Raw genomic sequence first — 288,358 nt, 5'->3', positions numbered from 1 at the left:
CATTTATTTTATGACATAAATAAGACATCAGTGAGTGAATGCGGGTTGTTTCCATGAATGTCCACTAGATGGAAGCAATGTGTCATCTAGTAACATTTGATAAAAGCACAAGCTCCTCCTGCACTGAACTGACTGAATGTACACATTTGATTTTGACTTTGGTCTAATGCTCTGCTCGTCTTTGTCCACACAAATCTGTTGAAATGTATATATGCTGTTTTTTCTTTGGTTTTACACTCTGCCTTACATACGTACATACATACATATATAATACATACAATGCTTACATATATACATACGTACATACATACGTACAATACTTACATATATACATATACACACATGCATACAGGGGTTGGACAAAATAATGGAAACACCTTCACCTCAAGATGATAATGCCCCAATCCATACAGCTAGAATTGTTAAAGAATGGCATGAGGAACATTCTAATGAAGTTGAGCATCTCGTATGGCCGGCACAGTCCCCAGACCTCAACATTATTGAGCATTTATGGTCAGTTTTAGAGATTCAAGTAAGACGTCGATTTCCACCGCCATCGTCTCTAAAAGAGTTGGAGGGTATTCTAACTGAAGAATGGCTTAAAATTCCTTTGGAAACAATTCACAAGTTGTATGAATCAATACCTCGGAGAATTGAGGCTGTAATTGCTGCAAAGGGCGGACCTACACCATATTAAATTATATTTTGTTGATTTTTTAAGGTGTTTCCATTATTTTGTCCAACCCCTGTACATACATGCATGCATATATGTATGTATTTATGTTTATAACGTATATGTTTGTCATTTTGCTTTGGTTTAATGCCCTGCCTGTCTTGTTGCTACAGCTGGACAGTAGTTGTAAATGATACGTAACACTAACAAAACAATCTAATGACTCTGTTATGCAAACTTTTATAGTGTCAGTGAGCTAGAGTTTAGAGTAGGGTCCATAAAACACTAAGGATGAACTGTTGAATATCAGAGTATTTCTATGAGTGTCCTATAAAGGGATAAGGCAGCATGAATGTTATCATGGAACTGTCTGACAAAATGACAACATTACTCATTGAACTGTCATGATCTGCCACACACACACACACACACACACACACACACACACACACACACACACACACACACACACACACACACACACACACACACATACACAGGTCCATCTAAATCCCATCCAAATGTTTCCTCTGTAAATGTTCGTTCGTTGCTGTAGTGCTCCCATGGTGCACTGGGCTCAACTAGATCTGACATGTGACAGTTTTCTTGGTTGCGTCTTGAAAACGTTCCCAAACTTTGGACTGTTTATTTTGTGTAGTGTGGCTTCAGGTGGTCAAAGGTGATTCCAGACTCCTGCAGTAGAAACATCAGTGTACATGGTGTACTCTATGGTCAGCTGAGGACTGTGGTGAATGTAAACACCCGATGATGAACAATGTGTACTATCATTAATATCAGTGATAGTGGATCTAGATTCCCACCAGTTGATAATTGGCGGGGATTTAATCTGGTATTGAATACAGACCTGGATAGATCATCACAATGACCTGCCCATTTATTGAAATCAGCAAAAGCTAATCAAAAATGTATGAAAACGTGTAAAATAATAGACCCCCCATGGAGAACTTTAAGTCCAAACTCACACCAGTGCTCTTTTTGTTCCCCAGTTCACAAGACTTACAGCAGGATAAATTACTTTTTGATAGACACCAAACTTCTACCATTAATAATCATTGTGATTATGAAACTACTCCCAACCCAAAAGCACCTGCTGATGTACATGTTTAATAACTGTTGAACCACTAATCCTATAAATAATGGAATAACTGACATAAAATGCAGGTTCTCAGCCTTTCAACAGCTGTCAGATGTCTTTTCAGATGCATCCATAGTTCTGTAGTGAACATGGAAACTCCTTTATCTTCTGTAACATTGGTTCAACAATAAAGCTCAAGTACTTTCACAAATGACAGTGGTTGTAAATGCTTGTTTTTATGTAGAATTGATATATTTTGATCAAAATGTCATGTTTTCTTAAATTTTCAATTCTGACATAAGAGTTTATTGAGCTTTTATAAAGATCTACATGGTCAGTATATCAAATATAAGAAAATACATGATTTACATTGAAAGATGTAAAGGAAAATATTCTTATATACGGTGATAAATCACTGGCAAAATGTAGAGAAAAAATCATTTAGATGTCACTAAAATAGTTGTGGTTTTATGGCTTAAACTCATGGTTAAACGTTCAGGATACTCTTACTGATGCTTTCTTTTGTTGCAGAAAAGCACAAAAACAACAGACATATCTTTTGAGTTTTTATATGTTTATTTTTTATTTTTTTAAACCTTTTTTCTTTAAAAAATGACAAGGTCCAAGTCGTTTGGATTCCCCGCCCTCACCCCACGTCCCCCAGCTGGCCAGCTCAACTCCAAGCAACCAGCAAAGAAAAATAATCATATGGACAATTGATAATATACACCCCATATACAGCAATACATAGTGGTCTACCATAATGTTACCAATAATACACAACCTCCAATGAGGCTTCAATTCAAACTGTTGCTACTGACACGGTTCAGTTCAATAGCAACTGGCAACCAGTGATGGTTGGTGGTTTATTTATTTAGTTTTTTGCTTTTGACTAGTGTGGGTGGGGTCACGTTGCCACGGTGAGGCCACGGCAGCTGCCTTTCACACACCATCAAAGGGCTCAGCCGATCGATTAAACACGAGGCGGCTCGTGGCGAACTCCCCCATTTCAACCAATCAGATTTCAGCATAAGTGCAAAAAATTTCAGAGGCACTGAACACACGCACTCGAGCGAACGCCACCGACAGTCCCTCGTTAGGCTCGGACGACGCTCCTTCAGTGACCTACAGCTGCCTGCTGGTTCGTGACACAGAGGTGGGATCGGATCAGCTTTGGCTTTTCTGGATGAACTCCCAGAGGATAAAAAATCAAAGAAAACTTACAGTAAACGTCACCAAATTCAAGTCCGCTCTGTGAACGTCATCACCTCATCCTGCATTCGGTAACAGCCAGTGAAAGACAGGGCAAACTGTGCGTTAATATGTGTTTGCATATGCCAGAGACCCCCGCAGTGGTACAGTATCCATATCTGTATGTGCACGAAGTAAAAGACGGCGCCTGTACGCAGCGTGAGCCAGCGTGTCCGTCTGTGCGCGTCTGTGGGCGGGGCTACAAACAGGACTCCCAGTGCAGCTGCAGGTCCGTGCTGTCTAGAAAATCAGCCGAGAAGACGCTGGGAGGGGTTTGTGGCGCCAACGGGGCCAGACTCGTCCCTCCGTCTCCTTGTCCCACCCCCGATCCTCCTTCTCTACCCCCGCCGGTGCCGCCACTGCCCTCCCCGGCGCCACCCCCCACCATGGAGATGTCCAGCCAGTCCATGCTGTCCAGGGTGGGGTCGCCAAAGTCCAACCCCGTAGAATGTGGTGAGAAACCCAGGTCGGACGTGTCCATTGGCGAGGGGGGATGGTCCAGGATGCTGGGCGTGCTCAGCATTTGGCTGTGGAGGTCGTCGATGAGCGTCAGACCGCCGTCCGGCTCCACGCCGATCAGAGGGGCGCCCGTGGTGCTCTCCAGGAAGTCCTCCAGGCGACCGCTGCCTGTGCAGGGCTCTCGCATGGAGGGCTGGGGGCAGATGAGGGGGGCGGGCTCTGTGGGGGTGGGAGGGGAAAGGTGGAGTGGGGAAAGGGGAGACGAAGGGGAGGGCGGGTCCGAGTGGAGAGGGGCGAGGGAGGGGTCCGGGTTGGATTTGAAGCCGGGGATTTCTGTAGAAAAAAAAAACAAAACATTAATCCACATGAAGATGAATGGATGGGTTTTTGTCAACGTTGGTGTTAGAGCTGCAGCTATCGTTACTATTATTAGTTTTGATTAAACGATTATTTGAACGGGCAAAGGAAAAAAAAAAAAGTGAAACACACATGTCTGAAAATAACAAACATGTCCTTTATTCCAGAACCAGCTGAAACAAAAAAACCACAAAAAGTATAAAAGTAAAAGGACATAGAAAAAATATATCGATATACAAATAACAAGTAAAAGTAGGTGGAGCTTATTAATACCTCACCTGGTCACACAACACTTTACCCCTCCTGCTCACTGATACCCTCGATACCCAGGGATTAATTTAGTCTTAACTTTTAATGTTTTCAAAAAGTAAAAAAAAAAAAAAAAAAAGCAAAAATAGAGAGAACAGCACATTGGAAAAGATTCGGGAGAATAATGTCTGAGAAATGGGTTGGACAAAAATATGGACGGACATTCTGGTATATCTGTCCCCACCCCCGGGGCGGGCAGGGATCAAACAACAGTAGAAATGTATAAAAATATCTATAGACAGAAACAAAAACAAACCAGTCCAATGACATCTACAAACAATATGTCACTGCAGTCTTCAACACATTTGAATCAAACTTATACCGACTGAACACACAACTAATGCCGCGTTTCCACTACGTGGTATCGGCGAGACTCGACTCAGCCTTTTTGCGTTTCCATTACGAAAAAGGACCTGGAATCTGGTACCTGGTACTAGTTTTTTAGTATCACCTCTGCCGAGGTTCCAAGCGATACTAAACCGTGACGTATAAACACTGCAGGCCACTGATTGGTCAGACAGTTTTCTCTGTGACCTGCCGTTTTACAAAAAACAGATGCAGAAGTGGACAGTAAATACAGCGGTACATTAATCCACATGATAACAGCCCAAAACTACACCATGGTCGGTCGAGGAGAATCAGTCTTTGGTGGCCGATGTAAAAATACAGATGAGACAACATGCAACGAGTGAGTTTATCAGCAACTCTCTGAGCAGATGACACGGAAATAATGCGCCGCATCGCTATGACGTCCAGGTACTGTAAAGTCAGTAGTATCCTGGAATGGAAACGGTCTGCAGGAACACCGAGTCAAGCCGAGCTGAGCCGAGTTGAGTCGAGCTGGTTCCACGTAGTGGAAACGCGGCATAACATCCAACTGTGTGTTGATCCTGGTGTCATGTGCATCACAGTAAGTGTCCATGTGAAACACAACAGTGGAACCAATGTTCAGCAGCAACAAAATTAAGGCAATGAAACTTAGGCTACGTTCACACTGCAGGCCTAAATGCCCAATTCCCATTTATTGTTCAATGCCGATTTTTTGTTTGGCTGTTCACATGATATTTTTAAATGTGGCCTGTCAGCAGATTGCTGTGTGAACAACTCACACTCCTGAATTTGTGAGCAGGTGATACTAAACAGGAGGAGGAGGAGAAAGAAAATGAATATTTTAATCATGTCTCTATGTGGAGCAATAGCTGCAACATCCGTACAGAGGAGCATGTGGATGTGGTGTCGGAGCTGGGAGTGGTGGGACCAGGATGGGACCGGTTTCACAGAGCAGGAGTTCTTCCAGAACTTCAGAATGTCAAGGAATACCTTTCACCATATTTGTCAGCGCCTCGCCTTCAGACTTTCAGGTGTATATTGGTTAGCAACGGGGGTGGGTTACCGCACCCTGGCCAATCTGTTTGGCATCGAGAAGTCCTCTGTTTGTGTAATATGTGTCATGACCCCTAAAGACGTCAAAGTCGCATTCAATGCAACCTGGCTGTTCAGACTGCGGTCACATTTTTAAAAATCAGATTCAGTACCATATTTGAAAATGGCCCAAATCTGATTTGAAAAGATCAGATTCCATGTGACTTGTGGTGTTCACACTGTCATGAAAGAATCTGAGCTGAGTCACATGAAGGGCAAAACATTGGATTTGGGCCACATTTGCCTGCAGTCTGAACGTAGCCTTAGATTCATGAAAATTGTAAATGAATAATTTTTTTAATCGATTGAGTCGATTAATGGTTTCAGCTCTAGTTGGTGTCTTACCTCCACTCTTCAGCAGGATGTCGAACAGGTCGTCCATCTGCTGACTGTTCACGCCGTTCTCCTGCTGACAGAAACCAAACATGACATTCGTCAGCCACTGAGGACAGAACATGTAGTAAAAACACACAGACGTAAACTCACTTTCTCATAACTCATGCATTAACAGGAGATAACACCAAAGGCCTGATTTACTAAAGGTTTGCTTTTGTAAAAACATGCTCAAACTTGACTGCGCACACAAAAACATGTTGAAGCTTATCTACTAACAGGACGCACTAAGGGTTGTGTCTCTCAAATGGGCAAAATAGCTCGTACAACCCATTTAGTGTGTTTGCCTCGATGAATATGCAATATGGGCGTTTCTACCAGAACGCGCAAAATTATTGGGAGGAGCAGAAACAAATATTTATTTAGCAAAATGTGACTGACCAAACCTGACACTGGTTGCGGTGGCTGATTGTGCATCTATATTTTATATCAGGTCTGAAAGACAGGTTTGAACTGGCGCAGATTTGGACAAACTGGCTGCAGTTGTGGTGAGGAGGCGGCATAGGCCCGACCAAAGGCAGCGCACAGAACCCATCTGTTCTGCACGCATCAACATTTTTGGAATGACGGAAGAACAGAAAATTGATCACTCTCTCTCACACAAATCCCTCTCTCTCCCTCTCCCTTTATCCCTTTAACTGGTCTTGTCAGTCGTCCGTCCTCCAAAGTCAGGGTCCACTCCAGGTTTCTACCTGTTAAAAGGTGGTTTTTCCTTCCACTGTCACCAAGTGTTTATTCTAAATGGAAACTGTCATGAGATAACTTTTGTTTTACGTTGTGACGCTATATAAATAAATTGGATTGACAAATAGTTGACGGCAAATTTAGTCGTTAGTGACATAATTTTTTAAAAGGTTACAATTGTTAAGATCTAATGATTAAAAAGTAAATAATTTATTTTCTACACTACATTAAATTACCATTAATTTGGTTGGTTATGTTTTGTTTTTCTAGTTTAGTTTCACTTCTTTATGTGTTTGCTTGTTTGTTTGCATTTTTGTTTTTTTCTTTTTCCTATAATGAACGCTGATGTAGCTTAATTTGTTATGTAGGACAGGCATTAATATAAGCATTATGCTTTTGCCTGTACCTTTTCAGTCACTAACCTGTTGGTAATGTTTGTAATGTTGACAGTGGTTGTGTTACATTATGACTGAATAAAGAATTTCATCATCATCATCAACCCTAAAATAAAATGTAATGTTATGCATTATATATGTTTTACACAAAATGCACTTTTGTTTAAGGGGAAAAAGGATTTTATTACTGCTGCAATATTTGCTGAATATTGAATTGAATATTTGTTTAACAAACTTTGTTATGGATTCTAACTGTTATGTACACAATGTTCTTTTTAAAGGAAAGAAAATGTATTTTATTGCTGCATTAAATATAAACAAGTTGGCTAGTTGTTACAGCAGCTGATTCCTAGTCGACTATTGAAATAGTCATTAGTTGCAGCTCTAGTAAGAACAAGACACAATTTTAGAAAGTATAAGACAAGCAACTCAGCAACAAAACAAATGCAACCAAACACCAGTGCAACCACAAGATGTTATTTTGTTCCAGTTTTGGACTAAATGCAGTAAAAGCATCACAGAGCTGAGTGTGAGGATCTAAAGAGGGAAAGTGAAGAAGTAGAAGACGAGGGACTGACAAATGCATGGGGGGGGGGGGGGGGGTTGAGAAGACATGCTGGAAGACATACTTTGGAGCATTGAGTAGAGAGGGAGGTGTTGGGTTTGGGAGAGGGAGGGGTGAACAGGGTGTGCCGGTCGTACGGAGGACACACCTCTCTCTGACCGGATGGAGTGATGAGGAGGTGAAAGAGAGAGAAGAACGGAAAGAGAGAAAAGGGTCAGTGATGTTTGGACTGCGTGGAGAAACATCAAAACGATGACACTGACTTTGACGAGTTAGACGGGGGGTGGGGGGTGTTACCTTGAGAGATGAGATTATGCTGCTTTGGCTTTCGCTGTCAGACATGTCATCAAAGAAAGGCTGCAGGTTGGGTGGAGCTGTGACGGACAGGCTGGGCTGTGGGACGCCATTGGTGTCCAGGTGTAGCCCCGCCTTCTGTCCCTGAGAGAAGACGACATTAGATTAGATTAGATTAGATTAGATTAGGTTAGATTAGATTAGATTAGGTTAGACTGAATTTGAGGAAAGTGAAGTTCCAATAGCAGCACAACACCAAATAAACACACAAGATACATCACAAGAAAAAAGCAATACAATAACTATAAAAGACAGTCAAGAAAAATTACAATTGCACATTGGAAAGTTCTAGTAGAAACAAGTGGCAATGTAGTAGTAGTAGTAATAATAATAATAATAAGAAGAAGAAGAAGAAAAAGCAGCTTAATATATTATATTTTAATATTATAGTATGCACAGTATGTATAAATATATGCATATAGTTTAATATTCACAGAGACAGAGTTGATCTTCCTGTTTGGAGTGTTCTTATTCTGCATCAGCAGTTACGATCCTTTAACATCTGTCTGTTTTAGTCCAGTCATGGTGTTTGACTTCTACTGAACCTCAAGTCTGGCTGGTTGAATATAAATTGTGTCTGTGGTGACACCTGGTGGTGGAAGGAGGTTACACACAAACAGTCCAGCTTATTCTTAGCTCCAGGCTGTTTTTACAGTTTAATGGTGACAGACTGTAAAAGTTATTTTTGAATCACTTAAGTTAACTGTTTTAGTTTCTATGACTCTGCACTTTTTCTGGGAACATTACAAATATTACTGCAATGTTCTTTCCCATCAAACAACTTGTGAAGCTAAGATAATTGAAAACATCAGCCTCATCTGCCACTGACAACTGGATTAATTGATTCAATACGTCTGTTCCTGTAGTGGAAGTTATGTTTGTTATAAATGTTTAATTTCAACCTGTTTTACTCGGAGTCCTCTAGATTTAGCTCATGTTTCTGCTTTTTATTGCATGCATTACATAATCTTTATCACTGGTAAAATGTTCTTTACAATGTTGTTTTATCCAAGTTTCTTATTTTATTGTGTAGTTTTTGACCTTAAGCCAACATATGAATGAAGTCCATTTACTCTCAGCTGAAACACTGACTAAGAACACGACCACAAATAACCATCTAGTTTCAAATTTCAAACACGGCCAAAATCTTGAAAGAAATACAGATTTAACAGACATCGATACTGACCTACTGACCCAGCCCTAATACACTGTACATCAGTTAACAGGTTAATTCATGTACATCATTGAAAACTGCAACAATTTCCATTGAAAATTGCAACAAGACAGACAGACAGACAGACAGACAGACAGACAGACAGACAGACAGACAGACAGACAGACAGACAGATAGATAGATAGATAGATAGATAGATAGATAGATAGATAGATAGATAGATAGATAGATAGATAGATAGATAGATAGATAGAAAAATCTGGACAATCAAACCATAAGGTCTAACAATAAACTGAAATGTTCCAAGTAGAACAGAACTTTTGCATAAATAACCTTAAAGTGGATAGTGGAAATAGGTTCATGACTGGGTTTAAACATCAGTTCCTTCAGTTTCATGATCACAAACACTGACTGATGGCTGTACCTTTTTGATTGGCTGACTGGCAGGCTCCGCCTCTGGCTGCTCTTTTGACTGGCTGTCACTGCTGGGGAGTTTACTTGGAGTTGACTGCAATCTCTGTGAACGTAGACAAAGACAACTGTTTACCTGAAGAGGATAACTCTGACATGACCGAGTGTGAACGACCAGCCGCTGTACTGTACCTGCAGCGTAATACGTCCATTGGTTTTGGCCAATGAGGACACTCGGTTCTGTCCGTCTGTGGTGTGACTGGTCAGAGCGATTAGGTAGTGGTTGCCGTTGCTGTCGGTGACCAGTGTCGGGGCACCGTTGGCCTTTAAGAGGTCTAATGAAATGGCCTGAGTGTGGATCTGGGTCCCATTCTGCTGGTTTATGAAGACCGGGGTCACCTGAAGACAGACAAACACCACATGGATTCTCATTTTAAATGTTGTTGAATGTCACCGTGCACAAGCTTAACTCTGCTGATCCTGAAGCCAAACATATGCTGAAAGTGAAACCTTTACATTTGTTCACACCAGTTTTAGCTGCTGCGTTATGTTTGATGTTTTTTAAACGCTTTGTTGTCTTTATGTTGACTGTATGCGCCTTTTTATTTGAAAATATCAACACATCATACTTCACTGACTCTCAAAAACACGGCACTGGTGTTTTTTCTGCTCACTCTTTTTACATATCTAGGCCAAGGCTAATTCCCCACTCAGACAGCAGCATCATTTATTTTGCTGCTACTTCAGAACTTAATGAAACAGTGAATTACACAGTCGGTACATGACTGCAGAATGTTATTAATTTGAAACAACACATACAAAAGTGGAGATATGTGCTGAAGTCTGACAATGGAAAAAGACAAATAAAATCATATCAGGGTCAGGAGAACAGAGCTACTGACAGTGTTCTAACTGCACATTAACCTTATCAATATCAACATTAGCCACATTACCTTTTTATATATTTTCTTCTGTAAAATCTGTGGAGTTTTCAGTGCAGTAGACAGTACTTTATGTCCTTCAAAAAACTAGAGATTGTGCTGTAAATTAGATATATAATCATTAAATGAGTGACTTAATGTTTTGTCATTTCACTCACTTATGTAACTGCTAAATTAAAGCAGTATGAACTAGTATGATGTTGTAAAAACTGATTTTTTTTAGCCAAAGGCAAAGAAACTTCCATTTCTTAATAATTTACCTAAAAAACTTGTCTTACAGTGTTGAAATATCCTGAATAGCCCCTGTCAGGCCTGTATCCTATACGCAGCCCTATGCCTCATGTGAACCATTCTTTGTTTTTTTAGGTTCATAAATACAGTAGATTGCTCCTTTTGTAACCTGCATTAGTGCGTCTGTGGCTGCTTACCTGCTGTGTGGAAACAGCTGCTGTCTGTTGTTTCTGCTGCTGCCTCTGCTGAGCCTTCTGTTGTTTCTTTTGCTGAGTCTGGTTCCCCGCAGGCTTCTGACTGGCCGCTGTCTGGTTCTGGATCTGTACCTGAACCTGCTTCAGCTGAACCTGGTTCTTCTGCTGGGCTTGGACTTGTCCTTGGGTGGCTTGTTTCAGCTGGTTCTGCTGCACAGGCTTCTGCTGGCTGAGTTTCTGCTGAGCTAACTTCTGCTGGGTCTGGAGCTGTTTCTGTTGAGTTTGCTGGATGATGAGCTGCTGCAGCTGCTGCTGATGGAGCAGGATTTGGTTTTCTTTCTTTTGCTGTTGTTGTTTCTGGGGGTTGGACTTAGTCTCGCCTGCTTTTTGCACCTGAGCGGGCTGCTGTTTGGGCTGCAGCTGCTGCTTGTGCTGCTCGGCTTGCTGGACTTGCAGTCTGTGAATCTGCTGCAGCCTGAGCAGAGTCTCTTGAGAGCACTGCATGGGCTGGGCCACTTTCTTAGCCTGGGATTCTGTGACTCCCTCCATCCCTTCCTCAGGCTCCATCTCCTTCTTCACCTTCACCACCATGCCGTTGGGGAGTGTGGGGGGCTGAATGGCCGAGGCCTTTATCAGAGTTTGAATTTTCACCTGTGATGGTATCGTTTTGCTCTTCTCGCTGCCTTCCTTCTTGACTGCGACTCCACCCACCATCTTCCCCTGCTCCAGCTGGGACCTGAGCGTCTCCACCAGCCTCTGCTTCTGCCTCAGCATCCTAGTCAACTCCTCAATCTGTTTATCCTTCTCCTGGAGCATCTGGTCTTTGTCCATGGAGGATGTGTCCATGGCAACTCCAGACTGAGATTCCTGGGTCTGGCTTAAGGTGGATGAAAGCTTTGAGAAGCTGCATGAGTTCTGGGTTTCCTCTTTAACCTTGGAGAGTGGAGATAGAGCGGAGGGGTGCTGAGGAGATGGGTGGAGGGTGAGCTGAGTTAGCGGAGAGCTCACCTGAAAAACAGAAAGAGAACCATCATATATGGGTCTTGTTTAGCTGTTAAAGTAGTTAAGCTGGTTATGAAATGACCAATCCATTTAATATGTACTGTGTTTTACTTGGAGGACAACATTCACATTAACAAAAACATGAAAGCAAAAATGATGATGCTTTGAACACAGACCATAGAATACTGTCATCATTCAGAACTGAGAATTCAACAGAAATATGTAATGAATAAAGATATGACATTTGGTCACAGCCCTACTGTGATGCACGAGAATTGAACAGATTTACACATGACATCTCACCATCTCTCCAAACATGTCTCCGTTACTGCTGGTCTCATCTGGACTCATCCCGGCCAGTGAGCGTTCAGATGGCGTAGGCGACACTGGGGGGCTGGAGCTGGTGCTGCCAAAACGCATCACCCGCCCTGGCACCACTTGAGCCAATGAGGACAAAGAGACCTTAAAGCTGGGCTCTGTTGACTGGTGGTCTGGGGTGGTTGCAGTAGTAGCGGATGTGGAGGTGTTCAGGGCGGGGGCTGCGCTCTGCTGGCTCACGTGTGAGGTGCCATTTTTCAGGGCTGCCGTCATGGCCCCATTTTGCTCTTGGTAGTTTCGGAGCCGCTCAATGAGATCGTTTTTGGTGCCTGAGACGGTCAAACCACGCAATTTCAGTTCCTGTTTCAACTCGGCAACCTGGAGGATGAGAAACCAGAGTAGTACTCAAACAGCAGGACCTGACCCAGCAGTGAAAGAGATCTGAGGCAGCAAATGATAAGGATTCAGTTCAGAGGAATATGAAGTTTCAGAAGGTAGTGACGTTATTAACAGTCAGATCTGACTTCAGTGGTTTAGAACGATGTGACTAACTGATGATCTGTCACTGAAGTATCTGCTACATCTGTACATTTTTCCATAAGACACTTGATCAATTACATTAGTCAACAGAAGAGTTTGCACTTCACACAAACTTAAGTTAATTTCTAGATTATTGGAATTTGATGTCCCTGCGGATGCAAAATTATGTATTTTGCACATCTTCCCTGAGCAGTTTCAAGTAACTGGAAGAAAAAGAAATGTTACATTTTTGCTTGTTGCAAACCAAACATGTTATTTCTTTAAAATGGAAAGATGTTCAATAACCCACAGCTAATCAATGGATTAAAGAAATATCTTGTAACCTTGCACTGGAAAAACTGACTTACCTGGATACAGGAAAGATTGAAGACTTTTAAAAGATCTGGACACCTTTTTTTACAGTTTATATCGTAAAACAACAATAAAGATATTTCTAAAGATATTTCACAGAAACTCTTGTCTTTAAGCTGGCGTCACCTACAGTTGTCCAGATGAGAATATCAGCAGCCAAATATCCAGTGGAACGTATATCGCATAAATAAATACAACCATTAGAAACATATTAAATATCCTACTATTGTCAAACCTAAATAACGTGACAAAGATAACTTAAATGTGACTCTACAGACTTTTTATACTCTTTGAAATTTTGGTCTAGGCTTTCCTATTTTGTTTAGTCAACTGATTAATCAATGCAATTCACAACCACAAACGTTTCATTTCATACTTGATACATGTCGTATAACACATAAACTATAATATAAATTCTCCTCTCACATTCTCAGATTAGTCACATGACAGTGTGACAGTTGGTTGAACAGTTGTGCTACAGAATGTGTTTTTGGTGAGCTCTGGTTTTGGGATACTGTTGTCTCTTCAGTTTTTGGACTGCAGACACAACAGCACTGTGAAACGTTTCACTTTCACCACATCTACAGACTACAGGGGTGAAGTTACTCTGTGATTACCAGATGCACAGACAAAAAGTCCATCAGAGACACATTTTTACCTCCGCCAAGGAGGTTATGTTTTTGCCAGGGTTTGTTTGTTTGTTTGTCTGTTCGTTAGTGTGCAACATAACTCAAAAAGTTATGGACAGATTTTGATGAAATTTTCAGGGTTTGTTGGAAATGGGATAAGGAAGAAATGATTAAATTTTGGTGGTGATCGGGGGTGGGAGGGCCCACGGGGGGGCCCATTTCCAACAAACCCTGAAAATTTCATCAAAATGTGTCCATAACTTTTTGAGTTATGTTGCACACTAACGGACAGACAAACAGACAGACAGACAGACAAACAAACAAACAAACAAACAAACAAACAAACAAACCCTGGCAAAAACAGAACCTCCTTGGCGTAGGGGGGGCCCACAGGGGGGGCCACTGATCAGCCTTGGCGGAGGTCTGCACTCTCCGAGTGCTTCTAGTTATTTTTATTGCTGTCTATTATTATTGTATGTGTCTTGTCAGGTGACAGGAAACGTTGAACAACTGGAATAATAATGAGCGTAGTAGATGTGATGGTTTAGAAATACAGCTGTGGACTTTTAGGATCCCTTTCTAAATAAAATGCTTGTACTTTTGGTTTGGCTCTGCATATGTTTAAAACACATCTATTTTTTTGTTCTATATGCATAAAATAAAGCATACATTATTTAAACAGTATTCACTTAACATAGCAGTAGAAGAGACAAACAAGATAGAAAAGTGATTTTTTAAAATTACTTTGAACTCGTCCAGGTTGGAGGGCAGGGTGCTCGGCTTGGCTCCTGCCACTGCAGTCTGACTCTGACGGAGGGTTCCGGTCTGCCCAGTGGAGGGGGGGGTGGCGGTCGTAGGAAGGCTGCGAGAGGGGGAGGGCCCGGAGTTGGTGGTGGGGGGCTGCTCATTTGGAGGCCTGGGGGAGACCGAAAACATATGAGTAACTTTTCATCTGTGCCAGAGCAGACAGTAGCAGACACAGTCAGCACAGGTGGAGTTTCTTCTCAAAGTTACTTTTCTTCAGTTTAATTTAGTGGTTAGGCACAAAGTCTCTTACCCCCCTCTAAGACCATGAATTACAACACGCTGAAAGGTAATGATGGAATTTTTGCCCAATGATGCCAATACAATATCACGCACTGAAGCTTTGCCACAGTTCATAAATTTTCAAACCATGTTTCTTCACTGAGCTCCTGGCTTTCTCGTCTCAAAAAAGAACAAGCCATAGCAGAAACACAAAAGGTAACAGACACTCAGACAGGCAGTGAAAAAGTGGCTGCAGGCTGTTCTGCACAAATGAACTTTGCATAAATGAGGCCTGTGGTTTTACAAGAGGAGGAGGAGGGAGAGCGGGTGCTTCAGACATGGCTGGGGGTTGGCACAAAGCTCATGCAATCATTCATCCACGCTTCCACACCTCACACACTGTCATGCTTGACACTCACTTGGGAGGGGCGGGCAGGATGGTGTGGTAGTTGTAATGCTGCTGCTGCTGGCTGAGGATCTGCAGCTGCAGGAAGAGCTGCTGCTGATGGAGAAGCTTCGCGTAGGACGAGTCCATCTGCGGTGGACGCTCCTTGTCTGCCTTCTGGTCTGGCGGGATGTACTGGTGGTACTTCAGCTTCTTCACCTTCACCACAGGACAAAGGAAGATGAGGGCTTTTTGACACTTTGGCATCAAAAATCATTCTTTTTCTACCCACATTAGTTTTGGAACACATAAACTAAACGCATTCACCACAACTTGGAGTTGTTAGTTGATGTAATATCATCAATAAAAACTGTATGAAATTTATTTGTATATCCTGCATATACTGCTGAGATGTAAACCTTAGGACAGCGGTCGGCAATAATAATAATAACAACAACAACAACAACATAATAATAATAATAATAATAATAATAATAATATAATATAGAGGAGTCATTTTTGACTCAAAAAAGAGGGAAGTAATCTGTCTGAAGCAAAGAAAAAAATATTTCAACCCATCTACATTTTACCATGAGGTGGCTCTGCTGTGGACTATTTGTGATTAGTTTGTTTAACTTGGCTTTTCTATCACAATAAAAACAATGTTTGGTGCATTTATGAAATTATGCAACTAGAATAAAGAAAACATTCAAGATTTTTACTATTTTTATTATACTATCTTTAATGGGATGTACTGTTACCAAAACAAAATTACATTGTGTATTTAAGAAAAAGCTCCACTTTCTATCTTGTATCCTGTATTGAATTTGTGAAAAAAAAACAAAAACATAGCATGACATACATTTTGGTTGATGAACTGTCAAAAAGTGATTTTACTCTGTGTATAGTCTGCACATTTTTTCCAGATGGACAATGCTAGAACAGTTTTATTCCCCCAACAATGTTAAAAAGTAATGATTCATTCAGATCATTTCAAAAATGTTCCCTGTGTTTTTTGGGAAAACCAAAGGGAGCCATAGAGAGGTTAAAGGGTCACATTTGGCCCCAAGCCATAGGTTGGAGACCCCTGCCTTAGGTATTGGAGGTATTATTTTGATACCTGATTTTATCAAAGTGATTTGTTCACTGCCATAGAAGTCCCTGAAATTTGCACTCAACCATACACTTATATCATCAATAATTCTCACGCTCTGAGAAAACTGTGGCAGAACCTGATTAATTCCTCAAACCACGTCAATGTGGAACTGCTTCTGTATGCGTCCGTCTCAAATTATGTACAGAGAGGACAGCTTTTCTATTCTGATTTTAAGGGAACTGATACAAAACCACAGGACCTTTACCTAGAAATTTAAAACCAGTTACTTTCAATATTTCTCAGCATTTCTTTTCAGATGACACATAAATGTTACACTCCCTGGTTTAAATCTGATCATATTCATTTTTAAGGCCCACGCTGCTGTCACAAATCTGTTTAAAAGGACACATATCTCTTTAAACTCTATTATGGTGTAGAAATATTCTTTGCACTCTGTCTGAGCTAACCATCCTGTGTCAGTGTTTGTTGAAATAAAAAGAACTGAGCGTGCTGACCTTGGGTTTGCTGTCTTTGGCCTTCTTGAGTCTCTGCGGAGGACGTTCTGAACCCGTCTTAGCCTGAGACTGCTGACACAAAGAGTGAGAAATGGGGTCAGGCAGGAGGAAGTGTGGAAATGAAGAGATGAAATGAAGGCCACTTATAGCTGCTCCACATATAGAGGATTGAGGTCACGCTGACTTCAAATAATTGCATCTGCATGACAGTCGACTCCATAAAGGTGAATTCAGCGGTTAGAGAGCAGTTACGCACCTTGACATGTCCCACAGAGGGCCGGGAGGTTGGCGAGGTGATCGTTGTTCCGTTTGTACCTTTTGGAAGTGGGGAAGTATCAGACCCGTTGACCTGGGGAGGTGGTGGTGGGGGAGGAGGAGGAGGAGGCGGCTGTGTCAGGAACTGAAAAGATCAGGTTGTGGTTAGTGTGGAATAAGGGGAATACATGACCAGCTCTGACAAAGTGGTTTAAGTCTCACTTGATACCTGTGTGGGTGACATGTCTCCGTTCTGGGTGAGTGTGTCTGAGGGCGACAGCTGAGGGACGGCGCTCAGGGGGGAGTCGTGATTTGTGAGCTGGTCTGGAGACAGTGCATCGCTGCTGTCTTCATCCAGTGAGGAGCTCTCTCCCCCTGCTCCCTTTGGAGAATCTGGGAATGAATGTAAATATTCACCTGTTGATGAGTAAGACTATACAAGGAGTGTCAAACATGCAGCCTATGGGCCAAAACCAGCCCGCCTAAGGATCCAATCCAGCCTGTGGGATGCAAAAATTATACTGAAGATATTAACAATCAAAGATATTAAAATTATTTTAGTTCAGGGGCTACATACAGCCCAATATGATCTCAACAACAAATACTTGTCTTTTAGTGTAAAAAAATTTTTTAGAGATAGAGATAGATACTTTATTGATCCTTTGCAGGAAACTGTTTAATGAGATGAGTTTAATTGTTTAATTTGATGAGTTACATGAATATTACATGAAAATGTTGACATTTACAAACTATCCTTTCATAAAAAAGGTGAAAAACCAGCATAAACATGAAATGTCTTAAGAAAAATAAGTGCAATTTTACCAATATTCTGCCCGTTACTAAATGCTTTGTGTATTTGTAGATCTGCTGTGATCTGTACGCTGTGATGTACATGTGTAAATGATGAACTGAGGCAGAATATTGTTAAAATTGTACAAACTTTTCTTAAGAAATTTCAGGTTGTTGATAATATTTCCACTTTTTTTAAAGGATACTGTATACGTCTACATTTTCATAATGTAATTTAACTTTTTTTCACTATTTTCTGCCACTAGGGGTCTCTAAGGGTAATCTGATGGTATCATGAAAGAGGCTTTTAGACTTTTCAACCTCTGGGTTAAACATAGAGGCAGCTATCATATTTTGAATTGAGAAGTCTCTGAATCTTCCCATCTCTCCTTATAAGGCTGTGGTTAAGTTAACCTTAACCTACAGTAATGCTCTGCAGACAGACTAATCCGTTTATATGTTGCGGTTACATTTATCTATTTATCCATGCACCAATACAAGCCGCCTAAACTGACCAACCGTCAGAGTCAAACAGCCGATTGCTTAACAGAAGTGACTAACTTTAGAGAAGTTATACAACATGGTATGTCCTACCAGGTTTCATAACAGTACTATGTCCAAACATAGCTGTTGTGAAGTTTTGTTTTGTTCTCTTACATCCACCACAATGATGCAACCTGTAGCTTTTAAGAAATGTTATACACAAACATAACACTGCATGTCATATCACAAATACCAGTAGATATCCAGGTGTCGTAATGCCCAGCTAAAGATGTATTCAGGCTGAATGTATATCTGCATGGATTTACAAAGAGTCAGTGATACAACAGCAAGTCAGTGGGAAAAGCTCCATAGCTGTACTCGCCCCAAAACTGAATGACTCAATTAATTACGCAAACATAGTAAATTAAGTAAGGTTCAAGGCTGTGGTATCCATTCAGTCTTAATGCAACTTTGTTTGTCTAGTGTTTGGCTTGACCTTATGAATCATGCAGGTGTGTGTTCTGAATGTTGTCAAATTGGATGCATCAGCAGGTTTGGTTCAATGCAAACAGGAAAAGAGTGTTTACTGTCATCAGTATAATTTAATGTATTGAAATGTTGAAATGTACTGTATATTTGCATAAACATGGAAATCTGGATACATAAGAGTATGACATAGCAAATAATTGCTTGACCACTGTAAGTAGTTAAGAACTTTCTCTAATGTGATCTGTAAAGTCATTGGAATTTTCTTGTGTTGAAAGGTGAGGCAAAAATCTTTTTAATAGACACATGAAGTTCAGCAATAGTCCAATTTTCTCAATAAGCAACACAGAATAGAATATCTGATGTTGAAAATTTAATCTCTACAAAAAAAAAAAAAAACAAAACAAAATAAAATAGTAATCACAGGTGGTCTTCCAAAGTATATTTCAGTGTATGTACATGAATGTGAGGCTATGTGTGATGTAACTGTAGAGGCTACAATGTGTGTGTGCTTTATAATGTTTACTGCAACAAAATATGCACATACCTAACTATGTGACATTTAACTATTTTCAAAAACATTCAGGCAGTAAGAAGTTCGACAGCCATTAACTGAGCCTGTCCCGGCGCCAACGCTCTGAGTGTGTGTATTTACCCAGCAGTGACTGCTGCACAGGGCCACAGGCCACAGACAGGATGTTCTTGTGAACCAGTTCGATGGGACCCGGTCGATGGGAGATCTTGTCGTTGAGGTCGTCGGCCAGTCGAGCTCGCTTCAGCTGCAGCTGCTTGGCTTGTAGGGACGGTTCTGCTGACGTCTCTGTGGACGACAGAACAGGAGACAAGACATGTGAGAGGAAGTACCAAGGAGCCCATTTTAATCAAGACGCCATCAGGTAAAGCATAAAGCATGTCGAGAAGACAGGAAGCTGGTTTTCTGAAGATCATAGATAAAGATGTCTACGGCTCCTCTTTTACTAGCAAAAAGCGAAGTGAAATAATTACTACTGAAACGATTAATCCATTAATAGACTCAAATCGATTAAAAAAATGATCCAATGACAGTTTTTCTGAATCGAAGCTTTGTTTCCTTAATGTCACTGCTGCTAAACATTGGTTCCACTGTCGTGTTTCACACAGACACTTACTGTGACACACATGATTCCAGGATCAACATACAGTTGGATGTTAGTTCCATGTTCAGTTGTTATAAGTTGGATCCAAATGCGTTGAAGACTGCAGTGGCATATTGTTTGTAGAAGTCATTGGACTTGTTTGTTGTTGTTTATGTCTATAGATATTTTTATATATACTGTTGTTATTGTTATTTTTAAATAGATAATTTTTGTAGATGCTTTTACTTTTATACTTTTTGTGGTGGTTGTTCAGCTGGTTCTAGAATAAAGGACAAGTTGTTTGTCATTTTCATACATGTCTGTTTCACATTTTTACTGTTTTTCTTTTTTGCCTATTCAAATAATCTAATAGAATTGAGGAAAATAATTAATAGATTAATCAGTTACAAAAATAATTGATAGCTGCAGCTCTACTTGAGTAAACTGAGACATGAAACCAGACTGAAACTAGATATATAACAAACGCAGATGTGGTTGTCATTTCTCACACACTGTTCACAGTCATGGCATGGGAATATTAGGTTTTTAATTATTTAGTTGAACTGTTGTTACTCTGAAGGAGAATAAGTGGACATCATATAGTATATATATACTTACTACTGTACTATACACACATAATACTGTGCACCAGCCTTAGGCCACCATCAGGTCTGTTGTTTATTTCTACAGGCCATATAGTCTGGCCTCCCTACGCACAGAAACAGTATGAGATTTACTACATTAATCTCATGCAGTTTTACACTAGGTTTCATTCAACACACGTCAGAAGTTTCTAATTGTTTGGATGACACTTTGCCATAAAAACAAAGGTTGCATAATTTACTTTAGCCTGCATAAGTCATATAGTAACCGTTTTCTCTTTGCATCTGAAGAAATATGGTGAGAGATAAATGTCTGCTCATTATAACCCAGCACATATAAACACAGGTAAAGGAGGTTTAAGTGAAGAGGCTTTGAAACTCTCAGCACCACTCAATGAATTATCTAAATGGGAATATGTATATTTTTGTATGCATGTTGTGTCTCTGTATTTCATCATTTACTTTCAGCGACTGGTTTTGGAAAGTAAATGAGTTTGATCCTTCGTCCTGCACTCATTACAGGGTTTACTGAGCCTTTGCAGTGCTTGTTCGTGTGGGGATACAAAGCAGGAAATATGCAGAAACAATTCATATGGAATTGGCTTGGCTTGTTTCTTTGCTTTGTGGTTCCTTGAAGCATCTATAGACTTTTAAAGCACTGCTCTGTTTGTTGTTAGAAAAAGTGAAACAACAACAACAAAAAACTCCTCACCTTCCAGAATGTGCATCCTGACCAGCTCAGAGCGTTCAGGACGACTCCGAATCTTCCTCTTCAGATAGTCCTCGGTCTGGAGACACAAGGTGAAGGTGAGAGTGCAACAGGTGGAGGAACTGTTATAATCCACAAGTGATTCACTTTCAGTTTTGTTCCTGTTTGTTGCGCTGATTTTACACTGCTCTTTGTATGCTGTGTGATACAGAAATCAATCTAAAAGTCAGTCTGTACTGTAGAGCTGCACAATATTTCATTTGAGCATCGACATTGTACATGTGCATGTACATGTGCACAATAGTCACATCACAGGTTCTGCAATGTAGAAGGCAAATGAACTCAACAAGTTCTCATCTAATTTCGACCTGGGTACCTGACACACACTGCACACAGCGATCTACCGATCACAGTCGCTCTTAATCAGTTTGGAGTGATTCGCTGGTAACAATATTAAAAAATGAGCAATGAACAAGAGAAAACCACGGTGCCAAAAAGAAAAGCAACGTCAGATATCTGGAATTATTTCAGCTACAAGAAGGATGATATTGAAACGTGTTCTGTGGCGATAGTGTCTTGCACCTGTTGCTGCAACGAGAGGTATCACAACTAATTTGTTTGACCATTTACGTCGGCACCACACAGCTATTACATACTCCTGAGTATTTTTTTCATATCGCAATATATATCGCAGGGTTAAAAAAATCGCAATGTCAGTTTTTTCCATTATTGTGCAGCCCTATTGTACTGTATCAATGAGCCTGTTCCTATGCACACCAATACTCTGATCATAATCTGATTTCTGGAGTTATCAGATTATTCAAGTGACCATGTAAACGGGATAACCTGATATGTTTTATTAGATAATGGCAGTTAATGATTGTAAGAAATCAGATTAACACACCTGGATTTCTCCCCAATACTCTGATGTTTTCTGCATGTATACAGGTTAATCTGACTTATTTCACTCTTTTCCATCTGTGCATGAGTAAACACAATCAAAATCATACAGAATGGAAGTTGGTGCTTCTACGAAACTGGGTTCATTTTGGTACCTGGCACTTTGCCAGAGTTTTAGACCCAATAATAAAAGAGAAATTTAGACATGTATCCCCTCAGGATGTACCAAATGATGACCTCATAAATGCAAAAAAACATATACTCTTGCTCTGAGCCATCTCAAAATTTATGAATTTCTAATAAAATATTGTGGCCAAAAATAGGACCAAAACTGGGAGATGAAAAGCTTCCTAGGTGTCAGTGCATTTGATCTGGAACACATGGCTTGAAATAGTTTTATATAGAATAAATAAAGACACTGTGTTAAATGTGTCAATCCTACTGGTTTTTCTAATCCAGACATGTGGGTTTTCATGAATCTCAGTCTCACTCCAAGTTTTGCATGTAACCCACTCATGTCAGACGCTGAACCTGCCCATTTAAACACAAATAAATCATGAGTGATTGTGCAATAGCGGTCATTTTTGTGAAACACGCTGCCTTGCATAATTAGTTCGATTTCCAAAATGTGCCTGTGAGAGAATAAAAACATGAAAAAAAAATAGTAGTGCATAGTTTTCATGTCCTTTTTACAATGTTACATCCAAAGTTTTGTATAAAAAATAATATAAAAAAAATTATAAAAATGTGTTTTATCTGAAAAATACTTTCTCTTTTATCTCAGTAAAAATGTATTTTTAAAAAATAAACCCAAAGTGCTTCCAAACTTGCTTCATAACACCAGTCTACATCTGGTTTGAATTTTTAGCCCCCATGTCCTGTTTTTAGGACCAGTTTCATAGAAGCACCCCGTTACAAAGTCAAACATGAGTGGAAGACAATAACAGGAAGTTTAAGTCTACCATCACTACATACCTACAGGGTGGGGAAGCAAAAATTACAATATTTTGAGGCAGGGATTGAAAGACAGTGTATGACCATTTACTTTATTGAAAGTCATGAGAATTTATTTGCCACAAGAAAATGTACATAATAGAAAATGTTTTTATTCTATGTGTCCTCCTTCTTTCTCAATAACTGCCTTCACACGCTTCCTGAAACTTGCGCAAGTGTTCCTCAAATATTCGGGTGACAACTTCTCCCATTCTTCTTTAATAGTATCTTCCAGACTTTCTGGTAATAGTTTTGCTCATAGTCATTCTCTTCTTTCCATTATAAACAGTCTTTATGGACACTCCAACTATTTTTGAAATCTCCTTTGGTGTGACGAGTGCATTCAGCAAATCACACACTCTTTGACGTTTGCTTTCCTGATTACTCATATGGGCAAAAGTTTGTGAAAAGGTATGGATAATAGTGTTAGGTATGATTATGACATCAATGTATGTTTGGTTTCAAAACAATTGACGTAGTGCCTGCTGAGAAAAAACAACTAAATGTTCATTGTAAATTTTGCTTCCCCACCCTGTATGTACTCCGAAAGAAATCTGATATTGGACAGGAGCGTCTAAACCAGGGTTTTTTCGATTATCGCATTTTTTAAATGCATGAAAATGCGTTAGATCTGATTACTACTATTACCTGATTACTCCCAGTTATTGGACTTTTATGGTCATGTGAACAGGCTCATTGCCTTGCTTTGTGATTCCTGCCCATGTTTGGTATTTATTTTACATCCAGTGTGGCTTCATAAAAACACAACTGAGAAAACAGTGAACTGTGTGTATAAAACACACTCACCCTTGCTCGCTCCAGACTCCTCCGCTGTTCGTGAAAAGCTGCTGGGCTCTTCAGTGCTGCATGGAGAGGAAAATAAAACAATGAGAGAGACAGTGGTAAATGATAAGGAGATGCAGTAGTTGTGATGTTTGCTTCAGCAAGTCACAAAGTGAGAAATAACGGCCATAGAGGAAGATGGCCTCAAAGGAGAAGTGGCTGTAGGACGAGAAGGTCAGAAGCGGTATTCTGAACCACAGAGTCTGATGACTGATGGGCTGCTGTTGCATACTGGGAGAAAGGAGAGTTACAAAGGAAACAATACACTGCATTTACTTGGTTCGTTACACTGATGTTTAGTTTAGAGATCAATTAATCATTTTTAGAGGAAGAAACCCACACGGATAATTCATGTTTTTTGTGAAATTATTGCTACCACTACTTCAGAACTTTATGAAATGTCACAAAGTTGCATGATTGTGTTGAATACTTTAAATCTGCAATGACATTTAAGAAGTGGAGACGTGGTGACATTTGGCTGAGGGAAAAAAAAGAGAAAACAAGAAATGCTTAGACTTAACATCACATTTAACCATTAAAATGACTATAATCTGTTCAGCTAACTGACATACGTAGACAGGGTAGCTTCTTAGCCTTCTGACAATATATTGTTTGAGTAATCTGGTTGACATTTGTTAATATCAGGATGAGTAAAAGAACATCATCACAAACATTAGATCCAGGTTTTACCTTTATCCCATCTTCTGTGTAAATTCTGGTGGACTGCAAGTTATTAAAAACTGAAGATTAAAGCTTGTGGCTTTCATTACATGTGCTCATTGTCAATATTTACTCAATATTTTGCTCATTATCTTATTCAATTGTGTCCTCACTTACTAAAAGCCAAATAGAATGAGCAGTGTAATATTTTCACTTTCAATGTGAAAAAACATAATAGGAGATTTTTGTTTTTACAGTCACGACAAAAACTAGTAAATAATTTAATAATTACTGGTATTTTCAAAATAAATGTTTACTTGTAAAAAGCACTAAAACAAATGTTTAATTATCTAAAAATGTGTTTATGTTGCTTAGTTAATGTAGCAGAATTATAAATGTGGACTTTATGCATTCGCTCCAGTGAACCAACATCATGGTGCTGAAAAAACTCCTTGAGGAAATACTGTAATTTATAATCACCAATGCTGGAAGTGATATTTACTGTGAAAATTTAAATACCGGTGTTAAATTATAAAGCAACTCGGTCACAAAATGTTGAGATATGCGATTTGTTTTTTGAGTTTTGACAGGCTAGTCCTCCACCAGGCTCATTATTGTGTAACCTGTACTAGTTTTAGATGACACTTGTGTGTCATCGTTGGGCTCGTTGTGGCTTGTATTGAAGCAGCTGCAGGAAATGCTGAGTTGTAGTCAATGGGGTAGTGGTGGTTTAGCTTAGGTTAGTTTGAAGGCAGTAAATATTCTGCCAAACCTCATAATGCCACATCACCGTAACCACAGCCAGGTTGCTTCCCAGAGCATTCCTTTCCTTTAATTAGCTTCAACTAATGATAACAATGTTGCTTATTTTCTTTCCAGTCGATCAGGGTAAGAAGGTGAACAATATATACAAATATATCCCTTAAACACCCACGGATTATTTTTGTCACAACTTCCAAATAAATTTGATCTTTCCCAAGGGATTTATCACCATGTATTATACTATTATCCTCTACATCTGGCATTTTTCAGTGTAAATCATGAATTTTCCTATATTTAATTCACTGATCATGTACATGCTCATAAAAGCTCAAAATAAATTCAAAAGTCATATCAAATCAGAAAAAATAAGGAGAGAGTGACTTTTTCAACAAAATATCATTATTTGAACATAAACCCAGTGTGTCCATCCACTGTCGCTGATCCAACACCATGGGTTTTACTGGTGAATCAATGTTGTAGAAAATGACGGTGTTTCCATGGGAACTACAGAGTCTCTGAATGTCCAAATGGGTCATATCTGATGACCATGAAAAGATGACAACCTGTATTTTACACCAGTTATTTACATGTGTCGACAGGATTAATGGATCAACAGGTATTAACCATTTTATATCAGTAGATGCTTTTGGTCAGTGGTGGATGTTGGGGTCGTCATTCATTCATTTCATTCATTTATTTATTTGTTTTGAGCAGAAGAAAAAAAATAAACATTTTTTGTGTACAAGGAACTAATGGCAAATTCATTAATAAATAAACATCACCAAGACAAAATAGCGATTACCATGTACATTAGTAATAACATAATAAATTTTATATGTACTGCTCAAAAAGGAGTGGAAAGAAGAAAACTTATTAAATCCCATCACCATCTCACATTTATACAATATAACACATTACTTTGTCTTCCTTAATGATAAAGTTACATCTGTTTAGAGTCCTGATAATGTAAATAACCAATAGAAAACAGATTAGGAAAACTGATGTATATTACTTAGTAACTATATAACTGATTGTTCTTTAAGGGATATATATTTTGAGAGATTGCAACAATGATAATGATGTTAGGTGGAACAACAATTTTCATTGTAACTGACAGAAATACTTAAAAATAATAAGCGATATTTAGGGGTGAACTAAGTTAAGAGGACACAGTATATGACCTATTATACAATGGGGGAAAAAAGAAAAAGATTTGATAACAGGTTAATTATGAACTTTGTGATCATTTCTGCGATTAGATCCTCCTGAATTACACCATGCACGACTATATGTTTCAGGTTTATGGTAATTATTAATAGAAAGCCATATGCTTTCTTACAGAGGTGCGGATCTCTCCAATTGCGTAGACCAGGGGTGTCAAACTCATTTTCTTCCGGGGGCCACATTCAGCCCAATTTAATCTGAAGTGGGCCGGACCAGTAAAATAATAGCATGAGAATCCATAAATAATGACAACTTCAAATTGTTTTAGTGCAAAAAATAACATTCCATTATGCCAATATTTACATTTACAAACTATCCAAACAAAAAGGATGTGAATAACCTGAAAAACGGAATTTGTTACGAAATACAAGTACAATTTTATCAATATTATGCCGCCACTTATCATTTATACATATGCACAAAACATTTAGTAACAGGCAGAAAATTGTTAAAATTGCACTTAATTTTCTTCATTTTGTTCAAGTTATTCACATGTTACTGTTAAAGGATAGTTTGTTAATGCAAACATTTTCATAATTTAATGTTTTTTTGCACTAAATCAAAGAGAAAAAATTGGTGTTGTCATTATTTATAGGTTATTACGATATTATTTTTGAGTTTGATGCCCTAACTTACACTTTGCAAATTCCTCCCATGGGCCAGACTAGAACCTTTGGCGGGCCGGTTTTGGCCCCCGGGCCGCATGTTTGACACCTATAGCGTAGATGGTCAACAGTGTTGTAACTGGCTGACTGACAGCATAAAGCCTGATGGATGGACTGAAATGGGCAGACAGAGGGACATCAATCAATCAATGAACAGCAGTCTAACAAAGATCTTTAAAAAGCAGAGAGAAGACAGAGGTGAGTGTGTATTGATGGATGGACTGCTCTCACTGTGATGTCCCTCTGTAATGGGTTTACCATGGCCTGCATCTGTGTGTAGTTACATAATTTTAGCAGGACTTTGCAGGAACGTAGATGAAACTGAAGGGGAACTCAACAAAAACGCCTACTGACACTTCAGTTTTATCTGAAGTGTTAGTTTGATGCAAAAAATACATCTTTAGTTGCTATTTTCAGATTTTAAGTTCCATAGACTGGACCCTGACTCAAACATCACCAAAGCGATGGTTCACAGAGGCTGAATAAGGACAAAAGACACGATAAAGGATATTGGGAGGACAGTGGCAGTTACAGTGATGTAACATGGGAGTCATCTGATTGGTCAACAGCTGGTGAAATCGCTGCTGAGGGTGTGTGCGAGTGTGTGGACATTCTGGCTGCAGCGGGGCGTCGACTGTATGTGTGTCTCAGATGACTGGGTGGTGGTGGTGGTGGTGCTGGTGGGGGGTGGTGTCAGGCATTCCTCATGTGACGTTCAAAGAAGACCTATATAGCAGTTGTGATGTAACGGTCAGGACGACACTGAAGCCAGAACTTCAGACCCACCTTGTATTGTCATTTATATACGCCAATGGTTCCCAACCTTTTTTGGCTCAAGACCCCATTTTAACATCACAAATTTCTGACTTTTTTTTTGCTAAAATTAATTTGTTTTCTTTTGTCATGTAATAGTTTGCAATACTATGTTGCAAATATATGTTAATTTTAGATGACATTAATCTATATTATGTATATTATTATGGACGGAGGCAGTAAAGCCAGGTGGAGATTACTGCACAAAGTGAGAATTTGATTTTCCTTGGTCAGGATATGTACAGTCAGTCCAGCTTGTATTTACAAGGCTGACAATTAATACTGAACAAACAATAACTCAAACTATGAATTACGAAAGAGCTGCAGCATGTTAAAACGGCCACGATGAACATTTGAAAGATAAACAGTACCACAGAGTTTGCCATGTCTTTTATTTATTGGGATTGTCTCTCTCAACTCACCATATATTTTTTTTGGTAAGTTTTTATTTTCATCAATTACTAGAAATTTCAGGCGACCCCATTTGAATTCCAGGCGACCCCATGTGGGGTCCCAAATAGGGCTGAAAGATATATCGTTATCGTATCTATATCTAAATATGAACATTCAAGATATTAATATCGAAAAAGCAACGATATAAATTATATAGATTTCTGCAGTAAAAAAAAAAAAATTCTGCAGTAAAATGTTTGATTTGTAATTTATTTATTCGTACTTTATGTTAATGTTGATGACTGGCAGTGAGTTCTTATAAATAAAACTGCACTTTCCACATTCTTTTGTGTTATGATGTATTTTTCTGAAATATGCTTGGTTTTTGCCGAACCTGTAGTCATATCATATTGTATCGATATCGGGATATCTGGCATGAATATCGAGATATGAAATTTTGTCCATATCGTTCAGCCCTAGTCCCGACCCCAAGGTTGAAAAACACTGATATATGCCAATGGGTTCACTGGAAGATGTCCTAAAGAAACCATGTATCAAAAGAGCAGAGTAGAATACTGGATTATTTTTAAACACCTGCCTCATCTGCGCTGACTCGTGTAGGAAAATGTGTGCTCTTCTTACACACGGACTAATGACTGCGAGCTTGTCACTAGTGTTTCCCTCCAAGAGCTGAACAAACATTGGTCAATGAGAAAAGTCTTAAAACTGTGGGACTTCAGCCATCGTATTAGTTTATTGGCAGTCACACTGTGAAATGCCAATGAATGACCCAAAGGATCCAAGGCTGTGATATGAGTCAAAGGATAAGAATAGATCATCATCAGAGCAGTTGCTCTACCTGCATGGAAGAAAGCTATAATCAATGAAACTAAGCTAACCATGATGCTGTTACATAAGGGGTAGTCATGTATACGATAAAGGACAAAATCCAAAATATCCAAATGGGAAGAGGAGAATGTGGACGGTGTCAAATTATTATCTAAATTTTGCCCAACAATCACACTGTGAGTAGGTCAAGCTGCATGTCTGACTTCCACTTAAAGGAACACAACTTATGACTGCTGGGGATGGCTCCAGTGGTCCCCTGAACTTAGGTTTATTTGGAACCTCTAAGAAATTATCTGGTGATCCATGTTTAAGTTATTGCTCCAGTGAAAAGACCTAATACCAAATAGAAGGTGCTGAATGACGAGTTGGAATGACAACTTTCTTAATTTCACTAAACCCATTTTTCCTGACAGACAGCTCAATTATAATTATGATCAATATGTTACACTATCATGATGAAATTGCTATGCAATGTTTGATGAAGTTTACAGTTTTGTAGAGCCATTAAGTTAGCATTTAGCATCAGCTCAAACTGGAGCCCTAGTGCTCCTGCAGTTTTGTTGTTTTGTTCTGGCTCTAAAAAGCCTACTTGGAGACGACCTTTGTCCTCAGGGAAAATGAAACAAGATCCACCTGTAAACTTCTCTGTGTGATGACCATTTTTTTAGCCACAACTAAAATTAGCTCTGTTTTTACCTGGCTAAGGTGTGATTAGTCAACTATTTACGCAGGTAGGGAAAGACCCTCAAACTACACAGAATATTGCGACTGAGGCTGGACACTGAACTTCACCAAAAATTTCAAATCATGATCATAAATGACTTTTTTAAGTTATGAAACTTTGCTTTGACAGAATGCAACGAAACAAACAACTTCATTTCTCGCTATGATGCCTTGGAGCCGACAAACATAACTATAAATTGGTACTGTAATATATACTGTAATTTTCGTTTTATTACATTGGAAATGGGGATGAAACGATATGAACATTTCATATCATGGTTATTGTGACCAAAATTATCGCGGTTATCATTATTATCGCGGTATTGTTGAAATGTGCTCAAAATGTTCAAAAAGTACTTATACACACACTGAAATAATTTAACGAAGTTGTATTTTGGAAAAAATAAACTAAATAATAGCCACAACGTATTCTCTCTTGGCAGAAACATTCAAATATTAACATGTAAACATTAAATATACAAATGTGCATTAAAGATGGCACCTTATGGCCACTGTTTGAGCATTTTCCATATCAAGTTTGAGTTTTTTTCATCTCTTTTTCATAGATAGATAGTCTCTCTCTCTCTCTGTGCGCTTGGACTGGGTCTCTCTCTCTCACTCTCTCTTTCAAAGTGCGGTTATCAAACATGGTTATCATGATAATTAGAATTGAAACGGTAATACTAAGCATCGGGAATTTTACCGTGGTTTATCGTTACACTGGTAATTGTTACATCCCTAATTGGAAAATGAGTAAAGTATTTGCAATACTTGTGAAGTACTGACTTTCACTTCAAGAGACAACAGGCTTTGTCACCACTGATTCCCTATACCTTGCTACAACTATTTTGTGTGTCAGCGCAAACATCAAACAGTTATTCACATTTTACATTTTCTGCACAGGCGTACAACAGCACCTACCCAAGATCTCAGTGCAACAAAGCCAAGGATGTGGTTTGAACAGTCAGACTGACAACTCCATCACCATTTGACACTTCTGCTCAGCTTTACTGAGTATTTGCTACCAAATCATAAAAACTCAAAGCACATCTGGATTTTCTTGTTCTGAATTCGTAGAGTGGGATAAAAAAAAACCAAAAAACCAAAAAAAAACCTGTGGCACAAACACACATTTCCTGTATGAATTGGTACTTCTCCGACTTTCCTTACACTCTACACACATTTCAGACATTAATCGAGATGTTCTGGTTTATATTATTATCCTGAAGCTCTGATATAAAGCATTTAGTGAATCACTGCACATCACTGTATGACTGAACAGACCTGCAGAAACAGAAGCATTCTGATTGCCCGTTTCCCCATTCATCTTTGTATTTCATCTTACCTCACCCCATGTAATTATTCTCATACACAATGTCTTCTTTGAAACTACCTTCCTTGTATTTCACACATGACACCCGACACAGTTGACCCTCAGCAACTTAGACGTACTGCAGCAAACACCTAGACCAAGGTGTCTGAGGGTGGAAACTTACTCATTCACACCATCTACATTTACTAAATCTACATTTAAAACTATCTCCCTGTTTGTTTCATAGTACCGCTCCTCTTTGTGTTTCATCTGATCCATGTAGCCCAATAATTTAACAAAAGCACTGGCAGCCAAACAGCCTTTGCTCGAGCTTGTTGTTTTTCAAAGTAATAAACTACAAAAAACCTCAAAACAAAACAAAACAGATGAACATGAGCCTCTGAAGTGAGACTTTAGTCTTAGAGTCCTGTCTATGTTATTCTTTAGACTCTTTAGTGCATGTGTTAGAGCCACAACTACTTTAATCACTATTTATTGAAATATTATCCTTGACATTTAACATTTTTCATAGAAAATCTGGTATTTCAGGTATTTTCCAATATTTAATTCACTCATCATCTAGATGTTAATTAAAATTAATTAATTAAAATTCAGAATAAATTCAAAGCTTACAACATCAAATCTGAAAGAAAATTAGGAAAAAAGTGACTTTGTACATCATTAACTGAACATAAAACGAGTGTCCCCGACCACTGCCTTTTGTCAAACTACATGGGTAGTTTGACAACTACTTCGGCGATCGCGCAGAACTTCGTGGGACAAGGGGTAATAAACAGGAGGCAAGGCGTATTGTTTTTGGTTCAGTTTGTTTGTTTCTTTGTTAACATTTTAGCTGCAAAACAGTTGGTTCAATTCATACCAAATTGGGTTTATAGATTGCCAGTGGCCCAGGATAGATGTTATTACATTTTGGGAAAGGTAGGTCAAAGTTCTAATTTTTAATGATTTTTAAAAATCTTTATAATGGGCGAAACATGTGCGAAGGGCGGGGTTTGTTGTGCCTGGCACCAGTTCTTTTGTTATTGTTGCTTATTACTTTTGTCATTTATTTTATTCATTTTACCCCGCATTCACCCATAGGTAGCTGGGATAGGCTCCAACACCCCCCACAACCTTAGTGAGGATTAAGTGAGCTCAGAAGATGAATGAATGAATGAATGAATGAATTTTATTCATTTTGTTCATTTAATTGATTACTTTGGCTGCTTTCGGTCATTTTCCTGCTTATTTTACTCTCTTTTTTTAAAACTAATTTCAGCCAATTTTTGCTTATTTTTGTGTTATTTATTATTTTGTAAATTTTGCATTCATTTTATTTACCATTTAATATACATAATCAATAAAAAAGTGTGTCCATCCACTGTCATTGATCCAACTCTATGGGTTTTACTGGTGAATCAATGTTGTAGAAGATGACGGTGTTTCCATGTTCCCTACAGAGCCTTTGAACGTCCAAATGGGTCATATCTGATGACCGTGAAAAGATGAACAACTACATTTTACACCAATTATTTACATGTATTGACAGGATTAGTGGATCAACAGGTAATAAACAGTTTACAACCGTAGATGTTTTTGGTGAGTGGTGGATGTTTGGGTCTTTACGGGTTAATGGACTGCTACATCTAATAACTCATCTGGAGCTGGATCACTACTCCAGAATTACTGTAAAGTGAACAATGTATGGTGCAATGTCATTTCATACTGAATGTATAACACTGTCTGACTTTGGAGACTATAGCCTACAGGTTACTGCAACAGTCAAAGCACATCGAGAAACCAGAAAAGGACTAACAGTTAAACATTCCTTACAGTCACTTTATAAGGCGTCATAAAACTAGTCTGTACTGAATCATTTAATTCTAATTGATCTGCTTTTTATACAAAAATTCAAGGATTTCCTTAAAACACTGAATAGGCCTATTGCTGCACCCCATTTTCTTAAAACTATTTCACAGTAAGCAGTTACAGTTTCAGGACTGTGCAATATCAGAATTCTAGATCATGGGCATGGATTTCAATGTCATACATTCTGTTTTTCAGAGGGTTTGCACAAATTGTGGCATTAAATAAATAAACTTTCGTCCTCAGCTGACATTCACTTTAAAAGGCCCCATTACCAGTGTAATTACTGTGTTTTATGGTGTTCTATGGAGTTTTTAAAAGTCTATGTGTAGTGATTCTTTAGTATCCATCAGCAGTATGCATTTGGTTTTGGTTCGCTTTAACCTGCAGACTTGGGACAGTGTGCTGTTTGTGACTGAAGCAGTTTTGACAACTTCACACAGAAAAGAATTACACCTACAAGTACATGAGTCAACCGTCCGTTTATGAACTCTGAGGTGCTGCCAGACTGATTTACAACAGATGCTTTGCAGAACACCATTGCAAAACACAACATTACAGTGTAAACACATTTTGAGTTCACTATAAAACCGATTAAGGCCACATTTGTTAATAGTGAACACTGTAGCTGTGACAAATGAACTGCATATAGTTATGAAATGTGGTCTGTTTAAGATTTTTCTAGCGATTGTCAAAATACTACAATAATACTTGTCCAAAATGAGTCTCTAAATGGTCTATTAGTGATTTAACAACAGCAGCACTGACAAAAATCCATCAGGGCTCAGCCCAAACCTCTAGGAACCAGACAGAATTACAGGAAAACTGGTTATAGTTTGGGTTTAACACTGTCGGACTCCACATGGACATCATTCTGTTTGATTTCATAGTCAAGCTCAATGATTAAAGTCCAGCATAATTTTGCAGTGGACAAGAAATTAGCATGTTCTCACACTTTATTCATCAGTGTCCCATTGGAGCCACCTTCAGATCTTTCTGCAATTACTTCAGAAGTAAATATAAACTAATTTATATTGTCTTTTAGGATAATTAGTGGGCTTCATACCTTGTTTTATGAAAGTCTTCCTAAAAAAAACCCCCAAAAAACATGAAGGTGCCCATAGCAACAGAGGGGAAAAAAGTATCCCCGCCTCTTGCTATGTGCGGAACTTCAAATCAGGAAGTGGATACAGAAGAAGAGGAAGCTGCCCTATTTGATAACACTAAGTGGTGCAAAGACAGTGCTAAATATGACACATGCAGAGTGAACAGACACAAGATGATTATACATACAGATAAGAGCTGACATTTACTTTCATACTCTGTATAGCAGATGCATGTGGTGGTATATGTGACACACAGGTTTCTTTATATGTGGAATGATTGACTGCACACATAGATGACAGTATTTTATGCCATACTTAAACATGACTCGACGAATTACTGACTTATACATACACATATGGGTATATCCTGACGTATACCCATTCCTGTTTTTCTTGAAAAGCTGAATGAATTTTTAGCAACTGGCAAATAGTAAAGCAGATAACTTCAGATAGCTTCAGATAACTTTAGGACTCTCTAAGTAGTGTATGTAAAACCCCAAGCCAGTATAAGGTTTGATGATTTAGAAAGATTATAATAAGTACAGAACAAATGCATCAGTTTGTATCAATATCACACCTGGAATACTCAGGATTAAAAACTAAAATTCAGAAGAAAAAAGTCTTCAACTGGTTGCGCAGACAATATAAAATTTACTGCATGAATATTGTGTTGTTTTACATCAGGTGTCACTCAAGACATCAAACTTCGCTTGTTGTTTGGGCTATTTTTTGTGATAGGAACAGAGGTGAGACAAAATACTGACTTTAGCCTATATCATCCATTTAGTTCTGCCATTTTTACTTGTGTTTTTAATACTGTGTACTTGTGTAACTAAAAAATAAATATGCAGGTTGATAACTGTGCAGAAACATGAATGCTAAAGGTGAAAGACTGGATGAAACAGGCAATGAAACAAGCATTAGATGCAAGAATTTGACCAAAGTCTGGAGTTAGCATCATTACATATGGTACTTTTAATTCTGTGACATTCAAATAGAAACTTACGTGGCATGATCCCTTGGCTAACCAGTTCCTCTCGTGTGCGTCTCTGCTGGAGTTTGAGCTGGAGGACTGCATGGAGACAGAGGAGCACAAGGTCAGTGACAGCCGGTGAAGAAGAAGACGACAAACTGCAGCGATACAGCACAGTCCTCAAAGCCTCTTATTGTCCAGGTTTTTTTCAGCTGCAGCCCATTGGTCACATATACATAAGTAAACACTCAGCGGTCCACAGATGCGATTTGGACTGACATGAAGAGGACCTTGACTCTCTGACACTCACTTCATCCTCACATTTCCCCCTTCTTTCATAGTTCTTTTTTTTCTGAAACTACACAGGAGGCGGGTACAAGGAGGGCGTACTACTCACTTCCTGTTTCTGGCCTCTTTTTTTTTTTTTATATATATATATATATATATATATATATATTTCTACTAACTGTGTTTGTATGTGTGCAGATGTGTGAAGAATCCAAGACATAATGTAGAGGCAAGTGAATGCAAAAAGATGAAAGGAACCAAGTGGGGAAGAAAACAGTTTGACAAATGTTGACTCTAGAGTACATAATGGAAAAACAGAGAGTGTGCATGGGCTGATTGCAGTGTCATTTCAAAACAGGAAGTGCTTGTTACATAACAAAAAGAGGCCGGGAGAGAGAATTTTAAGGAACACAATGCAGGACAGAAGAAGCTGGACCTTCTTTGACCCTTCTTTGCACATTTCTTTGTTCTAATGCAGCGTGTAGACATTGAGTGATGTTAAATTATTAGAAAAAAAGTGGAAAAATGAAGCGTGTTTCTGAAAAATGCTTTGAAAATGTGTGCAGTTGCAACACCACTGGTCAGAAGCAGTGGTCTTTACTGCAGTATCAGCGTCATTTCACCACTGTGCAAATTCAGGGGGATGGATCCTTCAGGTAACAACGATGGACATTACAGGACCTGGACCTGGACCTGCAGCTGTGGTTCTGCTTCTCTCCTGCCTCCATCATCATTATTCATTTATCCATATAGTTGTGATAGTGTTTATTATGTAGCTACTGGGATGGTAGAGGTTTCTATTATTGGTACTAACAGCTACAGTAGTAGTATATCCACTGTTAGTACTTGGGAGTAGTAGAACTAACTCTTTAAAACCTGACGTGTCATCGCTGACACAACCTGTGCATATGCTGCTTAGATGGCTGTAACTCTTTCACTATTTGAGCAATTGGAAAAATTCCAACAGTTTCTGAAACCTGAGACGTTGCGCTTTATAGGCTATATTGGGTCATTACATTAATTTCACTCACGCCTGCACTAGAAGCTGGAGAAGAAGCCATTTTAGCAGTATTATAACATGCAGTAAATTGTAAATGACAGCTAGATTTGAAAAGATCTGGAAAAAAAAGTGCTCTGGAAAAATGGGCAAACAAACTCACTCACAGCACATTTTATAACATTTCTATAGTCAAAATAAGAAAAAAAAAGTCTAGATGGACCATTTTAGGCTTAGGGTTTAAAGAGTTAACAGTTAACTCTTAACAGATATGGGTATTTGTACTTATACTACTAACAGCAGTTCTAGTTTTTAACAGTTCCATTTCAGGTTGCTGTGCATCCATGTGTCTCCCCCTATAGTCTGTGATGGATGCCTCTAATTTGCTTCCATCCAATACTAAAGACGCAACAGGCTTACTGTTTATTCTGGACGTTAATTTACACAATTTGTTTAAAATGTTTACTGCATGACATTTCGTGACATCTAATGTTGAAACTGCTGCAATATCTGTTAAATCAACTATGAACATAGTAATATAAATAGTAAGGCACATTAAAGAGGGATTTCTGTTTTGAAAGAGAAAAAAGGAGAGGAAGGTCCTGCTCCTTTTGTAGAAAGAAACAGCTCAAGGTATAAATTCTCATTTTTGTGTGATTATTCACCAATGAAAACATGACTGTATATTATATTCCATTCCTCTTTTGGATATTCTTAAAACACAGTACATGTTAAACACATATGTTGAAGTTGCATTTAAAGTTCTAATACTTTCTGAAACTTACTGCAATAAATATACAACCTCCATTAAGTTAAATGGTTATGAGGCTATTGTTCATTTCCAGGAGTTTTAAAGTCAACTTTTAGCTCTTGGTCTCAGTTCATCTGGTAAGAGAATTCTTTTGTGGACTTAAAACTGTTTAATTCAGACAAACTTTTGGTTCGAGTAGGTTTATACACTTCTATTAAATCTCTTTTACATTCTATATTATTGTCATAGTGTATCTATTTGTGAATCATTTTGCTGTTTTTTTTTATTTTTTTATTTTTTTTTTTTTTAAATCTGGGATAGATTTATAAATAAACTTAGCCTTGCTTGTGTGTGGTGGAATGTAGCACTAAGGCTTCCCAAGCATTTCAGACTCGGGTTATATGTGCCTCTTTGAGGACAAACAGCACCTGTTCCTTCCCAATAACTAAGTGACATCATTGGCTCTTGCAGGCTAGCTAACCAGTTAGCCACTGCTGTGTTTAGGCCTCTGTTATGACAAACAGTCCAAGGCCTGGACAGGAACACAGCGGCTCCCATGAATTCATGTCAGAGCCTGCGTAACTAAATGTCATTCCTGGGCTCTAAATCACAGCAGGCAGTCTCAGCTCCCCTTCTGTTATACTTAGGAGTGCATACGTACTGCACTGGAGGATTGGTTGAGCACTAGAGAGTCTCCTCTGCCAGCAATAACATGTCACTTCACATTCAGCGACGTAAACACTGAAATCTAAACACAGCCGTGTGAGTTCATGCGTATGTCGTAGCCCTACAGCAGAGGAAAGATTCATTTTCCCTCTGTGCCAAACATATGGGCAACACTTAAGAGACTCACGTGTGCCTGAACCCAGACACAACATACAAAAACACACACTCCGACCACACCATGGCACAGAGTGGAATAAGACGCCACTTGCTGCTTCCAGGGAAAAGGTTTATTCTGGGAGGGAGAATCTTACACTCTAACTCTACCCCACTCTCACATCTCTGCTCCCATTTACACATACACACACCCACACCCACACACACACACACACACACACACACACACACAGATAATTAACTTCTTTCTGCACTTTGTGTTTTCGTTGCTGTACTTTTACTTTGACTCTGTGGTAGTAAGTGGACGTAACAGTAAACAAAGGAACCAAAACAAACACAGCCTTGAGTGCACCAGGTAAACTGTGACAAGGGCACTGACAGATGAAATGATGCATTCAAGAGGACCTTATAAGTTTAACAAAGCAAAATGGACTAAAGCCAAGGTCCAGCTCAGCGTCACCTTGCGTCATGACTCTGATATCTGAGGAATGCCTTGAAGGACATTCTTTATAATTTCGCAGAAACCAGGATTCAAGGATGAACTGATTTGAACAGATGCGGTAAACTCTGATTTGGAAAACTGCCTGAACATATTATAATGCAGGGACAGTAGAAGAATCTGAGGCTATAGTTCTTTTTTTCCTGTGTTTAAATACATACTATATCTATAAGACATCAGTTACACAAAAAAAATTTCATTATGTCAGCAACACCATATCATAACACTGTAGGCACTAGGCATGATGGGTAATCACTTCATCCCCTTCTCTTCTCACCCTGATGTCCCCATCACCCTGAAACAGGGTCAGTTTGGACTCATCTGTCCACATGACCTTTTTCCATTGAAATTAAGTCCAATCTTTATGCTCTCTATCAAACTAATGGCTGTTTGAGAAAACAGAAGCTACTCACTGCGCTAATTAAAGGGTTAAAGAAACAATCACTATATATATAAACCAACTGGAAGGACCTAAACTATTAGCTTTGTTTAATTCAGGTGGGAACGTTTTTCTAATATTGATCAAATACAGAGCCCCACTGTGATCATATTTTTTCCATACCATGCCATACAGCTTTAGTCCAAAATGTATTTTCATTATAAATTAGACAGTGTCAAGTGTCAACACTAAAAGCCTTTTCTCACTATTGCTTCAAAGAAATGCAGAAGTCTCACAATGACACCTCTGAACCGTACAAGTGATGGTGCTAAATGTGGAAAGACGTTGGTGTTGAAACTGAAGGCAGATGTACTGGAAACAGAATCATTTGTCATGAACAGCAATAAAAACCTAATCACCATTAAATGACGATGCCATTTTTAATATACAGCCTGAAAATGATTTGTAAAACTACAACCGTGAGGAACACAATGCCCTTTGGTGGCTAATTTGATTTATCAGACGAGAAACTCAAGACTTGATTCTCTGCAGAGTTGGCCGCACTATTTTTGTATCACTGCATAATACGCAGTTGACTGAATTAAAAAATAAACTAACAAGGCTGAGAGCGATCGGAAACACAAATATCTACAGGCGTCAAAAACAGCAGGGCCGTCTCAGTTTTCTTGAGTCGTTTATGTTAGAGCACACGGTGTGGCTTAAATGAGGTTTGAGGGCCATTTTGGTTAATTTAAGCAAAAAGGATAAAAAGGCAGGGCAGTTTTATTGGGATACTAGGCCAGCGCCAAAAGTGGCCTCCGCAGTCATAAAAAGTGTAAGTGAGTGAACACAGAGGGAGAGAGAAAGAGCAGAGACTGCAGAGGGAACTACAGTGAACCCACATTTTTAGACTAGTCCCTTTGTGAACCTGTGAACCTCTGGAAACAGGACGGTCCTGTTAACCACCACATCAGCAACGTGAGCAAAGTCAAGTTCAACACACACTAGCTGAACCAGGGATGAGTGATAATGCAAAAAACATCAAAAAAATTTCTTGGTAAATATCATGATAAATGTCAATGTTATTTTGTTCCAGGTTACAGGCAGATTTTTGATCCTGAGTAACAGCTGAAGAAACCAGATGATTATGTCTAGTTTATTAACAGGAGTCGCTTCTTGGTAAAAAAAAATGTAACAGGACACAAATTACGCAAAAGGGATTAGGGCTGCAATGACTACTCGGCTAGTTGACAAATAGTCGACGGCAAGATTAGTCGACAACTAATTTAGTAGTCGACAGGTCGTTAGTGATGTCATGCACTGATTGCAACTCTCAAACTGGAATTGTTATGCACAAAATGCACTGTTAATTGGAAAATAAACTATTTTATTGCTGCTGTAATATTTGATGAATATTGAATTCAATATTTGTTCAACAAACTTTATTACGCATTTCAATTATTGTGTACCAAATATTCTTGTTAAAGGAAATAAAATGCATTTTATTGCTGCAATATATATAAATAAGAGCCAATTTTTTTTTTTTTTTTTGGCAGTTCATAATCTGACTAGTCACAGTTACAGTTGACTAGTTACAGTAGTTGACAGCTAGTGGACTATTAAAATAGTCATTAGGTGCAGCCCTAAAAGACATAATGAAAATAACATGAAAGACATAACATGAAAAACTCTGTCTTCATATTTGAAAAGACAAAAATACCTAACCATTTTCTGCATGTTTTAGTTGACAAAATAAAGAAATGAAACCCTAAAGAGAGAAGACACTGTCCAGTCCTAGACTAAACTGTTTTAATTTTAGGTTTCTGGACAACACAAAGCCAAATAAGTAGGCAAAGATTTGATGTGGTTTAGAGGGGTTGGACATAGCGAAGGAAGAGGTCAGCGACTAAGAGCTAAAGTCTTGGGGCCAACTGGGCTAATCCTTCTGCGCTCATATGTCACTCAATCTGATTAAACACGTCTGTCACTGTCCCAAAAGACCCCTGAGCCTTCCGCTGTTAAAACTACATACACAACCACCTTAAAAACAAGAGTCCAGACAACTGCAAAAAACTGTACATGACCACACTGCCAAACACCCAGTGAACTGACCTACCAACACAAGTACCACCAAAACAGTGCACTCGACAATACGGTGGAAATGTGCAAAGCCTGTAAATGTTTTTCCACTAAAGCTCATCATTTGTAGTGTATCTGTTGAAACACAGAGTGGCTGACCACAGCAAATGCTTTCCACATCAATGAGAATGGAGAGTCTAGAGGGCAGAAACAAATACAAGGTTAAGGCCACTCACTGCCTTTGCCGCAGAGTGCTGGGAAACAAGATGACAACCAAAAGAAGTGGACTGAATACTAATTCTATTAAAGTTGAAGGAACAAGAAAGAGGAAGGGTATAGAACCTTTAATGGCTCGAGCAGCTTGTCTCACAAATATCTTGTCATCATGCACAGACATAGGTTGAAAACAGTATCCAGAAAGCAGACAGATGCCATTCAACACACTGTTAAAGACCCTGTAGTGGGACAGTGCAGTATGTCACAGCAGTGTTTACTCTTTGGTCAGGCATCTTTCACTCTGCCGCTTCTGAATAATGTTAAGAATAATTAAGTGTGGTGGTGATATGGTAAAAAAAAAAAAACTTAAATAAAATAAATGTCATTGTATTGTCTAATTCACCATTTTTAATCAATTTCTAGATGTGTTTACACAACTATAAAAAAGCCATCTGGCCACTGTTGCGTCATCTGAAGTACAACTTGACAGAATATTTTAACGTTTAGCAGAGAAAACAAAACAAAAGCCTCACACCAGTATAGCTCTTGTATAAGGCTATAAAATGATTCCTCAGAATACTTACAAAGAATATCGACTTCTCAAAAAGGAAGTCTGAAGAAGAGCGACTTAGGTTGAAATGTCACAGTTGAAATAAACCTTAATACAGGTGCTATATTGTTGTGTGGATTTTGTTTCTTTTGATTATTTACTATATGTATGTATGTATTAACTCTATTGTTTCTTAAAATTGTGCACAAACAATTTCTAAAGAGATGTTTGTGCATGCTGTAAGAAACCAGTTGTTTTGTACTATTTATTTATTTTTTCAAAAATGCTCTGTGTCACAAAGTGGAGCATTTAAACACCTGGCGCAGAAAACCACCAACACCTACAAATCTCTAAACCCATAAAGGGCTGCAGTTTCTGATCTATTTGAAAATTTGATTTTCTACTGTATCTTACAAACATTTGCTAAAAGCTACAGCTAGGCAGTAATCTCATTTTGAGGTAATATGTAACTTTGATATCACATGTTAAGTCATTTCTACCTGTAGTCACTTCCTTATATTATCTTAACATACCAGTCTGCCCTGTTAAAAAGGATTATCACAGACAACATGTAACCACTTGTATTTCCTTCCTTCACAGGCCAGTAAATAAAATCACATAACTTTAGCAAAGCCCCATAAACTATTTATATGAAGTCATAAACTACAGATATGAACCAGCACATAAACACAAATCATATCAGATGTCTTGTGCCCCTGCAGCTCTGAAGTGCCCACCTTCTTTCAGACTGTGATAGACATGTCTGTCAAGATCCATCTTCAGGCCCTCCTTCTCCATGTCCTCCCCTATTGGAGGAGACCCCGGAGGGGAGGGTTCAAAGGACACGCAGTGATTGGTGTCCAGCATTATCATTTGCGAAGGAGATCAATTATTTGGTAAACATTGAAGTTTTTATCGAAACGCTCCTGTCGGGTCCCAAGTGGTTGGCTGTTTTTAGGCGAGAGGGGAGGGTGAGAACAGTCCTCAATGTGTCACCAGCTGTCCCTTCAATTAGTTGTCCTCACTTTGCAAAGGAAAGACAGGAATGAAATGCTTCAGAAGACCAGTTTGAAGAAAATCTCCCTTTAAACCTGAACGGGGTAGGAAAAGCGCTGCCGCTGCCTCTCTTCGGTGTCTCAGAAATCATTGATTGGTCTGTCTCGCTCTCTGTTCTTCTACCAACGGTTCTCTCCTTCCCTTGCAGTGGCAGCCGGCGAGTCACGACAGCGCTTGGGCTGCCACTGAGACGGCGAAGAAATCCACGGGGTGAATTGCGGATGAAAAGAACGAGAGAGTGAGAGAGAGAGACAGAGGGACTGAGCTGGTGGGAAGACGACTGAAAAGAGGCCAGCGGCAGCGAAGGAAGAGAGGACAGCAGTGAGCTCAGCCGAAGAAGTGCCCAGTGAGACTGCTCTGGTTGCAGCTCCTCCTGAATCTCTCTTTCTCTCTCTCCCTCTCTCTCTCTCTCTCTCACACACACACACACACACATACACAGACACAAGCAGGCAGTGTTGGCGATAAAGTTCTCCTGTTCAGCTGTTGCCATTCATTCACTGTTAAAAGGCCGAGGGGGGCTACATGCGAACCACCTCAGCCTACAGAGCTAAACCCCAGCACCACTCACACAACAATCTGTCCCTAAACAAAACACTTGTGTACTCAGGTCCTGCTCTCAGGCACCATGACTCAGTCCACTTATGCGCAGTTTTTATTGGACTGGGGGAAATGGCAGTAACCATTCTGAGTAATGACCTCATCTAACATAATCGACCTTTGTCAAAGATGCCGCGGTGAATCTGATACTGGGATGAATCACAGGCACTGACTTTCAGAGGAATTGATTGATACCCAATCACCATCGCCACTCGGAAACATTTATTTCTTTCTTATGCGGCCCGTCCTTGAGGACAGGCAGAGGAGTGGAAGACTACCTGGACAACTTCAGCAATGAATGTCAGTGTGTTTGGTGCAGATTTAACCCCATTCGTAGGCAGCATTCTGCCTGTTCCAGTTGTGCCCTTCAAAAACCATATTACAATCGATGACGAAAGACAAGTACATTTTTTATCCTGTTTATCTCATTTCCTCAATGTAAAGATAACTTCAAAACACAAGAAAGTTGCAGTTTGGATTTAAAAAAAATGTCTCTCTGCATTGCATCTCTCTGCAAGGTTGGCCGAACTAATGACAACTGCCACAAGCGGGGATTCACCACCAGCCCTGAATGCTCCTGTGGTGCAGCAGTCCCATCAGTGGAACACATCTTGCATTGCAGCTCATTGGGCCCTCATTGCTCTGACCAAGACCTTCGGGAAGCAAATAGCACTGCCCAGGAATGTATTCAGCATTGGCGCGATAAGATATGATGATCTCTCTGCATATTTTTTTCTGAAACAAGGTCCCGTGCATGAGGCTCAGCAGAAGGGGCTGGACGTGGCCTCTCTAAACCTGGACCACCTGGCTCCTATGACCAACCATCCACCCATGTCTGACAGTGACTGCAACCTGGCTTAGGGTCACCCTCAGTCACAGGTGGTACCATACATCACCAGAATCTTTTCACTATGAGGGAGAAGAATCTAAATCTACCAATACAAATGTTATGTAAGTTGAATGGAAATTGTGGGAAAAGCAGCAAAAAAGTTTTCACAATGTGAACAGAAATGTCATATTTCCGATCAATTATTGTGTTTAATGGGGAAGGTTGGATGAAACTACTGTTACTTTGGGCCTCACAGTTTAAATTCTATAAAACTGTGGGCTTTGGTTTGTGGCTGCAAATATGGAAAATATGGCGCTCTAGTTGTAAATGGTCTAAAAAGTAATGGCAGTTTAAAAAAAAAAAAGTTTTCAATATGTCCAAGAGCTTTTTTTCCCACTCTTGTGATCATCCTCTCTAAAGCCATTTACATACCAGAGAACTTTTTTCTTGTGATTAATTTGCACATATTGTATTTTCCCCAACTCTAGTACTTTCACACAGAATGCGAAGAACACGAATGGAGCAATTAAGTACCATTTTATTTTTTTCTGCAACAAGGCAGATTTTTCTAACGCATCCAATCATTTGTGTGAATTCTTTTTCCCTGGATACTGGATGTGATATTGAGTCCATTTGTATATTTGTCAAACAGCCTATTGGGAATGTATTTAAACTTTTTATTGAACAAATATTTCAAGTGTCACAACCTCACACTACCACCAGTGTGGACAGATATGATGTGAAGCATTTGTGTCTGAGTATTTCACACTTACATGTTGCTCATTCATTTACGCCCCTGGTGTGTGAAGCTCCCAACTCATGAAAAAAACATAAAACATAACTATAACTTCTTAAATACTGTATTATATGACTTTTTGTGGTATTTTTTGTAACCATGGTCATATCAATGGCTAACAAAAGTCAAAGCAAACTGTTGCTAAACTTTCTAATACATTGTGATGTGAAATTCATACAGAACATAAAGATAAGGAAGCAGAGTAACACATGTGTTGAATATTCATCTATGTACAGCTGGTACATAATTAGATCGGTACAACCTGAAAGTCAAAGCCTTTAGCATTAGTGAGATGCATCCTAATTCTTTCAGCACCAAACACTCTCTGTAGCTCCTGCAGAATGCTGATGGTAAAAGCTCCCCCCCTCTCCTCCGTTTTAAATAGCATGACCAGCTGGCCATAAGGGGGCTATATTCAGCTTGGTATCACCTGTGCACTTGCAGGGTTAAGTTACTTGGAGGCACACACATCACAGCCTGCAAACATACTGTATACACGAAAACCTTGAGCCCATTTCCTTGGACCAAATCAATGTTTTATGAGTCATGAGACAAAGGAGATGCATTGCCGTCATACCTTTTATATAACTAAAAGGCTATTCATAAATCATCAGCCTGAGAGCAAATATCAGTGTGAGAACCCAGCACTCTCACTGTGGCGTCACGACCGACCATCACACAGGTGACACACATGGCCACAGAAAACACAGGCTACACCTTGAACAAACTCTGACTGTCGTCTACAATAACTGTCTGTTACCAGGGAGTGATTAAAGTCCACCTGCTGCTATGATTCACGGTCTGGGCAGGAAACACAAGAGATGACAACACACGCTGGGATTAGGATGTCGCTGTGTGGGTTGAGCCAATCTCAGCAGCACACTCTCTCTCCAACACACACACATTATAAACTCACATATAACATGCCAAACATGTCTGTTTATTTTTATCTTCAGGGCAGCTTCTCGAAAATCCTCAATCCTCCTTTTTTATAACAGCTGTTCGACAACATGAGGAGTCCTTGGTTTGTTGTGTTGAAGGTCTCAAATGTGATTCTTTGATTCCATGTTTCTCACACAGCAAAACATAGAAGCCTATAATTTCACAAGCGCTAACAATGCCATGTGAGGATGACAATTTACAGCTTTACAGTAATGTGTAAATTCTTTATTTAAATAAGTTATGGCTAGCTTTACTGTAGGTATGAGGCAGCGCTCAGAGGATTTTTTATGGTTTTATTACTTAACGGTTGTAGCATGTGGGAAGCGCAGGAATCAAATTGAAACATAAGGCTACAACCACAGTATTACTACCGCTAATTCTGTTTTGTAACTTTTGCTACATTTACACACAGGGTCCACACTATTTATGCATTTTTAAGTTCTATAAAAATGAGACTTTTGGTAGCATAACTGACTGTGTTATAGCTTAGAGTCTCAAAGAGCTGCGCTGTAATGTGGACAGCAAAAAACAGAGAATTTTGAAACCAATGACACAAACTAGCCCCATGTCACGTGACCACTCAAGAAAGAAAACCAGACATCAGCCTTGAATACCAGCTGTTAATTCAACATGGATTGTGAAGAACAGAACATTCCATCTTTGTCTCTGCTAGCAGATTTTCTAGTGATAGATTCTGAACCATTAACTATAATACAGGCTAGTTTCACAGCAGACAAGCTGCTATTTAAGCAATTTACAATACCTTCCCTGTAGAGCTGCGTTATCTGCTTCCTAGTCATGTGATGTGATGTTACAGGAAAATCTAAAATGATAGTGTGGCATGATGAAAATGTCTTAGTGGGGATGTACTAACTGTTCCACAGATAAGACTGAAAAACTATGCATCTTCATTTAGGTCTCACTGCAGGTTTTTGAACACACTTATACAAAATGGCCCACAATACTGTGCAAAGGTCTTACGCTACTATTAGGTTTGTTGTGATTTCCATCTGCATGCATTTCTCAGTCTCTGTATCAATATGCATTATTTACAAGAAAAATATACAGGAAATATGTCGACAGCATTAAAATACAAGTACATTACATGAGCTCTATGGGATCAGGAGATGGAGAAAACAATGAAAAAGGTCTCAAGTAGAACTCCATGAAAGCTTGACATAATGTACCACCAGATTACTTCTGATTACTATTGTTTTAAATTCCATCTTTATTTAAGACAGTCGGCCCAAGGCACTTCAGGATGTACGTATGAAAACAAAGGTAGGCGTCACTTAGTTCTGATTCATATTTGTGTTTTATCCTTGTGCATATGAAGTATTTTCTGTATTTCTTAAAATTTGTTAATGAGGAGACTGATGTACGTAATAAATACAGGTCCAAGATATCTCTAAAAAAACAACAAACCCAGAGGTGGACTTAGTTCTGCTGATTTATGTATCCTACTGTTATTGTCAGTACAGGGTTTTAATGTATTTATTTTAGTAGCGTCACATCCTTATTTTACATGTGCTTTTATGATCCGACTGGGGAACAATTACAAATGGAAAGTTATTGCTGTGAGGCAACAGTGCTAACCACTGATCCACCATACTGTCCAATTTTACATTTTTACCCCTTAAATTGTCAAGCTATTGTTACTCTTGTAACATTAAAATAAATATATCAGTGCCATGTATGAGATCACATCTTACAACTGCATCTTATTTGTTCACTTAGGTGACTTATTATACTTATTTTCAACACAAACTTAAAAGCATGAATCCTGAAGTGGAAAAAGCCTCCCTCCAAGATAAGCAATAGTTCTAAAACATACCAGTAACATGAGATGCTCTGGCAGACTGTCCATTTGTAATAACTATTAGATTATGTGGTTATGTTAACCTTTAGCAAGAGAAATTAGCTGTCAGAGGCTTTTGGAAAATTACAGCAAAACTATTTGGCCTTGAATATCCTTATCTGGGTTCTTCTTTATCCGTTGTATAAAAAAAAAAAAAAAAAAAAAAAAAAAAAAACACTTCTGGGAATAAAACACCGTGGCAAAACACTTTGTTTTTACCAAGTGGACAGGAAATAATTACTGTATGAAAGTCTTGCTGAAGAGGTGAGTCAAGAAGAATCAGACTTCCTGTGGATATGTGGAAATGAATGGGAACCTCACAGCTTTGGTCACTATAACCTGGATCACTTAGGGGCAGAACAGGAAGAACATAGGAGTTTTATTCAAGGCTTCAACAACATGACATGACCTCCAAATGATGCCTCTATATCTTCACAGCGAGTCTTCAGCCTAAATACATTGAACTTTGCGTTGTGATAGTGGGACATGGTGACCCCTGCTAGGCACAGAAACCCACCCAAAACAATGACCCCAGCGCATTCCACAAAACCTCCCCTCAACAATTATCTGCCTCCACACAGACCTCCCCCATCATCACTAACGTGCACATAAGACCGGGCAGACCGGGGAGAGGTGGAATGGAAATGTCTGACCAGGACTGGATGGAGCACAAATGAGGGTGGATTCTGTATTTACTTGCTTTAATCTTGGTGTGATCAAGATAAGAGTTCGTGGGAAATGGGAAAATAAGGGGAAATACTGTCCTGTGGCTGCACAGGACCTCAGCATGGAATAAAGAAGCACACAAACTAAACTACGTTGAGATTTGTTGCATTCTGTGAATTATCTTTGATTTGTTTTGTTTTATTCAGCAACAAAAAGCCACTATAGCACCTGAGCTATATCTTCAACGTTCTCTTATTCACTTTTATGTCACATCAATTATAGTATATTATTTCCATTTTTGCTCTATGTCTGTATCATATGCATGTAATTCCTGAGCTGGTTTCTTATATTTAAAAAAATGCTGTACAAATAAAGTTTATCAGTGCTACTATTACTAGGCTTGAGTAATATGACCAACAATATCAACAATTATGATAAAATTTATCAATCAGTTGATATCAATAATTATCAGTTTCAGTTTTTGTTGAAAGATCAAGAAACCAGATTATTATTTGTGGATTCAGACTTTTCTTCATGATCAGTACATGACAAACATTTACTACACAGTGGAAGGTTTCAGAAGTTTAGAGGTCGAGCGCTGACATGACTTTAAGACCAAATGTTTGTTGGTGGAAATATGCTGTGTAAAATTAAGTAAAACAACATAACACTGAAGCATTTGGTTAGTGTTTTAGCCGCGACAATGTTAGCAAAATACACACTGAGGACACAAAGTAAATAATTCTTACTGTTTTATTTCCCAGTAGTAATCATTATTACTGTTTATTGTTTGAATTTCAGTGAAACTCAAATCTCATTTTACCACTGATATACAACACCCATTCTAACTCTTCATTTACCCAAAATGCCATGGACCATAACCAGTAAACAAACCTGACTACCAATAAGACAAATGCACCAAACTTGTCATGCTGGTAGAGTGATCAGGCCAATATCAGTCACACCGCTATTAACATTCCAACCTGAAAAACAGAGGGTGTTTTACTTTTCCTCTTCTTCCTGGTCCCCCCCGCTCTCCCACACACTGGGTGCTTTGGAATTTACCAGCACTGTTGGTGTGACTCAACACTGACACGAGGGAAGGGATTTCTTAATATTGGTGACAGAACATAAGTAGACAAAGCCTGGGGGGACAGATATCAGGCCTGAGGCGCAAAGAGCAGAGCGATCATGTGTGTAATCATGAGGAAAGGATGTGGAATGTGGCACAACAGCATAATGTAAACAGTACTACAGCAAGCCTGCACCTAATCATTTACTGCACTCACACTGTGTTTGGACCAGAAAAGGTAAAGTCACAGCCAGAAGACTGAAACTCTGCAGTTAAACATGAAGCGATTGTACATGTTCTTCTGGGATATCGGATACATAATCCCCTGCTGACCTAATGCTGCAATTTAGTTTCAGTCCCAGGAGGAACCAGGGTAACTTTCTATATCAGTAAAGACCCAACACATACTTTTAAGGTAATAACTGTCAAACTGAAAGGAAATACAAGATTTCAAGATGCAAAAAAAACATCGGGGGTAGGATATCCGCTGGACAGTTGACTTTTTTCCTACAGAAACCGAATGAAAATACACTGATTCACACTGAGATTGTTTTGTTGTTTTCGTCCTTCAAATGTAAGAAAAGCATTCAAATTTAAATGCAGTGGCAGACATTACATGCAATAAAATATCAAACTTATCTGTCATATAGGACTAGTGACAATTCTTATATCAAGTTAATTTAATTAAATTAAAAATTCATTTCAAACAAGGATTAGTTATGGGTCTTTTAAAGATGCAGTGTATCAGATTTAGAGGGACTTAGGGGGAGCCAAAAACTGAAATGGGATGTTTCAGGTGCAACAATTTCAACCCTGAGTAGCTTGTAATTTCTTAAAAAACCATCAGTTTGATAGACACCATAAAGCCTGGACTGTGTTTCAAAAGAAAAAGGTCATGTGATCTGATGAGCCCAGACTGACCCTGTTCCAGAGTGATGGGTGCATCAGGGTGAGAAGAGGGGGGAATGAAATGATTACCCATCATGCCTAGTGCCTACAGTACAAGTCTGTGGGGGCACGGTTATGATCTGTGATTGATTCAGTTGGTCACATCTAGGGTTAGTAACATTATGGGTCTAAAAAATGGAAATAAATGTTGTGATACTGTATCTTATTGAATTGATTCCACAGTAAACGGATGGTGGAATCAAAGCTAAAAGAGGTCCAGTTAAAAATGTTGGAGTGTATGACTTTTTTATGGCCATGTCACATTATTCACTAACTTGAATTCCCATTTACATTAACAATTTTCTTAACCTGTTAAGCTCTTGGACATTTTGTTTCCCGCTGGAATCACTTCAATGTAACACAAAACAATGGATTAGCTTATAGCAAAAGCTTCATTCATATAAAAGCAAGTTATGATCAGAAAACAGAAAAACATAAGACAAAATTCATAAACATTGGATCATATTGTAACCTTTATTTTTTGCACTGCCATTTCTAATCACTCCTCTCTACTACTTCACCGAGATGTTCGTTTAAGGTGAAAAGTGTCCAGCATTCCACATCAAGTTTTTAGTGTTTTAACTTGACATCTATGCACTTAACAGTACACTGCTTTTGGCTGTAATGTACATACCACTTGGTTTGAGACACAATGTTTGAGTGTGAATCAAAATTAATATTCTATTAAAATGCAATAAACAAGGAAGATTTTTTTTTTGTGTTTTTCAGTGGCCACTGTAGGAGAGTGTTTGTTGGGGGTGTTGAGTTGGTAGTAATTTACAACTTCACCACTAGATGTCACAAAATAATAAAAACTGTACTTTTAATGTTAATTTTTATCTGCTGAATATTCTTTATTAACTGGCTCCTGGATTCCTTTTTATTTTGCAACACTGGACACTGTGTAAAGAAGTAGGATATCCCTGCTATACAATCTGTGTATTCAGCATGTGTGAACAAGCAGATATACAACACTATGGGTGCGGGTAAATTTGGTTGCAGGGAAATAACAAATGGGCACTGTGCAAAGTAGCAGGAAACTCTTTAAAAGTCCCTTCTATAAGGTTAAAGGATACTGTGGAGAAGCATAGGAATTGCTGCTGAAAGCCTCCTTGACCCTGTCAGATCTTGTCAATAAATAAGTCATCCAGCTGAGGTCTTCAAATACATACATAAATAAAGAAAAACATTATCTATAAACATACAAATAATGAATGAAAAACTGAAGCATAGGCCAGATGGCAGCTGTTAGCATCTGGTAACATGAATCTTCAAGGAGCCTTGAAGGAAGGGGTGGTGGAGACATGCAGTAATGCTTGGAAGATGAGATTTTCAGAGAAGAGGGAAAAAAAAAAGAGCAGAGTGGGGTGTTCCCTGTTTTCGGAACAGACTTTGTTACATAACCCGAACATCTGAAAATTATTTTAACGAACCCCCTAACCTTGTGCCCTACTTCTAGAGGAAATGGTGCTTTCTGTTCTTTTTACGGCCGGCTTAAATTCCTGCAGTAAAACAGACTCTGGGTAGACTGGCCACAAATGACGCTGAGGCAGAAAAAAGGAAAATAATGTGGACATTTAGAAAGATTAGAAGACCAGGATCACAGCTCATGAGTAACCAACAAAGAGGATTTGTATATTCTGGTCCTGGTTTCTCTCCTCTTCAGGTCCCTCTCTCCACTCCTCTCCTCTTTCTGTTACTGTATATAACATCTAATAAAAGCCACACTGTTCCTTTGCTTCAGAAAACAAAATGACCTCAGGGGAGACCCACATAATGTTACCAATTTATGTCAGAAAAGATATGTAATGTGTTAAAACTTCAATAAAGATATGAGTTAAAAAAAAAAAAGAAAACAAAATGACAGGGCTTTTACTAGATGTTGACCTCTAATGGGGACACTGGTTTCTATTTAATCTGAGTGTTAAAGTGAGAGGGTGATACGTGGAACTAGACCTGAGCGATATGGAAAACAATCATATCACGATAATTATTTTCCATATCGGACGATAACAATATGTGTCACAATATAAATCAAATCACTATTTTTGTCAAGCTTAAATTTTCTGTTACTCATAAGTTAGTTGTGAAGATATCAGAATGTTATTTTTGATTCAAATATGATTTATTTTCTGTCAGAGGTTGAACATGACAGATGTGCTGAAGAACATTATACAACTGTGTCAGAGAAATAAAACTGGTCCATATATTTAAAACTAAACTAAAAGTCTGACTAGCAGGCAAAAGCTTTCAAGTTTTAAAAGAGAACACAAACAAAACAGACCATCTTCACCAAAAAACACCCAGGGTATATACATGGAGGTGTGTTCCGTAACTGCCATGACTGGCATGAAACTGAAAGTGAAACTTAGGGAAAGGCGGGTGTTTGCATTCTTCACATAGGCTACATGTATGCGTTCGGTACACCTCCACATTGTACTGAAGGCCCCAAACCGAAATGGTTCGCACCCTACTTTTCAGTAACCCGGTTACCTGAGTTCTTGGTCAAATTTTCTCCCAAAGGAACACTCATTACCTCCCACTGCAGCCTAAACATCAGTGTGTGTGCTGCGGCTGCTCTTAGGTTGGCACACACAGTGCAGGCATAACTTGACATGGCTCTAGCATGATTGGTTCCATGCAGCACTAAATTATGATTGGCTGTTCTTATGTCTGTCAAAACATGGACAATTGAATTCTATTGAAATTGTATCGAGCATGTTTCATCAAGGAAAAGTTATATCGCAATATATATCGTTGTCATTTTATCGCCCAGCCCTACATGGAACAAAATTTCATTGTCAAAATAAAACGAGTATATAACACCATTTTCCAGGTGCTGCACATACACTTTTATATCTGTGTAACGGAGCTTAACTTTATATTTTCAATCAGAACAATGGCTAAGATGGAATCAAAATGTCTCATGTAAACAACTTAATCAAAAGGAAGTGGAAGGAATTCTGAATCAGGTTAAGAGAGGAGGTGGAAACCATTGGTACTTCATAAAATATTAAAATATTAGCAACTACAGTAACCCAGTTTTCTCATAGTTTGTGGACGACTCCCCAAAGAGAAGTTTACATCCAACATCCAAAAAGCTTAAAAACAAAACCTGCCAAAGAAGTCCACTGGTGACCAACTACAGCCAATGGATCTGGTCTAGTTAATTTTGCTGGTCTCTGCTTTGATATTACATTAATTTGGTGTTGGGTGGTGATTGTGAAGTTGCCTAGATCTGCTCCTCACAGCCTCGTTTTCATGGTAACTGTGTTTCCATAAAATGTCAGGTGAATTTGAAGCAAACTTGAAAAGTTGCGAAAACAAAACTGCAATTTTTGTGTATTTCCACCAAGTGGTTGAGAGCAAATAATCTACACTGTATTTTCCCTTCAGTGGGTGACATTACAAGCTTTGGGAGACATTGGTCTGAGAAACGGAAAGGTAGAGTGTTCTAATGGTGTTTTCCATCTAAAATGGGTGTGTTTTAGATGAGACAGACAGACATGTTCTCACACTTATCGTTAAATATGGGACAATGCAGCGAACAGCTAATCGAGCAAATTAGTTAAATATTGGCCATGTGGTTTTCATCAAGATGTTCTGCATTGTTGCACACGATTGATTGGTGCTTTTATTCACAGTATGAAAGGCATGGAAAAAGGAAAAAAAGGCAAAGAGATGGTGGAAAAACTGTCAGTACCATGACTGTTTCTGGTTGGAATACATTCTTTCTTCATCACCTGGTGATAACGTTAGGTGACATGACAAGTGTCCAAGGGGAATAGAAACAAGCAAACAGAACTAGCAAATCAGACACTTCACGGTAGAACTACTTTGCATATGTCAAAAAAAATGAATGCAAATGCAATGGGTCATCTTATCAGATCACTTTATTTAGGATCTGTGTAAACAGCAAATCTCAAAATACTATTGATGTAAACACAGCTATTAATCTGTTCAAGGAAGACTCATGTCATGCCATGTGACAATGAGTCTGGTTTTCTGCCAGAGGACAGGCAAGTCTTTTGCTTTTGGCTACATGTGGATGATAAACTGCTGTCACAAATAAAAGAACCACCAAAAAGCTCATAAAAACTAAGTGAATGTGGAAACAAAGAAGGATAGAGTGACCCTGAGTCCCCGCTGACCATGAGTGTTCCAATCTGAGCACAAATGGCTCAGGCTGTTCTGTATAATGAGTTCAGCGGTGATCATGCACGGCCATGAATGAGATAGAGAGGGAGAAAGTGGCAAACTGGTGTGACAGGACTGGAATCTCTGGAGTCTGGTGACACTGCTGATGTTATCTGCTGCTTCAACAAAGTTTCCTGCTTTGTGTGTGAGAACAACTTGCTCTCACCCTTGCTTGCACTTTTAAGACTCTGCAAAACTGGATCGACACTGGATCTGCATGTAACTCGGTATCCGCGTGTCCCCGTCAGCCAATGGTGACCTCGGTTAGATTCATGAGCTAATGTCAAGTGTGGCAGACTTGTTGTTAGTAGGTGAGTCACGGGCTAATGGCTGTTCTATTATTCAGACACACAGCAAGTTGACAAGGAACAAAGTAAACCAACCAGAGGATACATGTCTTTGTGTGTCTGTGTTTGAGTAAAGCAGGTCTGAACATGTGTTTGTCCACATAGCTTCAAATGTGCCACTGTCAATCTCCTTAAACCATCACTCATACAGATTAAAGAGGAGGAGTGTCAATTGGATAATGGTGGGTACATTGCTTTTACAATCATCTGGTTGCTTTAAAGAGTAATTTAAGTAATATTACTGCTTTTACACGGCTCTCCTTTGAACAAACACACTGTGATTCATGCTGCTTTATAACACAATTACAGACTGCTCGCTGTTTGCTAACAGTACACCAATATCTTTGAGGAGATTTTGGTTGCAGCACACTGAAAATGCTGCATTAATTTTGTTTCATTTGCTGCCCACAAAACTGATTATAAATGTGCATATGTGAGTGTGCAGTACTGTTGTCTGAACCACGTGTACCGTAACAAACGTGCTGTTATGAAAGAGCTCATGAGGCTACCCAATATGTTTTAGATTCATGTTCGTGAATACAAGTGTAGTGTGGGGGGCACAAGCAGGTTATTTGCAGAACTGACAAACGCACACTCATTCTTTAGTCTAACAGAAGAATAGATGCTTTAGGGTAAAGGATGAGGTCAAGGGTGTCACGGATGGACAGCCCACTACTTTTTGATTCATAACTTTTGAACCAGACAAGTTTAAGACAAATATTACACATAATTGTAAAGGTCTAAATGCCATCTTAAACATACTCAAAGGGCAAAATTTAGTTTCACATATTTTTAAATGAAAAATATGAAAAACTATTGCATCACGGATGGACAAAAAATTAACGTCTATTTTTTAAGTTCTCCAAAGTGAAGTTCCTATGAGATTTTCATCCTAAAATGTATTCAGTGTATACCTTAAACCCTCTATTTTACAACCTAATAATTGGCTAGAGGAAAAAAAGAAAAAAGAAAAAGATAATACCTAAATCGCATGAGTTTTGAAAAATGCCAGCGTCATGGATGGACAACAAAAGTAAATATCAAATTAAACATTTTTTATTTCGATAATCAATATCATATACTTTTTTAAAACAATATTTACAACATACAAATAATATTAACATTATATTCCAATGTATTTTGCATAGATATATGCATTTGTTAATCTGAAACACTGTGTGTTTAGAATATGACATAAATAATATAATAGTCAAATATCAATGTATTTGGAATAAATTTAGTTTATTTATGAAAGTTTATAAATTCACCCAGAATGACAACAGAAAACTTTGTCACTTTCCAAATATTCACACTCATAAAACTCCTCAAATTTTTTTTCACAATTTTTTTCTCACTTCAAAATACATTTTCCTGAAAATATAATTACTTATCCATAAATATAAGTTTGGTGTAGATTATTGTAATTTATTTATTTTTTGACCAGATGTTAACCTTCCCTTGACTTTGCCCTAAAATTAAAGGTACCAACTTCTTTACTGTAGTAACAGTGTACAGGCTCAGAAATGGACTGTATGTATTGAAGTAAAAAGCAAGTATTTATCAGGGCATTTCTACAAGCTGTCTCGGCACAAGCCTACCAGAGTCTGATGTCTCTAACTATTCAAATTCCCCTCCATAATAAAACATTTTCACCATGTCTGATGTATGTGAAAAGTTTTGGTACACTGCATGTGTCTTCAGCCATTCCAAAATATGATTGATCTGACATTAATAATAATGCAAATATAAGAGAGCGTTCCACTGATCCTTCGTGCTCTGGCCACAATAACAAGAATTCTAAATTTAATGATGCATCCACTGTCCTAGTATCAGCAGCTTCTCAGTTCTAACAGCCTACCAAGTCTCAAACTTAAAAGTGCTGAGAAAACTGTATGTCCAACAGCTGATTGCCTTCCAAGTCAAACCTCAGAGATGCAGACACGCAATTAAAAAAAAATATGCTAATATATGTGAACAAAAAACATGGAACATTAAGTTCACTTTGATGAGCCTTTTCTCCACATTCCTGTCTTTTTTCTTGTCCATTTACTTTATGAAATCTAGCTTGATATATCAAACGCAGTAAAATAATAACAAATAAAATAAATGAATAAAAATAAGTATTACATTGCAAAATCAGAAGCTACATGCATGTTTTGGTTTTGTTATGCTCTATATTTGCTGTTTGTCATTTGCATCTTGTCTTACTGTGTCATTTTCAGCACTTGAATTTATACACTCTAATGTCAGGTCAGAGGTTGTTTTAGCCTTGTATAGCAAGTTTGTCATGCATTACATTCACAGAAGGACACACTAAATCAGGGGTGTCAAACATATAGCCCAAGCGCCTAAACAGGCAAAAAATTACACAGATATTAACAGTCAAGGATGTCAAAATCATTTTAGATCAGATTCCACATACAGACCAATTCAATGTCAACTGGATCAGACCAGGAAAATACTTTCATAATAACCTATAAATAATGACAACTCCAAAATTTCTCTTTGTTTTAATGTAAAAAAGTAAAATTACATGAAAATATTGGCACTTAAAAACTATCCTTTCACAAAAAATGTGAATAACCTGAACAAATACGAACAACTTGAACAAGTGCAATTTAGTTACTAAATGTTTTGTGTATTTGTAGATCCACAGTGATCTGTAAGTTTTAATGTATATATGTCAAAGCTAAACTGAGGCATAATATTAAAATTGCACTTGTTTTTCTTAAGAAATTTCAGGTTGTTCATGGTTGTTCATGTTATTCATATTTTTAAAGGACAGTTTGTAGATGTAAACATTTTCATAATGTAATTTATTTTAGCTTTTAATTTAATTTTGTAACTTTTTTCACCATTATTTATAGGTTATTATTTGAGTGGTCTGGTCCATTTGAGATCATATTGGGCTGAATGTGGCCCCTGAACTAAAATGAGTTTGACAGCCCTGCACTAAGGGATTGTATTTCTACATGATATTGTCCCATTCATTAAGGAGGAAAATGATCTTTCCATAAGGAAGGTATGTAGTGATGCAAACAGGGTTTCTGCAGGTATCAGCATATCTAATTTAATGGTTTTTAATGCCCTTTTTAATGACACTTTAAAAAAATTTAATGCCCATGTCCAACTGCAGATACAGTTTTATATGTAGTTTTATGTCAGTTTACTGTCGACAGGTTTTAACCAGGTTCTGAATAGTTCCTACTCCAACCACTTCTGCTGAAACTTGCATTTGCCCATTTTTCCAACGTTTGCTAACATTCCCTCCGCTCTTTCGCCACAGCATGAGCACACTCACGTCACACTGCATTCCAAGCATCCGGTGTTACGACTTCATGTATTGGCCATAAGCAATAGCCAATTAAAGGGTTTGGCCTGTCAATCATCACACTATACTGCCGATCAAAATGATTAAATGTTTATACTATCAAAATAAATTGTGAATAACAATGCTTTTTTTCCATCAAGTGTATTTAATGTTTTAATGCCTCTGAACTTTGAATTTAATGCTTTTTAATGTCAAAATCTATTTAAAGACTTTTAATGCCTTTTAATGACCTGCAGAAACCCTGGCAAAATAAAACTGACTGATAAAGTGATTTGCATCAAAACTAGAGCCTGTTGTCAAAATATAAGGAGGAGCAGTGATGTGTATTGGTGCATAGACACTTGAAAACTCTGCCAATGGAACTGAAGTATTTGTACTAACTATGTTACTTCCCAGGTGTGGTTATTAGAGAGGTGTGTGACTGTGTTTAAAGATCACTCTGCTACATGAGTGGGCTTGTACCTGTGGGTGTGCAGACACCTGGTCGCGTAGCTACGAGAACATCCAGGACTGTGCGTATGTGTGTGTGCGTTCGGCTGATGAAGCTCTTTTCTCTAGCTTAAGGCTACAGATCTGAGTGTGTCTCTTTGCAGCATGTCCTTACTCCTCATTATCTAACAGGAATTTACAGGATCGCAAATCAAAAGCTGTGGTGTTAGTGCTTGTAGAAATACCGTGCTGTCAGGGCCCAGTGTGAAAATGGAAGACTACCAAAGCCTGTGAGCGCTTGTCCAGGTCCCAACAGTGATGGGAGATGTGAAGTGTGTAATTTTGTGTGTCCATTCGTGTCCGTGTGTGTGTGTGTGTGTGTGTTTGTGTGTGCTGCTGAGTGATGCATCGTCTGTGGGTGTGTGCGTGGTGTGTTGCTGGACACATTTAACATTTAAGCCTCTCACTAAACTTGCCTCGGTTGCATAAATATGTTTCTGGCCGTATGTTTATTACACTGAAAGCTGTTTACATTCACCAAAGATTACAACATTTGGTGACATTAGAGTTGTTTAGATTCAGCCGGTTTGGATTCGTGCTGTGGTTTGAATAATAACGCACATCCATTTATCCATCTCTTTTGAAGAAACATATAAATCCTCCCACAGGTCAAAAATGTTCTGTTCTTATTACAATTCGAGTGAGATATGAATTTAACGTGTATTTTGTACTTCAGCTTAAGGTTAGGCAGTATGGTCGAAGGTATTACGGTAATGATGAAGTCATTAATTCCTTCATTACTTTTTTTCCTGTTTCTAGATTTCAGGTTGACTGTTGGTCCTGAATGAATGTTAAAGAAGCAAGATGGTCTTGTACTAATGTAGAGGATGTAACAAGACTAGGTGGTATAAATTGTAATACGGATACAACAAAACCAATAGTGTAGAAGAAATAAGACTAAAACAACATAAGCAGATGCAACAATACTATAATGATGTAAAAGACACTGTGTAAAAGCCGCTTAAAAGATGCAGAAAAAAACACAAGACTAAAACGACACAGAGGACACAAGAAGATTAAAATTAGTAAAATATACAAAAAACAAAATAACTTAAAAAGACACAAGACAAAAATGACAGAAGGCACAAGATTAAAATGGCACAAATAAGGCAGAAAGCTAAAAACAACAAAAAAGATGTAACACTAAAACAATGTAAAACATGCAACGTAAGTAAATTAACATAGAAGACCCAACGTATCTAAACTGACACAAAAGATGGGACAAGACTAAAACATTAATTACATGGCCACATGTCAAACACACACAAATAGCTGCACAATTCAGAAATCTAGGCCCAACAAAACATTCAGACGTTTTCAAAGGGGTTTTGCTTGTAGTTTAAATAAAAGAAAACTGTAGATGATTGGTGACATAAAATGATTATAATACTGATCCTTCTTGTTGTATGGCCCAGTCCTATGTCAGCCTATATGCTTTATCTGGTGGTTGTTACCTAATGCCCTGAAGGAGGCCAGGACATGCAGCTGCTTAGTGTTTTCTGCTGTTGTGTTTGGGTTAAATTAAATGAGAAACGCCTTCCTTTCTGAAGTTCTTTAAGCGGCCTTACTTCACTCATCAGTTTTCTCTGGTGTTTTACTTTCCTTCTTCTGGTCTTTTCTGTGTACTCATTCCTCGTCTGTCTTGCCATTTATCATCTCTCCATCTCATTCTGCTCCCTGTCCTCTCCTCTCCCCTCCTACTCTCAGCCTGACAGAGGGCTGTGGGGCCTCTGCTGCTGGCAGCCTCCCAATCTGTTACATAACTGCACCGTCAGCCTCCCTCAATCACTGCTGGGCTCTGCTAGCATCGGCCACGCTACATAACTAGCCTCTACATCTTAAATACTGCACGACCACAAGGCAACCATCCGATTAAATGATACGTTTGAGTCCCGACAGCAAATTGATCATTTCTTGCTCCTGTTGACTGGAACCTGCAGTAGCTCTGATGACATAACATCAGTTCTGTCGGCTATTGTCGTTATGTGAGGGTGAGGAGAAACAGGGACATGATCTGTATTTCTCTGTTTATACATCTTGATGGTGAAACTGGCCAAAGACCAGACCTCACTGACGCTCATGAACAGCTAGGGCTGCAGGTACAGCTGTGATTTGGTGAATAGCCAGTACATGGAAAGTACTGCAATTTGCTTGGTTAAGAAGGAAAATGCACTGAATACTGAAATGTTTTTCCCCTGACACAAGCAAACAAACTCAAACTAATGTAAAAAGTGCAAATTATTAACAATTTGTAAGTTCAGAGAATAAAGAAAAATGTCAATCTGCATTTCCCAAAGCCAAAGATGATGTTTTCAAACATTTGGGTTGGTTCAAGACAGACAGATATTCAGTTTACTGTCAGAAGAATAAACAAAACAGAAAATAATCAAAATTATGAACATGACATCAAAATACTCAGATTTTTCTCTGTGAAACTTAACTGATGGATTATTCAAATAATCGTTGCTGCTCTACAACCGAACTGCTACATTTTAGCCAGAGTCTAGAACCTGGTCATACTTGCTTTTCCCCTGGCTCTGAGTTTCAGTTGAGCTGCAGCTCTTAAGTGGTTGTAGGTGCATTAATAAGGGGAATCAGTTGAATTGATCCAAAGCCTTAAGACTCCACTGCCACATGCATCCAAATCACTGCACACTGACTGCTCTGTCTGGCTGTATTATCCTGTATCCGGTCTCTGCAGCAGTAGACACAGTCTATGACATGGTCTGGAACAAACTGTTCTGACTGAAATGACTGGGTCAATTCTACTGAAATCTGGAGCGGAGTCTGTGATGCTTCTAACCTACTTTCTTCTGATTCCAGAGTCTACCATCGAGGCTGGGCTGTATTTTCCTCCCCACCGGGGCTAGCCCCCTCTTCGGTCCAGCTCAGCTCCAGTGTGGATCCTGGCGCCTGGCCTGCAGTCAGCGTTCAGAGCAGAGCAGCGTAGTCTGGGCTGGACGGCTGACAGCTGCTTTCAGTGAGGAGCGCCTGTCAATCTCTGAGAAGTGGCCCTTTCATTAAACTATAGTTTTTGTTCAGCACCCTCATCTGGCCAGTTTAACTTGGGAGAGTCCCAAACAAAAGAGATGCACTGCACACCCACATGTTGCTTTTGTTCCTTGGATCATCTGAGGTCAAATTCTGAAAACAACATTTGCATAAACCACAAAGAAACTGACAATCTGCATCTTTACCTAATGTCTTGGTTTGGGACTGACAGTTCTTCAGACCTGCCTTTAAAGTTTAATGCTAACTTTGAGCAGGTTTGACTGAACAGAATGCTGTCTACAGACATGCTGAGAGTTGTTCCATTTTTGCAGCAATGAATGGGGAGCAAACACATGCAGAGTCAAAACAGTTAACATTTAATGATAGGTGCAAGTGTTCACACCACACCTGTAAGCAACCAAACTCTGTTCAACTCTGAGGTTCAACTTCAGAGTTTTTCATACACCAACAACACCTGCAAAGCAGAAGACAGCACACTGAGCTAGACTTTACCTGACTGGATAGTCATATCCCACTGCACCATGCTGTAGGGAAGCTCCCAGAAAGATTAGCGATTCATACTCCCCGCACAAGCAGACTAAACAGTGCGAGGATAAAAAAAACACAGCAGAGGTAGAAGGCTGAAGAGAAGTCCAGTGACAGAAAAGCCACATTAAACACCTTTTTCCTGGTTCTCACCGGCGGCTGCTACTCCAAGGGTTGTAATGCACCTCACATTCCCTTCCTCTGGATTGTCTACAAGTGCATGCACGCCCCGGTAGAGAGGGCGTGTATAGGTCTCAGTCTGTCCCTTAGTGCTCCTTGGATAACAACAAGGTCCACCCAAAGGTTCCAGTCTCTTTATGGTTACACCTTTTACTCCTTTCCTGCCTGCTCCCATTAACCTTTTTTTGAGACTTTTAAAGACATAAAAACGTGTGTCTTCTCCTCTGCAAGTCCACTTAGAGGTAAAAATAAAACACGTCCAAAAACCTACAAAGCCCCAACTCCTCAAGTAACACACCCAGTCTGTTTCTGCTTTCCATTTTTCCTCGCTTTCCCTCTGTTCCCTCACTCAAGTTACGCAATACTGCCATTTCAGACATGACCTCCCCCTCCTCTCTTCTCTTCCCTTTCCTCTTTCTTCTAGAGCTGCTGTTACTGCCCACACTCAAACCAGCTTTTCCACCTTCAAGGTTTCAAAGATCTCAATCACGTTATCTGAGCATGACCACTTTTGTTTGCTGCAGAAAACACAAGTTGGCGACTCTGATGACAGGCCCTATAGCTATTAACATTTAGGTTATACTTTGTCCACAGCCCAGGGAGAAGGTGGAAAACTGCCTTTTGCTGCTTAATGGCAGTTGAGATCCCTTTACTATGATTTAAACAATTTTACTTAGTTACTATTTTTATAGTATGTGAAAGGGTTGATGATACTGTGGTTCCTTCATCACTGAGCATGTCTGTTATGTTTTTATTCTTGCTAATGTGTAGTGCAATGTGAAAGGATACATTCTGTCAACCCAGAAAGAGCTCTTTTTAGCTTACCGGCCGACAGGCCATAAGCTATTGTCGTCATGCGGCGTCCGGCGGCATCATCTGTCGTCGTCGTCCATCATCCGTTACAAAAATTTCAATTGTCTTCTTCTCCGAAACTACAGTTCCGATTGACTTCAAACTTGGTATACAGCTTCTTTATGATGATGTCAACAAAGGTTAGTGACATTATTTGGATCTGGATCTGATTCTGGATTTGGTGCGACTTTGAAAAATTTCCCCATTATAAGCAATAGGAAGTGGATGGATACAATAACTCAGTAAATATAAATGATATCAAGTGTAAATTTCTACAGTCCAGCCCTGATGGGGAGATGACCAAAACATAATGTCCACATGCTGATCAGGATCTTCTTCTGGATCCGGGAACTTACGGAAAATTTAACATGGGCTCTTATGGGGAAAACATTTCAATCATCTTTTTCTCCGAAACTCCAGTTCTGATTGACTTCAAACTTGGTATACAGCTTCTGTACAATGATGTCAACACAAGGGACTGAAATTATTTCCATCTGGATCTGATTCTGGATTTGGTGTGACTTTGAAAAATTTTCCCATTATAAGAGATAGGAAGTGGATTGATCCAATAAATCAGTAAGTATCAATGATATCAAGTTGGAATTTGAATTTTTTACAGATCTGATTGAAATATGACCAAAACATGGGCTATTTCTGTAATAGAATAAATACACAGAACTGCGTGATAATAAATGGCATCTGGATACATTTCCCAAAGCTTTTAATTTGGCCGGTAAGCTACAGGGCCATTGGTCCTATTTTTTATTTTGTATGCTTTTATCACGTTGCATCTCTCATCTGCCTCCACTTGTCATGTCTTTTATATCATTAACCCAAGTAATAATTAAAATGTGCAAAATTAATTACTAATCAATTCATTCCTAATTAATCATCAATATACTACATGGTGTTGTTACATTTGCATCACATCAACTCATTTTGTTGTGTCTCTTAAGCAATTTAACTCTTAGTAAAGAATACAAACAAACAAACAAAATTTTAAAAGTTTATGACATTTCACAGACTGATAATATGATTTCCATGACCATTCACAGCCTTTAAGCACAAGAATGTTACTGTAATTTAGTCATTATTGTTATTATTATTATTATTATTATTATTATCTAATATAATGCAAAAATGCATGGTTTTTATGCCCTATTTTGATGTCAAAATGACAGACCTCACTAAAAGACAAGGGGTGGAGTTTGCATCCCTGCCTTCTCCAAAAAGATTTTACTTAATTTAATGACTTTTACATGTTTTTTGAAACTGTGTGAACTCTGTAACGGTAAGATATTGGCAATGCACAGTTTTTAGTTCAGACACAAACAAACCATATGACTCCAGCTGTGCCTAAGCCCCCTAGAAACAGAGAAAATACCCTGCAGGTAATATATAAGAGTTGATTTTGAGGCTTCAAATCCTGTGTCAAAGCCGCCACTTTAACACAACACTCTGCTGGACCCTGGCATCTGTCTCTAATCCCCATCCTGAAAAAACATGTCAGTGTCCTGCACACACAAACACACACACACACACACACACACACACACACACACACACACACACACACACGTTTAACAATGAATCTTCCTGCACTCCTCTATTGCAGAGGAAATAACCTTGTGCAATAAATCCATTGCATAACCCAGTGGCAGATGTTAAACTTTGATAAGATGTACTATGAGGGCATGCATGCAGTTTCACTGCCAGCGATGCATCTCTCCAGTGTGTCTAAAAGCATCTACATACTAGATTAAGTGCAGGAGTGACTGCCTGCATCATCATGTCTGCTTCAAACTAGCAGAAAGAAGTGGAAGGAACAGGTTAACAACACATTTGGGAGTGGTGGCTTGAGGCTGTGTGTGTCTCTTTGTGTCTACATGAGGAAAGCATGGTGACTACTTGTCACAGGGCCAATCTGAAATGTTCTTAAATGATATAGCTACACAATGTTTAGCTTCCTTATGCAACCTCTCTGTGCATAGATGGAGTATTGTGCTTTCATTTGTTTATCCATCCAGTTTTTAATACAAAGAGTTTTTGTGCACTATAACTATTGTTTACCCTTTGAAGACAGTAAATCATTTACACTTCTAACTGTGCCAACCTTGTATTACCTTCCTCTCTTATTAAATCAACCTCAGGTCAGTTAACTAAGTCTCCAGTGAAACCGGGCGGCCAACGCCCAGCTACGAACAATGGTCACAATGACTCTTCTGATATGGCTACAGATGTGTGAGCTGACCATTGCTCTGACATGTCAGGATCTATCCTGATAGCAGAAATGTTAAAACTGTGTGTGTAACATGTAAGATTTAATGGGATTTAGGAGACTGACTGTAGAATAATTAAAATGTATAATTTTTTTTTTTAATGAATTTTTGTATTTTCATATTTCTACTGTAGCTCAGAATTAGAGATAGACCAAAATGCTTTTTTCAGGGCCGATACTGATACTATTATTAGTAGTCAAGGAGGCCGATAACTGATATTTGGAGCCAATATTCATTTGCAGTAAAAGGCGTCAAAATTTTGAATAATACAAACTCCAACACTTAACTTCATTTAAACTTTAAATTCCTTTAAGCATGTTTATTAAACAGCTTGTCAGATTTGCAACATGTTAAAGGTTTTTTTTTTTTTCTTATCTTAGACAATAAACATCTTTTTTTTTAAATTCTATTAAAAAGTGCAGGGAGCCACCAGGTTCAGGAGCATGTCTTATAAAGTTACATGAAAAATTTGACAAATAAATAGCTCCCAAAAGTTTTCTACAGTAAATAAAGTTTTCCAAAATTTCAATATAACTGAAATGGCATTTTATCTCTCACTCGACTTTGTTCTAAGTTCAAACAAAAACAAAAGTGTGGGGAGTTCCCAGGTTCAGCAGCATCTCTTATAAAGTTAACTGCAAATTTACTTAAATCAATAGCTTTGTGAAGTTTTACAAAGTAAATAAAACAAAGTTTAACAAAATTTGTACAGAAATGTGAGTTTCAAATCAATTAGTAGTCCCAATTGAGGAGCACCAGACTGTGGTGCAAAAAGCAGAGTTGTTCAGCGTGCTCTCCAGTGAGACAAGGGCTTCTCTAGCTCTCATAAATTGCATTGCATTTTCTTTATAGGAACTTGAAAGAACACATACTGAAGAGTGAACTGGCCCAAAATCTCATTATTGACCACTGCACGAAAAATCGATGTTTTGGCCTACCGTGTCTCACCTTAAACAACTATTATTGCCCTACAGTTTTCTCTCAGACAGACGGTGCTTTGCTGTCAGTTTCTGCAGCTTCTCATGTGGTCAACACACACAATTCTCTAGCCATCCCGTTAACATGCTATCCTGCACTAAAACTAACTCAGTCTTTCCACTGGTAAGGTTTTGCCACGGCACAGTGCCACAACTTTGCTTTTTGGCACAGCGCCACGGCAAAATCCTTGCTGCCACACCACACATTTCATACAAAAAAATCATCACCATCGCATTAGACTTATTATACATATGTCTAATATATAACAGGCTAGGACAAACGCCCTGCCCTCTCAAATGAAAGTCTGCCCGCCAAATCACTAATGTTTATTTTAAATGGCCTCTTTTTCAGTGTAATTACTGTATTTCATTTACAGATTAAACTATTTCAGTCATCTATCATTTAAAGCCATACTTTAGCATCCTTCTGCACTCAAGCATTTGGTGGTAATCCATATTAGATTACAGAGCTTGTGTAACATGATGATTTGCTCCTGTCAAAGAAACGAACATTCAGTTAAAGATGTCTTTGATTCATAAGAAAACCCAGAAAAAAATGGCTGCCACGGTCTCTAGACTTAATGGAAACACTGCAACTGTGTGTAAATGAAATATCTATTTATCTAGATACTGTCGATGTTGTTATAATGATGATCAAATATGGGGTAAAAATGCAGTTTCTTGACACATTATGACAACAACAAGCCATAACACAATCTAAACCTCCAATAACCTGAAAAAAACTAAAGGAAAACTTGCTATAGTTTGGTTGAAATTCTTGCCCATTTTATAAGAGGTGAGGAAAGTATGATGCAGATCGTATGTCCTTGCTCAAAGGATTGTCATATGATCTTTTGGCCACATCGACCAGGCCTGCTTCAGATTTATTTTAACCTTTGGTCACCGACAAATATAACACAACTCATATGTCCAATAAAAAAACTGATTTTGAGATTTTCTGACTTTAGTTCAGATACTTTGATTCACTTACTTGCCAACATCAAATTAAACAAACCAAATATATAATTGGAGCCCAATCACTCTCATTATTAGTAAGAGCCAGAGCCACATCCTTCTGAGTCAAGCAATTTCCACTTCAAACTAATTCTAGAAAAGACCCCCAGAGTGTCTTAAATCCACACAGAGGACATGCAGTGTGAATGTGCAGACAGCGTACAGCCAGAGGCCCTCATCCTAATCTACTGGAACAGCAGGTCAGCACCGACAAGCCAATTACTGGAGCTACAGCAGCGTCTTCACCGCCTGCTTCGTAGCAGCTTCGCTGTACTCCACCAACATAACACCACACATACACAACAGATTCACCTTATCATCTCCATCTACCCTGCCTTTAAGCACTGACTGCAGCTGGGGTAAGCCCACCACTGACACATGAACAAGATGTACAGACATTTAACTTCTGCTTATTGCACAAGTGTTTTTTTCCATTTTCAACTTAGACTCAACTTATGTAACAAGTTCTTCGTGGAGACTTTTTTTTAAGCTTAGAGGAATTCATGTTGGAGATGCGCCACCTCTGTAATAAACAAGGATTTCTACGCCAAAATATTCACTTCAGCTGGAAACACAAGCAAATAATCCTCACAACCAAAGAGTGTTTTCTGTGAAGGTTCAAAACTACACTGGTGGTAGGAGTGTGAAACGAAGTGTGGTCTGTGTCTTGCAAGCTTCTTTCCTCCAACTTGTGATGAGACAGAAGAGTCAGATGGACAACAGAAAACTGCAGAATGCAAGACCACACGCCTGCATCTGTAGAACATAAAAACACACCCCTCTGACCACAATATACAGCTGTGACAGGAGAGCGCTGCAGGTGAGAGGTTGGCTCTGTGACCAGGCACATGATCACACGGTGAACACACATGATTAGGGTTTTCCTACCATTAGAAGAGTTAGGCATAGCACCTGAGCTTTGCAGCACCTGAGTTGAACAAATAGAAAAGCTCTGCTAATATTTCTCTAAAACCTGGACAGTAGAGGTTACATCTTAGGCCAAACTATTCAGGGTTGTTTTTTTTTCATGGAACGATACTTGTTGGTACATGCTACTTTCTAAATAGTGTGAAGTGAAGGGTTGTCTGGTGGATGGGTATGAAAGAAAGTGGTCAGTAGTGTAGAAATATGTCATTTTGAAGGAAGAAAGGTAGGTGGGTAGGTGTAATTTATTGATATTGAATACATTAGATATATAAAGACAGACCTAGATGAAAAACCTGGATAATTAAACTGTAAGGTGCAAAATAAACTGTAATGTTCAGTATGATGAAGATGCAAAATGACATATAAATGTAAAGTGACGCTGGGATGCATTGCAGTGGATGTTTGTGATGTAATCTGTAATGCACTGTGATGTTGAACTGTAGTAATAATTGAATAAAACCCGTCTGTTGACAATGTTTACTGTGTTTTGTGTCAGTTACAGATACACTGCTTCTGTCCAGTTGTTCACCTGCACCTCATAACTATCAAATCTGCAAGGCTTTGTTGGTAAAGCCTGTGGGTGTCGACATGGACGTGGTATGCTCAAATGCACACAGTCAATGTATTTAAAAAAAGGATATTGTATATTTGTTTCTTATTCCCTCCATTGTCCTTTATCAAAATGTTCATTTCAGGCACCAGTGCACATGTTTTCAGTGCAACTTCCTTGCATGATGGTGAGAAACACAACATTATGACCACTGTTTTCACTTAAATAAAGCCAACCTCGAAAATAATCAAGAATCTGTGCATTTTCCTTGATTAGGAAGTATATTATTGCACTACTGTCCACATGAGCATGCAGCTCTAATATGCAGTGGTATACAATACTGAGGATGACGGAAAATGGAACAGGTGACTTGTGAGGCTGGTGAATTCACACCGCTAGTCAACATGTGATGTGTCTTGGCATAAAACATTATGATAACATAAATAAATGTCTGTGATCAAAACATCAATAACACCAAGTCAAAACTGAGGCACTGAAGTGTGAATTCGATAGCTTTTGCGTGTTGTGCCGTCTTACCGTTCTTACGCTCCTGTAGAGGCAGCAGGTTGGAGGCGGGCTGAAGCGACAACTCCTGTAGCTCATTGGTCACCGCCTCGCTCTGCGGGCTCGGGGCCGAACCTGGCGCCCCAGTGACTTCCATACTGCTGGGACCCAGCTCCTCCCCTTTCTGTGGATGTAGCATTGCCAGGGTGACAGACAGATCTACAGCCAAAATAAGAAAGTGAAGGTTTACAATCTTGACACAAGAATATCAGCAATAACCTAAACCACAAAGTAGATTACACATGTACTTAGGTTTTTCGTCTGTCTTTTATGTCACTGCCTTTCTGTCTCCCATTGACACCAACTTAGCACTTTTTTTTAGAAGATTTATCAACTTTTCAGACTACTCTAGCAACTTCTTTTTCCCCAAAAGGGACCCAACAACAAATTTAGCTACTTTTAAAATTTGTTTAGAAAATTTTAGCAACTTTTCAAAAGTGACTCAAACACTAAAACACACACATTTTTCCTCTAAATGACATCAGATGATGTTCTGTGTCCCAGTCATATACACCCACGGTCTGTCTGTAGCTGGAAAGGTCAGTGTTTCACACTTAGACACTTTGTTGGTATATTTAGTGATTTTTCAGACCCCTCTAGAGACTCTATCAAAAAAGACCCTAGTGACAAATCAATCTGCTTTTTCTGGTGTTATTGGAGACTTTTGGAGACTGACGTTAAAACACGTATCATTGTTTGTCTAAAAGAAATCACTGAATATAAATCAGTCCCATTGGCATTGACAGTTTTCTCTATTGTCTCATTTTGGTCCATTAAGATTGTTAATGTAGACTAATAATTACAAATGTTTTGGTTTAAAATGTTCATGTTTTACTGTGACTGTTGTAGTGTTCTAAGTGGCCCGTAGGTTAAAAACCAAACCAAACTGTGAGGAAAAAAATTAAGCTAAAACCTAAACAAATAAATACAGAACTTAAGTAAGTGGTCCAGAGTGTCTCTTTTGGGTCACTTTAGCCGATCCCCAAACCCCGAAAAAGGATGACGGTTGGAATTAGGACATTAAAAAGCAAACAAACAGGAACTGACAAAGTATACTTCATTTGTAGTTCTAAACATATTTAGGTTGTTTTTATTCTCACTTTTTATCTCTAACACAGTGTTATTCCTCTGTCCTACATCATTCATTACAATTACATGAACATTTACAATTATGCAAATTAAGTGATGACATCATTCAGCAACTTCTAGCGAGTTTCAGGACAGACAATAGATACCTTCCTCCCCGAGGAGTTGGAAACACTGCTGTCTCCCAGTCACACAAACACTGAGAAAAAGGGAGAATTCAGAGCTCTAGTCTGGGGGATTAAATCAGCCATTAGAGAAGAATTTGCATGTTTGAACTTTTACAACTGTTGCTGTGGTCACTACTTTAGACAGGCATAACAGAGATTTTCTGTCATTTGCTATTAAGAGGCCTCTGTACTTTTCCATTACAGCTGACAACTTCAAACCAAGCTGGGGGTATTTCACAGATAAAGCTTGTTTGTACATGCCTTCCTCTGTGTTGTTCTTTATATGGCTGACAGCCACATTTACGATGGAGGAAGAATGAGGTGAAGTTGAAAGTTGAAATGAGGACTACAGACCGCTACAGCGATGAATTTAGCAACAGCAATTTGCATGTTCACAATTAAAAAAAAAAAAAACAAGACCAGTGTGAATTATCATCTCGCAGTGAAGAGGTGTCAAAACCAAAGACTTTTCATGCACATAAAGGAGGACAAAACCAAAGCACTGGCAAACAAACAAATTAACTTAATCTAAATTTAACTCTCTTTGGGCAAAACAGGTGGTTTGAAGAGAGATTAAGTACGTATTTTTCCAAGCAGATTTTCATATTTTTCCTTTTCTTGGTATTCATTTGGTCCGATATTGATAAAGTGAGCAATTTTACAACATAATAATGAGTAAAATTTTGCTTCAAAGCAGATGTGTCTGTCTGGTGACTTAGTGAGTATGTTTACATGCACAAAATACTAATAATACCAGGGGCCTTCAAAACGTTCCTGAAAAAAGAACATAGCTTTGACATGGTTTAAATGGCATGGCCCTCAGTTTTACACAAATGCACTTCGAGGCTGGTACCTACATTTGCAAAAGTGTATTGACCTAGATGGAACATATGTTGAAAAATAATCATCATAACAAACCATTTTTCCCCAACTCTCCTTTTTCCATGAAGTTTTTTAAGCCCCCTCATATATTTTTTTACCTTAATTCCCAAAAACACCAAAATTCTGGCACTCATAACTAAAAACCTGTTGCTATCCTTGGTCATAATGTTTAACAGTTGGTGCATTTTTCTCCATCTGACCAGCAACACAGACCTTTTCTTCGAATCATCCATCTCTACCAGAGAGGATCTTTGTCTCTACTCCATCTGACCATAAACCTACAAATGAGATGCATGTTGTGAATGTTGTCTATACATGTTAAGAATCCTTATAAAACCAGAGAAATATTGGCATATCCTATGTGTCTTAGTTGGAATATGCTCCATTTGTCATATTCTGAGTAATAGTGGGACATTAAAGCATTACAGCATGTCTTTACACACATCACCAGTAATGGAAAATGATTTTTAAAAAATTATACTTATTGAAGAACAGTCTCAGAGCTGCAACTGCACCCTGAGAATGAAACATTTTGACAGAGACAGACGCTGTTGTGCTGATTTCTGCTCTCTGCCAAAAACAGCATCCCCAGCTGCGGGCGATGTAGTTTTCGGCAGTATTTGTTTTTATTGTTATATATTTTGTGCGCTGTGTATTTAAAATTTAACTTTTAAAAGTTTTATATACCTTACAGTTTGCACATTCTTTAATATTAAACAGATAAAAAAACAAAACTGCAAATATCTTACAATATTATTAATTAGGCTACTTAGACCTAATTGCAATACAGCTACGATGGTGTTAGGTTGAATAATTCACAATTAATTTCATACATTACAGTCAGAAAGGAGCAAAATTAATGAGCCAGGTTGAACAGGGAGCACTGCTCAGCAAATTGTGACGGCATGAATTTGGTGCACATTGTCCTCTTCATGGCTGTCTTGGGAAGGGGGAACAGTTTTTGGCAAGGAGTAGAATTTGGCACAACAGACGCCTTCATGTACCATTTTCTTTAATAGTGATTTGGTCATTTTGACACCGTACCACGTACATCCTCATGTGAACATCTTCCACCAAAACAACTTCTCTCCTGAAACTGACTTACAAATGCACTATCAGAGCATCCGGCACTCAGCGTCACCCAAAACCTACTGCAAAACAATCCAGATCCTTTTAACCCCTATTCCACAACGGTGGAGGATGCCGGACCTTTCTACTGCACTGGCTCAGACCTAATGAACTGTGAGGTCTATTTGTACTGTAAATACATATTGGTTGCAAAGGCACATCGATCACTAAAAAACTACTGGTCCCTCCCTAATGGACATAAAAATGAGTTTAAATGAGTTAGCTACATTTATATTGTGCTTCACCCAAGAAAAAAAGACTTTTTCAGAAAAAACATCAAATCCTACATAAAAACAAGCTGTCATTTATCAAATTACATGGGTTTTATCATTGAACCAATGTTTCAGAAGACGACAGTGTTTCCTTTTCCACTACAAGGCCTATGGAGATGTCCAAAAAAAGACATCTGATGCTGCTGAAAATATGACAACCTGCATTTTACTTGAATTATTACAGATTTGGATCAGTGGTTCAACAGTTACTAAACATTTTAGATCAGTAGATGTTTTTAGGCTTTTAAGGGTTAAACCAGAAGTAAAACACAATTAATTAACCTATCTAACCCCAGACTAGTCAGAGAAGGCTGTTTCCATTGCAACCAGGGTTAGATTTATTTAAAGTGTGTAAAACATTGCTGTGATTTGCTACAGAGAGCCTGCGATGACTGGTTATATGAAACATCCCTCTGCTCTTTGTAGGCCCAGCAACTTGGCAGCAAATCCCTGACGGTTGTTTCTAAAGGCACAACCGCTGCTGCGTTGTGTGTTGATCTCTCTTTTGCACTCTCTGCAAATATGTGTTCTCTAACCGTGGGGTTCTGATGGGGATTCTGTCATTACTGCGCAGCGGGCCTGACAACAATGAGACAGTGTTGTCTGAGATGTCATTTTTCTCTCTCACATCAAATGCCGGCAAACAAACATATGTCTGGGTAAACAGCACGCTAACCACATGACAAACTAAAGTTTTGCTTCATCTCTGGCCTCGGGATACATGCAAGTTTGATCATGGAAAATGGAACTTTTAGGGCCATTTGCTTCAAATGTAACACCACCTACACCCACTGGATGTCATCTGAATTAGACCAAATCAAATCACATCACATCCAAAGTGTAACACAAATCATTATCCTAGCAATTATGTCATGAAATCCTGTTATTACTGCTCAGTCTGTCTACTGGCATGTTTAATCTATAAATAGGAGCAGGAATAATCATACAGGCACGAGCTTACATGTGCATTATGATCTCACGATGTTGCAGAGGTAAACAACCAAAACAAGCTGAGTGAAAAGAGTCAAAAATCCCTTCAGAGAGCAAAAAACATAAAACAGAGGTTGACCAATACCAGATATTTAAAGGTCAATACAATATTGATAGACTGTAATAGAAAGAAGAACAATAGTCGATTTTTTGACTTTAAAGAAAGTGGATTGCTATTGAGCTGAACTACATCAGAATAACCATAAAATTCAAAGTATTCTAGCTCACAAGCCACAGAGCAGTGAAGTTGGATCTTAAATAATCTTTGTGTCAATTCATAACTAAACCTGACAATTACATATTTAGCCTGCTAACCTCTCAGAAAACAACTGCAGCCAAAGTCTTATGTCACTGTGAAGATTTAATATAGCCTGTAAAAAGAGTCCAGCAGAGGAGTATTAGTCTTGTTGTTGATCAGACCAGTTGATATACAATGTGCTGTAAAGGTATTTATGGCAGGTAAAGGTATTTTATGCCCAGTGACACCAAAAATATAAAAGATCACTCACTGATTCTTTAAATTCAGTTGGGATGACTGATGTTGACGTTCAGCAGTTGTGACAGGCAAATTCAACTGCTACAAATGCACCAAACCTCCTCCCAGGTTGATCTCTAACTGCTACGCAAGCATCAAAGACAGTGTGTGCCTAATAAAGGTGTAAAATACTTAGATTTAACTATAAAACTGTGTGTAGTGGCATGTTCACCCTACTTCTTTGACAAAAAGACATGACACACATCCATGCCTTGTGCACAATAATGTAGACTGGTGATACAAAATCTCCAGACTCCATAGAGATGCTTGCGGCAATGTCTTCAGTTTCTACATCCTTACTTTCTTTCCCAACTGGAGGCTGTTGTTCAAACCTGCAGAGTGTATTGTTCTGCTGTGAAGTATTGCACTACTCCAGCATTCCTCTCTACACGCCCACACTAGCCTCTTATGAGATTCGGATCACGATCACACAGGTGAACACTAAAGCACACACACTCACACCTCCTGACGACCATGCCCCCCTCCAGCACCAGACACAGCAGAAACACTTCCACTAATAACACAGCTTTTCATTTCTAAGCAGCTATATAAATGATGTGGTTCTCCGTGGATGTGGACTAGAAACAACACGACTGAATTAGTTCTTCAAGCTAGCTCCTTACCTGTGTTGCTAAAGCTTGGAGAGGCGTTTTCCCATTTCAGCAGGACAAGGCTTCGAATGGTTCTGCAAAAGAAAATCACAAGGAAGCTCAGGCTCGACACAGAATAAATCTAAGTAACGCTAGCATGTTTACCGGCACTCCTATCATTACAATCATTACTCTACGGATTATTTCAAGGAAGGGCAATACAGGGAATCTGTGCGAATAAAACTATGTTATCTAGTAAACAATGGTGGAAAATAATCGCCAGAACTCTTTGTAGAGCCTTCACAAATCCATGCTGCAGGAGGCCTTTCCACAGATGTCATGGGGCACCAACCTACAGCTGTCACTGTCCAAAACAGACAGACATGCTAAGCTATTGTTAGCTTGTCTGGGTGGGAACTAACTAAAACAGTCTAAACGCAAACACAGTGAAGCCCTTCTACTTAAACATATAAAAACGTCAATAGTCAACCCAAAATTTAGTATATACGTAATAATATAGATGATACAAGTACCAGCTACAAAAACCATGTTTGGCATCCCTGGTGGCTGCAGACAGTTAGACAGCCTAAGTTAGCTAGCTACCGTTAGCATGTTTGGCTAATGCATTACCGCTAACCGCTAGCTGACTGTTCATGTTAGTTCCTGTCTGTCACACACACTGGAGGATCCTCCTGATCAGTATGCTAACTGGTGTCGTGGTCCTATCTATTTGATGTTTGCATGTAATCTTACGTATCATGGTCGCCACTTGTGTGCTGTGTCTGTAAGGGTAAACGGCTTTGGCATCACACCGACACTTCCGAATCACAAAGGAAACTTTAACCGGAAAACCCTCCTCTGCGTGGGACGCAAAGCTGCCAGTTCCTCCGCAACACCTTTCCACCCAATTTATTATGACTCTACTGTGGGACAGCAGAGTCATATCAACACGTGACAGACAGAAGACAGTTCTCAATAGAATCTAACGTGCTGGGCATTTAACATGAAGAAAAGTTGACCATAAAAAACGTGGACCTCTGCAGTGGACTTTAAAGACACACCACATCCTTATAGTCTGTGTCTCCATCTGGTGGTTAAACGTCAGTACATGTCATTTCATTTATTTATTTATTTTGAACATGCAAAGAAAAATAAAACAAAACAAAGCAAATTAAGACATAAACAAAATAACATTTAAATGGACAGAATCTACCTTCAAGCACATACAAGTCTGAATATCGCGTGGTCGAAAAGGAGTAGGAAGAAGTATAAACTTATTTAATACAGGTAGTTTGTGATCTGAAATCTGCAGCTGTTGAACATCCTTATGTAGTACAATGAGGCCTTATGTAGACAATGAGGCCTGTTTGTTTAGGAATGATGTTGTACTGATAAATCTGCTGTAATTATTGAAGAAAATGGTTGATTTGTTGAGTCTGTTTGTATGACTGTACTGACATGAACAGACTGTTCATGGATTTTGTTGTTTTACAGCAAAGTTACAGTAATGGTATGAATTGCAGGGTATGTGACGGTGCTGTGTTGAATGATATGAAACTAAAACAACAAAACCCATGAATATACAAGAGAACAGCTGTAGAATAACTGTCCACTGGAGTGACCAGTGTGCATGAAAGGGTTAAGTGTAAATCAATTCGACTGTAATAAACAGTTTTGTTGTTTGTTTTTTTTTTGGCATATTATCTGAGTAATAGCTAATATTATAGTATGTTAAAAATATGAGAAAACATCAGATTAGCAGCATTAAAAAAAAAAAAAAAAAAAAAAAAAAAATCAGTTTTCACACAGTATGACAGTAAATACATGTTTCTTTGCTTCAAAAATTAAATGAATAGTGTTTAGCTGAGTGGACATTTTTGTAACTCCATGAAAAATAGGTTCATAAAAACATTTCAGTCTCTTTTTTTTCATACCTAAAGAGGAATAAAACACTCAGGAAAAAAAAAAATCTTGATTAAGGCTCTCATAATTCATGCATGAAAGGGTTAATGCTGCTAATCTGATGTTTTCTCACATTTTAACACTCTAATACCAGTCATTACTCAATTCATGGAGATACAATGCAAAAAAACAACTTTTGTTTAAAAAAAAACTGTTAATTACAGACTAATAACAATAAAAGCACTTGATTTATACTTAAACATGCTACTCTAGATCAGTTTTTATCAAGAACAGCAAAGTGACAGTAATGGTCTGAATGTCAGTGTATTATGGGATGGTGCACGAGCGTCCACTGTGGCTGATATGGAACTAAAACAACAAAATCCATGAATATACAAGAGAACAGCTGGAGAAGAACAGTCCACTGGAGTGACCACTATGCATGAAAGGGTTAATCCTACCCCTCAGTGCTTTTACACCTTTATCATTAACTTAATACAACAATCAAACAATACTATTTCCCTAATTTTAGTATCAAACCACAATAATCCATAATGCAGTAACTGAATTATCCACAACAGTCTGTTCATGTCAGTACAGTCATACAAACAGACTCAACAAATCAACCATTTTCTTCAATAATTACACCATATTTATCAGTACATCATTCCTAAACAAACAGGCCTCATTGTCTACATAAGGCCTCATTGTACTACATAAGGATGTTCAACAGCTGCAGATTTCAGATCACAAACTACCTGTATTAACCCTTTCCTGCACGAATTATGAGAACCTTAATCAAATTTTTTTTTCTTGAGTGTTTTTATTCCTCTTAAGGCATGAAAAAAACAATGCGATTGAAAATTTTCTCCTGAAAAATAAATAAATAAATAAATGAATTAAAAAAAAAAAAAAAAAAAAAAAAAACATGAAAAAAATAATAATGGAAAAAAAAAAAATTTCTTATGAACCTATTTTTCATGAAGTTGCAAAAATGTCCACTCAGCTGGACACCACACGTTTAATTTTTGATGCACAGAAACATGTATTTACTGATAAACTGTGTGAAAAATATGGAGAGGGCTTGTGATTCTGGGGGTTTATGCTCAGGAGAGATCTACATAATGTTACCAATTCATGTCAGAAAAGATATGTTATGTCTCAAAACTTTAGTAAAGATATGTGTTAAAAAAAACAACAACAAAAAAACAAAAAAAAACAAAAAAACCGAAGAGAACAACAAAATCCATGAATATACAAGAGAACAGCTGTAGAATAGCTGTCCACTGGAGTGACCAGTGTGCATGAAAGGGTTAAAATCAAAAGAATAAAAAGTATAAAAAGGAAAACTCTTCATGGCTGAGTTTTTGGGGAAATAAATGTTGATGTTGAAGGAAGTTTAAAACCCTAATACTTCTGTGAAAATATTCTATAATAGACAAAACTTCCGCATTCAAAGCACGAATTAATAAAAACCATTCAAGTATTAACAGTAATATAGTATAACAGTGGTGGGGTCCATTTCGACTAGTTTGATTAAAACTAGTCGAAATGGACCCCACCACTGTTATACTATTACATTTATTTGGGATTCATATTACTGCTGTATTTATGTATGATATTTTATACTTAACTTTGTGATTCTTTTTACTCTTTCATGTGTTACTAAGTAGTTTGATTACAGAAATGCATCACATTTTGTATGATTGCACATTTTTAGCATCACTGGCCAGTGAGAAGCATATATAACTAAAATAACATTTTACAAGCTTAAAAAATGTGGCTTTAGCTTAAACAGTGGGTGATTTTTCTTATTTGTAGAGGAACATCTCACAATAACATATCTGGGGCTACCTTATTTTGTTCAATGAGGTGAAGTGAGAGAAATATAAAATTGCATAAAACCCTCAGGTAAAGAATTTCCAATTTGTGTGCAGAAATGTAATATTTGTAAGGATTTAGTCATATCCCAATATCCTGTTGTTGTAAACAGTCATAATCATAGGTTGATATTATGACTGTGTCGTAAAGTAAAAAATGTTAAAGTGTAGCCTACTTCACATACAGTTATAACAGGAGTTTGAGAGCTCACTCCCAACAGTGATCCAAGCATTTTTACTGTAGTGTAGAAGGGAATAAACAACACTTGACACAGGTTGAAAGACAACACTGAATGATCTAATGACACCACAATCTGCTGTCTGGTAAATAATTTTATTATTTAGATTTAGATTCACAATACTTTATGTTACAGTTGCTCCATGCAAGTATAAAAATAGAAAATAAATCCATGAAGACTCAGCACTACTTTTGTGGCACTTCCCAAATAATAATAATAATAATAATAATAATAATAGCTTTATTTATATAGCACCTTTTAAAACAAAGTTTACAAAGTGCTTTGACAGACAAGTAAAGGGCACAACAGCAGGATACAAGATGGAAGTAAAAACACTAAAACAGAAGCAACATAATAGGAGAGATGTGTACAACAGTGCAGGAACATGACACTTCAAATGAATTAGATGAATTGAAATAAAGAGGGCAGAGGTAACGTAACATGATGCTGTTAAATCAATGCAAAAATAGAGGCGTGAGATAAAACAACATCATGTATGAGAATATAAACCAACAATCAAACAGGATAAGATTCAAATTTAAATAAATAAATAAATAAATAAATAAAAAATAAAATTAAAAGAGACAGACATCACATAAAAGCAAGTCTATAAAAGTGTGTTTTAAGAAGTGACTTAAAAGATGCCACTGATACCGCAAGCCTTATCTCCTCGGGCAGGCCGTTCCAAAGTCGAGGGGCCCTGATGGAAAAGGCCCGGTCACCCTTTTACCAATATATACAGAGAAAACCCAAATAGTTTTTTCTCTCTATATAACATTTCTTAAGTGGTCATTCACCATTTATTATAATATTGTCCTCTGTGTTTTGCATTCTTTGCAGTGAAAGTCTGTTTGTTTTTTATTTGTTTTTTTCTGTATTTGATTTACTGATCATGTAGATGTTTGTAAAAGCTCAGATTAAAGTTGAAGGTTATTTTATCAGAACAAGAGAAAACTGGGGAAAAAAAAAAAAAGTGACTTTTTCGACAAAGATATCATTAACTCAATGGAAAAACAATTGTCTCCAACCAATGTCATTTGTCAAACAACATGGGTTTTACCAGTGAATCAGTGTTGTAAAAAATTAAGGTGTTTCCACGTTCACTACAGAGCTTCTGAACATCCAAGTGGGTCATATCTGATGACCATGAAAAGATAACAAACTGCGTTTTACCTGAATATTTCAATGTACTGATAAATTTAATGGATCAGAAGTTATTAAATATTTTAGACCTGTTGATGATTTTGGATGCCAGTAACTGAGATTACTGTAAATTAAAAAAAAAAAAAAAAGGAGAAAAACTGTCAATATTGCAAATATAAATATTAAAAGCTCTATATCACAAAATATGTACATAACTAAATATACATATGAAAACACTCAATTAACACACAATTAGTACAAGCAATGTGTACAATATGTACTACACAACTAAATTACGTTGGTTTATTTTTTGAGAGTAAGAATAAAAATAACCTTATTTATACTTTCTTAACAATGTTACAAAGTTTACAACGAAAAAGAAGACAAAATGAGATAGAACCAAGCTGAAAACACAAAAATGAATATGATTTAAAAAAAAAAAAAATTAAAGAAAACAAAAATCAATAAATAACAGACATATACAACTTTTCCAAAGGCTTTAATAAAAGCATCATTTCCAAACCGTGCAGCCCTCAGTAGGTTTGGTTTAAGCAGACACACATGCTGCCTGTGAAGTGACAACAACCTTTATCTACACAGTGCACAACCAATACGCTACGGCAAGTGACGAGGGTCAATCTGCTTATCGCTGTCTCGTTCCCACTGTTCAGGCTTGGACGGAGCGCTGCTGCGAAGCAACGACAATGTCTGAGCAGGAGTCCCTGAGGTGCTCCAGTGCTAGAAATCGAGGAGGCGTACAACGTGTCGAAGGAAAACTTCGTGCCAGTGTAGAAAAAGGAGATTATTATGAAGCACATCAGATGTACAGGACTCTTTTCTTTAGGTAAGTCTTCCTTCCGTGGGTGCACTTGGTTTGTTAGTTGGCTTTGAGGCCTACCTGTTCCAGATCATTCTTGCTGTCAACCTTGCGTTTAATCTAGCACATTTACAATTGGTGGAATGGCTCCAGAGTCTCGCCCATTCAGGTTATTCCAGGTTGTTGATTGGTTAGCCTCGGTGTCAATCTTGTACAGTCACAAAATGGGACTGCTAACTACGGCTAACTAGCTAGTTTCGTCTTTAGCAATACAACTAAGCGATTTAGCATGTCTGTTGACCGGTTGTCTACCATAAAACAGTTTCGCAGCCCTTGTTTTTGTTTTAATTCTTATACCTTTTTTATATGCATATCACTTGCAACTAATTGTTACGTGACCAATATAAACATGTTTGTTGATGCTGTCCAGCTGTGTTAGCATTTAGCCATGTAGCTAGCCCTGTGTTGTAACGCCGCAGTCAGGAATAAGACAGTTCAGACTCGACATTTCACTACGTTATGCATTTTTAAAGCAATATGTGTCTTCGTGTAAAGGTTATTATGCCTTTGTGATTGTTGGTATAATCTTAATCTGGGAGAGGTTAAGTCAGGTTTCAAATAGAGCTGTCTCAATATTACAGCAATCCCATATATGTGTAGAGTCAATTTCAATACTTGCTTAATTGTTAAACATATATGTGATGTTTCAGTGTCTGAGACTGTAAGATGGTCCTAAGTTCTACTACTGCCAGGCTGGATGTTGAGTACAATTTTTAAGAAGGTGATTTGTCCAGTGACACCATGTCAGTGGTTGAGTGGCTTTGGTATTGTCAGTCATGATTTATTTACACATCCAATGGCTGCACTGTCAATAGTGCTACCCCACATACTTTCAGACATCTAAGGAAGGCAGTTTAAAAACGCTGCAAGAAATTCCTCATGTTGTAATGCTGCTACCCCTGTCTTTAAACAGGTACATGTCACAGGCAAAACATGCAGAGGCCAGGGAGCTGATGTATAATGGTGCTCTACTCTTCTTCAGCTACAATCAGGTATATGTTGTGTCTAATATATGAACTTATCCATAGAAGTCACCCCTGAGATAAAATTTTGTAACATGGATCAAATACAGATTGCCACTTTTTCTTGTGCAGCAAAACAGTGCAGCAGATTTGTCAATGCTGGTACTGGAGGTGTTGGAGAAATCTGAAGCAAAAGTTGAAGATGAAATACTAGGTGAGTGGGCTAGAAGCCTTTAAATGTCTACTGGTACATCTTGTAAAGAGTTTAAAGTTTCTGAATATATAATGTTTTTACGTGCAGTATTTTGTGAAGATGTTAAATGAATATTTAAATTGACTGGGTTTAGTTAAATTTAGGAGCCACTTTGCTGTGCTAGTATGAGTAATCACATTCAAATAATATTGAGAGAAACCTGCATCCACTTAGTGCTTTACCACATCCCAGAAACAGTGGGACACTCAGATGGGAGCTGGTTTCCCCTGCTGTTGCTGGTGTGCAAATGTTGTTTTGCGGTTGTGTGTTTGCTGAACAGAAAACCTGGCCAAGCTGTTCAGCCTGATGGATCAGAACTCTCCAGAGAGAGTAGCATTTGTGTCCAGAGCACTGAAGTGGTCTACAGGGGGGTCCAGCAAGTTGGGTCACCCCAAACTACACCAGCTGCTGGCTGTCACCTTGTGGAAAGGTAATCAATTGCCAATGAGTCTACAGTTTTAACAGAGTGGACCAATAAACCTAGTACAAGTCGTTCTCTTTTGTTTTACTGTCCAGTCTAAGATGATGGGCAGTATTGCACAAAAGTCTAAGGACATATTTAGCTTTGTGTGGGGGGGTGTTTAGTGTCAGCAGTTGCAGTCAGGGTCATAGGGTATGATGTGATCTAACTAAAAACTGTGAAATTTCTCATTATAATTGCTTACAATCATTAACCTACAACAGTGTATTAGGCAAAAATGGAGGAACACGGCATGTTAAAAAAAAACAAACAAAACAAAAAACAGGATGTATAATATTCCGGTGGGTGTAAAAGTGAAGCGCATCGTGGAAGTTATTGTCAGATCCTGTTCATTAACCAAACATTTTAACAACTTAGAACCTTTATTCAACCATGTACAAATGTATGTATGTACAAGCACTTCCTGCTTGCAAGAAATTTACTTAGAAATTTGTTTTTACCATCTCTACCTGCACCGAACGCGCACCAAATGGAATGACACTATCACCAAAAAATTCAGTTTTTATTGTGTCTCATAACTTTGGTTTGACATGTGCTTTAACACCATTGACTTCACAGTATTAGTTTGACATCTGCACTTTCCACACAAATTGAAACATAGTTTCAGCGAGGCTCTGTCTGCTGCCATGTCATCTTAAATCATGCATGTCATCAGGATGTGCAAAAAATAGGTGGATTTAACCAAAATTATTCAGTGACAAGGTAATTGAACAATATAGTGATAATTAGCATGGCTTCGAGCAAGACGGGCACTGTCTTTTTTGGCTGTGCTTTTTGAAAATTAACCGTGCATGGCGGGTGCATGGCTTGCTGCCTAATACATTGACCTACAATATTTATACAAAAAAACATCAGAGTTGGCATTTTCACATTGCACTTAAAAAAAAACAAAAAAAACTATGATGAGGTAAGCACAGTGTCATGTATGTCATTTTTGTGTGCCATATGACAATCACAAAGTGGTATAGGTTAAAGAACACTGAACAGAGCTCAAGTTGAACTTAGTGCATCCATAAAGTGTTATGTTTGCATTAAATGCACTCACACAATGGCAGACCTCAATAGTTTCAACAGTCAGATGTCAGCATTTATTGTCACAGATGATCACGACAGGAAGTAGGTTAGTTTAGTTAATGTAGTTTAGTTTGTTAGTTTATTTCATTCATAAGACAAAAAAAAAATCTGCTACTACATGTCAGCAAATTAACCACATCATGAATGAAAAGGAGCAGAAAGAAGAGCAGTCTTATATTTTCTGCCTCTTTAACAAACTACTTGTGCATTTACAGTAGTGATTTCAAACAGAATTGTGAAATCAACCTCTTAACACAATATCTACCATCACTGACTGCTGCAGTTCATCAAAAAATGATCCGTTCTTTAATTTTTCATTTAATTTAACATTAAACAAACAGCCATGCACTTAAAGAAGAAAACCTGAATAAAAACAATAAAATATGCATAAAACATCTAAAGTATAAACAAAAACAACATTTTAGATTATTTTAAGCATGCAAACATATGCATGAACTTTAGGACATGAACTAGGTCAAACGGTAAGAAATGTTTGATGTGTAATGAATGAAACTTCCTGTAAGTTTAGTACAGTTCTCAGATTGTCTGCCTGAGGGAACTGATTGTATGTTTAAGTGTGCATGTCACATTAAATACTTTCCACTGTGGTTGATGGAAATAGTTTTTTTATGTAGTTTACATATTTGATCTACACCCTGATATTTTGTTGCAGAGACTGAGAAATGCATATATGTGGTCATTATAACCCTTTGTTAAAACAACAGGCAAAATAGTCGCCGAATACTGTCTGCTTTAGTAAGACATGATCCATTCCTGTTGAGTTATTTTGGCACTTGAAAATACAAGAATCCATCTGTAAAATGTAGAGATAGATGACAGACACTTCATCACAAGTTAATGATATGTTTTCAGAGCAAAACTACAGTGAGTCTCGTTACCACTTCTTGCATTCGTCTGATGGCGAGGGGTGTGCCCAGATGCTGGTGGAGTATTCAGCGTCACGAGGCTTCCGCAGCGAGGTCGACATGTTTGTGGCGCAGGCCGTCCTACAGTAAGTCACTCGAGGGCATGTTTTTGAACTAGTTATTGCACAAGACAAAACATAAGCATTATTATGAAGCTAAACTGAAACCATCAAACATGCCTGCAGGAAATGTCCTAAAAATGTGGCCTGTAAAGGGTCGGATTCAAAGTGGTTGATATTCAAAACCTGTGTGCGCAGTGAAGAGCTATCGATGCATCTTTACAGCCTGTTGCCCTGCAGGCCTATCTATTTTCTGTCTGTCAGCAGTTTCCCTCCAGTGTCGTTGATATCTATGTGTTTGCGCTCAGCCATCCCCCTCTACCTACTGTCCATTTTATAGTTTCTGTTAAATTTTCTGTCTGATTTCTTTTTCGGTTCTAACCTCATTTGAACCTACTGCTCTCACAGGTTCCTCTGCTTAAAGAACAAAAACAGCGCTTCCGTGGTGTTCAGCACATACACAGAGAAACACCCGTCCATAGAGAAAGGCCCTCCCTTCGTCCAGCCTCTACTAAACTTTATCTGGTTTCTGCTGCTGGCAGTGGATGGGTGAGCAAAATGTTTTATTCATCACCCTAAAGCTTTGCTGTAGATTAATATATATTTCTTGTATTTTGAAACTTCTACTGCACTGAGTATGGTCACTCCATTCTGAGCCTGTAATAAGATAAGTAGTATTAGTATTTGCTATTACAAATATCCCATTTGTAAGTCAAATAAAACCATTATCTTTCTAACATTGTTTTATTTATGAAAGTTGACTTTGCTTTGCGTTTTTGTTTTTTCAGGGGCAAATTAACAGTTTTTACAGTGTTATGTGAGCAATATCAACCTTCCCTGAAGAGAGACCCCATGTATAATGAAGTAAGTGTTAGAATACACTCTAATCACTCATTACCTCCCCCAAGGAGGTTATGTTTTCATCAGGGTTTGTCTGTTTGTTTGTCTGTTAGCAAGATAACTCAAAGAGTTATGGACTGATGGCTTTCTGCCTTGGTGGAGGTCCGCACTCTTCAAGTGCTTTTCTAGTTTGTTTGTACAGTCTTTGCCTTGAATCACATATCAGATGATCTTTAAGAGTAGGTTGCCTACATGATGTGTCTTATGTTCTTACACTGTCTGTGCTTTGGGTTATGTTTGAATTTCTGATCTATGTAGCTCACGCTCTCATTCGTATTCATATATGTTTCCTCTTTCTTCTGTGTCTTCCTGTCTCCTTAGTATCTTGACAGAATAGGACAGCTCTTCTTTGGTGTTCCACCTAAACAGTCCCCATCGTACGGTGGACTGCTAGGTAAGTGGACTCACGGTCATAGATAGTGACATGCATTCATACATGTCACTTGCGATTGTGACAGATAAATGTTTGCTTAAAATACTAAATTAAATTATGGATAAAATCTGTAGCTTGACTTATAATTAGCTCTTGGTAATTTATTGTGTTGAGTTTTTGCTATTTGTCTACATTTGCTGGTTAGAGGCACATTTTTTGTTTAAAATGTCAGCTCATCTGAATTTTATGCCAGAATACCACTTGCGAATTACATTTTTTTTCTTTAAAATGTATTAGACAGTTAGGGTTAGAAAAATTTGTATTGGTGTTAACAAAACTACTAAATGAAATGAACATGGAGCAATGAATCAAACGCTGATCAAGAAATGCTTCATTTGGGGGCTTTGAGTTTCAAGGTAAGAGTCACATAAATGTAATGATGTGCATTTCAAGTAAAAATACTGTCAGTAATTACTGCGTAGTAGTTGTAGGTTATTGTTATGTATGTTTAATAATAGCTTTGACTTTAGAAGTGGCTGTTAATTATTAATCAGTCCTCATGTCAGAAGAAGATAGTCATTGGGTCGTTGAGCTATCTGACAGCAAACACAAATAGCATTCTAATGAATTCATCTGGATTCAAACTGTGACTTTAACCTGAGTGATGCAGGAGGAGGCAAACAGGCTCGTACTTTACACTCACAGACTGAGCCCAACCTGTGACAGTGGAAGGGCTAAACAAGACACTTGAGTTTTGATATAAAAAAAAAGAGTTGAAATACGCTGCACATTCTCATGCGCACTTCGAATGGCCAACACAAAAAGGAGGAGGGGTTTTGTCCCTGTGTGTCTGATGGACCCTGCCAATCAGACACTGTTAAAAACAAAGGGAAGTAGTTTTCACAGTGAGACAGGATGATCGGTTCATAAACTAATCAGTTTTCTAATGTAATGACTATTGAAATAGTTGAAAATTGTGACCATTCCTCATTGTGAGTCAGGAGAAATATGAAGTTATTAAAAAGCAACAAGCAAATGTCTGTGATGACCTGATGCTGTTCTGTATTTAGATTAGGAGCATCACCAGAGCCACACTTGGCTTGTATTTTTTTTTAAAAATCTGGTTTGAACATAAAGAAGACCTGATTGCTTTCATAATGGTCTCTAGAAGGTCTTACACTTAACTCGATGAGGCCCTTTAAATTGCACCTGGTTTTCTGTCTGAAGACATGATGGTCACTGTGTTGCCCACCTCTGTAGGAAACCTGCTGAACAGCCTGATGGGGTCTGGGGAGGATGACGACGTGGGGGAGGAAGCCCAGGAGGACAGCAGCCCCATAGAGCTGGACTGAACCCACACCTGAGGACGAGGAAAAACATACAAAAAAGAGGAACACCATGCCGCCTCCCTGCTTCACCTCCATAACTTGGTGGCACGAGGCCCCGGCTCGTGTTTTCAGAGGCGTGCTGTTTTCACAAAACTCCCTCATCATCCCACCCACCCGGTCCGAAATCAGAACAAGTATCAGGCCAAAATATCCTACTCAGCACTGCCTGGACTATCTGCGCCAAACTGCGAATCCCATGTCGAATTATCCTAAGATTCTGTCATTTCATTGTACTCATTGTTTTGTTGGCTGGGGACTCTGTTTAGGAGGTATGGATTTTAACCAAGTGATAACAAACTGTCCTCTTTCAGGAGTCGCCCAGTGGAGATAAAAGCACCATAAGTGAAACCCCTCTTTGTGATGTTGTTCATTACATCAGTGTGAGAGGGTTTCTGTTAACTCACTACAATAAACCTTCTATTGTTTGGCAGAGAGCCACATGGGCTTGATTGAAACCACAGCGAACCTGGTGTTTTTTTTTTTCTCCCTTGTTGAAAGTCTGTTCTTTCTTTAGTAAATTAAATCTGTAGGAGAGGCCACTTGTTTTCTCATCTTCAGAGCTCTTCGTAAGTTATTATCAAACGTCGTCTTGCACTTTGTATATCTACTAAACAAAACCCTTTCTATTCAGTTTCTCCAAGGATCAGAGTGGCAGTGACAATTCAGTGAATAAGCGTATACATATAAATATCAGTGTCCGCTGAAAAGGTCCCACTTCTCACCTCACAACCAAGCTGCTGCTGCTGAGCTTGTTTGCATTTTCCAGAGGAAGCTTTTTTTCCCCTCATACAGTTAGGAGAAATGATCTAAAAATCCAGCAGCGGGGTCTTGAAAGCACTTACTTTGTGTGTTGCTGCTACATGATGCCTGGCTACTTGTCGCTGTGAAAAAGAAAAAAAAACGTCACCTTTGTGGTTCAGAGTGATGCGGGGAATGTTTTTGGACGCTGAAAACACGTCTGTTGGAGTGAAATCGACTTTGCATGTGATGGAAAGGCATTTCATCTTCTGTCCTTTGTTTTCCATTTTAATTTCTGTTGGACAGATTCTCTTGGAGGTGAATCAAACATCAGCACATAAATAAGAAGTGTGATTTTACTGCAGTGGCTGCTTTTTTTCCAGTGTTAAATTCCTTGATCCCCCAGACAACACACATGCTCTGATGTTCTGTGAACCTTCTGCTTTCAGCGTGTCCTTGTAGTGACATTCAGTCAGTCTGCTGTTTAAGGATTTTACAAAATATAAGCCCTAACTGTGCTTCAGATAATCTCAAGGGGTTAAACTTTCCACTCCATTCTAGAACACTAGGAAAGTCCAAAAGTCTTCCAATGTAGAGTAATTGTTATGAACTTTTTATGTGATGATCCTTGTGGGACTGTGGCACCATGAATGGCTAATATTGAATAAAGAACTCTGAACTGAACAATCATGAATCAATACAGACAAAATGAGAACATGTACGATAATTTACTGGTTCAGTGTCAATTCAGAAGCTAATTACAGTTTGCAGAGAATATTCATAATATGTTTTTATTGGGTTAAATTGTTTTCATTCACCGTTGATCTGCCATATTATGCTGCCATGTTTCTAGAGTAGCTCAAACTTGTATCATTATCTGAACTAGAAACTCTGTCACTGTCCAATAATTTACTTTGCCTTATTAGATAACAGCAGCTAACATTAGCAAGTGAGCTAAGTTTAGGTCATGTCAGCTAGTGAGCTAACAGTAGCTAGCTGTGTCAGCTAAATGTGACAATAGAAATACTGGTGTCAGAAGTAAGATTTTGGCATATGTGGAACAAGACAAGTTTCTGTTAAGGATCAGGTAGTGAAACTAAATCTTTTTTTTTTTTTCCATTCTGTATCTTGAAAATAACTTAGTGACTGAGCTAACCCACTGTAGCCATAAATTACAACATCGCTACATTACAACAGGCTAGCTCAAAGCAGACTCTTGTTTATTCCATTTTATACCAGATAGTATGAAACATTTAAGTGAACTATGAATGTGGACTAGAATCTTAACGAAAAAGCTTATTAAACAAGCAATGACTAGCAAGGGGTTTAGCATGTCCGGAGAGGGTGTGGCTTGGGTTAGGTGCTGTTTTCATTTTTACCAATAGATACCACTAAATCTCACACACACCAAACCTTAATGAATATTTTTTAAAATATACGCAAGGTATAGAGAAAGTGTTGTGTTCCATTTGACACACCAGTCAACTGCTACATGTAGAAATATTATTTCCATCTGTTGTGTGATAGATTGTTACAAGTCTCATTTGTTTAATATTTGCCATTTTTGTGTTCCATAATGGACTTGGTTTCAAACTTGTAGTGCCACTGGATGGATAGATTAGTGTTGAGTGTAAATCTCTATGCTCTGCTGTGATCGTCTCTGTCTAAACGTTGGTGTCGAGGATACAAAGTAACAGACCAAGTGGTGTAGCATCATCAGATATATATATGTATGCTGATGACGCTGTACTTTTTAACAGAACCCAAACTACAGAATCCAAATTCAACCAACATTTTAAAGAATGTGTGTCTTAATTTTTAGCAGTATTGTCATATGTCCCCCGATGCTCTCTGATGAATTCACAGGTCTCTCTGTTACACCATTCAAGGCTACACTTTAAAGAGAAGTTCAGGCAAAATTGATTTTAAGGTCCTTTACCGAATGTTTTCCAAAGATGTTGCAGTTATGTCACACATTGCACAAACATACATGCTCTGTTACTCATTTAGTTACATTTTATTTACATGGTGAGAAATAAATGAAAAGCCTTGTTTTGCTAACCTGAAAGTCAGTTTTGCTAGAATTCACCTTTAATTAAAAGTAAAATAAGTGTGTGTGACCAAAGGCCTGTATGTCAGCGAATATCACTGCAGCTGCTTTCCTTTCTGATCTTTTTTTCCCTCTGAGAATTAAAGGGGACTGTTTGCCTTTGCAATGATTCACTAAATAAGTAAATAAAGAACTGAGAAGAGTTTGAGAATGTCTTGAAATGATGCTGTCTTGTCTACTTTTTACTGAGTTGAGCAGTTTGTATCAAATTGTGGTGCACGGGGGAATTTGGAAGAAAAGCTTGGTTAAAAAGTAAAATAGAAAAATCCACATTTATTATACAAAGGGAAACACATTGGGCCACATTGAAGATGGGGACAAAAAAGTCGTATTACAAGAATGAAGTCAGAGAAGAAGGCCACATTATTGCAAGGATAAAGTTTTGTATGAAATTTTTGTAAAAGAAATTTACAATGTAGGATTTTCTCATCTAATTACATTTTTTTTCCTGGAAATATCTTGTAATATTGTGTCACTGATCGGCATTATATACTGGGATGGGGGGTCTAATGAGTCTTAACAGCCTGAACTGCTGCCCTGCAGAGACTTAAAAGACCAGTCAGTGGTGGAAAAAATATCCTTCACTTTAGAGAGTCCTTATCACACCCCACTACAAGTACAAGTTCTGTATTCAAGTAAAAGCATCTAAGTATTCATTTTCTGAACTCGCTTTATCCTCACTAGGGTCGAGGGGTGTGCTGGAGCCTATCCCTGCTACCTGTAGGCAAAGGCGAGGTACACACTGGACGAGTCTCCAGTTCATGACAGGGTCGACATAACCTCCTCAAACCCAGCAATGCAACTTTGTCCTCTGTAGAGGACAAGAGTTTTACAGCTTTATTGAAAAAACAAAACAAAAACGCTGTCCACTGCAAAGGACATTCCAGAAAAATTTTACAAATCAGACCAATGGCCCTGTAGCTTACCGGCCAAATTAAAAGCTTTGGGAAATGTATCCAGATGCCATTTATTATCACCCGGTTCTGTGTATTTATTCTATTACAGAAATAGCCCATGTTTGGGTCATATTCCAATCAGATCTGTAAAAAATTCAAATTCCAACTTGATATCATTGATACTGATTTATTGGATCAATCCACTTCCTATCTGTTATAATGGGAACATTTTTCAAAGTCACACCAAATCCAGAATCAGATCCAGATCGAAATAATTTCAATCCCTTGTGTTGACATCATCATACAGAAGCTGTATACCAAGTTTGAAGTCAATCAGAACTGGAGTTTGGGAGAAAAAGACGATTGAAATGTTTTCCCCATAAGAGCCCATGTTAAATTTTCCATAAGTTCCCGGATCCAGAAGAAGATCCTGATCAGCATGTGGACATTATGTTTTGGTCATCTCCCCATCAGGGCTGGACTGGAGACATTTACACTGGATATCATGTATATTTACTGAGTTATTGCATCCGTCCACTTCCTATCTCTTACAATGGGGAAATTTTTCAAAGTTGCACCAAATCCAGAATCAGATCCAGATCTAAATAATGTCACTAACTTTTGTTGACATCATCATAAAGAAGCTGTATACCAAGTTTGAAGTCAGTTGGAATTGTAGTTTCAGAGAAGAAGACAATTGAAATTTTTGTAACGGACGACAACGGACACGGCATGACGACAGTAGCTTACAGCCTGTCGGCCGGTAAACTAAAAATGCATCTGAAAAAACTGTTGCATTGTGCTGTTTCCAATAAAGGCAATTATTTAATGTAAAAAGCCTAAACTTGTGCTTTCCTGGATCTCAGAAGGATATAAAGACGGACAATTAATCACTCTCACATTCACACCTATGGGTCAGTTTAGGTTGACCAATTAAAATATCAGTGTCTTTGGATGGTGGGAGGAAGCCGGAGCACATGGAGAGCATTAAGTATTATCAGCTAAATCTCCTGAAGTTTTCTATGTGTAGTAAAATAACCCCTGTCAGTGTTTTACTATGGTCCCACAGTTATAAAAGAACCAGGATGCACTGAGTATGTATTGAGTCACATGGTCAAGCACTTAAATGTTGAAGTATTTGTTCCACACAGGTATGGTGACCCACTGACCCCATATGAGGATGTCATTTTGTCAGGGTTTCTGCAGGTTATCAGCAAATCTAATTTAATGCCCTTTTTAATGTCACTTTAAACACATTTAATGCCCATGTCCAACTGCAGATACAGTTTTATATGTAGTCTTATGACAGTTTACCGTCCACAGGCTTTAACCAGGTTCTGAATAGTTCCTCCTCCAATCACTTCTGCTGAAACTTTTGAAATGGTCCCATTTTTCCAACATTTGCTAATATTCTATTCCCTCCGCACTTTCGCCACGTCATGAGCACGCTCACAGCACGTTGCAGTCTAAGCATCCGGTGTTGTGACTTCGCGTATCAGCCGTAAACAATAGCCAATTTAAAGGGTTCCACCTGTCAATCATCACACTATACTTCAAAAGGATTAAATGTTTATATAATCAAAATAAATCATAAAAAACAATGCTTTTTTTCCATCAAGTGTATTTCATTTTTAATGCCTCTGGACATTCAATTTAATGCTTTTTAATGCCATTTAAGGCCTTAACTTTCACAAAATCGATTTCATGACTTAAAGCTTTTTAATGACCTGCAGAAACCCTGTTTTTGCAAAACTACAACACGGCTAAGACAATAATGCTTGGGTTTTGGACTAAATCAGGTCTCAGTATGTCTCAATTCCTTGAAGAAAACAAAAACGCAAAAAAAAAAGCTCAGGTCTTATGAGGTTAAGGTGATTTTTAATTTGTTGTGTTATTTTTTCATTTACATAAACTTGAAGTGCTGTGTATGCTATCATTTTGTACAAAGGTTGCAGTGGGTTGGCGTTCACGTGCGGGTCTGCAGAGCCAGTCTCTGAACAGTATCTGTCAGATGAGCCATGTCGGGCTGCTGAGCCTGATGTTTGATGTGCTCCAGAGTCCGAACCTGAGGACGAGAGAGGCAGATGGACAGACGGTAACGACAATGGAGTCCAGGCAACAAGCCAGGGATGTACGCCATGGTGTGCAGATCAACAGGTGTGAACTCACAGAGATCCGAGTGTCACAGTATCCGTGTTTGTGGCTGAGGTTCCACAGATTCACGGTCAACTGGCTCAGCTTGTTGTTCCTCAAATCCCCGTGAGACACCAGGACACCGAACAGCGAGAAGGCCAGAGCACCTTGGCGCCGTGTGTTCTGCTGGAAGACGAACCACAGAGAATATTTTATTTAGGTGTGGGCTCTGGTTGCAACCAACGATCCAGAGACGACCAGAGTTTTTGAGCTCAACACCCAAAACTGTTGAATGTCTAATGCTCTACTGTGCAGGTTCCGTTGATCAGTGTTGTTTATCCCACTGAGCAGTGTTTGTTTGGTTTTGTTTCTGTAAACTTTTATATTTTGCACACTTATTAATATGTATTTCTTTTACTTATCATATTGATATTTGTCTAGTACATATTTTACAAATTGCTTGTTCTAAAATCTGAATTCAACCAACATTTTAAAGAATGTGTCTGAGTTTTAGCTGTTTTGTTATGAAGTGTCCCCTGATGCTCTCTGATGAATTCACAGGTTTCACTTTTACACCAGTCAAGTCTACAGTTTAAAGGGAAGTTCAAAAAGAGAATTCAGTCTCCTATGCACCCTATGTTACAAAAATACATGAGGAACTACCACAGATACATCAGATACAACTGTATTTATTCTTGCCATGTTGAAACCAGTGGCGGCTGCTCGTCTTTCAGACAGGGGAAGCTCACTGTCGGCTTACATCAAAAAAAAAAGGTCAAGTTATTTAAACATAAATTCGTCCCTCCGTTCCTTTTTAAGAAAATGCTCAGTGACCTTATCGTACCAAGTAAACAAGAAAACCTTGAAATTATGTTAAATTGAAACAAGGAAGTACAATGAGTGTGTTTTATTTACAGTGCAAGAAATGAACAAGTAATTTCGTAGTGGTTTCTCTCACGGCAGAATGTGCGACAGTATTAAACTGAACTGTGTGAGTGAAGGAGTAGATCTGAAAATAGCTGTCAATCAAACGGGATTCAGCCTTTCGACTGATCCTCCAATCAGCACGTGGAATCCTGGCGTCCAGCCCACAGCTCCATTCACCCCCAGAGATGCCAGGCATCCGGGGGCGGGACAACATGGTGGCATTTATCCAATTACCGTCCAGTTTAGAGTCAATGAAAAAACCAGTTCCACTCAGTCCCATTGAAGTGCATGGACGCTGAGCGTCTACGGACAAATGCACTGAGCAGAGATGGAGGAGAAAACAGAGACACAGGAATGGAGGAGAAGTGAACAACATCGAGTCTGTTGATTTGTGATAAATCTGATTTTGAACGAACTCGTCTGTGAGATGAACGTGTTCTAACACATTTGTTGTCAATGAAACGTCAACACAACCGAACATATTTAACCATTTAATTTTTGTAATTTTAGGGGAAGCCGGGCTTCCCTTGTTGTCTATGAGAAATCGCCTCTGGTTGAAACAGTCTTTTTATGTGTTTTAAATTATTTTCATCTGTTCTCATTTTTTGTACACATATTTACATATATATTTAGCCAATGTCATGAGAGGAAACTCCCTAAACTATGAGAAATATGGAGAACCACAACCTCCTAAATCCCAGAGGATGCGGTGCCCTAAAGGCCTATTCATGCTCTACGTTAAAGACGCAGATGGACATGGACGGAGCCTTCTGTCTGTCCTCTGCATCCACTATGTCTGTATTTCTGTCCGTTCCCTGGAAGCTTGCGGGTGCAAAACCAATGGAGAATAGGGAGCAGTACTACTGGGAACTGTGGAGGCAGTGTTGAGATTTGGAGAGAATAATTTCCAGAAATGGCGGAACTTTTCAAAGAGGTACTGTGAGTTAATGAAAAACCACCGACGTATTTACAAAAACTACCTTTATCAATATCAGCATTGGTAAAACCTCCTCAGTCGTCACCATGTTTGTTATTATTGACTTTCTTCTTCTCAAAAAACTTTGATCTTCTTCGTGGTATTCAGCCAGTATGTTAATTCAGAGCAACGCCCTCTGGTGGATTGATTGACAAATGGTTATTCCAACATAATGGACGCATCTGAGTATAAAGGCAGTGACGTTAGACACCGTTTGAAACAGACGAACCTGTTCATGTCTGTAAAGTGAGCATGAATGGGCCTCAATGCAGATGATGATTTCCAAAGTTCAGCAAAAGAAAATAAGGTTTCTGCAGGTTTCAACAACGTACATTTAAGACTTCACGACTACTACCTGTTAAATGTACACACTGGCAAAAATATTTACATAGTCTTTTCATGTGACTCTTGTGCCCAGACTTGGTAAGACTCCTAAAGGCGACACAGGCTTCAAAGTCATTATTTTCAAGAGGCTTCCACCAAGCAATAAATCTATTTTCTGTCCTGTCAAAACCATATTTACCTCCGCCAAGGAGGTTATGCTTTTGCCAGCGTTGGTTTGTTTGTCTGTCTGTCTGTCCATGTGCAAGATAACTCAAAAAGTTATGGACGGATTTGGATGAAAATTTCAGGAAATGTTGATACTGGCACAAGGAACAAATGATAAAATTTTGGTGGTGATCGGGGGTGGGTGGGTGGGGGCCACGGGGGGGCCCACTGATCAGCCTTGGCGGAGGTCTGTGCTCTCCGAGTGCTTCTAGTTAAAGGAGTGATATTTTGCTTTGTTTTTTTTTTTTTTTTTTTTTTTAAATGGAATTATGCGTTTTCAAACATTTCACTGTGGTCTCCATAAACTGTAAATGCTCTGCTTGGGTCTGAATTCTTCATTCATTCAACTCCACAGGTCCATCTTCAACGCTATTTCTGAGTAATGACACCAGAAAGGTGGTTTGGAGCGCTGGCCCTTTAAATGCACATGAGCCACTTCAGGCCCCGCCCCCTCCAGGTTGTCAGCTGTGCTGCTCTGTCCCATTCAACCAACAACTGAACATTTTAGGAAATCAGCTCGAGGTTTGGAAATATTTTCAGTATGGACTACAACCGCTGCTGCTGATAAATAATTATTATACTCGGAAAAATATTCATCGGAAGTGTTGACCTTATATGTGCAAATGTCGTGACGTAACTAGTTTTGGACGTAACAAATTAAGCAGGAATTAAAACAAGTTGTAGAAATCCACTCGATTTTTGCCAAAATGAATATAAACATATCTTTACAGCCCCTGGAGGGTTCAAATTCAAACTGTATGAACTATTAGGGTCCAAATACACAAATAAATGAACCAACGACAATCAAAGTGGGTTTAGATAAATATGAGCCCTTTAAGACACTTTGAGACCTAAGATACAGATAGAACAGAAAGGACCTGCAAAAACCTTCAACAGAACTGAGTGAATGATGGAAGCAAATCATCCCGTACAGTCATTAGTTCTGTGTTTGTGCATAGTCTAACCTCATCCCGTCCAAGCACCTTCAGGTGGTCCAGGATCTGCCCGATCAGGGTCTCACACAGCTTATTGATCTCTGAAAGAAACTTGGGGTCTCCTCCATAAAGAGTCTCATTGGAGTCCACTGGGACCGCAAAGTTAGAAGAGAGAGGAGACACAACAACAATGAACCATCAGAAGAAACCCATTTTACAAGCTCAGTTCACATTAACATAAAATTACACAACATAACTAAAAACAAATAGATGCATTTATGTCACACTACATACAACCTCTATTAACCCTTAAAGACCCACTACTATTTTTGCCACAACTTCCAAATGATTTTGATTGTCCTTCTCAACTGATTCATCACCATCATTATAAAATTATCATCTGTATTTTGCATTTTTCAGTGAAAATCATGTATTTTCCAATATTTTATTAAATGATCATGTAGATGTTCATAAATATTCAAAGGTTATTATATCAAAACAGAAAAAAATGAAGAAAAAGAGAGTTTTTCAACAAAATAGATCAGTAACTGAACATTATGTGTTCCAAAGGTCAGAACAGAACTGGGGAAAAAGTCTTATAAATGTTCTGCTCCCACTGCCGGGAACAACCTACAGAAGGAGATAAAAATGAAGGAGCTGGTCTCTGTACATATATTCAAAGTAATTTTAACCCTTAAAGACCCACAACTGTTTTTGTCACAACTTACAAATGATTTTTTGGCTGATGTTAGCCCCTGTATTTTGCATTTTTCTGTGAAAATTTTGTAGTTTTCCTGTATTTAATTCACTGATCATGCACATGTTCATAAAGTAAATTCAAAGGTTATTAAATCAAATCAGGAAAAAGTCAGGAAAACGTGACATTTTCAACAAAATATAAAATTAATTGAACATAAAAACAAGTGTGTCCATCCACTGTCACTGATCCAACTCCAAGGTAAAAGTCAAGGTAAACTTTATTATCCCTGAGGGGCAATTTGTTCTACAGCCAGCAGTATCACATGGACATCAAACCAACAATAAATACAATAAATAATCCATTAAAAACAATAGCACCAACATTACAAAGAATTATTCAGCAGAACAATGGCTGCCGGAACCAAAGAATTCCTCATCCTACTGGTCCTACATTTAGGAACACTGTATCAGCGACCTGATGGAAGCAAACTGAACTCATCATAAAGGGGATGACTGGGATCATCCAGGACTGACTGAGCCTTCTGCAGAGTCCACTTCTGGTTCAACACAGTCAGATCAGTGAGTGTGGTGCCAGCAATTCTGCTGCACACTTTAGTGATGCCCTGCAACCTGTTCCTGTTTTTAAGGGTCAGCAGCCCATACCAGCTGCTAAAGGAAAAGGTCAACACAGACTCAATAAAACAAGAATAAAACATTTTCATAAAAGTGTTATCCACTTTGAAACTGCAAAGCTTACGGTAAAAATACATCCTCTGATGAGCTTTTTTATATACAGCATCCACCTGAGACTCAAAAGTTAGCCTGTGGTCCAGCACCATTCTGAGATATTTCTCCTGCTGAACCACCTCAACAGCCTGGCCATTAATGATGACAGGAGAGAAGACTGGAGGATTCTTCCTAAAATCTACAATCATCTCTTTGGTTTTAGACACATTCACATTTAAAAAGGACGCGCTACACCAGTCTGTGAATTCAGACCCTACAGGGCCATGATCAGGGTCATCATCCCTAAGAAGAGACACAATCACTGAGTCATCTGCAAACTTGAGGACATGCCGCCCCGGGTACTGAGTTTGGCACTCACTGGTGTACAACACAAATAAAAGAGGGAAGAGGACAAGAGAGGACTCCATGGGTTTTACTGGTGAATCAATGTTGTAGAAGATGACAGTGTTTCCATGGTAACTATGGAGCCTCTGAACATCCAAATGGGTCATATCTGATGACCATGAAAAGATGACAAACTGTATTTTACACCAATTATTTACATGTATTGATAGGATTAGTGGATCAACAGATATTAAACAGTTTAGATCAGTAGATGGTTTTGGCTGATGGTAGATGTTTGGGTCTTTATGGGTTAATAAAACTAAACTAGTTTTATGAGTATCCAGTAAATAGCCTGTACCTTTGGGGATGGAGTAGATGTAGGTTTCCTGACTCATGGCAGCCAGTAGAGGCAGAGCGCTGATGTAGACTCGTACTTTGGCGTCGCTGTTGTCCTCCCATGTGTAATCCTGGACCATGTTGAGCAGACCACGGACAAGGTAGAGCACGCCATGCTCTGGATGGTCCTGTAAACAAACCCACACCAATATTTATTTAACCAAGCTTTATCTAAATAACCCTACCCAGGAAGGAATACTAGTGAGTGTATTTTTGAATGTTTGGCGTGCAGTAGTACCGGGACAACCAGCAGTGTGGCCAGGAAGTTGTTGATAAAATCCAGCAGGAAGCTCTCTGATGAGCGAAGTTTCCCCTCCACGCTGATGGAGCGAGGAACCTCTGGAAGGATACTGACCGCTGCCTTGAAGAAGGCATCAGCTGGAGAAAAAGGAAGGAATGAAAATGAGGAAGGAAGGGAACAGAAAGAAGGGAAAAGGACAGAATCATGGGCAGGGGGTCCAGTGGAAGGAGGGAGGGAACCAGGGCAGGAATATGAAGGTCAGAGGTTAACAGCAATAGAGGAAGAAACAGGAAAAAGAAGATTTTTTTTAAAATTAGTGATAGTTAACAAGACAATGTGGACAGAAAAACAACAACACATAATTTTGCTTAGAATGGATCACAGCTAATCACGCATGCGTGGCGTCTGTCAAACCGCCGGCGGATCTACTCCTAGAAATCCAGCCTTTTAACTACTTATTTCTTGCCTTTCAACGCTTACTCACTTGAACCTAACCTCTTAACCGTGTCTTTTTAACTTGACGCCATCAATCCAAACCTTCATCAGGACAGGTCAGTATTGTCAGTGGATCCTTACCTCTGGTTGTCACCCATCGCTTCCCGCGCTCTGCCCGGTATCTCGCTGTTTCCACCATGGCGTCATCCTCATCAGCCGGAGATAGTCCTCTTGTCGAAGCCAACAAAACCCTGGTAAAGGCTTACCAAACTATCGCGGACCTCAAAGAGGAAATACTGCGCCTCTCCGCAGAACTCGAGGAGAAAAATGCCCAGCTCTGTGGTTTCTCCAGCCGCCTTCCCACACTGTCCAGTCTGTTTCTGAAAAGCGCAGAGAAGCCCAAAGCCTCCTGTGATGATACGGTGTTATGGGATCCTTCCTCTGCCTGTTCTCGCCCCCCGTGTTCTACACCCTGGTCTGAAGTGGTGATTCGTGGCCGCAAAAACAACACGAGCAAAGACTCACCACCGCCGACCATCAGCACATCAAACCGCTTCGCCGTCCTGTCCGTGGAGAACGCTCTGGCTCCTCCCCCCGCGGCTGATGTGCCCCCCATCCCACCTGGCTCTGTCCCGGAACCGGCTCCTGCTGACTCCGTGGCTGCCACCGAACTGATTACCGGCGACGGTCCTAAAGCCGGTCCTCTTGTAAAGCCGTCGAACAAGGGTCCCCGCTCCTCGGTCCGCTCCTCTGCCCGGCGCCGCCTCCTCCGAGAGGCCGTCCGCCGTCACTCCGACGGTCCACCCGTGGAATGTCCACCTAGAGAGACCAGGAACCCTTCACCTTCAACACCGTCTCCTCGACCACTTTTCCCTCCGACCACCGCTATCCTCGGGGACTCCATCATCCGTCACGTCCGTTTCTTTAACGCCATAACCAGGTGTTTTCCTGGTTCCACCGTCACCTCCATCCTCCATGAACTCCCTCAGCTGCTGCTCTCACTGCCGTCCACCGTTACCCGGATCATAGTTCACGTGGGCTTCAATGACACTTCTCTTCAACAGTCCGAAGTGACGAAGGTTCATTTTAAAAACCTCTTTGATAAACTGAAAAGATCCGGGAAGGCTGTTTTCATTTCCGGGCCCCTCCCCTCCTTTGCCCGTGGTGTGGGCCGTTTCAGCCGACTCCTCAGCCTGAACACCTGGCTCCAGTCCGCCTCTGCTCTGAACGGCTTCAGTTTTATTGATAACTTTAATCTGTTCTGGAACCGCTCCTCCTTCTACAAGTCCGATGGCGTCCACCCCTCTACACTAGGCAGCAGCGTCCTGGCTCAAAACATCCAACACGCTGTCCAGACTAAAACCACTCCCACACCTATGTGACTACGCTCCCCGTCTTCTGCTGCAGTCACCTGCTCCCCCTGCTGGTCACATCAAACATCACCACGTTCAGAGTCTCCTGTACAGTCTGTAGTCAGACTGAATACCACCCCAGCTGATCTCTCCTCCTCTCCCAGCCCCTCACTAATGACAGCTACACCCCTCACTCACACCAGCTCACCTTTGAGGAACAATCTCTCTACTGGTCACCATCCTATTCCTGTTATTTTCGGTTCACGTATGGGGTTTCACACTGCTAAAAGGCATCGTAATATCACCAATCTCCGCCCATTAATATACACCGCAGTCATTGGTGCGTCCTTCTCTATAGGGTTATGGAATTGCCAATCTGCAGTGAACAAAGCAGATTTTATTGCTGCCTATGCCAACCATCACACACTGGACATCCTGGCTCTCACTGAAACCTGGATTACGCCTGAAAACAATGCAACCCCAGCCGCACTTTCTATCAGCCACACATTCTCTCATACCTCTCGTCCATCTGGACGAGGAGGTGGTGTGGGTGTGTTAATTTCCAACAAATGGAAACACAATCAACTCCTACCTTCAGTCAAATACAACTCCTTTGAATACCATGCCATCCTAGTGACAGCACCAGTCAAACTTTACATAATTGTCATTTATCGTCCACCAGGGCAACTGGGTGATTTTCCTGATGAGCTTGACACTCTGCTTTCCTCCATCCCAGAGCATGACTGCCCCATGCTAGTCCTCGGTGACATGAACATCCACTTAGACAATCCCAGCTTCTCAGATTTCATGTCACTAATACTCTCTTTTGAGCTACAGCGGGTTTGCAGTCCTCCAACCCACAAAGCTGGTAAAGAGCTCGATCTCATTTTCACCCGAAACTGCATCACAGATGCCCTCACAGTCACACCTTTACACCTGTCTGACCACTATTTCATTCAGTTCAGTGTGTCTCTCCCTGAAAAACACTCTGCTCCCTCCCCCATGGTCTCTTTCCGCCGCAACCTCCGCAATTTGTCCCCCACCCACTTCTCCACTGTCGTAGCCTCCGCTCTCCCTCCCCCCAGCACTTTTTCCTCCTTAGAGGTTAATGATGCCACTGAGTCTCTGTGCTCTACACTTAGCTCCTGTCTGGATAATCTGTGCCCTCTATCTACTAGACCCGCTCGATCCTCCCAGTCCCACCCATGGCTCAATGATAACCTCCGGTCGCTGCGTACCAACCTCAGAGCCGCAGAGAGAAAATGGCACAAAACAAAAAGCTCTTCTGACCTGATCACATTCCAGTCACTATTGGTATCCTTCTCATCCAGTGTCACTGCTGCGAAGAAGGCTTACTATAATAACAAAATTCATTCTGCCACCGACACCAAGAAACTATTCTCAACCTTTAAAACACTACTCAACCCTCCACCTCCACCGCCCACTACTAATCTGACAGCAGACAATTTTGCTTCATTTTTCACAAATAAAGTGTCTACTATCAGCAGTCAGTTCACTGATCCACCCATAGACTGCACGCCTCCTTCTTCAACATCATCATCATCACACACTGCTTCCTCTCCCCTGACTATGGCTACTACTAACTCAACTGATAAAAGCCCAACTGCGTCATTCCCCTCATTTACTCCCCTCACAGAGAACGAGGTGTCTAAACTCCTTTCCTCTAGCCATCCTACAACATGCCTGTTGGACCCTATTCCATCCAACCTCTTACAGTCTGTTGCCCCTACTATCACAGCACCAATCACACATGTGATTAATGCTTCACTGACTTCAGGAACATTTCCTACAGTATTTAAACAAGCGCAGGTAACACCACTACTCAAAAAACCTTCCCTCACCCCCACTCAAGTGGAGAATTATCGACCAGTCTCACTCCTCCCATACCTTTCTAAGATCATCGAAAGGGCTGTTTTCAAACAGGTCACAGAATTCCTCTCCCAAAATAACCTCCTTGACATCAACCAATCTGGCTTCAAAATCGGCCACTCCACTGAAACGGCTCTGTTGTCTGTGACAGAAGCCTTGAAAGAGGCTAGAGCAGCAGCCAAGTCTTCAGTACTCATTCTACTGGACTTATCAGCAGCATTTGACACTGTCAATCATGATATCCTGTTATCCATACTCTGGAACATGGGCATCACAGGCCACGCACACTCCTGGTTTCAATCTTACCTTACTGGTCGGTCCTTCAGTGTGTCCTGGCTAGGGCACACATCAGCAGTTCACCGCCTCACCACGGGGGTCCCCCAAGGCTCTGTGTTGGGCCCCCTCCTTTTTGCCATATACACCACCTCACTCGGTCAGATCATCCACTCACACGGCTTCTCATATCATTGCTATGCTGATGATACCCAGCTCTATCTGTCATTCCCACCTGATGACTCCACAGTCTCAGTGCGGATCTCAGATTGTCTCTCTGACATATCTGCATGGATGAAAGCCCATCACCTTCAGCTGAACCTGTCCAAAACTGAACTGCTGGTCTTCCCAGCTAAGCCAACCATACAGCAGGACATCTCCATCACTATTGACTCCATACCTCTGGCTCCTACCAGTGTAGTACGTAACTTGGGAGTCATGATTGATAATCAGTTGACCTTCACGGATCACGTTGCCTCTGTCACCCGATCATGCCGTTTCACTCTGTTCAACCTAAGAAAGATCAGGCCATACCTAACCCAACAGGCCACCCAGCTCCTGGTGCAGACTATGGTTATCTCCCGTCTTGACTACTGCAATGCTCTTCTAACGGGCCTCCCAGCTTGTGTTGTCAAACCACTACAGATGGTCCAGAATGCAGCAGCGCGTCTGGTCTTCAATCAGCCTAAAAGGGCACATGTCACCCCCTTACTCATTGAGTTACACTGGCTACCCATAGCTGCCCGCATCAAATTCAAATCTTTAATCCTAGCCTACAAAATTCTCCGTGGGTCTGCTCCTGTCTACTTAGGTGCACTAATAAAAGCTTATGTCGCCCCACGACCACTCCGCTCGTCTGGGGAACGTAGTCTGGTGGTCCCCAGACCTTGTACAAGACAATCCAGGCTCTTTTCATGGGTCGTTCCACGTTGGTGGAACGCTCTACCAAGTGCTACAAGAACAGAGTCATCCCTGCCTATCTTCAAGAAGCTCCTGAAGACCCAGCTCTTCCGAGAGCACCTCCTGTCCTAGCACTTTCAAACATTCCATTTTAAATATTCTAATAAGGTTTTTCCCAGGACAACCACAGATTCTTTCACGATCATCTCTGGACCTGCTGCGGTGGTCCGGCCTCTTCCCTGCCCTCATCATCACCACTCACTTATCCTCAACCGCCTCCATGTGTCTCCCCCTACTCCCCCCTTCTCCCCCTCTCCCCCAGTCCCTATCTCTATCGCTCTCTCTTTTTCCCCTTCTCTACTCTCTCTCTTTAACCCCAACTGGTCAAGGCAGACGGCCATCCTCCAGGAGTCTGGGTCTGCTCGAGGTTTCTGCCTGTTAAAGGGAAGTTTTTCCTCGCCACTGTCACCAGTCACAAGTGTTTGCTCCAGGAGGATTCTGTTGGGTTTCTGTAGAATTGACTTAGAGTCTGGTTTTGACCAACTCTATATATAAAATGTCAAGAGATAACTTTTTTGTGATCTGGCGCTATATAAATAAAATTTGATTGATTGAGTGATTTAATTGGTTTTCCCCTGTAAGTCGCTTTGGAAAAAAGCGTCTGCCAAATGCGAAAGAATAAGAATAATAAGAATAATGGGGAAATCAAACAAATAAACAAACAAACAAAAAACAACAACAACAGAGTATTGACAAACAACAACAACAACAACATCATATTACAATGAAAAGGATCATAAATGTAACAAACAACTAAACAATATAGCTTAGTTAGGGGGCAATAGGGAAAAGGGGAAGGGGGGGTGCAAGTGAAAGTGAGAAAGAGAGAGGGGGGAGTGAGGGGGGAAAAATAATTGTTGTAATAATACAAAAATACATAATAATACCAGTAGCCTCATTTGCTAGTATTATTGTGTCAGCAGTAGCAGCAGAGGTAGTCACAATACAGCAATGAGTGAAATAATTTAATATTTGTAATAATGTATTTGTATCAGTTACTATCTGTTTTGAGTTTATATGAATTAATTTAAATTAATATGGCTATGGCGGGGGGGGGGGGGGGGGGGGGGGGGGGGGCAGCACACAGAGTCTGAGGAGGGAATGACACCATCAACCCCCCCCACAACCTCCAGCACCCACAGCAACACAGCCACAGCCCAAGGACGAGACCAGCCATGGCCAGTCAAAGGGTATTCCTCCTACCCCCCCCCCCCCCTTTTTTTTTCAGGAAAAAGAAGATTTGACCCATTAAAAACAGATAATTTAGAATGAATAGAGAAAAGACAACAAAAACAGGACACATGTAAGATTATCAGGAACTATCAAGAGGTTTTAATTTCAGTTTAAAGAGCAACTGGCAGTGAGCGAAGAACCCCCAACAAAGAAGGAATGGATTGGAATTGTTAAAGAAATATACAAGAAGGAAAAACTAACTTTCTCCTTGAACCTTAATTTGGACGAATTTATGAATTATTGGCTAAAATGGACATCTATCATAGAAGATGATAGATAGGACAATATCTTATTATTCCCCTGAAAAATACACATATATCTCAACATCTGTGTGTTTCATTATCAACATGTGTAAGTATGCACTCTAGGAAAATGTGCACAAATGTCTATGAAAATGGTGGAAGTATAATCATGTCAGCAGGTGTATGTGTATCTATGTGAACTATTTCACACACCTGGACATGATCTGATGCAACATGAGAATATATGTGAAAGATCTGACATGGACTGAAACAGGACAATACCTAAGCCAGCTCAACCCTCTTATCATGATGGGATACTATTGTGACTGATTGACCCACTTTGTTACCGTTGTACTTTAAGTTTAGATACTGTCCTGTCTGTGCTTGTTGATGCTCTTCTTATCTCTTTGCATTTTCATTTTATTGTCTGTTTGTTAAAAAATGTCAAATCTGTCCAAAATAAAGTATAAAAAGAAAAAAAGAGCAACTGGCAGGTCAAATGTTTCCTGGATTGATGCATGACGTTAAATGGAAACATACGGCTGTGTCTATAAGAACTTAGATGGGGACACAAATTTTGTCATTTTGCCTCTGTACACTACCACAAATGAAACTAGAAGCACTGTGCCAGTATCAGCATTTCCTGAAATTTTCATCCAAATCCATCCATAACTTTTGAGTTATCCTGCACACAGACAGACAAGCAGACAGACAGACAGACAGACAGACAGACAGACAGACAGACAGACAGACAGACAGACAGACAAACCAACGCCAACAAAAACATAACCTCCTTGGCGGAAGTAGCAATGAAGATGTGATATAGATAGTTATAGCCTCTCTGCTCAACCTCAAATGCTAATGCCAAATGCTGCACAATTAATAGGCCAGCAGCTTACACTGCAGGTGGATAATGACCCAAAAAATCATGCAAAAACCCATAGTCAGCAACTGAGGGCGGCTGTAGTAAAGGCCTGGTGAAGCATCTCCAGCGTTGATGTCCATGAGTTACAGAATTTATAAAAGTATAAAAACAATCCTTATATTTATAAAAAATGTTAGTTTGTCCAATTACTTTTGAACCTCTGAAAATGGAGGGATGTTATTTTAAATGATTGTAATTCCTAAATGGTTGATGCAATATTTTATTTAATCCCTTGAAATGAAGCTGAAATCTACACTTCAGTTTCATACTGACACACCGCCATGGGCTAAAGGACTAAATTTGTGCCATTGTCCAAATCCTTAACGGACCTAAATGTAAACATCGGAAAATGTTCTCTTTAGCTGATAAGCATTGATACCATAACAGTTTTTTTTTCTGAATATTGCTGCTTAGGATATATTCTCTATTGTAAATTTGACCTCCTCTTTAACACATATTTTGTTTAAAGTCATTCCTCCTCCATCACAGTGTAGTATGTACTGCTGAAATCGACTGCTGCTGAATCACACTGGAACTATTAATAGCATACAAGCCACAATTTACATCTGCAGCACTCCACAGCTAAAACTTCTGGTCATACTGCTCTTATAAATTCACATTTCTATCCTGGAGCAGTCTGTCAGCTTATCTTTTTATTGTCATGAGTATTTTTGACAGTAATAGACAGTAATAACTCCTGATTTTGGTACTTTGGACTAAGTGATCACTATGAGTCATGATGAAAATAGTATCAGCTGAAGCTCTTCCTCACCTGCTCATCTCTGCTCTATTTCTCACATTCTAACTCATGATCCTCCTCATTACAGTTATTTCTTTGTTCTGGGTCCCTTTGCAAGACTCGTGACTCATGCACTGTTTATATTTTTACCCTGCATATATCGGTTCTGTATCACATATATTTGTTCTATCTGTGGTACAAAGATGGCTTTGTGTATATTTTCAGTATTTTTGAGTAGTTTTGTATATTGTCAATAAGAAATAGTGACGTTGCACTTTACTTAGTTTAGTTATTTATTCTATTTCTTTGCTCTATGTATTATTATTGTGACTTCTAATTTTTAAATTTTATGTTCTCATCCTGGTTTTTTATCCCAGAGACTGTTTTTACCTTCTTGAGGTTTTTTTATTGTGTTTTATTGCATCTTGTTTTTATTTATTTGATATTATTTATCCATTTATTTATTTATTTATTTTAATCTTTTACTTATCCATGCTGCTATACGGTTGAATGGTGGAACACTGAGCACTTTTTGTCTTGACACTTGATCAAGTACCTGCCGAACAGGTTCAATTTGTGTTTTGTTGTAATGCCAAATGCAATCACTATGTCTGCAAAACAATTCTACCCACGGGTATAAATAAAGTAACCTTGAACCTTGTCATCATTTTTCAATATATATTTTCAGTATAATTTCTGTGTGAGTTTTATATCGTCTTTCTTTTTGCATTTTAAGAATCTGCTGCTAAACACAAACAGAGCTGCTAAACTCATTTTCATTGTACCTGTAACCGACAATAAAGGTTAATTCTATTCTATTCTATTCTATTCTGTTCTATTCGTCATAAATGTATATTTGCACTGAACACATTATAGTGACAATACCTCGAATAAGGATACATATATAACATATATATCCTCAGTATTCAACCAGGGTCAAAGTGCAATATATTTATCTTTACTGTTTGTTGGTTGGTTGACATGCTTGTTTTTATTCTGAATATATATTTACACTTTTCCTTTAAAATGTCTTGCATTACGCACCACAAGAGAGTTGTCTCTTTTAATTTCATCTGTATAATGACAATAATGGCATTCTATTCTATTCTATTCTATTCTATTCTATTCTATTCTATTCTATTCTATTCTATTCTATATTTTCAGCCTCACTTTTGTCAAAAACATGCATTCCTATCCATACATTTCTTAACATTACACATGTGCAACTTTGTTCCCATCTGTTGTGTCAAGAAATTTACACTGATTTTGAAATGGAAAACTTGGACAAAAATGCCTCTAAATATCTCTAAAGTGTTTATGTACAAACATGTATGTTTTAAGATAAGAGAAGACTTCATTTATCCCACCACAGGGAAATTTCACATATAACAGCAGCAACATACAACAAGCAAGTGCAGAGAGACAGACAGGTAGAAAAGCCACATGAGTGAAAATTAAAAAATATAAAGAGAAAAACAAGAAATTTGGTATTTCTATAATTAAGATCCAGTTATTAGACCATTTTCCTACACACTGATCGTCTGTGGTTGTTAACTTAAAAGTTACACTGAACATAAAAGCATGGAGCTGCTCACCTTGGGATAAACACTGGTTGGCCAACGCCACCTGAGCAGACAGCAGGCAGAGGCTGAGGCGACTGAAGATGCTGCTCAGAGATGGGATGGTGATGAAACTGTAGGCAGCGCACGCCTGGAGGAGAAACACACACATAAATCTGTAAACTGGCAGTAATTGAGCCTGTTTACATAAATGTCCGATAACTGGGAGAAATTGCATAATTGTAACAAGAAAAGCACTCGGAGAGTGCAGACCTCCGCCAAGACAGATCTGCCCCCTCCCCGATCACCACCAAAATTGAATCATTTGTTCCTTGTGCCAGTATCAACATTTCCTGAAAATTTCATGAAAATCCGTCCTTAACTTTTTGAGTTATCTTGCTAACAAACAAACAAACAAACACACACGTACACAAAGCAAAGTGATCACAATACCTCCTGGCAGAGGTAATAATCAGATCTAATGCATTTCCATGCACTTAAGAAATGCGATTATTGGAAAACCCTGGTTTAGACACTCCAGTCCAGATTTCTTTGGGTGTACATACATATGTAGTGATGGTAGACTCAAACTTCCTGTTGTCTTCCGCACAGGTTTGACTATGTAACTTCCATTCTCTGCTATTTGAATTGTGTTTACACATGCATAGACATAAAAGAACTAAATAAATCAGATCAACCTGTATATATGCAGAAAGACATCGGAGTATTGGGGAGAAGACCAGGTGTGTTAATCCAATTTCTCATAGTCAGATTACTGCCGTCATTTGATAAAACAGATCAGATTATCCTGTTTACATGATCATTTAATGGAGTGATATTTAGCTTTTTTTAAATGGAATTCTGCATTTTCCCACATTTCCCTGTGGTCTCCATAAACTGTAAATGCTCTGCTTGGGTCTGAATTCTTCATTCATTCAACTCCACAGGTCCATCTTCAACCCTATTTCTGAGTAATGACACCAGAAAGGTGGTTTGGAGCGCTGGCCCTTTAAATGCACATGACCCCGCCCCCTCCAGTTTGTTGACTGTGCTGCTCTGTCCCATTCAGCCACTTGTGTTCGTTAATACAACCAACAACTGAACATTTTAGGTAATCGGCTCCAAGTTTGGACATATTTTCAGTTTTTACTACGATTGCTGCTGCTGTCAAACAATTCTGTCGTACTCGGAGAAATGTTTAGCGGAAATCTTGACCTTATATGTGCAAATGTTGTGATGTGACGAGTTATAAAATGCAACAAACTAAGCAGGAATTAAAATAGGTTGTAGAAATCCACTTGATTTTTGCCAAAAAGAATATAAAGATAGCTTTGCAGCACCTGGAGGGTTCAAATTCAAACTGTATGAACTATTAGGGTCCAAATACACAAATAAATGAACCAAAGACTAAGAAAAGTGGTTTTAGACAAATATGACCCCTTAAAATAATCTGACAACTCCAGGTATGGGATACTGATCAGAGTATTGGTGTGCGTGTAAACAGGCTCACTGATTGAAAAGTCTGACAACTATTAGCTTCTATTTCAAAGGCTAGAGAAATCTGTTCCTGCAGGAGGTACGGTGGCCCACAGGGATCAGATTGAGGTCCTCGTGTTTGTGTAGACTCACCCTGACGAAAGCTGCCGTTTTTCGGGAGTGGTTCCCCCTCATCACCCTCCTGGTTTCCATTGACAGCTGGTTCACCGTCTGAAAAAGACAAACCAGGACCATTGTGAGAACATAATGTGTGTATGTGTTATTTAATGAGTACAGAAAAAGACAGACTGATACTGACGTGAATGAGCTGCACCAGCACCGGCTCCAGGTTACAGAAGGTGGCTCTGGCCTCAACGCAAAAACTCAGCTGTTGCTCAAAGTCACGACCAAACGATACCTGAACAAAAGGACAGACGGACACATTTAGAACTGGAGTCTGGTCTTTGATTTAAGACAAGTTACATAACCTTTATTTGACACCACAGTACACTGAGGCAGTGGCATAAGGTCATAAAAACTACAAGACAGTTTAATAAAAGGTAAAACATTATTGAGAAGATTTGGAATAACTGAAGCAAATAAATTATGAGGCAAATTATGAGACAAGACAAGAGCAACTACATTTACATCATGAAGAATTTACATATTTTAGGGATGGAAAAATGTTCTGCAATCTGTTCCAGCTTGTAGCTTCACAATGAATAATGATGAAGTGTTAATAACCCTCAGAGATCTAAGGGCATTTTCTCAGTTTTCACATTCCTGAATTCACCCATTTAAGGTACTTACGGATAATACAATATTCAAGTGTTTTGTTTGTTTTTTTTTTTTTTAACTTTATTTTTCTTATTTTTACTACAAACATGGTTAAACATGGGTACCACAAACAACAAGATCAGGGAATCACAACTTACAAAGGGAAAAAAAATGATGCTCTCTCACATAGTCTATATACAGGGTTATTCAAAAAGAATGAACCAATTTAACTATGCAATATTTAAATAAGAAAAAGCAATAGAAAACTCCAGCCAAATCACAAGTATTCTACTCACAATCAACTTTTATTTACTGTCTTACAAATGTTCAATGTGTCCACCACCTGCAGCACGGACAACATCAATGCGATAAGAGAATTCCTCCCAGACACGTATCAGCATATCACGATCCACTGAGTTGATCACTGTTGTTTTTCGATGTTTAAGGTCATCGCAGTCATTCAAAATTTAGAAAACTCCTCTTTCAAATGGTCACTGACTCATTCCATGACAATGCTTGAGAACTGAAGCAATGCATCATGATATCAGTTCATTCTTTTTGAATAACCCTGTATGTTACACCTGCTTAAGCAGGTTTAAGCAGGTAGCATTTTTTAGTTACTGAGTTAGTTACTAAGTTACTGAGCTAAGAAAAGAGTTCACTTTTTCCAAAGTCCTTCTCCTACATCCTTTTGTAGCCTAAGATGATAAGTGTTCTGCTCCATATGATGTAACTGATGCATAATATTTACAAAACTGTCCACAGAAGGGCCGTGTTTTTGAAGCCAGCATCTCGTGATTGCTTTCTTACTGGCTGCCATAAAGATCTTTAGTAAATATGAATAATTCTTGTTTAAATCCCCTGGAGGAAGTCCAAGGTATAGTGTGGGAAAAGACATATTAACCTTAAAGCCTAGTGCTATGGAGATTGTTTTGGAAACTTCCTCTCAAAACAGCCTGATAAAGGGAAAAGACCAGAATATATGAGCGTGGTCCACTATTATTCTACCGCACTGCCAACATGGCAGTGGGGTCCCCATTTATCTAGATTTTTGTTTAGGGGTTATGAAATAATGAGTAATGTTTTTCCAGCAAAAGTCTCTCCAAGTTAGTGAGTTTGTGGAGGAGGTTTGCATTTCCCAAACTGTGTTCCACATTTCCTGTGTTATTTCTATTTTCACCTCTTTCTCCCACTTTTGTTTTATGTATATTGTTTAATGTTTGTTCAGAGCTGAGATACCTGAGTATATTTTGCTTATAATGCCCTTGTGATTCATATTCAAGTGTTTTATATAACTATATACAGGGTGGGGAAGCAAAATGTACAATGAACATTTAGTTGTTTTTTCTCAGCAGGCACTACGTCAATTGTTTTGAAACCAAACATATATTGATGTCATAATCATACCTAACACTATTATCCATACCTTTTCAGAAACTTTTGCCCATATGAGTAATCAGGAAAGCAAACGTCAAAGAGTGTGTGATTTGCTGAATGCACTCGTCACATCAAAGGAGATTTCAAAAACAGTTGGAGTGTCCATAAAGACTGTTTATAATGGAAAGAAGAGAATGACTATGAGCAAAACTATTACCAGAAAGTCTGGAAGATACTATTAAAGAAGAATGGGAGAAGTTGTCACACGAATATTTGAGGAACATTTGCGCAAGTTTCAGGAAGCGTGTGAAGGCAGTTATTGAGAAAGGAGGACACATAGAATAAAAACATTTTCTATTATGGACATTTTCTTGTGGCAAATAAATTCTCATGACTTTCAAAAAACTAATTGGTCATACACTGTCTTTCAATCCCTGCCTTAAAATATTGTAAATTTTGCTTCCCCACCCTGTATATATTATGTTATATTACTGATTTTGTTTTTCTTTTGTTTTGTGTGTTCTGGCAGTAAAACAGTTCTTGTCCAACCGCAGTCAGAGAGTGACATCACATTTTTGACAGGTTTACAGTATTTTTCTCCTGTCTCTGTGATCAGAGACCAGATTAAAAGTTTTGAAACTTGTAGCTTCACCTCTTCACCGTGACCCAAAACTCATGATGCTTCAATGAGCATCCATGATGATAATAATACTGATGACAATGTTGCACACCTATTAAAAAACTACTTTCTGTCTCAATTTACTACACCATTTTAATTACACATCTATACTTCCATTAATGAAAAATTCTGAAGTACTTATTATACATAACTGTGTCAATATTTGTACCACTAATTATATTATAGTATAGATATGTTTAGACTAGGAAGCTTCTTATTGTTATTAATCATTTAAGGAGAAGAGGTGGGAATTTATAAGTTATGCTTCTTCTCACTCCTTTTTGAATATGTATCATATGTCGTATGTTTAAATGTTTTGTTTATTTCTTTTATTTCTGTTGTGACCTTCATATTCAAAATAAATACATCAATCAATCAAACTTTTAGTAACGATGACAGGATTTCCACAATCAGTATTTCTGGCTCTGAAGAACAATAGGGATGTAGTTTATCTGCACTGAGTAGGTTATAATTACAACATGTAACCTGTGAATAAGAAAAGCAGTGCTGATGGGATCTAACAGCTGAATTTTATACAATAGACAATATTCAACAACATTTCATACCTGATGTTTCATAAAGCATAAAACAGAACAGGGGTCTCACCATGCGGATGAAGCCTATTATGAGCAGAGCCAAAGATCGTTTTTCATCCTCAAGAGTGAGAGCGCTGCAGGACAGAAGACAGCGAAAATGCTTAAAGTTAAGTTCAGTTAAATGTAAGAACAAGAATAGACCCCGAGCCCCGAAATGACAGATTCACACTTTTCTATCAGACTTCAGAGGTGAAGAGGAAACTTAGTATGAAAAACACACACACACACACACACACACACACACACACACACACACAGTCAAATGCTGTCGTACTTGACAGAGTCGTGCATGGTTTTGCAGATGTGCAGCATGGCGTTAAGGATGACTGGGTCTCTGGTGGGCTCCACCTGGTGCCTGCAAGAGTCACAAAAAGAAACAAAATTATTCTTCTATGACTGCCTTATATAATAAAGTATTTACCTTAACCCTTTCATGCATTAATTGTGAGAATCTTAGTCAAGATTTTTTTCTTCAGTATTTTTATTCCTCCTAAGGCATGAAAAGAAATAATATGATCAAGTTTTTTTTTCTATGGAGTTACAAAAATATCCATGCATTTAATTTTTGAAGAAAAGAAACATGTTTGAAACCCAATATCAGAAAATGATATGAAAACAATGAAATAAAAACATTTTTAATGCTGGTAATCTGATGTCTTCTCACATTTTAACATATTCTAATACTAATAATTACTCACTTCATGGAGATAATATGCAAAAAAAAAACCATTCTTGTCTAACAAATAACAATTTACACTAAAACATGTTAGTGCAGATCAGGTTTATCAAGAACAGAAAAGTTACAGTAATAGTATGAATGTCAGGGTATGGGATGGTGCATAAGTGTCCACTGCGTTGGCTGATATGGAACTAAAACAACAAAACTCATTAATATACAAGAGAACAGCTGGAGAAGAACTGTCCACTGGAGTGACCTATGCATGAAAGGGTTAAACCACAGATATGATCATTTTTACTTTCAAAAAGCTTCTTATGCATACTAATAACTAACTTAAAAACATTTCTGACATGTATTTGCAGATAAAACCCCATTTGTGTGGAATTCTGACATTTTTCTCAGTGTATCAGCTCTAAAAAGATCCACAAAGCTGCAGTTTTTGATATCATCTGAGGGCATGAATCCTTTTTTATAGGCACTATATAGTTGGTCTTTTGATGTAAACTTTGTCGAGGGACCTGCAGAAGGTAAGGCTGCATTTTCAGATTCTTGCATATTTTCTTCCTGTTTTTGACTCCTGGAGTTTTAAGTGTGCTGCTAACAAACTAACATTACTGGTCAATGTTAAGGAGTGATTGCTGGTGATGTCTTGCCGTCTATAATAATAATTTATCCCACCTCATTTGTTTTGTGAAAGAGAGGGAGGCTATGATTTAAGGGGAAAGTTAAATTTAAAGATTCATAAAGTACGCACTATGTTAAAAAGTTTCTGTATCACCATCATCTGAAGTTGTGGAACAAAACTGCACGTGGAGATTAAACAAATACCAAACATAAATTAGTTTAAAAAAGATATAAAGAATTGATTCTTGTGAGGTACAGTATTTAATAATGACAATGGGGGCTGTTTGTTTATGGATAAAGATGCTGTAATTATTGAAGAAAATTGTTGAATTGTTGAGTTTGTTTGTATGACTGTACTACTATGATCATATTGTTGTGTATAATTCAATCACTGCATTATGTATTAGTTGTGACTGAATGCTAAAATTAGGAAAAATGTATTGTATTTGATTCTTGTATTAAGTTAGCGATAAAGGTGTAAAAGCACTTGAGGGGTAGGATTAAATGAGTTTATATTTCTTCCTACTCCTTTTCAACCATGTAAAATTCAGACTTGCACGTACTTGAAGATAGATTCTGTTCATTTAAATGTTTTGTTTTTGTCTTATTTTCCTTTGTTTTGTTTGTTTAATTTCTTTGCATGTTCTAAATAAATAAATAAATAAATAAAATGGTAAAGTGCATTTATATCCAACATTGTTTTCACAGTGGAAACCACAGCAGCAAATGTAGATATACAGGCCACTCATCATGTACTTGTATAAGTTTGGGTCCAAAGGAGACAACAGAATTCTGCCTCTTGACTCTTACTTGATGAAGACCTCCATGATGGATCTGCAGACCTCCACCCTCACACTGTCCTTCTGGAACATGTCTAAGAATGGAAGGAAACGCTCCTGGAAAACGCAAAAAAGAGAATGATATAAGTAATGTGGACTGATGGAATGATGTGGAATGATCAAAGTGTCTTCCACAATACCATGGAGAAGAGGACAGAGAAGTCATGGAAGTAAGTGAGGATCTTCCTGATCACAGACTGGAGCTGTATGAAGAGAAACCCAAAACAGAGTCACAACACAGCAGAGAGCAGCAAAGTCAGTCCTCCTGTGATCCAATGAGATGCTCACCTGAGTGTAGGCGTCCTCAAACGCCCGGTCAGGGGTCATGTGTTTGATGATGTCAGCCAGAACAGTGTTGACCTCACGTTTCTGAGAGCGGAGGCAGGAGGTGTGAGAAAGAGTCTAGACTTTTCTTTATTTGATTCCGAATCATTAAAAACTGTTTTGACAGTGCTTTACTCACTGTGAAGTGTCGACATGTAAACTCCACCCAGATCTCTGCACAGCTGATGTAATCCTGAAGCACCACAAACAAACACAAACATATTCTGAATCATATTCTTGAATGTCTAATGCTTTACCGGCGTGTTTGTTAAGCAATGTTGTTTATCGTTTATTCCACTGGAATGCTTATTTACTGTTGTTAATTTTGCTTTCTTATTATTACTTAGATACTTGTATTACATATAACCTATATATCACTGTATCAGTTTTAATATAGCTTATATTTCTACACATTTTAACAAGTTTTTATCATATCCTGTATTTTATCTATATCTTTGTACAGCAATTTACATTGTTCTAGATGTGCTATATAAATAAACTTGACCATTATTACGACTATTATTACTATTATCACTTTACTATTATTGTTTTTATTATTTCTGTTACTGAAAAATTACACACACACACACACACACACACACACAAATATTGTAACATTATTACTTATCATTATTTATTATTAGTAGTTTTTTTATAATTTATGACTACTACTGCCTGTTTTCACTACTATTTTGATAGTTGTTGTTAGTATTTTCTTTTCCTTTATATGTGTGCATTCGATGTTGCCCTGCTACCAGGACCTTAAATTTCCTGAGGGCTCTGCCCAAAGGATCAATGAAGTTCTATCTAATCTAATCTAATCTAATCTAATCTAATCTAATCTAATCTAATCTAATCTAATCGTGTTTTCCCTATCATTAGCATCGGTGTGAATGTTGCTCTAATGGTACGGTACCCTGGGGCTGCGGACTTTAGTGATGACCTTCCAGGCTTCGTTAAGGATCGTCAGCCTCTCAGATTCTGGGGGGTCGGCACATGCCAGGCTTCGTCCCAGAGATCCAAATAACAAATGCTTGAGACAAGACAACACAAAACTTATCATTATTGAACGAACATACAGCACAGCACCAAGCACATTTAGTGAAGTTTATGAAGGAAAAAAAAAAACATCTGCTCATATCCTCTGACCTTTGGAAAGCCAGCCTCATCACAGTCTTTGATCATACAGATGAAGTCAGTGGCTCTGGCTGCGACAAACTCCGGCCTGAAGGCCCTCATGACTGAATTGAGCAGTAGGGCACTAAGGGCAAAACAGGAAGTAAGAGGACATGCCTGTTTTTGTTTTTGTTTTTTTAAATCACTGCAATCTGATATAAATGCTTTATAAATACACAGAATGTAATTTCTACCCCGAAGTGGAAAATAAAATATAAAACAAAATGACTAATTTGGTATTTACATAAATATTTATATAAATTGAGAATTAGAATTAAACATTTTTTAAAATTTAAATATACTCAAAGGCAATGAAAACGCAACACTCTAAATGTTGGTTTATTTTTGCTCAGGACCTGAGTTGTCCAATTTGAGTTCTTAAGTGACCATTGGGGTCACAGTACGGACCTCATTATACATAAATGATCATGTAACTGAACAGTGTGAGTTGGACTCTCATCAGTCCATATTGAATACAACATATGGGATTAGGAGTTGTGCAAGTACAGTGTTTGAAGTGAAGGGGTGGTTGTCTTCCCTATATAAAGGCATGATAAGAGCCACACAAAAAACATTTTTAAGAGTCATAATGCCACGACTGTCGACTCAACAACGGAACAGGGCCCTGGGTATGCCAGAGGTGGGAGTAAGTGCCCGGCAAGTGGCTCATCGTTTTGGGTGTAGTACGTCCAGTGTCACCAGACTGTTACAGCGGCCCCATGAAACAGGTTCTGTAAATGACCGACCACGTCCAGGACGGGAAAGAGTGACAACTCCTCATCAGGATCACCATACTGTCCTAAGACAACCTAAGATGCTTAGCCAGGTCCATGAGGAGACATCGTACTGCCTGTGTGGCTGTTCGTGAGGGTCACACCCAATACCGACTGTTCTTTTCAGTTCATTTTTTTAAAATGTGTGTTCTGTTCATTCTTGTTGTGATTTTTCATTTTCAACTTGTGCTCGTTATGTTTAATGCATCTGTTTATTATTGTCCAAATCGGCCCATTAACATATTTCATTCATCAAAGTCAACCTACCCAACATATTTGAATTGTTAAAATAAGAAAATGAATTTGAGTCAAAAAAATATTTGAATCCAAACTGGTGTTGCATTTTCATTGCCACTGAGTGTAGTATTTACATATTTACATTGTGGTTGCACATGTGGTTGCATTGTGAGATGTACTCACTTATTGCCCAGCGTCTTACATCTTTCCATCATCTCTGTGAGCAGAGGCTGGAATGGTGACAAAAGCACATTAGAAACTTTACAGTCAAGATATTTCAGTTTAACTATTGAGAGTGAAATCACCTCTGGAGCTCGATAGGCGATGCACTGCAGGATCCAGTTGATGGCAGGAGAGTAGAGCGTCAAGTACTCTGGCACCTCCACCCTCTGCATAACCAACTGGTTCTGGACGCTTTCCCCACTGATCTGCCGAAAGGTACCAAGCAAGTCGAAGAAGTTGCGGTTCAGGCTGTCTTTGAGGTGGGGGGCGACCTCCATGCCCACCTGAAAACAGAATGACACACGGAAATGACTTTAATGAGGAAAATAAGAAATAAAGGTTTCTTAGATTCTCTCACAGAAAGAAGAGTAATAAAAAGAATAATTACACATTATGTATTCAAACACTATGTCATTCATAATGTGTTTCATGCAATTGTAACCTGACCCACTTGAAGAGCCAATTCTGAGAAGATGTCAAGCTAAAGGTATTCTATTGTCTATTTTATTTAGCTGTACTGTACAACTCCAACCACTACTGAACAATAACCCACACTGGTGGAGCTCATTATGTGCAAATACAATAACATCACAACATTCAGCTATGTAATCTACTACGACAATATAAGAACAATTACCAGAATATAACATGCAATAATCTGTTTACATTTCAGTCATTTCTCCACCTCTTCTCAGTTGATTTATTTATTATTATTATTATTATTTGCACTTAGCTCTGTTGTTTTCTATTTCTACTTCAAATGTGTTTTTAAATGTTCATTTCACTATCGGTCCTGTGGATGGTAATTTTGTTCATCATACCAATGTTGAATTACAATAAAGAATCTTCAATCTATTGCAAACACAGCCATAACGTTTGGCACAATTTGCCCTTGTTTTAAGCACAGATTGGTACATAATAAAAATACTTTCATGTATTTTGCCTCTTTTGCTTCTCAGGTATTTTGCATCTAAAACAATATCAATTGAAATGTCCTTTAAAAGACACTACACCTGTTAATATGCCTCTGGTCTGAAATGTGTTCCATTAATGTGTGAATCTAAAGCTTTTTTTTCATGTGCCACTAAATGTTTCCTGGATTTTGCAGAAACATTCATACAGACTGTATCTAATGCTCACATCTGACAGCAGCATCACATTACAACTAATAAAATATTAATATTAATATTTAGTTTGGAAAGACAGGAGTATTAATTTCATCAACCTCATCTCAGTCAGGGTCTAACAGTCAATAGCATTAGTAATAAAGTGGTGTGGTTGCCATCATTACTGCCAGGACATTTATTTTTTACGAACTGCAACTCAAAGACAATCTCCAGACCCAACTAAATCTCCAACGTCTGACTGAAGATTTCACCTTTTTTGGTGCTTGTTGAATTACACACTGCATTTGCACAGGTTTAGCAGCAGGACAAAAAAGTGGCAGAACATTTGTGGATCTGGCCATCATGATCAGGGGGTGTAATGCCAATACCACAATATGCAACAATATACTACAACATATGGGAAAGTCTATTACATATTGCACTAAAGCTGTTAAAAGATAAAATAAATAATTAATGTATAAAAAGTTCATTACAAAATGTGGGTGTTATTATATAAAGAAAATATCAAATGTCAAATTATTTTTTGTTGGGTTAACACAAAATTAAATGTTAAATAACTGAGCACATCACCCTGCAGAGGTAAGCTCTGGCATATGCAGCCACCAAAGGGTCTCCGATCCCTCTGATCATGGATGTCAAGCGAGGGAGGGTGTCTTGGATGCCACTGTGAAAACAAAAATGAACAGAGACAGAGAGGAAAAACCCACTGCATTAATTAAAATCCATCACTTTCCAAAGAAACCACAGATTTCATTTGGAGCTGAAGACAAATGTACATGAAATGATCAACATCTAAAGGCCTACAGAGAAATGAACAGTGACAACTTACGATTTGTTGAGGAAACGGTTGCATTTGAGGATGGCAGCTTCAACATATCTGTGCATGGAGGTTAAAGATTGTTACGGTTTTGAGCATTTAAATCTATACTGTACGATCTGGCATTTTTACACTTTTCTTTTGTGATCTTAAAATGCTCCTAATAAGCGTGTGGCAAACTAAAATGTAAAAGAAGTTCACCAAGTTTCGAAACTCTAAAATGTTTAATTCTCATATATTTCTGATTAAAGTCTGATCAATCATTTATTCGGTTCAAATAAAATAATTGGCTGAGCTTCCTGTCTGTCATCCGTTCATCAGTTCCCGGTGCCTCTGAATTTGACTCCATTGACATATTTCACTCGTGCTGCTCCTCCTGTCTAGCGGTGTGAATGGACAGGACTCAAATGCACTTTGCTGAAGGGAAAAAACAGATTAACAGAAACAACAACCGAGGGGAACAAACAGAAAAACCTGATTTTAGCTGTCAGAGTGCAGTGAGTGAAGAATGGTGATAAAGTCTGGGTTATTGAAGGGCTGATGAGGTGCAGTGAAGATAATAATCCAACGTTGCACAGTCACAGACAAGACCCTTAAATACAGCTCCTAATGAAAAAGGTGCTACGGCTGTGCAGTAGGTGGATGATGGTGTGTCTGAAAGCTGAAGGAGGGGTCCGCGGTCACACCAGAGTGGACCGTGACACCTCTACCTCTGCCTCTGCTTCCCACCGTGTGTGTCAGGGGAGGAGGGGAGCGTCAGAGGTCAGGCAGGGGGAAGCGGCTGGGACTTTGGAGGGAAGCGAGTTGTTCATGTTCAAATTTTTACTAAGTGCTGTGCGACATGCCACATCGGTAGCTATACCTTTAACAGGGTTCCTACACATTTGAAATTTCAAAATTCCATACTTTATCCAGACCCTAATTTCCAAATGTCTCGGTAAAAAATTCCAACCAGCCTACCAGTCTTTGTACTTGGGATTTATGAGCCAGTCGTCAGAGAATTTACGTCTACCCATTATGAGTTCTGCCAATTATCATCCAAGGCGTGTTGAAAAGCTCGCTCACTAACAGTGTGTGGACATCACCTGTCTGTTGAAGCTGCAGTGAAACTTGACGACACCTGGGCGGGCCTTAAAATGGGTTGGAGGAGGATAAGAGCAGAAGGCGGGGCATTCAACTTGTCAATCTGCCCAAATGTTTTCTGGGACGCATACCCTAATGTATGTGCTCTCACACAAACATTTTAGCTGCACTAGCAAGTGTCTTAAAAAAACAGATGGATCCATTTTTTTGAGATATTCATAATTTTCTGTTTTAGAAAAAGAACAGTGGGAACAGTCTGGGAAACATGAATATTTTTCCATACATTTGTTTCCATTTTCCAAACTTTTCCAGACCTGGAAATTTATAAAATCAAATTCCATACTTTTCCATATTTATGTAGGAACCTTGCTTTAAACAAGTGACAAAAACATAAATGCTGAAGGATACAGTCTGGGCAGGAGCTCTCGGATGGAGGCGATCTTATAAAACCAGTTCAGACAAGTCTCCTTGGCTGTGTCGTTCACATCTTCAACTGTAAACGAATCTGAGGAAGGAGGAAATCATGCAGACAAGTCAGAAATGAGCTAGAGAACACCAACCACAAGTCCATACGTAGCTGGTGTACAGACGCACCTGGTAAGGGCCTTGGATCTGAACACATGGTCCAGATTCTGTCATACACTAGTCGGCCTGTAAAAAGAAAACATACTCTGGTCAATAACCCTGGACACTGTGAGGGGAATCAGGTAAAGACCTTCTGCACTCACCAAAAGTGTCAAGGATATCAGTGATAAGAACAAACTTGCTGGGGTAGAACTGGATCACTGAGGTGTCAGACAGGAGCTTGGAGCACTAGAACATGACACAAATACTCTAAGTTATTATTGTTACTATTATTTTTAATAACCTGTATTTAACCAGGAAAGAATGACTTGTTGAAATTAAAAATCTCTTTTGCAGAGTGTCCTGGCCAAGGCAGCAGCAGCAGAAGTTACAGAAAGTAGAACTTTCATCCACATCTACACTCAAACTATACATAAAACACCATGCTAATAACATACATGTACAGGGTGTTTGTTCTTTATCCAAATTAAAATTCCAGACTTTTTCCAAAACTGAAATTTCTTCCCCCAAGACCTTTATTTCATGCACTTTTATACTTACGTTCCTACTTTTTTGGTTGAGATTGTACCTGTTATGTGTAGTAGAAAAGTTCACTTTAATAAGAGTATGAAGGAATGAATGAATGCATAATTCACAGTAAATTATGTTTTACTGACAGAAACGTTTTTTTAAAAATATGAAAATCCCAAAAGTGCATTGATATCACACTAACAAGTTTCACTAGAATCATTCCAGTACTGACCGGTTAGTGAAATCATATTGAGGTTTTTTTTTAAAATATGCTTTCTTCATGTATTTCTTATCTTACAAGATTATGTGACTTTGAACATACTCTAAAATTCAACTATGACAGGAACTTTTTTCCATACTTTATTAAGACTTTCACACAAAATTCCAGACTTTTCAAGGTCTGGATAAAATTCCATACTTTTTAAGACTTTGAAGACCTGCACAAGCGCCTTGATATAAAACATTACCAACAATTTAAAAGGTACTAAAAATATAACAATATTCAATAAAAGCATCTCAAAGCAGAACCTGATTAAATCAGTTTGAAAAACATCTACAGCCACATTTATCCTTTTCCCATTCATCTAACCCATAAAGACCCAAACATCCACCATCGACTGAAATGATTTACTGATCTAAACTGTTAAATAGCTGTTGATCCACTAATCCTATCAATTCATGTACATAATTGGTGTAAAATGTAGTTATTCATCTTTTCATGGTCATCAGATATGACCCATTTGGATGTTCAGAGGCTCCATAGTTACCATGGAAACACCATCATCTTCTACAACATTGATTCACTTGTAAAACCCACGAAGTTTGATAAATGACAGTGGATGGAGACACTTGTTTTGGCGTTGAATTAATGATATATTTTGTTGAACATGTCATTTTTTCTTGATTTGATTTCATAAACTTGAATTTACTCTGAGGTTTTATGAACATCTGATTGATAAATTAAATATAGAATAATGCCAAAATTTCACTGAAAAATGAAAAATACAGGTAATATAAATAAATGGTGATGAATCACTTTGGGAAGACAAAAAAAAAATTTGCAAGTTGTGACAAAAACAGTTGTGGGTCTTAAAGAGTTAAAATGACTTTGAATGTATTTACAGATTTATATTTATCTATATTATATTATTTATATTATTTATTTATCTCCTTCTGTAGGTTGTTTCAGGCAGTGGAAGCAGAACATTTAAAAGGCTTTTTTTCCCAGTTCTGTCTTGACCTTTGGAACACATAGAGAGAACAGATCATGGAAACGGTGACTATTAATTATTTAAGTCATTCCAACTGATGTAGACCAATAAATATGAAGGAAGCAGACCTAAAATACATTTATAAATACAAGAATACTGGTGTTTCAGTCTGTGCATAAAAAGATCTGTCCATCCAGTTTACTCGTCTCCTTTGGCCATTTTGACATGTTTCCCACAGCTTCATCCCATCCACTCAGTCATGCTACATTACCTGAATGACGATCTTCAGTGCTTTAACCTTCTGGTCAGAGGCCCAAGCCTCCTTCAGGGACTGGTTCAGCTCCTCGATGCGGTTTGCATAATCCTGCTGGGAAAGATTCAGCAGCTCCCTCTGGGAACCCTTCACACACAAACATATATCCAAAAACATCCTTAGTCAGTACAGCTTTATAGAGTTCCACCTATTCATAGACCATTTAAGGTGGTAGAAGCTCCTTTATGCACATATTGTTTTATATAAATTAAATGGCAACCTCTGGAGATGAAAAACGACGCCAATGTGTAAGTGCTAAAAACTTAAATGTCGATATATAATGGAAACTTAAGCTACTACAAAGCTACAGTCTACAAACCAATGGACCAATGCAGGGTTTGTACCATTTTTTAAAAAAAAATTATCTCCTTCAGAAATTAAACGTGCTAAATGTTACTTATTTTAATAAGATTAATTGGAAAACAAATGACAAAAGTGCTGGTTTTCTGATGTTTTCAAGGTATATGATAAAGTGTTATTACGCATATATATTGGTATATGTACATTTATATAATAGATTTATAAATCTTCAAATAGATAGAACCTCTAAAGTGAATGTACTGTCATGTGCAGACAGTGTTTTGAAGTAGATCTGGTAGCTCTGACACTAATATTCCTTTGGAGTTAAACCCATTCTCTCATTAATTCTTGAATTTCACATTTTAGCAAGACTGTATCTTGGAAACTTCAGCCAACCAGCATTTAAGACGGAATTTTTCTTGATCAGTGATTCACATGTTGTAAAATGTCACTACTTTTATTTTGAAAGCATTTCACTTGTAGACCACTGTCATTAATAAACAGTTTAACGTGGAAACCCAAAAGTGACCAGACTGGGTTGATTCAGTAAGAATAAAAACACACCTCCTCCAGATCATCTAGCTCCTCCAGGCGAGTGCGAACTTTCTCTGAAACAGCTGAAGATCCAGGAGCTTGAGCTTTTCCTGCAGGAAGCATAAAGTCCCATTTTTCAGATACAACAGTCAGGTGAAATGGGCTTCATCATCTGCTGTTGTTGCTCCTCTGGTTCATCCCTCCTTAATGAGTTTTCAATGTACAGTAAATACTGTGGGACAAAACAGTCTAGCAGGTTAACTTAGTCACATCTAGTGGTTGTTTTCCAAGGTTACTTAGACTTAATTGCCATATTGCTCCTTTCAGTCTGTCCACTGTAGCTCAGCACGCAAACATTAAAACCAGTTTATTTTGTTCTAGAAATACTGTAACTTTGGAAGACATCAGTGTCATTTAGCTACTGGCTTATGCCTAAAAACTGAGGTAATGAACCTGTTCAGATCCTCAGCCAACTAACCAATGATTTCCAGGTGGTTTTTATCCTAAGTCTGTTTTTTAGGCTGAGCTGAATATTATATATTTTTTCTGTATTCTCGCTGCATTTACTTCAAAACAGTGCATTTGAGAATCATTCTGACACTTCTACATCAACCTTACACATGTCATTTTTCTTATGAATCCAAATTTATTAAGAAAAAAACATTGTAGTTTAAACAATTTACTCCATTTATTTCAGGAACGGAATTTTCAGCTCATTCGCAGATAAATGGGCTTAGAGCACAAACCTCTAAAAGTATTTTTCTACAGAAAAACATGATGAGTAAAAGGATGAATTTATCCTTTTCTTTTAAACCAAACTGGAGTAACAACAATAGCCTGGATATTTTATGTCTTATGATGGACTTGTGAAATGATTTATGTTGACAGTAGCATACGAGGAATGAAGAGGGTGAAGGATCAGATTTTGTGTTTTTCTGAAACCAAACACAGGTCTTACCTCGATCAGAGCCCATGCAAAGATTCTAGAACAACAAAGAAATAATATTAGGTTTGGGGTTTTTGTAAAGAGACTAATTCTATTGTATTGACTGCTCTGATTTTGTTTATAGTAACAGAAGGGACTCACAATTGATAGCTTTTCTGTCGTGGTGAACCTGGCCAGGATCTCCCCCCGTTTTGCCGACCAGGACTCAAAATCTGGTCCAACTGCATCATCCTCCTTCTCCTTCCTCTTCCTCCCCAGGTCCTGGACAGAGGTGACAAAAGTCCATTCATTCTTTACTCCAGTAGAAGTACGTAAAACAAAGGACTATGATAAAAGTACCAATACCGATTCATTTTGTTTTTACTGCAGTAAAAGTCAAAAGACACTTGTACAGACTGTTTGTGTAAAAGCAAACTGAACCTGGTCTGACAACACAGATGCACTTTACAGGAAAGGCTAAAGTAGGATGTTCTAACTGAAGCGACTGAGGTCATTTTTCATTTGATGTTTTTGCAGCTGTCATGTCACCTTACTTGCACATTGGTCACTTAATTTATTATTACTATTATTAATATTTATGTCATTTATAGTCACTTTAACAAATTTTTATACTGTTATCTTCTCTTCATCTCTTTCTTGTATTTAGCACCTCTTGTCTTGTGCTGCTGTTCCCCTTGGGGATCAATAAAGTATATCTTATCTTATTTTTCTTAATATATACAAAAGCATGACTTTTGTGTTTCTACATCAATCTGACCATATCACTGCTGAAATAATTAAATTACCGCTATTATTCTTGTACCATATCTGTATGACTTTCAGTCTGACCCATGTGTGTAAACTTACTAGAGTAACTTTTTCACTCATAAACTTATATGACTTCACTTATGTATGTCACTAGAACAGTGTTTTTCAACCTTGGGGTTGGGACCCCACGTGGGGTCGCCTCAAATTCAAATGGGGTCGCCTGAAATTTCTAGTAATTGATAAAATTAAAAACTTACTAATGAAAAATACATGGTGAGTTGACAATCCCAATCCATAAAAGACATGACAAACTGTGACAGACTGCTGTCTGTCCAGACTTCAGTTCAGTGATGTGTGTTTTTCTGGGTAAAAAGAGGCAGGAGGACACAGCTTCATCTCACACTGTTGTTCTTTTACTCTACTGATTTACACACTCTTGTGTTTGACAGAGTAACCTTAGTGCAGTGTTTTTCAGACTTGGGGTCGTGACCCCATGTAGGATCGCCTGGAATTTCTAGAAATTGATAAAAAAATTTGTAAAAAATTCATTATATTTTTTTAATGATTCAACATATATTTCATCGTAACTAAAACACCACACACTTTTCCTACTTAAAATCAAGTTCAAATAAAAAACTGCAGGATACAATATCTGAGATGGTACATCTTGATTGACCTGATCATGTGACCTCATGTGTTACTACGCTTCAACCTGCCTGGACACAGTCACAGTCACAAAACTGGACCAAACAGAGAATGGAAAGATGTCTTCACCTGCTTGGTCCCACTAAAACATCTCCAAAAGAAAAATATCTCAGTTTTGAATGTCTGGGGTCGCCAGAAATTTGTAATGTTAAAATGGGGTCACGAGCCAAAAAAAGTTGGGAACCACTGCCTTAATGTGATCATATTAACACCATGAGAAGACTACTGAATCATTCTAACTTTACATCCATTTCATGTCTGTCTTGTCTGGTTATGTTGCTTTTGTTTTGTGGCATCTTTAAAGTCATTTTTGTCACATCACTTTTGTCTTTTTTTGCTGCTGTTTTTGTCCTGTTATGTCTTTTACATCGGTTTTATCTTGTTGAATCTTTTACATATATTCAGTCTGGCTGAGTGTTTGAAATTGTTTTCTATTTGTAACATGTTCTTGTGTCTCACTATTTCTGACATCACTTCTGTCTTGTTGAAAAGCGACTCAGATTGCACTGATTTTATTTATTTTGATTGCAAGTTGTGAAATCAGAGACTACATGTGTTTTCATCTGGTGGCATGCTTTTTTTCATGCTATATTTGTGTTATGCGCTCATGAATATAATAAGGGATCATCATTCCTCTAAGTTATTGTTCAATCCCTTCATGTTAAAAATGGTTTTGATGTTGAGAAAAGATGCAATGATGCAAAATAAAAATGACTGATAATTCTACTCAAACATTAAAAAAACCAAAAGTAACAAGTCTTGGTGTGAACTGACCCCTGTGGAGCTGCTGTGCGACATGGCTGGAGTCTCACTGGCTGAAGCTGCTGCAAACATGGACAGCGGGTCGGTTCCGTCCAGCATGGAGCTGAGGGGGTCCGGGGCAGCAGAGGAGGATGAGGAGGAAGAGGAAGAGGTGCTGCCTTTACGAGCCCCACGACGGGTTTTTGTATCCGTCACCTGGATGGAGAGAAGAGGGAAGGTTACAGGTGTCAGAGTAAAAGTAGCTCCACATTCCTTAGCTTCCAGAGCCTTCCATATATTAAATTTATATCTTTTTAAAACCCAGCTGGAATGAAATTACGACTAACTTTAGCCAAAATAATAAAATAATAATTGGAGAAAAAAAAACAAACACATGATACGCATTTCAGCTGTATGGCCCAACAGTGCACTGACGCATCATGCAGCAAATGATAGAACAGTCCTGCTATCCCAATATGTGTGACATTAGTGGTTAATTAAGGGTTGGGATGATTAATTTGAGAACAGACCTGCAGCTGTTGGTTATTTTGTAACCAATTAATCTAAGGAATAGGTGAAAAAAAATAGTAAAAATGTGATAAAGACATGTCTGAGAATGACAAACAATTTGTCCTTTATTCCAGAACCAGCTGAAACAACAACCACAAAAAGTAAGAAAGTAAAAAAAAACAACAACAACCATAACAACAGAATAGAAGTATATGTAAAATATCTATAGATATAAACGACAACAAACAAGTCCGATGACATCTGCAAACAATATGTGCACTGCAGTCTACAACACATTTGATCAAACTTATACCAACTGAACATGGAACTAACATACAACTGAAAAAAATAAAGACTAACATTTGTTCTGTTTGTGTGAAAGCTCCAAAGTTTAAAGGAGTAAGTGATGGTTCCAAAGTAGAAAAGTCAACATATAGACATTTTCTGCCTTTTTGTCCTCATCTCTTCTGAGCTACACTTCATGTTGTTGTGTTGATCCTGGCATGATGAGCGTCACAATAAGCGTCCGCATGAAACACAACAGAGGAACCAATGTTTAACGGCAGCGGAATTAAGGAAAAGAAGCTTCGATTCAGGAGAACTGTACTCAAGAATTGTACTTTTTTTCAATCGATTCAATTAATCTTTCAGCTCTATTAGAGCCTTTAACTTTTTGTTATGTCCTTATTTTTAGATTAATGAGTTCAACACCTTTTAAGATCTTTTTTTAATGATCTGTGAGTACCTTGTAATTTTTATTAGAGATAAACCATGCTGGAGAAAAAAGGAGGTCAGAGTACCCTTCAAGTGTGTACAAATAAGGGTGTTGAAATGAGCACCAGAGGATTAGTATTATTGTTATTATTATTACCATAATGGGTTTGAGTGGATGGTAATCTCCAAACTCCACTGGTAGGCTCTCGGCGTGACATCTCTGCAGCTCCACATCATATTTGCGCCAGCGGGAACGCCTGGTTACACAGAAAACAGAGAAGACAACCCTGCTGTTTCTATTGACATCTTTGAATGACACCTTACTTATCTTGTGTTATATTCAGTAACAATGACTGTTTATTTGATCAGTAGTGATATTTTTTGTTGGAGCCAAAATGCATTTTTGTTTGTTTATTCCTCTTTTTTATTTTGACCTTAATTTAATTATTGTTTAGTGGGTGTGCCTGTGATGATAGCCACAGGTGCATCTCATCATAGGTGTTGGTATGAGTGTGGCAAACTTACATATACCTGCTGTGTGAGGTGGGCAGTGTGTGTGAGGACAGCCCCAAACGATTTTCAGACCGTGAAACTCTGAGAGAAATGGTCGGCGTTTTCAGTGTTTTGTTTGTGTTAAAGAGCCTATTTTGTTTATTTGTAGAAAGAATATGGAAAGACAATTGTGACTTATAATGAACTCTTGGACTTAATATTGCTGAATAAATGGATTGGCATATCCAAAGAAGACAAAGAAACCCAGCCGGACATTCATTTACGCACGCGTCAAAAATACAACAGGTTGAACCCTTCCACACCGTAGTAGTGGCTAAAGGTAAAGCCGCTACATTTTTTATAACTGTGCCAACAATCACTTCTCTAAGTGTTTTTAACATACAGGTCTGAGATTTCAGTGTGTAATATTTAGTGATGTCTTGTACAGAAGTGGTCAATTTCAACCAACTGAATAGCACCCCCACCCAGTGTTTGATAATGAACCTTCACAGTGGATGCCACCAGCTATGAAAAAGAAAAAAGAAGAGAAAGTCTGTTCAGAGAAACTCTAGAAACATCGTGGTGCGATGTAGCAGACTGTGAATATCTGCCTGCTTTTTCTGTGGGTATGAATGTAAAGTAAACTAATCATGTTTTGAAACACTAATAAAAACATATAATATATTTTCAATTTCTGCAATTCGATACTCCTTATTGCCCTAAATTTCACACAGACCTCTAAAGGTCCAGTTCAGTCTTGTTGCAGAAATAGTTTTCTTTACTTTTGTCTTACAAACAGCTCCAAACTGCAAACACACTTGTCTGTTTTTGTTTTTTCTCTTTCCTCTTCCTTTAACCCTCTGATGAGGCCTTACTTTTTTCTGGTGATCCTGTTTGTAAATCAGGATGTAAAGTAGTTCAGAGTAACTCCAACTGTAGCAGAAACAACAGTAACATGCTGACACAACACTAATGCTTCACTACTCATACTCTAATCATATCCACTCCACTCATTTATCAGTCAGTGACCAGATTAGTACTTTGACTTCAATACTTCAACTTCTTTTTGCCACTAATATTTCTGCACATTTTCTTAAGCAGTATTCACCTTTACTTTAACAGCTTTTGGCATCACTGCTTGGTGTGTAAGATAAATGTTACAACATCTGCTTTGTTATATGTGCATTGTTAGAATAAGGTGGACTAATGTAAGGCCTTAGGCATCACATGCATTACATTTGGCTGCTATTTCTATGTTCGAAGCTCTGCAAATAAAACCTACAGTTTATTGGGCGCTGTGGTTTAATGGAACATGTAGTATACGCAGTAATATTATGTTCGCCCTATGTGAAAAACAAACATAACAGTGTACGAGTAAATATTTAAAACAAATAGGTTGTTTTTAACACAAAAAACAGAATCTTACCACTGCACCGCGGCCATTTTTTTTTAATAATCATGTGACACTTTTGCAATTCCGGGATATGTCACACTTCGGAAATACTCTCTTTTTCTTGTTCTGCAAAAACGGGTTTGTTGATATTGACTTATGCCACCATAAGGGCAACAATTGTGAGTATGTACAGGGGTGCTATTTTACAATTTGTAATAAGAGTAGCGAGAAATTTAAGGCATTTTAGTGAACTTTTTAAAACTGTAAAACTTCACTTCCCAAGATACATTGCGTGCCCTGAAATGACTCACTATCAAAGACTAAAAGTAAGTTAGAGGTGCCACTATGGACTTGTTTTTGTACACCCAAACTTTGGAAAATTTAGTCGCTGTATTAGGATTAGAACGTGGAACAATTTCATAAAATTTACTTCAATAAATATTCTCTAATAGTCACATAATATTCATATATACGATAATTGTGCTCGGTCGTCAGTCGCTGTGGCCCATTAATCTAATCGGAGGAGGGTTTTTAACAATAAACGATCTTCGTGAGCGGCGTTGGGATCTGCAGCAGCTGCAGTAGTGAAGGAGCAGCTCAGCTAACACACTAGCACTAACAGCTCAACTCGACCATGACCTAATCTGACCGTCCAGCCGCTGTCTTATCCACCCTTTTCACCTGTCCAGGTAAACTGATTCAATGTCACGTCTGGCATGTTATTTTTAGTCAACACAGACAATACTGGCCCTCTGACAGTGGTTGAAGGCAGCCTGCAGTTAGCTAAACCATGACACATACTGGAGCTAATTTGAAGAATGTTGGTAAGGTATTAATAAGATACAGTGCACTTTACATAATACACGTTAGCTCCTATAAGTGGATATTTACATGCTCTTATATGTAATATGTTGGTCGTACATAGATGTTTTAGCTCTGAACTGTGTGGATTGCTCTATGCTGTTTTATAGCTAGGTGACAGGAGAAAGGATGTAGACACAAAAGCCAGTTACATGTCATAATGTTTTGCATTAGCATTTAGCTATTATAATACTCTCAGTATTAGCATAGTATATGTAACATTTCTGTTATAATACAAAAATATTTGTTAATTTGTTAATTTATTTGCACAAAATAAAACAGCAATAGAAAAAACAACAACATTCAAACAAGTAACAGAATTGTGCAGGAGAGGTTAGAAGCCAAAAGAAGGCTTATATGAACACCTCCCCCGAAATGAACAATACACAAAAAAAAAGAACTAAAAAATACAATATAACTGAAATAATAAACTAAAGTAAAAACAATAAAAATGTAATCCACATTACAAATCATCAAATACAAATTGAGTGATATACAGCCTTACATTTTTTCATGAATTACAGTCTTTTTCAGATGCTTTTTAAATAATGATAAAGTAGATGTTGATTGAAGTTCAGGTCGTAGATTATTCCACAGATTTGGTCCACCATATTTCAGAGAATACTGACAGACTGAAGTTCGGCAGCACGCAAGATCAAATATGCTTGAAAATCGTCTCGGAAAGTTGTGAATAACAGAAGACAACATAAAGAAATTGTGAAAAACTTTAGGAAGAATATGAGTTAAGTGAACATATTTGTACATGAAGACACACGTCTGGCAAATGTTCACATCAAAAACTGAGAGAAGATTGAATTTTTTGAAAAGAGGAGCAGATGAGTGGAGTCTCTTAGAAAAACTGATCATTCTTAAAATTTTCTTTTGAATTAAGATTAAGATTATTTGCTGTGTTTTTCATCACTTGAGAGTATTTACATAATTCAGTTGTTGTTTGAAGTCCTCTCAGTCCAGATTTTACCCTGCTTTTAATGGGATTTCCTGAAGAGTTGGTGTGCTTTGCAATAAAATTACATTTTCCAAAATTATATTTCCCTCTGGATGATTTTAGCCACTATACTCCAGGGAATCTGTTGTTTGATGTTGGTAAAACTGCAGTAATAGTCATTGAAGGTTATAAAGCATTCATAAATAAAATGTATTGAAAGTTTATTCACTTGGCAGATCCAGGTAAAGTCATTGGTCAGAATCTGGGGCTTTTGTGTCACACCTTACCTCTTTTGCAATAAAAGCTGAAACCATTTTAAAGATTGTAGTTTAACAAGAATTCAAGGGTCAAAGTGTAATGTGAAGACTTTATGAAAAATCTCTCCTAGACCTGAACAAATATTTTTGTTTAACACTCATGACGCCAGTCTACAAGTGTGGTGGGACTCGTGAGGAAAATTCCAAGATACAATTAGAATAGTTGCCACTGTAGACTGATTGGGCTATTCTGGTTCCCCACGGATGCTAATAAATCAGTAGAGACTGAGTAACTCTGGACTAACTTGTGAAAAACTTACCAGGGCTTACCAAATGTTCCAAATTAATTTGATGAGAAAATATTAACTGAGGTAAAAGTAAAAATGTATCAAAACACTTTCATCCCTGTCCAACTCCGAGTGGGGTAGAGGCAGACACACAGACTGATTCACCATCTTTTCCTCTCAGACCAGATTTAGGCCTGCAGGTTGCCATAGAGACCAGGGGGTCCTGCTGTGTGCCCATCTCTCATGCTTTTGCTGTCAGTGCCAGGTACACAGTATGGAAATCAGTTACACATCTTATTAAAAATTGGTGGAATGTGTCTGCAGTGGGCATTGCATATTTATTTCTTCCTTCACATCTGTACACAGCATGTATATTTCAGCCTTGAACTCTTGCACTAGCCTTGTGCAGTTTTTTGTGGAATCACTGCTCTTTCATATTGTTTTCCATGAGACCAGATTTGATCAAATTTCCTCTTTTTCCAATATCTTTCTTTCTGGATTACATACATAACAGACAGTGGAAGTAACAAGCCCATTAATGCCCATTAATAAGTAACAAGGTGGGAAAAGTAGGAATGATAAACATTTATTGTGTCAATTAATCTTTTACAGTGCAGCCTGAAAGTATTCACGGCATTACACTTTTTTTTTTTTTTTTTTTTACACTTTCTTGTTATAGCCTTGTTCTAAGATGGATAAATTCACTTTTACCTCAAAATTCCACACACAATACCTCGTTATAACAAACTGAAAAAAGATTGTGTGTTGCAAATTTATAAAAAAAAAAAAAAAAAAAAAAAAAAATATATATATATATATATATATATATATATATATATATATATACACACTGAACAAAAATATAAATTCACGACTTTTGTTTTTGCTCCCATTTTTCATGAGCTGAACTGAAAGATCTAAAACTTTTTCTATGTTCACAAAAGGCCTATTTCTCTCAAATATTGTTCATAAATTTGTCTAAATCTGTGTTAGTGAGCACTTCTCCTTTGTCCTTTGCTGAGATAATCCATCCACCTCACAGGTGTGGCATATCAAGATGCTGATTAGACAGCAGGATTATTGCACAGGTGTGACTTAGGCTGGCCACAATAAAAGGCCACTCTAAAATGTGCACTTTTACTGTATTGGGCGGTCCAGGGGGGTCAGAAAACCAGTCAGTATTTGGTGTGACCACCATTTTCCTCGCACAGTCTTCTTCATGAATTCTCTGAAACACCTTTGGAGATGGCTTATGGTAGAGAAATGAACATTCAATTCACAGGCAAAAGCTCTGGTGAAGATTCCTGAAGTCAGCATGACCAGTGCATATTCCCTCAAAACTTGTGACATCTGTGGTATTGTGCTGTGTGATAAAACTGCACATTTTAGAGTGGCTTTTTATTGTGGCCAGCCTAAGGCACACCTGGCAAATCCTGCTGTCTAATTAGCATCTTGATATGCCACACCTGTGAGGTGGATGGATTATCTCAGCAAAGAAGAAGTGTTCACTAACACAAATTTAGACAGATTTGTGAACAATATTTGAGAGAAATAAACCTTGTGTGTACACAGAAAAAGTTTTAGATCTTTCAGTTCAGCTCATGAAAAATGGGAGCAAAAACAAAAGTCGTGCATTTATATTTTTGTTCAGTATATATATGTATATATATATATACACACACACAGTGTGGGGAAGCAAAATTTACAGTGAACATTTAGTTGTTTTTTCTCAGCAGGCACTACGTCAATTGTTTTGAAACCAAACATATATTGATGTCATAATCATACCTAACACTATTATCCATACCTTTTCAGAAACTTTTGCCCATATGAGTAATCAGGAAAGCAAACGTCAAAGAGTGTGTGATTTGCTGAATGCACTCGTCACACCAAAGGAGATTTCAAACATAGTTGGAGTGTCCATAAAGACTGTTTATAATGGAAAGAAGAGAATGACTATGAGCAAAACTATTACCAGAAAGTCTGGAAGATACTATTAAAGAAGAATGGGAGAAGTTGTCACCCAAATATTTGAGGAACACTTGTGAAAGTTTCAGGAAGCGTGTGAAGGCAGTTATTGAGAAAGAAGGAGGACACATACAATAAAAACATTTTCTATTATGTACATTTTCCTTTGGCAAATAAATTCTCATGACTTTCAATAAACTAATTGGTCATACACTGTCTTTCAATCCCTGCCTCAAAATATTGTAAATTTTGCTTCCCCACCCTGTATCTATCTATCTATCTATCTATCTATCTATCTATCTATCTATCTATCTATCTATCTATCTATCTATCTATCTATCTATCTATCTATCTATCTATCTATCTATCTATCTATCTATCTATCTATCTATCTAGATAGATAGATAGATAGATAGATAGATAGATAGATAGATAGATAGATAGATAGATAGATAGATAAAACACATGTACATAAGTATTCACAGTGTTCGTTCAAGACTTTGTTGATGCACCTTTGGCAGCAATTACAGCCTCCAAACAAAGACAAGAAAATGTAAAAAAAAAAAAAATAAATAAAAAATGTGAGTGTCAGAAAAAGAAACAAGGAGGAAAACAATCCACAACCTCATGATGATGTGTTTACTGTTATAGAACAAATGTAATTACCAATTGAAAGCCAAATCAGTTACTGTATGATAAATTTATTGTATTTCCTTCTTGAGAGATAAGGTCCACCATACACCTGAATCATCAATTACTGCACAAATATGAAGTATACAGTCATTTAATGATGTTGTGTAATTCAAAAAAGATGCAGGAGCCAAAATCAGATGTTAAATGGCAGAATTTTGAAATCAACACCTTTAAGTCCACAGGCTGAGTGTAAGTACAGATGGAAAAGTGAAGCCGGTTTTCCAACTCAAGACATAGAGCAGGGCAGTAGAATCACATCCAAGTCACATCTGATTGATCAGTGATTGGTAATTACAGCTGTCAGTCACCTGTTTAACCCTCCTACCTGTCTGAGAACACCTGTGATTAGCCAGAAACCTGCATCATGGGGTAGATTTACAACAGCCTGAATATTCAGGCAAGGAATGGATGCAGAAGCAGGACATTCTCTCAGACCATTTGAGTCACAATATGCTGAAAGGGAATTATGGAACTTTTGCCAACTAACTTTGAAAAACTATCAAGTACTGCAGCATTATATAGGGCCGTTACTGAAGTCCAAATGTGTCATAATATCTATTTAACTAAAGATGTGATAGACAAACCTATATTGAAAGTGATGCAAAATGTTATTGTCAGCAGGAAAACACAAGGTGAAACCACACTACTGTGCCAGCCCGCAAAGATGATGGGAACCAAAAAAATGTGCACAGCAAAAACAAATTACTGTGTTTCTCTTGAGGTATTTATCAGATTTAGAAATATTGCATTCACAGGCTTTTTTACACGAGCAAAACAACAATAGAGACTAAAGGAAATGAGTGAAGATGTTCAGATAGGCCTATATCATGGCAAATATTAGGCCTCTTAACTGGAAATATTAAGTTTTAGGGAAAATAATACCTATATACAATTTGTTCTCACCTAGAGGACTCACCTGTTCACTGCTGCCTTTGACTAAAAGGCTTTTTACTTTTTAAATTTTATATTCTCTTTCGAAACTCTGCACTGCAACTCTTACTTTAATATGTGTATGTTTTAATATTTTTGGATTTTATGTGTTGTTTTCTTACTTGCTGTTTTTAATCACCTTTTACATGTTTCTTTTATAATGTTTTAAATGTGTTTCTTTTTCCCTGTCTTTGTATTTCAATGTCCTGTGTGAAGCACCTTGAATTGCCTTGTTGCTGAAATGTGCTATACAAATAAACTTGCCTTGCCTAGATGTTTTACAGTTGATTGATTTTCATTTCCACATTTATTTTGACATAAGTGCTCAGTTCAGCAGTTAACTGGTTTCTAATAAAGTGAAAAAGGGTGAATGTCAGGATTGCACAAGACAATTTCAGTATCAGAATTTATTTGGGTGGTGGGTGGAGCTGCAACTAATGAAGTTTCTAATGTATTTTTTATATATCTCTATCTATCTCTCTCTCTCTCTCTCTCTCTCTCTCTCTCTCTCTCTCTCTCTCTCTCTCTCTCTCTCTCTCTCTCTCTCTCTCTCTCTCTATATATATATATATATATATATATATATATATATATATATATATACATATATATATATATATATATATATATCATGAAAAGAACTAACTGATATATGGGTTGGACTCCAGCCTTAAGTACCATCAATAGTCAAGTAGCAGCTGGCAGCAATGAAAGTGCAGGGTGCTTCTAGTCTGTACTGTCTGATAAAGAGATAAGGAGCAGCGATTAGCATCTCTCATTATTCATACCATCCCATTTTGGAGAACCTGATCAACCCTTATCTATGTAACCAATACTCACTTTCATGAAATGTTGCCCTGGGATCAGGTACTCACTTTATTTGCTTCTTAAGACAGTCATCACTTTGCATTTCCCTCTTACAGGGTTACCACTTCTGAGAGGGTTTTTGGCCCTGGGGCCCCGCATTAATGGTGAATTATTAACGTGAGTTTGCTCGTTGGGGCTGATGGATGCTGCTCATTACCTGATAGTCCCTGGCCTTGTTTACTTTGACTGACATGTGCCACATGGAGGATGCCAACTCAGAAGTGTTTTCCAAGAAGGGTGTCTTCTGCCTCCTCTTCCACCACAGCTCAGTCTTCCAGTTAGTTGTGGAAGTGTAGAAGAAGCTCCTTGAGTTTTGTTTCTGAGGCAGAGATGACGAAGGACACGCCAGCTGTGGTCAGGCTTCGATATGAAGAGCTGCTGTTCTGTGCTGCCTGTATTTGTAATTGCTGGGGTTTGTGTTTGTGTGTTTGTGTGTGTTTGGAAGGTAGAGTGTGTCGGAGAGGAGGAGGCGGAGGCAGTGGCGGTGGCATGCGTTTGGGCAGCAGCTGGAGGTGGCAGCTCTCCCGGGCCATGCGTCTAGCGCTGCGCTGGTGCCGGCTGTGCCGTCCTCATGGAGGGGCTCGAGGTGTGGGCGCCAAAACTCTGATATACAACAAGTTGTTGGAGCTGTGGAGCTACTCGAAGCTGCTGCTCAAGTCTCTGTACTTCAACAGCCTCAGCAACTCAGACACTCTCCTGGACTGTGTCTTTGAACCTGTCTACTGCATCGTGGACAATGTTACCCGCTGGTTTGGAGTGGTGAGTCCTTTGTCTTTATTCAATTTATTCAAATTATTCATTATTATATACGTATATACACACACATACTCAAACCCGAAATTCTGTATTATGTGATGTCCACAATGATATACTGTATGTTCAGAGGTGTCCAAGGCCAAGTTTCTCTGCAGACTGCCTGATGTTGTTGTTGAGAATCTTTTCTCATGGTGCTGTTTATTGTGATTAGGTTCCCTGTGCCATTGACTGAAAAACATCCCTAAATCAGTAGGTTCCCACCACCATGTTTGACAGTAGGATGGTGTTCTTAGGACTGAAGGTGTCTCCAATTTTACACCAAATTAAAGCTGCATCACCTTTCTGTGTGGAGTTTGCACGTTCTCCCCATGTTTGCGTGGGTTCTCTCTGGGTACACCGGCTTCCTCCCACCATCCAAACACATGCACTGAATGCAGAACATTGCCCGTAGGTGTGAATGTGAGAGGGATGGGTTGTTTGTCTCTATATGTCAGCCCTGCGATGAACTGGTAACTCCTCCAGGGTGTACCCCGCCTCCCCCATAAGTAGCTGGGATAGGCTCCAGCATCCCCCCTGACCCTAGTGAGGATAAAGTGGGTTCAGAAGATGAATGAATGAATGAATGAATGAATGAAAGCTACATCATTGTGGCCAAACAATTTAATATTTCTTTCATCTGACCCTAAACCAGAAGTCTTCTTTGTCCAAAAGAGCATTTGCAAAGGCCAGGCTTGCTTTTGTCTGCTTTATCTGGAGAAGTGGCGTCCCCCTGCTGGAACCCAGCAGAGTCCAGTGTCTGTTGGTCTGTCTGCCACCAGCAGGGCCCAGATTCTCCAGGATGGCCTTGGTGCCTCTTCTTTTTCTCCTCTCTCACTATCCTCCAGGCCAACACAGGTGTCACTTTTGGCTTCCAAACACGTCCTCTGAGATTTTCCATTGTGTGGAACGTCCTGGACTTTTTAATATCACTTTGCACTGTAGCCACTGGAGCTTGAAAACATTTAGGTATGGCCTTATAGCCCGTTCCTGACTTGTGAGTAGCCACAGGTCCTCAGTGTGGTCCTTTGTCTTTGGCTTAACCATGACTGTCCACAAACCAACTGCAGAAAGCTGCGGTTTTTCACCTGCTGAGTTGATTAAAACAGCTTTTCCCAAAGAATCAGAGTAAATAGGATGCTTTAGAACAGCCTGGACTATTTGGAATGGTATGGAGCCTTGGATTTTCCCATTTACTTTGACAGTTTGCAATGGGTATGAATAATTTTCAACATGACACTTTTTGTTTAAATGTAAATAGAAGCTGAGAAATATTGTTTTCCACAATGATGCCTCTTGTACATTGTCTTATTATCTAAAAGCCTGTGTCATCTCTGGTCAAAAGAATTTGCTGGTTGAGGGGTAATAAATAATTTGAGGTTTGACTGTATATGTGTGTGTGTGTGTGTATATATATATATATATATATATATATATATATATGTACACACACACACACACACACATATATATATATATATATATATATATATATATATATATATATATATATATATATATATATACATATATGTGTGTGTGTGTATATAGAGCTTTATATATGTATTTTTTTAGTACTGATGATTTCTTTCCTGCTACTTTCTATTATTATTTACACAGAGCAACTCCAACACACAACAGTCTCCCCTGGGATTAGCCTAATAAAGTATTCAGATTCTTCCTTTTTACTCTCCTCACCCTTGTTCCTCACCTTCCTCTCTTCTTTCAGGTGTTCGTCTGCCTCGTTGTCTTGCTTACGACGTCAGTTTTGGTCATCGTCTACTTGTTCGTCCTACCCACAATCCTTAGCACCTACCCTTTGCACTGGATTAGTTGGCATCTCTGCATTGGACACTGGCTTCTCATCATGGTGGTGTTCCATTACTACAAGGCCACCACCACCTCCGCAGGTCACCCACCCAAGGTAAAGAAAACACTGTTGGTACCTACAAATACATACTGTCCTCAGTACTGTACTTAAACAACATTTGAGCATTAAAGGACCAGATTTACTAAGCAGCGCAATTTATCATGAGGTTACAATCCAGAAAAGCACAGTTGGACTGTCCAGATCTGAGGGTGATCGAGTAATAATGAACACACACCAGTAAATCCATTTCAATACTGACCAAGGTACCATGAACAGTGTAAATTATCACAGTGTAAACTGTACCCAGATGTACAAGTGGAGGATGCTGGGATTGTACTCACAATACAGATGCAGCTTTTATTTGTAAGTGTCGCACATATTTCTCTATCAGTAAGCAGCAACTTGAGAGGCAACAAAAGGAGATTTCAAAAGAATTGGAGGTGTTTGTAACCATTTTCTTAGGTTAAAATTCTTGCAACCTGTTCATAGAGAAAGATAAATACAGGAGAGAGAAAGGCATGTTCTACAGAGGACACTAAAAAAGATGAAATGACGCAATAGCAATAGCTAACATTTATTCTATAAGTTTGGTAGAGTTTTATCAGTTGTAGGAAGGAAACCTCATGCGGCTACAAAACCATGAGCAACGATATGAAATATGAATGCCACTGAGCTGCAGATTTCATGTATTTCATGTATTTTTATGTGAAGAATGTCATGAAACCTTACAAAACATAAGCTGAGTTTATTAATTCTTTGCTTGAGTTCTTGGAGCTGTTTAGAACTGTTCCATGTCTATGAGCACAGCCCTTTTAATGAGGATCAGGTTCAAATGTAGACTGTTTTTGTAACCAATCTGCTCTCATAACACCTCTGATATCAAAGTCAATGCGCACAAGTGGAGAAAAACCTCTGTCTTCGAACCTCTGCTCTGTGTTTTCAGCAGTGACTCCTCCCTGTGCAGCTACCACAGCTTTGTCAGGCACAAAATGGGTTCACACCTGCCTTTTCCTGCATTAAATAAGGATGCAGTCATCAGTAAATTAACTACTGCAATCATTTAAACACTCTCCTCCTACAAATACAAATGCAATAAGACCAGATGAAGAGATAATTGTGTCCACATGTTTCTAGTGCTAACTTTGTGCCACAGCTTTTTAGTAAATCTTGACAGTAGTTTTTTTTTTTTTTTTTTTTTTTCAACAAAAGAGAGGGTGTGTGTGCTATGAAATGTTAGTAAATATCTAAAAATGACAAGATATGCACTTTAAGCAGAAAAAAATAATGTAAAATCATTCATTGCAAAGATCTTATGGAGATTTAATTCTAATAAAATGACATAATAATAAAACTCTTTTTGGATTTTGGGTTGCTGTTTAACTCCTAAATTTAAAATGTTGACCTATGGGAAAATATAACAAACATCTGTTCTCTATTTTTAACATTTTGTAGTCATGAAAATGTCCCTTAGTTGCAGACCTAAATACTGGCTCCCAGCATTATTTAGGTCTGAAAGCTTTACTATTTATTTATTTGAACTTGAAAACAAAAATGAAGAGCTTACATATGTTTGGTAAAATCATTTTACCATTTCTCAGAAATGTTATTTTTATGAGGTGAACAGTGGTTTAGATGTAGTTTTATCTTCACTGTTACAGACTGGAATCAATTCTGATATTTGGTGTTTTTTTTCTCCCTTATTTCAGGATAAAATCCATATTCCCTCAGTGTCCATTTGTAAGAAATGTATCACACCAAAACCACCCAGGACGCACCACTGTAGCATCTGCAACGTGTAAGAACATCACACATTACTCATGCTCCACACATTGTTTTACAGTGAAAGCTGTTTTCTAACTTCTTTCTAACTAATTTCATTTGACAGATGTGTTTTGAAGATGGACCACCACTGTCGTATCCTTCTAACAATATAAAAAAAATGAAAAATGGATTGTGTTTCCTGTGTCCCGTGTTGACCTGAACATGTTTCCAGCCTGGCTGAATAACTGCGTGGGCCATTTCAACCACCGCTACTTCTTCTCTTTCTGCCTCTACATGACGCTGGGCTGCGTCTACTGCAGCATCAGCAGTAGGAACTTGTTTCTGGACGCCTACAGCGCTGTAGAGGTGAGGCCCTGCTGGGGGTAATGTTCTTCTAATGTTTACAGGTAGACTTGTGATTCAGTAGAGTGGATTTCTTAACCGTGATGAGAGAGATTAGCGATGCATCTGGTGAGTTTGGTTGTTTTTTAACTTTAGTTTATGACAATGTAAAGAAAAAAAGTTGTAAACGTTCAGGTCCGTCTCTGTGACTATAGAGCTGCTGACACCTCAACCTGTTACTTACTTCTCAAAACAATCCATTATTTAACACTTAGGTCCTCCTCTGGCATTTTTGTCCATTTTTTCTCAGGGTATTGTCATCAGTTTGTCATCCGTCTGTCCGTCTGTCTTTCCATGTGTATGTGCAAAAACTTTGACATGGACTGAAGGCCGAGGGTTTTCAAGTGCGGGCACATTATGTTTTAATTTGGTGGTTATTTTGGATGTGTTGAACCTTTTGGCATGAAATCTGGCAAGAACTTCTCTTTTTAGTTGTTATATTTTTGAATCCCAATGTCTTTTACATGTGTTTTATACTCCCATGATGCATTTTACCTTCATGGCAAAAATGTACATGCACAAAAAACTGCTATAAAATCACTCCACATCCATTTTTTTGTGCTTTTTTTTTCATAAATCTCTTAAACAACATCAGCTCTGCTTAAAACTACCAAATATTCAAAAAATTTCAGGATTTAAATCCTTTAAATATCAGTTTAATCATTTGAATTATGAATGATTTATTAGGGAAAAAAACACAAAAAATTAAATATTTTCCAAATGATAAATAGTAGGGGGGTGGAATATTGGTGATGATTAGATCCTTGGATAAGATTAGCAACAAAATTGATTTGATTGCATCAGCATTTTTTTTAGTGTCAGATACTCGCTCTGGTTTCCCTCATGGACAAAAATGCCCCCTTGACTTCCATTATAACAACCTTTTTCATCTCACTGCCATTGCAGTATATGACCATGTACTCTCTTTTTTTATACATATATATATATATATATATATATATATATATATATATATATAGATAGATAGATAGATAGATAGATAGATAGATTCAGGCGGGACAGTGCACATTAATGAACATATTTATACATTTCATTTCATAATAAACATGTAAATATGCTGGAGTTAGCGTCAGTGCTAATTTTAATCCACAGTCCCCACTTAATAAACTAGAAAAGCACTCAGAGAGTGCAGACCTCTGCCAGGGCAGATCAGTGCCCCCCCCCATCACCACTAAAATTTAATTATTTCTCATTTGTTCCTTGTGCCAGTATCAACATTTCCTGAAATTTTCATCCAAATCCATCCATAACTTTTTGAGTTATCTTGCACATGGACAGACAGACAAACCAACGCCGGCAAAAACATAACCTCCTTGGTGGAGGTAATAAACAACAGTGATCTGTGCGATACAATGGAATAAGTGCAGTACAGAGCAAGACAGTGTAATACATTACAAAACAGTGCAGTTCAATACACTACAATATGACAAAGTGACATTTGTGCCTACATGTCAAGGACTAAAATAAACATTACTACTTAAAAGACAATGCAGTACAATACATTACGTTACATTGCAATACAGTACAAAATGAGATTTGTGCCTACATGTCAAGGATTAAAATAAACATTCAGCGGTCTCTTTAAAGTGCTAGTGTTCACATGTTTGGTTGTTTCTTAGTCATACTTTAATCTGGCTTTTGAAAGCAGTATACGTGGGGCTCTCCCTGATATCCACTCTAATGTCAGCGTTTCATTTTGTGGTCATATTTGACATTTTTACTGATTACTGATAGAGGGTTAATGTTAGATTTCATCAGGCGGTGTCATTTGTAATTTGTTAGGATATGGATAAGATGTTAAAGATCATCACAGAGGTTCTGATTTTTATGGCCTTGGGGTCTTCCCTTCAAAGCCCATAACCTGTTTACATGTAAAGGCTGGAGTCTGCTGTCTTCAGACAGATATGAATTCAACAGAAAAACCCTGATGCCTCCATCACTCTGGAACAGGGTCAGGCTGGACTCATCAGACCTTTATCCATTGAAACAGTCCAGTCTTTATACTTATATCAAACTGCCGGTTTAAAATGAGAAGGTGATCACTGCATCAGTTAAAGGGTTAAAGAACTGAACTGTTTTTGCCAGGCAGTGTATAATTTAAGACATTTATTATAGATATGACACTTATTTTAGATTAAATATGAATCAGGAAATCACAGGTACAGAAGAGTCACTATATAAGGCAGAGAAATAGAAAGAAAACCCTCCACTATTACCCATCATCCTTGGATAAATACAGCTGGAACTTGAACTGGTGGTGGATCAGAGGTGGTGGTTGCCGACTTGCCTTGAAATAGTTAATGCCAACTTGGTACTTTTATTGCTAGATTTAACAACTTTTCAGACTACTGTAGCAACTTTGTTTTTTCAAAAAGCACCCAGCAACAAATTTAGCCTACTTTTAAAATTGGTTTGGAAACTTTTAGCAACTTGTGTAAAGTGACTCACGCATGAAAACACACATTTTTCCTCTAAATGACACCAAATGATTTCCTGTGTCCCAGTCATATAAACCCACAGTCTGTCTGTAGATGGAAAAGTCAGTGTTTCACACTTATACACTTTATTGGTATATTTAGTGATTTTTTTTCAAACCCCTCTAGAGACTCATTATCAAAAAAGCCACTAGTGACAAATCTGTCCCTTTTTTCTGGTGTTATTGGAGGCTCTGATGTTAAAGCATGCATTGTTGTTTGTCTAAAACAAATCAGTCCCATTGACATTGACAGTTTTCTCTATTGTCTCTTTTTGGTCCATTTAGATTGTTAACGTAGACTGAAAATTAAAAATGTTCCTGTTTTACTGTGACTTGTTGTCATCTCCTAAGTGGACCATAAGGTTAAAAACCAAACCAAACTGGAGAAAATGAAGGAAAAAAATAAACCAATAAATCAATAACTAACCTCAGTAACTGGTCCAGAGTGTCTCTTTTGGGTCACTTTAGCCGATCCCCAAGCCCAGATAAAGGAGGACGGTTGGAACTGGAACATGAAATAAAACTAGAATTGTCAGAGTGTAGTTCATTTGTAGTTCTAAACATATTTAGGCTGTTTTTATTCTCACTTTTTTTTCTCAAACACAATGTTATTCCTCTGTCCTACGTCATTTATTATAATGATATGACCATTTTATATTATGCAAATTAGGTGATGATGTCCTTTAGTAACTTCTAGTGACTTTTAGGACAGACTGGGGTGCCGTTAAGGGAGGTAAACATGATAAATTCATGGTGCCCAGCATTCACGAGGGGCCCATACAGCAGTGGAGTGGGCCCGGAGAGTTAGAGGAATAGTAAAGCGTTTTCAGTTTCACTTTCACTACCCCCCCCCCCTCACTCTGACAATAACAGACCGCTATCTCTTTTTGCATATTTCAGCTGCAGTAGCTTTTCTGTTCATACTGACTTTATAACAGAGTGTATCCACCCAACACTTTCCAGTCATTTGCCACGTATGTACTCTGTAAATACTCAGTAAGAGGAAATGTTACCAGTTGTTGTGGTTTGCTGATGTTTAGCCGGATGAATAATTTGGAAATGTTCTGTGTAACCTCGTCACTGTGTGGGAGGAGCTGTGGTGAAATGTTTAAACGCACCTGCCAGACGGTAGTAAGTGACTGTAATTCCAGCTCAGATGGCAAATGAAGAGCGAAACAGGAGACATGAAAGGGATCTTTTTTTCCCTCTCTGATCTTACAATTACCACTGAACCATGAAGGTCTTGCATGTCAGAGGTGTGTGTGAGCCAGATGGTAAACAAAGATCACAGTATTTCCCAAGAAACAGGATCCAGCACAAAGGGCTTGTTTTTTTGGATTACTTCAGTGAAGACGTCTATGTGGACCAACTGGGTTCTGTCATTATTTATCACTTTCACTCAATATTCATTCAGTAACCATGTTAACCACATTTTTTAATGCTTTTTTTTTATACCATTGAAGCTACAATAAAAAATAAACAAACAAAAAAACCAGAAGTCGACCCAAAGTGGATTCTTAAAAGCTGATACATTCATAGATTAAAGAGGAAAAAAACTGAGCCAAATAACCATCCCAGATCACAGTCCTCCACATGCATTTCAACACCGTTGGAAGTGTGCTATTGTGGACTTTATCAGTCTGGAGATAATGGATGAACTGAACCTCCAAGTCAGAGTAATAAATGGGTAAATGAATGAATCAATCAGGATATAAAACTGGAAGGGAAAATAAAATTAACCTTAAAAAAAAAAACATTATTACTTTCCTTCAAAATCAGTCATTTAGAAGGCGTTAGGGCTTCAGCATTTTTTTTTATTTATTTTTTTTTTGGAAACATTTTGTCAGCATGTTTTACTTTATTTAATCAGAGTTATTCTTTGTCCATTTCTGGCATATGTCTAAAAAAAATTGTAGTATGTGTATTTCTTGTGTGCTGTTGAAATCTGGATCAATTTTCTGGACATTTTACAAAATATCCTGTTTAGATATGTTTATTGAATTTCAAAATACAGAATACACACAGGTACTCACACACACATACACACAAACAAAACCCACTTAACCCTCCCAAACCCCTTGCTGTCACCAGATCTGTGTGCATATACAATATGGCACTGTAGATATAAATAATTACAGATCAGAGTGTTACATAGATACATTCATCTTCACTTGTTAAGGGCCATATACATGAATTGTAGGATTGTTAAAAAAAGGTTAAGAAAGACTTGCACACTTTATGAAACTTATGCTCAGATTCACGTAATGTATATCAGACTTTTTTGAGTTTAAGATTGGAGATCACTTCTCTGACCCAATGTCCAACAGAAGGTGGGGCAGGTTCCTTCCACCTTGAAAGAATAAGGCGGTGTGCCAAAAGAGTACTAAAGGCAATCATCTTGTGTCCACCTGCAGGTATCTGCGGCCTTCCAGGAACGATGCCAAACAATTTTGTAAAAGGGTCAAGGGTCAAGGGTGATCCTAACTCCTCGTACAGTAGTGAGTGCTTCAAAAATACTCCTCCAGTAATGTTCAAGACTGGACCAGAACATGTGTAACAGTGTCACCTTACTGGTTTTACATTTATCACAGGTAGAATCAGTTTGGGGAAACATTTTAGCCAGTTTGGACTTTGATATGTGTGCCTGATGTACAGTCTTAAACTGAATTAGAGAATGACGTGCACACATAGGGGAACAATGGATCTGCTTCAAAACCTCAGTCCATACATCTTGGCTAATTGTCACCTTACAAAATATCAGTGTCAGGTAGGGATGTAACGATATGAAAATTTCATATCATGGTTATTGTGACCAAAATTATCACGGTGATCATTATTATTGTGGTATTGTTGAAATTGTGCTCAAAATGTTCAAAAAGTACTAATACACACACTGAAATAATTTAACCAAGTTGTAGTTAAATAAATAAATAAATAAAATAAAATAATAGGCACAATGCACTCTCTGTTGGCAGAAACATTCAAATATTAACATGTAAACATACAAACATACAACAACATACAAATGTCCATTAAAGATGACACCTTATGGACACTGTTTGACCATTTTCCAGATCAAGTTTGAGTTGTTCTAGTTTCTTTTTCATAGATAGATAGATAGATAGATAGAATACAAACAAGTTGTATTTAAAACTAAAAACAAAATAACTGGCACAATGTACCTTCTGTTGCAGAAACATTCAAATATTAACCCTTAGTGGTCTGAGCCTATTTTGTCCGTTTTTCAGTCCTTTTGATTTTGCCTTTATATACTATATAAACAAATGTTTACGATACCCATGTTTGGGATCTGTTTTTTCAGCACAACTTCATCTATATCATCTGTCTATTATTTTTTTCACTTTAACTTACTATAAAAACATAAAAGGACAAAAAAACACAAAAATATATAAAATCAGATTTGATTTGAAAAATGTATATAATTTATTGCATAAATAACACACAGATGTTTAATGAACTTTTTCAAAGACTTTAAAAGTGAATATTGGTTCCAAATATTAGGAATATAAAATCAAAATTGTAATAAATTAAAACTATACTCAAACATTTGACATAAAAGCAGATCTTTACATAGGGTTTTTCCCCTAAAAGTGCAGTAATCAAACACAATTATCATGAAAATTAGAATCTAAACAGTAATACTAACCGTCTGCAATTTTACCGTGGTTTATCATTATACCGGTAATCGTTACGTCCCTAGTGTCAGGTAACGCTGCTGTGACTGAATGAGAATATAGATGGAAAATGGACAGTTGAAAAACTAGAAAAGCACTCGGAGAGCGCAGACTTCCTCCAAGGCAGATGGCCCACCCACCCCCAACACCAGAATTGAATCATTTCTTCCTTGTGCCAGTATCAACGTTTCCTGAAAATTTCATGAAAATCCATCCATAACTTTTTGAGTAATCTTGCTAACAGACAAACAGACAGACAGACAAACAGACAGACAGACAGACAGACAGATAGACAGACAGACAGACAGACAAACCCCCGATGAAAACATAACCTAATAATAATAATAATAATAATAGTTCAAAGGTTGAAAATCCCTTCCACCCATAAGTATTTCTCTGTTTAGTTCCACATATACTGATGAATTACTTTTCCCAAACCTTGGGTTGGGACCCAGTTTTTAATCTTCTGACCGATAATATGATAAGAGGGTTCATTTTCCTACAGAAAACAGATGAAAGAGGTTAGAAATGTTCACTTTAACTACTGAAAGGTGTAATGTGGTTAAAATGATGTAAAAATGTATCCGGATGAATATGATGTGACAATATGATGTTTAAGATGTATTCATTCATTCATTTTGCCAGAGTTGTGGGGGTGCTGGAGCCCATTCCAGCTAATAATAGACTTTCAAACATTGTATTTTGATGGTAGAAGACTTGGTAAAAATGTAGATCCATAATAATTCATGGCATTTTGTAAGTTTAGATTCCAGTCAGACACCAGTTTTCTCTTTTGGATCTCGAGCTGAAGAAGTTTGGGAATCACTGACTCAGATGTTCCGTTCAGCTGTATCCTGTTTCTAGTCTTTAATCTTTTTCTGTTCTCTCCTGAATTTATTGGCATTACTGATACAAAAGGAAAACCACTGGGCAAACTGTTGAGACATATATGAAGTGATTTGAGTGTGTTCAGAGTGTGACAAAAGTATGTGGACATACTGAATTCAGGTGTTTCTTTTCTAACAGGGGTCTGGGATACAAAACAAAAAATAATTAATGGCATAATATGGTTTCATATTGGGATAAATATCATATTGATTATTTACATTGATGTTTCTATGTCCAATCATCATGAACAGGACATCTTACAGCTGTAGACATGATGTGTCTCAATATTTATGTCCTTGTAGTTTAGAAATATCAATATTTACTTAAAGTTTAATGGGAGATTTTTCTTCCTCAGTGAGATGTGAAGAAAGTAGATGGTTAGTTGTGGTAGAAAATTATTATTTACAGTCAGAGAATGAAAATATTTTAGAAATTTAGAGGAAGGACATTTAAAATCATAGTCATGGATAAAAAAAGCAAAATCAATGTTGAGAGAAGTTAAGTACAAATCATCTCAGAGGCATTTGGAAACAAAGCTAACTATTTAAACCAAACTAACCAATGCAATGATATTTATCCCAATATAAAACTATATTATGACATTTATCATTTATTATTTTGTATCCCAGACCCCTGTTAGAAAAGAAACACCTGAATTCAATGTGTCCACATACTTTTGTCCATATATGGATGAGTTAGATGGTTATACTATGAGGCTAACGATATATGCAACAGTCTGTTGAAATGCAGACTGAAAAGTGGCTTCTGTTGAACCTGATTCTTCTTAACAATTAGGGAAAAACTGTGACAGAGTTAACTAGGGCTGTAAGAAAATATCGGTCCTGCAATATATCGCGATATTTCATTTCACAATACTGTATCGATATTAAAAAGTACTGTATTGATATTTTTAGGTATTTATTCAAATGCAGATATTGTGGAGGTTCATTTTTGTTTTTTGTTTTTCTTTGTCATCTGTATTTTATTTATCATTATTTAACACTCTTTTATTAAATAATGTTAGTTCCTTTGTTGGGATTGCACAAAAATAATGTTATGATGTTAGTTCTGAACTAATAAAATATGAACATTTGAACAAGATCTTAAACTGTAATGTCTGTAAAACATTATTTAAGTTTGACCAGAGGAAAATTTTGGGATATAGCATTAGATCCTGTTCTGATCAAATAAAAATGTCTTTAGTATTTGTGCAGATTTCTGGTGTAATTCAATTATTCAAGGAAATAATCATTTTAAAAAAAGAAAGACACAAAAAAATGGCCTTTTTAACAGTATCATGATATATCGTGATATATCGTATTGTGATTCCCAGTATTGTGATTTGTATCGTATCGCCAGATTCTTACTAATACACACCTCTAGAGTTAACATGTCCCCAGAAAAACAGATCAAACCTGAAGCTGAGTCTGAAGGAAACCCTCTTCACCTGTGTGTTTGTGTCATCAGAGTTACTATCAGACATCTCCTCCAGAATACACCTTCAGAGAGACCACAGCTCACAAGAGCATCATCTTCCTGTGGGTGCTGACCAGGTGAGCAGCTCTTTGCTTTTCGTGCTCAGGTTTCAGGGGTTCGTAGTCACTCGGAGCAGACGCCTCACACTGTCATTCCTCTCTGATCTCCGCAGCTCGGTGGCGGTGGCGCTGGGAGGCCTCACCCTGTGGCATGGCGTCCTCATCAGCAGAGGAGAGACCAGCGTCGAGCGCCACATCAATCGAAAAGAGACCAAAAGACTGAAAGAGAAGGGCAAGGTATGGAAGGTGGAGCAGGACAGGTGTATGTACTAGAGTGTGTCTGGTGTGTAGAATTTTGAGCTAAAAAAATTAATTTGATCTTTTTTGGAACAAGGCTGTAACACAAGAAAATATATTAAAAAAAAAAAAAAGTGCTGTGAATAGAGCTGCAGCTATTGATTATTACTCCACCTTCTGAAGGGGAGGCAAGGGGTATTGTTTTTGGTTCGGTTTGTTTGTTTGTTTGTTAACTCTAGCAGCAAAACTATTGGTTGAATTCATACCAAATCTGGTTTATAAATTGCCAGTGACCCAGAACAAATGTGATTACATTTTGGGAAAAGTAGGTCAAAGTTCCAATTTTTTATGAATTTGTAAAATCTTTTTTTCTCCCATTTACTTGTAATGGGTGACATTTCAAATGTCTATAAAACATCAATTTTGTTTAAATTTGCTTCAAACTTGTCACATATATAGAGGCAATTGATATGCTGTCATCAGCACACACACAGACATGACGACATCAGCTGGATCGATGACAAAATAAGCTACAATACATGCGAGGGGTGGGGTTTGGTGTGCCTGGCACCATTTGTTTTTGTAATCGATTAATATATCGATTGTTTTCTTTGATTTGATTAGATTAAATGATTATTTGAATAGGCAAAAATAGTAAAAATGCGAAACAGACATGTCTGAAAATGACAAACAACTTGTCCTTTATTCCAGAACCAGCTGAAACTACTACTACAAAAAGTATAAAAGTGAAAGGATACAGAAAAAATATATCTATATAGAAATAACAACAACTAGAAAAGCCCTCAGAGAGCGCAGACCTCCGCACAGGTAGATCAGTTCCCCCTCGATCACCACCAAAATTTAATTATTTTTTTCCCTTGTGCCAGTCTCAACATTTCCTGAAAATTTCATCAAAATCCATCCATAACTTTTTGATTTATCTTACTAACAAACAAAAAACCAAACAAACAGACAAACCCCGATCTAAACATAACCTCCTTGGCAGAGGTAATAACAGTATAAAAGTATATATAAGAATATCTAAATATCTGTAAAGCACTTTGGGCACCATTAAGGTGTAGAAAATGCACTATATAAGTTCAGTCCAAAAATATCTACAGTTAGAAACAACAACAAACCAGTCCAATAACATCTACAAACAATGTCAGTGCAGCCTTCGACACATTTGGATCCAACTTATACCAACTGAACTAACATCCAGCTGAAACAAACCGACTCCTTTTTGTAAAGTTCGTGTGAAAGCTTCAAAGTTTATTGCATCTGATAAGCATCTGTGTGAAACACAACAGTGGAATCAATGTTTAACAGCAGCAAAATTTAAGAAAAGCTTTGATTCGGGAAAATGTAATCACATCATTTAAAACATTTTAAAAATAATTTTGATTCAAGTTGTTTAATCACATAATCATTTCAGCTCTACTGTATATGTCACATCTTCAGTCAGTCGTTTTCCTCAGGTTGATTGTTGGTTTTGCTCTCATCTAGGTGTTCAGGAATCCATATCACCACGGTAAAATGAACAACTGGAAGTTACTGTTTGGTGTGGAGAAAAGGAGGTGAGTTCAGCCACACCCACTCCCACCCTCAGGCATCTCATTCGCTCATCACAAACTTTGGAGCTGTCATTATTTGTAGGTTATTATGTTATTATTTTACTGGTCTGACCCACTTGAGATCATAGTGGAATGAATGTGGAACCTGAACTGAAATGAGTTTGGCAGCCTTGGTCTAGAACAGGGCTGTCCAAGTCGTATTAGTTCATCCTCCCAGTATGATCTGAAGTGGGTCAGAACAGTAAAATAATAACATAATAATATATAAATAATGACAACTCCAAACTTTCCAATGTGTTTTATCACAAAAAAGTAACATAACATTATGGAAATGTTTACATCTATAAACTGTCCTTTAAAAAATGTGAATAACATGAACAACCATGAAAAAACTGTAATTTATGACAGGGTTTCTGCAGGTCATTAAAAAGCATTAAAAGGCATTAAATAGATTTCATGCAAATTAAGGCCTTGAATGGTATTAAAAAAGCATTAAATTAGATGTCAAAGGCATTAAAACATTAAATACACTTGATGGGAGAAAAAGTTTTGTTATTCATGATTTATTTTGATTATATAAACGTTTAATAATTTGATCGGCAGTATAGTGTGATGATTGACAGGTGGAACCCTTGAACTGTCTATTGTTTATGACCGATACACGAAGTCACAACACCAGAAGCTTGGAATACAATGTGCCATGAGCGTTCTCATGCTGTGGTGAAAGAGTGGAGGGAATATTAGCAAATGTTGGAAAAATGAAAGTTTCAGTAGAAGTGATTGGAGGAGGAGCTATTCAGAACCTGGTTAAAGCCTGTTGACGGAAAACCATTATAAAACTATAAACAAAACTGTATCTGCAGTTGGACATGGGCATTAAATGTGTTTAAAGTGGCATTAAAAAGCCTTAAATTAATGTGTTGTTAGTATAATATTATATTAACTCTTAATCAACCCTGAGTGTTGTAAAGAGGAGTTAATAACATTATTTATCTTGCTGTTTTGTTTTGGTTTTTTTTTTGGGGGGGGGGTTGTTTTTTTTGGTTTGTTTTAGTTTTTTTCATCTTTTTGGGGGGGGGTTAATTGGTTTTGTAGGTTTGTTGTATAATTTGTTTGTATATATTGTGTCTGTGTGGTTCCTTGTGTGTAAGCGCATGTTTTTGTAAATGTATAATTTGAAATAATAAAAAAAAAAGCAAAAAAAAGCGTTAAATTAGATTTGCTGATACCTGCAGAAACCCTGTATTAAGAAAAATAAGTGCAATTTGAACAATATTCTGCCTCAGTTTATCATTTCCACATGTGCATTAAAACATACAGATCACAGTGGATCTACAGGGTGGGGAAGCAAAATTTACAATGAACATTTAGTTGTTTTTTCTCAGCAGGCACTACGTCAATTGTTTTGAAACCAAACATATACTGATGTCATAATCATACCTAACACTATTATCCATACCTTTTCAGAAACTTTTGCCCATATGAGTAATCAGGAAAGCAAACGTCAAAGAGTGTGTGATTTGCTGAATGCACTCGTCACACCAAAGGAGATTTCAAAAATAGTTGGAGTGTCCATAAAGACTGTTTATAATGGAAAGAAGAGAATGACTATGAGCAAAACTATTACCAGAAAGTCTGGAAGTGGAGGAAGCAACAAAAAACGTACCAAAGCTTTTATTAAAGCTCTCAAATCCAAAATCCCAAAGGATCCAACCAAATCCATGAGAAAAATGGCAAATGAACTTGAGGTAGACAACAAGAGCGTTAGAAATGCAGTAAACTATGATTTGAAGATTTAAATTCTCATGACTTTCAATAAACTAATTGGTCATACACCGTCTTTCAATCCCTGCCTCAACATATTGTAAATTTTGCTTCCCCACCCTGTACAATTACACAAAACATTTAGTAACAGACAGAATATTGGTAAAATTACACTTAGTTCTCTTAGGACATTCCAGGTTGTTCATATTTTTGGTGAAAATTACATTTTCATGTAATTTCACTGTTTTTTACACTAAAACAAAGAGGAAAAATTTGGACTTGTCGTTATTTGTAGGTTATTATGATAGTATTTTACTGATCTGACCCACTTGAGCCCAAAGTAGAGCTTTATTTTGCTCCTAATGTGAAATGATTGACTGAGTGTAATTTTTGCATTTTACACATTCATCCCACGGGCTGGACTGGACCGTTTGGTGGGCCGTATGTTTGACAGCCCTGGTCTAGAATAACACTGGGTTACAAAAAACTGTTTTTTGCAGGTTGTCTAGGTTTTTTCAACTGAATTAGGACTGTTTTGCACCGCTAAATCCAAAAATGACATCTGTTTTTCTCAATCAGGTCAGGTTTTTTTGCTCATTTGATTTTGAAAAATTTGATCTTCTCACAAAATATAATAATTAATACCAAAATAAGATTGGTAAGCACACTTTATGAAACTTGTGACTTGATTCCTGTTAGGTACAATGGTGTATTCACCGCAGATGTAGCAGAATACGTCAGGCTTATTTTTGCAAGATCTTCTAGTCGAAGCCATTTCATTCACCTGTAATATTAAAAAAAACATTAATCATAAATTGGCAAAAGTAAAATCTTCAGAACTCGTTTATTGCAAGAAATATGAAAGAATTTTGTAGCATAGTTCAGAAAGTTGACCTGATTGAGCAAAATGAATGTGATTTTTGGATTCAGCACACCAAAATGATCCTAAATCAGCTCAAAAAACTTAAACAATAAATTTGTTGTTGACCAGTGTTATTTTCTTCGATTTATTTCGATTAAATGATCATTTGAACAGACCAGGGGTGGGCAGCCTGTGGCTTCGGGGCCACATATGGCTCATTAGTCTCTCTCTATTTTTCTCCTCTGGTCAAAAAACATAAGGAACATTTTGAAATGAACTGAATGAGTCATTACTTTTTAACATTTTTATAGGCCTAAATCTATTCTAAATTTGTCCATCTGCAAAAATGCGCAGGCTTTAAGCAGAAGAAAATTATTTTGACAGCATAAAAACCAAAATGGATCATTTTCTTGCCAAATTCAATACAAGATGCTCAATTCGCATTTGTTCGTAGTTTGTAAGCTACTGTATATACACGAAAGATGAGCTTTTTCTCCATTACATAATGTAAGTATGTTTTGGAAATAGTGTCCATCATTAAAAAAATGGAACAAATCTTGAATGTTTTATTTCTTGTCGCTGTATAATTTCATAAATGCACCAGACATTGCAATATTGTAATGAAAATACAACATTAGATAGCAAACTAATCACAAATAGGCTACAGCAGAGCAGCCACTTCATGGTAAAATGTAGATGGGCTTAAATATTTTTTTCACGGCTCCAGTCAGATCAGTGTGTGTCAGTCCAGGGGTGTCAAACTCAGATCCTCAATTGCCAGTATCCTGCATGTTTTAGATGTTTTCCTCTTCCAACACACCTGATTCAAATGATAAGCCTATCATCCAACTCTGCAGAAGCCCGATAACGACCGTCAGGTGTGCTGGAAGAGGGAAACATCTAAAACATGCAGGATACTGGCCCCCGAGGACCGGAGTTTGACACCTGTGTTGTAGTCGAAGCCATTTCATTCACCTGTAATATTAAAAAAAACATTAATCATAAATTGGCAAAAGTAAAATCTTCACAACTCATTTATTGCAAGAAATATGAAAGAATTTTGTATCATATGATGTGAAAATGCCCATAAATGTAAGCAAAAATGTTCAAAAGCCAATATGTAGCATAGTTCAGAAAGTTGACCTGATTGAGCAAAATGAATGTGATTTTTGGATTCAGCACCAAAATTATCCTAAATCAGCTCCAAAAACTTCAACAATAAATTTGTTGTTGACCAGTGTAATAAAACAGTGAAGGGATGATAAAAGGAGTGTCTGTGCTCCGTGTTGCTGACATCACTGCTGTTCATCCATAAACATGACTCAGGTCGACTAAGCCTTTCCAGCTGTGACATCCTCTGTTGTCATTGTCGTCCTCAGTCACTGGTTCACGCGGGTCCTGTTGCCGTCCACCCACCTGCCCAACGGAGACGGCATCATGTGGGAGTGCACCTTCACCAGGAGAGACCCCATGGCCATCTGAGCCCGCCCCCCTGTCAGCCTCAGCCAATCAAAAGCAGACTCTGAAGCATTTCCACTCATGTGTCTGTGTTGTGGGTACTGAAACCCCCTCCATCTGTCTGCATCACCAACAACAAAAGAAAAAAACGACATAATGTTTTTGCACAAGTGTGAAACTTGATGGAAATAATCAGTAGTGATTGTTTACAAAGCCTCCTTCATCCACTTCAGTGCAACCTCGTCAACACAAAGGACTGAGACGGTGACCGGGTTCTATTTATAAACGGTGCTGCTGGGTGGCATCACATCACACCAGATATGACGCATCATCTGGATGGTTTTTAGTCTTATTTACATGTCGTGTATTGTTTCATAATCAGATACTCACATTTCTTACATATGTGACTTGAGAAATTCATCTCCCGTGTTAAGGCGAAGAAGAAAATCAAGTGTTTTTCGCCCTCAAATTTGTGTCTTAAAACACTGACACGTACACTGCTGTGCCTTGATACACACTACTGATGAGCCTTTGACTAGACGAGCGATACAAGGCACTGTGACGTACCATCCACCTTTTTCACCCCCAAGTGTTTATATGAGTGATGAGTTCAATCTGTAGTTGCCATAGAAACATGATGTAAAGCTGTGATATCATCTGTGACCAAGAGGAGCTGTGCTCCAGTTTGAAATGTATGGCTTTTTAATAAAACCTGTGTTTGATATCTCCTTTTACAGCTCCGGTTTGTTCAAGTTAGGAGGAGGTCGTTGCAGAAATCGAATGTAATTTTCAGAATTCTGTTTTTAGTTTATAATCACACAAAAATGAGGCTCGTCTTTGTTCATCTTTATGTGACAAGGTCGGTTTTCTGGATGAATTGGTCATAAAATGTGATCTGATCTGGATCACAGTCATAAATACAAACACAATGTTCTTAACCTGAATAAAACCTCTAGTTCGAGGGTGTCAAACTCATCTTCTTCCGGGGTCCACATTCAGCCCAATTTAATCTGAAGTGGGCCGGACCAGTCAAATAATGGCACGATAGCCAATAAATAATGACAACTTCAAATGGTTTTAGTGCAAAAAATGACTTTAAATTATGCCAAGATTTACATTTACAAACTATCCAAACAAAAAGGATGTGAATAACCTGAAAAAAATGAAATTTGTAAAGAAATATAAGTACAATTTTATCAATATTCTACTTCGACTTATCATTTATATTCATATACATGTGCATTACAGGTCAGATCTACGAAGGCTCAAAACATTTAGTAACAGGCAATTGTGAAAATTGCACTTAATTTACTTCAGACATTTCAGGTTCACATTTTATTGTTACAGGATAGTTTGTTAACGTAAACATTTTCATAATTTAATGTTTGTTTCAAAATTGGTGTTGTCATTATTTATAGGTTATGATATTATTTTGCAGTTTGATGCCCTAACTTGCACTTTGCAAATTCATCCTGCGGGTCAGATTGGAACCTTTGGTGGGCCGGTTTTGGCCCCGGGCCGCATGTTTGACACCTGTGCTCTAGTTTATTAACCCTTGAAGACCCAAACAGCTGTTGACCACTAAAGTAATCTACAATCTACAACAAACTTATGAAAACATTCAACTTATCAATATGTTAAAATAACAGAGGTAAAATAAAATTGTATTTTTTCGCTGCTGATGACCGACTCCGCTGACGTCCTGAACCCAGTGTGTCACGCAGATGTACGCATCATGTGCCGCCGGGGGTTCTTCAGTGAGAATTCAGCCAAACTGGTGCAGGGCTTCAACACAACTCCCCAAGGTGACAGACTATTACACTCAGCAAGAACAATAAATCTGAAACACAGCACTTTTAGATAACTCCTCTTATGTTTTCCAGTGTTGTATGACATCACTCAGAAAAGTGAGTCTGTCCAAACTATGAACTTCAAAATATTAATTCTTAAAGACCTAAACCATCTACTGATCTAAACTATTTAACACCTGTTGATCAATTAATCCTATCAATACATGGAAATAATTGGTGTAAAATACAGTTTGTCATCTTTTCATGGTCATCAGATTTGACCCATTTGGACGTTCAGAGGCGCTGTAGTTACCGTGGAAACACTGCCATTTTCTCAACAATGCCTAATTTTCAATGGAAAAAGCTCAAAATACACAATATGATATAAAAAATGCCGATAAATCACTTAAAGACTTAAGGTTCAATAGAGAAAAAATAATTTGGTCTTCTCCAGCTGTTCTCTTGTATATTCATGGGTTTAGTTGTTTTAGTTCCATATCAGCCAACACAGTGGACACTTATGCATCATCCCATACACTCACATTCATAACATTACTGTCACTTTTCTGTTCTTGATCAGCCTGATCTGCAGTAAGATAGGTGAGTGTAAATCAATTGCTAATTGTTATTAGACTGTAATTATGTTTATGTTTATGCATTTGGCAGACGCTTTTTTCCAAAGCGACTTACAGGGAAAACCAATCAAATCACTCAATCAATCAAATTTTATTTATATAACACCAGATCACAACAAAAAAAGTTATCTCATGACACTTTATATATAGAGTTGGTCAAAACCAGGCTCTAAGCCAATTTACAGAAACCCACCAGAATCCTCCAGGAGCAAACACTAATGATGGTGACAGTGGAAGGAAAAACTTCCCTTTAACAGCAGAAACCTGGAGCAGACCCAGACTGAGGAGGATGGACGTCTGCCTGGACCAGTTGGGGTTAAAGAGAGAGAGTAAAGGAGGAGAAAAAGAAAGAGTGATAGAGACTGGGGGAGAGGGAGAGAAGGGGGGAGTAGGGGGAGACACATGGAGGCAGTTGAGGATAAGTGAGTTATGATGATGAGGGCAGGAGAGAGGCAGGACCACCGCAGCAGGTCCAGAGATAATCCTGGGAAAATCTGTGATAATCCTGGGAAAAACCTTATTAAAATATTTAAAATGGAATGTCCGAAAAGTGCTAGGACAGGAGGTGCTCTCGGAAGAGCTGGGTCTTCAGGAACTTCTTGAAGATAGGCAGGGAATTAACAGTGATTTTTTTTTTTTTTAACTTTTTTTTTTTGCATATCTGAGTGAGTAATAACTAGCGTTATCCTCCTGAGACCAAGGAAAGGAAAAGTTTTGGATTTTTTACATTTAATAATTGTCTTGATTGGGAACAGCATGACGCAACACTTTTTTCAGAGAGGTTTTTTTTTTTTTTAATTTATGGAATGTCCTTTGCAGTGGACAGCATTATGTTTTTGTTTAATAATAAAGCTGTAAAACTCTTGTCCCCTACAGCGGACAAACATGCATTGCTGGGTCTCAGGAGGTTCTAGTATGTTAAAATGTGGGAACAGATGAGCAGCATTTAAAAAATGTATTTCATAGTTTTCACACAGTATGTCAGTAAATGCGTGATGTCCAGCTGACTGGACATTTTTGTAACACTGTGAAAAACAGGTTCATAAAAAAAAAAAAAAAAAAATTAAATCACATTACTTTTTTCGTGCCTAAAGAGGAATAAAAACACTCAGGAAAAAAATTTTGATTTAGGTTCTCATAATTTATGCATGAAAGGGTTAAACATTAAAATACAGGAGCAGTGGTCTTTAGGGGGCGCTACAGGGCTATTTTTTTAGTTTTATGTGGAAAACCTGGAAAATTTTCAACTTTTCACCAGTTACGATGTGTGTGATTTTTCAGAGTTTTCGAACATGTTTAACCCCTTGAATAGATCCTTCTCATCTCGTATTAAATTTTACTAGTGGGATTGTACCCGTGGTGCCATCGTGTGTGAAAAGTGTCTATACATGATTGTAAATGGACACAGCAAGAGCAGCAGCAATTTTGTAAAAAATTGTCGTGATGTTATTTGTTCAGATTATTTGGGAGTGGATATTTAAGGAATATTTTCTTCTTTTTTTTTCACCTTTATTGAAGCGACACCAAGTGACATTATGTACAGTATTATACAATATTTACATTATATCATCATAATGTGTGTGTGTATGTGTGTGTGTGTGTGGGGGGGGTTAAGATATATGGCATGTAATAAACAAAAGAAACATGTCAGTCAGTAGTAAAGATCAATGTCCTGTCCTGGTTGTGTAAATGTTCTGTGTGTTGCGTAGTGTGTAAGATGTGTATGTGGTGTGACTGTTGTGATGTGGACTTCTCAAGAAAAAAAAAAAAAAAAAAGTAATAATGATAATAATAAATAAAAATCAAATTAAGTCAAATCAAATAAAGAAAAGGAAAGAAATAAAAGAAAATTAAAGTCAGGGACATTACCAAATACAATCATTAGGTAACTGAAGGTCAGTGAGATGAGGAGAAAGGAAAAGGAGAGAGAGAGAGAGAGAGAGAGAGAGAGAGAGAGAGAGAGAGAGGAAAAAGAAGGGAAAAAAGGAAAACAGGGGTTAATAAAATAAGTAAATAAATGAAAATGACCAAATGTGATTCAAAATACAATTTATCATTTGATGCTATTGCCCCCGCTGCTGCACCTCGCCATCACAGCACTGCTGCAGTTTTATTTATTTGGCCTATTTATTTATTTTTAAATTCTATTTATATATTTTGCTTTTTCAAAGGAATATTTTCAAGACACAATTATGCATTTAGGCAGTTTGCTTATTTCAGTACCATCCATTTATAGTATTTCATGAACGGCAGCATAACAACTTCTGAAAATGGAGTATGGCGGCAGGGATGAAGAATTCAGAGTGGAGAGAGGTTAAAATCTCCCAGCATACCTCACAACATTTGAATACCGACATAAAATTGTGCCTCGTAGATAGTCAGGTAATGTTTCTATTCATCTGGTGAGTTTGGCGGCGATCAGGCCTGTGAAGGCTGAGGAAAACCCGTACAAACGCCCTCCTGTGCTGCAACATCGATCGATCAGACAGAGAACGTGCATTATATAGCAGGATTTCTGCATTTCTAGATCCTCATAAATCCTACAAACTCGACCTTTAACATGAATACAAACGTCAGTGGATTTGTTAAATCGACTTTTAATGACATCTTAAGTTAGACATTTAAACATGGTCTTATTTCCTTGGCATAAGTTGGTGTGAGGTTGGAACTGAACGACAGCATCGACTTCTTCCAAACAGTGTGAATACAAGGCATATGTTCATGTGCTGTTCATCACAATCATAATGCTCTCGACATACATTAACTTTGACACTTATTACATTAAATGAGTCATAAAAAAAAAATGCGCTCATGTCAGTGGAGGTGCTTGGCTACCGGAGGTCAGCTGCAGCCCAGGTCTTCATTACAAACGCTTCAAGACATGAGAAGACCGGACGCCGTCGGTGCCTGATGGCTTTCAGAGCTGCTCCATAAAGTCCACATCATCTACAATCAAGACGAAATGTTTCCGGAACCTCAAAGTCTTACAAAGTCCCAAAAAAACCCCAAAAAACTGCAGAATTTTAAGGTTTTTGTCAGCCATCTACATTTAACGGCAAAAGTCATTTCATTCGATCTTAGTCCGATATGATGGGATCTTAAAAACCCACCAAAAATACAACATTTTATCCCTTAACTGTTAACTCATTGAAAAGACTATGTATTATTTGTCTTATTTTATTAATCTGTTGACATAAAAAGTAACCAAATGACTTGTCCTTTTTAACCTCAGGGTCAGTCCATATGCTCTTATTTGTGCGTTTATTAAAACCCTGGCAGTCAAAACAAAACATCTGAGAAATAAAAAAGGAAAAGGGAGACGGATGGAGGGGTCTGGTGATTGGAAGTGTGCAGGAAGCTCCAGAGAACAGGGTGACGGTGGGTGGTGCAGACTTTCAGTAAGAATAGGCCGCTGTCGCATCGACTCCACGGCTTTGGCCCTGGTTCCACGTTCCTGGAACCGACGTTTCCCATTTCTGCTTTGCTCCACATTGGCTGAAAGTGGTCTGGAAAATCACCTCCCCCCAGGACTCCCCAAGAGGAACCTACGAGGGAAATCAGAGAAGCACATGTTATAATGACAGGATGACTGTGGTGTGTCCTGGACGGTGTTGGGAGCACGGGACGGCAACCTTTATGATCTGAAGAGCCATTTTAGAACAGAAATAGAAAAACAAAACTGTCTTGAGCCAAAACATATCCAGACATGTTTTACCTCCAACTGGTGACTGCTTAAGAAGCTTTTTAGGATTAGTTTGCATGGAATATGTTGAGAATAAATCAAAGTTTTGGTGCATTTCCAGAACTACAAAGAAATTACAGAACTACACTAAAGAAAACGCCATTATTGTGTGCGGCAAAAATTTACTGATATGTGAATCAAGCTGATAATAGTTTTGGATTTTTCATTATTGTTTAGTTTTATTTAGTTTTGACTTTTCTTCTCTGTAATTCAGTTTGTTTTAAGAGCAGGTTTGCTGGTTTTTATTAGTTTTTGTTATTTTCTAAATCCTTACTTTTATTTTTTTTTTTTTTTCATATCTTTTCTCTTCTTCATCGTATTCACATAAATCCCAGACAGGACTCTGCTGCTTTCTCCCAACTTTAGTCTCCATGTTTCCAGGTAGAGTGGGGACCAGAAGACGACTGGAAACCACAAGTGACGGACCGTTAAATATCATACGGTGCCAGCAGCTAAAATTTCTTGAGGGAAATAAATTGATTTCATATCAATCCGACACTGAAAAAGATGAAAACTAGGGGAATTTTATCCATACATTTTATACGTTTTAGTTAGTTTTGTAAACACCAATACAGTTTCAGTTAGTTATCGTTTTTTTTTTCTTTTAATTATAGTTTTTATTTATTTCACTTAACAAAAATGTTTTTATGATTGTAGTTTTCGTCATTTCGTTAGTGTTCATTAACGATAATAACCTTGATGTGAATGCTTTCTTTGCAATGGGGAATACAGTGTCATAAAGTAAAAAGTACTCTAGTATTACTACTTCTACTGTTTCTATTTTTAGATTCATTTGGAGTAAGGTCTACATTTTTTACAGCTGCATAACATCAGACTGACTTTATGGTTCTGACAATAACAGCAAAATGTGTAAAAAAAAAAAAAATTCTTAGTGTTATTAATTTTCATATGTTTTTTGACAAAGCCACATGGAGCCTCTAGAAAAGGGCCCAAGAGCCACAGGTTGCCCACCCCTGGTTGGGAGTAACGCATTACAAAAGTAATGCAGTATAGTTACTGATTACTTTTTGCTGTAACGCCGTAGTGCAGGGGTGTCAAACTCATTTTGGTTCAGGGGCCATATTTAGCCCAATTTGATCTCAAGCGGGCCAGACCAGTAAAATAATGACTTAATAACTTATAAATAATGACAAATCCAAGTTTTTCTTTTTGTTTTAGTACAAAAAAAACCCAATTAAATTATGAAAATATTTGCATTTACAAAAAAGATGTGAATAACCTGAAAAAACGGAAATTTCATTTGAAAAATTAGTGAAATTTTAACAAAATTATACCTCGACGTATTATTTATACATGTACATTACACACAATGTTACATAAACATTTGGTAACAGGCAGAATATTATTAAAAGTTTGGAGTTCGGAACTAAAATTTGAACAATTTCTACAGTATTACATCTCTTATTATTAACACAACTCCAGATCACAGTGGATCCATAAATGCACAAAACATTTAGTAACAGACAGAATATTGTTCAAATTGCACATTTCGGGTTGTTCATCTTTGTTTTTATGTATGTATTTATTTGCATTTTACTGTGAAAGAATAGTTTTGTAAATGTTAATATTTTCACAGTGTAATGTTATTTTTTTCACTTAAATTTTTTCCACAATTTTTCACAAAGAAAATTTATAGTTGTCACTATTCATGGGTTATTGTGTCGTTATTTTTACTTGAGAGCACATTGGTCTGTATGTGGAACCTGAACCAAAATGATTTTGACAATCTTGACTGTTCAGGTTAAGTTTTGCGTTTTTCATCCTGCGGGCCAGAACAGAACCTTTTGTGGGCCAGATTTGGCCCCCGGGCCACATGTTTGACACCTGTGCCGTAGTGTAAAGTATTACTAATCAATTTTCAGTAATATTTTACTTGGTACATGTTCAATAGCACTTGTGTTACAACACACTTTTAGCCCATAATTTAACTGCTCAAATACTAAAACAAACACAAAAAAAACCAGCAGGACCGTGAGACCTGCAGGGGTGGGGAACTCTGGTCCCTGAGGGCCGGTATCCTGCATGTTTTAGATATTTCCCTCGTCAAACACACCTGGAAGCCATTACATCGTTATCAGGCTTCTGCACAGCTTGGTGATGAGCTGATCATTAATTGAACCAGATGTGCTAAAACATGCAGGATACCGGCCCTCGAGGACCAGAGTTGCCCACCCCTGAGTGGAATCAAAAATGTGTGAGTAAAGGTCTATTTCCTGTTGGTGTTCAGCCAATGGGTGAAGACGGCAGAAGACGGTCCATTGTCCACGTGGACGTGTGCTCATTAATAACACTGGTCTACAAGGAAAATGCTTCCAGAATAAAAGTAATGACATTTTACCACATGAGAGTCACTGATAAAGAAAAATCAAGTCAAAAATGCTGGTTGGCTGAACTTTCCAAGATACAGCCTTGGGTCAAAATGTGAAATTCAAGAATTAACGAGAGAATGGGTTTGACTCAAAAGGAATATTTGTCTCAGAGCTACAAGATCTACTTCAAAACACTGTCTGCACATTAGAATACATTCACTTTACAGGTTCTATTTAGTGGAAGATTTATAAAACTATTATATAAATGTACATAAACCAATAAATATGTGTAATAACACTAAATCATATACCTTGAAAACATCAGCAAACCGGCACTTTTGTCATTTATTTTCCAATTAATCTTATTAAAATACGGAACATTTAAACTTTTTGCACTACGCACCACCAGAGAGTTGTCTCTTACAATTTCGTTGTACGTATGTATAATGACAATAAAGGCATTCTATTCTATTCTATTCTAACATTTAGCGCATTTAATCTCTAAAGCAAATCATTTCTAAAAAATTGTAGACCAGTGTAACCCTCACCCTGCTTTACTGAAGCGAGTTAGCATGACCCCTGTGATCAGCAATGACAAGGTAAGCTAACATTTCTATGACTTGTGAGAATTCTTAATAACTGTGGATACAGCTACCTGCGTTCTCGGCCCCACCCCCTGTCTGAACATGTAAAACGTTGAAAAAAATGCAAGCATTCCTGCTGGGATTCAAACATCATGGACTGTAGTGTTATTTACTGAACTATCCATCCACATGTACTTCGGGGCACAAATTTATATGTCCCAAGGCTCTCCTGTCTGTTGTAATGGGGAGGGTATTTTTTGTCTTTGGGAGGGTTGGGTTGTACTGCACAGGCACCATTTATGATGATAGTCTGTATGGAACTCCAAAGTAATACAGGAGTCATGTAACAAATTACAGTTCAGAGACAGTAATATTGTAAGGTAAGGAATGACTTTGAAATACAAGTTACAAGTAATCTGTAATGGATTACAGTTTGGGAGTAACTTGCACAACACTGGTCTTGGATGCAAATACAGCACTAAAACACAGAACCCCAGGGGTGTTGTTATATTTATGGGACTGGGTTCTTTTCGTCCGATGGCGTCGTACCATTCTCCTCGTGCCTGCACCGCCTCGTTCCTCACCAGCCTCTTCTTGTCGTCCAGGGGTCGGGCCAGAGCTCGCAACACTTGGGCTCGGAACGGCAAAACCTGAGACCGGCATAAACAAATTTAGTGAAAAAGTAAGCAGAGTTTACTAATAAAACAGTATTTTATTGCTGCTGCAATATTAGTTGAACAATGAATTGAATATTTTTATTTAACCTTTATTTAAGCAGGAAAAAGCTCATTAAGAATAAAAATGTCTTTTTCATTTGTGTCCTGGCCAAGACAGCAGCAGCAGAAGTTACAGAAAATGGAACTCACAGCCATACATTAAACCGTACACACTGAAGATATATGTAAAACACAAAAGTCAGTTCTAAAGCCATACAAAAAACACTAAAGTATGAACATACGCATAAAACACCATCAATAATTTAAAAAGTACTAAAAGTATAACAACAATGTTCCTAAAAACCATCTGAAAGCAGATCCTGATTCAATCAATTAGAAAAACATCTACATCCTGATTCATCCTTTACCCATTCATTTACAATGACTTTGAATGATTTTAAAGGGACCAGTTCCTTCAGTTTCATCTCCTTCTGTAAGTTGTTCCAGGCACTTGTTGAACAGACTTTGTTTTGCTATTATGTTGTGCATCACATGTTCTTGTTAAAGGACATAAAATGTACTTTATTAAGAGCCATTGTTTTTTGTTATTTTTTGCAGTTTATAATCTGACTAGTCCTTACAGTAGTCGATGACTAGTCGACTATCGAAATAACACTGGTCAACAACAAATTTATTGTTTAAGTTTTTTGAGCTGATTTAGGATAATTTTGGTGCTGAATCCAAAAATCACATTAATTTTGCTCAATCAGGTCAACTTTCTGAACTATGCTACATATTGGCTTTCTAACATTTTTGCTTACATTTATGGGCATTTTCACATCATATGATACAAAATTCTTTCATATTTCTTACAATAAACGAGTTCTGAAGATTTTACTTTTGCCAATTTATGATTAATGGTTTTTTTAATATTACGTGAATGAAATGGCTTCGACTAGAAAATAAGCCTGACATATTCTGCTACATCTGCGGCGAATACACCATTGTACCTAACAGGAATCAAGTCACAAGTTTCATAAAGTGTGCTTACCAATCTTATTTTGGTATTAAACTTAGTGACCAAGATAAAGTTTGGGCGCAGATTGTGAGAAGATCAAATTTTTCAAAATCAAATGAGCAAAAAAACCTGACCTGATTGAGAAAAACAGATGTCATTTTTGGATTTAGCGGTGCAAAATGGTCCTAATTCAGTTGAAAAAACCTAGACAACTTGCAAAAAACATGTTTTTGTAACCCAGTGTAATCATTAGTTGCAGCTCTAATTTCATTAGAAAATATCTCAGAACATATTTTACCTCGTGTACAGGGAAGCGTGACAGTGCATGGATGCACCGCAAGGAGGCGATCCTCACATCCTGTAAGAGACGGAGATCCTGTTGATTCACTGTTCACATGACATGTATGAACAAACATCTTCAGTCGACCTCCTCACACATGAACCATATGTGAGGATGACAGAAACAGAAAATGTCACTGACCATGGCTGGGCTGGAGGTGAGGGCGAGCAGCCTGCTGACCAGCGCCTCCAGCTGTTGGATGAGCGCCGCCGGAGGGTCGGCGAGGACGGGCTCCAGACACGACAGAGTGGACAGCTGGACGCCGCCGTCGGGACATGACAAGGCCTCCAGCAGCAGCGACAGGAGCTGAACGGAGGCAGAAACCAAGTCTGATTACTGCTGACGTCATTTAAGATGAGAAAAAGGCTCTGAGCTTTAACATTTCAGCCTTTTCAACATTCAGTGTGGTTGTGTTCACTTTTCTCCACCTGGGGGTGAAGAAGCCGTGTCTGCAGAAGATGATGAGTGAATCTGAAGCAGACTTTGAAAAGTTAAAATTAAGAAAAGAAAAAAAACTTGTTGGGCTGTGTGGGATGGTCAGAAGGTGGTGTTAACAGCTGTTCTACACATGACTGGAGCAGAATTAAAGGAGCAGAATTCAACTAAAACACTGTTTCACCTTGTTTGTTTGTTTTTTTTCCTATCTTTTACCTTTATTTAACCAGGAAGTCCCACTGAGATTAGGAATCTCTTTTGCAAGGGAGACGTGGCCAAGGTATCAGCCATACAAAGTCCAAACAACAGAAAACATATACATGATACACAATGAACAATACAACACAATAACAACAAGAAAAGCACTTGGAGAGCGCAGACCTCCACCAAGACAGATGTGCCCCCCTGCCCCATCACCACCAAATTTAATCAGTTGTTCCTTGTGCCAGTATCAACATTTCCTGAAAATTTCAAGAAAATCCGTCCATAACTTTTTGAGTTATCTTGCTAACAAACAAACAAACAAACAAACAAACAAACAAACAAATAAACAAACAAACGCGCAAACACACAAAGCAAAGTGATCACAATACCTCTAGGCGGAGGTAACTATTCAGCCATAATGGCATCAAGAAAAACAGTGACATTCCTCCTTCTCTGCATTCTCCATGATACTTTTAACACCATTAACAGAAATGAATGTATGTAGTTTTACAGTGTTTTGTAGATTATTCCTCGACCGTGGTGCATGGTGGGAAAATGCTGTTTTTCCAAAGTCTGTCAGAACTCGGGGAGCAGTCAAAGCAACCACTTGGAGGAACGTAAATGAAAACTACCAGAGCTAACAGAAAGAAGAGTACTGAGGCATTTTGGGAGTTTACTCAGCAGAGCTTTATAGATGAACATAAACCAGTGTTTTTGTCTATGGAGGGTTAATGATGTCCAGCCCACTACGTCAGAGAATGCAGTGGTGAGTGACAGATTTTGCAATAAAACGTAAAGAAGCATGATGTACTGAATTAAGGCTCCTTAAAATGAAGGTAGCTGCATATCTGTACAATAGATCACCATAATCAATGACAGGCAGAAAGGTAGCTTCTACAAGTTTTTTTTTTTTTTTTTTTTGTGGAAAATGTGAAACAGGATCTATTTCTAAAATAAAAGCCAATCTTCAATTTGAGTTTCTTAGCTAGATTAGAGATATGAACTTTGAAAGAGAGCTGTTTATCAGTTCATATTCCCAAGTACTTATAGGAAGACACCGTTTCAGTCAATGAACCATCAGATGTAAAAATTCTTAGATTGTCAAAATTTTGCAAGCAAGCTTTTGATAAAATCATAAACTTTGTTTTCTGGGCATTTAAAACCAATTTTCTGACTGTACAAATGTACAGTTCAGCAACAACCCTTGAAAAACTAACAATACTGAAGTAATGGAACACACTTGACGTGTGCTACTACGTGCCATGAATACACACATCTGATTTGTCCGTGACGGGGTGCTCTCCAAGTCACAACTCCAGTCCCATTGTTCCCAGTAACTGGAATGGGTTTTTTCAAAGTCTATCACTGTCAAACTATTGGTCATGTATTCATACCTTATGTCAGGGATATAAAAAAAGTGGCTCATGGGCCAAAAGCGGCCCGCCAAATGGTCCAATCTGCCCATGGGATGATATGCCAACAATTACACTGAAGATATTAACAATCAAAAGTTTCAAAATTATTTTATTTCAGGTTCCACATTCAGATCAATTTGATCTTAAGTGGGTCAGACCAGTAAAATACTACCATAATAACCTTTAATAATGACAACTCCAGATGTTACTATTGGTTTTAGTTAAAAAAAAATTAAAATTACATGAAAATATTTACATTTACAAATTATCCTTTCATAAAAAATGTGAAATAATGCGAACAAATATGAAAAATACAAAATCTCTTAAGAGGAGTCAGTGTAACTGGACCAACCAGTCTGTTATTAAATGTTTTGTGTATTTGCAGATCCACTGTGGTCTGTAAGTTATAATGCACTTGTGTAAATGATAAACTAAGGCAGAATATTGTACACATTGCACATATTTTTCTTGAGAAATTTCAAGTTGTTCATGTTTGTTCATATTATTCACATTTTTACTGTAGATATAAACATTTTCCTAAAGTAATTTTACTTTTTTCACTTAAAGTTGGGGTATGAGATCTTAGAAAAACAGTTCGAGCAGCTACATTTTGAAAATACTCAGTTCAAAAGTCCAAACCCCTTTCTTCAGACGTCCCTCTGCAGCCACACCTCCAGAGTACTGGCACGTGCAATGCTTGTTCCTGAGGGTTCATGAGCGCTGCACAGCAACAGTTCGCCGGCTGAGGCTCTGCTCCGTCTCTGACATCGGCTGAGGCTCCGACTACAGCCCCAGCTCCGGCCCCGTACGGCCCCGCCTCGGGCTCCGACTCCAACTATGGCATCCATGCAAACCTCATTCAGTTTCCTCTAACACCCCTGCTCTTCCAGAACAGCCCCAGTTCAGACCTACCTGACTAATGTTACATTTCCTACTGGTTTATGTTAGTGACTAAACAGTTTGCCGGTGAACTTTCCATCCTAGTATGACTAAATAGCCAGGTTCTGGCTTCGCTTCCTGTACAAGCACTTCCAGCCTGTGAGAACACGCGATTCATGCTCGAAGAGAGGTACACACGTGTGGGGGGGGCAATGGCAGTTAAATTTGATAGACATATCACCGTTCAATCATTTCGAGTGGCCGCTCAAAATGATTGGATGGTGTTTTTTCAGTCCTGTCCGTTCCACAGGTGACTAATTTTTTAAATTTTTGTGTTAGAGCATTTAATTAATTAGTTGTAATCGGGGTGTGAAGGGGATTTTAAGGAATATAGTAAAAAATGCTCCAGGAAAACATCTCAGACCCCACCTTTAATATTTCACTGATCAGATTCACTGGAGATCACACTGGTCTTTATGTGGCCCCTGGACTAAAACCATGTTGACATCCTTGATTGTTAATATATTCAGTGTGATCTTTTTGTGTACATAGCGCTCACATTTGTTCTTTATCTCCATCATTTTAAATGCACGCATTTTGGGAATATGCAATTGGATGTGTGTTTTGTTGTTTTTATTGCAGCATTTACTGTTTCTTATGCTGCAGATACTAAGACAATAAAGACTGCAGTCCTCTAAGGCTGCATTCAGACAGCAGGTCTTCATGCACCGTTTGGATTTTTTGGTGAAATATGATTTTTTTGTGTGCTCGTTCATATTACACATTAAATGCGACTTCTAGCAGTTTTGAGTATAAAGAGAATGCGACCCTCAAGTGACCCGAATGCACAAAAGAGGTCCTGATGCAATACGTGACCACACAGGCACACACTGTGTTTATGGAAGTAACACTCCTGGGACGCAGAATTGTGACATTTGTCGCATTTCAATGACATAAAGGTTGGATAAATGTGACCTGGCTGTTCAGACTGAAGTCACATTGGAAAATATCAGATACATATTAGATTTAGGACCACATACGAAACTGGCCTGGGTTGGATTTGAAAAAAAAACAAAAAAACAAAACAGATTTGTGCTGTTCAAACTGTCTTTAACAGATACAGGTCACACATGGATACAGGTCACATATGTGCAAAAACAAAAAAAAAAACATTGGCCTACATTTGCCTGCAGTCTGAACGTAGCCTAAGTGTATTTTCCTCTTTACTTACCGCTGGGAGTTCGGTCACTTGAACTTGCTTGGGCAGCTTATTGACGATGTTGGACAGAGCCTTCAGGTAGTTTGGTTTTTTCTCTGAAGGAGAAAAAGGAAAAGTGAACCCAACTGCATAGTCCAGTATTCAGTCAATTAACAAATAACCTGCAATGAGTGAAAGAATCTGGACCTCTGGAGGATACAAAGTCCAAATATTTACTCTAGTTATTTACAGAGTTCTACCAGCTCTGGTGTTTGGGTAGAACTCTGTAGAAAGATTTTGGGCCTTGAAGTGAAATGTGTACAGACATGTGAGAAGGTGTGTGTGTGTGTGTATGGGGGGGGGTCTATGTTGGAGGAAATGTCAACGATTAATCCATGTATTTCTCAGCAGTTTAGTCATTCTGTCATTAAAAGGAGGTGAAATGAGCTTCAAATAGCACGGATGTGACTTTCTACATTCAACTTTTAACAGGGTTCCTACAGGTTTCCACAGGGTAAATTTAAGACTTTTAAGACCTTTTTAAGACTACGGTACTTACAAAAGAATTTAATACCCATTTCACAGCCTATTTCACGGCCATGCTGCCAAAAATTTGTGACTCCTAGAATGGATGTATTGTAATGTGTTTATTCACTCCAACGCCTTGATTCCCATGGTTCTGAGTTGAACTAACGGCTGCACGTGTCTTGGACTAAATGTTCTGTGATCATTTCTCACCAGGGGCTGCAAAGTTAGCAATAATTGATTCCTCATTTCAGTATAAATTGTCGGGTTGGAACAGGTGGAACTGAGTCGACTAACGTTACATTCTTTCCATCTTGGACATTTAACAGATACATTTAAGCATAATGCAGCGAACAAGTTTATGGCAACATAATGTAAGACCTACCACATCAAATTTAATACTTTTTAAGGACTTTTTAAGGTATTAAATACAGATTTGTAAATTCAAGACTTTTAAGACCCTGGGAACTCTGTATTAAGTATCACACACACACACACACACACACACACACACACACACATATATATATATATACACTTAAGCCCAAAATTATTCATACCCCACGCAAAAATTGATTATTTCATAGTTTTAGGTATGAAATGAAGGACAGAGAAAATACTTGTTTAATTCAATTTAATTTATGGTAGATTACGAAACAATACAGCAAATTTGCTTTCTTTGTTGTTGACCTAAAGGTTACATAATCAACATTTTGGGTTTGTATGCATGTCCATAATTATTCATACCCCATGATTAATAATCAGTGGCATAGCCTTTATTTGCTATAACAGCTTGCAAACGGTTCCGATAGTTGCTGATCAGGTTTCTGCAGACTTCAGCAGGGATTTTTGCCCACTCTTCTTTTGCAAAGGTTTCCAAATCCTTGAGGTTAGAAGGTCTTCTTGCCGAAACTTGTGTCTTGACCTCCCTCCACAGATTTTTGATCGGGTTCAGGTCTGGGCTTTGGCTTGGCCACTCCAAGACATTCACATCATTATCCTTGAACCATTTCTTGACAGCTTTCGCTGTGTGTTTAGGATCGTTATCCTGTTGAAACATCTACTGCTGACCCAGATCAAGTTTTTCTGCCGACTGCTTAATATTTTCTTCCAATATCTCAATGTATTGTTCCTTTCTCATGATGCCATTCACTTTGACGAGATTCCCAGGCCCACTTGCAGAGAAGAATCCCCAAAGCATGATGCTTCCACCGCCGTGCTTGACTGCTGGAACCGTGTTCTTGGGTTGGAATGCTTCACCTTTCCTTCTCCAAACAAAGGCCACATCCCTGTGGCCAAAAAGCTCCATTTTTGTCTCATCAGACCACAACATTGATAACCAAAAGCTTGGGTCCTTGTCTAGATGTGCTTTTGCAAAGGCTAGTCTGGCTTTTACATGCCTGGGCTGGAGCAGTGGAGTCTTCCTTGGCCGGCATCCACGGAAGCCCTCTTTGTGCAATGTCCGCTGCAGTGTCTGCCTCGATATGTTGGTTCCAGTTTCACTCAAATTTTTCAGGATAGCCTTGGTGGTGATCCGGGGGTTTTTGCTGACCTCTCTCACAACTTTTCGTGATAGTCTTGATGTCATCTTTGGCTTCCGGCCACGCCCCTTGTGATTCTGTACAGTGTGGAACCTTTAGAACTTGGTGATGATGCTCTGTACAGTGGCGACTGGCACATGAAATTGCTTTGCTATAGCTTTATAGCCTTTGCCATCCTTGTGTGCATTTACAATGCGCGATCGAAGGTCTTCACTCAGTTCTTTTGTCTTTGCCATGCCGTTGGTTTGACTGTTGACCATAAAGTGAGAATGAATGCACTCACTCACTGAATTTATTTCAGTTTATTACATGACAGGTTGCATAAGGGATTGCACATGGTTAGTGAGTTCCAGGGATGGCATTCATAATGATTAGCCCTAGTTTTGGCACCCAAAAAAGCCTAAATTCCATGACCATTCAGGGGGTATGAATAATTATGGACATGCATACAAACCCAAAATGTTGATTATGTAACCTATAGGTCAACAACAAAGGAACCAAATTTGCTGTATTGCTTCGTAATCTACCATAAATAAAATGAAATTATACAAACCTTTTCTCTGTCCTTCATTTCATATAAAAACTATGAAATAATCAATTTTTGCGTGGGGTATGAATAATTTTGGGCTTAAGTGTATATATATATATATACACAGGGTGGGGAAGCAAAATTTACAATGAACATTTAGTTGTTTTTTCTCAGCAGGCACTACGTCAATTGTTTTGAAACCAAACATATACTGATGTCATAATCATACCTAACACTATTATCCATACCTTTTCAGAAACTTTTGCCCATATGAGTAATCAGGAAAGCAAACGTCAAAGAGTGTGTGATTTGCTGAATGCACTCGTCACACCAAAGGAGATTTCAAAAATAGTTGGAGTGTCCATAAAGACTGTTTATAATGGAAAGAAGAGAATGACTATGAGCAAAACTATTACCAGAAAGTCTGGAAGATACTATTAAAGAAGAATGGGAGAAGTTGTCACCCCAATATTTGAGGAACACTTGCACAAGTTTCAGGAAGCGTGTGAAGGCAGTTATTGAGAAAGAAGGAGGACACATAGAATAAAAACATTTTCTATTATGTACATTTTCCTTTGGCAAATAAATTCTCATGACTTTCAATAAACTAATTGGTCATACACTGTCTTTCAATCCCTGCCTCAAAATATTGTAAATTTTGCTTCCCCACCCTGTATGTATATGTGTATGTATGTATATATATATATATATATACACACACACACACACACACACACACACATATATATATATATATATATATATATATATATATATATATATATATATATATATATATATATATATATATATATATATATATATATATATCCCCTACTTATCTTGAGAAAGTACAGATCTTACAAAAGACAGTTGTTGGATTAATCTCATGGACTAAGTTAAACGCTCCCTCTGATCCTCTTTTCAAACTTCTGAAGCTCACTGAGTCCAACACTTTCCACAATGCATGTGTAATGTATAAGGTAATATCTAGACTAAATGACAGACTCTGTCATCTCATTCAAATTTATGTACCTACTCAAGTACATGACACAAGAGGGAAACATCATGTAAGGGGAAAGAAATGGAAACTGAAATGCTCAAATCTTCATGTGACAGTTAAAGGTCCGCAGACTTGGAATGAGACTGAGAGCACCATAAAAGAGTCTGCATCCCTATCCATATTTAAAAAGCAATTAAAACAAAAACTGCTTTTGAAATATGTTTAATTTAAGCCTGTGTCATTGTATCCTCACGTGTTGATACTGTCTAAATTCTATACTGTCTGTATTTATGGGATTACCTTAGGTTGTTTTAGAGCAAGGGTTAGGTTTTATCTCAGGTAGAAATGTAGATTGTCTTCATAATCAATTGCACTGTTTGCTTAATGTCTTGGGCCCCTGTTTATAAGCTATGGATAGCTTCTGGGGTTACCCTTTTTACAAAATCACATCTTGCTGTAAATTATGAATACAAGTGACATATGTATTTTAAATGATTTGTAAATAATATGTGAACTGAACTGATATCATTAGAAAGAAAGTTGTGACATGAAAATGGTGACAGTCACAACTACTTTTGTGTCTAACTCTGTCTAACGTAGGTGATTTATCACCATTTACTATATTATCCTCTGTAGTTTGCATTTTTCTGTGAAAATCAGGTCATTTTCATTTACCTACATTTAATTTACTGATCATGTAGATGTCAATTAAAAGTCAGTAAATTCAAAGTTTAATATATCAAAATAGAGAAAATTGAGGAAAAAGTGACTTGTTCTGAAAAATATATTATTAACTGAACATAAATGCAGTGTGTCCATCCACTGTCACTGATCCAACTTCATGGATTTTACTGGTGAATCAATGTTTCAAGTTTTTATAAATTGTTCTATTTTTTCCCCCTAAAATTTAGTTCAGTTTGCAACTTATTTTATAGATTTATTAATTTTGTTCCTTTTATTCATTACTTTGGCTGTTATTTTTTCATTTTATTGTTTTTCTATTCTCTTTTAGCTTTATTCTAGTGAATTTTTTACTTATTTTTTTCCCACATTATTTATCATTTTGTAGGTTTTTATTCATTTTTGTTCATTTTATCCACTGTCATTGATCCAACTCCATGGGTTTTACTGGTGAATCAATGCTGTAGAAGATGCCGGTGTTTCCACGGTAACTACGGAGCCTCTGAACGTCCAAATGGGTCATATCTGATGACCATGCAAAGATCAATAACTGTATTTTACACCCATTATTTACATGTATTGATAGGCTTAGTGGATCAACAGGTATTAAACAGTTTAGATCAGTAGATGGTTTTTGGTCACTGACGGTTGTTTCAGTCTTTATGAGTTAATATAGTGAGTGAAGTTCATAGTTTGGACAGACTCCCTTTTCTCTAAATCTACAGGCTGATGATGTCATACAATACTGGAACACATAAGACGAGACATCTAAAAGTGCTGTGTTTTAGATTTATTGTTAATGCTAAGTGAAACTGTCTGTCACCTTGGGGAGCTGCGTTGAAGCCCTGCACCAGTTTGGCTGAATTCTCACTGAAGAAACGTTGGCGGTACATGATGCGTACGTCTGCGTGACACGCCCGGTTCAGGACGTCAGCGGAGTCGCTCATCAGCAGCGAAAAGCCGTCCGCCGCCATCGAACCAAGATCGGTGTTGTCGAGCAGAGAGAAGAGCTTCAGAGAGACGCCATTTGGGTTCAGGTGAGTTCAAAAGGTAACAGGGAAATGATGCACACGCACATGGTTGACTGTTTACCTTGTCCGTCAGTGTTGTAGACAGAGGGTGGTATCTGACCAGCAGAGCCTTGGCAACCTGGGGATTAAAGAAAACAATACTATACCTGCTGGCTTTTCTTGTTACATCCATGCTACATTGTGCATCACGAAGGAAAAAAAAAGACAAGTCATGCAACAGTAAGAAAAATGTGTTCAGTTTAGCTCAACTTAATCAATGAGCAGATTTGTTTCAGGTTTCTTTTAACTGTTATCGAAATATTGATTCAAAATGAAGCAACACTAATTTATGTTATTTAATTTTATGTATTTATTTTGGATGTGTGAGTGTGTGAGACTGTTAGAGTGGGGTTAGACAACTATGTTGTAATACATTATGTACATTTAATTCTACGGTTATGATTGTTACAATATAAAAATTCAATAAAAAGAACTTTGGAGAAAAAAAAATTAAGTGATACAAGGCTGTACAGTGCGACAATTTCCATTGCATTTGCTACTAAAAATCATTCTGTGTGAAGAGAAATAAGCATCCACGAGCACAATTGTGTAGGAGTTGCACTGGTATCATATCTAAAATAGTGGGGAAAACTAGGCTATATTACTGTCTCTTGTCCTATTCATCAGCTGTTGGAACAATGCTTCATGGGAGTTGTAGTTCTAGGTGTGTACTGTCCTTTACAATCTGAATACAAAAGAACTACATTTCCAGGTAAACGTTTCCGCCCTCGCTGATATGTGCAAGGAAACTGCGACATTTGTATCATTTTTTTACATTACAACCAAGAACAAGAAGAAGCCTCAAGCAAAATGAAGAGGTGTTTTTCTGTAGTTTCTACCTCAGTATGTCACGACAACGATGTCAATGTATGTGGGGGTGCAGTCCAAACATAATGCCACTTCGGCTAGCATGAAAACAAAACTGAAACTTAACACACTTTCAACGTCTGACTCCCGACTTCTATGCCTCTATTATACAGCGGATCTTACATTACATTTTCACAACTTCTAACTTGTATCCACTGGACCCCCCACAAATGATGGGCCCCATGAATTTGTCATATTTACCCCCCCTTAACCTGCACCCCCAGGTGGCATCTCTTTGATTGAATTTGTGATGTGTGTCTCTCTCTCTCTCTAAAACCTTCAAACAGTATAAGCCCCAAAATTTTCGAATTTTCAACACTGTTAGAATTTCTGATCAGTATCAAATTAATTCAGCCAATCAACATGTTAACAAACTATCCAACTGTGTGTGCAACTAAATTTTTCTTTGTGCTACTAAAATGTTTAACTTCCTAGCACCAGTGCTACCACCTAAAAAAGTAAATGTATCTTTTATTGTATTATTTATGGATGTCTTTTGTTGAATACTGTCACCCTCAACTGGCCTTGTTGTACTGTTTGTTGTATTTTATGTCTATGAACATGTGAAAAAGAAATTACAAAAATTATTAAAAAAAAAAAAAAAGCGTACAGCCCTGCAATGCATAGATTTTAGTTCAACAAAAACAACCAAAAGCAATTCAACCTCAACCTCAGCTCTTCAGAAATCTCATGATAAACAGGATGAGGAACAAAGTGATCACTGTCATCTGTTTTTTTGTTGTTTTTTTTTCCCCAAGAAGACCACAGAGAAAGAAATGCATGGTAAAGCAGGTATGCATCTCAGGTGTTTCTGATAAAAATTGGATCTTTCAGTCTCTTCTATAAAGTATACAAGGAGGCACAATATGAACTGTCCTCCTCTCTGCAGCTGTGGACAGCTAGTAATACCCCAGTTCCCTTTTCTTTTCAGTATGTTTTGTGATTATGGTGTTTGTCATTTCCTGATCAAAAGGAACGGGCATAAAACAGAAGATCACGCAACAGGCCACATTCCTGTTTTACTGCGCAGCTCAAACCTGATTCAGTCTAAATTAAAACCTGTTTTTTGTTTCCTTTTCTAATGCTGAATAATGTCTCTGAGCTTAACTTATAACTGGCTCATTTTAGGTCCAGTCCAATAAAGTAATACGTGGCTCCGTGAAACTGGAAATGGAAAGTGATGTGGCTCTAAATCGTGTGCAGTAGATAGATGGAGAGGGGTCCACATTTTAATCCTTCCTCTCTCCACTGAAGTGACTGAATGATCTGAATTTTGATAGAAGACACCTACGATACATACCGTCTAAATCATGCATGTAATTTAATTTCCTGTGTTGAGGTTTTCTTGATATTTGAAGTAACTGGATACCCTGTAATTTAATGACAACAAACCTGCATTTTACTGTGATTCAGACCATGGATTCTGCTTCAAAATGTCTTTATGAATCCTTTGGTCATGATTACCTTTTACCATAAAAGTAATCAGTCAATTCTTTCAACCTGTCCTGAAACACACTGGGAGACGGTGTAAAACAAATGTAATCACGTCTCTAAAGTCTGGAGCCGATCAACAGGTTCTGAGTAAAAAGGCTGTTGCAGTAATCCAAGTGTGCTGACATACCAGTGTACAATGGTCTCTGTGCCTTTAAAACTTAACACAGAGCATATTTCTGAAATATTTCTAAGATGATAAAAACGGTGATTGCACAAGCCACGTGTGCTGCTCACAACAGATGCCAAGATTCCGGTCAGCCTTGATATGACTCACTGGGGAAGCGGCAGATGGGAGGATTGGTTGAATTAACTAAGCAGCAGATGGTGAAACAGGTGAAGTCCAATTCAACTCTTACCCAGATCATGAGGGTGAAGGCCTGAGTGCGCAGCGCTGAGCCTGGAGAATCCATCTCACCGCAGACCCTCCTCACTGTCCTCTGAATGAGGCTGTCCAGAGCGTCACCTGAGGAACAAACCGCAGTCTCACAAGAGCTGCAGCAGAGGAGGCTGCAGCTTTAAGGCCCTGTTTTGACCTTGCATTAACATCTGTCTTAAGATAGCAAAACACAAATATCCCGCTGTAAACACATCTGTTGGGATGAAAATATCGCCAGATGTGTCTGGAGTGATCACTTCTGATTGAATCTAACTCTAACCCTGCTCAATATGCAAATAAAGTCAACCCTTACACAGTGAATCACTTAGGATTCATCAAATATTAGTGTCTTTGTTAGTCTGTTCAAAACAATATATTACAATGTAATATTACTTATGTTCATTACATTATCATGTTGCTTAGAGATATTAGTGATGTAAAACTGGTAGGATTTAAAGGAGTGATATTTAGCTTTTTTTTCCAATGGAATTCTGCATTTTCAACCATTTCCCTGTGGTCTCCATAAACTGTAAATGCTCTGCTTGGGTCTGAATTCTTCCTTCATTCAACTCCACAGGTCCATCTTCAACCCTATTTTTGACTAATGACACCAGAAAGGTGGTTTGGAGCGCTGGCCCTTTAAATGCACATGAGCCACTTCAGGCCCCGCCCCCTCCAGGTTGTTGACTGTGCTGCTCTGTCCCGTTCAACCAACAACTAAACATTTTAGGTAATCGTCTCGAAGTTTGGACATATTTTCAGTATGGACCACAACCGCTGGTGCTGATAAATAATTATGGCGTATTTGGAGAAATGTTTGTCAGGAGTCTTGACCTTATATGAGCAAATGTAACTAGGTATAGACGAAACAAATTAAGCAGGAATTAAAACAGGTTGTAGAAATTCCACTCGATTTTTGCCAGAATGAATATAAAGATAGCTCTGCAGCACCTGGAGGGTTCAAATTCAAACTTTATGAACTATTAGGGTCCTAATACACAAATAAATGAACCAAAGACAAATAAAAGTGGGTTTAGCTAAATATGTCCCCTGTAACACTGATCATCCAGTTGACACAACATCTTAATTCCAAATATTGGTTCAGCCAGTTGGAATAAATTAAAACATGTCAAGCTCCTACATCGGCTGGTCGGACTAAACCTGAACCTGAGCCAACTCCACTGCCTGTCCTTCAGTGTGTCCCAGAGCACATACCTGTTCAAACTATTAGACAATGTGGATAAACGGGTCTCTAATCACTCCTTAAATTTGTCCTCAATGTATTCAGGCTTTGCATTTGAACCATCCACATGTGATCGGATTTGCCTGGATGTACTTTATTTAAATGCAAAGTGAGAACAGGGCCTAAGATTGAAAACCTGTAAAACCAACGCACCCTGTAGACTCTTGTTGATCAGGCCTGCAAAGCACTTTGCAGCAGAGGTGTATGACAGCGTGTGTGTGCAGGTACAGCTCATCTCCTCCAGCTCTGACAACAGCTCATCTAACTGAGGTATCCGCACCTGGAGGACAGACAGAACATGACCTCAGATACTTCTACAGTGACTTCAGAGGGTCTTTAGACTCTGTAAAGCACTTACACTGGGAGGTAATGAACACACACAGCCCATGAGCAGACAGACCATCTGGGACTGCCTCCAAGTGCTGCCCTGCTGCTTCTGTGAGAAAAAAAAAAAAATGACAGATCATTTTTCAGATCAACACTGACAGAAATGCATGTGAGTGAGGTCAAGGGCGTCACGGATGGACAGCCCACTACTTTTTGACTTATAACTTTTGAACCAGACAAGTTTAAGACTAATATTACACAAAACTGGAAAGGTCTAAATGCCATCTTAAACAGACTCAAAGGGCAAAATTTAGTTTCAAATACTTTTAAATGAAAAATATCAAAAGATGGGCAAAAAATTAACAAAAGTGAAGTTCCTCTGACATTTTCATCTTAAAATGTATTCAGTGTATACCTTAAACCCTCTATTTTACAACCTAATAATTGGTTAGAGCAAAAAAATATTGTATCATACCTAAATAGCAAGAGTTTTCAACAATGGTAGCGTCACGGATGGACAACAAAAGTAAATATTTAAATAAACATTTTTTATTTCAATGATCAATATCATATACATTTTTTCCAATATTTACACCATACAAATAATATTAATTTGCATAGATCTATGCATTTATTAATTTTAAACACTGTGTGTTTAAAATATGACAAATAATATAATAGTCAAATATCAGTGTATTTGAAATAAATGTAATTTATTTATGAGAGTTTATAAAATGAACCCAGAATGACGGCACAAAACTGTCACTTTCCAAACATTCACACTCATAAAACTCCTCAAATTTTTTTTCAGAATTTTTTTCTAATTTCAAAATACATTTTCCTGAAAATACAAATAATTACCTAGACAAAAATATAAGTTTGGTGTAGATTATTGTAATTTAATTTTTTTGACCAGATGTTAACCTTCCCCTGACTTTGCCCATGTGTTATATAGTCACTGAAGTAAATACAGACCTTGAGCAGCTGGATGTGTGAAGGGAAGGAGTTGTCGGGCAAAAATGAGACGTCTCCGTTTAGGAAGAGGGATGTAGCCCTCGATGCCGTCTGTTCTGCCAACCTGGAAAAGTAACATGGGAGGACATCACATCGACCTCAAAGCAACAAAGGAAGAGGTGAGAAAACGGATGTGCAGATATAAGTACTGATTTTATTTAAAACAGATCAAAAAGAAAATCAAATAGTCCATTTTCGATTGTACGTTGGAGGGAAATAAATGCTGAGGAAAGGTCAGGAAAATGACTTAAGGCGTTTCTCAATACACGTTCTTGTCTGTTTTTCTGTTCTAATAAAACATCATCAGATGCAGCCAAAGTCCTGCTCCATTTAAAAGTTTGCACAAACCAAGAACACATGGAATACCCAGATGTTGTTCTTGTCTGCTAACTTAAACCAAGGATGCACTGGTTAGTGACTCGTGGCTGCAAATATCCCAGAATGCATTTTGTGCTAATGTCAATTTACTCTCAAAGGCAACAGCGGCTTCTGTGACAACTTCATTCAGAAATGTTTTATTGAGTCAATAACCATCACCAGATAATGTGATACAATGTTGGAACTAGAGATATAACGATATGAAAATTTCATATCACGGTTATTGTGACCAAAATTATCACGGTTATCATTATCGAGGTATTGTTGAAATGTGCTCAAAATGTTCAAAAAGTACTAATACACACACTGAAATAAATTAACCAAGTTGTATTTTGAAATAAACAAATAAAATAACACGCACAATGCACTTTCGATTGGCAGAAATATTAAAATATGAACATGTAAACATCAAACATACAAATGTGCATTAAAGATGGCACCTTATGGACATAACAGATATCTACACTGGGGGTGGGAATTGATAATGGATTTTTTATCAATATCAATACCATTATCGATTCTGCTTACCAATCGAGTTCTTTATCAATTCTCTTATCGATTCCTGAGTGGTTTTTTGAGTGGGAAAAAAAGTAGTTGGACTGGTCATAGTGGAGCGTTTGACCCTTTTATCAGATCAAATCATTCACAATGTCACAATGAGAGAGCCATAGTTGTATGGGACGGAGGTGCGCTTGTACCGGATCTATGGGTCCGTGTGCTCGGACCAGGTCTGTGTGCTCAGACCGGACGGACCAGGTCCGTGGGTCCACGCACTCGTACCCAGTCTGTGCGGGAGCCACTATCCCCGGATCTCCGGAGCGCTGTCTGTGCGGCTGCCTTCAGCCATGTTTTCAGAGGCCAAACACTGCAAATTGGGAATGCACATCTGGAATGCTGCTGCTTCTCTAGGAAATGGGCAGTGTTACCCTGAGTTTTCCAAGTGCAATAATCGAACACGGTTTTCAGGATAATTTGAGAGAATAAGAATTTAAACGGTAATAGTTACAGTCAGGAATTTTACCGCGGTTCATCGTAATACCGGTAATCGTTACATCACTAGTTGGAACGTGCACAAGAGCCAGAATAGTGAGAAGATGCATCTTTATTATCATGATATGGGATTAAACGAAATTTGTTTATCCAGTTTTGAAGAATATACAAAACCACCACTTTGACCCATGGGGATCCACACGTTCTACATGTGGTAGTTTTTAAGCTGTTGTGTATTTGTGCATGCTGTACCGCATTTGTCCAGCAGTCACCGCCAAAGTGTTCTGGGCATAGAAGCGTGATTGTAAGGCTATTGTATTCCAAAATTACTAATATCTGTCAAAATATTGGCCCTATCAACTTGGCATCTTTGCAACTCTGTTCCTTGACCAAAAATACATAGGTATGACAAACTGAAGCAGTCAGCTCTTTCTGGATTTTGTGTGAATCCCGAGACACACATACACGGACACACAAACAGGGACCATGTAAGTAGTTGTACAAATGTACTGAAATCAAGTCAGCGACATATTGTGGTGGATTGTGGGAATACATTAGGAAGCCAATGGCACAAATCCAACAGAGCCACAGAGGAAAGTTCACAAGCACCAACTGTTCCAATTGCAGAGACTAACGTTCTACGGAAGTTCACCTCTGGGACGGTTCTGACCAAAACCGTACTCAGCAAACTTGAGACTGAGAAACGCCTTTTGTCTTTTTCCTCTGTTTTGTTACAGATGTGCAGATATTTTTATATGATTATCTTTAGGATAAAAGGTCTGTTGAATCCTAATGAAAATGACAGTGTTTGTAAATTATTTCAGATTTCACTGACTGGGGCTGGAGCCTGGAACAGGAAGTGCTGATGACGGGGACCATAGCAGACAGGACAGCCTCCTCCACCAGAGGACTACGATGACCAGACGACCCTTCATCTACAAAACAGAACCACAGGTTGGAAAGAAATGACAAAAGATAAAACAATAAACCGGCATTTGACTATTTAACTCTAAAAGTTGAAACTTAATCAACATATTCTTGTGGAAGTTGCACACCCTGCAGAGCTGCCTGAAGTGTCAGTCCCAACAGGCGAGGGATGATGACCTCATGGAAGCATCGCCCGGTCTCCTCTGTGTCCTGAACCTGCTCTGCGATCCTCTGCAGGCTGCGGCACGCCAGTACCACCTCCTCCACCAAGAAATTCACACTACCTGAAAACAACAAATGAAAAACTCTCACTTCCATACCAGTGGGACTTGATGGTGTAATAAAGGCCAAATAAAACAATATAGGAACAAAGCATTTTACTGGAAACTGACAGATGCAGTAGCTACAAGGGCTTTACGAGACAACAGCATCTCATTCAGGCATAGACAGCCAGTATGCAACGTACAGTCAGTCAGTATTAACCCTCTGGAGTCCCTAGATGAGCCCTCACATCCAAATCACAAACTGATTTAAGACAATGTATCAGCAGGCAGAGTCTCGCTGAGTTTTCATTTCAACTCATGTCAAAGTGCAGATGTGTGCAAAAGTGCAACGAAAAACTGAGACATCACTGTCGTTGAAAGGCCTGGTAAAACCAGTCTCATGATACACAATAAAAACAGAATTTTCATCATTACTGTCACCATATTTGGTGCAGGAAGAGATGGTAATAATGGGCTTTAGAGCTGCACAATATATCATTTGAGCATTGTCACCACAGTGTATGTGTGCGCAACAGTTACATCGCAGATCCTGCAATGTAGGAGGCAAATGAACTCAATGTGTTCTCAACTCATTTCAAGGGTACCTGACACACACTGCGCGCAGTGATCCACCAATCACAGTCGTTCTTAATCAGTTTGTCACGCCCCTACACACGGAGTGAGTCGCTGGTAACATCATTGAAAAATGAGCAACGAACAAGAGAAAATCACCGGAAATGAAGACTTGGTGCCAAAAAGAAAAGACACGTCAGTAATTTGGAATTATCTCAGCTATAAGAAGGATATTACTGAAACACATGTACTGTGTCTATAGTGCCTTGTAATTGTTGCCACAACGACAGGTAACACAACTAATTTGTTTGACCATTTACATTGGCACCACACAGCTATTTTATATTGCAATATATATCGCAGGGTTAAAAAAAAAAAAAAAAAAAAAAATCACAATGTCAGTTTTTTCCAGTATTGTGAGGCCCTGACAGGCTTCACAAAGAAGTGCTTGCATGAAAAAAAAAACATGTCATTGGGTTTGGTGGAAGAGTGAACTACATCAACCAAGCATTTTGTGACACCTGATTGTTGTTATAAGTAGTTGTATATACTTTTCTGAGTTGTAAAAATGGTTCATTAAACATGTTTATCCATCATATTATGACACCAGATTGTTTTGTAAATAGTTGTATATAGTTTTCCTAAAAAATATCTGAGGCATTGCAACATTTTCATGTAAATAATTGTATATAACTTTATTCGAGATATACACACACACACACACACACACACACACACACACACACACACACACACACACACACACACATATATATATATATATATATATATATATATATATATATATATATACACACACATACAGGGTGGGGAAGCAAAATTTACAATATTTTGAGGCAGGGATTGAATGACAGTGTATGACCAATTAGTTTATTGAAAGTCATGAGAATTTATTTGCCACAAGAAAATTTACATAATAGAAAATGTTTTTATTCTATGTGTCCTCCTTCTTTCTCAATAACTGCCTTCACACGCTTCCTGAAACTTGCGCAAGTGTTCCTCAAATATTCGGGTGACAACTTCTCCCATTCTTCTTTAATAGTATCTTTAAGAAAGTCAACATTGCTGTGTGATGTTCTATTGGTAGCATGTTCTAAAACGCCCCAAATAGCAGAATCCAGAGGGTTTAGATCTAGGCTAGAAGGCGGCCATAAACATGATTCCCAAAAATTGTTAAAGTTGGATTTGCAGAAATCTTGTATTTTTCTAGCTGTGTGGGCTGGAGCACCATCCTGTGTCCATACATAATTTCCATCTGGGTAGTTTGCTTTAAGCCATGGCAATACCTGGTATCTCAGAGTCTTGTAGTAAGTATTAACATTGGTTTTTTCATCAGCTTTGTAGAATTTTATAGGCATTTTCTTTCCATTGGAAGCCACAACACCAAAAGCCATAACTTGAGCGGGATGTTTTGTTCTGAATGTCCCCTTAACCTCAGCTTTGGATTTTGCGATAAATCTGTCATTTCTGCGGTTCAGAACAGCATTGACAGTGAAGATCTTTTCATCTGAAAAGATCGTCACAATGGAGGACTTTTTCTTGAACCATGTAAGAATTTTCTTGCACCTTTCCAGTCTCTTTTCCTTCATAGCTGTTGTCAACAAGTGTTTTGGTGTTCTTGTGTAAGATTTTAACTTCAAATCATATTTTACTGCATTTCTAACGGTCTTGTTGTCTACCTCAAGTTCAATTGCCATTTTTCTCATGGATTTGGTTGGATCCTTTAGGATTTTGGATTTGAGAGCTTTAATAAAAGCTTTGGTACGTTTTTTGTTGCTTCCTCCACTTCCAGACTTTCTGGTAATAGTTTTGCTCATAGTCATTCTCTTCTTTCCATTATAAACAGTCTTTATGGACACTCCAACTATTTTTGAAATCTCCTTTGGTGTGACGAGTGCATTCAGCAAATCACACACTCTTTAACGTGTGCTTTCCTGATTACTCATATGGGCAAAAGTTTCTGAAAAGGTATGGATAATAGTGTTAGGTATGATTATGACATCAATATATGTTTGGTTTCAAAACAATTGACGTAGTGCCTGCTGAGAAAAAACAACTAAATGTTCATTGTAAATTTTGCTTCCCCACCCTGTATATATATGTATTTTTTTGTTTGTTTGTTTGTTTTTTTATTTATTTATTTTTTTAATTTTCAATTTATAAAATGTAAGTTCTAAAAATGGTTCCTTCAACAAGATTTTGGCAAAACAAAAAACAAAAACAAAAAACACTTGAATTTCATGTTTTTTTGTGTGGTTTTAGGTTCAGTGTGTTAATACAGTATGTCAAGACAAGGCAAAGTAAACAGTTTGTTAAGAAGAAATATAAAGGCAAAAACAAAAGTATTCAAAAATGGTCAAAATACACTTAGACTTCTAATTAACCCTTAATAGTTACCTGTTTGTATCCAAATCATTTCATTTTCGGTTATTACTGCTACACAAAGCTTGGGCATTTTTAACACTAATGTTGCAAAGGACTGTTGTCTATTACAGCAGAATACAGTAGGAGATACAGTGGACATTTGGGATGCCAGTTCAGTGTTTGCTACATCACAATTTATTTGAAATGTGTTTTCACTTCCTCTAAGGGTATTTACTTTGGTAAATAAATGCCAAGATTCCCTCAAGCAAGTTAAAGTTTAGTGAAATTCAGGATTTCTCCCACAAATTTTGTAACTTCCAAAACAATTAAAATAAAAATGCACTTTAAATGTATTTATGGTAACACACCTAATGTTTGAGCTTAAGCAAAATCAGAACCATGGGAAAAAAAATAGTTGTAATATTTCCTTTGCTGACAATGGGCTCATGACTCTTACTCATGACTCAAGAATTTACTCTTGATTGTATCTTTTAATCTTTTATACTTGTCATCTCAGAGACCTCTGCATAATAATTCCTGTACCTGAATGTGTACAAATGGTAAATAAACTACCTTAAAAAAATAAATCTATTCTCACATTCACACTCAGGATCTAAGGGGCAGAAGTGTTGAAACAGACATGCCACACATATAGGAATGAGGTAAAGCATCCACTTTTTGAGCTGTCTCTACGTACAGTGTTGATTTCCTCCTTTTCCCACCAAACCTAAACCATCCACTGACTGGAACTGAAGCTGAACAGTTGGTCCTGACAGTTTTACCTGTGTGTGCTGAACTGAGGACTTCCAGGAGGACCGGTGTGCTCTCCTGGACAACACTGGGGTGGACGGACACAGCAGCAAGAGCAGACAAACACCGCTGACGCACTGCATGATGGGAAAGCTTTTCGGAGGCCTCTGTGTTGTCTTGATCCATGAGTGCTGAGGGGAGACAGGCGGTTTGGGAAAAACATGAACTAAGGCTACGTTCAGACTGCAGGCAAATATGGCCCAAATCTGATTTTTTGCCCATATGTGACCTGTATCCGATCTGTTAAAGACAGTTTGAACAGCACAAATCTGACCCAGGCCACTTTCATATGTGGTCCTAAATCCAATACGTATCTGATATTTTGCAATGCGACTTCAGTCTGAACGGCCAGGTCGCATTTATCTGACCTTTATGTCATTGAAATGCGACAAACGTCATAATTCTATGTCCCAGGAGGAGAGCGGTGGGAAAAACATATTTACTTCTGTGAACACAGTGTGTATCTGTGTGGTCACGTATTCCGTCAGGACCTCTTTTGCAAATGTGGGTCACTTCAGGGTCGCATTCAGTTCATACTCAAAACTGAAAGAAGTCGCATTGAATGTGTAATGTGAACGAGCAAACAAAAAAATCGGATTTCACCAAAAAATCTGAATTGTGCATTAAGACCTGCTGTCTGAACGTAGTCTAACTGTTCTAAAAATCTGTATGTTTTTTTGACACCATACTAACAATACCCAGCTGTTAAATGAGATAATTACTAGAGTAGAGGCACATAAATACAAATAGAACCATTAATTGTACTCAGTCGTTTATTTTCTTACCAGAAAATATCTCCGTCTTTAGCCCTGGGATCATTTTAGTGATGAAGACCACCGGATGTAATTCTGCTAAAGCGCCAGCACACTCCACCACTGCAAGGCTACAGGGAAAAGCAGACAGACGGGACTTTAATTGGCATTTTGTTCAGATAACTAATCAGTGTGTGTGTCTTTTTATGTGTATGTTTAGGAGATCAACAGAAAAAGGTTTTTGCAGAATTAAATTGGTGAAGGAGAAGGGGAAAGCCAGACATTTAACGTGAACAGACCAGACTCTGTCGTCGTCCTCCGTCAGCAACAGCCTGGTCAGGTGATCCACCGCCAGTTCAATGTCAGAGTTCAACAACAGACCTGGAACAGAAGGTAGGAGGTTAATATACCACTACATCACACTTTAAAGTATTCTGAACCTCATAATAGTTTCACTGTTTCTTTAGTGTTTAGTTTGTTCTGACTTTATTTCCATTTTCAGTTTAGTTCTAAGGCAGGTTTACTAGAATTTTTTGGTTTAGTTTATATGTTGTTTTTAGAACCTTTTCACACCTTTTTTCACACCATTTAATGCAGGCTTTCAGACTCGCTGGTTTATCTGCAGGTTTGAAACCTCACCTTGAACCACAAACCAAACAGCTGGTCTTAGTCTTATCATCAAACTGAACTGAACTTTTTTGAATAGGATTTTTAGACTAATTGTAGGAAGTCACACAACTATGGCTGTGAAAACAAAGGAAGTACAGCAGGAAATACACATGGGGAGGTTAATTTCCAAAGTGGCAGAGGTGCCAAAGTAATATAGTAAGTAGAAAGTTGGACACAAATTTGTTGAAAACTGCAGTGCACATATTGTTTATAGATGTCATTTGACTTGTTTGTTGCTTTTTATATATGGGCCTAGTCATGCGGCCTGTTTTCAACTTTTTCAGCGATTTGGTCTCATAACTTTTAGTTTAGTTTATTTATTTCGAATATGCAAAAAAAACAAAGAAATCCTACTTAGTCTTTACAAATGAAACAGATTATAAGAAAACAAAACAAACAAAAACAAAAACCTGTACACATACATGAAAACAAAGTATGACTTCATTTGCATATTGGAAAAGGAGTGGGAGGAAGTATAACTTTTGGACAAATTGCACTAACCTTTTGCAAATTACATCATTGGAAAGGTAAGAAATAGACATTTAAAACATTTAATATGGCCAAATATGTCAGATTAATTTTTGTCAGTCAAAATAGGGAAAATCCTAAAAGCAACAGACTCACAAAAAAGCACTGGCAATTTGACACAAAAAAGTAAATGCTTATTTTGTATACAGACAGACCGACAGACAGAGCCTACTGTTGTTATTATTTGTTCTTATGTTATTATATATACAGGGTGGGGAAGCAAAATTTACAATATTTTGAGGCAGGGATTGAAAGACAGTGTATGACCTTTATTGAAAGTCATGAGAATTTATTTGCCACAAGAAAATTTACATAATAGAAAATGTTTTTATTCTATGTGTCCTCCTTCTTTCTCAATAACTGCCTTCACACGCTTCCTGAAACTTGCGCAAGTGTTCCTCAAATATTGGGGTGACAACTTCTCCCATTCTTCTTTAATAGTATCTTCCAGACTTTCTCGTAATAGTTTTGCTCATAGTCTTTCTCTTCTTTCCATTATAAACAGTCTTTATGGACACTCCAACTATTTTTGAAATCTCCTTTGGTGTGACGAGTGCATTCAGCAAATCACACACTCTTTGACGTTTGCTTTCCTGATTACTCATATGGGCAAAAGTTTCTGAAAAGGTATGGATAATAATGTTAGGTATGATTATGACATCAATATATGTTTGGTTTCAAAACAATTGATGTAGTGCCTGCTGAGAAAAAACAACTAAATGTTCATTGTAAATTTTGCTTCCCCACCCTGTACATTTTTTATATCCTTTTGGATTTATATTTTTGTGGTTGTTGTTTCAGCTGGTTCTGGAATAAAGGACAAATTGTGTCTTCTTCACATTTTTATTATGTTTCTCACCTATTCAAATGATAATTTTATCGAATCAAATCGAAGAAAATAATTAATAGATTTATCGATTACAAAAAATAATCCATAGCTGCAGCTCTAATTCAGACCAAAACTAACAATTACTTAAAAAAAAAAAAAAGGAAAATGCTAAATAATGAGTAACTAATCTACCGACTGGCTGTATGTCACCTGTTTGTTGTCCCAGTGACGTGAGGACTGAAGTGGCTGTGATCTGCAGGCTGCTGTTACTCTCAGACAGAGCTGAAAACACCATCGAGCACAGGGACTCACGGTACGCTAAGAACACACTGTCTTCTAAAGGTGGAGGAAACACACACAAAGGAAAGCAGAGGAGGTTATAATGGCTCCAGACTGGATCAACAGTTTACACGACAGAGAAGTGTCTGTGATGGTACCATTCTCTGAAGACTGGCCTGTTTTTACAGACTGGATGAATCGCTGCACCACCTCCAGTAACGTCCGTCTGTGGGAACACTGCTCAAAGACACAGATTTTTCATCAGAATTTTTTTTTACAGTTATTCACAACAGCCCAAATTTTAAGATGATGACTTTAAAACAGCATCATAATTTACAAAAGACCTTTGTACAATACAAGTCATACCAATAAAAGCAATAACCTTACATGAGCGATCATCCTTTACCTGTGTTCTGCTGTTGTACTGCTCCACAATGTTGGGCATGACAGAAGCTGTTATGACATGGCTCGCCCTGATGGAGGCGCTGCATGACGCCTGCAGCAGCTTGGCACTGGGCCACACAAGCTTCAGGTCGGGTTCACTCAGGTGATGTTTACAGTCTGAAAGAGGAGCAAATGGACAGTAAAACTGCATCACCAGACATGTTTTACAGCAACAGAATAAATGTCTGATTCTGATAAAAGCTGTGATACTGTAAACTGTTCAGCGTTCATTCTTGAAGCTGCAGTAAAGAACCTAATATGCTTGATTTTAACGTTTTTTTCTTATTGGGGTGACAAATAGCAGAGCAAAATGAATAAAACACTATGATATGATGAATTTCTTTTCTTTACACCAGTGCATCATTTATGTGCAAATTTGGCATTGTTGAACTTACAAAGTACAAATACTATAAAAATAGTTGATACATGTTATGATGATCTAAAGTTGACTTGACATTGATGAACTACGACACCAACATAAGTAAATAACAATAAATAATATACTGTTATACAGTGAGATTACACATGCAGAACAAATAGGTTTATTTATAATAGGTTCATTTTTCTGAAAATACTTTTTTGCCTTCACTGAATTAAGAGGAGGGGGCGCTCCTTAGTGTCAGAACCCGCAATCTGTTGCTCACACCAAGTGTGCTTTTTAAGATAAGATAAGATAAGATAAGATAAGATAAGATAAGATAAGATAAGATCAGATAAGATAAGATACTAGGTATTTACAATTACGACAATATCTTTCTTCAAACACACTGAAAGTGTCATTCAGAGACCAATGAGATAATTCAACTAGTTTCACAAGCTTACTCTAAGCAATGTAAGTCTATTATTTCTAAGATCTATCAAGGCCTGTTGAAAGGCAAAGGAAACAACAGATTATATAAAAAAAAAAACAGATGGGAGAAAGAATTGAATACTGTTATACCATGTGAACAATGGGACAATATGTGTGAATCTGCTCCTTGTATCTCCTCTTCAGCCTACTGGCGAGAATTTTGTTGGAAAAATTTGGTACAGTTCTTTATAACGCCAAAACAACAGTTCAGTAGAAACTTGAATGCTTCTACTTGCTGGAGGGGTTGTGGGGACACAGAGGCAAACCACACCCACATTTTTTGGTCCTGTATGAAAATTACAACTTTTTGGAAAGATGTTGGAATAAAAATAGAACAGATTTTGGGTTTTAAATTACAACAACCCACTCTTCCACTTTTGTTAGGAGATCTTCCTGATGATTTGACAATAAATGACAAATACCTCCTAAAAATTTTTGGTGCTGCAACACAAAAACAATCACTCGAAAATGGCTTCAACTTGAGCCACTGGTGCTAGAGGATTGGATGAAAATAGTAGATGAAATTCACAAAATGGAGAGATTAACATTTATGCTGAGGCTGCCAGCTGAGCTTTACATGAGAAGGTGGAACAAATGGATTAGTTTCTTTAAAGATAATTCATGTGTGGTTTGTCTCATAGCCCTGGGAGTGTTGTTTGAATTGCTGCTCTAAAAATTTGATTTTGTAACTTGATTGCTGTTTCATAACTGTAGCCATTATTATCCTTAGAATTGAATTACAACTATTGTCTATTGCCGACTGTTGTTTGTTTTGTTTTGTATAATAAAAAGATAAATAATAAAAACTAAGTGTCAAAAAAAAGATAAGATACGATAAGACTTTATTGATCCCAAAATGGGGAAATTTAACAGTTTAACATCTTTATGTCTGTTTTTTTATGTCTCATGATGTGTACTTTTGTGAGTGAGTGCTAGAACTGTCAATATTCAGGATGTGGACAAAAAACTTTGAGATGCTACTGTTGCACTTTGTCACTGCTGCACTTCATGGCTGGACCCTTCAGCTGTCCTGTTCATTGACAGATCTGAGTGTATTGTATTGTGGAATGTGTGTCTAATGTCCTGTCCTGTTGCGACCTATGTCTGCAAACTGAATTGCCCCAAGGGGATAAATAAGGTTATCTGAATCTGAATTTTGACTTTATGTCATTTCCTCGTACTGGAGTACTTTTCCAATGTGTTACTTCTACTTTGACTTCTACAAGGACATGCATATTTCTTCCATCTGAGCCAAATTCCAACAGAAGAGGTCTTTTTTTCTTCACTAGTCTGTTCCTCTCAGATGTTAAACACAAGGAGCCTCTGAAAATATAGATGTTTCATTTAAGTTCATGTACTTTCACAGGAGATACTAATTTTTTTCTTTAGGATCTTGAGCTGAAAAAGTATGAGAACAGCAGCACAAGGAACTATGAGTGTAAATTACTTCAGAAACTCACATTGGCAGACTGTTGCAGATTGGTCTTGATTGTGTTTCTATTGTTTTTGCACTTCTTTGCTCTTGTGTGCTTGTACTTTGCTGCTGTAAACCTGAAATTTCCCCTTGTGGGACTAATAAAGGTATATCTTATCTTATCTTAAAACTAACCATCATCTGAAGGCAATATTACATCTATGAAGTTGTGAAAGCTGCTGCTTAAAAATGCAGAGCTGAACAGTTCTAGAAAAAATGACTTCCTGCATACCTACTTAAGCAGGAAACCATGCGGTTACCACAGAGCTCATTACAAACATATTTATAGTTCAACATATACACACACTCAGCTGCCTAAGTGCCAAACTGTCCTTTCCTTAAGGTCATTTCTTATTTTCATCTTGATTAATTTGTTTTTGGATTTGCATTCTTTCACCATGCAATCACGTACATTAGAATACAATAAATTATATACAGTGTGCGTAATAACAGTAGATGTCATAGTATATCACCTTTGAGAACGAGATCTAGAAAGGTGCTGAGACAGTCTTCAGATTCAGAACTCAGGACCGAGCGAGACAGACAGGAAGTGAGCGCGGTGAGAGCAGCGAGGCATGCAGACTCAATCCTCTCGCTGGATGTCTGAAACACCTGCAATGAGTCAACGTTTGGGCATTGTCAACACTTTCTCATTGGTATGAATCGTCAAAACATTACTGGAAATGTTTATTTTAAAACATATTTCCTCCTGACATTCTGCACTGCATATAATACATCTACCGAACACACACAGCTACTGAATATGGACATTAGTCTAGATATCAATTTGTTTAACATTACTGTCAAAGAAAAAGCACTTGTCCCTTCTTTTCTTCTTTTGTGTCTTGGTGACTTTCCTGTTCATTTTAATTACGTTCACAGCCTTTTTAGGCTTAAATTTGCATCATCATGGATATAACAATTTGATGCCTTCTGAGTTCAAAGCAGATTGTTTTCCAGCAAAAAAACAGCCAAATAAACACTGCAGTGGTTAAAATTATCCAAAACATACAGAGTTAATGTGAACCTTGGCTTAAAACAGTGGTTCCAAACCTTTTTTGGCTCATGACCCCATTTTAAGATCACAAATTTCTGGTGAGCCCAGACATTCAAAACAGGGACTTTTTTTTTTTTTTTGCTAAAATTAGTTTGTTTTTGATCATGTAATAGTATGCTATATTATGTTACAAATAAATGTTAATTTTTACACGACATTTAGGCTATATAATGTATATTATTATGGATGGAGGCAGTAAATCCAGGTGTAGATTACTGCACAAAGTGAGAATTTGATTTTCCTTGGTCAGGATATGTACAGTCAGTCCAGCTTGGATTTACAAGGCTGACAATTAATACTGAACAAACAAGAACTCAAACTACGAATTATGAAAGAGCTGCAGCATCTGAAACTGACCACAATGAACATTTGACAGATAAACAGAACCACAGTGCTGCAGTTTCAGCTGCACAGTTTGTCATGTCTTTTATGGATTGTGACTGTCTCTGTCAACTCCCCATATATTTACCTCTGCCAGGAGGTATTGTGATCACTTGCTTTGTGTGTTTGTTTGTTTGTTAGCAACTTTACGGGAAAACTATTACAACCATATTTACCAAATTGTACCCACAGATAGGCCTTGGCCCTGGGACCAACCCATTAAATTTTGGGCCAAGTAGGCCAAAGTTCAAGGTCACAGCAAGGTCACAAAATCTACAATCTTCCTATCGCTCATCAGTGAGCAATTTTTGAAAATTCATAAAAAATTCAAAACGACTCCGATTAGCCTCCAATTTGATCCACCCCTAGCTTAGAACAATATCTTGTGTCTGGCACAAAATTGTCCACATCCATAGTGGAATGTGGACTCTGTGGACATTTCAATTTAAACACTGAAAATCCCATTTATGACATGTTTTTCATTAGAACTCAATAAATATTGATTAGAATTGAATATAATTTGACATACACATGACTGGTACCAAGCTTCAACTTTTTCTGCTGTACGGAACAACCTTGAAACTGTTTAATTTAAAAAGAAATAGTCGATCCACACATGCACACCATTCGGGGTGCTTGGCAGAGGTTTGCGTTCTCTGAACACTTGTTTTAATTAGTAAGTTTTTATTTTTATTTTTTATAAATTACTAGAAATTTCAGGCAACCCCACTAGAATTCCAGGTGACCCCACGTGGGGTCCCGACCCCAAGGTTGAAAAACACTGGCTTAACGTGTACCTGTGCTGGTCATTCTTATGACATTAATTGTGCTTTGTGCATTACTTATAAGCAAGAGAGGTGCAAAGTCTGTAAAAAAATAAAATAAAATAAAATGTTTTAAAAATCACCATAAATGCACCACACTGGACCTTTTTATTAGGTGAATTACTCATGGGGGCAGAACCTATGGGGAGCAGCCATTGCCAGCCGAAACTGACATATTCGCATAGTTTCCGGGCGATGAGTACGAGTAAATAAGCAGCATTCAGTGAGACAGATTGAGTGGAAAGCACGTGTTGGTGCTTGTTGTTTGTGCAGCTGTGAGCTTTGCGCTCCACCATTGTCCTAGTGACACGACCCAGCACTGGCCGATAATGTGTCATCTTAGACTGGTGTCTGCTGCTCGGGGTCAGTGACCAGTCCATCACAGCCCAAGTAATGGGACAATACAATGAGTCACTACTGGTGCAGGAACAGCCCGTGAAGGAGGAAACATGTATCTGACTATGAATGACTGACGGAGCAGTGACTTAGTACTCACACATACTTAACAACAGACTATAATGTAAGTTACCTGATGGGACCGATAGTATAATACGTGATCTTTTGAAATGGCTAGCAATGAAAATTCACTACATGTACCCTTTAAGGATTCCTCTTCATATTGCTGCAGTCTAAATTACAGTAAGGCTTAACACTTAAAGAAAACAGTTAAAGCTGTTTTAAACATGTCAAAACAAAGATTAGAATGTATCAGTCAAACTAGTAACACCCTTTCAAACAAACCTCTCGGCGAATTGAAACCCACAGTCCCTCGAGGAACTCAGCCAGGTCCTTATGTTCATACTGAGACACACACACAGTCTGGAAAACAGAGGATGCAATGACACTAAAGTCTAAAATCTCAGGCTACTTTAAATGTATTTGGTGCAGGAGATTTCTCACCAGAGTCTGCAGCGAGTCCAGCTTAGCGCTCTGAACATCCGAGTCGAGCTTCTCAATAATGAGCGGTAACAGAAACTATAACAGAGCATGGTAAAAATGAAGAATGCAAAGAAAAGCATGTTTACAGGTTCTCCATCACACTGGACATCAGAACATAAACTTCAGTGACAGCTTTACCTCGGCAAACTTTGGTGTCCCAGTGAGGACAGCCCGCAACATCTGGATCAGGTCTTCTTTGGTGATGCCATGTGGGTCATTGGGAGGCTAGGATGTGTAAGTGGGAGGTGGGTATGGGTAGGAAAAAGTATGCGTGTTCATCAGGCCATAAAACTGATCCGATTTCAATTTCAAGATCAAAAACTTTCACCAGCTTTTATTACAACTTGATTTTCAGTTAAAACCAAACAACCATACGCTACGTGCGTAAGCAGACAGAGATACAGGGTTTGTCTGAGGTCACAGGAAGTCAATGATGACATTTCTGTCTGCTAAGCTCTCTGCCCAAAGCAGCTGAGTAAACAGCGACTTACAGGGGTGAAGTCGATGGGGAAATAACAGGACGTCACTTCGAACAGCTCTTCAGTGAATTTACCTGAAACAGACAAGTCCAAGATTCAAGTCCATCTGGATTGAACTGTATAACACATAGTAAGATAGAACGATTTGGATGATGAGTTTGTGTGTGTGTGTTTTCACCTAGATCATAACCCCGACTGATGATGGTCTTTGCAATCTGAAAGGCCAAAAGCAGGTTGCGAGGATCCCGCTCCCCATCCATCGATTGGACAAATCCAAAGACAAAGTCTGCTCCTAAACCCTTCAGTTCTGTGGATTAGTCAAGAAGAAAGACTGATTCAGCTCAGAAAAGTAGATGGCAAGCACAGCAATATGCTGAAAAATGGCAATTTTCACATCAGTTAATATTGATAATTGTCAGTATCAATCTCATATCATTATTTCTTTCTTGTTTTAAGGCTGATTTTAAGTCCTGAGTGAAAGTTGAAGAAGGTAAATGAGTATTATGCTTTATATTATCTGTAAAAGACATAAGGAGATGAAAACAACACACCAAGATGGAAAAGTAAGAGGTAACACGACAAAAAAAAAACATAAAATACTAAACAAGACAAAAAATATGTTGATGACAGAACAAAACAAAAATGTCATAAATGATGTTAAAATAATATAAAAAACAAACTGAAAAAGCAAATGATGTAACAAGATAAAAATGTGATACAAGGTCAAGAAAATGAAAACATCATAAATTTGCAGCAAAATCAAAATGATATAAAAGATGAGGTAAAAGAGACAAATGAGACAAAACCATTATGAAAGAAACAAAACGACAAAAACAATCAAACCAAAATGAAATCAAAAAGATGCAACATGACAAAAATAAGACAACATAATAAATGGACCAAGACAAAAAGGCATCAAGGACACGAGACAAAAATCTCATTTAAGATGAAACAAAAAGAAAAAGATGTAACAGGACAAAAATGTAAAAGACCAGCTGTAGCGAGAAAAATGAGGAAGAAGATCAACAAAAAAAGCCAAAACAAAATGCATGTAGCAAGATGAAAACAGCACAAAAGATTAAACAACAAAAATAATGTAAAAGAAGTAGTAACGACAAAAGATGCAACAACTCCAAAAAAATATGAAAAGGTAAAAGACACGAGATGAAAACATCTGATATGAAAGAAGTGACAAGACAAGAATAAAGTATAAGATGCCACAAACTAAAAACAACATAAAACAAGTGGTTCCAGGTACAACAAACCCCGCCCCTTGCACGTATTGTAGCTTATTTTGGCATCAATCCAGCTGATGTCATCATGTCTATGCGTGTGCTGATGTCAGCATATCAATTGCATCTATATATGTGCCAAGTTTGAAATAAATTGAAACAAAATTGATGTTTTTATAGGCATTTGAAATTTCATCCATTATAAGTAAATGGGAGAAAAAAAGATTTAAAAAACTGCCAACATGACTACAGAGGCACAGAAGCCGGGTCAGACATTTGAAGCGTGTTACGTTTCACTTTTGGTTCTCGGTAGTAACGGAGCACAACCAACACCCATCCCCTTCACTGGTCTCCTTCAATGTCCCGAAACCGTTTCGAAAATATATCAAACTGAAGACCCCTGTACTGAAAATGTACCAAACCAAAATTCTTCTGTACTGTTTAACCCCTACTTCTTTATAATCTTGATTCATCAATACGGTTTTATCAGACTTTTGCTGTTGGGATGACAAGACACCGATGTTGGAGGAGTTACACCACCACCGACATTTTTAGCTCTTCCTCAAAATCTAAAGGAAACGGTTAGTATGTAGGCCATAACTGTATTAAGAACAAGAGGTGTTATGTAACATGTACAAGTGTGATGACTGAGTTTGTGGCTTCTTTACTATTTTACTGTTCATTAAAAGTAGGAAAATAAATTTGATGTGCACCAAAACCCCCATTTACAACAGGGGTGTCAAGCTTATTCTAGTTCAGGTTCCACATTCAGCCCAATCTGATCTCCACTGGCCAAACTGGTACAATAACAATATAATAACCTAGAAATAATGTCAACTCCAGAGTGTTCTCTTTGTTCTAGTGTGAAAAAAAACATTACAGTTACATTATCAAAATGTTTACATCTACAAACTATGCTTTAAAAAAATAAAAACACAAACATCCATAAATTAAAAAATAAGTGCAGTTCTAACAATATTATTTCTTAGTTTATCATTTACACAAGTATATTACAATTGACACATCCCGGTGGTTCTACAAATACAAAAAACATTTAAAAACAGGCAGAATATTGTTAAAATTGCGCTTATTTTTTCTAATAAATTTCATGTTGTAGATGGTTGTTCAGGTCATTCATATTTTTTATGAAAGGAGTTTGTAAATGTCAACATTTTCATGTAGTTTTACTTTTTCAAATGAAAACAAAGAAACATTTGGAGCTGTCATCATTTATAGGTTAATCTATTATTTTACTGGTCCGACCTGCTTGAGATCATATTGGTCTACATGTGGAACCTGAACGAAAATGGGTCTGACATCCTCAACTTAATATCTTTAGTGGAATTTTTGTATTTCACAGATTCATCCCGTGGGTGAGATCGGACCTTTTGACAGGCTGGTTTTGGCCCGCAGGCCTGCTGTTCAGATAATCTAAGCAGAACAAGAAAATCCATTAAGTAAACACACAAAGACTGTTGTTTGTGTCTTACCAGCCTCCCTGGTCTCCATGAGATTGATGAGCATGTTGTAAACGCATGCTCTCTCTGCCAGCATCAGAGACTAGAAATAAACAGATCATATGATTTCTTCTCCTACAATTCAAAGGGTTTCATTTATTTTACATTGTGCAGTGAGTCACATTAAGGTGATTATGTCCTGTCTCACCTGAACATGAACGTCCTGGAACAAGGACCTCAGCATGGACACAGCTGAGCCAGGTGGCAACACTGTACATTTGGTCTGGGAAAAAGCATAAAAGACAAATAATGTGTATTTAACTCACTGTTACTGGGGCTGTAACTTCTCAAAAGCACAAACTAGGCTACAAACACATCAGTTATTTAATCTGATACAAAAAGTTTCAGATCCTGTCACTGCTGGAAATTCATTAGACAGACTCTTACCAATGCTTTGAGGCCCCGCAACACAGGCGGCGTGATGACATAATGGTCCTTCAAGCGGTTTTCATAGAAGGCAATAAGCACTTCCACTGCAGAGAGGAAAAGCAGAAGACATGCCATTAAAATATCACATTTTAAAAACTAAAATAAAGACACAACAAAAAGATAAAGAAATGATGCGTGCCTTCTCTCTCTGTTAGATCTCCATAACACTCTTGTAAAACTTCAGAGAGCAGCTGGACTCCTCTGGCTCGAGTGTGAGGCTGAGAGCTGGTTAGACTTAGTCTGAAATGCAAAATAATATGAAGAGTGCCTCAAGGTTATATTCATGAAAGCATGTTAAAGAGAGGTATAAATCAATTAATCAGTCCAACTTCATTACATGAAAATGATCAATATAAGAGATTAACCCTCAGAGACCCAAAAGCATCTACGGATCTGAAATGTTCAATAACTGCTTATCCTACCAGTACTTGGAAATAATTCAGGAAAAATGCATTTTGTCATCTTTTCAGCAGCATCAGATGTCTTTTTTGGATGCATCCGTAGTCTCTATAGTGAGCATGGAAACATGTCACCTTCTGCAACACCGATTCACCAGTAAAACCGATGTAGTTTGACAAATGACGGTAGATGTTGGTTGACAGTCTTGTGCTAATGTAGAATTCGTGACATATTTGGTTGAAAAAGTAATTTTTTCTTCAGTTTTGATATAACTTTTGAATTTACACCTACATGATCAGCAAATTAAATATAGGAAAATACCTGATTTTTCACTGAAAAGATGCAAAATGCAGAGTACAATATTAAAATAGATGGGGATAAATCACTTAGTAAAGGTTAAATGTACACAAAAATTCATTTAAACGTGACCACAAAAATAGTTCTGGGTCTTTATGAGTTGAAAGTAGATACATAAAGACAGAAACACAAGACAATACATATCATACAAAGACTTCTGCGCAACATTTATTTTGAAGCATCAGTATGTGCTACCCTCCGTCTTGATATCTTTATTATAGTTTAAACGCTGCAGGTTTGGATTGGATTTCATCTCCAGAAAAGCCGTTTTACAGAGATGCAGCGGTATTCAATATGCTCTGAACAGACATCTTCACTCCATCTCTACAATATTTGTGCAAGAGAATGTTTTCTTGTGAACACAACATGCAGCAGTGCCTATAAATATCTTTATAATTTGTCATTTGGTCTGTAAATGATCACTAAAACTGACATTGTTTGTTGACAGCTTATGACATTAATACCATTTTATATCATAGTGCACAGGTGTCAAACGTACGGCTCGGGGGCCAAATCTAGCCCACCAAAGGTTCCATTCCAGCCCGCAGGATGAAAGTGCGAAAATGAACCTGAACAGTCGAGGTTGTCCAAACCATTTTGGTTCAGGTTCCACATACAGACCAATGTGGTCTACAGTAAAAATAACAACACAATAAACCATAAATAATGACAACTACAAATTTTCTTTGTGAACAATTATGTGGAAAAAAATTTAAGTGAAAAAAATAACATTACACCGTGGAAATATTTACATTTACAAAACTATTCTTTCACAATAAAATGCAAATAAATACATAAATAAAAACAAAGACGAACAACCCGAAATGTGCAATTTGAACAATATTCTGCCTGTTACTAAATGTTGTGTGCATTTATGGATCTACTGTGATCTGTAGTTGTGTTAATAATAATAAGAGATGGAATATTTTAACAATATTATGCCTGTTACCAAATGTTTATGTAGCATTGTGTGTAATGTACATGTATAAATAATAAGTCGAGGCATAATATTGTTAAAATTGCACTAATTTTTCAAATGAAATTTCTGTTTTTTCAGGTTATTCAAATCTTTTTTGTAAAATGTAAATATTTTCATAATTTAAGTGGGGCTTTTTTTGTACTAAAACAAAAAGAAAAACTTGGATTTGTCAATATTTATAGGTTATTAAGTCATTATTTTACTGGTCTGGCCCGCTTGAGATCAAATTGGGCTGAATATGGAACTGAACCAAAATGAGTGTGACACCCCTGTCATAGTGCATGCTGGTAACTGTGGCAAAGTGATAAAGACAAATGTACTCTCGAGCATCCAGACATATTTATGTGAGAGCAGCCTCTGTGACGCATGTTTCAGCAGTATATGTATTAACAGCTAGATGCTGTGATGTTAAAGACTGATGTCAATGACTTACCCCAGCGCCTCCACCAGCTGCAGTACTGTAAACTGTCCATCTTTGACACCTGCACAGAAAACAAGTTTAATCTGATGTAGACACGTACAATCACACAGAACACAGGTGACAAGACATGAGCTCACTTAAAGAAGTTATTTCCAGTGGTTAACAGTAGATTAGCAGCATCGCGGGGGGTTCAAAGGTACAGAGTTCATTGACAGTTGTCTCCAAACGGACGGACACCAACACAGCAGCTAGCAAGAAGCATGCGGTTCAACTACACATCACTAGCATCAAAATTCATATTGTTGTCGATTGACAGTACAGTTAAACACTCGGCTTATATTCTATGTGTTCTCATGCTGTTGTAGAATCAGAAAATTAATGTAAAAACGTCTGTGTTTTTGTATCATGTGGCTGTACACCACACAGGATGTTGTGGTGCTAAGTTAGCTTGTTAGTTAACCATCAGGCATGTTGCGCATCCTCTGAGCTACAACTCCGCAGCCTTCTCAACGTTATTTTTTACCCTAAGCTAACCTGTGAAAGTTGGCAAGGAAAATAGGATAAAGCCCCATTTACCTTTTGAGGTATCTTTGGCCTTGCTGTCCTGCAGTCCTGACACAAATTCCTCCACCAGAGACAGCAGTAAGGTTCTGTCCGCAGCCATGGTGCCTCTCTAACTTCACCGAGAACACGCATGCGCGAAAAGTTTGAAGCGAAATGTTTTATTTTATTGAAACTTGTGTAAAACCAGATGGTTTGCATTAGATAGAATGAACATTTCAGCGATGTGTTTATATTTTCGTTTTGTCTGATAATTACATATTTTTGTACTGCTCAAACGAAAAATCAGTACCTTGGGAAAAGCGATGCGTTCACGGCTGTCGGAATTCCAAAGACTATCTATTAAACTAAGCACAAATTATAAAAAGTGAGCGTGATGTAACTCATACACACATCTACTGAAATATTTTGTGCTGTTAGCGATACCTGAAGCAAATCATGAAGCTGAAGCAATAGTATTGGTTTTTATTCATGATATTATAATTCTTTATAGCCATACAGCGAATTGGTGAACTTGTTTTCAGTACGGTATAGTAAAAATGAACCTGTACAGGACTGTACATGCAAGGAAAAAAGCATAGACATTATATGGAAACATATTCTTTTTTTTTTTTTTTTTGAACAATCAACATTGAACAGTAAATATACATAATAGTATACAACAACAAGGGTAGAAAGTTCCATAAGTCACAAAATCTTTTACATTATATAGAAAAATACATGTAAGTAAAAACATTATGAAAGATAAAAATAAATAAATAAATAAATAAAAATAAAATAAAAATAAATAAATATATGTAATAAAAATAAAAATTGCTCGAGGATTAAATAGAAATTATACAAATTGAATAAGATTATACATTTGACATATTTTTTTGTTTTATTTGCTTTAGAATTTATACTGTTTCTCAAATTGTCCACGTAACTGGAAAAAAGGGCTTTGAAAACAGTGATGTTTGGACGTTGATATGCAAATTTGGAACAATGAATGTGAAATTTGGCAAAAATAATCAAAAGGTCGATAATCTTATTTCTGGAGTTATTTTATCAATGTGTGATAGGCCAAATAAAATGTGTTGAAAGTTCAATTTACATGAAGAGTCAATTTTTGTGTTTATAAAATTATTTAAATCAATCCAAAATATATGTGTGTAGGTGCAATCCCAAAATAAATGACATATTGTTTCCACGGAAACATATTCTCAGTTATTCTGCGATTGTACGATACGCATAGTGCGATGGACTAATTTGTATTTCCGTCCATTCATGATTGTTTTTGTTTGTTTGTTTGTTTGTTTGTTTTTTGGTTTGGAACTTTTTTTTTTTTTTTTTTTTACAACTTTTTAAATCAAACTCTGGTTAAACATTTCCACCATTTTCACACAAAAATTCTTATTTTCTCCAGACTGAGCAACATTTTCAAACTTAAGAGAACAATACTAATAAAGAACATCATAAAATAAAATAAAATTGAATAAAATAAATAAAATAATTATCAAAATAAACTCAGAGGTCTAATCAGAAATCAACAAATTTAAATTTTCATATACAGTCAAAGCTTGTTTGGTTTTTACATGTCTTAATGTCTTTTTAAAATTTGTCATTTCATTTTTGTAAATTAAGAACAGTGTGGGGGGGGGGGCGGTCTTTACAAATCTACATTTATGTATAAATTGTTTGGCCATAATAATCAAAGTGTTATACATAGTTTCTCTTTTTATGTTTTCCATTATAATTCCAAATTTAATGTCTTTGTATTCCAATTTGGGCGATTGAGTGTCCTTTTCAGATGTCCAGTCTTGAAATGTTGTCCACAATGTCCTGGTATATGGGCAGTTAAAAAAATAAATGTTCTAACGATTCGATTTCAAAGTTTCCATTCATGATTGTTTTTCGTTCATACCGTACGTAAGGGATCTCTACACCTGCTTGCGTGCTTACGCGCAGGCGTAAAAAAAAAAAAAAAGTTCGGTGGCGTTAGCTCCTTCGCTAGTCACCTTTTACCAGCACACAGGGAAGTAACATTAAGAGGGGGGGTTAAAGAGGAAAAAATCCAGAGGCAGCGTTGAGGAATTGGAGTCACTTCCCGAGGACTGCGGGGAACTACCACTTACTTACTCTCCTGCGGAATGTGGAAACTCACACTGTGTAGAAATGATCACGAGTGCGCGGAAGTTTGTGTTTACTGACGTTGTAGTAGCTAGCTGACTGGCCCTGTTAGCCTGTTAGCGTGGAAGGTGCGCGCTGTTCGGACTGCAGGACATCCACATTTCCACCCAGGGAGTCCGACCGGACGGCGAGTCACACAACGGACATGTTCCTGATTTTATCCTCTCATGTGGAAAGTTAGAGAAAGGTGTCGCGGCCGTGGATAGTTTGCTAGTTCTGCTATCAAACTCTTGGAACGTTACTGCGGGCCACGAGCTTTGATTCCTGTGGGGTCGTGTCAAACAGCAGTGGTACGGACAGACAGAAAACACACAGAATCCAACATCTATCAAGTCTAGTGAAGTCTGGGAGGCTCTAATCAAACACCGAAACGATCCCGTCTCTGAAGTCACGGATGACATTTAAGGCTTGCAGGTCTGGACTTGCAACCCGACCTTCTCATCGAACCTAGTTCCTGTGTCTTCATCCGTCATGAGCCCCCTGCTCAGCTAGTACAACGCGTGGAAACAACCAGCAGCCCCGCTAACCATGGGAGGATGTGTGGGGAGATACTGGGAAGGCTGGGACGACACACAGAGCCGAGGCTCGTCCAGGAACGGAGGACGGGGAGGTAAGTCCACGGTGAAGGGATGGCGTGTGAAATTCACTGTAATTACATACAAGATGTATTAAAGCCCATGAAGGATGCAGGTGGTCTCACTGATCACCACCTCTTACTCTGACTCGTCTCAAGTGGGTTTTCCCCACTTCCTCATGTTTGGTTTTTCTTTGTGGAAGCTTTGACTTGTCTATGAAAATACAAATGTTTTGCATAAAGCCCAAGCACAGATATGGGACATATATTAACAGATTTCACTGGGAAACCTTTGTAGGAGTTGACCTTACTTTGTGTTTACTATGGAGCCAGTGAGGTGAGGCATCCATTTACATAAACTTAAGTGTAAGAACAAAACGTTACAATAACAAAATGTAATAATATTAGGTGATGTCTGTTATTATCAGTCTGAGTGTAAAATGGTTATTTCTCCCAAGTTGAAGTTATAAAACAGATGTTATTGGTGGTTTTAAATTGACCTTTAGGCTCACAACATGACAAAGATAAGCCAGCATACAAAACATAACAAGTCCATAATGATTAAATCTCCTTTAACATCAAAATATGCACGGGTAAAATGAAACACTGAAACATTTTTCAAGTGTTTAAAATGGCATTGTAAACAAAGTAAATCCCAAAGACGGAAAACAATTCAGGTTATCTTTTTATCACCCAGCCCTGCTTAGAAACTATGAGAGAAATGCTTTGTTACTCTGTCAGTACACAGAATTCGCTGTCTCTCTCTCCTGTGCTATTTAGGGTAAGCACCTATTCGAAGTCGGCTATCCTAGACCAACTGTGGCCACTAATTGCAGCCTACATTTACCTGACATTGCATCTGTGACAACAATACGCAAACATTTTAAACCATGCTGTACGAAAGCTTGCAGGACCAAGGACTGTCATAAATGTAGTAAATGTATTGGTCTGTGAACGCCACCTTTCACTGCAGTTTTGATGAGGGTTAAAAACCATTGTAGTGACTGTAACTGGTAATGCTCTAGTGAAGGTTACATTGATTCTTTTTGCTGTGCTGATACATGTTCTTAGCACGTTCATCAGTTGGGGTGTAAGAAAATATTGGTTCCACGATACAGTATATCACGATATTTCATTTCACAATACTGTATCGATATTCCTAGGTATTTATTCAAATGCAGATATTGTGGAGGTTCAGTTTTGTTTTTTGTTTTTCTTTTTGTTTACATTGTTTGGGAATTCTGCAAGCTCTTTAATTTATATGTTCAGATGGGTCTTTTGCTCTGTTGTTTGTATACTAAAACAGTAGTATTGTGATATGGCAGATCATGCATGTAGTTTTTTTAAATTGATAACACTGTTTTGTTTTTAGTTATTTCAAGCATTCTAAAATCACTTTTTACTGTCTGAAAGAGGCAGATGTTAGTTCCTTTGTTGGGATCACACAAAAAAAATGTTATGATGTTGGACGATTCAGGGACTGTACACTATGCATTCATTTCACAACTAATAGAATATGAACATTTGAGAAGGGTTTTAAACTGCAGTGTCTGTAAAACATCATTTTATTTATTTATTTTTATGTATTTTTTGTACTGGTAGAGGAGGATGTCAAAACTTTATCCAAAATCTGCACTTTAATTTTTTACAGAGGACAAGTTTGTGCTATAGCATTAGATACTGTTCTGATAAAAAAAAAAATTATTTAGTATTTGTGCATATTTCCGGTGTAGTTAGATTTTTCCAGGAAATAATCTTTTAAAAAAAGAAACAAAACAAACGAAAAATATCGCATTGTTAACAGTATCGTGATATATCGTATCGCGATCGTAGTATCATGGTTTGTATGGTATCGCCAGATTCTTACCAATACACACCCCTCTTCATCAGTTACTTACCCTCCTGGAGATAACATTCTTCTAAGGATAAACATGGCAAACTGCCATGTTTTGTTCCTTTACACTTGTCTTTTGATAAGGATAGATGGAATCTGGATTGCTGCTTCAGCACTCACACAGAGCAAATGTTATATTTACAGCGAGACTCAACTGAATGAAACACTCTGTGCACAGTTGAATTGGCAGACGTTCTAAATTTCTGCATAGTCTCAGAAACGGTGACACTGAAATTTACAGGAACAGATTATGATATATTGTGTATCACATAAATATACTTACCTCGCATTGGAAAATTAAAGATTTCACAGCGTGATGGTTTATGAATAGTGTTTTGAACTCACTTATGTTAGGAAATGACCATCAGCACACTGACGAGCAGTAAAAATGAAGGGCTTAATGGAGTTTCCTTTGTAATGACTGCTTAGGAATCTGTCTATTTTATTTGGTTGCTGCTTCTGTCCTTTTTTGATGCTTCAGAATTTAGTGATGGAAAGGTTCCCAGAAGTTTTCCTCTAGTTTATATCAGAAAGACTTGAATCCAGCTTTGCACATAAGCATAAATGGAGATAAAAGACATTTTAAACTCCTGGCAACGTAGCAAAAAAGAGCTGTACTTTACACAAGTGTCCTTTTTGTTTTACAGTATTTAAAGTTCACACAGACAAGATTCCCCAGCTTTTGGCAGCTGTTTATGGTGTTCTCCCACTCTGATTGGCATCAACAGACACTCCCTACCAAGTCTGATCAAAAAAGAGCATGAACGAGTCCCATCATGTCCTGCTCCATCATTTGCTGCCGTCTCTAATGGGACTGTATCTACTGTACTTTACACACCCTCATCCACACAGACATAAGAGAGGGAGGGGGAAAGCTCAGGAGGTGACACTCCATTTTCATTATATGGGTTAATTGATTTTGTCTGTAACGATACAGCAAGACCACGAAGAACATATTTGGAGGAGAAGTGTCTGATTTGTTTAGTTTTGTATAGAGGTAGAACTGGGCACTGAGGCCAAAAATGGTTTCATGACAAAAAGTTTCAGTTTTTGTAACTCAGTTTAAACATGAAGTCATTCTTTCTTTCATGTTTAGAGGCTGATTTTATTTTCTTTGGTCCTGAATGAAAATTTGAGAAACCAGTCATTGTTTATGGCTTTAAATTAAATTATTCATGATAGACACCGCAACACAACAGCAGTGTAAGGCATGACGAGATGAAAATGTTTCAAAATATACAAGAATAATGCGTTGTTAAAGGTGCAACAGGATGAACATGATGTAAAAGACACAAAGAAAAAACACAAAAGATGCAACAGGATGAAAATGTTGCTAAAAATGCAACAAGACGAAAATTGCTGAAGAAGATTCAAGATTAAATGTTGTAAAAGATGCAACAAGATAAAAATGATGTAAAAGATGTAAGTAGAAAATGCTGTAATAGACATAACAAAACTGAAAACCTAAAAGACATAACAAGCTCATTTCTGTCTCGATGCATCTTTTACATCATAGAAAGAGTGTGATCATAGTTCATCACAGATAAAGATCAACGTTTATTTAGAAATTCACTTCAGTAAATCCCCAAGACAAAAGAAAATTGAGTAATGATAATGATTTTCAGCCAAATATGACTGTAGAAAAATGGAGTAGTATAGTTTCATATGATCTTCTCTCTTTATGACAGTAGTTATTTGAGTTTACTTTTTACTTTTGCTTTATCCTTTTCAATCATCATGGATGCACACAGGACATTTGCACGAATTCAACACAAACAAACGAGGTATTATTCTGAACAGGCGTCGTTTGCATGAAGCTGCAAATAAAGGAAAGGAGAATATAATCATATGTGATCAATGACACTAGTATGGTTGTGGTTAATATGGTGACACAGTGATGGAAGGTTTTGGCTGCAACTCTCATACCTCACTTCATTTGCATCCTCAAGGCTTAAATGAACAAACAACAGAGGGAAAGTATTACATTTACAGAAACCACATTTCTTCGTGTGTTGACTGTTGGCTGGATATGGAATAATGGAGTCATATTGAAGACTGAAAGGCTTTTTAAAAACATTCAACTTGATCCTGGTGTATAACAGAAGTCACTAACATGAAATGTGGAGCCAAGGCTTTTGATATGCAAAAAATGTCCTGTGGCCTGATTAATATCAGCGGTGTTATACTCACCTCTTCTCAGAAAACTGTACTGCTAAGCCAAGACGACAGTAACATAGAGTAGTGTGTTTTGCAAAGTTATAGTGTGGTGTAACATTTATTCTTCAGTGTCTCAGTTCTTCAGTTCAAAGCACATTAACCCTTAGAAGAACTGCTGAGATGGAAAACTGTCCAGAGTAGGGAAGAGGACTTTAACAGACCGTAGAGTTTCCGAAACTGAGGAGAAAATGGAGGAAAGACCAAGAGGCTGAGTTATTACAGTTAAAGAAAACTGAGACTTGAACTGAATCTAGCCGTAAAAATGAAGTTTAACTGACAGACGGAAAATAGAGACTACACTGGACAATCTTACTTAAACTAAAACAACAGAATTGTGGGAAGAAGCTTTGTTTTCTTTTCCTTCGGTGTTAATGGTTCAGGAATAAATTGCACACTAAGGGACTTCCAATAAACAATGGTTTTATAAATCACCAGTGTCATGCAGCCTTTCATCCAGCTGTTCAGCTTCTATAAATCAAGGCTTTCCTCACAATACCTGGAAAAACTAACAGTGAAACGACATAATACCCAACTAAAATAAAACTGAACTGAAATAATGACCCAAAATGAAACTAATGAACATTTCAGAAGTTCAACAACTCTGGCAAGTAAGCGGGTCACAGCCTCCACACTAAAGGTCAAAGTTTTTGTTGCCTCCTCACTCAGACGTGCACTGAGAGTTTTAAATCGCTCCTAAGCCGAAAAGTGTTAAAACTAAGTCATTTTTAGGCTCTGTTTTGAAGGTCTGTGAAGGGATTCTCAGTGTTTGTGAATACTTTTGAACTCTGTGGTGTCGATGGGAAAAGCTCAGTGTTTAGTGTGACCCCTGTCTAAACTTTAGTACATGTAATATAATGAATATGCTACATGTAATCTTGTGGTCTATTGCATAATCCTTCAGGACATGTTTTACTAAGTCTAAGGTTTTTACATAGTACGCTACCTGAAATGTAAAATCTGAGTGATCTCGCCCAAATTTCATATGACAGTCTTTTCAGGTAGAATCACAATCCATAATCTGAGTCACAATTTTCTCACCCGTTATAAAATGTAGGGGAGTTACAACCAATTTAGAAGAGGTTTTGTCAAGCTTCTCTGGTTTCTGGAGGCTTAGCTTTTTGTATGTTGGTTGGTTTTTGTTGTAGTATCTAACTAGAAAATCTCCAATTTTTGCACCATTTTGGACCAACATCATTATAGTAGTGAGAATATTTCAAGTAAGTAAACGCAATACCACCATTTCCTGTGCATTATCTGTGACCACTGCAGTGTTTCCATTTATTTCCAAGACTGTGGAGTTTTATCGTGAATCAGTTATGTTTTTACTTTAACATCCAACACAACATACACACAGCAAGATCGGTTTATATTCAATTCCCATTTGAAATTGTTCTGCAGTATTCTTTATTCCCTTTGCGGCCTATGCCATACACCCTCCTGGTCCTCTGCTTTCCTTGACCACCGTACTGATGAAGATCAGAGGAACTCACTGATCCTAATGTGCAAAGTGCCTACACTCAAACCAGTGCTAGATACTGGTGTGTATGTATTGGGATGGGTGGAATGCAGAGATTTCACTGCAGGGATAACAGAGTGAGTGAACCTTAACCTTTAACCTCTAAAGCATCTGTATAAATCAGACTTACTCTGCTTCGGAGTTCAGAAGCCAGACTTGCAGCGCATGGATTTAATTGCTCATGGTAGGGATGTAATGATTAGATTTTGGTGCTCCAGTTATCCTCAGGGAAATAATCACGGTTTCACAATTACTACAATTATTTTGCGGGGGTTTACACGAGGGGGTGTGGTCCGTGCTATGAAAGTGAAACTTTGTAACAGTTCACTTATTTTTTCCAAAGCAACGCTACAGCACACTTAAGGTCACAGGCAGATTAACCATTAGCAGGGGAAATAAGCAAAGGACAAAATAAGTCTGCGTTTGGCTTTTAATGTCCACAGGTGAAGCCAGCACACACACCCCATGCTTGAGCACATCCCTGCCAAAAAAAAAAAAATAATAACACAAATAAATCATGAAGCAACCACATAGCAGAGCCAACAAAAACATTAACTCATTTAACACTACTCATGAAACATTAAGCAGCTCAAACCCCCCAAATACTTTTCCCCTTTTTAGTCCCCAAAGTTTTTACGCACGCTAATAGCCCATGCCATATATCAGTAGCAGTGTAGTCGCAGGCTTTACTCATGGCGCTGTGCAAACACCACCACAGGATGGGCCCGCATTGGTCCAGTAGGTCTACGGAGGATAATAATCCACTGGACAATGGGAGAGGTTTAATCCACACTGGTATTAATCCACAAAATTAGCTCCGCAGCATCTCAAACTCTGGCTGGCTTCCAACTTGGTGTGTCCCTCTCCTCCATGCGTCCGTGTGCACGCATCATATTCTCCAGCGCTCATACATTTTATAAATTTTTTTTAAAGAATATAACAAACAATAAATCAACATTGTGACCAACTGTGACCAAAGAATTGGAAAATAAGTTATTTCATCCCTGCTGGAGGTCTTAAAGTGATGCATATTCAAAAGACATCATTAATACACTATGAGGTCTTTACAACTTTACACGTTACTAATTCTACTGCATCTCCCGCTATTGTTGAAACTCATTTACCTTTTTACTAACTCCTGAAACTTCATTAACTTTCATTTGAGGAGGCAGGATGTTTGTTTAAGCCAGATTGTTGTGAATGGGTTGCACAACGGTAGCCTGAAGCTGTGTTGATGACGGTAGCGAACGCAAATTCTATGGAAATGAAAGTTAATGAACTTTATCAGACAGTTATTGGCAGCCTTGACAACTAATCAACCGTGACGTTTAAAATTGCGATTAATCCTAACACCATGACATCATTACAGCTCCAGCTCATGGACAGCATTTCTTTGTTGTTATTTCCTCAGCAGCAGAAAAAGAGCACATTAAACTAACTTCGGCAAATTATCCAGATTATATTTAAACACCTTGTTGCAGACAGATGCTAAGGTATTTCTGTGAACAGATTGAAATAAACTCTGACTGAAAGTGACTGTTAATGACATTAACACTACAAATCTATTGGTTAGTAGGCATTTAAAACAAACAGTAGCTTAGTAAAAAAAAGTTTTGGCAGCTTTGTTATTCATATTTCCAAAGGATAGTACAGACCATGTTATTAAAAATTAAACCAACTTACACCTCATATGGACATTAGCCTGAAAAATCAAGTTTTGTTAAGGAAATACGCCTTAAAGTAGTTCATGCACTTCTATTCTCTTGTTGTCAGTCCACTGTAGGTTCACTTTTTCCTAGTACATAATGTAATGTTCGACCTTGTAATAATCACCGATAAGCTTGTCTTCATAGAAACATTCTACATGTTGTGTCTGTGACTTCTTTATCTTTACTTGCAGAAAGCAGTACACTGTAATGTTGATAAGATGTGACGGTGTTTCTTTATATTTGTCTGCACATTGGAGTTTATGGAGACGCACGCTCGTATATGTGTGTTAAGGTAATACAGCGATACAATGCATAACTGGCTGCACTTCCCTGTCTTTATCAAGTGTTGATCTTGTCCAGGTTATGTTCACTGGTTTACAAAAAGGATCTCACAAAGAAAAAAAGTGAGCATGAAGAGAAAAACAGTCTGTGTTTCTTGCCTCATGTCATGGGAATGAGTAGAGCCATTAAAGGTCTTTACAGGTCCAAAGCAACATTATACACTAACATTTATATTCCCAGGATTATGTAATCCTTTAAAAGCCTCTAAGCTCCAGATGTCTTTTGGGGCATTTTTTTTGGGTTTTGTTTTGTTTTTCTCGTGTTAACACTTTTAAATACAACAGTCTCATCATCACATGGCAGCAGCTTTTATGGGCCCCAGCGTGATGAAAACACCCTGATATTGCTTCATGTGTTTGTAATGCATTGCTTCATGTCTGGTCTGAATCACTTCCCTTTGTAACTGCTCACTTTTTTATGCACAGACAGAATCCACTAAGCCAGACTTATTTAAATAAAATTGCGGCTGCAACTAATGATTGTTTTTATGATCCACTAATCGTCTAGTCTGCTTAATGTGAGAAAATGAACAAAAAAAAGGCCGGTGCTTTTTTACACTGACCCAAAGATATTTTACAAGATATTTTACTGACAACATTTCCAAATAGATTTTTCCACTCAGACCACTTTGATGGAAAAGATGATAACGCGTTGGAATACAGTGACAATTGTAACATAACACAAGAGCCAGACAGGAATACCTCGTCTGCTTTGTGTTTGGACTGTCTCCGTTTCTTCCTCATCCTGCTCCTCCTCCTCCTGATGGATGATGGACCTTCTCTGGCACCTGTTTCACTTCCATTCCTGTTTACAGTGAAACAATGTTGGAAAGTCCCTTCAAATACAAAATTGGTTCTTTACATTCATTCAGCTGTATAGATGTTCTTCTGGTACATGTTCTATATCAGATTCTCCAGCTGACAAAACAGAACACAAGTTACTGACACAACACAGCAGTTTCCCAGAATTCTGCAGGGCTCAGGTGCTGAAGTCAAAGTTGGAGGGTTATTTATTATGTTATTTAACCAAAAATGATGCATCCATTTTTACATATTGTAGCCCTTTACACTCTATTGCTATTAGTTTATGGAGGACGTAGACTTTACCAAGTATAAAGATATAATTTCACATGATGTTAGACCAGTGTTTTTCAACCTTGGAGTTGGGACCCCACATGGGGTCTCTAGTAATTGATTGAAGAAAAAAATTTACCAATAGAAAATATATGGTGAGTTTAGAGAGACAATCGCAATACATAAAAGACATAACAAACTGAAGCTGAAACTGCAGCACTGTGGTTCTGTTTATCTGTCAAATGTTCACTGTGGTCAGTTTCAGATGCTGCAGCTCTTTCATAATTCATAGTTTGAGTTCTTGTTTGTTCTTTATTAATTGTCAGCCTTGTAAATCCAAGCTGGACTGACTGTACATATCCTGACCAAGGAAAATAAAATTCTCACTTTGTGCAGTAATCTGAATCTGACTTTTCTGCCTCCGTCCATAATAATATACATTATATAGACTAAATGTCATCTAAAATTAACATTTATTTGCAACATAGTATAGCAAACTATTACATGATCAAAACCAAATTAATTTGAGCAAAAAAATGTCTCCGTGTTAAGTGCACCATGAGCAGATGATGAATAGCAAACAAAAAAGGTTAAAAGTAAATGTACTCTGGGGTCCAATTGCCTCATTTAGGTAGTTTTTGTTACTTTCAGAATGATTTAACATCAATTTCACTTAGGTGTTAACCCTTTAAAGTTGTAATGTTGCGACGAGCAATATTAACTGAATGAAACGGACAGCTTTTTGAAATCTTGATATCAAAATTGAATATTAAAAAAAAAAAAACCCTCTGGCACCTAAAGAGTTAACATAATTCTGACATGTTGTTGCACAGACACATCAATATACCTACAGTAGCACATGTAAAAGCCTAATATATTTCCTCAGACACCTTTAATGCACTTCAATATGACACCAAAAACACTTACACTAAGTTAATCTTACACAATTACACAGGACGCCAGCTGAGTCTTTTAATCCTTCCCTGGATGCATTCATTTTCACACATCTGAAAAACTGTGGTCATATGTGTCTCAGACCAATTCATTGTGTCCTGAGTGTTTTCACACCTGGTATTAAAGGTGACCACTTGCCGTCAGATCACTGCGGACACCTGTAAAGACCAGGTCTGAACAGGGCCTTTGTAATGGGTCATTACGGGGTTGTTACCGGTTGTTGCTCCATGGACGGAACTGACCAGTCAATGCAGATTTGGCTTTTCCAGAATAAAGGGAGTGTTGCACATAAATACAGGAAAATAAATCGCACTAGTAAATCAACTATCTGTTTTATGGAGGATATACTGTAAAACACTGACCTTACTGTCACCAAGGGATCACTAGTCAATTTGTATCATAGCTGTCAATAAAGCATTATGGATGGACTCATCTACATCTGGATTTCTGGAGCGTTTTTCAAGGCACCCAAAGCATTATTGATCCATTATTCATTCACTCACACATTCACTCGTTAGTGTGTGGTAAACCCCATCTGTAGCCACAGCTGCCCTGGGACAGGCTGACGGAAATGTGGCTTCAAACCGCCCCTCCGACCACCACCGAACATTAACGAACATTCATACAACAGTGTGAGTAGCGCCGGAGGCAAGGTGGGTGGAGTGTCTTGCCCGAGGACACAACAGCACATGACTTGGACAGAGCGGGACTCGAACCGTCGCCTCTGGATGACCCACTCTACGTCCTGAGTCAGAGCCACCTGTGACTGGTCCCCAAACTTTTCATCACAAGACCTAAAGGAGAAAGTCTCTCCCAAGGACCCAAATGTATAGAAATGCATTATGAACTGCTGCAACATTTTGACTTTTGACTGACTATTCAGCTGACACCCATCTTATGTTATTATGGAAGAACATACAGTACCGTGCAAATGTCTTAGGCCGCCTATCAGTTTGTTGTTTTTGCATTGTTGAAATGATGACCACTTTGGTTTATAGAGGCTGTTTTTCCCCTGAAACTTTTATTTTTCCTGCTGTACATTCTTTATTCAGATTGGCTCTTAATACAGAGACTGAGAAATGCGTATGTGTGGTCATTAGAACTTTGCCAACAAACCAAACGTTGGCCTAAGATTTTTACACACCATTTTCAGTTTCAAATGAATATAATCTAGCAAAAATTTTCCCCCTTGAAATTCAATGGAGAAAAGTATAAAGTAGCATAAAATACAAATATTTAGATTTTCCATGATCTGCTTTTGAGGCTCCATGTTGAGAAAGACTGCATTAGCTTCTACATGTTCCAGCCTGCATTGCTACATCGTTGTAATGACGAAGCCCCTTGCTTTACTTGGGATTCAATCTGCTCCAAGTGCTAACCCTACACCACCTCTCCTCCTAAGCCTCCTGCACTATAAATAATTTGTTTGAAAGAAAGGCTAACCTCTTCACAGCACACTGTCTCCTTTATACTCTTTATTTTCCATCGGTCCATCAGTCCACTCTTCACTGATCTGCATCTCAAACCAATTGTAAATGTAAAATTGTTGGCGCAGTACAACATGGCTGCTTTTGTAGATGCAAAATTGAGGTGTTCTCAAGCTTATTGGTGACCAGAAATGTTCACTTTACTATCTTTGTGTTTGAGACCCTCAGGCACCAAAGAAGAGTAGTCTCCTTGTGGTGTAGGTGTGCTTTGTGTTAATATTGTATGGTGGGAAAAGCAGGTAAAGTTACATAGACAGATATAGGCCACACATGGTTCATGCATATTGCAAACTCTGAATGAGCTCCTAATTTTAGATTCAGATGACATAGCAGAGCGGGGCGGGATGTTTTCTGTCTCTAGTGACAGCTAGCATTTCTGTTCGCTGGCTGATCTGTTTATGAGCAGAACGAGATGATAGGTAAATGTATACATTATGTGGAGACATCATGTTATTCATTTGTCTATCATTCTTCACTAGAGGTTGTCTGAAGTCCACATGTTAGTGTTGGAGGATTTGGCAGTTTCCATTTTTATTTTTCAGTTTCATGTTTGCTAATCAGCAGGTTCACAGGAAGCCTGTGGTGACCTTTTTTCACTTTAGGTAGAGCTGATAAACTTGACATGAAAACCACTCATTTTGTTGCTTGGATGTTTTTTTCAGGAGCTTAAACTTAATGACAGGAAAATGGCATGTCTGTTGAAACATGTTTTGTTAGTCTTGTTTCAGACCTTGATTCATTCCCCATTTCGCTTCAGCTGCATTTAGGGGTCATCCTGCCCACATGTCATGTAGTTGGCTCACATTGAGACTGGCTCAAGGTGAACCACTTACATGTTGTGTGGGAAAATCGGAGTGTGGCTGTGTGATGAAACAATGTCAAAATAGGATGGCACAAAAAAAAAAAAAATGAATACACCAAAGATACACTTGGACACTGGACATTTTTACTCACTATAAATGGATCTAATAGAGCAGAACTAAATGCAACACCTGCAAAATGCCATGTATAGGTAAATTGTGCATTGTCTGGCAAGTGAATATCGGAAGGCTGTTGGCAGGTATATACTTGTATCAAAGTAGGAATGTAGCCAAGTGTCTCTAAAGAAGTGTGCTGTTTCCGTTTTTGTCTAAGGGGTAAGGACCATGACTCCAAAGTGAAGCCAGCACAGAACTGTTATGTAATTACCATTGATGGCCACTAGATTCTGGTTTTCAAAAATCCCATAGACATTCATTGAACTTCTCTCTAAAAATACTTTGTCAATGTATTTTTTCCTATTTGGACCATTTAGTAAGTGATGGTGTGGTCAATCTTTACACAATTCCTCCATTAATAAGATTTTAGGGCTCATAGATAGCTTTGATTTCTGGTATATCACGGTTTGATTGACATATGCTTGACAACCTGAGTGGAACCACTCTGTGCTGTAGTTATGGCTAACTATACTGAGCAAAAATATAAACGCACCGTGTCCAGTATTTGTACAGGGTGGGGAAGCAAAATTTACAATGAACATTTAGTCGTTTTTTCTCAGCAGGCACTGCGTCAGTTGTTTTGAAACCAAACATATATTGATGTCATAATCATACCTAACACTATTATCCATACCTTTTCAGAAACTTTTGCCCATATGAGTAATCAGGAAAGCAAACGTCAAAGAGTGTGTGATTTGCTGAATGCACTCGTCACACCAAAGGACATTTCAAAAATAGTTGGAGTGTCCATAAAGGCTGTTTATAATGGAAAGAAGAGAATGACTATGAGCAAAACTATTACCAGAAAGTCTGGAAGTGGAGGAAGCAACAAAAAACGTACCAAAGCTTTTATTAAAGCTCTCAAATCCAAAATCCCAAAGGATCCAACCAAATCCATGAGAAAAATGGCAATTGAACTTGAGGTAGACAACAAGACCGTTAGAAATGCAGTGAAATATGATGTGAAGTTAAAATCTTACACAAGAACACCAAAACACTTGTTGACAACAGCAACAAATCCAACTTTAGCAATTTTTGGGAATCATGTTTATGGCCGCCTTCTAGCCCAGATCTAAACCCTCTGGATTCTGCTATTTGGGGCGTTTTAGAACATGCTACCAATAGAACATCACACAGCAATGTCGACTTTCTGAAAGATACTATTAAAGAAGAATGGGAGAAGTTGTCATCCAAATATTTGAGGAACACTTGCGCAAGTTTCAGGAAGCGTGTGAAGGCAGTTATTGAGAAAGAAGGAGGACACATAGAATAAAAACATTTTCTATTATGTACATTTTCTTGTGGCAAATAAATTCTCATGACTTTCAATAAACTAATTGGTCATACACTGTCTTTCAATCCCTGCCTCAAAATATTGTAAATTTTGCTTCCCCACCCTGTATAACTCGAGACGCACCCCAAAATGAACTCATGAAGTCTTACAATTGTAAAACATGGTTAATTCTCTTAACTTATAAACAAACTTTGTGTCCATCTCTGTGAGTGAGTACTTGCTCAGTGGTCTAGTGATTCCACCCTGAACACAGGTGTGTCAGGTCCAGACGCTGCTCAAACAGCGTTAACAGTATTCAGGCCCTCCTTATACTGGGGACAATAAAAGGACACCTCAAAATGTCACATTTCCTCAGATGTCACCATGCCACAGAGATGTCGCAAATCATGTGGGAATGGTTCCAGATAATATCCCATAGCTCTGTGTGGCTCTCAAAGAGGAGTGGAATAACATTCCATGGGCCACAATTGACAATACTGTCAACTTGATGAGAAGATGATGTGTTGCTCTATGGGAAACCAATGGTGGTCACATGAGATATGGAAGTGTGATTTCTTTCAACTGGCTCCCACCGTGTCCACATGAATGTCCCTGAATGCCAGACGCCACTATCATGTTCTAACGGACAGTAATCTGTACCACACTGATCAACAAGATAAACTGTGCACGATTTAATATATTGTGCAACACTTATTGCTATTAAAAAGTTAGTGTCACATGGTGCATTTATATTTTTGCTCAGTGTTGTTGCACCAACAGAACTATAGACTGTTTTCTTGTGTTGGTAAGCTAGCATTCAGGACCTTCAAGTGGGCAGCTGTGATCAGGAGGTAGAGCAGATTGTCCAATAAGCAGAGGGTTGGTGGTTCAAATCCTGGTCTGTCCCAGTCATTGTCATTGTGTCCTTGGGCAAAACACTTCACCCACCTTGCCTCCAGTGTCACTCACACTGGTGTATGAATGTGAATAAATTTGGTAATGGTTAGAAAGGCCGTCGGTAGCCATGTTCCCATCGGTCTGGCATTTAGCAGCATTAGCATTAGCAGTCTACAGATGTAGCTTACCACTACCAGTGTGTGACTGTGGACTGAATGGATAATGGATTCAGTGTAAAGTCCTTTGAGTACCTAGAAAAGTGCTATATAAATCCAATCCATTATTATTAGCATTAGCTCACGCATCGTCCCTCACACTCCTGCAGCTTAGCCCTTGTATCCAAATATAGCAGTTCAAAAACCAAGGGGCTGTATAGTATGTTTTTGCTGCTGTCTGTGTCAGAGTTTACCACAAATATACACGTATAGAGAATTGATGGTACATTCATGTGTCTTCTAGACTTCTGAAATTACCACAAACGAAACATTGCATTACAAGTACCCGTTAAAAAATGTGGAAACCAATACTCATATGGAGCATTCATGTTAATTTATCTTACTTTCTTGTGTTTAAATATGTAGCAGTACATCTGTCATTACACTGAAAAGATCAAAACCCTACCCCATGTTAACCCTCAAAGACCCAAACAGCCACTGACAACCGAAATCATCTACTGATCTAAAATGTTTCATTACTGTTGAACCACTAAACCAATCAGTACGTTGAGGTAATTGGTGTAAAATGCAGTTTGTCACCTTTTCACGGCCATCAGATATGACCCATTTGGATGTTCATAGGCTCCGTAGTGAATGTGGCAACACCATCATCTTCCACAGTATTGATTTACCAGTAAAACCCATAGAATGGAATCAATGACAGTGGATGGAGACAGTTGTTTTTATGTTCAATTATTGATATCTTTGTTAATAGTCACTTTTTCTTCAGTCTTGTCTGTTTCTGTTATAATAAACAAATAATAAATAAACTTTAACCTGAGCTTTTATGAACAGTAGATTAAATGCAGGAAAATATCTGATTTTTACAAAAAAAAAGCACAAAATACAGAGGACATTATAATAACTGGTGATAAATTACTTAAAAAAGGTTACGGAGAGAAAAAAATAATTTGGGAACTGTGACAAAAGTAGCACAGGGTCTTTATGGGTTAATATTCTAGAGTTTAATGAACTAATTTTCCTCAGGCTTCGTCAAAGTGCCACATGGGTCAACTTTCCGAGGCTCAGAAACAACCCATTATATTCATTGCTTTCTGTTCTTTCTTTTCCAAAGGGCGTAATGAGCCTCTGAAGAAAGACCGTCCCAAGTGGAAAAGCGACTACCCGATGACGGAGGGACAGCTACGGAGCAAGCGCGACGAGTTCTGGGACACGGCGCCGGCCTTCGAGGGCCGTAAGGAGATCTGGGATGCCCTGAAAGCTGCAGCCGTGGCCCTGGAGTGTAACGACCACGAGTTGGCCCAGGCCATAGTGGACGGAGCCAGTATCACACTGCCACATGGTGAGGACGACAAATGACACTGCACTAATTAGAAGAAGAATGAGAATACCGTATGTCCCAAAAAAATTTACAATCGGACTTTCTGCATTGGTAACTTTCAAAATAATTAAACAATCTACTTCAATGTCCAGCGCCTCATTCAACATTAAAAGATCCTTCCAAATCCCGACCCTCCACTCCCTCTCTGATACTGATGATTCTGATATTCTGGCGTCGGGAAAATCCCTCCAATGCAACCACTTTTTCCCACAGCTGCTGGTTCTGTTTCACTAAGTTTTTCAGGATTGGGTTAGCCTTAGCTCCTTCGTCTTCTAAAGGGGAGATCCTCTCTTCAGCTTCCGTGATCCTGCCGCTGAGATTGTTAACAGTTGTATTCAAAGAGTCGACTCTGTTTTTCACCACGTTCATGTCTTTAGCCAGGATCTCCAGGATAGATCGAATGCTGGTCAGCTCAGCCACCACACACTCTTTGGGAGGACTCACAGATGTAACAGGCGTCTCCGCCATTTTTGACTATTTTTAGCTGGGGGTCCTGCGCTAGTTTTCCACCGGCATTTAGAGGCTGATTAGAAGTAGAGTAGTGGTTTTTCTGACTCATGCCACCTCCCAGAAGTGTCCGAATACCAGGTACAGTCCGTACAATGACTTAAATTAAAATTTTTAGGGGGATTTGGGGAAAGGCAAGCTCCGTTTCTCCCTAAGCGGCCATCTTGGGCGGGTGTACCATGTGACTCTCCATAATTAAACAATCTAAATGCTATTTCAGGGTATGAAACTGTAACTTGTTACCTACATCTTGCAGAAAACCCCATTTAATTTGGTTCAGGGGTCACCGAGAACTGTGGATCTTTGTAAAGCATGTCGTGGGTTCATTTGTTCTAAGTTTGTCACTTGGATGCTCTTGGCTTCCATATGAATGAAAATATTTAGCTCACAACTGACAGGGCAACAAACAAATGAATTGAAATTCTGTGCATAAGCCTAACATTATATCAATGGTGTGTACTCGTGTGGGGTTTGTTGTTGAAAGATGTTTGATGACTTAATATCTTTCTTCAATCATTCATTTTCGCACCTTACCAACATTTGCAGAACTCAGAAATCTGTTTCCTTTTTGATGTAATTCATTATTGATTTCATTAGTCGAAAATGAAAAGAAATAGGCAGTCACTTTTTCAAAATAGATATTTTTGTGCAAGAACACACTGAACAACTTCGTATTTGTAAGGCGTGAATACAATGGACAACGTGTCTCCTTACAAAACTTGGAGGGAAGGGATGTCTGACATGCTTTACAAAGATCCCCATTTCTCCGTAACCGCTGAAGCAAATTGAAGGGGGTTTTCTGCAAGATGTAGGTCAGGCATGTCCAAAGTCCGGCCCGGGGGCCAATCACGGCCCGCGGTCAGATTTTATACGGCCCACAGCTTGGGTTTTATAATGTATTATTTATGGCCCGCTTGGACTGTTGAACCGAGTACATGAATCATAAAAGGTTCAAAATGCAGTTCCTCCTTTCACCTCATGGTGGCAGCACCACTCTAACTCTATCTGGATCTGTGACTTTGCCGTGAACCTTTTTCGCTAATTTCTAACCATGGCGCCTGTAAATAAAAAAAACGGAAGTTGACAGTGAGGGCCGCCGCTTCCAGGAGAGATGGGAATTACAATTTTTTTTCACTGAAAATCGAGGTGATTGTGTTTCCCTAATTTGTCAAGAGACTGTTGTCTTGTTTAAGGAATTCAACGTAAAGAGACACGAGCAGACAAAACATGCTAACGCATACAACAAGCTAGCAGGGAGTGAGCGCTCCGAAAAAGTGAAGCAAATTCAAGCTGCTTTAAACTCACAACAGTGACTCTTCATGTGAACCAGTGAGTTAAATGAATTCACCACCAGGGCATGCTACCAAGTTGCCAGGTTAGTTGCCTATAATTGCTGGTGTTATGTACTTGTAGATGTGACACAAAATATTACTCTCTGAATGATTTTGTGAAAGACAAGAGTAAGAGTCATATGTTTTCATCTTAAATGTTAACAGACTTTGCATTACTGAGTAATATATGAGTAATGATTACTCATATAAGTCATGTTTAAAATGAATGTGGGGTTAAGATTTTTATCAACTTCTTGGACGTTTAAGATACTCCACACGGTTTGTTCTATGTTATCTGACTCCATATGTGAAAGGAAGGCAGAATTTTATTTATTTTTTTTTAATTTGTTCACACCTGAGTGGCTTAGATTTGGTTACATTGCCATTTAAAAAAAATGATATTTTGACAATGAAAATAAAGTTGTTTTTAAAATTATCGCTTTTATATGTAATTTTTACTGTTTAAAAAATGTCCGAAGGGACCACTGGCCCCTGGCAATGTCCACATTATCAGATCTGGCCCTCTTTAAAAAAAGTTTGGACACCCCTGATGTAGGTAATAAGTTAGTTTCATGCCCTGAAATTGCATTTTTTAAAGTCATCATTGCAGAAAGTCCGATTGAATATTTTTTTGGGACATATAGTACAGAGGATTCCCGTGGGGTCTTAAAAAGTCTTTAAAGTCTTGAATTTACAAATCTGCATTTAATACTTTAAAAAAACTCTTTAAAAGGTATTAAATTTGATATGGTAGGTCTTTTGTTGTGTTGCCATAAAGTTGTTCACTCTATTGTGTTTAAATGTGTCTGTTAAATGTCCAAGCAGCAAAGGAAGTAACTGTAGTCTGTTCAGTTCCACCCGTTCCAACCCGACAATTTATATTGAAAATAGGAAGCAATTATCACTAACTTTGCAGCCCCTGATGAGAAATGATCACAGAAGCAAAACGTAAGCATGGGGAAGTGTAAATTTAATAATGCCTGGTTGCAAAACAGATCATTCCGGACCTGGTTGACACGAGTGGAGGGGAACGTGTTAGAAGTTCACTGGGCCTTGTGCAAGAATCAGTTCAACTCGGAAGAATTAGAATCAAGGTGTTGGAGTAAATAAACACATTTTACTAAATCATTGAACTTGTTAAAACCTGTAGGACTCATACCTCACTGTGATAAGGTCTTGGGTTCGATTCCAACACCAGTCGATGGGTAGGACCTCTCTGTGTGGAGTTTGCATGTTCTCCCTGAGTCTGCATGGGTTCTCTGCGGATACTCTGGCTCCTCCCACCATCCAAAGACTTGCGCTGATAGGTTAATTGATTCATCTAATTTACCCATAGGTGTGAATGTGAGAGTGATTGGTTATTTGTTTCTGTGTCAGCCCTGCAATGAACTGGTGACTCGTCCTGGGTGTAACCCGCCTTAAGTACCTGGGATAGGTTCCAGCGACCCTAGTTAGGATAAAGCAGGTTCAGATGATGAATGAATGAATGAAACCTGTAGGAACCCTGTAAAAATAAAACCCTCAAATCATTATCCTTCCACCCTTTTTTTTTTAAAAGGTACTCTAACTGAATGCTATGATGAACTGGGGAACCGCTACCAGCTGCCCGTCTACTGCCTGGCTCCACCCGTCAATCTCATCTCAGAGCGGAGTGACGAAGACCCCAGTGACAGTCCCGAGCCCCCTGTAGCACCCAAAAAGGAATTCCAGCTCAAGGTACTATAGTCTACCAGTGTTGTTTCTTATTTCACCAGCAGCTCAGTCCTTGTAAATAATTCACCTATACCAGCCAGCGTGAAAGACAACACACAAACATTTCTACGGGACACTTGTTACTTGTTACATGTTGTTTGTTCTTCCCTGTTGTTTTATTCTCCAAAATCAGCGCTGTACAACCATCTCATCCCAACATTCAGTAGATGATGACATTTCCTGTGTCACCATATGATCATGATCAGGATAAAGTTCACGGGGAATAACAGGCAGAACAGTAAACACAGGCAGGGCTGAGTTAACCTTATGAAATTGAAATGATCACAAATAAGATGGAGATTCTACCCAGAGGGACGGGTTTGAGACCTCCACCCCCACCCACCCCACCCACCACTACACAACTCAGACTGAACAGATTTGCATAGGCTCAGTGCATTGTCTTCCAAAGTGACTGGAATTCTGGACATAGTAGGAGTCAAGCTGGTGGAGGTGCGACCCCCACCCACACACCCCCCACCCCCAGTTCTTCCCACTATAAATAACACAAGATTTACACACAAGGGCTTGTAAATTAATGCTAAATAGTTACTTCCCACACAGAGACAGACAGGCAAAACGAAAGATACTCCTTCTACTATAACACTGATCTACAAGTAAAATGCTTCCAGAATAAAAGTGGTAAAATTTTACCATGTGTGAGTCAATGATAAAGAAAAACCAAGTCAAAAATGCTGGTTGGCTGAAGTTTCCAAGATACAGTCTTGGGTCAAAATGTGAAATTCGGGAATTAACAACAGAATGGCTTTAACTCCAAAGGAATATTAGTGTCAGAGCTACCAGATCTACTTCAAAACACTGTCTGCACTTGACAATACGTTCACTTTACAGGTTCAATCTGTTTGAAGATTTATAAATATATTGGATAAATGGACATAAACCAATATATATATGTGTAATAACACTTTATCATATACCTTCAAGAGATCAGCAAACCAGCACTTTGCTCATTTGTTTTCCAGTTAATCTTATTAAATATGTAACTTTTAGCACATTTCATCTCCGAAGAAGAAAATTTCTTAAAAATAAATAAATAAATAAAAATTTGTAGATCAATGTAGTTATGATTACATGGATGAAGAAAAGTAAACTTTTTTATGGTTGGTGCAATCAAATTAAACATGAAATAAAATATGAGATACTGAAGTTTAAAATACAAAAGAGGTTCATAGAAAACACTACAATTAGAGTATTATCAAACCAAACAATATAACTGTGTGGTTTGCTGCAGAAAATAAAAATGAGTAAGAGCCTGAAATACATTTATGTTCATATAAAAATAAGCTATAGCAGCAAAATAAGGCTGATAGGATAAATCTATAAAATATGACATGTAAACAAAACACCCCATCCTACATATAAAATAATATGTATATATAAAAGAATCCCAAGTGTTGAAAAAATGATCACAAATGTTACTGCAAAGAGTCTGATTTGTAACACAACAAAGTGAATGATGGGGCGTAATATGAATATAATATTAGACACTATATCAGACATACAATACTGTGCAAAAGTCCTAGGCCAACATTAGGTTTGTTGGTTTTATAAAGTTGTAATGTCCACACACATGCATTTGTTAGTCTGTATTTAGGTCTAATCTAGATATATGTAAACATGTCAATAGTGACTGTAACCAATCAACCAATGCGGAGTGTGCTAAAAACACACAATTGCGGTCTTTTTTGCCAAATCAATCGTGTAGTTCAGAAAAATATCAATATGACAGTTTTAATTCCCCATTGGGAAAATTACATTTCAGAATTTTACCACTAATACTCAGCACCTAGCATTAGCAATTAGCATGAACACATTATGAGCAGTGAGCTGTCACTGAAGGTGCTTTGGACGAACTCTAGAACTTTATCAGTATCATAGTCAGGGGCACTGACAGGAGAATTAACCTACTTACACCTGTTTTTAATGATGGGGGGGAGCATTTTAGATGTGAGGCCAAACTGACCTGTCAGCATCAGAGTGGGCTTTTTAAACACTGCTTGGTGCATTGAGCTGTTTCCATATTTAACACACAGATTGTAATATTTTCTGTCTTTATGCCCATTATCACTATTATCGCATTAAGGTCATCTCTAATTTTCAAGTCACAGATCACTTCCAATTCACAAGAGCGTCAGTCAGTTTTGTTTTTAACTGGGGGGAATTCTGCCTGGAAAGATAAAGAATGTTTGAAATTGTGGATGGGACCCTCTACGCTGGTGTATTATTAAAAAAATATGTTATGTTTTGATCCCCAAAACTGTGTCGTCTTCAGTGCAGAGGTAAGTAACTAATTACTCATCAATAGGAAACAGCAGATGTAAAATGATTTCTGCATTTGCCTAATTGATTATGAAGATCGGTTTGAATCACAAAATCTTTTTTTTTTTTAAACTTGGCCTTAATCACCAGTGTTGACGTCATATTTAACATGTTGTGGTGTGTAGACTGTCACTTCATGTCCTTTGTCCTTGCTTGGAGGCTGTGAAGCTGCTGTCACGGTTTGTCGTTGTTGGTGCAGTTTCTGTTGCTCCAGGCATCAGTCGTTCATTCGCTCCTGCCGTCTGTGTTCCCCCGCAGGTGCGACTGTCGACGGGTAAGGACCTACGCCTCAGCGCCAGCATGGCCGACACCATCGGGCAGCTGAAGAAGCAGCTACAGGCTCAGGAGGACATCGACATCGCCCATCAGCGCTGGTTCTTCTCTGGCAAGCTGCTCACTGACAAGACACGGCTACAAGACACTAAAATCCAGAAAGACTTTGTCATCCAGGTCATCGTCAACCCGCAGGCCCTCAGAGCACCCAAACCGTCATCCACCACCACCACCACCTCGGAATAACCCAGGACACACACAGTCCCAGAGGATCCTCCGAATGCTGGATAACTTTCACGAAAACACCTACGGTTATTAAAATAGGTTAATGTGTGCCGGTACAGAAACATGAGGGAGAAGCTTTGAAGCGCTGCTTTCAATCTTAAACCCATGTGTCACATTGTTTTTGTCCGGCCTGCTGCTCGGTTCTTGAAGGGATCCAAGGATCCACACTAACTCTGGAGATCCTCTCGTCTTTGAACAGTCACATCTAAGTGGAAGTAACTTTTGCTGATGTGCAGCAAATTCAACCACATGTGAAAGGTGCACACCACGCTGCACATGCATAGACTCTGCCTCTGGCCTTTTGTCTGCACTCATGTCAAATAAGTGCCAATTCAGACTAAACAGAGGTGTTTTATTTTTGACAGTAATGCCTGTGGACTCGAGAGTGAGGCAGCGAATCTCTAAAATGAAAGACACTTTTCTTCTTTCTTTTATTGAGGAAACAATGTAAACTGAGCTTTTTTGCACATTTGAAGATTACGACTATACTTTTGTGGTAGTTTGTGTGCCTTCTTTGAGACGAAACAAAAAAGGGTTAACGTCCTGAAAGATGTTAGTTTTATCGCTAGGCTAATCCTTCTGTATTTTTTTAGATCGAGGGACTTTTTTGATCAGTCGGAGCTAAATCTGCATTTTTTAATGATTTAATCTGTCTGGCAGAGAAAGCATTACATGTGAGAGCTGAGCAGTGTGTGTGTTTGTATGTTTGTCTGTGATTGGGTAAAAGGAATTTAACTCACTTGATGCATTTCAGTAGCTCACAGAGACAAGACTGTTTTCCTAGCGACAAGTCAGTCGACAATAATCATATTGTTTAGTGAAAGCAAAAGCCCCTTGTGCACAATACGATTTAACATGTGATGAATGTAAACCCCCCATAGATGTTTGATTTCCTGCACCAGCATACAGATTTATATTAACATACTTGCTGCCTGTCAGGAGTATATTGTCTACAGATTACATAAAGGGCCTTCAATATGTAACATTACGGGATAATGATCTGAAACTATAAGCAGACAGTTACAACTATGGCTGGGCAATAGAGACAAAAAAAAAAGTCACGGGTCAATATTGATTTTTGGACTGAAGTGAAAGTTTAAAAATCCATATGTTAAAAGAAAATATAAAAAATGAAATAAAATTACAAAGAAAACACAACAAGGCGAAGGTGATGTAACAGACATGACGAAAGTAACAGAAAAGATGCAAGAACAGAAAATGACAGCACAACAAAAAAATGATGCAACAAGATGAAAGCAATGCAAAAGACGAAGCACAAAGTGAAAGTTGTGAATAAAACAATGAGATTAAAGAAGACACAGCAAGACTAAAGCACTGAGTTTGATGAAGCACAAACAAAAATGACCACAAGGCGCCGGCGTAAAAGACAAAAGGGACTGAAAAGACCCAGCAAGACAAAAGACAAATAAATATTCTGATAATGATTGTTTTGTTGCCCAGCTGTAGCTGCAACAAAGCTTTTGCAGATTTTTGTGCTGATTCTCAGTGGTAGTGAAAGTATCATGGTTAGTGTGACCCATGTTTTGATCACATGGAGAAGGAGTGACTACAGAACATAATCAAACCTTCCACTAGTAAAACAAAGAAAAGCAGGTATGTACATGTATGTTTTAAACCAACGCAGATGACAGAAGACTTTGTCCACTCTGATAACAGTAAACCAGGATGTGGTACATTTCTTTATTTTCTCTACTTCCTTTGTACTATTTTCTGTCCAGTCGATAACTGTTGTGGGTGAACATGAGCCCCTGGTTCAGTCGCCTTCCACAGCGTTTTGATAATCCCCTGGGTTTTTACGACAAGGAGGGAGAAGCACAGATATGAGAACAGTCAGAGAAATCACATATGGGAAGTTCACAGTGGAACGGTGATCTGTTTTAGGAATTAAGCCTTTTTTTTTTTTTTCAGATGAATTCTTACATTTCTCTTCCCCTGTTAAACATACCAGTCTAGTGCCTGATTTGAATTGTTTTTTTCTCAGCTGCTGTCAAATAGTTGTGAGTTTGAAACCGAACTGAGCCACACCTTAACCACATCAACCACGTGTTATTTCCAGGACTTTTTTTTTTTTTTTTTTGCTTTCCCTTTATTAAAGAGGCTCTTTTGGGGATATTTCTTAATCGTATGCAAACTTGAATAAGCGTTTTTCTCTGTATGTGCAATACAATAGACATAAACCTCATATGGTTGTGTTTTGTTCCTGACCTTTGTCATAAACCACCGTCTTTGAATATTGTCAGTTTCTTCAGACTCCAGGTACAAGTGTCAGATAATCACCCTCCTGTCAACACATGTTCATGTTTGTCACTTTGCAGTGTATTCTAAGCTTCTGCCTTAACCGTTCAGATCGGTTCTCGTCTTTCACAGAGGAAATATCAACACATTAAAAAAAATGCCTACACAACTCCTCTCTGTCAGTGTCCATTTAGCGTTCTGTCCTGTGGTGTCTCAGCTGTGGACATCACCGAGCCCCTCGCGGTGGAAAAAACTCTGCTGTCAACTGGATCGATGGCGGGTCTGGTTACAGCGTCTTGGCTGATGTGAGTCACCGGCGGGTGTTTGTCCTGAGTTTCACCTCATTCTGAATCCATTCTGAACTACATGTTAAGCCGTAGCTGAGAGGCCATATCAGCAATTTTTTTTTTTTTCATTTCATTTATTTATTTCGAACATGCAAAGAAACAAAAGAAAGCAAACTAAGGCATAAACAAAATATAATTTAAATGAACAGAATCTATCTTCAAGCACATACAAGTCTGAATATTGCACGGCCGAAAAGGAGTAGGAAGAAGTATGAACTTATTTAATCCAACCCCTCAGTGCTTTTACACCTTTGTCATTAACTTAATACAACAATCAAATAATACTATTTTCCTAATTTTAGCATCGAACCACAACAATCCATAATGCAGTAACTGAATTATTCACGACAAAATGTTCATGGCAGTACAGTCATACAAACAGACTCAACAATTCAACCTTTTTCTTCGATAATTCCAGCAGATTTATCAGTGCAACATCAATCATAAACAAACAGCTCTCATTGTCATTATTAAATACTGTAACTCTCAAGAATCAATTCTTTATATCTTTTTTTAAACTGAATTGTGTTTGATATTTGTTTTATCTCCACACACAATTTGTTCCATAATTTTCCTCCACAGATGGTGATACAGAAACTTTTTGATTTAGTGCATACTTTATGAATCTTTAAAGTAAATTTTCCCCGTAAATCATAGACTCCCTCTCTTTCACAAAACATTTCTTGAATATTGCCCGGCAGTCAGTAATTCTTTTCTTTATACATTATTTGAATAGTTTTGAAGTCCACAAGGTCAATGAGTTTTAAAGTTTTAGATTGTAAAAATAGTGGATTTGTGTGTTCCCAAAAAACATTGGGAACAATTCTTATTGCAATTTTTTGCAGTATAAAAAATATAAAAATATATTTTACCATAAGATAATGGGAACTTTTAATTAACAAGGTTCCTGTGGGGTCTTAAAAATCTTGAATTTACAACTCTTCAGTTAATACCTTAAAAGTCTAAATGTTTTGAAATTTGATATGATAGGTCTTAAGTTATGTTGCCATAAACTTCATGTGTTTAAATGTGTCTGTTAAATGTCTAAGTTACAAAGAAAGTAACATTAGTCGACTCAGTTCCACCCATTCCAACCTGCACTGCAAAAATCTAAATCTTACCAAGTGTATTTTCCTCATTTCTAGTCCAAATATGTCATCACACTTAAAATCAGACAGAATCACCTATAGAGTAACTTTTCAGTGAGATATAAGAACTGATTTTTAGACAATAGATCTGGAAAATCTTTCTTCAAGAAATCTTACCAAGATAATTTTCACTTGTTCCATTGGCAGATTTTTTTGCTTGAATGTAGCAAAAAAAAATTTGAATTAATTATCTATTGTCTAAAAATGAGTTCTTATATCTCACTGAAAAGTTACTCTATAGGTGATTATGTCGTATTTTAAGTGTGATGAGATATTTTGATGAGAAATGAGAAAAATGCACTTGGAAAGATTTAGATTTTTGCAGTGTGACAATTTATTTTGAAATTAGGAACCAATTATCGCTGCTTTATAGCCCCCAGTGAGAAATGACTCAGAACGATGGGAATCAAGGCGCTGGAGTAAATAAATACATTTTCCTAAATTCTAGGAGTCAACAATTTTTGCCAGTATGGCTGTGAAATAGGCATTAAATTCTGTTCCAAGTCTTTAAAAGGTCTTAAATTTAACTGGTTGAAACCTGTAGGAACCCTGTTTAAGAAAATGGCAAAAAAAAAAACAAAAACAAAAAAACCCCCCAAAACTATAACATTCAGATTTGTACAGCCAGAATTGAAGTCACTTTTTATTATACACATTTTGATGTTGCTCCATTTCAAGGGAAAGGCATTAAAAGTAGGAAACAGCAGCAGTAGTTGCCTGGTTTGCTCATATGGCTGAAAAGCACAGCCAAAAATGTCATTCTAATAATGTTCATATCAGTTGATAATGTGTAAGTATAATGTTCTGGGTGAAAGTTGAAGAAGCCCAGCAGTTATATAGTTTTTTAATTATTTGTAAATGACACAAGGCGAAAATGGCTGCAATGATCTAAAAAGACACAGTAAGAAAAAAAAAAAAAAACAGCCTCAATTGAAGTCTTGGAAAGTATTTTTAAAATAATTGAGGGCATTATGACTTTCACAATTCCAAAGCACCTCAAGTTTTTTTTTGTTTTTTTACTGGAGCTGCTAGCTGAAGATGTCTTAGAGAAAGAAGACAAATACCTCTTTGAAATTCTTATAATTACTTACAAAAAGGCCTTTAACTGATGCACCCCATGGGGATCAGTGGCTATAATAGAGGAAATCTACTCTGTAGAAAGATTGACTTATTACCTAAGGCACAAGGAACATATCTTCATAAAGCACTGGAGAAAATGGCTGGACTATAAATAAAACAATGCATAATTATTACTGTGTCATTTAAATATTTTGTGTTCAACCAGTGACCCCTAGTTTCTGTGTTGTGTTGTCTGTTGATAAAAGAAATAAAAAATTAAGTATAAAAAACCCCCCAAAAAGATTGAGACAAAAATCACATTTAAGACAATACAGCATGAGATGCAACAAGATAGAAAACTACATAAAAAGATGCAACAAGATGACGATGTTAAAAAAAAAAAAAAAATGCAACGAGACGAAAAATATGTTAAAAATAAATTATTAGTAGTACTTTATTTTACCAGGTAAAATCAACAGAGAACAGCTTCTTATTTACAACGACGACCTGACAAGAGGCCCCGACAGACAAAAATAGTGACGAAACAGAAAAAGAAAAATGGATAAAAGGAAACAGTACAGATGAATCCAACACTTGCAACCACTGGTGAAGACACTATGAAGTTAAAACCAACATAAATAACTACTAGACAAAATAAAATACAAGTAGCTGACAACAATCTAAGATGCAACAAGATAAAATCAACAAAGAGGTGAAGCAACACCAAAGACGAAATGCAACCAAAACACCTGGTTTTATGACTGACTGCTTTTTTTGCTCATTTAACAGTATTTAACGGAAATGAAACCAAGAAAATATCACCCTAATGATAAATACACTGGGTTACAAAAAAATGTTTTTTGCAAGTTGTCTAGGATTTTTCAACTGAATTAGGACCATTTTGCACCGCTAAATCCAAAAATGACATCTGTTTTTCTCAATCAGGTCAGGTTTTTTTGCTAATTTGATTTTGAAAAATTTGATCTTCTCACCAAATATAATAATTAATACCAAAATAAGATTGGTAAGCACACTTTATGAAACTTGTGACTTGATTCCTGTTCGGTACAATGGTGTATTCAGCGCAGATGTAGCAGAATACATCAGGCTTATTTTTGCAAGATCTTCTAGTCGAAGCCATTTCATTCACCTGTAATATTAAAAAAAAACATTAATCATAAATTGGCAAAAGTAAAATCTTCACAACTCGTTTATTACAAGAAATATGAAAGAATTTTGTATCATATGATGTGAAAATGCCCATAAATGTAAGCAAAAATGTTAAAAAGCCAATATGTAGCATAGTTCAGAAAGTTGACCTGATTGAGCAAAATGAATGTGATTTTTGGATTCAGCACCAAAATGATCCTAAATCAGCTCAAAAAACTTAAACAATAAATTTGTTGTTGACCAGTGATATATATTGAGATTGTGTCATTTTTTTATTGCCCAGCTCTACCTCCTCAACATTTGACTGTTGTTATGTGCAGGTTTCCTTTAAATCTAATAAACCTCCATCATTCCCCACATGGTTGTGTTCTGTAGGTGTAGTGGAACATGATGAGGATGATGTTTATTCAATGGTCATGTACGTTTTCTCGCTCTAACTGAATCTGTGGAGAAACGACTGAAGTTTGTTTACTGAGGACTGATCAGGAACTCATTTCACCTCAAGGTCATTCCTGTTATATTTATTTTCTATTTTCTGTTATTTATTGTGTCCAGTTCCAACTAAAATGAGCCACATATTTTAAACAAATGGGTTAAATTAAATATTACATCCTCTTCACTTAACCCCTAAAAACCCAAAGAACCAAAACCATCGACTGATCTAAACTGTTTAATACCTGTTAACCTACTAATCTTATCAATCCATGTAAATAATTGGTGTAAAATACAGTTATTCATCTTTTCATGGTCATCAGATATTCGTTCAGAGGCTCCGTAGTTACCATGGAAACACCGTCATCTTCTACAACATTGATTCACCAGTAAAACCCATGGAGTTGGATCAATGACAGTGGATGGACACACTGGGTTTATGTTCAGTTAATGAGAGATTTTATTGGAAAATGTCATTTTTTCTTTATTTTTTCTGTCTTGTTACAATAACCTTTGAATTTACTAAGAATTTTAATGAACAGATTCATGAAAATACCTGATTTTTACTGAAAAATGTAGAAGATAATATTATAATAAATGGTGATAATGCATTTGGGAAAGACAAAAAAATAATAAATTGGAAGTAGTGACAAAAATTGTTGTGGGTCCTGAATGGTTATTCATTCATTCAAGTTTTATTAAGGACACAAAAACTAGGTCCATAGGACAAGATAAAAAAAACCATACACAGTAAAACAGGGATGGGGCCATTTTGTGTCCCTGAAGTTTAACTTCCACCTATTTAATGTGTACTTTATTTCCTTCCAAATACTATTCTGCTACAAGCTACAATTAACAACTTTTTCATAAAGTGACACAAATGTTTTTGTTTTGTTTTTTTTCCTCCTAATCGATCTTCAGTCCCACCTTAAAGTTCCACCCTGTTAGGAGACTGTACCCACAATGTTTGACTGAAAAAACTAAATGTAAAACATGTTTGACACAGTGATAAAAAATTACATTTATCTGCAGAATGTTCATAAACTAAGGCTGACTTAGTTGTAAATGTTCCACCCTGTTAGAAAACTTAACAATAGAATTTATATTTAAAAAAAAAAATAACTGTGGAATATTTCTTTCTTTTGTTAATTAATGTTAATTGTTCAAATTTAAAAAAAAAAAAAAAAAAAAAAAGAGAAAAGTTTGGAGATGACATTGTTTATATATTATAATGTTATTATTTTACTGGTTCGGCCCATTTCAGATCAAATTTAGCTGATTGTGGCCCCTGAACTAAAATGAGTTTGACAGCCCTGATCTACATGATCAGCTAATTAAATATAGGACAAAATACATGATTTACACCAAAAAAAAGCAAAATACTGAGAATAATATTACCATAAAACACAGGTGTCAAACATGCATCTACTACTACTACTACTACTACTACAACTAAAATGAGTTTGACAGCCCTGCAATAAATGGTAATAAATTACTTAAGAAAGGTTAACTAGACAGAAAAATGCATTTGGGAACTGCCAGAAAAGTAACACTGAGCCTTTGTGGGTAAAAAAGAAAAAAAAAATTGAGTCATTCTTTCCTGTCCTTCTCATTGGAGATGAATGGTTTCATGTTCGGAGGTAGACTAAAAGCAGCCTCTAAAATAACACTGGGTTACAAAAAAATGTTTTTTGCAAGTTGTCTAGGTTTTTTCAACTGAATTAGGACCATTTTGCACCGCTAAATCCAAAAATGACATCTGTTTTTCTCAATCAGGTCAGGTTTTTTTGCTAATTTGATTTTGAAAAATTTGATCTTCTCACAAAATTGATTACATTTTTGTGCCTTTATCAGTTGATTTTTTATATAGTTCTCACCCAAAATAGGTTTTAAGAGAAAAAAAAATCATTTTCTAACAGGATTCCTGTTAGGTACAATGGTGTATTCACCGCAGATGTAGCAGAATACGTCAGGCTTATTTTTGCAAGATCTTCTAGTCGAAGCCATTTCATTCACCTGTAATATTAAAAAAAACATTAATCATAAATTGGCAAAAGTAAAATCTTCAGAACTCGTTTATTGCAAGAAATATGAAAGAATTTTGTATCATATGATGTGAAAAAGCCCATAAATATAAGCAAAAATGTTAAAAAGCAAAAATAGTGATGAAACAGAAAAAGAAAAATGGATAAAAGGAAACAGTACAGATGAATCCAACACTTGCAACCACTGGTGAAGAGACTATGACGTTAAAAACAACATAAATAACTACTAGACAAAATAAAATACAAGTAGCTGACAACAATCTAAGATGCAACAAGATAAAATCAACAAAGAGGTGAAGCAAGACCAAAGAAGAAATGCAACCAAAACACCTGGTTTTATGACTGACTGCTTATTTTGCTCATTTAACAGTATTTAACGGAAATGAAACCAAGAAAATATCACCCTAATGATAAATACACTGGGTTACAAAAAAATGTTTTTTGCAAGTTGTCTAGGATTTTTCAACTGAATTAGGACCCTTTTGCACCGCTAAATCCAAAAATGACATCTGTTTTTCTCAGTCAGGTCAGGTTTTTTTGCTAATTTGATTTTGAAAAATTTGATCTTCTCACCAAATATAATAATTAATACCAAAATAAGATTGGTAAGCACACTTTATGAAACTTGTGACTTGATTCCTGTTAGGTACAATGGTGTATTCAGCACAGATGTAGCAGAATACATCAGGCTTATTTTTGCAAGATCTTCTAGTCGAAGCCATTTCATTCACCTGTAATATTAAAAAAAAACATTAATCATAAATTGGCAAAAGTAAAATCTTCACAACTCGTTTATTGCAAGAAATATGAAAGAATTTTGTATCATATGATGTGAAAATGCCCATAAATGTAAGCAAAAATGTTAAAAAGCCAATATGTAGCATAGTTCAGAAAGTTGACCTGATTGAGCAAAATGAATGTGATTTTTGGATTTAGCACACCAAAATTATCCTAAATCAGCTCCAAAAACTGAAACAATAAATTTGTTGTAGACCAGTGTAATTTAGGGAACTCAGCTCTAACTTGTTGACCTCCTGCTGTATTAATGCGACCACTAGATGGTGGTGTGTTCCTGACAAAGTTCTCAGTGAACCTCGGAGGCCTGGCTGAGGAGATAAAACACAGCTTTGTTTGTTTCTGCCTCTGACAAATGTGGGCAAAGAATGAGATGATTTACAGATTGTGTGTTTGAACAACGCTTTTTACAGAAAATCAGCAAAGAAATGGAATTCTTCAAGCTGCTCAAAGACGTAACTGTGTGCATTTTATCTGCACCAGAGGGGGGTCAAAAGAGGCATTTACTTTCCAGAGGCTCAGACAAGTGTGTGGAACTGCTGTTTTGTAACAAACTATCCCTTTCCTTCTCGCTTGTCAATCAAACAATGTATGGTTTTTTTTTTTTTTTTGGTTTTGTTTTTTGCAAGATCAAGTTTGTTTCAAAAACAGCAGAAAGAGTTGCTTCCCGGTGTCTAACAATGCAACATTTGTGCCGTTCTATGTGTTACAGAAAAACACTTCCCATTATTGTTTTACTGCTTCATATTTTATAGGAACTAACATCATTTTTGGGACACTGGGGGGGATTTTCAAGCAGTGGTTCTCTATGTGTCTCTTTCTCTCCTGTCTCTGAAAATTCAGTCAACACAAGGTCTCCGGAGGGTTTGCGGTGCACCGGGCCTGGAAAAAGCCCCTATTGACGGTGGAATTTCACAGGGAGAGCTGTGTTTGTGGTCGGTCGCCCAGTCGGCCTGTTCTAAACTCTGACAGACCCAAGGTGACCCTGCAGCCACGGCGTTTGGACAGAACATGAGCGCCCACGGGGTCATAACATCATCCTGGGACTGGATTTTAATGTAACTGTACTTTATAGCCAGAATGTTTCATAAAACAGCATCAGAACGTGTACTTTTTGGCCTCATTTTCCCATCACTGCTTTACTGTAGGCAGAAAAAAACCCACAGTAGACAATTTAAAAACGAATCCTTCCCACTGAACTGAAAAAGTATGTGACGTTATCCAGCAAATCAACCCTGAAGTTCACCAACTGGCACAGGAAATCCAAGACTGATCAAAGTTTAACCCTTTCATGCATAGTGCTCCCTACAGTGGACAGTTGTTCACAGCTGTTCTCTAATATATTTATGGATTTTGTTGTTTTAGTTCCATATCAGCCAACACAGTGGACGCTTATGCATCATCCCATACACTGTAGTTCATGCCATTACTGTAAATTTGCTGTTCCAGATAAACCTGATCTACAGTAACATGTTTGACTGTAAAGAAAAATTGCTAATTGTTATTAAACTGTAATTAACAGTTTTGTTTTTGTTTTTTTTTAACAAATTTTTTTGTTTTTTTGTTTGTTTGTTTGTTTTTTGCATATCTCTGTTGTTAAAATGTGAGAAAACATCAGATTAGCAGCATTAAAAATGTTTTTATCTCATAGTTTTCACACAGTATATCAGTAAATACATGTTTCTTTGCTTCTAAAATTAAATGCATGATTTTGTAACTCCATGAAAATAGGCTCATAGACAAAACTCTATCACATTGGTTTTTTTTTTTCCATGCCTACAGAGGAATAAAAACACAGGAAAAAAAATCTTGATTAAGGTTCTCATAATTCATGCATGAAAGGGTTCATTAAAAAAAACAAAAGACATATATTTCTGGTTTGTTTCAGCACTGATTGGCTCATTTTTAACCCATAAAGACCCAAATATCCACCAGGACCTAAACCAGTGTTTTTCAACCTTGGGGTTGGGACCCCACGTGGGGTCGCCTGAAATTTCTAGCAATTGATAAAAAATAAAACTTACTAATAAAAATTTACATTATATAGCAGTGGTTCCCAACCTTTTTTGGCTCATGACCCTATTTTAACATCACAAATTTCAGGCGACCCCAGACATTCAAAACAGAGGCATTTTTTAGGCTAAAATTAATTTGTTTTTGATTGTGTGATAGTTTGCTATAATATGTTGCAAATAAACATTAATTTTAGACAACGTTTAGACCATATAATGAAAATTTTTAATAGTAAGTTTTAATTTTTTAATTGATTTTTTAATTTTTTTATTTTATGAATTATTAGAAATTTCAGGTGACTCCAGACATTCAAAACAGAGACTTTTTTTTGGCTAAAATTATTTTGTTTTTGATTGTGTGATAGTTTGCTATAATACGTTGCAAATAAACGTTACTTTTAGGCAACATTTAGGCTATATAATGTAAATTTTTAATTGTAAGTTTTAATTTTTAATTAATTAATTTACTTATTTTTATAAATTATTAGAAATTTCAGGTGACCCCAGACATTCAAAACAGAGACTTTTTTTTTTGGCTAAAATTATTTTGTTTTTGATTGTGTAATAGTTTGCTATAATATGTTGCAAATAAACATTAATTTTAGACAACATTTAGACTATATAATGTAAATTTTTAATAGTAAGTTTAAATTTAAAAAAAAAAAAAAAAAATTATTAGAAATTTCAGGTGACCCCAGACATTCAAAACAGAGACATTTTTTTTTGCAAAAATTAATTAGTTTTTGATTGTGTAATACTTTGCTATAATATGTTGCAAATAAACAATAATTTTAGGCAACATTTAGACTATATAATGTAAATTTTTATTAATAAGTCTACATTTTTTTATCAATTACTAGAAATTTCAGGCGACCCCACGTGGGGTCCAGACCCCAAGGTTGAAAATCACTGTTCTATAGTCTAAATGTTGTCTAAAATTAATGTTTATTAGCAACATAGTATAACAAAGTATTACATGATCAAAAACAAATTAATTTTAGCCCATAAAAAGGTCTCTATTTTGAATGTCTGGGGTCGCCTGAAATTTGTGATGTTAAAATTGGGTCACGAGCCAAAAACCGTTGGGAACCACAGACCTAAACCATCTACTGATCTAAAATGTTTAATAACTTTAAAAACACTAATCCTGTCAACATGTTGAAATAACTGGTGTAAAATGCAGTTTGTCATGTTTTCATGGTCATCAGATATGACCCGTCTGGACGTTCAGAGGCTCTGTAGTTACCGTGGAAACACTATCATCTTCTACAGTACTGATTCACCAGTAAAACCCATGGAGTTGGATCAGTGACAGTGGATGGACACAGCTGTTTTTATGTTCAGTTAGTGATATCTTTGCTAATAGTCACTTTTTCTTCAGTTTTGTCTGTTTCTGTTATAATAACCCTCAACTTTAATCTGAGCTTTTATGAACATCTGCATGATCAGTAAATCAAATGCATGAAAATATCTGATTTTAACTGAAAAAAAGCACAAAATACAGAGGATATTATAATAACTGGTGATAAAGTACTTAAAAAAGGTTATGGAGAGAAAAAAAAAAAAAAAATTGGGAACTGCCACAAAAGAAGCACTGGGTCTTTATGGGTTAATATTCTAGAGTTTAATGAACCAGTTTTCCTCAGGCTTCTTCAAAGTGTCACATGGGTCAACTTTCCGAGGCTCAGAAACAACCCATTATACTCACCAGTAAAAGCCATGGAGTTTGAGAAATACCAGCGGATGGAGATGCTCAGTTTATGTTCAGTTAAAAATAGATTAGCCTGAAAAAGTCTCTTTTTTCTAAACTTTTCTCTGTTTTTGATACAATAACCCTCAAATGTAATCTCATCATGATGAAAAAAGTACATAATCAGTAAATTAAATATAGGAAAAGACTGGATTTTCACTGAAAAAAATGCAAAATATGGAGGATAATATTATGATATGGTGATAAATCACTTAAGAAAGGTTAAATATCAGGGCCTGCCCGAGGAGATAAGGCTTGCGGAATCAGCGACATCTTTTAAGTCACTTCTTAAAACACACTTTTATGGACTTGCTGTTATGTGATGTTTGTCCCTTTTAATTTTAATTTTAAATTTTAAATTTTTTTTTTTTTTTTTTTTAATTTGAATCTTGTCCTGTCTGATTGTTGGTTTATATTCTCATGCATGATGTTGTTTTATCTCACTCCTTTATTTTTGTGTTGATTTGAAAGCATCATGTTATGTTCTCCCTGGCCTCTTTATTCCAGTTCATTTAATTTATTGGAAGTGTCATGTTTCTGCATTTGTTGTACACATCTCTCCTATTGTGTTGCTTCTGTTTTAGTGTTTTTGCGTCCATCTTGTATCCTGCTGTTGCGCCCTTTACTTGTCTGTCAAAGCACTTTGTAAACTTTGTTTTTAAGAGGTGCTATAGAAATAAAGCTATTATTAAAGCTATTACTATTATAAAAAAATCATTTGGGAACTACCATAAAAGTAGCACTGGGTCTTTTTGGGTTAAGGTTAGTTATTAATAAAATAGTCATAAGGTGGTTTTTGGACTAACTTTAAAAATGAGCCAGACTTCCTTCCATAGAATTTAACATAAGAAAGGAGAACTTAATTGTCATCCTGAGTCACAAACTAAGACGTCCCTTTACTAATGGCTGAGTGTGTTTTTGTCAATAAGATACAAATATGGAAACTCTGCCCCACAGAGGCAGTGAGTCAAAACCTGTGAAGTGGACTATGTTAGGAACCCGGGGTTCGCCCACTGGGCATAAACGTCATGTTCTTTTAGCTGTAGTTGGAATTTCCCAACATTTATACCACAGTTACAAAGAACTGAAATTCAACTGAAATTGTTCCATTGCAACAGAAGTCCCCAACAACAACAACAACAACAACAACAACAACAACAACAACAACAACAACAACAACAACAACAACAACAACAACAACAACAACAACACTATTTTTCTATCAGTATGGACTAAAATGTATCACAATTTTACCATATTCCTCTAATACACAGGTGTCAAACATGTGGCCTGGGGGCCAAATTCGGCCCGCCAAAGGGTCCAATCCGGCCCGTAGAATGAATGTGTGAAATACAAAAATTACACTGAAGATATTAACAGCCAATCGTTTTACTTACAGGGCCATAAAAAGCCCTACTTTAGTCTGAAGTGGGTCAGATCAGTAAAATACTACCATATCAAATGACAACAAAGAAATCTGATGAATTCAATCTCAAGTGGGTCAGACCAGTAAAATACTATCATAATAACCGATAAATAATGACATCTTCAAATTTCTGTTTAAGTGCAGAAAAAAGTACAATTACATGAAAATGTTCACATTTACAAACTATCTTTCCACAAAAAATTGTGAATAACCTGAAGAAATATGAACAACCTGAAATGTCTTCAGAGACGCAAGTGCCATTTTAACAAGAAAAGCACTCGGAGAGCGCAGACCTCCACCAAGACAGATCTGCTTAGCCTACAGACTAGTCCACATAATGTACTGTGATGTTTTTGGTCAAATTCCAGCATTTGTTTAATGTCACCTCTCATGTCATGGATTTATTCCACACATTTGAACTAACTATTCTTTTTTACGGTAAGATAATATTTACTGCCGCACCAGTTACACACCTTTAAAATGTAATGTCAATCATCACATGTAGCCTATTTAGTCATTAAAACATTGGTGTTTCAAATTAATGCAAAAAACATAAAAGAGCCAGCCTGTTTTCAGTGAATGGCTGCTGATTGAACGGCTCCCTTCAAAGAGCCAAAAGTCCCATCACTACTTTTAGGGGCAGTTCTCAAATGAATTTTTCTATTTATTTAACCTTTCTTAAATAATTTAGCATCATTTATTATAATATTATCCTCTGAATTCTATTTATTTATTTTTTTCAGTGTAAATCATGCATTTTCCTTTATTTATTTTACTGATCGTGTAGGTATTCATAAAAACTCAGATTAAAGTTGAGGGGTATTATATCAGAAACAAGAAAACTCAAGAAAAATTAACTTTTTCAGTCATATATATATATATATATATATATATAACTAAGCCTAATCCGGTAACACTTTACTTATTATAAAGTGTTACCCATAATCCAAGTGTGTCCATCCACTGTCATTGATCCAACTCCATGGGTTTTACTGGTGAATCAATGTTGTAGAAGATGACAGTGTTTCCATGGTAACTACGGTGTCATGTCGGCTCCCGGACTGTGTCTGGATTTGTCTGTCTTTTCTGTTTTGTCTGTCATTTCCTGTTTTATTTTGTTAAGTTTCCCTCATGTGTCATGTCTGGTGTCTTTACTTCCTTTCCCTGATTGTTCCACCTGTGCTGATTACCTGACTCCTCCCTGATTGTCTCCACCTGTGTCCAATTGTCTTCCCTCCCTCTTGTGTATTTAAACCCTGTGTCTTCCCCAGTTTGTGTTCTACAACTTGTTGTGCTCACTTACCAGTGTTTTTGGATCCTGTTAGTCTGTCTGCCCGTTTTTGACCCGTTTTGTCCCTCGACCACCGATTCTGCCTGTGCCTATCCTGCCTGCTCGTCAACGACCTGGTTTGTGTACCCGACTCTGTTTCTGCCTACTCCTCTTGATACCTCAGCCTCCACCGATTACCTGTGCTTCGACCATACGCCTGGATTACTGTGAGTTTTTGGTTGTCCCCCATGTACTGTTGCTTAATTATCTGCTTCTCTGTGTATGACCTGGTCTGTTTTTTGACCTCCCTTTGTTTGTCCCTAGTTGGGGTTCCATTGGGTTTTTCCTGGCTCGGCCACGCTGGTCGCCAGCTGATTCCACTCACGGCCCAGACGTCAAACCCCGGACTCGGTGGCATCACAGACTTAATAATAATTCTGTGTTGTGTTTTTCCCTTTGTTGAAGTGTTTAATAAACACATTCAACTTCACGTCTGTCTAGTGGTCTTGCTTTTGGGTTCAGCCTCTGTACTAGTCCCATTACAAATGGAGCCTCTGAACATCCAAATGGGTCATATCTGATGACCATGAAAAGACAAACTATATTGTAAAACACTTATTTCAACACATCCATAGGTTTAGTGGTTCAGAAGTTATTGAAGATTTTATATCAGTAGATGGTTTGCGTCGCTGGTGGATGTTTGGGTCTTTATGGGTATAAATGGTAAACATTGGTTGTACTGTTCAGATAGAAATAAATGCTGCTTGTAAAAATGAAGGGATGTTAAAATGTAGTCTTCCCAGTTTATAATCTACAGTTCCAGTTAGGATTACTTTAAACTAGAAAAGCACTCTGAGAGCGCAGACCTCCGCCAAGGCAGATCAGTAATACCCCCCCCGATCACCACCAAAATTTAATCATTTGTTCCTTGTGCCAGTATCAATATTTCCTGAAATTTTCATCCAAATCTGTCCATAACTTTTTGAAAGATCCGGATCAGTCTTTGCCATTTGATAGAACACCCCATTGTAAATCCCTGAGTCAAATTGCATGAGATTTGCACAATTCCCCCATATTGTGATTTCCACCATAAATATTAGTCCCATATTTATTTTACCTATATTTTAAGATTCCTTGACCATGAAAACATACCATTAGCAACTGGATTCATAATTATATCCTTATTAGTTCAGTAGTTATTCACGAAAATCACATTTCTCGTAATGTAGTTTTCTTCTGGATCTAGCTCCTTAAGTATTAAAGCTACATGAAATCCGGTGGCATACTCCCAATGCAGAACTGACTGAGCTACACGATGGCGCTTGTCAGAAATTTCTACCTTTAATATTAAAGGCACAGTAGGCCAAAAAGTAAGGGCGCCCCCATTTTTTATATAAATTGAGATAAAATCCGCCTTCTGGATCAGATCCGGATCAGCCTTTGAAATGTGATAGAGGACCCCATTGTCAATTCCTGAGTTAAATTTCATGAGTTTTGGTCAATAATTAAGCGAGATATTGGGAAACGAAAATTTTGGCCCCATTTACCACAATGTTAACAAAAATTTCAAAGTGATTCAGAATCCAGGATTTCTTCCTGATCACCCCCAAAAGTTAATCATTTCTTCCTTATCCCATTTCCAACAAACCCTGAAAATTTCATCAAAATCTGTCCATAACTTTTTGAGTTATGTTGCACACTAACGGACAAACAGACAGACAAACAAACCCTGGCAAAAACATAACCTCCTTGGCGGAGGTAATCTTTCCAAACTACAGCTACAACATAGCAGTGGAGTGTCCCCTTTGTTCAGATGCTTTTGTGTTTTATGAACCGTTTATGAACTGTTACATGACTTAATGCAGCTTGGAAAAAAGACATTACAACCTGCACGTCTGCCCAATTTATTAATTGCAGTTGTAACAGATCTTTTTCGTTGTCATTGCTACTGAAATGTACTTTTGCCATGCTAAACTTAGTAGATCTAGCAGCTAGCATGAGTGTAGCAATGGATCAGACTGTTTAAAAACAACAGCAGTAATAGATGTAGCTTGGGAAAGTTTTGAAATGTTCCAAAGTAGAGGTTTTCCCAATTTATAAACTCTAATTATAATTTATATGTGTTTCACTATTACTCGCATTTAGCTTTTGCATGCTAAAGCTATCACCACAGATGTTTTCTAATTAGCTCTGATAAATGTGTGTTTTGGTGAATTGTGAAATGGTTGCAGTGGTTTGTAAAACAGCAGAAACAGATAAGTGCTGCTTGGAAAAACCCTGAGACGCTCCAACTTGGAAGCCTTAGACATTTTTCCCAGTTATAGTAGCGGAATTTCTTACAACACATACCTCACATCATGTACCAAAAGGACAATAAAATGTGTATTTCCAGTGATAAAACACTTTTCAATTGCAGTTTTCAATCGCTCATGGTCTCCCCTTTATTATGTTAGAAGATATATAAGATATGTATTTTTTTACATGTATACTTTGAAGGGAAGAGGCCTAAATATTTTCACATAGACGCTGTGAATTGTAAAACAGAATTTTAGTTTTTCTTTCTGTCTTGTCTTGATTATATTATGAGTCATTGGAGAATCAAACTTCAAGTAGATATGGATGATTATGTGTGGCCGATTAAATTTGGTGTATGGAACTTCCATTTGCAGACATGCTTGGTTTTACTGTAAAAATAAACAGTGCCAAAATGAAAAATGTTCCTTTCTCCTCAGTTTGCAATCTCATGGTAACGCAAGTTTGTTTTAGCATTTATCACTGCCTCTACAGTTCTCAGTCAACAGTGTCATGCCGACTTCATTTTTCAGCATTATTTCTGAGGTTGTTTCCTTTCAGTGTTTCGCAGACTGGATGTTAGTGAAGCAACACTAATCTGCTGCACTGACTTACAGGAATTGGAGGTCATTCATGAGTCATGGGGATGTTTATGAGAGAAGTCTGTGCTCTGTGGGATAAATACAGAGGATTGTTATGCAAAGCAGACTTTTGTCCAGAATAACAGAGGACTCCAACCAGAATAGATGAAAAATCCTCTCAGGATAGAGCTCTGTCGCTGGGGTGTGTTTGTGTGTGTGTTCGCATGCAGACGTGTGCTCGTACGGTTAGAGTGGCTTTAAAGCTAATCCTTAGATTCCCGCTCTCACTGAACCCTTATCCACTTACCTAACACTCACCTGGTGCACGCCTAAACCTTTCCACGCCTAAACCTTTCCTAATAACATGGAATGTGTGTGAGTCACCTAATATCGTCTACTGTAAACTACAACTGTGAACCTGGTCACCTCATGGCCTGACGGACGACGTCACAGTGTCCAGTGGGACCGCAGCCAATGGAAGGTGTTAGAAGACGAGGCAGGTTTCCAAGGCTTAGTGTGGCATGAAGGTGTGTGGGTTTAGGTCAACGGGTTAATATGGGGCAACCTGAGTTGATCAGTAGGCGTTGGAGAATTTTACGTCAGTAAACACAAATGGAAAATTAAAAAAAAAACAAAAACGCAGTAGAATTTTTACTCCTCAGCACTGGTGAGTCATTGGGGTTAAGGCTGAATAAACTCAAGTAAGAAATAGTACAGCATGGAAAAATGTTAATCAGAATCAGAATCTTTTTTATTGTCATTGTACAAGTACAACGAAACTGAAGCAGAGCTCTCCAATTTAGTGCAAGAAATTACATGGCACAACAAATGACAGTAAGAAGGCACACTTATTTACATTAGAAAAAATAAAAGAAGTACAACTAGGAATGTTTGAGGAAAAAAAAAAAAAAAAAAAAAAAAAAAAAAAAAAAAAATATATATATATATATATATATATATATATATATATATATGTATGTGTGTGTGTGTGTATATATATATATATATACAGGGTGGGGAAGCAAAATTTACAATGAACATTTAGTTGTTTTTTCTCAGCAGGCACTACGTCAGTTGTTTTGAAAACAAACACATATTGATGTCATAATCATACCTAACACTATTATCCATACCTTTTCAGAAACTTTTGCCCATATGAGTAATCAGGAAAGCAAACGTCAAAGAGTGTGTGATTTGCTGAATGCACTCGTCACACCAAAGGAGATTTCAAAAATAGTTGGAGTGTCCATAAAGACTGTTTATAATGGAAAGAAGAGAATGACTATGAGCAAAACTATTACCAGAAAGTCTGGAAGTGGAGGAAGCAACAAAAAACGTACCAAAGCTTTTATTAAAGCTCTCAAATCCAAAATCCTAAAGGATCCAAACAAATCCATGAGAAAAATGGCAATTGAACTTGAGGTAGACAAAAAGACCGTTAGAAATGCAGTAAAATATGATTTGAAGTTAAAATCTTACACAAGAACACCAAAACACTTGTTGACAACAGCAACAAATCCAACTTTAGCAATTTTTGGGAATCATGTTTATGTCCGCCTTCTAGCCCAGATCTAAACCCTCTGGATTCTGCTATTTGGGGCGTTTTAGAACATGCTACCAATAGAACATCACACAGCAATGTCGACTTTCTTAAAGATACTATTAAAGAAGAATGGGAGAATTTGTCACCTGAATATTTGAGGAACACTTGCGCAAGTTTCAGGAAGCGTGTGAAGGCAGTTATTGAGAAAGAAGGAGGACACATAGAATAAAAACATTTTCCATTATGTACATTTTCTTGTGGCAAATAAATTCTCATGACTTTCAATAAACTAACTGGTCATACACTGTCTTTCAATCCCTGCCTCAAAATATTGTAAATTTTGCTTCCCCACCCTGTATATATGTATATATATATATATATATATATATATATATATATATATATATGTATGAAATTTAGTAGTGCAAATAGTATGACAGTCGTGCAGATGGTATTGGAAATAGTGCAAATCACGTGAGAAATAAATCTTGTGGGATAAATAGAGTGAAAGGATAAAATAATACAGAAGGCTGTAAATGTTAGACAGATATTGCACGTTATAGGGTATGGCGAGGTTATTGCAGTAATTATTAACCCCTTACTACCTAAATTTGTTTACATTTATATATTTAAAAAAAAAAAAAATTGTGTTGTTGTCAAGCAGATGCTGAATTAAGCGGAAATTGTTATTTGAATACACAATAGGGACATCCAATAACTATATATGCAAATTAGTGACATTAGGCAGAATTATCATAATTGTCCAAATAATAATTAAACTAATTTTCCGGTCTCAGGTATGTGGACTATTGATCAGTTCCTCAAGTCAACAGTCAAAACCAAAGTAATCCAAAAATCAGTAGAATATCATGAAATTAATAAAACCGTTACAGAAACAGGGCATTGAAACTGATCCATGGACATCAGGGGTCATAGGTCACCACGTAACATATGTGCATTCACAAAGAACACTGAGCAGCACCTCATTATAAAAACAGTGTAATAATGAGGTGGATTTGTGACAATAGTCTTCTGGGGGTTAAATGAAAGGAATATATTTTTTATGACTTGTATTTTTTTAATTAACTTTTTCCAAACATATCACATCATAACACATCAAATATTAACATTAGAGCATTGGTAAATTACCCCCCCTTAACCAGAAGGAGTCTTCATATTGATATTGCGGCTTTTATCCTACACACATCAACTTTGAGTATCCATGTATATAATACATACATACACCATAAATATCTACACAGAGGTGTCTAATCCTAATATACACACATGCATACATAAAGTGTGTGATCACTGTCTTTTCAGTGTGAATCCTCTCAACCTTTAGTCTTTGAGAGCTACAGATTCCAGGTATTTACTCCATTTCAAATGATATGTTTCTGTCTTGTCCTGCATCCTATACGACATTCTTTCATATGCGGTTACTTTTCCAACTTCCGTCATCCATTCCTGGAACAGAGGCTAAAAGAAAGGAATATTAAGATATGGAATGACTGCTGTTTCACTGTAGAGTATGAACACCAGATATTTAATGTTTTGCACGTTCAGTTACATTTTTACTTGTATATATCCATTCATTTTTCACATTCAGGCTCCGACAAGTGATCCAGGAAACATCTAGTCCTTTAGGAGGTGAAGATGGACTGAAGACCGGTGGTTTGAAATAAATGTAAGCGAATTAGTGACATGTTAAAAGAATGTGCCTCAAAGACAGATGGAAGGGATTTGGATTTTTCCCCATCTGCAGTGCAGGAATCTGAGTATTTCAGTGTGTAAATGAAAAGCATTCAAGACTCAGATACACACTGGAGAACAAGGAAGAACATGCAAACACCACACAGAAGCCCCCCCCCCCAATTTGGAATTAAACCCAGGACCTTCTTGCTGTGAGGCAACAGTACTAACCACTGCACCACTGTTTATTTTGTTGATATATCATTTCTTATTTAATGTCCCAAAAATAGACATGATAGAGTTCAACATCCAAAAGGTGAAGTAACAATAGAATAGAATAGAACAGAATAGAATAGAATACTAAAGAATAGAATAGAACAGAAAAGAATAGAATACTAAAGAATAGAATACTAAAGAACAGAAAAGAATAGAATAGAAAAGAATAGAATAGAATAGAAAAGAATAGAATACTAAAGAATAGAATAGAATAGATAAGAATAGAAAAGAATACTAAAGAATAGAATAGAATAGAAGATAATAGAATACTAAAGAATAGAATAGAGTAGAATAGAAAAGAATAGAAAAGAATAGAATACTAAAGAATAGAATAGAATAGAATACTAAAGAATAGAATAGAATAGAATAGAATAGAATAGAAAAGAATAGAAAAGAATTGAATAGACTAGAATAGAAAATAATAGAATAGAATAGAACAGAATAGAACAGAATACTAAAGAATAGAATAGAACAGAACAGAATAGAATACTAAAGAATAGAAAAGAATAGAATAGAATAGAAAAGAATAGAATACTAAAGAATAGAATAGAATAGAAAAGAATAGAAAAGAATAGAATACTAAAGAATAGAATAGAATAGAATAGAAAAGAATAGAAAAGAATACTAAAGAATAGAATAGAAAAGAAAAGAATAGAATAGAATAGAAGATAATAGAATAGAATACTAAAGAATAGAATAGAGTAGAATAGAAAAGAATAGAAAAGAATAGAATACTAAAGAATAGAATAGAATAGAATACTAAAGAATAGAATAGAATAGAATAGAAAAGAATAGAAAAGAATTGAATAGACTAGAATAGAAAATAATAGAATAGAATAGAATAGAATAGAGTAGAATAGAACAGAATAGAATAGAATAGAATACTAAAGAATAGAATAGAACAGAATAGAATACTAAATAATAGAATACTAAAGAATAGAAAAGAATAGAATAGAATAGAATAGAAAAGAAAAGAATAGAATAGAATAGAAAAGAATAGAATACTAAAGAATAGAATAGAATAGAAAAGAATAGAAAAGAATACTAAAGAATAGAATAGAATAGAATAGAATAGAAAAGAAAAGAATAGAATAGAATACTAAAGAATAGAATAGAGTAGAATAGAAAAGAATAGAAAAGAATAGAATACTAAAGAATAGAATAGAATAGAATACTAAAGAATAGAATAGAATAGAAAAGAATAGAAAAGAATTGAATAGACTAGAATAGAATAGAATAGAATAGAATAGAATAGAATAGAATAGAATTAATGTACAATGGCTATACAATGAAACTGGGTACAGCTTACCAAGGTTATTATCGTTAAGGAAAACTAACAAAATGACTAAAAGTAGAATTGTAAAAACATTTTCATTAACTGAAATAAATAAAAGCTACAATTAAAAGAAAAGAACAATAACTATCTGAAACTATATTGTGTGCTTACAAAACTAACTTAAACAGATAAAAATTATGGATAAAATTCCCTTCGTTTTCGTCTTCGTCAATGTCGAATTGATATGAAATCAATTTATTTCCCTCAAGCAATTTTCTGTGCTGGCACCATATGATATTTAAGGGTCCGTCACTTGTGTTCACTTGTGGTTTCCAGTCGTCTTCTGGTCCCCACTCTACCTGGAAACATGGAGACTAAAGTTGGGAGAAAGCAGCAGAGTCCTGTCTGGGATTTATTTGAATATGACGACAGAGAAGAAGAGAAAAGATATAAAAAAAAAACTAGAGCTAAACTAAAACTAAGCATTTAGAAAATAACGAAAACTAATAAAAACTAGCAAACCTGCTCTAAAAACGAATTAAAATGAACTGAATTAGAGAAAAAAAAGTCAAAACTAAATAAAAGTAAACTATAAGGAAAAATCCAAAACTATTAGAACCTTGCAGCTTACCCTCTTTAGCACCAAAAAATAAAAGGATGAATAGCAACAAATATGACGTCCAATTAAAACAAAACATCCAGTATAAACAAACATCCAGTAAAATCGGCGAGTCACTAAAACATTCATTAAAATCCACATTTCAGACCCTTTGCACACACATACTTCTATTGCACAGAGTTTGGGACAGTATAGACTGACCATGGGCCCTCCTTAGGCATTAACAGTCTGACTGCACAAAAAATACATGTAGACGAATTAATGTAGATAACTGATTCCCCAGAGGATGGACCATAGTGACTTCCCTGACTTCTACTTTAATGGCATCATTACATTCCCTCACTGTTTTTTTTTTTATTTTTTTTTATTTATTTTTTTTTAATATAGTTTATAAAGAGCCTTTGTTTCAGCTGATCAAGTGTGGATCCATCCAAAAACATATGCATCATCTTAATGTGGGCTTTCAGTTGTGACATCATTCCCATCATTCCAAGTCATTTCTCACTGCAGCAATATTTGGTTCCTAATTTCAAAATAAATTGTCACACTGCAAAAATCTAAATCTTTCCAAGTGCATTTTTCTCATTTCTCATCAAAATATCTCATCACACTTAAAATAAGACATAATCACCTATAGAGTAACTTTTCAGTGCGATATAAGAACTCATTTTTAGACAATAGATAATTAATTCAAGATTTTTTTTTGCTACATTCAAGCAAAAAAATCTGCCAATGGAACAAGTGAAAATTATCTTGGTAAGATTTCTTGAAATAAGATTTTCAAGATCTATTGTCTAAAAATCAGTTCTTATATCTCACTGAAAAGTTACTCTATAGGTGATTCTGTCTGATTTTAAGTGTGATGACATATTTGGACTAGAAATGAGGAAAATGCACTTGGAAAGATTTAGATTTTTGCAGTGCAGGTTGGAATGGGTGGAACTGAGTCAACTAATGTTACTTTCTTTGCAACTTAGACATTTAACAGACACATTTAAACACATGAAGTTTATGGCAACATAACTTAAGACCTATCATATCAAATTTCAAAACATTTAGACTTTTAAGGTATTAACTGAAGAGTTGTAAATTCAAGATTTTTAAGACCCCACAGGAACCTTGTTAATTAAAAGTTCCCATTATCTTATGGTAAAATATATTTTTATATTTTTTATACTGCAAAAAATTGCAATAAGAGTTGTTCCCAATGTTTTTTGGGAACACACAAATCCACTATTTTTACAATCTAAAACTTTAAAACTCATTGACCTTGTGGAGTTCAAAACTATTCAAATAATGTATAAAGAAAAGAATTACTTACCACTGGGCAATATTCAAGAAATGTTTTGCGAAAGAGAGGGAGTCTATGATTTACGGGGAAAATTTAATTTAAAGATTCATGAAGTACACACTACATTAAAAAGTTTCTGTATCACCATCTGTGGAGGAAAATTATGGAACAAATTGTGTGTGGAGATAAAACAAATATCAAACACAATTCAGTTTAAAAAAAGATATAAAGAATTGATTCTTGAGAGTTACAGTATTTAATAATGACAATGAGAGCTGTTTGTTTATGATTGATGTTGCACTGATAAATCTGCTGGAATTATCGAAGAAAAAGGTTGAATTGTTGAGTCTGTTTGTATGACTGTACTGCCATGAACATTTTGTTGTGAATAATTCAGTTACTGCATTATGGATTGTTGTGGTTTGATGCTAAAATTAGGAAAATAGTATTGTTTGGTTGTTGTATTAAGTTAATGACAAAGGTGTAAAAGCACTGAGGGGTTGGATTAAATAAGTTCATACTTCTTCCTACTCCTTTTCGATCATGCAAAATTCAGACTTGTATGTGCTTGAAGATAGATTCTGTCCATTTAACCCTTTCATGCACAAATTATGAGAATCTTAATCAAATTTTTTTCCTGAGTGTTTTTATTCCTTTTTAGGCATGAAAAAAAACAATGCCATTGAAAATTTTCTTCTGAAAAATAAACAAAAAAATAAAATAAATAAAATAAAAATAGTTAAAAAAGAAACCCGTAAAAAAATAACGAAAAAAAATTCTTACGAGCATATTTTTCATGAAGTTGCAAAAATGTCCACTCAGCTGGACACCACATGTTTAATTTTTGACGCACAGAAACATGTATTTACTGATAAATTGTGTGAAAACTATGGGGAGGGCTTATGATTCTGGGGGTTTATGCTCAGGAGAGATCTACATAATGTTACCAATTCATGTCAGAAAAGATACGTAGTGTCTTAAAACTTTAATAAAGATATGTGTAAAAAAAAAATAAAAAAACAAAACAAAAACAAAAAAAAAGAAAGAAAAGAACAACAAAATCCATGAATATACAAGAGAACAGCTGTAGAATAGCTGTCCACTGGAGTGACCACTATGCATGAAAGGGTTAAATGTTAGTTAGTTTTTGTCTTAATTTGCTTTGTTTCGCTTTATTTTGTTTCTTTGCATGTACGAAATAAATAAATAAATAAAAATAAATGAAAATGAAACAGCAGATGGAGCTAGTGCTTGGTATTCATCTTAGAGATAAACATAAACACATTACCACAGGGACACACACATGGACAGGTGCACATGGATGGTACCACTGACACAGCCCATCGTTATCTGTGTCAGCGCACCGGCCTGACATCCATCCTGCACCTGGACAGGACACCAGCTCCATGTCTTAGACTGACTTTGGCTCAGAACCCACACCCTCGCCAAGCTGGCCAAGTGTGTCAGCCAAAAGCAACCCCCCCCCCCCCCCCACACACACACACACACACACACACACAGGCTAACGGAGGTATATGACACAGTGGTTCAATCCCCTACATCCACAGTAACCATCTCCTCATTTCCAATCCCTACTCTACGGCCAATCAGGGAGCTCCATGGCAGCTCCATTCTAATCAGCAGACTGTCTCAGAGCTTTTACTGTACCAGACTGTAGCTTACGGGAATCTGCTGGTGGCCTACAGGGTATTAGACGCTGATATGAGGCAGATTTTCCCACAGCGGAGGGGAAAAAGTATGGGGGCGGTCACCTGTAGGGCAGAGAAACAGGCGTGTACGTACAGCAGCTGCATGGTGGCAGATTTAAGGCTTGGACAGAGGATCAGAAATGCTCCAGTTTGACAACCTGTAACGGACTAGCTGCATTAAATGTTCAATAATCCAATAATCCTATCAACACACATAAATAATTGGTGTAAAATGCAGTTTGTCATCTTGTCATGGTCATCAGATATGACCCTATTTGGACGTTCAGAAGCTCTGTAGTTGCCGTGGAAACACTGTCATCTTCTCCAACATTGATTCACCAGTAAAACCCATGGAGTTGGATCAATGCCAGTGGATGGACACACTGGGTTTATGTTCAGTTAGTGATAGATTTGACAGAAAATGTCACTTTTTATTCAGTTTTTTCTGTTTCTGAAATAACAACCTTCAACTTTAATCTGAGCTTTTATGAACATCTGCCATACCATACCGTACCATACCGTACCATACCGTACCATACCATACCATACCATACCGTACCGTACCATACCATACCATACCATACCGTACCGTACCATACCATACCAACTTTATTTATAAAGCACTTTAAGAACTTTACAGCTGGCCAAAGTGCCATACATGAATCATAAAACAAGTGAATAAATAAGTAAATAAGTAAAAACAGTGATAATATAAGGTGCAAAGCAGGCTAAGAACAAATACAACCATCATAAAAACAAAGGCAAATTAAAATCTGGTAAAAAACAACATAACAAATCTAAAAAAAATCTCACTCATTGATTAAAAGCCAACAAGAAAAAGTGCGTTTTTAGATGTGATCTATATGATCAGTAAATTAAATATAGGGAAATACATGATTGTCACTGAAAAAACGCAAACCAAAGAAGATAATATTACAAAAAATGGTGATAAATCACTTAAAAAAGGTTAAATATAGAGCAAAAAATAATTTGGGAACTGCCACAAAAGTAGCACTGGGTCTTTATGGATTAATTATTTTACTAGAACTTATATAAAGATACGTACCTCAAACCTTAAATATGACGCAGACTGAACATAATAACCCTTTTGTGTTAAGAGTTGAAGGAACATGAGTATTCTTATTGAGGCTGTCTGCAGACAGGTTATAGACTTAATTTTCTTAATTATTTTATTGTACCACAGAGAGCATCACTGAAATGATTGTGACAAACCTACAACTTCTGTCTGTGGTTGAACAGGAGGGTTTGAAGAGCTTAATGCAGTGTTTTCCAACCTTGGGGTCGGGACCCCACGTAGGGTCGCCTGGAATTCAAATGGGGTCGCCTCAAATTTCCATCCATCCATCCATCCATCCATGCATCCATCCATGCATCCATCCATCATCTTCCACTTTATCTGGGGCCAGGTCGCGGAGGCATCAGTCTAAGCAGGGATGCCCAGACTTCCCTCTCCTCAGACTCCTCCTCCAGCTCTTCTGGGGGGACCCCGAGGCGTTTCCAGTCCAGCCCACAGACATAGTCTCTCCAACGTGTCCTGGGTCTTCCCCAAGGTCTCCTCCCAGCGGGACATGCCTGGAACACCTCCCCAGGGAGGCGTCCAGGAGGGATCTGAAACAGATGTCTGATCCACCTCAGCTGGCTCCTCTGGATGTGGAGGAGCAGCAGTTCTACTCCGAGCTCCTCCCTGGTGACTGAGCTCCTCCCCCTATCCCTAAGGGTGTGCCCAGCCACCCTGTGGAGGAAACTCATTTCGACCGCTTGTATCCAGGATCTTGTCCTTTCGGTCATGACCCAAAGCTCATGACCATAGGTGAGGGTCGGAACGTAGACTGACCGGTAAATCGAGAGCTTCGCCTTTTGGCTCAGCTCCTTCTTCACCACGACAGACCGATACAGCAACTGCATCACTGCAGACGCTGCACCGATCCGTCTGTCAATCTGACGCTCCATCCTTCCCTCACTCGTGAACAAGACCCTGAGATACTTAAACTCCTCCACTTGGGGCAAAGACTCCCCACCGACCCGGAGAGGGCAGACCACCTTTTTCCGGTCGAGAACCATGGCCTCGGATTTGGAGGTGCTGATCCTCATCCCACTCGCTTCACACTCAGCTGCAAACCGCCCCAGTGTACGCTGAAGGTCCAGGTTCGATGAGGCCAACAGGACAACATCATCCACAAAAAGCAGAGATTTCATCTCTGAAATTTCTAGTAACTGATAAAAATAAAAACTTACTAATAAAAAATATGTGGTGAGTTGACAGAGACAATCACAGACATAAAAGACATGAGAAACTGTGAAGCTGAAACTGAAACCCTGTGGTTCTGTTTATCTGTCAAATGTCCATTGTGGTCAGTTTCAGATGCTGCAGCTCTTTCATAATTCATAGTTTCAGTTCTTGTTTTATTAATTTATAAAGTATTAATTGTCCTCCTTGTAAATCACAGCTGGACTGACTGGACAGATCCTGACCAAGGAAAATCAAATTCTCCCTTTGTGCAGTAATCTACACCTGGCTTTTCTGCCTCCATCATAATAATATACATCATATAGACTAAATGTCAACTAAAATTAATGTTTATTTGCAACATAGTATAGCAAACTATTACATGATCAAAAACAAATTAATTTTAGCAAAAAAAAAGTCTCTGTTTTGAATGTCTGAAGTTGCCAGAAATTTCTGATGTTAAAATGGGGTCATGAGCCAGAAAAAGTTGGGAACACTGGGTTATAGACTTAATTTTCTTAATTATTTTGTTATATTACAAGGAGCATTGCTGAAATGATTGTGAAAGACCTACAACTTCTGTCTGTGGTTGAACAGGAGGGTTTGAAGAGTTAATGACACTTGATCATCACTACATTTCTCATTTCTCCAGTCTTGCAGTTTTCATGTTTGCAACTTAAGTTTTTTTTTAATTAACATGCTTTTTTATTTGCCTAAAGTCTTTGTCCTGTGTTTTGATCCTAATTAGTTGATCATAATCATGGTCAGCTAATTAAAGGCAAAATCCCCAAAACATTCAATGATCATGATATTTCAACTAGAAAGTATTGGTATCAGTAATACTATCTTTAGTGTATTTACTTGGTGTTGGATCAGTCGTTGCAGTATCGTCCACCCCTGGCGCTGCTGTCTGCTGGATGTTTCATGAGTTAGCGTGACTTTGACATGGCTTCTTCTTATTGGCTAAAGTACCGTATACCAGTAGCATTTAGATGTTCCAGGAAGCCACTCATTTCATTGTGGTGAAAAAGACATATCGAGAACCAAAACATGCAAAAGAGCTATAATCTATCACTGTAAACATCATGTCTGGTTTTCTTTTATTTTTTTTAAATGTCGTTTTGTGATTGAACGGTAATGCAGATGCAAGCATGGAAAGAATTCTCATGCGGTGCTTTTGTGTTCTGGCAGGAAGCCTCATCTCAGATTGAGACTAAAGTTTGCTGTCAGATGTCAACAAATTAACAGGTCTAGTGGTTTTTAAAATAGAATGAACGATAGAAATGACAAATTCAAGTGATCATTATCATAACCTCCATAATCAGAAGCTTGTTTGTCTTGTTACATTGCTCTGTCTATTTTTATTTTGCACAAAGTAAACAAAAATCCAACCCAAATGGATGTTCATGTCAATCACTGTACTCATATAATCAGCAAAACTCTGATTTATCTGTTTACTTTTCCTTATGTTCCATCCTGTTTCATTTCTTTTGTGCTTTGCTGTATGTCTTGCCTTTTATTTGTACTGTGTGATTCTAATTTTTGTAAAACGTATTATTGTAAATCCTAAATGGCTGGTTGTCAGAGCTTCAAACAATGATGACCTCTAATTATTATTGTCTTCACATATATAGTGTCTTCACATATATAAGTCTTTCTTGACTAAAACACATCCACATCCATAGTACGATTCTTTGCTGCTGACCTACATATGGCTTTGTCCAAACCACAAAACTTGGCAGGATAGTGGAAAATGACAATTTCTGTCACTAAGTTTTGCCCTATCAGATTGCACTGATGTTTTTCTAAATTCTGTGGTTTGTCAGGCTGTTTCTGCAGTTCCATGGACGCGTTCATGTTCCGGGAAGGGGATTCTGATTTAGTTTTTTACTGTATGTAGGTGGTAGTAGTTTTTAGCATGTTAGAGGTTAGTGCACTAGAAAAAAGGACATTTTCCAAACTGTTAAATTGCCGTTATAATTTGTGTCATGACAATGAATACACCTTATCTGAAGAGCTAAGAGAGTGTTTTATGAAATGCAGATGTAATTTTAATAACAGATATTTATATGGTTGCCGACAAGGGCCAAACATTCCAATGGCCCACTGCGTCTTAGTCTTAGAAAACAGCTGCAAGTACAGAAACGATGCAAATTCCTAAACTCAAACACAGTCTAAACCAGGTACAAAAAGAGGAACGTGGTGCAAATGAAAAAATGCACTGCAAGACACAAAAACGCATGCATAATCATCAAATGTTCTGCAAATAAAGAAACGTTTCAAACCAAGAAAACATCTGCACATGAAAAACGCTGCAGATCCAGTCAGTCCAACAGAAGTGTTCCAAACCCGTAGTATTCAGCTTTTCATGGTCATCAGATATGACCCATTTGGACGTTCAGAGGCTCCGTAGTTACCATGGAAACACCATCCTCTTCTACAACATTGATTCACCAGTAAAACACATGGAGTTGGATCAATGACAGTGGATGGAAACGGTTGTTTTTATCTTCAGTTAATGATATATTTTGTTGAAAAAGTCACTTTTTTTTGGTCATTTTTTCTGATTTCATTTAATGACTTTTGAAACAATTCTGAGCTTTTATGAAGATCTACATGATCAGTAAATTAAACGTAGGAAAATACCTGATTTTCACTGGAAAAATGCAAGTTGCAGAGGATATTTTTAGTTTTATTCATTTTTCACAGTGTAAAGTTGCTACTTTACAGTGTTACATGTACTCCATGTGTCTCCCCCTACTTCCCCCCTCTCTCCCTCTCCCCCAGTCTCTCTATATCTCTATCACTCTCTCTTTTCTCCTCCTTTACCCTCGCTCTTTAACCCCAGCTGGTCAAGGCAGATGGCCATCCTTCAGGTGTTAAAGGGAAGTTTTTCCTCACCGTTGTCACCAGTCACAAGTGTTTGCTCCTGGAGGATTCTGTTGAGTTTCTGTAAATTTGATTTGATTTTGATTGGATAAAGCACTTTGTGACTCTGTCTGTGAAAAGTGCTCTATAAATAAAATGTACTTACTTACTTATAATATTACAATAAATAGTGATAAATCACTTGGGAAAGACAAAAAAAAAAAAAAAATCCTTTGGAAAGTCTGACAACAATTGTTTTGGGTTAATATAGAAAGAGGTTCTTTGTGGTTATTTTAAGTGATGCCACCTGAACTTGGTAAATGACAAGTTGGGTAATTTATTGATAAATAGCGATGCATTTTACACTTTACGATAAGGGAGCCTTTAATCAGCTTTAGAATGAGTTACTGTAAGTGGTTTGACATGCTGACTGATAAAGACAGAACATAAATTAAACCAAACTCTTCTTTTCGCAGGTTGTATGTGACATAAGTCAGCTAGAAAGATTTCCTCCTCCCAGATTGTTTATAATATTTTTACAGCACAGAGAAGAACACTTTTCAGTTCCACAAAAACAAAAGCCAACAACAGAAAAAGTTCAGATAAACATCATTTTCCACAGTTCTTTTCCTTGGGTATCTTGTCAGCTGGTAGTGATCCCACAGTCTGAACTCGTGGCCACACTGAGGGGCCTCAGCATTCTTCACTGTAAATTACTGTGTTGAAGCTTAGACTATATATGGTGAAATGTTATTTTTATGACTGAAGCGTGATCATTTCAGTCTTTCAGTCCGTCTCTGCTTTTATGGATCTTTTCAACACGACTGAACATTTTCCCTGTTAGCTTGTTGAATGATGCTGAAATGTGCCGTGACATTAATCTGCACACTTCTCTACTATACAGTGAAAATTGAGATGCTTAGGAAAAGTCTCAAAAAGTTGTATAACCCCAGAAATCACCACTACACTCACATTAGATTGCAGCAGTTAAATGCCAGATGAAATTTCATGGGGCGGATAGTTCTCCTCTTTGCCTCGTGAAATAACAACAATAGAAAGAGGGATTTCAGTAAACCAGAGTCCAGTAATGCCTCTGCACATGGGCATATTTCTTCTGATATGAACCATTACTAGTTAATAAACTGACTGTGGGTGCCGGACTGCTTTCAGTTTAGCAACAAGAATTTCATCCTTGGTTTTGGTTACTTCATGCCTTCCTCTTTCTGGTCAGTTGTGGAAAATAAAGTGTAAAGTAGCATAAAATGGAAACACTCAGCTAAAGTGGAGGCTCTTCATATTTGCACTGTAAATAGATGTATTACTGTATTTAGAGCTGCAGCTATCAATTATTTTGTAACCGATTAATCTATAGTTTTCTTCGATTCAATTGGATTAAACGATAATTCGAATAGTCGAAAGAAAAAAAAGTAGAAATCTGAAAATGACAACTTGTCCTTTATTCCGGAACCAGCTGAAACAACAACCACAAAAAGTACAAAAGTAAAAGGATATATGAAAAACATCTATATCAAAATAATGATAACACTGGTCAACAGCAAATTTATTGTTGTTATTATTGTAAGTTTTCTGAGCTGATTTAGGATAATTTTGGTGTGCTGAATCCAAAAATCACATTCATTTTGCTCAATCAGGTCAACTTTCTGAACTATGCTACATATTAGCTTTTTAACATTTTTGCTTATATTTATGGGCATTTTCACATCATATGATACAAAATTCTTTCATATTTCTTGCAATAAACGAGTTGTGAAGATTTTACTTTTGCCAATTTATGATTAATGTTTTTTTTAATATTACAGGTGAATGAAATGGCTTCGACTAGAAGATCTTGCAAAAATAAGCCTGACATATTCTGCTACATCTGCGGTGAATACACCATTGTACCTAACAGGAATCAAGTGATCAAATGACTTTTTTCCTCTTAAAACCTATTTTGGGTGAGAACTATATAAAAAAACCAACTGATAAAGTAACGTAAATGTAATCAATTTTGTGAGAAGATCAAATTTTTCAAAATCAAATTAGCAAAAAAACCTGACCTGATTGAGAAAAACAGATGTCATTTTTGGATTTAGCGGTGCAAAATGGTCCGAATTCAATTGAAAAAACCTAGACAACTTGCAAAAAACATTTTTTTGTAACCCAGTGAAATAACAACAAGAACAACAGTATAAAAGTTATATATATATATATATATATATATATATATATATATATATATATATATATATATATATATATATATATATATATATATATATATATATATGTACTGCTGTCATGTGCCTCATAATAAGTGTCCATGTGAAACACAACAGCAGAACCAATGGCACTACAGAAGTAGGTGCATGTTAATGATTATGGTTCTGAATGTGCTACCTTGTGCCTGTTCTTTGGTGTCACATGGCTAATGCTATCAAACACAACTTTAGCTCTGAGGTAGCTGAAGGCTAATGTCAGCAGTTGTCTGACAGTTAATGAATTTATGGAAATATATTGTTTTATCTTGAAATATTTTATTTATATTTTATTCTATTTATTTGCACATCATAAACAGCAAGAGAAAATTTTTAAAATCAGTTTTCATGCCAGTAACCCCATTGTGCAGGAGAGGATAGAAGCCAAAAAAGGTTTATGTAAATACCTCCCCTGAAATAAACAATACACAGGAAAAAAAAAGAATTAAAAATACAATATAACTGAAATAATAATCTTAATTAAAAACAATAGAAATACAAATCAAATGATATACAGCCTTATATTTTTTTGTAAATAAGAGTCCTTTTCAGATGCCTTTTAAATAATGATAAAGACGATGTTGATTGAAGTTCAGGACGTAGATTATTCCATAAATCTGGTCCATGGTATTTAAGTGTGGCAGTAAGGAAGATCAAATTTACTAGAGTATCGTGTAGGATAATTGTGAATAACAGAAAACAACATAAAAAAGTTCTAGAAAACTTTAGGAAGGACATGAGTTAAGTGAACATATTTGTACATGAAGACACAGGTCTGGTAAACATTCACATCGAAAACTGAGAAAAGAGGAGCAGATGAGTCGAGTCTCTGAGAAAAGCTGATCATTCCCACAAATTTCTTTCACATTAGGAAAATCTTACTGAGTAAATATGGTCACGTCTCTGGATTTGAACTGTCAGTTGCTAATGACACTGGTCTACAAGTCAAATACTTCCAGAATAAAAGTAGTGAAATTTTAGCATGTGTGAGTCACTGACAAAGAAAAATCCAGTCCTAAATGCTGGTTGCATGAAGTTTCACAGATACAGTCTGGGGCCAAAGTGTGAAATTTGAGAATTAATGACAGAATTTGTTTAACTCTAAAGGAATATTAGTGTCACAGCTATCAGATCTACTTCACATGACAATACATTCACTTTACAGGTTCTATCAGTGGAACATTTATAAATCTATTATATAAATGTACATAAACCAGTATATATGTGTAAAACACTTTATCATATACCTGGAAAACATCAGCAAACCAGCACTTCGGTCATTTGTTTTCCAATGAATCTGATTAAAATACATAATATTTAGCACATTTAATTTCTGAATCAGATAATTCCTAAAAAAGTAGACCAGTGTGCATTGTTAACCAATGATATAATGAGTATAATATCTCACTGTAGTATATATAATATGCTGCTGTAATAGTATAGTATAAGTGTAATGAGTATTTCTTTTGTTTGTACAACTTGAATACAGGGGTATGGTGTTTCCTTTTGCTTGTTTGTGTATTTTTTTTTTAATCTTGAATATCAACATTTAAAAAAACCAAAAACAACAAAGAAAAAAACAAACAAAAAAAAAAAAACAAAGGAGTGGGATGAAGTGTAACTTATACATTCCCACCCCCTTACCACATCTTCCTCTACTGACCACAGTTCCACACCAACTTTAAAAAAATCTTACACATATCAGAAGAAATTCTGACCAAACCTGCACAAAATGCAAAGATGTTATACTACATATAAAAAATAAACTCTGAAGTATCTGTAGTAAGAATATGTCCTGTTTAACTGTCTTTACCCATTTTTTTTAATCTTCAAAAATGAATTCATAGTTCAGCATTTAATATGTTGAACTAATGCATGAAGTACACACACTGTGTAAACACAATGCAAGAAACAGACAAAAAAAAAAAAAAAAAAAAAAGAAAAATACACATGTCTTTCCTCTGGTGAGAACTTCCTGTTGTAAACATGTAGATCAGAGCTGTCAAACTCATTTTAGTTCAGTTCCATATTCAGCTAAATTTGATCTGCAGTGGGCTGGACCAGAAAAATAATAACAGAATAACCTCTAAATAATGACAACTCCAAATTTTTGTCTTTGTTTTAGTGTAAAAAAACAAACAAACATTAAATTCTGAAAATACTTACTTTTATAAACTATCCATAAAAAAAAAAAAACCCTGAAAAAACTGAAATTTAAATTAAAAAACGTTAGAAAATTTAGTGCAATTTTAACAATATTATTCCTCAACTTCTCATTTGTCCATGTGCATTCTGGATCAGATCTACAAAGACACTAAACACTGAGGAACAGGAAGAAAAAGTGTTAAAATTGTGCTGAATTTTCTTTAGTCATTTCAGGTTGTTCATATTTGTTCAGGTTATTCACATTTAATTGTTGCAGGATAGTTTGGAAATGTAAATATTTTCATAATTTAATGTTATTTTTTGCACTAAAACAAAGAAATTAAATGAAGTTGTTAATTCTAGATTTTTTTTTTTGGCTTAATTCAAGATTTTTTTTAACTTAACTGAAGATTTTTTTTTTTTTTTGGCTTGATTCAAGATTTTTTTTAAAACTTGATTGAAGATTTTTTTGGCTTAATTGAAGATTTTTTTTTTGGCTTAATTGAAGATTTTTTTTGGACTTAATTCAAGACTTTTTTAACTCAATTGAAGATTTTTTTTTTTTTTTTGCTTAATTGAAGATTTTTTTAAACTTAGTTGAAGATTTTTTCACCAGGGAGGAGCTCGGAGTAGAGCCGCTGCTCCTCTGCGTCGAGAGGGGCCAGCTGAGGTGGCTCGGGCATCTGTTTCGGATGCCTCCTGGACGCCTCCCTGGGGAGGTGTTCCGGGCATGTCCCACCGGGAGGAGACCTCGGGGAAGACCCAGGACACGTTGGAGAGACTATGTCTCTCGGCCGGCCTGGGAACGCCTCGGGGTCCCCCCGGAAGAGCTGGAGGAGGAGTCTGGGGAGAGGGAAGTCTGGGCATCCCTGCTTAGACTGTTACCCCCGCGACCCGGCCCCGGATAAGCGGAAGAAAATGGATGGATGGATGAAGATTTTTTTTGGCTGAATTCAAGATTTTTTTTTACTTAATTGAAGATTTTTTTGGCTTAATTAAAGATTTTTTTAAAACTTAATTGAAGATTTTTTTTGGCTGAATTCAAGATTTTTTTTTATTTAATTGAAGATTTTTTTTGGCTTAATTGAAGATTTGTTTTTTTTTTTTACTTAATTGAAGATTTTTTTTTTTGGCTTAATTCAAGATTTTTTTTACCTAATTGAAGATTTTTTTTTGGCTTAATTTGAGATTTTTTTTGGCTTAATTGAATTTTTTTTTCACTTAATTGAAGCCTTTTTTTCTGGCTTAATTCAAGATTTTTTTCTTAATTCAAGCTAAATTTTTTGCTTAATTCAATTCAAGACTGTGGAATTTTTGCACTTGGCAAAAACATCCCAGGGGCTGAACTGGACCCTTTGGCGGGCTGCATTTTGCCCCCGGCCCGCATGTTTGACACCCCTGCTGTAGATGGATGGAACGCCAAACGACAAGAAAAACAGTGAAGCCTCCCCAGTGCCAGCTCTGCTTTACTCGGAGGTGAAAGGAATTACAGTTCTGTGATGTAAACGTGGCACCAGGAGCCCCCCCCACCCCTCGCCACAACCCCCTCCCCACTCCTCCACACACACATGCACACACACACTCGGCCCCTCTCCTCCCCCTCCCTCTCCTCCCCCTCCTCCTCCTTCTCCTCCTCCTCCTCCTCCTCCTTCTTCCTGCCAAAGCCAACAGGACCACTCAGGCCCCAGGGGCAACTTGTGTGGCACACAAACCCCTCCCTGACCCCCCCACCCCCATCCTGCTCTTCGTGTTGCCTTCACATGTAGTCAGTAGAGCCTTTTTTTAAATAAACATTCGGCTCCTTATTCGCTGTACATGACATACAGTATTTACTCTCCTCACTGTAAGCCTGGGTGTCAAATATACTTAAAGAAATTCATTAGAATGCACTTTAAACTATAAGTCTGATGACATTATTAGAAGGGATGCACTGATGCCACTTTTTTCCAAATCGAGTACAAGTACAAGTACTTACATGTGAGTACTTGCCAATACCAAGTACCAATACGAGTACCTAATAATCCCATTCCAGTTGTTAGTTCCTTTTGTAAATGTGCTTTATTGTCGTTGTCATTAGTCTGACTGGAACAAAGTGCTGCTACTGACATTTAATGTGTTGGAATGAGCGTTTGTCAATTAATCCACCAGGGGGCGCCGCTCTGAATTAACCATACTGGACAAATACGAAGAAGAGTTAATTTTTTTGAGAAGAAGAAAGTCAGTAATAACAAACATGGAGACGACAGAGGTAACACTACTGTGATACTAATGCTGATATTGCTGAGGGTAGTTGTCCTAAATGTGTCAGTAGTTTTTCTCAAACTCATACAGTGGCTCTTTGAACAGATCCTCTACCTCCACGGTTCCGCTGGTATTCTCCGTCTGGGTACACATCCACGAGCACCTGGAAAACGGATGGAATGTACGCAGAGGACGGACAGAACGCTGCGTCTGTATCCGTCTGTGTCTGTAACGTTACTTTTGTCACCGTCATTTATGTCGTTAAATCTCCACACTGCTGACATTACTCCTCCGTGCGTACCTGCTGCACTTAACTGCAAATGTCACGCTACCATAAGTGGTATCGATGCGGTTGTATTGGAGTACTTTTACAAGTACGAGTACAAGTACACACACTGAGCATTGGACCTGATACCTGACAGTGGTATCGGTATCGGTGAATCCCTAATTCCACTGGTCTACAAGGAAAATGCTCCCAGAATAAAAGTAATGAAATTTTACCACATGAGACTCACTGATAAAGAAAAATCAAGTCAAAAATGCTGGTTGGCTGAACTTTCCAAGATACAGCCTCGGGTCAAAATGTGAAATTCAAGAATTAAGGAGAGAATGAGTTTGACTCAAAAGGAATATTTGTCTCAGAGCTACAAGATCTACTTCAAAACACTGTCTGCACATTAGAATACATTCACTTTACAGGTTCTATTTAGTGGAAGATTTATAAAACTATTATATAAATGTACATAAACCAATATATATGTGGAATAACACTTAATCATATACCTTGAAAACATCAGCAAACCAACACTTTTGTCATTTATTTTCCAATTAATCTTATTAAAAATACATAACATTTAGCACATTTAATGTCCAAAGCAAATCATTTCTAAAAACTTGTAGACCAGTGTTACTAGAAAATATTAAGTATAGTCAACTCATTTGTAGATAGAGTTGATTGTGTGAATAAATTTAAGTTAAATGGATTTCAATTAATGCATTTTTGTTTTGACCACACCCTTTTTTCTTTAGACTGTAAATTGTCGCGTGCCCATGCATGTCTGCACATGTCAGTCTCAGTGCTGTCGGTCAAAGAGTAGCTGCTGTTTGAGTTTGGGTGCTTATCATACAAGATAGAAATCAAAAAGTTCTAAGCGGCTGTAAGTGTTCTGTTTTATTATCCACCAGTTCCACTGACCTGTTCCATGGATATTTTCTCACAGCTAGGTGTCCGTTTGCTGACTTGCTACTTTCGTCAGCAGTCATTTCATGAGTGTTCAACAGCATCAGACTAGGTAAACAAATGCTTCCTGTTACTTGTGTTTTTCTGTTTTAGTTAGAGTTGACAGATGATTAGTAATAACCATGAAAAAAGGATTTCCAAGTAGTATTTAATCCAGCCCAGACTGTTTGCATCTCCACTTAGGGATGACTAGTCTGTACCTTAAAACTTTTATTACCATCCAACAACCCCCTGACCAGGAAGTGGGAAGAACAAGAAAGATAAACACAGATCACAGCGTGTTCTGAGACACACACACACACACACACACTCGCACACACACAGACGCACACTTCTACACACACATATGGAGCTGGTTCACACGGAACAGAACAAATAAGCGTGACAGTTTAGGGAGAGGTAAGGGGATTTTTAGGAGCATGTGATGACGTTAAGGTACATGAAACTCTATACACAAGACAAAATATCAGGTTAAAACATACATTAACGTGTAAGATGAACGACACCGGTAAGATTTTGGATTAAACGAACCCAGAAGTGGAAAAAGTCCACATGTTCTTTACTCCAGCAGACGTACAGATGCTGGTGTATAAAAGGTGTAAGTACTGACTGAAGCAGAGCTACAGCTATAGAGGATTTTTTAGAATCCTTTAACCTACTGATTCTTTGATTACCTCCGCCAAGGAGGTTATGTTTTTGCCAGGGTTTGTTTGTTTGTTTGTTTGTCTGTCCGTTAGTGTGCAACATAACTCAAAAAGTTATGGACAGATTTGGATGAAATTTTCAGGGTTTGTTGGAAATGGGATAAGGAAGAAATGATTAAATTTTGGTGGTGATCGGGGGTGGGGGGCCCACGGGGGGCGCCACTGATCAGCCTTGGCGGAGGTCTGCGCTCTCCGAGTGCTTCTAGTTTGATTTGATTTGATTAACACATCACAACACCACCTCGCCGATAAGTGGGGGGTTAAACATGACAAATTAGTGGGGCCCAGCATTTGTGGGGGGCCCATAGAGCAGTGGAGGGGGTCCAGTAGATACAGGCTAGAAGTTGCGAAAATTTCGTGTAAGCTCTGCTGTGTAACAGAAGCATAGAAGGCAGGAGTCTGACACTGAAAGTATGTTAAGTTTCAGTTTGGTTTTCATGCCAGCATAAGGGAGGTAATGTATGGACTGCACCCCTACATACATCCCCCTCCCCCACTAACCCTAACCCTAACCCTAACCCTAACCCTAACCCAAGATATGAATTTTATAAAAGGGTCCAGGTTTACCTTTCATGGGGCCCACAGTTGGTAGTGGTGCCCCTGCCCCCTCCAACACACACTCACTGCACTACAGAGCTCCATTATGCCGCGTTTCCACCTCGTGGAACCGGCTCGGCTCGGCTCGGCTCGGTATTCCTGGAGACCGTTTCCATTACAGGACACTACCCACTTTACAGTACCTGGACGTCATAGTGATGCGGCGCGTTATTTCCATGTCGTCTGCTCAGAGAGTTGCTGAAAACTCGCTCGTTGCGTGTCGTCTTGTCTGAATTTTTACGTCGGCCACCAAAGACTGAATCTCCTCGACCGATCATGGTGTAGTTTTGGGCTGTTATCATGTGGATTAATGTACCGCTATTATACTGTAAACTTCCGCATCTGTTTTTTGTAAAATGTCGGGTCACAGAGAAAACTGTCTGACCAATCAGTGGTCTGCAGTGTTTATACGTCACAGTTTAGTATCGCTTGGAACCTCGGCGGAGGTGATACCAAAAAACTAGTACTGGGTACCAGATTCCAGGTCCTTTTTTGTAATGGAAATCCATAAAGGCCGAGCCGAGCCGAGTCGAGTGGAGTCGAGTCAAGCTGGTACCATGCAGTGGAAATGCGGCATTAGTGACAGGATGAAGCACCTGAAGTGTGAGAAGCATCACAGCTCTGTCCTTCCTGCAGCTGTCAGGATACACAACAGGAACTGCTCCAAATAATTCTGTGCAATAAACTGTGCAGTAAACCATATCTCTGTCCAACCTGTGGCATGATCAGATGGCATGATTTGTCCTTATTTTTGATTTTGCACTTCTTTTGCTCTTGTTTGCTTTCTTACTTTTGCTGCTGTAAACCAGGAATTTCCCCTTGTGGGACTAATAAGGACATATCTCATCTCATCTCATCTCATCTCATCTCATCTCATCTCATCTCATCTCATCTTATATCTGAAACAACAACCACAAAAAGTATAAAAGTAAAAGGATAAATGAAAAATATCCATATAGAAATAATGACAACAATATAAAAGTATATCTAAGAATATCCATAGATAAAAACAACACCAAACTGGTCCAGTGACATCTCCAAACATTTGTGCACTGCAGTCACATTCACACCTACATGTGATCCACATAGACCAGTTCACCTGTTAAAGTGTCTGGATGGTGGGATCCACTCCTGGACCGTCCTCCTCATCGTCCTTTTGTTTTTTCTTTCCCTCTTTTATCTTTTCCATCATTTTCTTGCTATTTTCTTTGTGTGTAACATTCACAGGTGAATACACGACACCATCTTTTCTACCTGATACTATTTCTATTTATTCTAGTTATCAGTCTTGATGCCATGAAGGTGTGCAATGATGGACAATAAAAATAATCAATAATTCTCCTGTAATGCATTAAAACTAAAACCATGAGCCTATTTTGAAAATGAAATGAGAAGAAAACTAATATTTGTGTTAAAATCAGAATCAGGATCAAAATCAGGATGGTGTTTATTGTAAGTAAACAGGGCTCACATCAGAAGGAATTTGCTTCAGTGCTTTGGTGCATACATGGAACATGGAGTAAGGAAGAAGCATGCAGTAAAAAATAAAATAAAATAAAATAAAATAAACAAGTAAGGTAGAGAATAAACAAGTAAGATAAATTTTCAAAATATACAATGTATGATATACAGTGTGGACAAAAGCAATGGGTTGTGTGAGACTATATGCAAGTATAGTATGAATAATGCAAGTTAAAGTAAAGAACTGTCAGAGAAGTAGATACATGATGTAGCGTAATGTCATGTAGATACATGACATTACGCTTAAATACAGTGAATAAAGAGCGTCAACTGTGAGGCATTTCTATGGAAGCCAAGAACAGCCGTGGCTTAACATATTATTTTATGGTTGTTATCTCACGATAATGAATTAATTTATTTCTTAATTTCTTAATAGAAGATGACAGAAACTGGTCTGTGGTGATCTATAAAATTAAAACAAACAAACAAACAAAAAAACCCAAAACAGGTTAATGTAGTCATACTTGTTAGCAGCTGCAAAAAAAAGCTGTTCCTTTTTAACTGTAAATACAAAAGGGTTGTCATAGTTCCAGTTTCTTTAATAGCCACATCTGCTTTTGAGTGGATGACTGTAATGCACTGTACTGCACCACTAAGCATGACGTACATACGACACATACGACACAAAGCACTACTGGGGGAATAAATAAATACTTGATTAAACGTTACACAACACATCCTGTTAAATTAACGTTAGCCTACATAAGCCAGTGTAGAAAAACCTGACTGGTGTCTGTCAGTTCGATAACGTTTGCGATTCTGACAGTAAAGTGTCCAGGAGCATTCTTTGAGTAATAGCAAGTAGCTAACACTACGTTAGCTGAAGCAACCAGATAGATGTTAGTTGGTAACTTGGTCAAACTCTCATCTGTTCAGACTAACTAACCTAACCGGGAAAAACTAACCTGTCTTACGACGGTCTAAACCCAGCTCATGTTCCCTATTAGTGGGTGAACAATCCAATGCTTGGTGAATTCTGCTTCACAATGATAGGAAGAGCCGACATCGAAGGATCAAAAAGCGACGTCATTATGAACGCTTGGCCCGAGCCCTTGAACCTTAAACACCCTGTAAACAAACTAACAGAAGTCGTAGTTTCTGTAACTTACAGGTAAGTTGTTACTGAATGTCTGTTCTGTACAGCAGTCAGCCACTTCAGTGTGGAGGGTGTAGTACCTGCTCACATCTGCTATTATGAAATAACAAAATAAATTAATTCTTTATCACAAGAAAACAAATGTTGTTCTCTCAAGATAACAACTTATTAATTTGTTATCATGAGATAACAGCCATAAAATTATATGTTAAACCACGGCCGTTCTTGGCTTCCATACATGTGTCAACATTGCTGCGTGGTAATAACACTGTGGTGCAAGATTTATAAGATAAAAAAATAACAGGAGACCTTACAGAAACATTGAACATCATGTCTGTAATTATTATGTCTCTGTTATTACTGACAGGGAAGCTTCTCTTGTTATAGTTTGGGGTTTTTGGGAAATTACTCATTTCTGCCATAATTCTGTTGCAAACAAATAGAGGGTGATGCATCGTGAAACTGGAATTAAAACCAAAATGATAAATGGTATTGAAACACATTCAAGCAGTTAAATATATTCATACATTGCAATAAAAGGAAATATTTATGAAAATGAGGAACATACTAAAGGGAAAATCAAAATGAAGCAAAAATTAAACACACACACACACACACACACACACACACACACACACACACACACACACACACACACTGCAGAGTGAGTCAGCAGTACTCTTCCATAGAGGTTTTGGCCTCTGCAGCACCAGGGGTTTTCCAAAGTCCACAACATCACCGGTGTTGGATAATGACTGAAGAGCAGCAAACATTTTGGGGCTGAGACGTGTTGCAGCTTGAACAACTCTAGACTCACAGAGCAGTAACAAGGTAATAATGTGAAATGAAATCTTTACCCAGAGACTGGAGTGTTTTAATATGATGAATGAACTGTGAGGTCATAAAACCACCTAAACCTCCAAAAGTCTTCCTCTGCTTGGTTGGTATGGATTTCTGTTATATTCCTATAAAGAAAATATGTTGCCAAGTAAAATAACACCAAAGCCATTCAGGTAGAAAGGGACAAACATGGGTTTAGGACCTTTGTTCAACTGGAACATGGAAACACCACCATCTTCTGCAGCACTGATTCACCAGTTAAACCCATGGAGTTGGATCAATGACAGAGGATGAACACACTCAGTTTTATGTGGAATTAATGATATATTGTCCTGAAAAAGTCATGCTACTTTATTTTGAATTTACTTTGAGCTTTAATGAACATCTACATAATCAGTGAAATAAACATAGGAAAATAACTGATTTACACTGAAAAAAGACCAAGAATAATACTGTGATAAATGGAAATTCATTTGGACATCACCAAAAAAATAGTTCTGGGTCTCTATGGGTTAAACTTGTTATTGGATTGTTGCCATAAATGTCCTTTTGTCCCCTGTCACATAAGGACTATTGTTGCTTCACTGGATCTGAAAATCCTATTTTAAATGACACAACTACTGCAGCTGCCTGTAAACTGATGGATGGCCCACAATAACAGTTAGTATTATTCAACTTTGACTTAAAACTGTGTTTGACTTTCGTCACCAAGTTTTCATCACATCTGTTAAACCTGAGTCATAGCCCAAGTGTCATGAATCTGTAAGTCTTTCTGTGATTACTCACCTGAATCTCTTCCCTTGTGGTGAACAGTTTTGAAGTGTACTCCGCCATAAACACTCCATTTGTTTACAAACAGAGCCCGTAGGTCACTTTCGGCATTTTCGGAAATTTGTCACGATGTGCATTGTGGGAGCTCCATGCAGCTGCATTATGGCTGCAGCGGCAACAGACGCGGAAACGGCTTTATTGCCTCTTGCTACTGCAGGTGTGTGGAGCCCTGCTTCCCACAATGCAGTTGATGTTTGTAGATGTTATATTTATTATCATTTAAGAGGATGGACTCAACATACATCGGAGAAATCATCACGACATGGTTTCACTTGCAAGTTCTGAGTAAATGTGTGATTACATGTTTTGTGACTGACTGCTAAAACAGACAGATTAATTGACATTCGTTTGACCTTTCAAGGTCACTCAAGGTCAAAAGTCATGGCACCAAATGAAAGGTCATATGTAACTTCCTATCTTGTACCAATAATAATTATATCAATATTTTCAACTGGTTTCAAGTTATAGCACTTTGAAATGTGTCCCATTATAAACCAATGGGGATTTTTTAAATAAAAAAAAAAATCATAAAAAAATGCAAAAATCAATATTTCCCAATTCTTTGAACAAATCTGGGAGACCTTACCCCAAAGATGTTCCACAACAAATATCAAGTCATTCTCACTGATGTTTTTGGAGAAGAAGATTCTTGAAAAAATTGTTTACAGATGATGCATGGAGAGACAACAGACGGACGGACGCCAACTGATACCAATAGTCCATCCAGACCAATGGACTAAAAAAAAAAACAAACTGGATAATTAAATGTTATGGTGCAAAAATAAACTGCAATGTTCAGTCTGATGAAGGTGCAAAATAACATTTAAGATTTTAAATTTATTCACTCCATCCAGCGCTGACCTCATCAAGTTTGATGGATTTGAGTGTGCACACACCCACCATGTACATTATAACTTTTATATTCCTCAGGCACCAAGTGAAAAAGTACGGCACCACCTTTAGTGGACAAAAACTTCAGATCCAGTCAAAAAAAAAAAAAGCAGCATTACGCATTTTCCCCATGTAGCAGTATATAAGTTAGAGGATGAGAAACAGGAGAGTGTGGTCATATAAACCCAACTTTAACAGTTGAAAAAAACCACCACTGTGCCTATACGGGACAGCTTTCCATATTTCCAGGCTGCTGTTTGCATTCGCACCAGTTTCCATGGATACGAGGGGCATCAAAATACAGGCACAATGACAAATAATAGCATGTGTGTATGTGTGTGTTGGGTCAGTGAGGTTCAGTCTGGGCGGTAATGTGAGCCTGAGATGAAACAGTCAGCCATCAGCACATTCCTATGAGCCTCAGAGAGAAGAAGAAGAAGAAGAAGGAGGAGGAGGAGAAAAGAAAAAAAGAAGAGCATTGAGTATTACCGAGAAACGAGGCAGCGGTAAACGTGTGCCATAGATGATGCAGCTGTGTTCATTATCAGTAACAGTCTAATCATACATCAGTGTGTGTACCCTCTGCGGTGTCGCAGGATCCACATGTATGTCTATATTCCAGAGGCTTCGCTCAAATCCTCTCCCGGCCTCTCCTGCTTCATGACGGTGGTTGACGGAGGAATTTACTTCCCACAAATATTGTCTGAGTATCTGTGAACCAGACTAGAAACACAGAGCTAAAAATGCTTGTTGTGATGTGGCTGCGCAACATTTTAATGACCACTTATAATCCTGTGTAGCCAGACTTATGTTTGTTATAATGAATTAGCAAACAAGCAGCTTAAACAAATCCACAGCCTGCCACTCCAGGCCGTTAAGTTTGTTCCCAGGGCACTGGGGGGGTCAGTGCAGCACCAGACGCCTCAAGTTTTCTGCATGGAAGTCCTAAATTTATCCTCGGAATTTCTGACGTTTTATAGCCAGAACCCAAATGGTGTTGGGTTTGGTAGCACATGGGCTAGCTCACTACGGCTAAAAGTGACATTAACCCTTTCATGCATGAATTATGAGAACCGTAGTTGAGATTTTTTTCCTGAGTGTTTGGATTCCTCTTTAGGAAAAAAACAATGCAATTGATTTTTTTTTAATAAACCTGTTTTTGTAATGAAGGGTGATTTGTTTCATTACACTGGGTTACAAAAAATATTTTTTGCAAGTTGTCTAGGTTTTTTCAACTGAATTAGGACCATTTTGCACCGCTAAATCCAAAAATGACATCTGTTTTTCTCAGTCAGGTCAGGTTTTTTTGCTAATTTGATTTTGAAAAATTTGATCTTCTCACAAAATATAATAATTAATACCAAAATAAGATTGGTAAGCACACTTTATGAAACTTGTGACTTGATTCCTGTTAGGTACAATGGTGTATTCACCGCAGATGTAGCAGAATACGTCAGGCTTATTTTTGCAAGATCTTCTGGTCGAAGCCATTTCATTCACCTGTAATATTAAAAAAACATTAATCATAAATTGGCAAAAGTAAAATCTTCAGAACTCGTTTATTGCAAGAAATATGAAAGAATTTTGAATCATATGATGTGAAAATGCCCATAAATGTAAGCAAAAATGTTAAATAGCCAATATGTAGCATAGTTCAGAAAGTTGAGCTGATTGAGCAAAATGAATGTGATTTTTGGATTCAGCACACCAAAATTATCCTAAATCAGGTCAAAAAACTTAAACAATAAATTTGTTGTTGACCAGTGTTATTGCTTTAACAACAACAAAAAAAAAATTCAATAAAAAAAAGTGTTTGAATGAGAAAAAAACCCAATTACGATCCAAAAAATTGCATTTGAATGCTTTTTTTTTTTCCCCTTGACCGAAGTGATTTTTTTTTTGATTGATTTTTTTTTTTTTTAATGAAAATATTTTTGTTGGTTGAAGCAATAAAGAAACAAATTTACGTTCATAATTTTTTGTGGAGTTCCAAAAATGTCCACTCCACTGGACACCATGTGTTTAATTTTTGAATATCAGAAAGTGATATACAAAATCAAAACATTTTTAATGCAGCTAATCTGATGTTTTTTCGCATTTTATCATAGTCCCAATTTTTATTAGCAAATGATTTACACTCAAACATGTTACTGCTCATCAGGTTTATCAAGAACAGCCAAGTTACAGTAGTGGTGTGAATGTCAGTGTATTATTATGGGATGGTGCATAAGCGTCCACTGTGTTGGCTGATATGAAACTAAAACAACAAAACCCATGAAAATACAAGAGAACAGATGTAGAATAACTGTCCACTGTAGTGACCACTATGCATGAAAGGGTTAAAGAAAGTCATGTGATGTAGGATAATGATGACCCAATAGGCAGGGGCGTCAAAACTCAATTTAGTTCAGGGGCCACATTCAGCTAAATTTGATCTGAAGTGGGCCGAACCAGTAAAATTACAATATAATAATATATAAATAATATCAACTCCAAACTTTTCTCTAAGTTTTAGAGTAAAAAAAAGTAAAATTACATTATGAAAATGTCTGCATCTACAAACTATCCTTTCAAGCAATGTGAATAATATGAAAAAACTGAAAAAAATGTGTAATTTTAACAATATTATGCTTCAGTTTATCATTTACACATGTACATTATTATAACTTACAGATCACAGTGGATCTACAAATACACAAAACATATAGTAACAGGTGGAATATTATTAAAATTGCACTTACTTCTCTTAGGACATTTCAGGGTATTCATATTTGTTCAGGTTATTCAGATATTTTTGCAATATTATACTTAGTTTTAGTGTAAATACATAAAAAACATTTACATTTACAAAGAGAAAAATTTGGAGTTGTGGGTATTTATAGATTATTATGATAGTATTTTACTGGTCTGACCCACTGGAGATTAAACTGGTCTGAATGTGGAACCTGAACTAAAAGGATTGTTAACATCTTAAAACCCCTTCAGCCCTATCAGCCCGCCGGCGGGCTGAAAAAATTATATTAATATTCATCTGCTATAAAAATATAAATAATAAATCCGGACAATGAATGTTTTTTTCAACTTTTGCTCAAAGTTTAGACCCTAATGTTAATAAAAGTACATCAAAAGTGTATTTTAGTGCAAACTTTAATGTTCAAACATGATTTTTAATCTTTGTGGGTGAAATATATGCTATTAAAAATCTCCGACACGAACAATTAATTTATGCATATCCAACTGAATCCAGCTGAAAAAACAAACAGGCGAGGATAAAAAATTCTAATGTCTCTTTTAGTTTGTTACAGTTTACTCAAGCAGAGTAATAGATACAATATTTTAGACAATGGGACTAGATTCTGTGAGGTCTGTAAATGTCCATAGACACCAAGAACATCCATATGAACCTTATTATTATGAGTATTATAAGTAATTCTTCATTTACTTTGGATATGTCTTTTTAGGCGTTTTCCCTGAAAATATGGTCAGGGTTAAACAGGTTTAATGTAATTTTTGCATTTCACAAATTCATCCCAAGGGCCAGATTGGACCCTTTGATGGGCCGGATTTGGCCCCCGGGCCAAATCTAAATGTATATGGACTGAGAGGAAGGCAGAGTGTGATGCACATATACTGAGCAATGTGTAGAAGAAAAAACACTGATAATCGATAACACATATGCAGTCAGTGTTCCCAACTCCTCAGTAAAGAAAGTAGTTGTTTTCTGTCTTTATGGGTTCAACACAGAAAATGAGAAATAAAGGCCTAACTTTAATATAAGCCTCCTCCTGAGCATCTGGAGCTGAGAGAAATAAAGGCCCCAAAGTACCATGAGAAACTTTGACAGTTGTTAAGGGTCGGACCAATACACCTGCAGCTCTGCTCAGTATATATTTGTATAAAAACAGTAAATGAAATAACACAGTAATACAGTGAAAATGTGGACCACAGAATATAACTCCACAAGAACACAACTATTGAATGAATATTCACAAAAACATCATGTACAACAAAATGTGCAAAACCAGCTCCACATTAACTCTACATGAAAAATAATAAATGCATTCAGCTTTGTTTGTTTGCATATCTCAGTTCTTTTTTTTTTCCTTTACCTTTGACTTCAGTGAAGACACATAGAAGTCCATGTCTTGTTAAAAGCTCTGCTTTCTGATTAAGTCTTTCTTTTTTTGGCGTTAGCTGACATCTTCATGGGCTGAAACGGAACGACAGACTGATCAGTGCATGAGCCTTATGCTGAGTACGGAAAGTACGTGCAAAAAAACGTTAATTTGGCAGATCCTTCAAAATAAAAGCAGCGCTGTTGAATTGGTTACATCTACAATGATATATATTTGCAGGGTGCGATTTGTTGGGGGGAATGGGGGGATCAAACCCGCCCCCCCCTCTGGTTTTTACATCCCTACTTCTGCAAATTGAATTTCAGCCTGGGGGGGGACAACCAGCCAATGTAAATACCATCAGGTTGTGACAGTTTCCTTCCACCTATGTCCTACATTACTGACACTAACGTTCACCTGAACCCAACTGTCGGCAGTCTCAGAATTTGTGAACGTCCCCATGCACTGAGGTGCCGTAAAAGTGGGGGGTAAATGTGACACATTCATAGGGCCCAGCATTTGTGTGTTAGAAGTTGTGAAATTTTCGTGTAAGGTCCGCTGAATAAGAGAGGAATAGAACATGGGTGTTGGACGTTGAAAATACAGTATGTAAAGTTTCACTTTCATTTCATGCTAGCGTTAGTTTTGTTAGTTATGGACTGCATCCCCACGTATATAACTGCCACCCCCCCACCCAACAGAAAAAAACAAAAAACCAACCCCCCCCCCATTGTTTTGACAAGTTGAACCCTGTATACTTGCCTTTCCTTTTAATTAGGCAGTGACCTATGTGGGCCAGTCAGGGTCATCTATAGGACCACATGTGGCCCATGGGCCGTACAATGCCCAGGCCTGTTCTAGACCTTGCGGCATGCAGACAAAAGCTTAGCTACTGCAGGGAAGAAGGAAATCATTAACCCACCGGCTGAATGCCTTAGCACATGATCACTAGTAACAGTAGGGACCCTGACTACAGTGGAGCCGTACAATCTGTATGTATTCTAACATTCAAAGTAAAAGTGACTTTGACTGAAGAGTGATGAGGGCCGAGGGTTTATGGAAGTGATCGACTGTGAGAGACTTTGGAGGCGCAGCTGTTGTTATTCTTGCTTCTGCCCTGTTATGTCTCTTTGAAGGCCGGCCTGCCTGCCTCATTTTCTCCATTCTTTTCTCCATTTGTCTGATTCAGCCCACCCTTTACAACATCCCACATCCTTCTCTCCTTTGCAAGCCGAGGGGAAAAACGCAGACTTCACAGTAATTATCCAGCTGGAACTGCTCATAGTGGCTGTTTGTGATGTATTAAATTCATTACTGACCAGAGAACCTGATTTGAAATCCTCCCAGAGTGCAGAGCTGTGGTTTTATACACCTTCATGGTCAGATACAGAGCAGCATCCTGCAGCTGGAGAGGCTTCACTGTCATGCTCTGCTACGCCTGAATTAGGATCTGGGAATTACACAGCTTCCTACCTGGGCACTGTGTCTGGGCGATATGGGAGGTGGAGGTCAAAAGGTTAGTGTTAAGCTTGTGACCGGAAAGGTACGGGCTGAACCCGGCCGACTGCGGAGAGAAGTATTTGTGGAAAGCACTTATTCCTCCATCAGCAAAGAAGAAGCCTCAAAAGCACACAGGGATGAGGAAAAAAGGCCTTTCTGGTCCACTCTTCCAAAACAGAGTCTTTGGGAGTTATTGAATGGAACACATTACAAGTGGAGTGTCTTTTTGGACGGATTATAAGGCCTTTGAGGTGAATTTATGATTTGTGATATTAAGGTGCATGAATAAACTTGACTTTAGGGACTTTACATCCTTAACTTTGACACTTTATCACTTCCAACATCATTGGAGCATCAGTGGCATCAATGGCCACTGTGATGTCCCACTGGTTTTTAAAACCAGAAGTAGAGCCCGACCGATTAAATGGCTGGCCGATTAATCAGGCCGATTATAGCGTATCACCGATTATGTTTATGTTTATGTTTATGTTTACGCATTTGGCAGACGCTTTTTTCCAAAGCGACTTACAGGGGAAAACCAATTAAATCACTCAATCAATCAAATTTTATTTATATAGCGCCAGATCACAAAAAAGTTATCTCTTGACATTTTATATATAGAGTTGGTCAAAACCAGACTCTAAGTCAATTCTACAGAAACCCAACAGAATCCTCCTGGAGCAAACACTTGTGACTGGTGACAGTGGCGAGGAAAAACTTCCCTTTAACAGCAGAAACCTGGAGCAGACCCAGACTCCTGGAGGATGGCCGTCTGCCTGGACCAGTTGGGGTTAAAGAGAGAGAGTAGAGAAGGGGAAAAAGAGAGAGCGATAGAGATAGGGACTGGGGGAGAGGGGGAGAAGGGGAGAAGGGGGGAGTAGGGGGAGACACATGGAGGCGGTTGAGGATAAGTGAGTGGTGATGATGAGGGCAGGGAAGAGGCCGGACCACCGCAGCAGGTCCAGAGATAATCGTGAAAGAATCTGTGGTTGTCCTGGGAAAAACCTTATTAGAATATTTAAAATGGAATGTTTGAAAGTGCTAGGACAGGAGGTGCTCTCGGAAGAGCTGGGTCTTCAGGAGCTTCTTGAAGATAGGCAGGGATGACTCTGTTCTTGTAGCACTTGGTAGAGCGTTCCACCAACGTGGAACGACCCATGAAAAGAGCCTGGATTGTCTTGTACAAGGTCTGGGGACCACCAGACTACGTTCCCCAGACGAGCGGAGTGGTCGTGGGGCGACATAAGCTTTTATTAGTGCACCTAAGTAGACAGGAGCAGACCCACGGAGAATTTTGTAGGCTAGGATTAAAGATTTGAATTTGATGCGGGCAGCTATGGGTAGCCAGTGTAACTCATGAGTAAGGGGGTGACATGTGCCCTTTTAGGCTGATTGAAGACCAGACGCGCTGCTGCATTCTGGACCATCTGTAGTGGTCTGACAACACAAGCTGGGAGGCCCGTTAGAAGAGCATTGCAGTAGTCAAGACGGGAGATAACCATAGTCTGCACCAGGAGCTGGGTGGCCTGTTCGGTTAGGTATGGCCTGATCTTTCTTAGGTTGAACAGAGTGAAACGGCATGATCGGGTGACAGAGGCAACGTGATCCGTGAAGGTCAACTGATTATCAATCATGACTCCCAAGTTACGTACTACACTGGTAGGAGCCAGAGGTATGGAGTCAATAGTGATGGAGATGTCCTGCTGTATGGTTGGCTTAGCTGGGAAGACCAGCAGTTCAGTTTTGGACAGGTTCAGCTGAAGGTGATGGGCTTTCATCCATGCAGATATGTCAGAGAGACAATCTGAGATCCGCACTGAGACTGTGGAGTCATCAGGTGGGAATGACAGATAGAGCTGGGTATCATCAGCATAGCAATGATATGAGAAGCCGTGTGAGTGGATGATCTGACCGAGTGAGGTGGTGTATATGGCAAAAAGGAGGGGGCCCAACACAGAGCCTTGGGGGACCCCCGTGGTGAGGCGGTGAACTGCTGATGTGTGCCCTAGCCAGGACACACTGAAGGACCGACCAGTAAGGTAAGATTGAAACCAGGAGTGTGTGTGGCCTGTGATGCCCATGTTCCAGAGTATGGATAACAGGATATCATGATTAACAGTGTCAAATGCTGCTGATAAGTCCAGTAGAATGAGTACTGAAGACTTGGCTGCTGCTCTAGCCTCTTTCAAGGCTTCTGTCACAGACAACAGAGCCGTTTCAGTGGAGTGGCCGATTTTGAAGCCAGATTGGTTGATGTCCAGGAGGTTATTTTGGGAGAGGAATTCTGTGACCTGTTTGAAGACCGCCCTTTCGATGATCTTAGAAAGGTATGGGAGGAGTGAGACTGGTCGATAATTCTCCACTTGAGTGGGGGTGAGGGAAGGTTTTTTGAGTAGTGGTGTTACCTGCGCTTGTTTAAATACTGTAGGAAATGTTCCTGAAGTCAGTGAAGCATTAATCACATGTGTGATTGGTGCTGTGATAGTAGGGGCTACAGACTGTAAGAGGTTGGATGGAATAGGGTCCAACAGGCATGTTGTAGGACGGCTAGAGGAAAGGAGTTTAGACACCTCGTTCTCTGTGAGGGGAGTAAATGAGGGGAATGACGCAGTTGGGCTTTTATCAGTTGAGTTAGAAGTACCCATAGTCAGGGGAGAGGAAGCAGTGTGTGATGATGATGATGTTGAAGAAGGAGGTGTGCAGTCTATGGGTGGATCAGTGAACTGACTGCTGATAGTAGACACTTTATTTGTGAAAAATGAAGCAAAATTGTCTGCTGTCAGATTAGTAGTGGGCGGTGGAGGTGGAGGGTTGAGTAGTGTTTTAAAGGTTGAGAATAGTTTCTTGGTGTCGGTGGCAGAATGAATTTTGTTATTATAGTAGCCTTCTTCGCAGCAGTGACACTGGATGAGAAGGATACCAATAGTGACTGGAATGTGATCAGGTCAGAAGAGCTTTTTGTTTTGTGCCATTTTCTCTCTGCGGCTCTGAGGTTGGTACGCAGCGACCGGAGGTTATCATTGAGCCATGGGTGGGACTGGGAGGATGGAGCGGGTCTAGTAGATAGAGGGCACAGATTATCCAGACAGGAGCTAAGTGTAGAGCACAGAGACTCAGTGGCATCGTTAACCTCTAAGGAGGAAAAAGTGCTGGGGGGAGGGAGAGCGGAGGCTACGACAGTGGAGAAGTGGGTGGGGACAAATTGCGGAGGTTGCGGCGGAAAGAGACCATGGGGGAGGGAGCAGAGTGTTTTTCAGGGAGAGACACACTGAACTGAATGAAATAGTGGTCAGACAGGTGTAAAGGTGTGACTGTGAGGGCATCTGTGATGCAGTTTCGGGTGAAAATGAGATGGAGCTCTTTACCAGCTTTGTGGGTTGGAGGACTGCAAACCCGCTGTAGCTCAAAAGAGAGTATTAGTGACATGAAATCTGAGAAGCTGGGATTGTCTAAGTGGATGTTCATGTCACCGAGGACTAGCATGGGGCAGTCATGCTCTGGGATGGAGGAAAGCAGAGTGTCAAGCTCATCAGGAAAATCACCCAGTTGCCCTGGTGGACGATAAATGACAATTATGTAAAGTTTGACTGGTGCTGTCACTAGGATGGCATGGTATTCAAAGGAGTTGTATTTGACTGAAGGTAGGAGTTGATTGTTTTTCCATTTGTTGGAAATTAACAGACCCACACCACCTCCTTGTCCAGATGGACGAGAGGTATGAGAGAATGTGTGGCTGATAGAAAGTGCGGCTGGGGTTGCATTGTTTTCAGGCGTAATCCAGGTTTCAGTGAGAGCCAGGATGTCCAGTGTGTGATGGTTGGCATAGGCAGCAATAAATCTGCTTTGTTCACTGCAGATTGGCAATTCCATAACCCTATAGAGAAGGACGCACCAATGACTGCGGTGTATATTAATGGGCGGAGATTGGTGATAGTACGATGCCTTTTAGCAGTGTGAAACCCCATACGTGAACCGAAAATAACAGGAATAGGATGGTGACCAGTAGAGAGATTGTTCCTCAAAGGTGAGCTGGTGTGAGTGAGGGGTGTAACTGTCATTAGTGAGGGGCTGGGAGAGGAGGAGAGATCAGCTGGGGTGGTATTCAGTCTGACTACAGACTGTACAGGAGACTCTGAACGTGGTGATGTTTGATGTGACCAGCAGGGGGAGCAGGTGACTGCAGCAGAAGACGGGGAGCGTAGTCACATAGGTGTGGGAGTGGTTTTAGTCTGGACAGCATGTTGAATGTTTTGAGCCAGGACGCTGCTGCCTAGTGTAGAGGGGTGGACGCCATCGGACTTGTAGAAGGAGGAGCGGTTCCAGAACAGATTAAAGTTATCAATAAAACTGAAGCCGTTCAGAGCAGAGGCGGACTGGAGCCAGATGTTCAGGCTGAGGAGTCGGCTGAAACGGCCCACACCACGGGCAAAGGAGGGGAGGGGCCCGGAAATGAAAACAGCCTTCCCGGATCTTTTCAGTTTATCAAAGAGGTTTTTAAAATGAACCTTCGTCACTTCGGACTGTTGAAGAGAAGTGTCATTGAAGCCCACGTGAACTATGATCCGGGTAACGGTGGACGGCAGTGAGAGCAGCAGCTGAGGGAGTTCATGGAGGATGGAGGTGACGGTGGAACCAGGAAAACACCTGGTTATGGCGTTAAAGAAACGGATGATGGAGTCCCCGAGGATAGCGGTGGTCGGAGGGAAAAGTGGTCGAGGAGACAGTGTTGAAGGTGAAGGGTTCCTGGTCTCTCTAGGTGGACATTCCACGGGTGGACCGTCGGAGTGACGGCGGACGGCCTCTCGGAGGAGGCGGCGCCGGGCAGAGGAGCGGACCGAGGAGCGGGGACCCTTGTTCGACGGCTTCACAGGAGGACCGGCTTTAGGACCGTTGCCGGTAATCAGTTCGGTGGCAGCCACGGAGTCAGCAGGAGCCGGTTCCGGGACAGAGCCAGGTGGGATGGGGGGCACACCAGCCGCGGGGGGAGGAGCCGGAGCGTCCTCCACGGACAGGACGGCGAAGCGGTTTGATGTGCTGATGGTCGGCGGTGGTGAGTCTTGGCTCGTGTTCTTTTTGCGGCCACGAATCACCACTTCAGACCAGGGTGTAGAACACGGGGGGCGAGAACAGGCAGAGGAAGGATCCCATAACACCGTATCATCACAGGAGGCTTTGGGCTTCTCTGCGCTTTTCAGAAACAGACTGGACAGTGTGGGAAGGCGGCTGGAGAAACCACAGAGCTGGGCATTTTTCTCCTCGAGTTCTGCGGAGAGGCGCAGTATTTCCTCTTTGATTAATCAACATCGGCCAATATGTAGCCGATGTATTAACTTTTTTGCTGCGCAGAGATTCTGTCGCTCGCTGCTCCTGTGTGTGTGCTGCCCCTAGAGTTAGAGAAACAGTAAAGCGAGTTAGTTTCACTTTCACTCCTGCTCGGACCCCCGTCTTATGAAGTATTCACCCCTGCACACACACCCATGTCCGTGCACTTCCTGTCTACCTCACAGTTTCATTCTGCAGGCACGCCTGGGTATTACTAGTGTAGGGGAGACCGGGGACAGTTGTAACACTGGTCAGTTGTAACTCTTG

At 37.9% G+C, this 288,358-nt stretch overlaps 6 protein-coding genes and 1 long non-coding RNA gene across 23 annotated transcripts; 3 read left to right on the top strand and 4 right to left on the bottom strand.

The window, feature by feature from the left end:
- Positions 1 to 2,647: 2,647 nt before the first annotated feature.
- Positions 2,648 to 76,461, bottom strand: mrtfab (myocardin related transcription factor Ab). 11 transcript variants are annotated; one of them, XM_030122588.1, is made up of 21 exons: positions 76,306 to 76,461; positions 75,586 to 75,647; positions 69,876 to 70,061; positions 46,878 to 46,937; positions 35,326 to 35,391; positions 23,911 to 23,966; positions 21,214 to 21,289; positions 19,440 to 19,604; positions 17,256 to 17,419; positions 17,028 to 17,171; positions 16,772 to 16,843; positions 15,195 to 15,379; positions 14,494 to 14,665; positions 12,215 to 12,607; positions 10,913 to 11,917; positions 9,736 to 9,942; positions 9,557 to 9,649; positions 7,902 to 8,042; positions 7,669 to 7,758; positions 5,913 to 5,976; positions 2,648 to 3,812 (listed from the first exon to the last, which is right to left on the bottom strand). In XM_030122588.1, exons 3-21 carry the CDS (start codon positions 70,039 to 70,041, stop codon positions 3,220 to 3,222), a joined length of 3,912 nt encoding a protein of 1,303 aa, XP_029978448.1. In that variant the 5' UTR covers positions 70,042 to 70,061; positions 75,586 to 75,647; positions 76,306 to 76,461; the 3' UTR covers positions 2,648 to 3,219. The 11 variants fall into 11 exon arrangements, with proteins under 11 accessions (XP_029978448.1, XP_029978454.1, XP_029978455.1 ...); XM_030122594.1 differs by lacking the exon at positions 46,878 to 46,937; XM_030122595.1 differs by lacking the exon at positions 46,878 to 46,937 and having other exon boundaries at positions 16,772 to 16,840.
- Positions 76,462 to 81,349: 4,888 nt separating this feature from the next.
- On the top strand, positions 81,350 to 91,018 carry get4 (guided entry of tail-anchored proteins factor 4). 2 transcript variants are annotated; one of them, XM_030122598.1, is made up of 9 exons: positions 81,353 to 81,560; positions 82,507 to 82,585; positions 82,688 to 82,769; positions 83,089 to 83,238; positions 85,237 to 85,375; positions 85,757 to 85,897; positions 86,137 to 86,212; positions 86,570 to 86,642; positions 87,882 to 91,018. In XM_030122598.1, exons 1-9 carry the CDS (start codon positions 81,421 to 81,423, stop codon positions 87,971 to 87,973), a joined length of 972 nt encoding a protein of 323 aa, XP_029978458.1. In that variant the 5' UTR covers positions 81,353 to 81,420; the 3' UTR covers positions 87,974 to 91,018. The 2 variants fall into 2 exon arrangements, with proteins under 2 accessions (XP_029978459.1, XP_029978458.1); XM_030122599.1 differs by lacking the exons at positions 86,570 to 86,642; positions 87,882 to 91,018 and adding an exon at positions 86,378 to 86,446 and having other exon boundaries at positions 81,350 to 81,560; positions 86,137 to 86,242.
- Positions 91,019 to 93,614: 2,596 nt separating this feature from the next.
- Positions 93,615 to 131,861, bottom strand: vps35l (VPS35 endosomal protein sorting factor like). Of its 3 annotated transcripts, none has more exons than XM_030122195.1 (30): positions 131,829 to 131,861; positions 130,068 to 130,167; positions 128,720 to 128,902; positions 126,635 to 126,754; positions 126,506 to 126,530; positions 125,578 to 125,657; positions 124,672 to 124,800; positions 122,823 to 122,907; positions 122,689 to 122,745; positions 122,503 to 122,599; positions 121,024 to 121,071; positions 120,765 to 120,858; positions 119,151 to 119,351; positions 119,029 to 119,075; positions 117,809 to 117,920; positions 117,576 to 117,692; positions 116,799 to 116,852; positions 116,624 to 116,704; positions 116,476 to 116,538; positions 116,307 to 116,392; positions 114,468 to 114,548; positions 114,204 to 114,267; positions 111,084 to 111,182; positions 110,918 to 110,995; positions 109,325 to 109,439; positions 99,678 to 99,817; positions 99,402 to 99,567; positions 97,304 to 97,422; positions 93,923 to 94,072; positions 93,615 to 93,818 (listed from the first exon to the last, which is right to left on the bottom strand). In XM_030122195.1, the coding sequence occupies exons 1-30, from the start codon at positions 131,843 to 131,845 to the stop codon at positions 93,720 to 93,722; spliced, it is 2,907 nt and encodes a 968-aa protein (XP_029978055.1). In that variant the 5' UTR covers positions 131,846 to 131,861; the 3' UTR covers positions 93,615 to 93,719. The 3 variants fall into 3 exon arrangements, with proteins under 3 accessions (XP_029978055.1, XP_029978058.1, XP_029978056.1); XM_030122198.1 differs by having other exon boundaries at positions 93,923 to 94,069; XM_030122196.1 differs by having other exon boundaries at positions 116,799 to 116,855; positions 117,579 to 117,692.
- A 454-nt stretch (positions 131,862 to 132,315) lies between these two features.
- zdhhc16b (zDHHC palmitoyltransferase 16b) lies at positions 132,316 to 158,667 on the top strand. Of its 3 annotated transcripts, none has more exons than XM_030121624.1 (10): positions 132,319 to 132,484; positions 139,054 to 139,363; positions 141,126 to 141,320; positions 142,973 to 143,061; positions 143,152 to 143,180; positions 143,260 to 143,393; positions 151,977 to 152,062; positions 152,158 to 152,281; positions 153,788 to 153,858; positions 157,861 to 158,667. In XM_030121624.1, exons 2-10 carry the CDS (start codon positions 139,094 to 139,096, stop codon positions 157,961 to 157,963), a joined length of 1,101 nt encoding a protein of 366 aa, XP_029977484.1. In that variant the 5' UTR covers positions 132,319 to 132,484; positions 139,054 to 139,093; the 3' UTR covers positions 157,964 to 158,667. The 3 variants fall into 3 exon arrangements, with proteins under 3 accessions (XP_029977485.1, XP_029977484.1, XP_029977483.1); XM_030121623.1 differs by having other exon boundaries at positions 139,050 to 139,363; XM_030121625.1 differs by lacking the exon at positions 157,861 to 158,667 and having other exon boundaries at positions 132,316 to 132,484; positions 139,050 to 139,363; positions 153,788 to 153,862.
- Positions 158,668 to 162,943: 4,276 nt separating this feature from the next.
- On the bottom strand, positions 162,944 to 205,672 carry mms19 (MMS19 homolog, cytosolic iron-sulfur assembly component). 2 transcript variants are annotated; one of them, XM_030121621.1, is made up of 31 exons: positions 205,577 to 205,672; positions 205,013 to 205,061; positions 202,984 to 203,084; positions 202,803 to 202,888; positions 202,564 to 202,638; positions 202,389 to 202,458; positions 199,845 to 199,973; positions 199,679 to 199,740; positions 199,326 to 199,412; positions 199,149 to 199,223; positions 198,990 to 199,067; positions 196,460 to 196,598; positions 193,625 to 193,779; positions 193,377 to 193,455; positions 193,150 to 193,275; positions 191,213 to 191,294; positions 190,947 to 191,044; positions 190,134 to 190,292; positions 186,259 to 186,414; positions 186,039 to 186,138; positions 183,797 to 183,899; positions 182,853 to 182,930; positions 182,648 to 182,774; positions 181,232 to 181,338; positions 178,537 to 178,593; positions 178,268 to 178,454; positions 173,199 to 173,281; positions 169,176 to 169,340; positions 168,993 to 169,052; positions 167,570 to 167,670; positions 162,944 to 163,909 (listed from the first exon to the last, which is right to left on the bottom strand). In XM_030121621.1, the coding sequence occupies exons 1-31, from the start codon at positions 205,662 to 205,664 to the stop codon at positions 163,879 to 163,881; spliced, it is 3,093 nt and encodes a 1,030-aa protein (XP_029977481.1). In that variant the 5' UTR covers positions 205,665 to 205,672; the 3' UTR covers positions 162,944 to 163,878. The 2 variants fall into 2 exon arrangements, with proteins under 2 accessions (XP_029977481.1, XP_029977482.1); XM_030121622.1 differs by having other exon boundaries at positions 182,853 to 182,924.
- Positions 205,673 to 207,533: 1,861 nt separating this feature from the next.
- Positions 207,534 to 232,083, top strand: ubtd1b (ubiquitin domain containing 1b). Its single transcript, XM_030122185.1, has 4 exons — positions 207,534 to 208,340; positions 223,934 to 224,161; positions 227,597 to 227,754; positions 230,386 to 232,083. Exons 1-4 carry the CDS (start codon positions 208,259 to 208,261, stop codon positions 230,644 to 230,646), a joined length of 729 nt encoding a protein of 242 aa, XP_029978045.1. The 5' UTR covers positions 207,534 to 208,258; the 3' UTR covers positions 230,647 to 232,083.
- A 26,187-nt stretch (positions 232,084 to 258,270) lies between these two features.
- Positions 258,271 to 274,538, bottom strand: LOC115410405 (uncharacterized). The gene is made up of 7 exons (XR_003934092.1): positions 274,383 to 274,538; positions 270,237 to 270,241; positions 269,018 to 269,027; positions 266,207 to 266,216; positions 264,686 to 264,695; positions 259,451 to 259,452; positions 258,271 to 258,281 (listed from the first exon to the last, which is right to left on the bottom strand). It is a non-coding gene; the product is annotated as an uncharacterized LOC115410405 (long non-coding RNA).
- Between the last annotated feature and the right edge of the window lie 13,820 nt (positions 274,539 to 288,358).

The sequence above is a fragment of the Sphaeramia orbicularis genome, chromosome 19 (genome assembly GCF_902148855.1).
Source record: "Sphaeramia orbicularis chromosome 19, fSphaOr1.1, whole genome shotgun sequence".
Lineage (NCBI taxonomy): Eukaryota > Metazoa > Chordata > Actinopteri > Kurtiformes > Apogonidae > Sphaeramia > Sphaeramia orbicularis.
The sequence above is the reverse complement of the archived record's forward strand: the minus strand, read 5'-3'. Positions and strand labels throughout refer to the sequence as shown.

Bases quoted from the DNA above. Each gene is read 5' to 3' on its own strand.
- mrtfab (XM_030122586.1), bottom strand. From the start codon at position 62,914: ATGGGAGCAGGCAGGAAAGGAGTAAAAGGTGTAACCATAAAGAGACTG. The intron at 23,967-35,325 runs GTAAGTTTCTAT...CTCTCCATGCAG, and splicing joins TAGCCAAGGGATCATGCCAC to CACTGAAGAGCCCAGCAGCT. The intron at 12,608-14,493 runs GTAATTTTAAAA...CTCATCCTCCAG, and splicing joins CCAACCTGGACGAGTTCAAA to GTTGCCGAGTTGAAACAGGA.
- get4 (XM_030122598.1), top strand. From the start codon at position 81,421: ATGTCTGAGCAGGAGTCCCTGAGGTGCTCCAGTGCTAGAAATCGAGGA. The intron at 85,898-86,136 runs GTGAGCAAAATG...TTGTTTTTTCAG, and splicing joins CTGCTGCTGGCAGTGGATGG to GGGCAAATTAACAGTTTTTA. The intron at 86,643-87,881 runs GTAAGTGGACTC...CCACCTCTGTAG, and splicing joins ATCGTACGGTGGACTGCTAG to GAAACCTGCTGAACAGCCTG.
- vps35l (XM_030122195.1), bottom strand. The intron at 119,352-120,764 runs GTGATGTGCTCA...TTCTGTTTTCAG, and splicing joins CCAGAGCTTACCTCTGCAGG to GTGGGCATGGAGGTCGCCCC. The intron at 94,073-97,303 runs GTTAGACTATGC...TTCGTCTTCCAG, and splicing joins AGGTGCTTGGACGGGATGAG to CAGAACACACGGCGCCAAGG.
- zdhhc16b (XM_030121624.1), top strand. From the start codon at position 139,094: ATGCGTTTGGGCAGCAGCTGGAGGTGGCAGCTCTCCCGGGCCATGCGT. The intron at 143,062-143,151 runs GTAAGAACATCA...TTCATTTGACAG, and splicing joins CACTGTAGCATCTGCAACGT to ATGTGTTTTGAAGATGGACC. The intron at 152,063-152,157 runs GTGAGCAGCTCT...TGATCTCCGCAG, and splicing joins TTCCTGTGGGTGCTGACCAG to CTCGGTGGCGGTGGCGCTGG.
- mms19 (XM_030121621.1), bottom strand. From the start codon at position 205,664: ATGGCTGCGGACAGAACCTTACTGCTGTCTCTGGTGGAGGAATTTGTG. The intron at 199,741-199,844 runs GTGAAAACACAC...TGTCTGTTTCAG, and splicing joins CAGTCGGGGTTATGATCTAG to GTAAATTCACTGAAGAGCTG. The intron at 178,594-181,231 runs GTAAGAGTTGAA...TTTAATCCCCAG, and splicing joins CCTTCACCCTCATGATCTGG to GTTGCCAAGGCTCTGCTGGT.
- ubtd1b (XM_030122185.1), top strand. From the start codon at position 208,259: ATGGGAGGATGTGTGGGGAGATACTGGGAAGGCTGGGACGACACACAG. The intron at 208,341-223,933 runs GTAAGTCCACGG...TCTTTTCCAAAG, and splicing joins CAGGAACGGAGGACGGGGAG to GGCGTAATGAGCCTCTGAAG. The intron at 224,162-227,596 runs GTGAGGACGACA...TTTTTTTAAAAG, and splicing joins CAGTATCACACTGCCACATG to GTACTCTAACTGAATGCTAT.